The 287,851-nt window shown below is 44.2% G+C and overlaps 1 protein-coding gene across 1 annotated transcript; it reads left to right on the top strand.

The window, feature by feature from the left end:
- Positions 1-49,055: 49,055 nt before the first annotated feature.
- On the top strand, positions 49,056-210,362 carry lamc1 (laminin, gamma 1). The gene is made up of 28 exons (XM_084320745.1): positions 49,056-49,729; positions 103,907-104,211; positions 113,704-113,834; positions 126,449-126,615; positions 140,090-140,278; positions 141,175-141,292; positions 142,077-142,175; positions 147,928-148,064; positions 149,642-149,764; positions 150,584-150,773; positions 151,249-151,361; positions 153,626-153,847; positions 154,605-154,793; positions 161,713-161,958; positions 165,372-165,525; positions 174,237-174,379; positions 178,264-178,442; positions 178,873-179,029; positions 179,748-179,953; positions 181,652-181,731; positions 182,654-182,791; positions 183,013-183,157; positions 183,309-183,458; positions 189,900-190,014; positions 192,183-192,382; positions 200,620-200,778; positions 205,567-205,666; positions 206,944-210,362. Exons 1-28 carry the CDS (start codon positions 49,360-49,362, stop codon positions 207,198-207,200), a joined length of 4,782 nt encoding a protein of 1,593 aa, XP_084176871.1. The 5' UTR covers positions 49,056-49,359; the 3' UTR covers positions 207,201-210,362.
- The last annotated feature ends 77,489 nt before the right edge of the window (positions 210,363-287,851 follow it).

Below are 287,851 nucleotides of genomic sequence, written 5' to 3'. Positions count from 1 at the left end.
GCGCTTGAATACGGCCGGGGGATCCGCTCTATACAATGCAGACCCACGGCTCTCGTATTATAATGAGCCCGCGAGGCGTGTTATTATTAGAGTTAATAATATTGTATATTGTTTACACTGCCTTTTTATTCCATTTTTACTTCTCCACTGTACTATAATTATGTGACCTGTACCTCTATGTCTTCTACTACCTGTACCTCCCCTCCCCCCGGCCCTCGAGATACGTCAGACCAGAGCCGTATAATTGATTAATTAAAGGGCTCTGCGTCAGACGTACTTCGAGATAAGTCCTGTGGCCGCCGGAAGTCCTGTGGCCGCCGGAAGTACCAATCTGGACCTCGAGGCTCCGAGTCTGCAGCTGGACCCTATTGGAGTTTCTGAGTAACCTCCAGCTGCAGCCCCGGAAGCGTGTAGCTTAATCCCAGCGGAAGAGTGCAAGAGCGCTTCCGCATTTTGCCCTGATTGGCCGCGGTAACGCCCTCCAAATGCGCATTTTCTTTCCCCCCGCTCAGACGCCGAAATGGAATGCACTTTACATATTATCCAAACGAGGACCACATAATGTTATTTCCCTGTACATTGTAACGTTAACACAACGCAGCTGTCAACTGTACTTTACATATTATGGAATACATGTATATTATCGCGACGCGATTCACTCGCAACGCCATAATGTTATTTGCCTGTACATTGTAAGCAGTGGTGCGTTATTGAAATCATCTGGGGTGACACGCACCACGTGCACGCGCGCTCCCGGCACGTGCGCGCGCTCCCGCAAATGCGCATTTAATGTCCCCTCGCTTGGGCACAGACTAAAGACAGTGCCTAATTGCCTCTACGAATGGAATGTAACACGTCTTCACAACAAGTTAGGTGTGAATGTGCCTGAGAACGTATTTAACACACCTGACGACCGGCGCTATTGATATGCAAATAGCGAGTGAGCTTGCACACCGTGCTACCCCGTCCCATGAACAACGCATGCCTGATTGTAAGTAACGTTAACACAATGCAGCTGTCAACTGTACTTTACATATTAATTATGGAATACATGTATATTATCGCAACGCGATTCACTCGCAACGCCATAATGTTATTTCCCTGTACATTGTAACGATAACACAACGCAGCTGTCAACTTTACTTTGTAACATTGTTTTTTCGGTCATTCATAAAATTGATTGAATGAAATTGATTGAATGAAATTGATTGAATGAAAATAATAACAGATTGCAGAATGGGTACAATACAGTACGGCTCAATACATGCAGACCAGAGAAAGACTTTCGTCTTGTTTACATCAGGGTCCCCCATTTTCAATTCATCAGGACATATATGACATACAGATAAACTGACAGTCCTAATTACAACCTTTATTTAATGTTTAATATTTTGATAAAAGGTAATTTACTATATTTGTATGGCATTTACACTTAAAGTAGAAAAACAAAAGTAATCTGTAAAATAATAGTGAATTTCCTGTGAAAAAACATTTATTTTTTACAGTACGTTACACACACAAATGCTACATTATGACAAATTTTACAAAGAAAGTATATTTAGATTCAAAGACTATTTTAATAGCTTTCTTTAAATACATGGTTTCTCTCCTGTGACATACAAATGTTCAACAAAACAGCCAACATTGACTCAGCTAGACCTCTTTGTTATATCTGCAGCGCTAACAGAAATAAAAACAACCCAGGCCTATGTTAAAGTGCAGCTTGGCTTATATTAGAGGATAATGTCTTGTATGAACTACCAGTAATATAAATCATATTAACAACAAAAATGTGTTACGCCTTCATGTCAGATGATTTTCAAAAAGGAAAATGTACTCTGTCGTCTACTCTACGCCATCCTAGGTTGTCAAAGTGGGCAGAGGTGGGTTCTAGACCCATGTTACTGACCAGACACTCTATATCAGTGATGTAGTGGCAGCGCTAACAGAAATAAAAACAACCCAGGCGTATGTTAAAGTGCAGCTTGGCTTAGAGGATAATGTCTTGTATGAACTACTCAATCAATCATGTACCTCGGCGCGGCTGAATAACAGTAGCAGTGATCGCCTGCTGCGTCCATCGCGTGTATATATGTGTGCTAATATGGCGCGTTAGCGTTAATATGTGATTAATATGAACCAAAGCGTGTTAATATGTGATTAATATGATCGCCTGCTGCGTCCATCGCGTGTATATATGTGTGCTAATATGGCGCGTTAGCGTTAATATGTGATTAATATGAACCAAAGCGTGTTAATATGTGATTAATATGAACCAAAGCGTCGAACCAAGCGGGGATCTCATGCGCATGCGCGCACGCGAGCACCTGGGCGAAGGAAAAGGAAATGCGCATTACCGTACTGGCGTATGGCGAAGAATGCGGAAGCGCTCTTGCACTCTTCCGCTGGGATTAAGCTACACGCGCCCTGGAGATGTTCTCTCACGGGCAACTTCCGCCAGCCACACGACATTTCTGCCGCTGACAGGACACGAGCTGATTGGCGGAAAGTACGGAAGTATCTCGAAGTACGTCTGACGTATCTCGAAGTACGTCTGACGTTTCTCTACGTCCGTTACGTCTGCGCTGACGTGCGGTTGTTGAGAGTGATTGATTGAAGAGTTCCTTGTTCCATGAGAGGGGGGGGGGGGGGGGCTTGTATTGATCAGGTTAGTAGATATTGTACCGATCAGGTATTACAGATCATATCCGCATGAAATAAACTAAAATGTTAAAACCCATTTAGACTGTTTCTCATTCCTGTGTACAGTAAATGACCAAGTATGGTTTTGTCAATATTCCAATGTACAGTTTTGCTTGTACAGTTGTACAGTGTCCCCCACCCACCCACCCCTCCTACCCGACCCTCCCCCCCCCCCCCCCCCCAACCACCTCCAATGTACAGTCCCCCCCCCACCTACCCAACCTCCTCCAATGTACAGTTTCTACGTCAAATGTATATACTCTCTTTTCTGGACTCTTTTTGTATCACAAACAATACTGTATTTGCAAATCTGGTATGTCATAAATGTATAGATGTAGCAGTACTGTCTATCTGTATGTCGTGTATGTCATATATGTTATGATGAATTGAAAATGGGGGACCCTGATGTAAACAAGACGAAAGTCTTTCTCTGGTCTGCATCCCCTTAACAATTGTATGTATTGAGCTGTACTGTACTGTACCCATTCTGCAATCTGTTAATAAAGTTTTCAATCAATCAATCAATTTATTTATCCTTTATTTATCCAGGAATGTCCCATTGAGATACAGGATCTCTTCTTCCAGGGAGACTATTTACAGCTTTTAGGTAACACAAGTGTTATTGATCTAAGCTGTCGGTGCGGTTGGTCACAAGTTCGAATCACTTCAATTTTTTTTTTCTTTTTTACGTTTATCATCTCTCGCTATAAACGTGCATTCTTCCGCTGGTTAAGTTTAGGCATTCTTTCGGAGTTGGTTAAGGTTAGGGTTAAGTTAAGGTTAGGCATTATTTCGGAGTTGGTTAAGGTTAGGGTTAAGTTAAGGTTAGGGAGGGTTAAGGTTAGGCATTCTTTCGGAGTTGGTTAAGGTTAGGGTTAAGTTAGGGTTAGGCATTATTTCGGAGTTGGTTAAGGTTAGGGTTAAGTTAAGGTTAGGGAGGGTTAAGGTTAGGCATTATTTCGGAGTTGGTTAAGGTTAGGGTTTGTCACAGAGAATGCCTGTCTGTCTTTCTTGACGTGGAGGATGCAGCCTATTTCCGCACTGCCGCTCTCTCGCGCTGCCGCGGTCACATGGGCGTCATGGCCAATCAGAGAAACGCGACGCACTCTTCGGCTGTGATAAATATAGACGCTTCCTGGGGTCCACACAAAAAAACATACAAAAACAATTATTGAAAAACAGAATTATTAAAAGCCAGTACTCAACATACAATACACAATGAAACTAACAATTAAGATGGCTAAAATTACATGCAAGCAAAGAAACAGAAAACAAAAAAACAAAATACAAAATACAGTGTTAAATACAATTTAAGATTGTTTTTAAAATTGAATATTTTTAAGAATTGCTTTTAGAATGCTCATCAATGTTACTAAAACATCAATTTCACCATACCTTTAAAAAGAAAAGAAAAAACACACAAAGTAATCAGAAGAAGTTTTGGATAACATGGCTGCAGCATACACTCATGCATGACATATATTAATTTCCTTCCGGATTATGGCTCCTTTGAGTTTCTTTTTGAAACTGTCCTTGTTTTCCGTCCGTATAATATGTAATGGGATCCTATTCCAGTATGTTATGGCTCTATACATTGCAGTTTTCTTTAGAGCGTTGGTTCTAGGCAGAGGTAGGGTGAAGCGACTACTTGAAGCATGTCTGGTATTATGGTCATGTCTATCATTGGTGGATAAAAGCATAGAATACAATTGAGTGGGTTTACCCAAGGTACAAATGTTCTTTAAAAACCTAATCAAACTGCATGCTAGTCTCTCCTCCACCCTCATCCACGACAGTCTAGCATGCATTCCCTCCACACTATTCCTTATAGAGCAGTGAAGAGTGAGTCGGGCAGCTCTATTTTGAGTGATATGATCTGTAATACCTGATCGGTACAATATCTACTAACCTGATCAATACAAGCCCCCCCCCCCCCCCCTCTCATGGAACAAGGAACTCTTCAATCAATCACTCTCAACAACCGCACGTCAGCGCAGACGTAACGGACGTAGAGAAACGGCAGACGTACTTCGAGATACGTCAGACGTACTTCGAGATACTTCCGTACTTTCCGCCAATCAGCGCGTGTCCTGTCAGCGGCAGAAATGTCGTGTGGCTGGCGGAAGTTGCCCGTGAGAGAACATCTCCGGGGCTTGCGGTTTCTGTTCAGACTCTCTCCGTCTAAACGTAGCCTAAGCTTAACCAGTGATAAACTAGGAGTTAGGTAGTTTGCAGGCTTTATAATGCCGCGTTCACGTTATGTGGGAAGAACCGGAAGAACCAGCTTCCGACTGGGAAAAACCATTCACGTCAGCCTCCTAGTGGTAATTCCCACTAGGACATATGGGATTTTTTTATAGACCCCGATATCTCCCACTTCGCGTCACGAATTGCGGAAGTATGGATGTGGGCGTTTCATCGAGTCAACGCGTGAAGGCTTCCTAGTTGTAGCAACGAGATGTCCTCTGGTTCTTCCGCTTCTTCCCACGTAACGTGAACGCGGAATTAGACCCGGAAATGGGCAAAGACACAGCTCGTCACACGATTGGGTGCACATGTCAGTGGCCAATCAGAGAGCGTCAGTCAGTGGCCAATCAGAGAGCGTCTCCGCAAAATGTGGCTACGGAAAGAAAATAACGTGCCACAGAGCCCAACGTCTGGGCGGGGCTTCGTGGCTTGGACTAGGTTTGAGATGGGATAGGCGGACGCAGATCTGCGCAGGTTTTACTACGGCCTCGCCAAGCACGTTGCATGACGGTTAGAATGTTGTCCGACAGCCTGTTCCAATGTCAAGCAAGCAGTGCAAGAATGCGGAAGCATTCTACCGTAGTGGCGTGCGGTAATGCGCCTTTCATTTTCCTTCGCCCAGCGCCCAGGTGCGTGCACCGGCGGCGGCGTGCTCGCTCAGGTGCGTGCGTGCGCCGGCGTGCTCGCGCGAGGTGCCCGCGCATGCGCATGAGATCCCGCCTTGGTTCGACACGAGCGGAGCTCAATATATATAAGTCACCGCCCTTTATTCAGTATCCAGAAATAGCTCAATTGGCAAGACTGCATGGCTGTGGATCCTACGGCTTGTTTGCTGGTGAGTTCGAATCCCATCAAATATTTTTTTTTAACGTGATTTTTTTTTTAACGTGTATTCTTTCGCCGGTTAAGGTTAGGCATGGTTAAGGTTAAGGTTAGGCATTGTTTCGGAGTTGGTTAAGGTTAGAACGGTTAAGTTTAGGCGCTGTTAAGGAGCTGGTTAAGGTTAGAGTTTGTCAAAGAGAATGGCAATATTCTTTCTATGGTTAAGGTTAGGCATGGTTAAGGTTAAGGTTAAGGTTAGGCATTGTTTCGGAGTTGGTTAAGGTTAGAACGGTTAAGTTTAGGCGCTGTTAAGGAGCTGGTTAAGGTTAGAGTTTGTCAAAGAGAATGGCAATAGACAGCCTATTTCCGCGCGACAGCTCCCAAAGCGGGCCTGAAAAGAAAGGCGCTTTACCGTAGTGGCGTGCGGTGACGAATGCTTCCGCATTTTTGCACTGCTTGCTTGTCATTATGCTACACGCTGTCCGACATGCTCTGAAAATCTGACGAGACGAGGCGCGGAACTCTCGCGGGAGCGAGCCACGCACAGCCTTCAGAGCGAGGCTCCACAGTACCTCTCAGCCGGCTGCTCCCGGCTGGGAAGCGACTTGCTACGGTCGCGCAAAGCGCCTATTGGCTCAGAAAAGTTGTCAGTCACCAGCCACGTGACAGCCAGGGAGTTATGAGACGTTTGATTGATTGAAAACTTTATTATGTTATGCGTTATCATCATATCATCATGATAAACTTCAAGCTGTCAGACACACACACACACACACATACACACATGCGTCGTCTGTTTTGCCTCAATACTGTATACCGTACTTTTCGGACTATAAGCCGCAGCTTTTTTCCCCATTTTTCGACCCTGCGGCTTATATAACGGTGCGGCTTATATGTGACTCGACGTGACCAAACTCGAAAATGTAAACATCTAAATATTGCTTTTTTGACTGCATTGAAATGTTATTTATCTGTTCCCTTATTTGCTAAACTTAATGAGTTAATGCTTGTTATTTGTCCGACAGTATTGTGTCCCAATGCTAATTACATATGGTAATTAAACATTAAAACACCTGCGGCTTATAGTCCAGTGCGGCTTATATATGTACACATCATTCAATTTAGCTGCTGCGGCTTATAGTCGGGTGCGGCTTATAGTGCGAAAAGTACGGTATATAATTCTGTTTTGCCTCAATATACACAGTATACATATATATATTGATGCAAAACAGAATTATTCAGCAGTGTGTTGTGTGTGCGTGCAGCCAGGAGCGCGCATTAAGATGGTATACATTATGGTATATGAATAGTATATTCCACTATAGCAGTATGGTGTGCTGACATAGGCGGCGGGTGTGTAAGGCTGGGGCAGGCTGTGCCTTCCCAGACCAGTCGACACATTATTTTTATTTATTTATTTAAAAAAATAAATAAAAAAATTAGCCTTTATTTTTTCCCCTGTGTACCTGTGTGTGTGTGGGGGGGCTGGGGTCGGCCGACCGACCGTCAATGGATAGGTGTGGTGACACTTAACATTCCAGACGGCCTGAATACACTGAAGACTCTGGCAGGAGCACTCATTCAAGGGTACTATGACTATGCTTGCATCACATGCACATGCTATCACTAGAAGAAAACAATACCTAGATGTAGCTGTGTGTGTGTGTGTGTGTGTGTGTGTGTGTGTGTGTGTGTGTGTGTGTGTGTGTGTGTGTGTGTGTGTGTGTGTGTGTGTGTGTGTGTGTGTGTGTGTGTGTGTGTGTGTGTGTGTGCGTGCGTGCGTGCGTGCGTGCGTGCGTGCGTGCGTGCGTGCGTGCGTGCGTATTACAGCTAACACCCCTGATGTATTTGTGGTAAATGAAGACCATTCTTGAGGTTGGCTGTACTTTTGACTACAGCTTAGAAGAAGCCTTCCTAACCAAAATGCTGAAATACCAACAGCTACAGCAGACCATCTCACAGCTATAGGCTACAGATGTAAACTCCTAGTTTTTATCTTTGGCAGCCTAGGGCATGTGCACAAGTTGGTTGTGAGGGGCCTACAAATAGCCGGTCTCCCCAAAAGGAAGGCCAAGCAGTTAGCCAGGTACTGCTCAGTATCAGCAATTATAGGAAGCCGCTCAATTTGGAGGAGGCGCTGTTACCTTTTCCCATGATTCTGCCGTCCATGCACCTTGTACCTGACTGTTCTTTCATAATTTTCTGATTGCACTCGCATTGTTTATGTCCTTTGTATGAGGCCTCCTTGTACTTCTGTTCATGTGGACATAAATAAACATTTCAAATGTGTGTGTGTGTGTGTGTGTGTGTGTGTGTGTGTGTGTGTGTGTGTGTGTGTGTGTGTGTGTGTGTGTGTGTGTGTGTAAGGGAGAGAGAGCTTGTGTGCTTGCTAGGCTCTTTCCATTTGTCTAATACAATAACATCATGACCAATGTTACATGCAGGACATACTAATAATAATAAACTGTATTTGTATAGCACATTTCATACAAGAAATGCAGCTTTGTGAAGTGCTTCACAAAAGACAGGCATACGATGAGCAAAACAGACAAAGTCAAAGTAAGACATAGAACACCAAATCACAGCCTATGAATTGAAAATGGGGGAATCTTGAAATGTATATAATATATGCGCAGGCTGCTGGCTATTGTGTGTGTCTTGTGCTGCAGCCGGCTGGCCGAGGTGTCAACGACGAAGGTGTCAATCGGTGGCAGCGTTTAACATTCCAGGTACAGGCAGTAACCAATCACGCATAGGCTCAGGTTAAATAATGTAGCCAATCACATCATTCACATGATCATCCTGATCCCGCAGGCAGAGTAAAGCAAACATCTGTGTTCTGAATTTCAGCCCGCCGATCGCTTTGTAGCGAACACCAGCGCACTATTTTGAGTCAAATTTCAAAAAGCAAAATGGATACGGTATTTTTCCAAGGCATAAACAAAGTAATTTAGAAGCTGCACCGGGCTGGCCCTGGGCATAACTACCGATCACCTGAGGCTGTATGTTGTTTTATCTTGGCAAACAAGGGCTTGCTCTAAGAGGACATGATGAGAGTCCGAGTTCATCAAATCGTGGAAACTTTTTAGAGCTACTGTATGTACATTGTTTTCAAAGCATGATGAGATCTAAATTACGAAAAACGTTCACTTCATTGCAACTTGTGATTCAAGTTGTGAACGGTCTTTCTCACCAAGACGAAACGTCGCATTTATCTGCATTAAGGTAAGACAATGGTTAATATATTATTGGATGCCTTCATTTGAACACTTAATTTGCACTATATATAAATGAGTGGGGCTCGCTGTAGTATAGCCTAGTAGTGTGTGTGTGTATATGAAATCAGAACCTGGACAGTTTGCGTGCAACCAAAAATAAAAGGTCAAACGCGGGGGCCGTTCCCTATACAGCCTTCCTTGAACTAAAGCCCACGCGCCGCCTATGTGTGCTCAATCTGATCTAATTTAGCACACGGCCATCGCATTATAATGAGCTGGACAGTAAATAAGAACAACATTCTATTTGTTCACTTGCTTTAATAGGCGAAATGACAACAATCAAACAAGTCATGAGCCGGGGGAAACGTGTGTCTGTTTACATCATAGCAGTAGTCTAACTACTTCCCTTTCCGGTGCGTGCACCAATATGTAACCGGAGTGCAATATTCCCTAGACAGGTGTGTAATGTGTGTGTGGTGACGTGAAAGCGTATCTGCCATGCGAGACTAGGCGAGAGGCTCTCGTGAAATCTGAAGTGTCCGCCTTTTTAACTCCTCCCCCGGCTTCACTCGGCTACTCTCGTTTACTTTCGAGGCGAACCGCAATCCATCTCGAACAAGCCTACGGTGTTCGTGGCGTGGACTAGGTTTGACTGTGCGTGGGCGGGGCGTCGTGCCGTGGCGTGTACCTGGTTTTGTTGGGCGGGGCTTCATAGTGCGCATGCGTGTGGACTGGAGCACGTCAGAGTATAAGAGTCAAATTTTTTCCTAGCTCTTTCTCACAGTGGCCGACAGAAGAAGAAGTTCTTTCTCAACCAAAGATGTCTTTCAGTAAAAATGTACCTATTTCGCTATTTTGGACATTAGGTCCTATTTTCCGTATGTTACTTTATGTTTCTAGTGTCCTATATATTATATGTTACTTTGTTTCTATCTATTTTTAATCAAACGCTATTTAAAAAAAACGCACGTTGCTTATCAAGGCCACCTGCTGTATCTTGCAAATATGTGTGTAGCAGGGTGGATTATCCCTGCTTTATGGGAGTGGATGTACACTGCCACCTGGTAGTGGGAACGCAGCAGAGCTGGGTCCGGCTGAGTCCCCGACTGTAGGCCAGGAGTATCGGAGTGGAAGTTTAGCAGAGGGAGTGGATGGGGCCTAGGATTCACTAACCTAGGGGTGGTGCACTGATCCTTCTTGCCCTCCAGGGCGATTAGCAGTAGCTCCCCACACACCCACACTTCCCCAAATACTTCCTGTGCCCTCCCACACCCGATGGCAGTAATGATGGATGATATACTTTCTCCCCAAAGCAGTACCCTTCCTGATTGGTGAGTAGAGACCTGTCCCAATGAGGCATAGGCAGGGGGTGGGGAAAGGGTTAAACAATAATGAGCATTACCCGGAAAAGAAAGGGTTAGACAGAATGCACATTAACAGACACGCACACATTGTTCCCATTTAGCTCTCTTTTACTGAAAGTCTTATTCTTTTGACATGTATTTACACAAGAATAAAAGCTCTTTCCACACTGGGCACCTAGTGCTCTCGCTCTACGGTAATGACTAAAGTTCTTCCCACACTGGGCAAGACACAGTAATAAAACCCGTCCCTTTAAGGGTTTAGATACTTGTTTGTTTCCCCGTAGGTGGGGAGAGAGGGGAGGAAGAGGGAGAGGGATACAGGAGCTATTCAATGGGATGTAGTAAATTACTAACATATTGTGAACATCGAGTATATATGTTATGTCAGTTAGCCACCGCGGCTAGGCTAAAAACAAACTATCAACACGGACCGACTTGCTTTAGCGCAGTACTTTCCTCTCATTTCATTAGACACAGACCAGTGCGGACCTTCAATGATGAGCAATTGTCATTTCATTAGACACAGACCAGCTGTGCAATCGAATTGACATGCAATCGAATTGAATTAGCTAACTCGCTCTCTCTCTTTCTCTCTCCCTCTTTCTCTCTCTTTCTCGCTCTCTCTTTCTTTTTCTCTTTCTCTTTTTCTCTCTCTCTTTCTCTCTCTTTCTCAGCTTCCATGTCCTTTTGCCAGACAATGGAAAATGTAGCCAAACTAATAGTGGTTTGAAATTAAACTATTGAATCTTGTATATTTGTCTTGATGAATTGAAAATGGAAATGAACATTTCTAAAACGTGCCACTGTCCGATGATGAGATGGAGAATAGCTTCACCTGAAACGCTGTCTCCTATCTTCAACAAGAAGACCAGACACCCCAATCGCCATACATTTCAAATACTACCCCCTCCACATACTCAGAGCCAGAACACTAACTGACCCTGACATTTTGAAAGTAATTATATTCTCTTTTTTCCAGGACCACATAACGATACGAAGAGGCCAGTCACTTCCACCAGTAGTGGAATGCAGAACCTGTTGCAGCAACTATCACTGCCCATTTTGTGGGCCTTCCTTTTCAAAGCCTACCAGACTCAGCAGAGTGCAGAACAAGCCACGATACATGGAGTACACATCGCCCAGCCCTTATTGTCGCTTCTCATACTGTGCAAGACATGACATTTTGTTCCCCCTTCCCACGGTGTATATAAAAAATATTCCTAGGAATGTTGGTTCCTCATGGTTAGAAAACGCAATATGGATTAGTTTTAGCATTACAAATGTAGACACCTGAATATGTCTAACAATAATTCAATGTGTCTAACGTTAATTCCTTGCATTATCTGTGTTAGCGATGACGTTGTGTAACTTGCTGACCCCTCTTGATCCTCCATATCCTAACATTGACACTTAATAGTGGGACAGGTTGTCCTATAACCCTAGTTATCTGAGTACTGGCAAGCGTCCTGCTAGGCCTTACTGGACTAGCTCATTATACATACGTTGAAACTTCAATTTGAAAGTATTTCTCATGCACCTTCATCTACCCAGCCACGCCCACTCCCTGTCACGTATATAACCCGGTCGCGTGACCGTGCTCCTCCTCCCGAGTCTGAACTTCATTCGAAAGACAGTCAGGGCGCAAAGCAGGACGCTTGCCAGTACTCACATAACTAGGGTTATAGGATAACCTTCGTTATATTTCGACTTTCGAGACTGGCTCATAGCTGTCAACATTGGGATTTGAAAAAACTGGAGATTTTATATTGTGTCTGTCATAAGTTGAAAATGGGGGACCCTGATGTAAACAAGACGAAAGTCTTTCTCTGGTCTGCATCCCCTTAACAATTGTGTATTGAGCCGTACTGTATTGTACCCATTCTACAATCTGTTAATAAAGTTATATATCATATAGCTTACGCTCTGCACTCTAGTGGAACCCTATCCCTTATCAATCTAATACTGAATAATTTTCTTCACATGTACACACCCATCCACCTGGCCACACCCACATCCGCTCCTCTACATAAGCGGGGTCGTGGCCATACTAACAGCTCCTTCCCTATTTTCACCACCGACAAGTGTCTGTATACACCACTTGAGTTTAGTGCCGAAATAGTTATTGGAAAGGAGTTACGTTTGGAGAAAAGGAGCTGTGTTGACTTTATATCTTTGTTTTCTCTCTCACTATTTTTCTAGGAAATACAGCGAAAATGTCTTCGCCACCGGAGTGTCTAGAAGATGATGATCATTCTGACCTCCACCGGCATTTCGTATAAGGGGCTCGCGTCGCTGAGCAATTCCCGCCGGCATTGCCTCCGGCTCTGCAGCTGGACACTTTGCTTGGGAGGCGATCGGCCGGGTGGGGGCTGATGGCCTCTCTGGGCGGGTGATGTTTTTTGCGACGCGGGCGCCAGGTGTGTCGGTTGTGGGGGGAACAACTACACAGCTTACGAAGGTCGGCTCCAGGCTAGGATTCTTTTCGCTGCCCCTTAGCGGCGTGGAGGGGGTTCTAGTTTGATGCCCCACGATAAACATTAGCTCCTCCTCAAGTGAAGTTGTAGCTTTGTTTTCCTGGGACTGTGATTCAGAATCTGCTGTTCAATTCCCCTGGTCTCTGGACAAACGGATACCCACTGTCGCCGTGCTGGCCCCGCTTTTCAAGATGAAAATCGCCCGGCGCGAGGGAGGTGAGCTTGGTGTTCGTTATGAGAATATCTCCATGCTCAAGTCAGCTATAAGCCCGCGTACAACGAGGGACTTGTTGCCGGCACCGCTGTGTCTGGTAAACATTGTTCTGAAGAGGGACGTGTGTTGCCTTTTTCCCCTTTTTCTTCGGATAAGAAGAGGAAAAGACAGCGACTGTCTGAAGTGTTGGCCTGTATTGCTTTTCTCACGTTGTACAGTTTTCAGTAGTAGCCGCTTAGCTTGCTTCTGCGTGAGCTAGTGGCTAGCGATAGCCGGTTTGAGCAAACTGTTAGCCAGTTAGCTGTTAGCTACGACGTTAGCTGCCGGCTGCGCTCGGCTGGGCACGTTAGCTTGATGCTATCAGTTAGCCTAGAGTTAGCTGTTTGGCTTGTGCTACAACCATTGGCGTAGCCGTGAGAATAGCAGGCCCTGGCACTCTGACTACGACGTCATCTTTGGCAGAAGATGTAGTCGGGCCTGCGCCATGACCGGCTGCAGGAGGGGGGCGTCACGCCGGAGCTAGGCTCCGACCATTGCTTCTTCTGGCCTAACCAGCGAGAGGCCTTCGTCGACGTGGAGACCAACCTGTGTTGCGGCCTTTCGCCTGCGTTCCTTGGTGCAGGTAAGATGTCCAATGGACATTACCCCACTCTTCCTTCCTTCCCCTCCCGAATGTTTTTGTTAATTGAGCAAAGCTCCGCTGCTTTTGCCTATCGCTATTATAATGATTTATTACAGCCCTTTCAACTTTAATTACTCTGTATGTTAACTCCCAGTTCCTATGGTACTTCTCCAGAACTGTGAATCTTCTTATCTATTCAGATTTTTTACCACAGTCGAAAGGACGAGTCGCAAGATTCTCCGTGGGAGGAATAGCGAGCCGTCTTATCAACTACACACAAAGGACTATGTCGGAAGGCAAGGATATTTATGAAAGACGAGGAAGGTTTTCCTTGTTATTTTGAGTTTTAACGAGACGGAAGACGACAGTGGTTTTGGTCGTGTGAGTAATAGCACAGCTCCAGGGCAACGGAACTGCCCCGTGTAGGGGAGAGAAACGGACATCTCCGGGGGCGACGGAAGCTGCCCCGTTTAGGAGAGAGCGACGGACAGCTCTCTTGTATGATATTTCATAAAGACCCCGGTTGTGAAGTGAGTGACCCACCATCACCACCACCACCACCACCATCACCACCACCACCATCACCACCACCACCATCACCACCACCACCACCACCATCATCACCACCATCATCATCATCATCATCACCACCACCACCACCAGCTAAGTACCTAGCTTAGCTTCAGTTTAGCCTAACCTGAAAAGACAGGAAATAAGGGAGGATGCCGGGACTCGGCTCTCCCACAGAATGTACTAATTGCTTGAAGATGAGTATGAGGATTGTAGAGCTGGAGGCTCGGGTTTCTACCCTGTACCAAATACAGCAGGATGAGCAATTCCTTGACTCTATGTTTGAAGCTACTACAAATATAGCCAACAATACCATGATTGAGACCTGGCCTATGCTAGTAGCTACAGAACAGCACCACCCAAAAGACGGTCCTTGGCACAACCAAGGAGCTAGACCAAAGCAGTGGATCACCGTCAAGGATAAAAGGAGAAAAAAACGAACCAGGACCTCACCCCCGGTACCGCCAGGAAATAGTTTCAACCTACTCTCGGAAACATGCATATCAACACCCAAAGCAAAGAGACATAGAAGCGTGGCTAACAACGCTAACGAAGCAAACAGCGAGCGAAACGGAGCTCACGCTAACGACGCTAATAGCAAGAATACCGGAGCTCACGCTAACACTAGCGAAGCAAACAGCTGGCATGCCGGAGCTCACGCTAATGCTAGCGAAGCTAACAGCCGGCACATCGGAGCACACGCTAACGACGAGACGATGAGGAAAACAGAGCCACGAGCGACGCGGCTAGCAAACACGACCCAGACCGAGCGAACGGCTAACAGCGAAGAGACTATCATGCGCCGAGGAGAACGTCGCGGTAGCCAACGCCGAAGGTACGGGACCAGCGTTAACATGCCGGCTATTGAGAAGGCTAACGAGGCTTCACCAAGGCCACAGGACTGTGGAAAGAACCGGCAGACTAGGCCTAGCCCAAAAACAAACGGCCCCAAAACTGTTGGAAAGAAAAATGCTAACCTCACACAGAAAATAGACTGTATACTGATTGGAGATTCCACAACAAGGTATGTGGAGATGGCAAACACAGAAAATATCTGTCTAGACAATACATCTGTGAAAGAGCTGGCCGAAAAACTTCCAACACTAATCAGACCGGGAATAACAAAAATTGTCATTCACTCTGGATCGTTTGACATCCTGCGAAAGAAGACTGGCACAGAGACTTTGAAAGACGATTTCACACGTTTAATGAACACACTAGACAAACATCAGTCTGTGTCCATCAGTGGACCAATTGCATGCTTTCGCAGAGGACAAGAAGCATTCAGTCGACTCCTAAATTTTAATTCATGGTTAGGGGCTGCATGTCTTGTACACGGCCTGAAATTCATTGACAACTTCAATGTTTTCTGGAATAACCCAGAACGTTTTCAAAGAAATGGCTTCTTCCCAAATCGCTTAGGTTCAAAGCTCCTAGCAGCAAACATGCGTCATGCCTTGATGGCCTCCAAGAATATTAAGCTCATACCAGCACGAGAGATAGTCATGAAGGACACAATCTCACCACGAAGTGCAGCAGCACAAGGCGTCCCCCCCCCGTCCCCCCCCCCCATATCACACAAGGCCATCTCGTCTGATCAAATGTCCCCGAAAGCACAGTACAGTCAGTGCAGTGCAGTATAGCACAATTGCCATGCCATCTCTCAAAACATACCAGTAATCATAACCAGCCAATGGCATGGTGAAAAATATACGCCATCAATGCGTTTACCTGCTATTAACCTCAGGGCCATCACGGTCAAGCCAAAGCAGACCTCCTCTAAAGAAGTCCAGCAAATAAAATTAGCTTTCCTAAATGTCAGATCACTGAATAATAAAACATTCTTAGTAAATTATCTGATTAAAGAAAATAACTTAGATTGCATCTGCCTAGTAGAGACATGGCTAAATAATGACACAGCTACATCAATAATGATAGAAGCTTGTCCACCAGACTATAACTTTTTTCAAATACCCAGAAAAAATAAAAGGGGCGGAGGAGTTGCAGCAATCTTCTCCTCAAAACTCTTGTTTAGAATCACAGAACTAGGCGAGTTCATGTCAATGGAATATCTTGCCATTGAACTAAAAACAGAATCAACTATTATTGTCACAATATACCGCCCGCCTAGACACTCACCAATATTTATACAGGAGCTCTCTGAACTGATCTCACTATGTGTTACCGGATATGATAAGGTGATCCTAAATGGAGACTTGAACATCCATTTTAATAAGAAAACAGACTCCAAAACTATAGAACTAAAAAATCTACTGGATAGCTTTGACCTAATACAGCATATAACAAATGCAACTCACAGGCTTGGGAATACACTAGACTTAGTTATAACAACAACTGGGCTAAGCATAACAAATATCTCAATAACTGAATTACCTCTCTCCGACCATCACTGTATATTTTTTGATACTCAAATAACCCTTACTAAAACAAAAAAAGAAATCATAGTTAAAAAGAGGCTCTTAAACGACAAAGCTGAATCAAAGTTCATTGATCTTATCAGACTACATGAACCACACAATCATGACAGCTCTCTAAATGAAATGGTAGAAAATCTCAATGATGCAATGTCATCTATATTAAATTCTGTCGCCCCATTAAAAACGAAAAAGAAGAAAACTAGAGCCTCGCCCTGGTTAAACTATAATACGGTCAACGAAGAAAAAAGGAAATGTCGTGCAGCGGAGCGAAAATGGAGAAAAACAAAAACCACCATATGCTGTGATATATACAAAGATGCTTTAACTGCTTATAATAAAACCATCCGCTTAGCAAGGAAAGATTACTTCTCTAAAATCATTACAGAAAATGCTGGAAACTCCAGAATCCTCTTTTCCACTATTAATGTACTACTCAACACTGCCCCTACACCTCCTCAGTCATCAACGGTTAAGTGTGAAGAACTTGCACTATTCTTTATCAACAAAATAACCTTGATCAGGGCCAGCATTACTCATGATGGAAATAAAGCTGATTGCTGCAAACCGTGCAATGTAACCATGAGAAGTTTCACATGCATCACATTAGATGTACTCTGCAAAACTGTCTCAGAATGTAACTCCTCCACCTCAGACATTGACCCCATACCTACAGCTTTCTTCAAACGGGTATTTAATAGTGTTTCAAGTCCTGTGCTAGATATCATAAACACTTCCCTTAGGACTGGTATTTTCCCGGATGCCTTTAAAACAGCAGTTGTAAAGCCATTACTAAAAAAACCTAACTTGGATAGTAATGAAATGGCAAATTATCGTCCAATATCCAACCTACCATTCATTAGTAAAGTACTTGAAAAGATAGTTTCAGTTCAAATAAATTCCTTTCTTGAAGAAAACAACATCTTAGAAGAATTTCAGTCAGGATTCAGAAAATATCATAGCACTGAAACTGCCCTCACCAAAATAATCAGTGACCTCAGACTAAACTCTGACGAGAATAAGATCTCTATCCTTATCCTGTTAGATCTCAGTGCAGCATTTGATACAATCGATCACGATATTCTAATCGATCGTCTTGAAAACCATGTCGGTTTCTCAGAACATGTGCTGGGCTGGTTTAAAACATACATCAGAGGGAGGAAATTCTATGTTAAACTAGGAGATCACATGTCTGATATATACGACAACAACTATGGAGTTGCACAAGGGAGTTGCTTAGGTCCTTTACTCTTCTCCCTTTACATGTTACCGCTGGGTGATATCATCAGAGAACATAATGTAGATTTCCATAGCTATGCGGATGATACACAACTGTACATATCTGCTGAACCAAATGATACAGCGATTAGCTCCATTACAGACTGCTTACTGGCAATAAATAAATGGATGAGTAAGAACTTCCTGAAACTAAACGAGAACAAAACTGAAATTCTAATTATCGGCTCCAAAACTAGAAAAGAAACATTAATAAAGAACCTGGGGGGACTAACCCCTTGGATCAAATCTGAGGTCACTAGTCTTGGGGTTATCATAGATTCAGAACTGAACTTCAATTCTCATATTAGCAAAGTGACGAAAACATCGTTCTTCCATCTCAGAAATATAGCAAAAGTACGACCATTTATTAATCAGAACGATGCTGAGAAGCTAATTCATGCATTCATATCTAGCCGGTTAGACTACTGTAATGCACTTTTCACAGGTCTCCCTAAGAAAACCACAGAGAGGCTTCAGCTAATCCAAAACTCTGCAGCCCGACTGCTAACTAGAACCAAAAGGAGAGAGCACATTAGTCCAGTCTTAGCTGCTTTACACTGGCTTCCTGTAACATTTAGAATTGACTTTAAGGTCCTTCTCCTTACATACAAAGCTCTAAATGGACAGGGACCTAGCTACATCGCCAACACTCTAATAAATTACACACCAGCAAGAACACTGCGATCATCAGCTGCTGGACTACTAGAGGCTCCCAGAAGCAGTCAAAAGAGGATCGGTTTGATTGATTGATTGATTGAAAACTTTATTAACAGATTGCAGAATGGGTACAATACAGTACAGCTCAATACACACAATTGTTAAGGGGATGCAGACCAGAGAAAGACTTTCGTCTTGTTTACATCAGGGTCCCCCATTTTCAATTCATCAGGACATATATGACATACATGACATACAGATAGTCAGTACTGCTACATCTATACATTTATGACATACCAGATTTGCAAATACAGTACTGTTTGTGATACAGAAGGAGTCAAGAAAAGGGAGTATATACATTTGACGTAGAAACTGTACATTGGAGGAGGTTGGGTGGGGGGGGGGTTGGGTACATTGGGATATTGACAACCATACTGGGTAATTTACATTGGAGGTGGTTGGGGGGGGGGGGGGGGGCACACTGTATAAACAAGTAAAACTGTACATTGAGGGGGGGGGGGAGGAGACACTGTACAAACAAACAAAATTGTACATTGGACTATTGACAAAACCATACTAGGTAAATGACTGTACATTGGAGGGGGTTGGGTTAGGATATTTACAGGGGCCAGTGTTGAATTGCAGTCTCCCGTAGGTGTCCCTTGAGAGAGGTTTTGAAAGTGGGTAGTGATCCACATTCCTTTACAGCTTTGGGTAGGGCGTTCCACATTGATGTGGCATAATTGCGAAACGTGTTTAGTCCCTTATTTGAGCCGAATCTGGGTTTAACATGATTTGTGGAGCTCCCTCTGGTGTTGTGATCGTGGTATTCACTGACCTTTGGGAAGTATTTTGACATGTACATGGGTACCTTGGTCGTGTAGTGTATCTTGTAGACCAGGCCCATTGCAAGTTGCTGTACTCTGTCGTCTACTCTAAGCCATCCTAGGTTGTCAAAGTGGGCAGGGGTGAGGTGGGTTCTAGGAGTAAGGTCAAGCAGTAGTCTGACCAGTTTGTTTTGAGATGTTTGTAATTTTGTTTTTAGCGCCTTTGAGGTGCTTTGGTACCATGAGGTGCAAGCATAGTCGTAGTACCCCTGAATGAGTGCTCCTGCCAGAGTCTTCAGGGTATTCTTGTTTACCAGAGAGGAGATCCGGTACAAGAATCGAGTTCGTTGGTTGACTTTTTTTATTACATTGGATGCCATTTTGTCACAGGAGAGATTAGCCTCTAGGATGGAACCCAGGTAGGTAATTTCATCTTTCCTTGTGACAATATTGTCACCCACTGTAACTGAGAAGCCGTCGGTCTTGCTGAGTTTGTTATTTGAACCGAAGAGAATGGACTCTGTTTTGCCCATGTGTAATGATAGTTTGTTATCAGCGAGCCATATGCAGATTCTGCCTAGTTCCGAGCTGAGGGTTTTTTCAACCTGTAACTTGCTCTTGTCAGAGACCAGCAGGGCTGAGTCGTCCGCAAACAGGAACAAGTTGCAGTCACAAGCTGACGACATGTCATTTGCATAAATTAGGAACAGTAGCGGTCCTAGTATGCTTCCTTGTGGAACACCACAGCTCACTGTGAGGGGGGGGGATAGGGTACCGTTTACCTCCACCATCTGTTCCCTCCCCTCAAGGTAGGATTGCATCCAGCTCACTGATAGACTATCAAAACCAATTGCTTTTAGCTTGTCAATCAGAATGGAGTGATTGACCGTGTCAAAGGCCTTTTGTAGGTCCAGCATGACCATGCCGCAGTATTTGCCTGCGTCCACCTCTTGTTTGATGTGGTCATTCAAATAGAGAAGGCATGTGTCAGTGGAGTGGGATGTTCTGAAGCCAGATTGGAATTCGTAGATTAGATTTTTTCCGCTAGGTACTTTTCGACCTGTTCGTAGACTATTTTTTCCATGACTTTCGAGATGGAGGTGAGAATAGAAACAGGGCGGTAGTTGCCTGGGTCTAATTTGCTGCCCTTTTTGTGCAGAGGGGTCACCCTCGCAATTTTGAAGTCCTTGGGGACGTGTCCCTGTTTTATGGAGAGGTTTATTATGTGTGTGATGATTGGGGTGATGGCGGCTGCTGAGTCTCTGAGGAATTTGGAGGGGATGTTGTCATGGCCAGTGGCCTTGTTAGGTTGGAGGGCGCTCAGTTTATTGAGTACCTCATCTGTTGTTACCATTTCCAGCTTGAAGTCGTCCTTGCGGACCCCTAGGTTTTTGTAGTAAGCTACTATGTGTTCTACCCCATAAAGCCCTGAGTGGGAGGGTAGTTTGTTTACTAGTGTTGTGGCTATGTTTGTGAAGAAAATGTTTAAGTAATTGGCTACATCCAGCTTGTCTGTGATGAGCGTGTTGTCCGTTTTTATGTTTATGTTTGAGAATCTGGTTTTAAGTTTTTTACTGCATCCTAGTTGATTATTGAGTAATTTCCAAAGTTCACGTGGTTTGTTTTTGTTTTCCTCAGTTTTGTCATTGATGAAATTCTTTTTTGCAGTTTTGATCATGGAGTTTACGTCGTTTCTTAGTCTGTTTCTTTCTAGTTTGAGTTCAGTCACGTGGGCTTGGAGTTCACTGCTCGTGCTTTTAGTAAGCTTTGACTGACTTTTACGAAACTCAGAGCATTTTTTGTCTCTGGTTTTCATAGCGGCCAGTATTTCGGAGTGCATCCACGGCTCAGCGCGATTTTTTACCCTGGTGGTTCTTAGGGGGGCCATGTCGTTTAGTATTGTTGAGAATTTGGTTTTGAAACCATGCCATGTTTCTTCAACCAGTGTACCATTGAGTTCATCTGACCAGTCCAGACTCTCCAGTTCAAGGTTGAAGGCCTCGCTAGAGTAGGTTTTTAGGTCTCTAGATGTGACTGTTTTGTGGCAGCCAGCCTTTTGTTTTAGTTTTTTTCGGGTACAGAATATCATATAATGATCACTTAACCCGCATGCTATAACCCCTTTATTGGAGATCTTGGACTTGTCGGAGGTCAGAATGAGGTCAATGGTAGTCTGAGTTGATTCACATACACGTGTGGGTTGGGTGATTAGCTGGCTGAGGCCGTGCAGATCACAAAACCTACTGAATGACTTGAAGACGGGTGCATCTTTTCGTTGCATATCCGTGTTCCAGTCTCCAATAAGAATTTTGTCTACATCCTCAACTCCAGCCAAACACCCATCCAGTGTATCATAAAAGCCACTATGATCTGGCGGCCTGTAGACTGTGCCAACCAGTAGGGATTTCGCCCTTTCGAATAGGATTTCCACCCATACAGTTTCAATTGGTTTATGATTCAGGTCATTTCTGTTGATGAATTTGGTGTCCTTGTGTATGTACATACAGACACCACCTCCATGTTTGTTTCTATCATTCCTGATTATTGAGTAGTTCTCAATCTCTATCTCTGGATCTTTTACAGAATCGTCAAGCTTAGTTTCTGAGAAGCACAGTATGTTTGCCTTACCATTTATGAATAATTGTTTGATTTCATCCAGTTTGTTTTTTAAGCTGTTAATGTTAATGTGAAAAATGTTCAGTCCATTGGCGTTGGTTATTTCATTGATGTTGGCAGGTTCGAAGTATTGTTCGTTTGTGATCTGTTCCTCTGTGTGGGGCTGGGGGGCTTTGTTGTTGAGGGTGGGAAGGGGGGAGGGGGGGGTCGGGTCCCGCGCCGTGCTGGAACAACAAAGAAGGGGGGAGGGGGGGGGAGGGTCCCGCGCCGTGCTGGAACAACAAAGGACTCGTTCCTGGTTGTTTTCGTTGTTAGCTCTGCTAGCTAGCCGGCTATCGGGCGTCGAGATGTTTAAATCCCGCGTCGAGTTGGTCGTCATGGTTTCGACCCTCGGTTCACCTCCTCTCGTCACTGCCTCACGTGTGCTCGTCTGCTGCGGCGTCATTGGGGGAGCTTCGCCGCCCGCGCTGTGGATGTAGCCACAGGTTGCGTTGTAGATGCTGTTGGTCGCGATGGGAACCTCCATCGCTTCTTGCGTTGCCAGACCAAGTCTTCTATGCAGCCTTTATCAACTATGCCCCAAAACTATGGAACAAACTACCCCAAAACATCAGGGAAGCCAACATCTAGCTAGACATCTTTAAAAGACAGCTTAAAACCTATCTCTTTGCTCAGGCATTTCACTGATAGATATCTGCTACCACCTAGTGGCAAGAGGAAACATCAGGGATATCCTGACACAACTTGTATTTACCTGCACTATTCTTACCCTGCCTACTCTTATACACTGCCTATCAAATTCATGTGTCGGTTATTGCACTTTTTACTTCTTACTGATGACTATTTTTAAACTGAATCATTTTAAACTATTTTTATTATTTGCTAGATCCAAATGTGAAACACTGTGATTATTTGTTCATGCAATAAGTCCCACTATTTAGTATGGGTTCGCGTCCCTGTGATCTAATATCACTAAAGTTACAGTGTGGGTTTGAGTCCCTGTGATCTAGTATCACTAAAGTTACAGTGTGGGTTCGAGTCCCTGTGATCTAGTATCACTAAAGTTACAGTGTGGGTTCGAGTCCCTGTGATCTAGTATCACTAAAGTTACAGTGTGGGTTCGAGTCCCTGTGATCTAGTATCACTAAAGTTACAGTGTGGGTTCGAGTCCCTGTGATCTAGTATCACTAAAGTTACAGTGTGGGTTCGAGTCCCTGTGATCTAGTATCACTAAAGTTACAGTGTGGGTTCGTGTCCCTGTGATCTAATATCACTAAAGTTACAGCAATATGTACTGTGAAGTATGTTGGGAATTACAGGAGTATTACTGAATAGAGAGCCTATTAGGATGCTAGATCCTAATGTGAAACACTGTGATTTGCCATATCTTGCTATGCTCGCTCATGCCTGTATTTTTTATGTCCGTTCTATTTTTTTTTTTTTTTTTTTACTATTTTTAAACTGAATCATTTTAAACTATTTTTTACTATTTGTGTTACTGAAAACTGTAAGCGGAGAGCCTATTGGGATGCTAGATCCTAATGTGAAACACTGTGATTCTACCTGTCTATCTTTTTATGCTCGCTTATGCCTGTATTTTTTACTGTTGTGAAGCACTTTGAACTGCAACCTCTGTATGAAAAGTGCTATACAAATAAAGTTATTATTATTATTATTATTAATAACGATGTCTTTGTCTACAAAACATATGTTACTTCACTACATTTGGAGATACGACGTGTGCTGTGTGAGAATTGTCTTGGTCGCTTTGTATAGCTTGGGGTAGCGTTGGCCAAGGCTTGTGCCTTTCTCTCTACCTAGGAACAGCGTTGTTTTTTACGTGAGTAAAAATTAACTGGGTTTTTTGTTGTATGATGAGAAGTTGTGTCTTCATGTAACGTTTAGACAACGTGGCTGAGCCCACAACTGGCTGGGTTACCCTACAATGCTGTGCATAGTGGCATGTGATCGAGGGCTGAGTCCCTCTCTTAGCTTGTTATTCTTTACTTGAGGGTAGTGATGAAAATAACAAGTGGCAAGTTTTTTTCACACATAAGCAGAGCTGTGGGAAACCTGTTAAAACAAGATCTTCGGCTGTGCTGGTGTGCATGATGTAAAGCTTACTCTACACATTTGGCGTCGTATCAGGGGTAAGGTGGTGAGGGGTGGGTGCCCCCCCCCTGTATTGGGCTGTTGGTCACTTGGCCCAATTATTATTGCATGTATCTTTTTCAATTGTACTCACGTGGAGGTCTCTCTGGGGGAACTTCTGTCTTCCCCTCTTATGTGAGGAGCGGAATTGACGGGGTTGCCCTCAGTCGGGTCTGTGTCTTATTGACCGGCTTCCTGCTGCTCGTCCCAGACAGCATGGAGGGAACGTCGTCTGGTGTTTTCTTATTGGAATTCACCATTGATGTGTTTTGGGTTCTTGACGTGCATATAGCGCTGGCCCTGGGTGCTTCCTATGTGGAACCACGTTTTTGGGCCGGCGCGCCTTGGTTGCCCAATTCATAGAAACAGCGTTTTTTATGCGGATGACTAGGAAGGAGATTTTTTTATCTCTACCGAGCGCCAGTGCAAGACTCGATGACTCACATGCATCTCCGGGGGGAGATGACAGAGTAGATCATTACATTGGCGGAGGGGTTTGTTTTTTTGTTTTTGTTTTTGTTTTTTTCCTGGGGGGAAATGCCGGGTCGGTCCGGGCTTCGCAGGGATTGATGTCGTGGATATGTGTGTCATATGTATGCCACTACGGCTTGCCCATAACAGTGACGTGCTTGGTCCATACTGTGTTGTACCTTGTGCTGTGTTAGGGGGCCTGGTCCTTCTCCATTGTATTCACTCCTCCCTCCCCCTGCTGGGCAGGTATGGGAGGGGGCTGTCGAGGTGGTTGCTGTCAACCCCTCTAGGCATCCCTGTGTAGGTCCCGGTCCGCCAGGCCCAGGTCCGGACTCGTTCCCGTCGACCTGTTGGCCTGGGTTAACCCTTTGAAAACTGAAACACTTTGTTTCTAGGTTTTTCTTGGTGGGTTAAGGGAACAACCGCCTCCTGTTAAACTAAACATAGGGAGGTTCTCCGGTGTGTTGGTAGCAGAGTCGACTCTCGGGTTTAGGCCGGGCTTGACCCCGTCTGCCTACGAGTGTGCCCCCGCACTTTTCATGACGTCTGCCAATCGTGTCAGCCTTCTTTACCTCTGCCTCTCTAGGGGGTCGGGTTTTGTGGAGGCTGCGACATGGTGCACAGCATACCGAACGGCCCTTCCGCCGGGGTGCTGTTCACAGTAGACCCCTTAGGCGCCTGTCTAGTCCGCAGTGCTCCGGGCACAGGTTGAGTTACGCTCTTGACCTGTTGCCAGGATTGAGGGATCAACCTCTTTGGGGGTTGTCTCCCCGGTGCGCCGACTGGCCCCACAGTGTTGTGGGGGGTGTAGCCTCTGTGGAGTGCTTCAGGGCGGCGTGCTGTAGGGGGGAAGGGCCTGCTCTTGGATTGGGCCCTGTCCGATACGCTGGCGATGTGGGGGGTGGTGTCACTAGTGACCGTCTGGTGGGGTCTCGATGCTATGGCATCGTTGGCCTCACCAGGCCCCCTTTCTGGGGGGTCCTGACCCTCAGGCTGTTCCTGGGGCTGGGTCCTCCTCCGCGCTCCGCTGCTATGGCCTTGCCACGGGGTTGGGTTCTTGACCTTTGACCCTGTGATGTTAGGGGCTGTAACAGGGGTTTTCTTCTTCCCGTTCGTTCCCTAGTGGCATGTGGGATGCGCGCCTGAGTAGTCGCGGGTCCTTCTGTGTGAAGGTAAGTCCCACGATCTGCTCACCCTGTGCGTTGAGTTGCTAAACCCTCTTCGCACAGTCGGATCCGATTCCCTCCCGTCCCCCTCTAGGGGGATCCGGGGGCTCGGGTCCTCCCCGGTTCTGATGGTTGTGGGGGGCCTCAGCGGGTACATTTGTCGAGCTTCCGCTCTGCTCAGCTCCTGTGTTCCACTAGAGTGCAGAGCGTAAGCTATACGATATATAATGATCCTATAGGCTATAACCATAGTTATATGAGTATAGCGAACGCTCTGCACTGACTCACTGAGGACCCCGTGGTCTTCGCCTTCAGTGGTGAAAGACTTGGGAAGGAGCTGTTAGTATGGCCACGACCCCGCTTATGTAGAGGAGCGGATGTGGGTGTGGCCAGGCAGATGGGTGTGTACATGTGAAGAAAATTATTCAGTATTAGATTGATAAGGGATAGGGTTCCACTAGAGTGCAGAGCGCTTGCTATACTCATATAACTATGGTTATAGGATAACCGTATGTTTTCAATCAATCAATCAATAATAGGCAAGGGTACACAGTGAATCCTAAATCTCCACTAGGCAACCACTTATCAGTCCAACAAGGACTGGGTGAACTACTAGTTGGTAAATTAAATTAAATTAATCAGATACCTGGTTGAAAGTGAAATGCTGTGAACATCCCTGCATTAAATTAATGGAAGCGTAAGACAAATTCAGTATAAATTCACTTCATGTAGTAGTATAGCATACTATACTATGTAGTATGTTCATATTAGGGCTGTCCCCGACTAGGGATTTGGATAGTCGACTATGATTGGATGAAATTTGCCGTTAGTCGACTATTAGTCAACCATAAAAAAAGAAATTAAAAAAAGTATAATTAAAAAAATATATATATATTTATCATTCCATTTGGGCTGTGGGGGGTGCTTAATGTCTGAAGGAGTCGACTGAAGGCTTCTTGTCCTCTGCAAAAGCATGCAATTGGTCCACTGATGGATACATCTTGATATTTGTCTAGTCTAGTGTGTTCATTAGATGGGTGAAATCCTCTTTCAGTGCCTCTGTGCCTGTTTTCTTAGGCAGTTAGCCTCTGGTATGCGTGCCATTAGCGTTAGCCACGCTTCTAGGCCTCTTTTATTTTGGAAAGAATGATTAAAAAAAAATATATATATTTTTTTTGTATTCGACTAGGTTTGGCAGTCGACTACGGCTCCTTTCGACCGATTAATCGACTAATCGACTAATAGGGGTCAGCCCTAGTTCATATGTATTGAAATCTTTTACAATTCATACATAAATGTTACGATGAATTGAAAATGGGGGACTGTGATGTAAACAAGAAGTACTTTTTTTATACTTATCTATTCTTATCTAGCACAATCTCTGGAGCAAAACAGAAAGAAGCATTTTATATAAAAGTATTCTGTACTTTTGTATAACAACTAATAAAGAAACTTGAAAGAAACCTCTCTGGTCTGCATCCCCTTAACATTTGTGTGTATTGAGCCATACTTTGTACCCATTCTGCAATCTGTAAACGTTTTCAATCAATCAATCAATCAATCAATCAATGTATTACCATAGTGTCTTTATACCTTCATCACTGTACATATTAATACTACAACTCAAGAAGAATCAAGAGGTTTATTTGTCACATACATATCAGGGAATACAGTGAAATGCGGGTGGTCATGCCCGCATTGATTGTGCAAAATACAATAAAAATAGGCATAGAAAAAAAGAAAATAGGTAAGACACAAGATATGCATGATAAAAAAAGACATGCTAAGTTCCTGAGAAACTGGTTCCTATGTACACTACTATACAATTTTAACTCTTAATGTATCTAAACTATACTATACAATACCTCCTTCCTTTAAAGTGACATTTTGTTTAAAGTGATCTGTACATACTAGCACTATTACTCAGTAGTACTCATTTATATATTTTATACCCAGTACATTGTATATTACTGTTGCACTTTACTGTTACATTTGCACTCTGGTTGGATGCCAAACGTCTTTTCGTTGTACTGTACTTGTGCTGTATAATGACATGTATGTATAAATGTATAATTAGACTGTCTTATCACTCTGGATGCTTTGGAGAGACACAGAATGATGAATTCTTTGTAGTTTTTTCTGTTGTTCGATTTGTCGCACAACAATGAAAAAGGCTGAGCTTTACATATGCTTGTAACTTCGTCATCAAACTCCACAGCTATGGCACCTGTTGAGCAAAAGAGTCCAGTGATTAGATTTGATTGTCCTTTATATTTGCAAAACAGTCTATCTATAGATCCTTTTCACAGCAGCCATTTAACAGAAACCAGGGTAAACCTAGGCTAGTATATTGTCTATTCATTAGCAGTGGTGCAGTGGCAAATTGACAGTAGGTCAAACGCTCCACGCGCGTGCGCGCGCATGTGCGCGCGCATGCACAGTTTTTTTGGCACAGATCTTTTTTTTTTTTTTGCCTTGAAATAGAGAAGCTGAAAAAGGTAGCAGCGTATGAAACTTTTGTATCACAAACAGTACTGTATTTGCAAATCCCTGATGTAAACAAGACGAAAGTCTTTCTCTGGTCTGCATCCCCTTAACAATTGTATGTATTTAGCTGTACTGTACCCATTCTGCAATCTGTTAATAAAGTTTTCAATCAATCAATCAATCAATCAATCAATCAATCAATCCCGCAGTGCAATACTCCAATTCAGCCATTGGGTGGGACGGTCATGTGACCCAAATCAGCCAATGGAAGCGAGGGTCCTAGTGTGGGTCCTTAAAGTGTTGCGGTCCTGAGAGTGTTGGTGCTCTCGTCCTGCAGCTGGATACTATTGCCTCACAGCGCGGCCGTCAGCGCGCGGCCCAGAGAGCGCCGCTGGCTCTGCGGCTCTGCAGCTGCATGCTTCTCCGGGAGTCCGGTTGGATAATGCCATGTAAAAAGTCGCATGCCTGACATATCGGCATGTAACTCGAGAACCGAGGCACGGATTTTGGCGATCCAGATGGCATTCGAACGGCAACGAATAGCGCTTTATTCGGTAATTTATATGTTCGGCGAAAAATGCAGCCCCGAGCCTTCAGATGCTCGCAAAGGGCCGTGAAACTGAAACTGAAACTGAAAAACAGTGAAACCCCGGACATTTCGATGAATTAATAAACCCCCCCCGGACGCCCCGGACAGGGCGTGAAAAGAGGACATGTCCGGGCAAAAGAGGACGTTTGGTCAGCCTACTCTACCTGTGCTTTTGTTATGTAAAAACGGTGGCCGCGGCCCGGGCCGAGCCGGTACTTAGTTACAACGAATGGGAACAGCGGATTTTTGTGTGCGTGACTGCGCGTACACGCGGGAACATATTCGTGCGCGATTGCGCGTACTTCAGCCTCAGTGACCGAGGTATAACGCCGTTATACCGAGTTATACCAGCACTGCACCGTTGTTCATTAGTAACGTTAGCTGCTAGCTAGTCTGTGGCTAGCCATAACAAAGCCATCTTACCTTTGATGAGGTGGGTGGCTTTCGTTTTCCCCGCCGAGTACCTCTGAGCAATGGCAGAGTCAGGGAACATGTCTGCTACGCTCAGAAATTGTCACAAAAACTGAAGGCCACGTTGGCTTTTGCACAAAGCATAGACATTTTAACATCAGCTTTGGTGACTTGATTCTAGCCTAGAATCCTTCTTTATCCGGTGGGCCTACTTCTTCTTCTTCGGGTCTCAACCTTCTTCCGGTCTGACTTTCTGTGCTGTCACGGAGGGGAATTGCAGCCTTTTTGTAAAAAGAAAAAAACTGGAGATTTACGGGAAAATATTTAACCGGGAGAATGGCTGGAAAGAACGGTGAAATACGGGAGAATCCCGGGAAAAACGGGAGGGTTGACAGGTATGGACTGGCTACGCGTCCTGCTTCGCCTTACTGGATAAGTGGGCGGAGCAAGGCACGTAGGCCCGATAAATGTACCCGCTGAGGTCCCCTTTACGACCAGCAGAACAACGGGGAGGGTCCGGGCCCTCACACCCGTCCTAGTGAGGAGCGGAGGGATAGAACACAGACTATGCGAAAAAAGGGTGCAGTACCCAAAACACGCACAAGGTGAGTAGACCGTGTGGGAAAAGGCGTCTACCGTGTCTACCTCACCACGCATCCCGCCCGTTACCTAGCAGCGGGATACAAAGGAGGTCCCAGCCCCATGGACCGCACGAGCAACAGGGTTCTCTGTCGCATCCAGGAACTAGAACCCGACCAAAGGGACCTGGTGAGGACAACGAGGCTGTGGCATACGTGTCCTCCCCAGGCATTGTTTGCGACACCACCTCCCCTTCGTCAGGACCACCAAGTTCCATGTTCTAACGAATCGTTGACTGGTAGGTGGGGGTTCAGGATGAGTCCTGAGTCTCTGACGCAGCCGTCCCTCCATAACTGGTGACGTCAGGTCCGTTTGATCGTAAACCACAGGGGGCTCTACCGGAACGAACTGCTCAAAAGCAGTTCCGCGGCGGGGGAAGACCCCCTTGTGATGTTTGATCTGCCCCGTCATTTCTACCCGGAAATGTAGGGGGATCTTAAGCTGGCAGATTCCTTAGCAAGAGGAGAGCTCGGCTGCCGCCTGGCGGAGACGTACTCCCTCCTGTCTGACCACATAAACGCCTGTTATGTTGTTCGGGCAGACCAGGACGTGCCGGTCCCCAAGACAGCGTTTAAACGCCCGGGACCGGGCACCGACTTCCCTTCCCCAGTATGTTAATTGCATCAAAGGATAGGGAATAGACCTTTACATTATGACCCATTCATTGGGGCTGTAACTGTCCTGTTTCGCCAAAAGAAAAAGACTTGATTAAAAAATCTGTCTCTGTTTGGCCAGGGCTGTCAAAGCTGCAGGCTCAGATAACAGAGCTAGGTTCGTAAAACCTGAGAACAGCGTTGGGTGTATTGATAAGACAAGCCCCAACCCATCGTTTCTCCCCTATTCAGAAAAGGGGGAGACCCGGTCCCCTGAATGGGCCCTTGACATGGGATTTCCATACAGAACCTGGGAAAAAACACCCGTCTGTTACAATCACAGCCAGGGCCTCTCTCTCACCTGCTGCTTCCACGCCCTTATATGGGCAGCTTCCTGTTGCTGCTTCCACACGCTGTCAGCCAGGTTCAATCTGCACACCTGAGACTCGTCAGGTCATCACCAGCCCTGACAAGAGACCTGCGTTTCCTGCCACTCCCTGTCCGAGTGTTGCTACACCTACCTAGGTACGAGGACGTAACCTACTTGCTACTCTGTCTGTTTCCCTGCCTTGTCCTAACCCTGTCTCCCTGTGGCCAGGATCGCCTGCCGCTTGGTCTACGCTGTCTCCCGAGACACCCGCCTGGACGTTCCTGTGAATCACGAGGAGTGCTCCTGCTCGCACCTGTCGCACATTCCTGTTCATTTTACCTTGTCTGCTTGATACCTCCATTAAACAACCTAAACCGCCTCATTCTCCTCTCCCCTGTGCTCTTGGGCTCAAGTTGACGCTACCCTAACAACGTCGTTACATCCGCCTCTTTGAGAGGGGGACGACGCTAGTTTATCCCGCAGAGCCAGATCCTTTTGACAGCGTGAGCTTGGATCTTAACTAAGCAGCTGGTTACGTGGTGTAGTGGGCAAGGCGCTCGCCACGAAATGCTGGAGACGCTGGGCTCGTCAGTTCGAGCCCAGCGCTCCACATTTGCTTTCAGTTTAGCTGGTCGTTCATACTAATAAACATTGGCCGTATTAGGGGGTGGGAAACTGATGGGTGGGGATCGGGCGTTGTGGACAGCGACTCCTACAGGTCGGTTGGTGCGCCTGCGCAGTAGAATCAGGAAGTGTCGGGGGCAGCGTGAGCCTCCCACGCGTTACTCCTCGCCACTGAGAGATCGAGCTGCGCAGGTGAAAAGATGCGACTGCTGTTACCTCAAGTACCGGAGGGGACTTGTGCTATGTATGACTTAGTCCACATTGCAGCCGGCTTGTGGGAGGCAAGAAACAGCGTCCGTGACAGGGGAGGGTTGAATTGGATGATACGAAATTGGGATGGGAGAAAATATAGAAAATGGGAGAAAAGGTGGATAAAAAAAAAACTAAGCAGCCCGACAATTTACCAGCATAACCTCTCAGATTAATTCAAAACTGGAACCCTGTGACGACATTTAGACGGGACCCACACATAGCTCCACTGTTTTGAGTCGATGGGTATGGGAAGCCTGAATGCTTTTGACAACAAATGTTTATTTCCGCATCTCTGATTGGCCAGGTCATTTCTGGTCATGTGACATGTACGCCCAATCGTGGGACCGCAAGTGTCTACACTGGTTAAGCTTAGGCGCTCTTTCGAAGTTGGTTAAGGTTAGAGTTTGTCTTAGAGCATGGCGATAGAACGCCTGCCCTTCTTTCGACGGTTAAGCTTAGGCACTCTTTCGAAGTTGGTTAAGGTTAGAGTTTGTCTTAGAGCATGGCGATAGAACGGCAGGTAGTTTGCAGGCTCAGAACTTGCTGTCCCACGATTGGCGCACATGTCACATGACCTGGTCAATCAGAGCGCAAAACTCGCACGCGGAAACAAACTTTTGTTGTCGAAAGTATTCACGCGTATCGGAACCCCCCCCCCCCCCCCCCCCCCCCTCTGCGACAAGCAGCATATGTTAATATCTGCTCTGATGCTGAGGACGTCAGTCCATCCTGACAGGGCTCCCCTTAGTGATGAGCGCACCTGTTCAAGGCATTCGCTTTATTACACGCACCCTTGTCAGGATTTCACCAAATTGATATATACCCAAAGATAAGGGTTTATTTTTCCACCCCCCGAACAACCTCATGAAAGCCAAAAACATACAAGGTGAAAATGGAACCTCGAGGAGCAGTGTTTTTAGCCCTGTGTTGATTTATAAGTGAAAAGCATACGCAAGCATATGTCCCTTTTAACACTTGAAAAAAGCCAAACACGAAAGCCAACCACCATCCGTGGGCTCTGAGTCTACGTTGTTTAAGAGAGCCCCACGGCTCCATTTCATAAGACAAGAATCGCCGCCCGCTTACTTTTCTTTATCAGAAAAGGTAACAGGGCTTTCATTGTCACTTTGTTTGAGGCATACATTAAACACATTAGTGAAATGATTGCACGTTGTTTCAACCAAAGAGGGTCTTTCTTTATTTTAACAAAACATATGTGGGGAGGGGGGGAGAAAAGAGAAAAGAGGGGTGGAGGGAGGGGGAATCACAGGCGGTATATAGGCCCGGTCCCACGGCCATCACCTCCTGCTGCCTTGTGCCGCGCGCCCTCGTTTGCCCAAAGGGGCAGATTCTCTGGGAAGACGGGTCAGGGGTCGTGCAGCGGGTGCTGGCAGGTCCCTACCTTCCCATCTGAGCACAGGGTAGGCGGAGGCGCTAGGCTCACCACGGGGCGGTGCACGCTGCTGGGCCCATCCCTCGGCGCACGGCCTGATGCCTCGTGGGGGGCGCTGGTACCGTGGGGAGCGTTGCGAGACGTGCTGGCTGCAGCCTTGCGATGCCTCGGGTTGGGTCGCTCCCTGGTCTCCGGCCTGGAAAATGGCAACCAAGGAGCAACCGCTGCTCCTCCATCTCCCTGCAGGCCACCGCCAAGACCCGAAAAGGCCATCTTCGGAGAGGGGGGCCAGGAAGAGGGGCAGTCTTCTCCGGTCCTCCAGAGAAGACTGCTCCAGCCAAAGATGCCGATGGGTCAGGGAAGCCAGCGCCATCATCTTCCCAGAGGCTATGCCCTGCAGCTGGGATAGGTGCAAGATAGCCCCCAGGGCCTGGGCGAGGATCTCGCAATGGTCGGGACCCAGGGCCTCCCCACTCATCACCAGCCTCGACTGGAAAGCCGAGAGCTGAGCAATGTTGGTCACGGCGGCCAGGTTCTGAGTTGCGGCAACGTAGGCTTTGTCGGCCCACTTCGCCAGCTGCCGGGCCGACTTCCCCCTTGGCATCGGCTTTAGCTTCGGATGCCACATCATGTCAGGGCAGAGGACTGCTGCCAGCGGCTTGTCCAGCCGTGGCATGCTATTCTTCAAGCCCCGGACCCGACCCTCCACCTGCATAAAAGGCAGGTGGGAGCGTGTCAGGCCCTTGATGTGGGATACCACCTGGCCCCGGGCAATGTAAGTATCCATAGGGGGAAAGCCCGGGCATAGCATGTCCGGCCTGCCACACGGGCTCTCCCGAAAGAAATGACCCACCATGCCATCGGGGACAGGTGTCGGTGGGGGCACTGGCAACGGGACACCGTTGGCTGCGGCCGCTGCCGCCATCAGTCTGGGGAAGAGAGAGAGAAGCCTATTCTGCTGCCTCTCTTCCTCCAAACTCACATCTCGCGGGGTCGGGGTCAGCCCAACTCAGCCAGCGAGGCATCGGAGAAGGGACCCTCCACCTCCTCCATGTCATCCGTCTCCATCGACGGTGGCCTCAGGAAGGCGTATGGGTCCTCCTCCGGCTCCAGCTCTTCCGCGATACCGAATGTGTCCGGTCCTGCATACTCTACCTCCTCCTCGCCTGACCACCCGCTACACTCGCTCACCGTCGAACGTCAGGAGCAAGCGTGAGCGGAGAGTCTGAGCCGCAAATCATCCGCCATCAGAGAGACCACACCCGGGCTGGTTGGTGGTCTGCCCAGACTGATGGGGACGCCGGGGGTCCTCCTCACGCGTGAGGGACCCTCCACGGCCTCCGGGCGGCTCGAACTCGGCACTGCACGCCGCGAGGGCTCACCCCCTTGCCATGACAGCTGGTCCAGGGAACCCCTGCGGCAAACGGTGGAGGCCGAGAGGAGGAAGCGCTGGTGGAGTCCTGAAAAGGACTGTTTGGTTCTTGGTGGCGATGCCATCACTATCCAAATTTCACTTGTGAAGAAGAAAGACAAAAACACAAATACTCCTAATCTCTCAAGCTGCAGAGCGCATGTAGCAACACTTTTGAATGAGAGAACGAGGGAGGAGGAGCACAGTCACGCCACGTGACTGGGAGTGGGCGTGGCTGGGTAGAAGAAGGTGCATGAGAAATACTTTCAATGTATACAATATGTATAACGAGCTAGTCCAGTAAGGCGAAGCAGGACGCATAGCCAGTCTCGAAACATAACTCAATAAACAGGGATTAGATGGTGTTCAACATCAAGATTCAAGATATTTATTTGTCACATACATACACGAGACATGTAGTGAAATGAAGGTGGCCATGCCCGCCTTGATTGTGCAAAAATACAAATAATTAAATAGATAGATAATAAATTAGACATGATAAAAAGTAATACGAATAAAATACAATGCTAAGCTTAAGAATTAAAGGTAATGAGTACTATATACAATAATATACAACCATATCGCCCAGGGCCCAAATGTATGACCTCACCAGGATCACAAATAGCTGGCTGATGGCGGAGCCCCATGCCTTAACTGCAGTAGAGAGGGTGATCATGGACCGCTATATCCGAGCCCTCCCATTGCAAGCAAAAGAGTTGGCCTGTCAGCGGAACCCGAAAAATTGGGAGCAACCCAGCCCGAGTGAGGACAACCGGAGGTGCTTCGAGTGTGGGGAAAAGGGACACCTTTCATGGCACTGCCCCCACCGGCACGACACCGAGATGCCTACAGCGGCAAGTGAAACAAGCCGACCCTGTGGACTACTGACTACTTGCTGGGCCCAGGAGGGTCGGGACCAGTGATGCGTTGCTCATGGGACGAGATTGCACTCCGTGCAACCAAAGTTTTGTGAGCAGAAGCGCGTGCACGCACACGCATGGATGTGCACGTGCGTGCACACAGGAATGTGCTGCACTCGACTGATGCGCCAACTCGCAGTACACACCTGGCTACTTTGCATATCAATAGCGCCGGTCGTCAGGTGTTACATTCCATTCGTAGAGGCAATTCGGCATTGTTTTTAGTCTGTCCTTATGCGAGGGAACATTTATGCGTGGGAGCGCGCGCGCCAACGGGAAGGACGCCACCGCTCTCCTGGACTCCGGAAGCACCATGACACTGGTGAGGCCCGAGTTTGCCCAACAACCCCACCTAGCTACAAGGGTGGGGGTCACCTGCATTCACGGTGAGACCCAGGAGTACACGAAGACCCAGCTGGTGCTGCAGACCACCAGAGGAACGTACACGGGGCTGCTGGTGTTGTACCGGACCTGCCCGTGGACATCCTAATTGGACGTGACCTCCCGCGTCCCGCTCTTCCGGCCGCTCTGGCTGAGTCTCGCCGGGGAGGCCCGACGACCAACCCAGGGAACCCCCACCCGGACACCACCCAAACAGCATCACGTGTGCCGACACCTCTGTGGATTTCAAGACGTGGACCCAGAGGCCTCCACCGACCCGCTCTCTGAGGGAGAGTCCAGCGAAGTGGCAGCAGAAGCCGAAGAAGAAGCTGGACCAGGGGCGGCGAGGAACAAAGGTGCCGTGACCCCACCCAATGAGGAGGACAACAATCCGTCCCTGGGAGATCTATTCCCCCTCAACTTAGACGAGGAAGACCTGCCCAGGCTGCCTGCCTTGGCTGGTCGGTTCGGGAGCACCCAACTCGAAGACGTGAACCTCACCAGCGCCCTACAACAGGTGACTGTGGTGGACGGCCAGCCCATCTGCTAGGAGCGCACCTGGGAGTCTAGAAAACACTGAAGAGGATCAAGGCGAGGTTCTACTGGCTGGGCATCAAGAAGGCGGTGGAAGACAACTGCCGTAGTTGCCCCGAGTGCCAGCAGGTGGCGCCAAGACCTCACGTGAGGAGCCCATTAATCCCACTCCCCATTATCTCTGTGCCTTTCAGCAGGATCGCAATGGACCTGGTGGGACCCGTACCAAAGAGCGGATGGGGACATCAGTATATCCTCGTCATCCTTGACTATGCCACCAGGTACCCAGAAGCAATCCCCCTGCAGACGATGGCCACGAAGGGAATTGCTTGAGAACTGATGATGCTGTTCTCCCGGGTCAGCCTGCCCGATGAGATCTTGACCGACCAAGGCACTCCATTCATGTCCCGGATCATGAAGGACCTGTGTCACCTGATGAAGGTAAAACAGTTGAGACCTTCTGTGTATCATCCCCAAACAGATGGCTTGGTGGAGCGGTTCAATCAAACCCTCAAGCAGATGATAAAGAAGGCGATGGAAGCCGACGGACGGAACTGGGACCAGCTGCTCCCATTTCTATTGTTTTCTATTAGGGAGGTTCCACAAGCATCTACCGGCTTCTCGCCCTTTGAGCTGCTGTATGGCCCGGAAGCCCAGAGGGATGTTGGACCTCGCCATGGAGGCCTGGGAACACCAGCCGTCACCCCACCGGACCATGGTGGAACATGTCGAGGAGGTGAGAGAGAGAATGGCTACTATTTGGCCCATGGTTAGGGAACACATGGCGGCCGCCCAAAGAGCACAAGCACGGGTGTACAACCGGGGCGTGCAACCCAGAGAGTTCGCCCCCGGTGATAGTGATGGTCCTCGATAGAGTGCAAGTTCCTGGCAAAGTGGAATGGACCCTATGAGGTCATGGAAAAAGTGGGCGAGGTCAACTATAGAGTGAGACAGCCGGGACGAAGACATCCGACCAAGGTATACCATGTAAACTTGCTGAAGAAATGGGTGGCCCGCGATGTGTTCTTCTCTCTCTCCCCTCCTCCCTGTACAGCGAAACCGGAACTGGCCACAGTGCCGATGGGCGAGCAGCTGACGCCGGGCCAGAAACGGGAGCTGAAGGAGCTGGTCCAGAGATACCAGGACGTGTTCTCTTCGGAACCAGGACACACCACGATGGCAGAACACCAGATCATTACAGAACCTGGAAAGAAGGTGAAGTTACGGCCGTACCGGACGACGAGAGGCCATCACGAAAGAGGTAAAGGCCATGCTGGATGTGGGTGTCATTGAGGAGTCCCACAGCGGCTGGTCAAGCCCCATCATGCTGGTACCAAAACCAGACGGATCAACGAGGTTATGCAATGACTTCTGCAAACTGAATGAAATGACCAAATTTGATGCATATCCTATGCCCAGGGTCGACGAGATGATCGAGCGGCCCGGTTTATCACAACGCTGTATCTCATGAAGGGGTACTGGCAGGTACCCCTAGCCCCAGCAGCTCGGGAGAAGACAGCGTTTGCCACACCAGAGGGGCTCTTCTACTACGTGCGACTACCATTCGGGTTACACAGAGCCCCGGCCACGTTCCAGCGACTCATGGATTGAGTCCTGCGGCCCCATCAGCACTATGCAGCGGCCTATCTGGATGATATCGTCATACATAGGGAGGATTGGGGGACCCATCTCCAACAGGTGGAGGCGGTACTACGAGCCCTGAGCGGGGCGGGGCTGACGGCGAACCCCAAAAAGTGTCGCCTAGTCCTGGGAATGATGCCGACTACCTAGGGTACACCATCGGCCGCGGCCATGTCAATCCCCAGGTCGGAAAAGTCGACGCCATACAGAGTTGGCCCCGCCTCCAAACCAAGAAACGGGTACGAACATTTATAGGGCTCGCTAGCTACTACAGCCGATTTGTCCCCCACTTCTCGTCCCTAGCAGTGCCGCTAACGGACCGGACCCAGAGCTGGCTGCCTGACCGGATCCTGTGGACGACCGAGATGGAGAAGGCCTTCGTGGAGCTAAAGGCGGCCCTCTGCTCCGACTTGGGGTTGGTGGCTCCAGACTTCACCAAACCACTAGTGGTGCAGACGGACACCTCAGAAATCGGGGTGGGTGCTGTGCTATCCCAACTGCAAGAAGGTGAGGAGCATCCCATCACTTATATCAGCCGGAAGCTGCTGCCTAGGGAACAAAAATATTCCACAGTCGAGAAGCAATGCCTGGCGATCAAATGGGCCTTAGGATATAGTTAAAATACTATCTGTTGGGACGGCACTTCACCCTGGTAACTGACCATGTACAGGCCTGGACTGGCCATCTGGCATACCGGGTGGGCCGACGCATATTTGGGCCGTTATGATTTGATAAAAAAAATTATATATATTTATAAAAAGAAAATTTTTAAAATTTAAAACATTTTTTAAAACTTTTTAAAAAATTTATTTGGTCAACGACCGGCCCACTACTAGGCTGGGACAGCGGCCCATTGGTAATGACTGACACTGGTCTGGCCCAATCACATATCTTACTAAGCACCCCCCGCCAGTCGTGCAGGTACATGACTGAGAGGGGGGCTGGTACATGACTGAGATGGGGCTTTGGTACATGACTGAGATGGGGCTGTGGTACATGACTGAGATAGGGCTGTGGTACATGACTGAGATGGGGCTGTGGTACATGACTGAGAGGGGGCTGGTACATGACTGAGAGGGGGCTGTGGTACATGACTGAGAGGGGGCTGGTACATGACTGAGAGGGGGCTGGTATACAGGACTGAGGGGGGCTGGTATACATGACTGAGAGGGGGCTGGCTGGTACATGACTGAGAGGGGGCTGGCTGGTACATGACTGAGAGGGGGTTGGTACATGATTGAGAGGGGGCTGGTACCATGTATTGGTACTGACTAACACTGGGCTGGCCCAATCACATCTCTTACTAAGCACCCCCCGCCAGTCGTGTGGTACATGACTGAGAGGGGGGCTGGTACATGACTGAGATGGGGCTGTGGTACATGACTGAGAGGGGGCTGTGGTACATGACTGAGAGGGGGCTGTGGTACATGACTGAGAGGGGGCTGGTACATGACTGAGAGGCTGGTACATGACTGAGAGGGGGCTGGTATACATGACTGAGAGGGGGCTGGTACATGACTGAGAGGGGGCTGGTATACAGGACTGAGAGGGGGCTGGTACATGACTGAGAGGGGGCTGGTACATGACTGAGAGGGGACTGGTATACAGGACTGAGAGGGGGCTGGTACACATGACTGAGAGGAGGCTGGTACATGACTGAGAGGGGGCTGGTACATGACTGAGAGGGGGCTGGCTGGTACATGACTGAGAGGGGGCTGGTACATGACTGAGAGGGTACCATGTATTGTGCATCATTGTAGGTCAAACAATTAAAAAGTTAATTTCCACAGCAGCCATTTTGGATTTTGGTCTCTCACAAATTTCCCCCGCCTTTTAAAAAAATACACCCCGGCTAAATTTGTTTATTAACCCTCCTAGATGACAAATCCATTGAGAAACGAAGTGCCACAGATGACCCAACTACTAGGTCCATATCGTATCATCATAATATTATTTAGAAAATCATTAGGATAAGGGTTCCCTTGATAAAGATGCATGAAAAGGCTGTATAATATACAACACCTGTAGCTCAACTGCAAAAACTGCTTTTTTTATTTGATTAGATTTGTATTTGGAAATTAAAAACGCATCATAAAAACAAATGATCTTGACCAATTTGTATTCCTGAGGATATCGCCTAAAAGCATTCATTAAAACACTTATTTCCAAGGTGGTCCTCGATGGAAGACATAAAAACACAGCACATATAGCCTACTCAACTGCTAATTTTTGCTCAACTGCACAACTGCCTACTTATGTATTAGCCTACAGGGAAAAACACATTCACAACAGGCAGCAACGTTTATTTTCAGCCAAGTATGGTAATAAGGTAACTATTAGGATATATATGGTATGGATTACTTACTCTTATAACTTATTACTATCTGTGGTAGCTCTAGTCTCCACCTACACAAATAGTTTTTGTGCTGTCCATTGATCATGCACCTTCACATGGTAGGCACATTAACTGTAGGTCAAACTCCCCAAACAAACAAGCACTCCATTGATTTAATTGCCATATAAATCACATACAAAGATCTAACTATTACTCCTCTCTGAACATGAATATAAAAACAAGAAGGTGATCTATTAACTGTGTAAACCTTATGCAATATTCATCATTGATATTTGAATACTTGAAATCTGTATGAACTGAGTAGTTAGTATCAAATGAAATAAGATGGAACAGCTCCATGCATTCATTGAATAAACAACTATTTGCTCATTACCAGTATGGTATTGTTTAAATTGTACAGCTTTTTGCACATCTTTGTCAGGGAATTCCAACAATTCTGGACCTGAATGTACCAGTTAATTGTAATCATCTCTCTCTCCTTATGTCTAGTCAAGCCAGGTTGTGGAGGAGAGAGACAGGGATGAACAGGCTATAGACTACTTTGCCCATCCTGAGCTTGCTATGATGCAGATGTAAACAAGAATACCCTGAAGACTCTGGCAGGAGCACTCATTCAAGGTTACTACGACCGGGGGAGCTCCCGTAGCTCACCGCGTATCTCGGCGCCATTTCTGCGTCGGGGACAACCGTGCTCGTCACGGATCTGGGGTACACGAGTTCGATTCCCGGACCCGCCTTATTTTCTCAGAGTGTCTTCCCCTACTCTACATCCCATTCAACCTGTTTCTGTCGGTCATGCTTGACCAGAAAAGCGATAAACGCTAAAAAATAAAGTTTAAAAAAAAAAGAAAAAAAGTTACTACGACTATGCTTGCACCTCATGGTACCAAAGCACCTCAAAGACGCTAAAAACAAGATTACAAACATCACAAAACAAACTGGTCAGACTACTACTTGACCTTACTCCTAGAACCCACCTCACCCCTGCCCACTTTGACTACCTAGGATGGCTTAGAGTAGACGACAGAGTACAGCAACTTGCAATGGGCCTGGTCTACAAGATACACTATACGAATAAGGTACCCATGTACATGTCAAAATACTTCCCAAAGTATTACCACGACCACAACACCAGAGGGAGCTCAACAAATCATGTTAAACCCAGATTCGGCTCAAACAAGGGACTAATCACGTTTCGCAATTATGCCACATCAATGTGGAACGCCCTACCCAAAGCTGTAAAGGAATGTGAATCCCTACCCACATTCAAAACCGCTCTTAAAGAGCACCTACGGGAGGCTGCAATTCGAAACTGGCCACCCTAAATGTCCAAACCCCCCCACCCCCTCCTAATAGACAGTCTCCTCCCTACCGTATGTATATATTCTCTCCCCACCATATGTATATTTCTCTCCCACCCACCCACCCACCCCCTCCTAATGTACAGTCTCCTCCCCATTATATGTATATATTCACTGTTAGGATCTATGGGTAACAGTACTGTATATTTGCATATCGTATATGTCACAAATGTAACAGTACTACTATATACCTGTATGTCATGTATGTCCCTATGCCATAAATCTCATGATGTCATGTATGTTGTGTATGTCATAAATGTCACTATGAATTGAAAATGGGGGACCCTGATGTAAACAAGACAAACGTCTTTCTCTGGTCTGCATCCCCTTAACAATTGTGTGTATTGAACCGTACTGTATTGTACCCATTCTGCAATCTGTTAAATAAAGTTTTCATTCATTCATTCATTCATTCATTCATTCATTCATTCATTCAGAATGAGGACCAATGCTCAGTGCGCGTTGCATTGTGGGCTGCATGTGATGTCACGGCAGCTTTATGAATGTCTGCCATTGGCATGAACACACACATTTGACCTCCATGCCCAATCTCAGCCTCTTAGGGTGAAACCTGTGGCCACTAGAGGAACGGGGGAATTTTTGTGGACCAACCGACCGACCTATAGAGCTGCTGATTGCAGCTAAAAAGATTTTGACCCATCAACTTAAAAAGGTGACTGATCTCTATTTCAGAGGATGTCCAGCAGGGGTCATTCTTGTAACGGAATAGAGAGAGACTAGAGTGGATGAGGACTGTGTGAAGGGGTTGGAGAAGTTGGTCAATCTCACTCCCTGATAGAAATACCATAATTTACAGTGTGTGCTAACCAGTGGTGGAAAGTAAGTAAGTATTTTTACTCAAGTACTGTACTTGAGTACTGTACTTACTGTATTTCGAGCTACTTGTACTTTACGTGAGTATTTTTAGGGAACTTTATACTTTTACTCCACTACATTTATATGAACCCAAGTTACTAGTTACTTTGGGGGGAAAAAGATTTTGCATAGAAAACATGGCAAAATTATATGAAGATTGTGTACTTTCAAATCTGAAGCCTGTCAACTTCAAGAGGATGTAATCAGAGCAGCATAACTGGACCACATACTACTTTAACAATAACCTTTAGACGTCAGTGGATGGAGGTTTGAACGCTCCCAAGCATTTGAATACACAAACGTCATGTAGAATGCATACTTTTACTTTAGATACATAAGTACGTATTCAATTGCAAATACTTCTCTACTTTTACTTAAGCAAAATTTGAATGGAGGACCTTTACTTTTACCAGAGTACTCATTTATCTGGGTATTTCTACTTTTACACCACTGGTGCTAACTATTTAAAACAAATGTAACATTTAAAATATGTAACCCCCTCCCTTATAGAGGTTCTTATAGCAGTAGGTTCAATAATCTCCTCTGACACCTAAAGCTATTTAATTGTCTTTTTTTTTTAACAGAAATCAAACATTCTCTTGACGAAGCGGGTTTAAGAACATCATGGTAAATGGTAAATGGCTGCTTTTTATATAGCGCTTTTATCCAAAGCGCTTTACAATTTGTTACTCACATTTTTACCCATTCACTCACACACCGATGGCGGAGGCAACCATGCAAGGTGCCAAATTGCTCATCGGGAGCAATTAGGGGTTAAGTGTCTTGCTCAAGGACACATCGACACGCTGCCAGAGAGGAGCAGGAATCGAACCGGGAACCTCCAGATTGCCAGACGACTGCTCTACCTCCCGAGCCACTGTCGCCCCACATCAAGTTTAAATGTGACAAGATTAAGTCATTATAGTCATTTTGTGAAACTGTGGGTTACCTGAACAAGACAAATTTAACTTGGTCTGTATCTTTGCTCATTCAATCAATCAGCTTATCTTGTTTGACATTGGGGAGAATGAAGGTTCAAAGAGCAGAGAAAGCATTCTCCTGACACTATCAGCTCACTCTTTTGATTGTGAGTTTCATAGGCTTGAGTGAGTTAATCCTTGCATATTCAGCCTAACAAATATTTAGACATAGGGCCTACATGGAAAATGTTGGCTCAGACTTATACTGTATTATTCAAAGATTGATTTGAGAAACAAAAGTTGGTCAAAGGAAGATTAATAGCATGTGTTCTGAAGGATCAGATTAAACCGAATATATATATTTATTTATATATATATATTTAATTGTATTTGTATATCCCCTGATATCCCTTGTATATTCCTTGTACAATATGCATTGAATATCCCTTCTAGTCTACTGAACATCCCATAATAGTCTCCATTCTACCATTGGACGAGACCTTGGTGCCAGGTCGCCATACCCCTCAGACCAGGTTCAATCGTACCGCTCAACATGTATGGACAAGTCCTAGTTCCGCGTAGGAATATGTCTACCGCACCACTAATGGTACTATTTGTTCATAGTGCGTATATATACTGCGCTATTAAAGTAGAGCTTCCCTTTAGTCCAGTTCCTTACCCTCCAACAGAGTGACAGACGCAAAAGCCTCCCCGCGAACCACGTGTGGGCAGTAAGGCCAATTCGGCCCAGTATCGGCATTGAGACATCGTGTATATTAATATTTGAATAGTCATATTTGGCACTATATCGTCGAGTTGGACGTATTCTATTAAGCTAATAATAGTCTATTCATATGTAGTGCCTCGTGCGGTAAGAGTTCTATAGTAATCAGCACCCCCATCGTTTCGGGCATCAGCTGGACGCTTATCCAGGGTGGTTGACCCCACGTGAAGCTGCACCCGAGGAGCTCCAGGCCAAAGAGCGAGTGGACCTGTATATTGGATTATTCTACCGACGACGGCTAGCCTTCCCCGGCTTGGATTATGCTTTGAGTACTTTGATTATTGTTGTGGAAAATGTGTATACGGGGGTGGAGGTAGGAAAGGGGTTAGTCTTGACTAGTTTAATATAGGTCAACTAGCAGGGCTCAAAGACACTAGGGTGACAGTCTGGCTGATGTTCTTAAAACAACCTCAAGATAGGCAGATGGACATTTCAGTACATCATATCGTGTGCTCTAATCTTGTGTCTTTTCTCTCTTTCATACATACACAGCACACACACACAGACACACAGACACACACATACACAGCACACACACACAGACACAACACACACACACAGACACACAGACACACACAGTCACACAGACACACACACAGACACACACAGTCGCACAGACATACACACCGACACACACACACACACACATTCCCTGTGTCGCAATACACACATACAATACACACACGTCTGTACACAGACGCACACACACACAGACACACACACACAATACACACATACAATACACACACGTCTGTACACAGACGCACACACACACAGACACACACACACATACACACACACACACACACAAACACACACACATCTCACTAAATCTTTATCTCTCTTCGATGTTCTTAATGTTTTACATCATATCGTGTGTGTACATCATATCTTGTTTATCTCTTATCTAAATCTATGTTCTTCTTAATGTCTTTATCTCTCTTCGATGTTCTTAATGTTTTTATCTCTCTCCGATGTTAAATCTACGTGTCATCTTAATGTACGTCATGTCATATCTGACATGATATGACACGTCATCATATCTGTCATGTGGGGGCAGGACTGAGAGGGGATTTAGGGGACAAGCAGAGGGATTGAGGGGTAGAGTGTTTTTTGTTCAAGCTGTGGTGATCCTCTGCTCGATCCATAGCTCTGCTGTTGAAACTTCTTTTCCTAAATAAATTACCTACTTGTTAAAATTGGAAATATCGTCTCCTGCTGTGTTAAACAACCATCAGCCACAACATTATTCTATGGATAAAGGCCAACACTGCGGTGTGTTGGAAATACCCCCCCCGGAGAGGACGACAGGTGAGAAGACGCTCTACACGACGAGGTCGCCTCACGTCTCTCCATCGTGGACCGGAGGACGCCGGCCACAGAGAGTCCAACTGCTTTCATCTGTGGATCGAGGATCGCTGGGCACCGGGTCGCACGACTGTGGGCTCTCCCAGGATACCCTCGGCCAGACGGGATACAGCCAGACTCTACCCCCCCCCCTCCAGCTGTCCTACAAGCAGTCGGAACCTTCCCCTAGTGTATCCAGCTATATAATCATTCAAGTATCATTGCTATTGTTCCCTAAATATTCCAGGTTGTATATTTGCTTCCTGCGCAATCAGAGATTGGACATTCGATATTGATCTACCTACGAATACTCATTTGCCATAAAAGTGCATACTATTTCAAATCATAAATGTAATTAAGTGATCGTTGTACATACCTTTTGCTATGTATTATTATTAAACGCAGACTTTCGACTTGGTACATTTGTGTTGGATCCGTTTCATCAGGTGGGAGTGTTTATCATAATTATTTATACCTAGTACTGGGTGGCCAGAGTCTAAAGTACAAGAGGTAGTGGTAGTAAGTATCATATCTAACAATACAGTCAGGGAATTGTACCCCTCAGTTACAGCATGACTTGAAATTATTAACAAGAAATAGGCTTCCAGATAGCCTATTTGCTATTTCACATTATGTCAGTGTCTTCTTTTAATCTAAAGTGGTCAAATTGCAATACTGTTGCCCATTGCAGCTCTTTGAGGTGTGGGCTATACAAATTTGAATCTTTCAATATTCTAATGAGTAACCTGGAATATCGGACACTTGACAAAGGCCATAGGCCGAAACGTTGTGTTATAGTAAATTAAACTTGGGAACACGGCAGACGGTGTGCTGACTTTTTTCCCACAATCTTACATATCTATTTGAGTCGAGCACCCGTGACTATACTTGGGATGTGCGTGAGTCTTTTCTACTACGTAACCTGGAATATCAACACACAGACCATATACAGCAAAGAACAACAGACACTAAACCTGCTAAGGACACTACACAAATTCACTGCCAGCAGCTTCATTATGAATTGAAAATGGGGGACCCTGATGTAAACAAAACTAAAGTATTTCTCTGGTCTGCATCCCCTTAACAATTGTGTGTATTGAGCCATACTGTATTGTACCCATTCTACAATCTGTTAATAAAGTTTTCAATCAATCAATCAATCAATCAATCAATCATCAATCAATCAATCAATCAATCAGCTCTTTTATCTAACCTTCATAGAAAATATTCTCACCTTTGGTTTCCTCTCCTGGTTTAGTGCCCTAACATAACAGTTATCAACAAAAACCAGATCACAAAATACATCAACATCTCAAACAAAAATGTGTTTAATTTACGCTGGGGACACTGAGGACATGTCCCCACCACTTTGTAAAAGTACAATTTGTAAAAAGAATTATAAAATAAAATCTGAAAAATAATGTGCACAAAGAAATGTAATGAATGAGAACATCTTGAGATTTTTTTTGAGAAGGTTTATTTGCACAATAAGAAAACATACTGTACAATGCTACTAATGTTACTAGCAAAGAACCTGGCGAGGATGACAGTGTGAACATGGCCCCACCTCAACTCGACTTGATTGAACCTGGAAACCCACAACCAGGACCTATAAGTATGGATTCTAGACGCAGGAGGACTGCTTGAACAATGTTACAGATCCAGCTTTATGGGGAGACACGACCAGCGATATGGTGGAAAACATTAGGCTATTGTATATCTCTATGCCAGGATGTGTGATATGGTAGAAGTCATAAATATGATAGGAAATAGAGGTTGATGTTTTATTTTTTTTATTTGAAAAAAGTGTCCCCACCACTTTTCAAAACAAAGTGATGCCCTTGTGTGGAATAAAATGCACGGACATTAGATTACAAGACTTTTCAAATCACGGGCTTCAAATTATTGCAAATCACGAGGTTAACTAAATCATCAAAGACACTGTACATCCACTCAACTCCAGCCAATATGAATTAGCAGGGCAGCGAGGAACAAAATCTGCATTCCTATATGACTGATGAAGAATGGACTGTGTATGTATCTTGTCCAGTCATATCAATGGGATATCTTGTCTGCGTTAACATATTGCAATGTGTCCCAAACGTGTGGTGGTGTCTTTATGGCACAATGATTGTACAAGACAAATGTCCTAATGGACATTCATTCAAAACAGGTGCTGTTCATTGACACATTTAGAGTTCTAGAGAATTCCACTTCTCAGTTTATGACTTGTTTTTGAACGTGTATGCTTTTGTGTCTTTTCCAGGACGCTGTCATTAAGTGAAAGACTTGTTTTAAAAAGTTGGATCTGATCATTATTATTATTATTTACAGGGGTAGAAGCATCCTACAGTGCTCGGCTGAGCATCAAAGTCATTGATTGATTGATTGATTATTTTATTAACAGATTGCAGAATGGGGCTCATACAGCTCAATACACACAATTGTTAAGGGGATGCAGACCAGAGAAAGACTTTCGTCTTGTTTACATCAGGGTCCCCCATTTTCAATTCATCTTAACATAATATGACATACAGATAGACAGTAGGCCTACTGCTACATCTAGACATGTATGACATACCAGATTTACAAATACAGTAGTTTGTGATACAAAAATAGTCTAAAAAAGAGAGTATACATTTGATGAAGAAACTGTACATTGGAGGAGGTTGGGTGGGGGAAACTGTACATTGGAGGTGGTTGGGTGGGTTGGGTAGGCAACTGTACATTTGGAGGGGGTTGGGTTAGGACATTTACTGTACATTGGAGGGGGTTGGGTTAGGACATTTACTGTACATTGGAGGGGGTTGGGTTAGGACCCTCATACCCTTTCCACTTCATTCCATATAACTCGCAGGTAGGAAATTCCGACTTCCCACTAGTAAAAATCGAATAAAACGGCACGTCAACTCGGTAGTTCATAGTCGCAAACTCCGGTATGATTTCTCAACCCCGACTTCAAGCCTCAGCGTCATTTGACGTAATTTCAACACGGCCACGCACATCGTATAAAAGTTAATTTTGTTATTAGCTGAGTACATGTGTACGTATATTAGCTATATACAGTTGTAAACTGTCTTTGTGAGTTGTAGTTCATTACAAGACAAATTGTAAGGAAAAAAACTGCAAAAGGGTTAAGCGTGGGTTTCCATGTTTTAAGGACCTGTAGCTAGTCGGAGACGACCCCCTTCCAGCCTCCGAGCCTAAAGGAACGCAGTACATCCTTCTTACGGAAGTCGACGTAGGGCTCGTCTCTGTGCTTCTGCACCTGCGCAGTAGCTGCTAGTAGGGTGTAGTCGGATATAGTTCTTTCTCCTGGCGAAGTAGTGTCTCCATGGCGGTGGAACCAAAGCACTGAGACACAAAGCACCGAGACCGAGGACGTTCTGGAGCAGAAAGCGGAGCTGCGAGGAAAGGATAGGATTTCGGGAAGAAGAAGAACGACCGCGTTTTGTTGGAAAAGGAGGCACCGCTTCAAAACAACTCCCCGCATGGTTTTACTCGGTTTCTCGGGGTCGCGGTAACTTGGTTTGTTACCACCAAGTTTTGGGAGAGATTGCCGAGAGGGTGTCGTCGGGGGATCCGTGTTGTAGTTTGTAGCTGAAGATAACGTGAGGTCGGAAAGAAGGGACTCAATGATGCGTTCGTTTCTCAGAGTTGTGTTTTCATTGACTTGTTTGTCACTGTGCCGTGGTGCCATGGATGAATGCATGGATGACTCCCAGGCTCAGAGGTGCATGCCGGAGTTTGTCAACGCCGCCTTCAATGTCACCGTGGTCGCCACCAATACGTGCGGCTCTCCGCCAGAAGAGTACTGCGTGCAGACCGGGGTCACGGGGGTCACCAAGTCGTGCCACATCTGCGACGCCGGCGACCACCGGCACCACCACAAAGCGGTGTATCTCACCGACTACAACAACCAGCAGGACACCACCTGGTGGCAAAGTCAAACCATGTTAGCGGGCATCCAGTACCCGAATGCGATCAATATCACCCTTCATCTCGGTAAGTCATTGATTGATTGAATTGATTGATTGAAAACTTTAACAGATTGCAGAATGGGTACAATACAGTACGGCTCAATACACACAATTGTTAAGGGGATGCAGACCAGATAAAGACTTTCGTCTTGTTTACATCAGGGTCCCCCCCTCATCAGGAAGCTACATCATATTTGTGTAATAAGGAATAACAAAGCATCGACCAAGCCAGCGACAATAATAACACTCTAAACTGTGCCAGGCCACCAGCTACTTCATAACGTGTAAATACGTTATTTATTTGGACACGCATGCAGCCGTGGTACCTTGTTTACTTTCGAGTGGACCATTTCTGCGGAATTGGCAACCTTTGTCCAACAGCTTGCGAGGTGTTAAGTTATTACTATACCCGTGTCCTGTCATGTCCTATAGATGTCACCTCGTATGTGTATTCAGTTGTTGAGGGAAGGAGAATGCATTTCTTCGCTCAGAAAGTAGTTTTTGCTCAAGGCACAATCCATGGGTAATTCCACGTCCCTTAGGAACATAGCGCTCTTGTTTCAACTACGGTGTTATCTTTTGTTGTTGTTGCTGTGATCCAATGTTAGTAGGCCTATTATTTTATTAGCCAGGTGTTCACAACTGAGTAGTACATATTATGTAGCATAAATGTGAGTCTAACGGGTAGGGTACCTATAGAGCTGCTGGATGAACTTAAAATGGTAGGCTATTTCCGAGACTGGTTTAGCTATATCCACCTACTGTTTTTAATAGTGCTCGACATTCCTGAGTGGGTTAGTCATGGTCTCATTGTAGCCTTGGGGAACACACTTTGATTAAAGCTACGTTTAGAATTAGGGCTCCGTGATTTTCATTGTTCTAATTTTCACTGAAATGCATATTCAAAATCATCATGGTGTGATTTTTGCGGGGATCATTCTGTACTAAACCATACGCTGTGTAGAATATGATTCGTAGGCCAGCTTCTCTGCAGATCCTTTTGTTTTGGTCTGTTGTTGAGCTACTCGGAACACTGCCCATGGCCATGCAAGTGTTGTAGGTCTTACTAGAATACTAGACCTCTTCATACAAGTTGAAGTTGCTTTCATGATAAGGCCAGCTACATGTTGATAGCAATTGGGGTGTTTTTTCCTTTTGGAAAGACGGAAGAATAGGAATACTGCATAGGTTTCTCAGGAGCTCACAAGACCGGTGCCCTTGGCGTGAAACGACCCCATACTTGTTTCCCGATTCCATCATGGCAGGCATGAGTTCACATTACATTATCAATGAGTTTCTGCTCTCCTTGCAACATGTTAACTTGGCTCGCCAGCAGTGGTCTGGCAATTATCATATTTACAAGGTATCTTACTGGGCTTGTGGCTGTTCTGGATATAGCCAACAGACAGTACTTCTTGACTGCCAGTACTCATACTGAGTTTGAGTACTAAGGTTTAAGTATCGCACTATACTAACTAAGTAACCAACTGTAAAACAATAATAGTCAAATAAAATGAAACTACAAACTGTGGACTAACTTTTGGCTTTTTTTTTAGTTTAATCAAATAAATAGGAGGGATGTAGCCATGTAGGGAGCTTGTGTAAGAAGGAATTGTGTAAACGTTATTTTATTTTTGATCTTTCTTGTTAAAGCTGCTGTGGGTACCTTGCAAGAGAGCCGGTGGGCGGTGAACCATGATCATATGTACACAAATATGTCATTTTAACATTGAAACGTTCACTTTTTAAATGGTCAAATAAGCTGTTTTCATTATTTCATACCTTACTGATGCTGTTCTGCATCGTTTTTGTCAGCCAAGTTTCTCTGTTCTATCCTTGAAGTGTGATTGATGACTGCAGCGCTCCAATGAGGTTCGGGCCTTTCCCAGACAGCTTCCCTGATTAGCCCTGAGTCACGCTTAAAGGGGCAGTTCACCCAAAATAAAATAAAAAGCATATTTCTGTGTATTTGGCCTCGTTTACAATTACGTTACAATAGAACTGAATGGCACTCGGGTTTAAATACTTTTAATTTAAATTGATTTTTTTTTGTTAGTTTATGCGAATAATGCTTTGTCTCAAAAAACTAAATTTCTCTGGTTTTTACCAGCATTTACACGGTCTAGTAGTGTATTGAGAGGGGACCCTATTAACTGTTACATAGCCCCTTTCGTGACTGATTCACGCCAACAGGGTTGGACAACCAGGACGAGTGAATACACAGTCCCTTATTCCTCCATAGGAAAATCCCATAATTAACTCTGAAGAACTGGTCCTCCGCGAAACGCTTGTTACAAGTATCGCAGATACATTTGAAAGGTACTCACAGTTAGGCGGCTGGGTGGCGCAGCGGACATTGCGCTCATCACCAACGCAAGAGACACCGGGTTCAAATCCGGCTGTCGGCGTTGCCTCCGGCTTGGGCCGGCCGTCATACTGGCTCAATTGGCAGAGTCAGCGGGTGGAAGTCGATTTGGTGGTAATCTGGACATTGTGGACAGCGACTCCTACAGGTCGGTTGGGGGACGCCTGCACAGCAGAGACAGGAAATAGCGGGGGTAGTGTGAGCCTCCCACACGTTACACCTCGCCAATGAGAGTCCGCGCTGGCAGGTGAAAAGATGTGACAGGCTGCCTCCTCGCGTACCGGAGGGGACACGTAATGCAAGGCTTCTATCCTTCATATGACCGACCTGTGGGGGGCATATGCGAGCAAGAATCAAGACAGGGAAGGGGAGAATTGGAAACGGCGAAAATAAGGAGAAAGTGGATACAAAAAAAAGGTACTCACAGTTGCACAAGGGTTTTGGACAGAGAAACGCAATGGTTTGAAAGCTCGGCTGGAAATAAAGCTGTGTTGACCAGTTTATAAAAATTATTTTAAATGTTTATTAGCAACGCCAAGCTTTCAAACCATTGCGTTTCTACTTTCTCTGTCCAAAACCCTTGTGCAACTGTGAGTACATTTTGAAATGTATCTGCGATAGGTGCGCCTGTACAGCAGAATCAGGAAGTATCGGGGGCAGCGTTGCGTTACTCCTCGCCACTGAGAGATCGCGCTGTGCAGGTGAAAAGATGCGACGGCTGCCTCCTCGTGTACCGGAGGGGACACATGATGCAAGGCTTCGTCCACATTGCAGCCGACCAGTGGGAGGCATGGTCTAACAACGTTCGAGACAGGGGAGGGTAGAATTAGATAATACGAAATTGGGATGGGAGAAAAATAGAAAATGGGGAGAAAAAGTAGATCAAATTTTTTTTTTATCTGCGATACTTGTACAACAAGGTGCTAACTGTGACACCGCTCTGAACTGAATTCTGAAAAGAACGATGAAAGAGATACTGGAAATGTTACATTGTAGCAACATTTACGGCGGTTTGCCATTTCAAGCATCAGTGACTTTCGGAATGAATGCTTTTCACCTGGTCCAGCGTTAGCTGTTAGCAATGACAGTCACAGCAGCCAGCTAGCTCCTCTTGTTTGATTATCTTGCGTTTGCTATTGAGTAAAGACAAAACCATGCATGCAGGTTAACTAGATGTTGAATTTAAAATTATTTAACCTCAAAATAATTTAACTATAGTTGTTAGAATGTGTAATATATGTGAAGAAAAGTGGGTCGCCGCCCTTTTATCTATTGGAGAGATCCAGCATCCTTCTAAGCTATCTGTAAAAAATGCAAAGATTCAAGTTGCTTTACTTTGACAGGGTTCGCACAAGGTCCTTGAAGTGCTTACAGTGCTTGATTTTTTTTTTACAAAAAAAAGTCTAGGCCTGGAATTCCTTAAACGGCGCATTTTAACAAGGTGCTTAAAAACTCCTTGAAATTCAAATCAATCAAAGTTTTGTTCATCCATGATAATTGTTCTGAATCAAGAAATTGAATTTATTTTAAAGTGTAACTAATTGTCGAAATTTGTTTTAAGCCATAAATATTGGATCCGATTTTCCCCTATAAAAAACGGCATTTAAAAGTATCCTTTTAAACACCCTTTTAAAATGAAAGAGTGCTTGGAAAAGTACTTGAAAGTTCTTGAATTTCATTTAGCAATGTCTGTGGGAACCCTGCTTTGATTTCTGACACTGATGGCCCCTGGTATTTTGGCCCAGTATCCCACACTAGTATCGGAGCATCTCTACACTCAAGTGTTTTTGTCAGACCTTCCCTTGGGCTATAGTTGATCTATCACTCTAGTCAAAACACGCAGAGGCACTGTACAAGAAGGGCCAGAGGAGAGCCCACTCTACTTCCTCAGAAGGCTGAGATCCTTCAATGTCTGTACAAGGATGTTGAGGATGTTCTATGAGTCGGTGGTGGCGGGCGCCTTCTTGCAGGCAGTGACCTGCTGGGGCAGCGGACTGAGAGCAGGGGACACAAACAGGCTGCATAAGCTGGTCAGGAAGGCCAGTAGCGTGGTTGGGGTGGAGCTGGACTCCCTAGCGAGGGTGGCGGAGAGGAGGAGCCTTGCTAAGCTCCAGATCATCAGGGAAAACCCCTCCCACCCACTATACACAGACTTGGCTGACAGGAGGAGCAGGTTCAGTGCTAGGCTCACACTACCTAAATGCAGCACTGAATGGCACAGGAAGTCCTTCGTTCCAACAGCCATCAGACTATACAATGCATCACTGTGCATCACTGAGCACAGAGTGACAGTTACCATCTTTCTGGACTCTTACTTTTGAAACGGCACTGTGCAATATTTCACCTACTGTAGACTTCAGTATATTTTTACTGTATTTATTTACTGTATATTTTATTCTATTATATTTTATTCTATTCTTATTCTTAGGCATTTTGATTGGTTTTGTTATTCTTATTCGTGACCTGTTCTGTCTAAATGTTTAATGTTGAGCGATTTGCAGTGTCAAATTTCCCTCAGGATAATAAAAGTATTTCTATTCCATTCTAATGACTTAACTAGAGCCATATGAAATCCGCGTTCACGGAATCGCGGACGGAATCGCGGAATTAACCAATAAAAATGGAATCAACTGCAAAACGTGGAATATTGCAGAATTTGGCCTAATCTGGACTGAAATTTCGTTTTTGGGTGGAACGTTTGGTGCACACGCGACCGGGGAGGCGGGGACTCTACAGCGTGTTACACACAACACAGCCGCGGTGCTCAAGCGTCTGGCTGCTTCAGTGTTAACATCGTCAAGAAGCTAAACAATTCCACAATAAGCCCTCAATTCAGAGCAGAACAGTATCCTAATGACTTTTATGCCTCCGGTGATAAGGTGTTTTGCTAATTCTGTCAACGTTCCGTGGACTGGACCCGCAAAAACACTTGCGACACTATTGTGATTAAATAGCTATAACGTTAGGACGTTTAGCGTCTAGCTAAATCTAGTGCACCCATCCATTTGTTTAATGCAAACGATTGTCATTATACACTGCCCTTTATAAACTAAATACACTTAAATAGCTATGTAACGTTATAGGACTATATATGGAAATGATAGCTTCTAGAAGTTCTAGCTAAATCTGGTGCACCCATATTTGTTTAATGCAAACGATTGTCATTATACACTGCCCTTTATAATCTAAATAAACTTAAATAGCTATGAAACGTTACAGTACATAGGACTATAGATGGAAATGATAGCTTCTTGCTAAATCTAGTGCACCCATCCATTTGTTTAATGCAAACGATTGCCATTATACACTGTCCTTTATAAACGAAATAAACTAAACTAAAGGTGCCTAAATTATGCATTACTAAATTTCATCACAATATAATAGATATAGCTAGGTTACTGACATTGTCATTGTGATAATGTCAGTAGTAGCTAGCTGTATCTATTGTTTACACTTGAAATATGTATTTTTATTTTGTCACAATATTAATTGAAAAATATTGTGTAAAATTTAACTGTATTTCTGAGTTGCAGCACTTAAAAACATTAAATGGACTGTTATATCTTATTCAATTGTGGACATTTATTCATTCCCACTTATTAGACACTATTTCTGATGGTAAAATGAGCATAAAAGGCAAAATACAGAATTCTGAAATATTAAAACGGAAAAAATGGAATTTGGGAAAAAATAAAATGGAATTTGGGAAAAAATAAAACGGATTTCATATGGCTCTAGACTTAACTTGGTGAAACTGTATATTGGTGTTAGGGCACCATGCTCACAATTTTAATATCGAGTACAATTACCGCTTGCTATATTTTTGTAAGAGTTATGGTTCAGGCTTTTGTTAGGACTTTCATCTCTGTGTGCCCTCTGAATGACTGGTTTGTGCAGGAAGAGGGCATGTCCCAACTTGACATTACAGCAGTAGGGGGGGGGGGGGGGGGGGGTGTTGAGGAGATGTCCCAGGCTGGCAAGCTGGTTGAAAGGTGTACACAACATGAAAGGTGTACAAAAGAAGTGGGGAAGAGAAGTAACCTGGCAGGCGGTTAGATCTGTTTTCCTTATCTCAGTGATATAGGCTAAAGTCAAGCTCAAATTCCCTACAAATGTAGCTGGTTTGAGGGGGGGGGGGGGGGGGGGGGGAAGAGCGAAGAGCGAGCAAGAGCCCATGTATTGTATTTATTATTTTTACGTCTTTTAATCTACTTTCATTCTGATTTAATTACTGGACTGTCATTATTGTTATTATTATTTCTGTTATTGTCCTGTGATTTATCGTTGATTATTACTGTTATTGTATTGTTTGTCTTGTTTCATGTAAAAAAAAAAAGGGAAAATAAAAAACATTTGTAAAAAATGTAGCTGGTTTGCCCTGGTCAGCGAGGGGTACCGCTCACATAACTGGTACGGGTGCTGGTTAGGCTTCGGTACCGCTCACATAACGGATACGGGTACTGGTAACCCATGGCACATCTTTTGGTACTTTACTCCCTTTAATAACAAAAATTTCATTTCAGTTAAGTCCAAACTTTTCAATTTAAAATGCATTTTATCTAGAACATTTTATTTATTGTTGTACACCACACAAAAGAAACCCCCTCACTAACTCTCAAGCCTGTCCCTACAACCTTTTTTTAATTACTTTTTTTTATTATACATTGAATGATCATGTATACAATTCTTTATGTATTTTGAATGTCAACATTATATCTGGCCATCCTTAGTAAATATACTATCAAACTCCCCTGACCACATTTGGTCTTTCCACAGACCCAAGAGATGGGGCAGTAATATACATATTACACACAACAGTCACTCAGATGGAGAATGTCTTATAGCAGAGTTAAGCATTTTAGAATATTTCAGATATTGAAGTTAAATATGTATGAGTGGTTGACCTTTGACGTGATATAGGAAAAATAAATTCTACAATGTATGTCAAATGACATATAGTTGTAATAATCAATATTTGAATAACATTTTTCTATGTTTTTTAATAGAATAAACCCCATTGAGTTAATTTTCCCATATCAGTGCCCACATTCAAATAACCGCTAATTTGTAAAATACTAAACGCGCTATCAAGTGTATAAATCGGACAACATTATAAACTAAACATGTGTGTGGACAGCAGCTATGCTTAGGTTTCACTTTCACCTACAGAGTTCACAATGAAGGAGAGAAAGGAGGCTCTAGAGATGGCAAGACGATAGGATTTGGAAATACTTTTGGATTAAACTCCACAGCAGCGAAAGCTAGACTGGAGAGGAGCTCAGAGGACCAGTCGCAACCAGCAAAAGTATGTTTGCGCAGTATGTGATCAATATTCTACATTGATCCATCCGTCAATGAACAGATAGAAAAGTGACAGAAGATATTACGGTCCTTAGGTCCTAATTTTAAAATAAACCAAACATTCATTCTGTCCAACAAATAAATACTAATCAGATGTAAACAGACGGACACATCGGAGCAATGTAGCCACATAACGTTAAAGATCAAAGTAAGCGCTCTACAGATATTGAGTGTTATTTTGTCAAATGTGTCACCGGAAATTACACATCTCCCCGGCAACCCTGCCAAATTAGGAAAGCCTGGACATTGTGTTATATGACAACCAGAAATCTACATTATGATAAATGATCAGTTCTGATTTCGGACCGAAAAGGAATAAGAATTGAACAAATTACCCAGCGTTTGAAAACCGGAAATTCCACACACTTTGCTCGTTGCCTAAGAAGAGGTTTGAATATTCATGTACTAGTCCCTCTGGGGGGCGATTCTCTCCACTTAAGCTCAAAAGTGTCAGTCCAGGAAGAATGCTCTCCATGAAGGAGACATCCCCTCGAGGCCTCTATTCCAGCATACTTTAAAGACAGTGTTCCTCATGTGGGAAGAAGCGTATCTGCCTGTGTGCTGTTGACAACCAAATCCATACTGTAGGTTTGGAGCTCTCTACCATTCTCACACACATAGGGCTAGATCCACAAAGAATGGATTGCACGGAGCAAGTTGCACCCTTAATTAAAATTCATTATGAATTGAAAATGGGGGACCCTGATGTAAACAAGACGAAAGTCTTTCTCTGGTCTGCATTCCCTTAACAATTGTGTGTATTGAGCCGTACTGTATTGTACCCATTCTGCAATCTGTTAATAAAGTTTTCATTCAATCAATCACCGTGCAGATTGATTCATTGAATGAAAACTTTATTAACAGATTGCAGAATGGGTACAATACAGTACGGCTCAATACACACACTTCACTTGTTAAGGGGATGCAGACCAGAGAGAGACTTTCGTCTTGTTTACATCAGGGTTCCCCATTTTCAATTCATAATGAATTTTAGGCGCCGGTTACACCTTAGTTTCGTTTTCGGTTTCTCCAGATCGCAACGCAACGGTAGCCAAGTGAGACATACGTTTGCAACCCGAGCAATTTTCAACCAATCAGAACTTTAATGTGCCAATATACTTCCTGCAAAGAAAATGTCAACAAGCGGGCGCCGCCAATGCAGCACTTCTTTTTCAGCAAAGTGTAATAAAAGTGCAATAAACAAAACGGATACATTCACTGTGTGTTCTGCCTCTCATTTGTTGATGAGACAAAACTAACATCAACACAAGTGACCACCAAGAGCGGATAGTTTAGTCTCAAAAAGGATCGGCGGGGGGATTGTTAGCTGCATGCTAACGTGGATGGAATATGCCATTATAACAGTATAGCATTGTGGCTAGAAGCTAACGTTAGCTCACGCTAGTTAGCCAGCACCAAACTGATGATATCGGGAGCTATCAGTAGCTAGATAACATTAGAGACAACGCTGTGTGTATTAAACAAAGGTGAATAGATGGCTGGGCCATTTGTTTAATGCTTGTTAAAGATTGAAAGAGGAGCTCTGAGCTAACAGGGTCTGATAGCTAACGTTAGCCAGCTGCTCATGCAATCGGTAATGCTAGCAGAATGAATGGATGTAAACTTTATTTAACATATTGCATGGGTACAATACAATACGGCTCAATACAAACAATTGTTAAGGGAATGCAGACTGTTGTAGCTTGGACTGGGGTCCTTATAACAATAACTTGACAACACATGGTAGCTGCAGCTATTTGGGACAGCTCTGCTGTCACCGGAAGGGCACGCAGATGGTATCTACTGCGCATGGGCGTTTTCGCAACAACTGCTCCGTGAAGGCTACACGACTGTTGTCGGCGAGTTTTGGCGCTGCTCAAAAACAGAAAACACAATTTAGCGTTTCAGTAGGGCCACAACGTATCCGCCAAAAAACGCATTTCTGTGTAAAAGGGACATGAACGTATTCAAACGTATTCAAAATGACTCAAAAACACTAGTCTAACATGGGCCTTAAGTAAGGGTGCAACTTGCTCCGTGCAATCCATTCTTTGTGGATCTAGCCCATACTGTTCACTCCTACCACCTGCAGTCTTGAACATATCCGGCTGTTATCCATATAACAATGGGATTGTTGTTTGTTAACCCCCACACCACTGGATCTGATATGGCTGTACACGCTCTTTTGGCTAGTTTGCTCCCTATGCTGCAAGAATGCCTACTTGAACCCTGGGGGTTGATTGCAGTACAAGTGGTCTATGGATTGAATAAAAACCCGCTGGCGTCTCTCTTGTCTGTCATTCCTTCCCTGTTCTAGTGTTCTGTGACGTGGGGTCCTGGCCCAAATCATAGCTTTGGCTCCAGCACACAGGAAGGAGTCTTGACTATCCCAGGGATGAGTTGCAGCAGGGCAGTGTGGGAAAGCCAAGAGGACTCTTTCTCTCTGGCCCCAGGGGTGCTTGTCATGCTCCTCCTATGTTTTCCCAAACGCCACAAAAAAGAAAAAGACATTCCCCCCCCCCCCCTTTTAGTGTGGCCAGCTGTTGCAAATTATACCAATCTGAAAGTGGAGAGAGGGCAGTCATTTGTTTTGCTTGTTGGGGAATGATCTCGGCGTGGGAAGTGAACCTTGTATGTTAAACATTCTAATCTGCCTGATGGGCTCTCACAGCTGTATGACTTGGCTTCGGAATCAGTAATGCAGTAATAACACGCTCACTTGGGCCACAACTTGTGGTACTGGCAGTGAAGTGTTAGCATTTCGTTGCAGTTACACCATTAGTTGTGAATTATTCACTACATCGTAGTTGATATGAAAATTATGCTATGTAAAGGATCTTATGGAAAGTTGGAGATGGCTGACTTTTCACTACATGTTGATGGCTTTTTTCTCACCACTGGACAAATTGATACGGCAAGGGATAGGATGAGCAGTATGCCCTCCTTGAAGTATGAAAGGACACTTTTATTTTTATTTTTTTATCCACTTTTTCTCCCATTTTCTATATTTTTTTCTCCCATCCCAATTTCGTATCATCCAATTCAACCCACCTCTGTCACGAACGCTGTTTCTTGCCTCCCACAAGCCGGCTGCAATGTGGACTAAGTCATACATAGCACAAGTCTCCTCCGGTACTTGAGGTAACAGCAGTCTCATCTTTTCACCTGCGCAGCTCGATCTCTCAGTGGCGAGGAGTAACGCGTGGGAGGCTCACTCTGCCCCCGACACTTCCTGATTCTACTGCGCAGGCGCACCAACCGACCTGTAGGAGTCGCTGTCCACAGCGCCCGATCCCCACCCATCAGTTTCCCACCCCCTAATACGGCCAATGTGTATTAGTACGGACGACCAGCTAAACTGAAAGCAAATGTGGAGCGCTGGGCTCGAACAGGCGAGCCCAGCGTCTCCAGATTCCGCGGCGAGCGCCTTGCCCACTACGCCACGTAGCCGCCCTGACACTTTCTTTTGTTTTGAAGAATTTGATATTGTTACTTAGTTTTTATATTTTGACATCTGCCACAAACGGCTCAGACTTCAAAGAGTTCCATAGGTATTGATGTTGAGTAACTGCACCTGCTCTCCTTCCCCATGTCGTCAGTCTGAATACAGCTGTGCCCAGGGGAGGAAACAAACTTTTTGGCTTACCAGCCAACTGGCGAGTATATGTTTTTTTTTTAACAGCCAAACAGATTTTTTACCAGCCATAAATAAATCTCTAATTGTGATAATTACTTCTTTGTATGTCTTCGTCTAAATTGATTTTCAATCATAGTAATAATCACACCGTGTCTCTACTCTTTAAAATATTTATTACCATAAAACATTAATAAGTGTCTCTACTCTTCACAATATTAGCATAAAACATATATTAATCACACCGTCTCTACTCTTCAAATTATTAGGATATCACATATTAACATGAAAGAGGGAACTATTCTGGACTGGGTTGGGCTGAACTGGGCAGTGAAAGATGCTGGGCTGGACTGGGTTGGGCAGGGAAAGTTGGGCTGGTCTAGGTTGGACTGGACTGGGCTGGGCAGTGAAAGAACCAAGCATTTCACTGTAATGTAATAGCTTAGCTAAATAAAACAACTTGAACTTGACTTGTTACATTACTCTGGTTGGATGCCAAACGTATTCTGGTTGTACTGTACTTGTGCTGTATGATGACAATTATACATTGGAATCGAATCTCCTGTCAACGCTAGGGGTTCAGCAGGTGTATTCTGAATGACAAGTATGACAACATCACCGTTGTGAAGGGCATATGGGCGAGTGGTGATATGGGGGGAAACCCGGTAATTTGGTAATAATAAAATGTCACTCGGCTGCATTTAAGCAAAGCCGCTCAGTATAGTCCACTATGTTGAACGCGTGTTATGGTAGCGTGTTACATGCTAGGTGGCTAGCCGGCTAATGCTGGTTGACTTGAGTGAGTGAGTGGAATCGCCCCCATGTCAGACAGACCGCACTGATATCCGAAAGCGACGACTCTACATGCAATTATTTTCATCCACTGATGTGTTTTTGTCTAAGTTTGTCTACGTTGTCAAGCCGGTGACAGGAGTCTGTAGCGCCGCACGCAGTGGTCTGTCCACTTCCCCTAGATGGGCGACATCTTCTAGAAAACTAGTGTTCATTGGAGGAGCTTAGAGCGCAACGATGATGTTCATTGGTTATGGATTATTATGAGGCGCAAATGGGAGGAATCATAAGGGGGGAGTCAGAGTTCGGCTTGTGCCAGTGAGCGATCAGCAGATTGCAGAATGATTGTTTTGTTTTGTTTAGTTTACTACTTTCGCCAGTGTGGCGAACGCTCTTCATGAATCACTCGCCAAACATAAAGAATACTCTCATTTGGTGAGTAAAATGGCCTAATTTCCTCCCCTGGCTGTGCCACTGCTCCATGAGTTAGTGTGGCCCATGACGGGGACAAGGCCTAGACTCACTGCTATGTGTTAGGGTGCTTTCTCACTCACCATTCGGGTCCGTTCCGGTCCGTACCGTCCTCATTCCGGGTTAGGGTGCGGACTTCCCCCCTCCCTCTCCCCCCTCTAGTTTGTACACATTTCAGTCTTGGTTCGCTCCGGGTTCTGTTTACGGTTTGCGTTTTGAGCATGTACGCTTGCCGTAGGCGATGATGTCACGCTCGAAAATGTAAACACAGGAAGATGTTAACACGGCGGTGGAGACTGGATGCTGATATAAAATAAACAAATAACCAATAAATATGAAGTTATATTTGAACCTCTGTTGTCAAGCCTTGTCAATATAACCCACCCCCTTTTCTCACGAATGGATGGTGTTGTAGAGTCCGCTTTTGAGCGTTTCCCAGGGCTAACGCCAAGCTAATGGCTAACGCTAGTTAGCTTAGCCTATTACTAGTAACATTGCTCGCATCAATTATATTGCATGTCATTGATCTACCGGTCGATCACGGCCGACTGGTTGGGCACCACTGGTCTATAGAAATAAATGCATTCGAACAAGAAAGTATAGTAGACATAGCAATGGCAAACGCTAAGCTAATGGCTAACGCTAGTTAGCTTAGCCTGTTCAGCAGCTAACATTATCCGGCACATAGACATGCTCCCCATTATCCCATTGCTCGTGGCAATTATATTGCATGTCATTGATCTACTGGTCGACCACGGCCGACTGGTTGGGCACCACTGGTCTAATAGAAATAAATGCATTCGAAGAAGAAACCAATGTATAGACATAGCAATGGCAAACAAAATTGCCAGGCCTAATGCGAGCCAGGGAAGTGTGCTTTGTGTAACGTGGCTTCATGTTTTCATCCACTGAGCTGTGAGGCTCCACATGCTTGTTTTTGCCCATTAATATCGTTTTTGTGGGTATTGTCCAGTTGTTGCTGTGTGGTTTTATCTGCCCAAAATTCAAGCAAGCATGAAAGCATTACAGTAACGACGTTGTGTGTGTCACGCCCCCCGCTCCCACTGGCCCGCACCTGATACCACCTATTTCATCGGTCCAGGTTCAGCGCCCCCGGGGACGAATCAGCGGGGGACGGGGACGGGGGGGGGACGGGGACGGGGAGTGTTCTCACTCAGACGGACACACCCTTTTCTGGTTCGACCTAGGGGTGGGCGATATATCGAGTATACTCGATGTATCGCGGATTGTTCTACCCGAGATGTAGTACTGTACTATATCACGAACATCGAGTATTAGTTTATATGGCGCCGCCCGCGGCCGAGAGACACTCTCAGTGCTTTCCTCGAGAAGGGACGGCGGAGCTATAGGCTAACGTTAGTGTACTGGTCCCGAGTGTAGCAGGGACGGCGGAGCTATAGGCTAACGTTAGTGTAGTCAGGGCTGTACAGTGCGATATAATGTTGTGGTTGTAATTTCATTAGACAGACCAGCGCGGACCTTTAATAACATGCAATTTAATTGACACAAGCAATGAGCTAACGGTAGCTGCTAACCAAGGTATCCATTAGGATTATGCTAAGCTAACTAGCGATAGCTGCTAACCCTGGAAAACGGTCAAAGCGGACTCCACAAGACTAGTTCCATTCCTGAGGAAAGTGGGTGGGTTATATTGACAACGCTTGACAACAGAAGTTTAAACATAACTTCATATTTATTGGTTATTCGTTTCTGTATATCATCCAATTTCCATCTCCGTGTGTCTCCATCTCTTCCTGTTTACATTTGAGTGTGACGTCATCACCTACGGCAGCTTAGACCAGTGGTGCCCAACCAGTCGATCGCGATCGACAGGTAGATCGCGGGCTGATTTCAAGTAGATCTTGATTAATAAAATTTGATTATTAAAAAAAAAAAAACATTTTTTTTTTTTTTTTTTTTTGCTAAATCAACTCTTCCTCTCCTTGTTAACTACAACAAGCAATGCTGTTTGTTATTTAAGATGAGGTCGGACTCGGCACTGACAGATTTGTGTTCATTATGCTGCTTTTATAAAGCCTCAAATGACTGCTTACAATATACAATTTTGGCTGGTAGCTCTCGGGCTAGGTGGTAAATAAAAAAGTAGATCTTGGTTCAAAAAAGGTTGGCCACCCCTGGCTTAGACGATCAAAACGCGAACCTAGAACAAAACCCGAGGGGGGGGGGCTGGCTCTCTTGTTCATTCTCGCCCCCTCTCGCTCTCTACATTCAATGATTTAAAGTAGCCAAACGTTACAGACGGTATATAATAAATACTAACTGGATAGTTGATGATATAAACATTTTATTTCATTATCTGAAATATTCTAAAATCATTAAGTCTGCTATAAGCCATTATACCTTTTGTGTGTGATTATTATTTTCTCACAGTAGTGTGTGTGTATATATATATATATACATATATGTGTGTGTGTTTGGCTAAAGTGGATAGAAAACACAGTACTGTGCAAAAAAAAGGCACCCAAGAGTTTTTATATAAATGGTCTTAAGGCCCTCCCATAGTTGAGCGGACTGGACTCAGAGCAGACTCCGCGGAGGTCCACTGGACTCTTTGAGCTTTCATAGTCGAGCGGACCTCCGCGGACCAATTTCCTACATGTCACGCGCCAGTTTACACAATTGTCCCCACGCTGTTCAACTTCTGTCATGTCGTCGTCATCCGATGTCAAAATAAAGAGTTATCTCCGTTTCCAATATTTCTATAATAAAACGGGCAGTTTTACGCACTTGAATAACAGGTATATAGGCAGCGAGATGCAATGTACCGTATAGGCTTGAGGTGGACAGCGCTGGTGCTGAAATGACAAACACGCATTGCATGAAATAAAAGCACCAGTTTTATTTCAAAATATTGGAAACGGAGATAACATTCTGTTATCTCCGTTTCCAATATTTCGAAATAAAACTGGCAATTTTACACACTTCATTTAGAAAAGCCATTCAAACATCTCTCTTGGCACGGAGCGAGTGGTCAGAGTAAAATGCAGATCGGCGTCACATTAAATGCAGTTCGATGTCAACCAAAACGCCGAGCAGCGTTTTGTGTGACACCAAGTCAGCGGCGCGGATGTCCGCGCGTCAGAAAATAGTAGCTTCGTACCTGTGGGTCTGCTGTCCGCTGAGATCAAAGCTCAAAGAGCCGCGCGGACCTCCGCGGAGTCTGCTCTGTGTACAGTCTGCTCGACTATGGGAGGGCCTTTAGATGTAAATATTTTTTTGTATTAGTGTGTCAGTAGACTACTCTTAGTACATTTTCATTAAATTATTTTTTAAAGCATCTTCATGGTTTAATAATGCAAACATATGTTGCAGGGACTTATTATAATCATCATATTGGCGTGGCTGTATCCATCAAAGGGTTAAATCAAACATTTTTAAGTGCTTTAGAGGAAATGTCAAAATATCGCGATATATATATATGGCAAAAAAATATCGCGATATCATTTAGAGGCCATATCGCCCAGCCCTAGTTCAACCCGGTGCTGATTCGACCCCGAATGGTGAGTGAGAAAGGCCCCTTAGTTTGGCGCATGGCAGGGACAAGGCCTAGACCAGGGGTCGGCAACCTGCGGCTCCCTGGCCCAATTTTTCTTTTCTTTTTTTCTTATTTTGGAGATCGATGTCATACTGTGACACTGAAATGAGAAAATATTTCATCAACTAAGATATTTAGTCAACAAAAGGCTTACCTGTATGCCTGATATGTGGTGCGAAATTTGCGAACAACGAAAAATTTACTTTTTATTTTTTATTTTTTTGATCCACTTTTTCTCCCACTTTTCTATATTTTCTCCCATCCCAATTTCGTATCATCCAATTCAACCCTCCCCTGTCACGGACGCTGTTTCTTGCCTCCCACAAGCCGGCTGCAATGTGGACTAAGTCATACATAGCACAAGTCCCCTCCGGTACTTGAGGTAACGGCAGTCGCATCTTTTCACCTGCGCAGCTCGATCTCTCAGTGGCGAGGAGTAACGCGTGGGAGGCTCATGCTGCCCCCGACACTTCCTGATTCTACTGCGCAAGCGCACCAACCCACCTGTAGGAGTCGCTGTCCACAACGCCCGATCCCCACCCATCAGTTTCCCACCCCCTAATACGGCCAATGTGTATTAGTACGGACGACCAGCTAAACTGATGTGGAGCGCTGGGCTCGAACTGACGAGCCCAGCGTCTCCAGCATTTCGTGGCGAGTGCCTTGCCCACTACGCCACGTAGCCGCCCAAATTTACTTTTTATTTTATAGATTTTCCACAAATAAGGGAATGACTCTAATAGAGCTGCATAGTTCAGGGTTTTATTTCAAAGTAGGTCTACAGATGCCAGTGTTTTTTCTCCTTTTCTGTGTTTTATTTCAAAGTAGGTCTACACATGGTAGTCTTTTTTCAAAGTGGACTACTTTTTATTTTATAAATGTTCCACAAATAAGGGAAGGACTCAAATATACCTGAATAGTTCAGGGTTTTATTTCAAAGTAGGTCTACAGACACCAGTGTTTTGTCTCCGTCTGTGTTTTATTTAAAAATAGGTCTACACAGCCAGTATTTTTTTCTCCTTCATAAGAGTTTGAGGTTTTCCTTTGTTATAACAGGTAAAAACAGCAATAAAAAGTCAACATTTTTCTTTTTGTTGCTTTATAATCCCTAATGCAATAAACTGTGTGCTATAAGTATAAAGTATAATAAATCGCAAATTACTTTGGGTATGCAATTGTCAGGCGTTTTATGCTAAATGTTGGGTATGCTTGGAGATATATAAAACGTTATACACTGTTATCTTCATTTTAAGGGTAAATAGGTTGTGCGGCTCCCTGAGCATTTTATTTTGTGGGACGGGGGAAAAGTGGCTCTTTTGATAGTAAAGGTTGCTGACCCCTGGCCTAGACTCACTGCTCCATGTGTTAGTGTGGCCCATGACTGGGACACGGCCTAGACTCACTGCTATGTGTTAGTGTGGCCCATGATGGGGACAAGGCCTGTACGCTAAGCTTTTTCACTAGGGGCCAGCGTTTCCGTTAGCCGGTAATTACCGGTATTTGACCGGCAAAATCTGTTGAAGTCCGACATATCTAATCTCTCCGGTCATAATGTCCGGTGAAAATAATTCCCTCTAAACACAATTAGATTATTTGAATTGAACTATTTGTATTAAAATAGGCTAAAATTAAATAGCCTATGCGATGAACGAAACAATCATTACATTTGTCGTTGCTTCACCAAGCAGCCGGTCAATGACATCCTGTGTCAGCGAGCTGGCAGCTGATATATTTACGTGAAGCATGGCTTGGCAGGGTGCAGTACTCCAATTCAGCCATTGGCAATTCAGCTGTTGGGTGGGGGCGCTGCTGACACCGCTGCTCTGCTCTGTCTGCTCCTGCTCCATGCTTCACGTAAATATATCAGCTGCCAGCTCGCTGACACAGGATGTCATTGACCGGCTGCTTGGTGAAGCAACGACAAATGTAATGATTGTTTCGTTCATCGCATAGGCTATTTAATTTTAGCCTATTTTAATACAATTCAAATAATCAAATTGTGCTTAGAGGGAATTATTTTCACCGGACATTATGAGCAGCACCAAGTCGTTGGGAGGTGGAGATATACATCACGGCGCAAACCCACGATAATGTTGCCGTCTCTCTGCCAAATTTCTCAGTTCTTCGCTTGATATAATTAATACAAATGTCCAATATAACGGAATTCGTTAGCTCATAAAAATGTGATTATAACAGACTGCTGTTTATTAAGGTCGGGCAGACTGCCCACCGACACCTCAAGTCGGCAGCAGCACGCAGTATCGAGGGACTTATTTTATTTGGAATATATTAATGACTGTATATACGCAAAAGTAGTCTAGTTTTAAGTTAAAATATTATAAATGCCTTGATGATGTCATTCTTTATTTTTTTTGTATTTTATTTTTGTATTATTTTTTAAACAAACATATAAACAAACATGACAACACACGATAAGATATACAAGCATTAATTGTCAGGGCACATCCAATGAGATCACCTTTTGGTTAGTTGTTTTATATAAGATATACCCATAATACCTGTTATCTAAAAAAAAAAAACCTACACACATGTCATTCTTTATATAGGCCTATCAATTGTTTTTAAGCTCAATAAACTCTGACCGGAATTTATCCCATTTGTCCGGTAGATTGAAATCTACCGGACACTCAGACCTACAAAAAAAAATTCTAACGGAAACCCTGCTAGGGGCACCTTTTTAAATAACAATTTTACCATTATAGTGCTAATAAATATGTTCCGCCTGCCTCATTACTGTGGTCCTTTTATTTAACATTTAAGTGCTTTTGTTTTCAGGTTTGTATATTTTATAATGAACCAACTGAAGTATTACCACAACTGCAAACATTTCTTCTTTCATTGATAACAGTGTTCATTAGGGATGGGTTAGGATTTTATCGATACTACTATTATCGATTCGATATTGCTTAACGGTTTGGTACTTTATCGATACTCTTATCGGTTATTTTTGATTATTTTGCATTTGTCTTTTTATTAAGAACATAATCAACATTGCTTTATTATTCTTTTATATAACTATCACTGCACATGCTACTTTTTGATCAATTAATACAAGCAGTCAGATAAATTAACAATTTTGGGACTTTCTATTTTATTTAGAAAGTTCTTAAATCAGAATGTCCCACCCAATACCCAGCTGTTAAAAACGGTTAAATACTCCATTTTATTAGTAGAGATACTTTTAGAACAATAGCCTGATGCTGTATTTTCCATGAGTTGAGTGGATGCATGACCGGAGCAGTGTGTGTGTGTGTGAGAGCGCACGCTTTGCGTAGTGGGCGTGTCAACAGTGTCGGCTGAACTCGCACCAAACAAGGCATAGGTAAATAGTCAGACATCCCAGAATTATTTCATAATACAAAGTTTCTGAATGGATATTTGGATTAAACCAAGTTGTATGCAGTGATGACCGGTCTTTCCCCGCGGAACACAAGTTACTTAACGTTACACGGGTCGCGCTATGCATGCTTAGCTTGCTAACGATAGCAGTGTAACATAATGTTACACACGTCTCGCTATGCATGCTTAGCTTGCTAACGTTAAGATAGGAGATAGCAGTGTAACTTATTGTTACACAGGTCGCGCTATGCATGCTTTTTTCGAACGTTTCGTTCTCTCCGCTATGATGAGCTCTGCTCTGCTTCAGCACGGACAGCACCTCAAGTACCCGTATGTGCATGTGAGTGTCAGTCGCGCGAGTGTGTAAGTAACAGCCCCGCTCCTCGGGCAGACGCAGAGAGACAGAGGGAGGAGAGATATAGAAAATGGCCAACAAGATTAGTTCGCAACGTTTAAATTCCTTGAAAAAAAAGGAGTGAAATGCGAATGAAAGGGTTGAAATCAGTACTTGTAAGGGTGCCCCAAATATTTTTTTCTACTTGCACAGGCTATTTTTAGGGGCAATATGCGACGCCCTCGTAGCACTGTACAACCCTGTGTTAGTGTGGCCCATGACGGGGACACGGCCTAGACTCACTGCACCATGTTAGTGTGGCCCATGACGGGGACACGGCCTAGACTCACTGCACCATGTTAGTGTGGCCCATGACGGGGACACGGCCTAGACTCACTGCACCATGTTAGTGTGGCCCATGATGGGACACGGCCTAGACTCACTGCACCATGTTAGTGTGGCCCATGACGGGACACGGCCTAGACTCACTGCACCATGTTAGTGTGGCCCATGACGGGACACGGCCTAGACTCAGGGGGGCTTTCTCATTAGGAACGGGTGCTCTGCTCCGTCCTCGCTCCGTCCTGTGTGCGAACTCCAGTACGAACTCCCCCCCCCCCCCCTCCCGCTCCCCCTCTGGTAGAGCCATATGAAATCCGCATTCATGAAATCGCGGACGGAATCGCGGAATTGAGCAATAAAAATGGAATATTGCAGAATTTGCCCTAATCTGGACTGAAATTCCATGTTCGGGAGAACATGGAACGTTTGGTGCAACGCGAACATGACCGGGGACGCTACAGCATGTTACACACAACACACAGCAATTTCCAAGCGTCTAGCTGCTTTGGTGTTAACGTTAGCGTCTGAAGAAATTCCACACTAAGCCCTAAATTCAGAGCAGCGCAGTATCCTAATGACTTGTATATGACCGGCGATAAGGTGTTTTGCAAATTCTGTCAACATGCCGTGGACTGGACTCGCAAAACACGTGCGAAGATCACTCTCCAAAAGCCATGTCAGGAACACGGAAAAACACTGTGCTTCAAAAAAGTAGGGTATATCTGCAGTGCCGCAGCCCCATACACACCAGCTCTCTAACGATGATCCCTCGTGAAGGCGAGGCTATTGTTTGTTTACACTTGAAATGTGTATTTTTATTTTGTCACAATATTATTTGAAAAATTTAACTATTTCTGAGTTGCAGCACTTAAAAACATTAAATGGACTGTTATATCTTGTTAAATTGTAGACATTTATTCATTCCCACTTATTAGACACTATTTCTGATGGTAAAATGAGCGTACAAAGCAAAATACAGAATTCTGAAATATTAAAACGGAAAAAACTGAATTTGGAAAAAAATCTAATGGAATTTGGAAAAAAATAAAACTGATTTCATATGGCTCTATTTGGAGGGGTCCTCTGGAGTGGTCCTCTGGAGTGGTCCTCTGAGCTTCTCCAGTCGAGCTGCTGCAGGGTTTAAATCTTAAATATGGGTAAATCCGGGGCGGCTAGGTGGTGTAGTGGGCAAGGCGCTCGCCATCAACGCTGGAGACGCTGGGTTCGAATCCAGCTCTCTGCGTTGCTATCAGCTTGGCTGGTCGTTCACACTAAAGGCCTCTGCATGCTACAGAAACTGCAAAGCAACTGCAACACAACATCAGCGCGACTTCAACGCAACATGTTGCAGAGGGTCTTGTAGACTGTGTTGCAAGGATGTTGCGTACATCTCCCCAAAATCTAATCTGAACAACCGTTGCGTTGATATTGCGTAGCAGTGATTGGTTGGTAGTGAATGGGGGCGGGGCTGCCTGTCACTTCTAGTGTTCCTGGCTCGAGACAAAAAAAACACCTTACTGACAGGTGTAGCTCGATAGTTTATCATTTCATTTATCATTTATTTATTCGTACATGGAATCACCACAGTCCAACAGTACATATTCACATAATTCACAAAAAATTCCATGGCCGAAGTTTACAGAGTGGATTGTCATTTATAAGAGTTTAAAATGAATCAAACACAGGAACGGATAGCAGAGGAGGTCCGAAAGTACCAGCATTTATATAATAGCGCATCTAAAGACTATAAGGATAGTAACATGACCATGAATTCTCGCCGTCTTCGACACACTCTCTCTCCTGGCAATTAAAATAAGCAGCTCTTCCTCCTCGTCGTCAATAGCCTGTTGCTGTAACAGATGTATTTGCATCTGCACATTAACGTCCATCCCATTAAAGTAAAACCAACGTTAGTTAACATAAAATGAAAGTTACCTAAACTATAAAACGAATCTAAAATAATGAACTAACTAAGTTAACTAACTCCTACCTTGGGAGCGTAGTAGATACAGCGTGTGACACAGAAGAAGACATCAGAGTGCGAATCGGAAAAGCAAGAACGGCATACAACCTACTTGGTCGAGTATGGAGGTCTCGCGAAATAAAAACCAACACAAAGCTGAGGATCTTTAACTCCAATGTTAAATCAGTCCTCCTGTATGGCTCGGAGACCTGGAAGACAACCGTAGGGCTGAAGCAGAAAGTACAGTCCTTCATAAATTCCTGCCTCCGCCGCATTCTAAGAGTGAGATGGCCAAATGTCATTATAAATCTGGACCTGTGGGAGCGTACAAAACAACTACCCCCGCCAGAAGAAATAAAGAAGAGAAAGTGGATGTGGATAGGCCATACCCTGAGAAAGGAAGACACAAATATCACCCGGCAAGCCCTACGATGGAACCCACCTGGAAAGAGGAAACGCGGCAGGCTTCGAAACACCTGGCGCCGTTCTTGGGAAGGGGAAATGAAAGAGGCTGGACTGGGATGGCACAACATCGCTCGGGAGGCCAAAAACAGCGCAACATGGAAAGAAATCGTCAGTGGCCTATGCTCCGCAGGGAGTGCAAAGGCTTAAGTCAAGTAAGTCAAGTTAACTAACAAACAAACTTAACTTAACTAAAGTAGATATAACTATATTACACTATATACAAGAACACAAGCGAAAACAAACATAAACAGGGCTATTATTATACTAACGTATGGTTGAGAAGGGAAATCAGTTATGTGCAGCGGGGCTGGGCGCGTGCCGCACATCCGGGGTACAATGTTGCATCATAGGCTGCGCGTCGATGTTGCAGAAGCATAAAGGCAGAGTGTCTGCAACACCGTTGCGTTGTCGATGTTGTGTTGCAGTTGCTTTGCAGTTTCTGTAGCATGCAGAGGCCTTAACACAATTGGCAGTGTTAGGGGTGGGAAAGCTGATGCGTGGGTCCTGGGCGTTGTGGACAGCGACCCCTACAGTTCGGTCGGGGCGCCTGCACAGCGAGGGTAGGATCTGGAGGGAGGTAGTGTGACCTTCCACACGTTACACTCTCCCGGTGAGAATCTGCGCTGGCTGCCGGCTGGCTGCACATGCATCGGAGGAAAGCATGTGACAGTCTCTGGCCTCCCGGACCAACAGTAGGGGGGAGTGCGCAACAACCAGGAAGGGGGTTGGGAATTGGCATAACGACTAACAGTGGGATGGGAGAAAAATCGGAAAAAAGGAGGGTGGAAAAAGATAATAATAAAAAAAAAAAGATGGGTAAATCCTTTGCCTTTGTTGTGTAACATGTCGTGATTCCTCTAAGGCCTTCTTTCTCTCCCTCACATGAAGTTAAATCAACTCTCAAAGTGAAACTTAAGCTACTCTGTACTGGGACTGTACTATAAAATAGCTCTGCTGTCCGCACTTTCAGTTTATAGTATTGTCTGACTAAGTATTGATAACACGCTTAGTATTTTACAATTTGTTTATTTATTTTCTGATGAACATCGGCACTGATATATATATATATATTATATATATATATAAAATGTTTAAAAGCATACACCGGTGGGGGGTAAGTAATGTACTCAGTGGATGCCTTAACACAGACCACGGCCAGCCTAATCACAATATTTGTTGTATTTTTTTTTTGACAGTATTTTGTTTCCCAGTACAAATTACAATGACATTACATGACATCTATCATGGTGCTAGGATATTCTTCCAAATGAAAAAACATACACTATTTTCTTACAATGTGTTGACGACAATAATAGTAAAAATGCATACCTTTCCATGGATCCATGAAGTAGTGTTGTCAAAAATATCGAAAAATCGATACATATCGATTCTGAATATTTAAAACTGTTTCAATACTAATTTCCCGAAATATCGATACTTTCTGCAGTATCGATACCAGCTGGCTTGCTCGCAGTGTTCTACCGCAAGTTGTTGACAGACAGACACACGCTGTTGCAGAGCACGCTTGCCCCTCCTCCTCTTCCTCACAGACCTGTCTTCAGTTTGTAAACAAAGATTTTAGCTCCGAATATGGCCAGTGCAGAGCCTCCGTAACTTGTGCTTGTGGATAAAGAAAACAGCAGAAGTGCTGTTTGGAAGTACTTCGGGTTTGAAGTAAACGACGAAGGAAAAGCTAAAGCGTTGTTACAGAGCACTGCCAACGATACAGCTATTAGCTAACGTTAGCTTATGCTAGCTAGCTGGCCACCTTTATAATTACTTCATGGAAACGGAGTAACGTTAAGTCGAGTTCATACTAACTAGTAACTACACTAGTACACGTATGAACTCGACATAACGTTACCCCGTTTCGGGAAAAGCTAAAGATGCCACGATGCCCATTTGCAAGCGTTGTTACAGAGCAGTGCCAACGATACAGCTATTAGCTAACGTTAGCTTATGCTAGCTAGCTGGCCACCTTTATAATTACTTCATGGAAACGGAGTAACGTTAAGTCGAGTTCATACTAACTACACTAGTACACATATGAACTCGACATAACGTTACCCCGTTTCCATGAAGTGTTTAAGTAGCAGCAATCTTGTTGAAAATGTAACGTTAATAAATGCTCCGAGTCCGAGCATAGCTCCGGAGAAATCTCTCTCTCTCGCTCTCTCTCTCTCTTTTTTCCATAATGTATACTAGAATATAGAAATGTAGTAGCATTCAAGTAGCATAGGATTCAACCGGATAATTAATGTGCCGGAAGGTATGGGTTCTTACCTATCTCGATGTGATTTATCTAGAGATATCCACTGCATGAATTTTAGGTGTTAATGAAGCCAGCATAGCAGTCTGGGTAGCTGTGGTGGAGAAGATAAAGGAACGCATATACATTTTTATTTTTCTGATGTTAAATGAAGTAGTGGATGTATAGTCCATGTGGGGGTCCTGAGGGTGGGGGGGGGGGGGGGGGGAGGGAAGAGAAGAGAGAGCGAGCAAGAGCCCATGTATTGTATTTTTTTTTTACGTCTTTTTAATCTACATTCATTCTGATTTAATTACTGGACTGTCATTATTGTTGTTATTATTTCTGTTATTGTCCTGTGATTTATCATTGATTATTACTGTTACTGTATTGTTTGTCTTGTTTCATGTTAAAAAAGGGAAAATTAAAAACATTTGTTCAAAAAAGAAAAGAAATGTAGTAGCATGTAGGGGTGTAAAGTATCCGTACCGAACCGTTTCAGTACTTGACCTTAGGTTCAGTGCGGCTGTGTACCGAACGAATACAACGGTATGTTAACCACTAACGACCACCCACCAGGGGCTGTATTTTCACAATCTAATATAATTATTATAATCTTTTTTTTTACAAGTCCATTAGTTTCAATATAGAATATTTGTTGACAGCCCTACAAGTACAATTAGTTACTGCACACTACATGACCCCTGAGTGGAACATGTAAAGCCAAACTTTCCCCCACTGTACCGAAAGGTAAAACCCGTAACGAACCTTGACTTCAAAACTGAGGTACGTACCGTGCCGTGGTTTTTGTGTACCGTTACACCCCTAGTAGCATGGGATCGTCAGTTTTGGTGCCTATACCATTGTGATAATTTTGGTTACACATAGCATGCTTGTGATAATGTTATAACCTTGCAGTTTAACGAAAGATAGTATCAAACGACCCTGTTAATCCCTCAGCAGTCACGTGAGAGTCCCTATCGTCACTGGCACCACCTCAAGGTTAATATGTTTGCCTTGCTTTCGCGCCGACAGATAAGACATGGAATTGTTCAAATGCTATTTAGTGCCACTGAAGAACTTTGAAGTTTGTTAGATTCAAACTAGGCATATTGTCACACACCTTTTGACTTTAGAGTTGATTAATAGGGTGATTGAGAAATTAGAGTGCCAGAGGATGAGAGTGGGTTGTAATGTCAAGTTTCTAGGATTTTATATAATTTAATGATTTGAAAAAAAAGAAGAAAAAAAATTAACTCTTTGTAAGCCTATAGAAGTCAAGCCAGGACTACTAGTGTTGTCAGATTATTGGTGTCCTCTACCCCATGCCCAGTCCAAACAGTGTCTCTTCCTGTGGGACAACAATGCCACTTCTTCACTTTGTTGTGACATTCCAAGACTTTTGTCCTGAGAACCTCTGGCCTTCATTGGCTCAAGCGCTCGGGAGAACAAGCGTTTTCTCTAAAGAGAGTCGATGAACTTTGTTCAGTAATTAGTCGCCACCTTCGGCCCAAAACCAAATCATTGGTTGTTCAGCCCCTCCTGTGCTGTGCCACTGGTGGACATTAGGACAGGGTCAGAACCAATTTCAAAAGTTGCATTTCAGTCAAATTTGATAAATAATTGAATTAATTTGAATGACAAATCACTAGTCAAATCTGTGAAAACAACTAGCCTATATATTTTGATGAACACATTCTCAAATGCTGCTCTTTAACGCAACTCGGGCTCCCATTTACTGATTTACCATCACAAATGTGTTGTTGTGGTTCCTCTGCTAGCTAGTGTTGTTGTACTACTAACATTAGTCTCTGCTAGCTAGTGTTGTACTGTTGTTGTACTACTAACATTACTCTCTGCTAGATAGTGTTGTTGTACTACTAACATTAGTCTCTGCTAGCTATTGTTGTTGTACTACTAACATTACTCCGCAACATCTCAGAAGTGCTGTTTTGGAAATATTTAGATTCTGTTTTACAGGGCAAAGTTCAGCAGATGGACACTGCCTGTCGACTTTGCAAACATAAATGCCTGTCGACTTTGCAAACATAAACTGAAATATCAATTCACTACGACTAATATGGGGATCCATGTTCAAACTATAGGCTATAGTATAGATTACAACTAGCTATGAATGAGCGCAACTTGCCAGCTGGAAACGGAGTGCACAAACATCTACTGTTGATGAGTCTACTCTGTTGGTGAGATTGTGTAGATAACTGCCAATTTGTGTCGCAAAAGCACATCCCAATGCCTATTGATTGTTTCCTATTGGATGACGTCAACGTTTCGTTTACAGCTAAACGAAACCTATGAAGTGTGCCGCATGTTCACATCAACGTTCACGCACACAATACATATACACGCTTACCTAGGACTTGACTTGATTCAACAACAAAGCAGTCAGGGCAATGGCAAGCCGAAAACGGTCGCAAGTGTGGTTACACTTTACAAAGCTAGATGCAGACAACGCTCGCTGCAATATTATATATTAAATATATATTAACAAATGATGTTCTAAATAAATAATGATAATAAATAATTAGAATTTACAACTGAGATTACATTTTTAGAGACTAAAGTACTGAAAAAGTGTACCGGTATCAGTTCAAATGTGAACGGTACCCAACCCTACCTAGTGGTAACAGATAAACACAATTTCAACTTTTTTGGGTACCGGTATCGATTCACAGGTACCGGTATCAGTTCGCATATATCGGTATCGGTTGCTATTGGTTGAGCGGCATGGTGGTGTAACACTGTCGCCTCACAGCAAGAAGGTCCAGGGTTCGATTCTCGCTTGGGGTTTCCGCGATGCCAGGTACCCAGGTGGGCTATCTGTCTCCCGGGCCTTTCTGTGTGGAGTTTGCATGTTCTCCCCGTGCTCGCAAGGGTCCCCCCCCCCCCATAAGAGAAACTCAATGGAAAAACATGCAAAACAACAGATCGCTAACGCTGTCGCGTCCGTGATGAAGACGGGCAGGAGCACTCGGATGGTCCCCGGGCGTGGCTCGCGCCACAGCCCTTGTCTGCTCCCGGCTGCCCTTGGGGGGGGAAGGACGACGGGATGGGTTAAGCGCAGAGGAGTATCACATTGGCTATCCTACAAAAACAATGTGTGTGTGTGTGCTAACCGTGTGTGCTAACCGCTAACATTGAGGATAATTGCATGCCAATTAAAGACCTCTGCGACAGGTCCTGCATTATATTATTATATATCGGTATCGGAAATTAAGAGTTGGACAATATCGGTATAACGGTAAAAAAGCCAATATCGAACATCCCTAATAATAACAGATAAACACAATTTAATCTTTTTTAATATAAAAAAAATCGAATTGGCCCCATTTCATTCAAACATAGTTGAATGTCATTCTTGAGGACAATTGACATGCCTAGTGGACATGTGGTCAATACCACCTTGGTATCTCAAACCTCCAGTAAGCTCATTGTAGCCTGTGTCCCTTCGGTTGAGGCTATTGAAGGGATTAATTACACTTTCTGACCTGATTACTTACGTAGATTGCAGAATGATGCTACATTCTGATGAGGGCTGTGCTCAATTAAAGACATTCTTAGTCGGCTAATAGTCATGGAATTTGTCGACATCTATAAAACTGTGTTTATTGCATTCAATCATGCAGAAGGACTTTTTTTTTTGGCAGATGAATCAACTAAGAGTGCTGAAACTAGCCCTACTTGCTATCACTATCACTTCCTTCCACCAATCAAAGGACCAATTTCCCCCCTTAGGGCATTAGAAGAGCAAAAGAAATGCAGTCATTTCAAGAATCCCTCCATTGACTAAAAACCCGCTCCTTCCACATTAAAGGTCCCAGATTCTGAGACGACGACGCCAGGGTCCTATCTTCAGATCTGAGGCACGGGTGACCGCTCCCCACCTATCCCTCCTCAAGTCCCCCTCATGCAAACCTCACAAAACTCTTTTGTCCTTTTTTTTCCCCTCAACGTGGGGGAGGGGATTTTTCAGTAGGTGGATTATCCTTTTTGTGTGGTCACTCCTAGCCGTCTGACCACATCATTCCCCATGTCCCACCAAATCTTTCTCTTTCAGAGAATCACCACATTTTCTATTCGTTTTTTATTTCATCCTTTCTCTGTGATAATATTCATCCTCATGTGTCTACGTCCCAACAGACTTGACTGTCTTTCTCTGAAAATATTCATTCTCATGTCTGCCCCCCCCCCCCCCCCAATTGACTGCGAGAACTAGCACTCGAGATTCACCTTCAGATGGGATTCTTAACTAAAGCTTGCCTTTAACTACAGCCTGTGTTTGTTGTCCCATTCATCAGTGTTTACTTTGAAGTGGAAACTTAACATTCTTGTCGCTGTGAGCTAATTGAAAGGCCAGTGGTAGGTTTTAGGGCATTCCTTTTCGCATTGCCAAATCAAAGTACCTCTGGCAGACTATTGCCTGCTATCATTGGGGTGTTGTGTGGCAACACCCAGCCCACCCCAGGCAACCCCCAGCCCACCTAAGCCCACCCCAGGCAACCCCCAGCCCACCTCAGCCCACCCCAGGCAACCCCCAGCCCACCTCAGCCCACCCCAGGCAACCCAGAGGCAACATAGATGATTGTAGATAACTATAAACTTCTCAATGGGCAGTTTAGATTTTCTCTTGCAGAGGCCAATCAATGTGACCAGGAGTGCTCACTCAGTCATACTTCATTCACATCAAGGTCCCATAAATGTATCACATCAAGGTCCCCCAAATAATGTATATGGTTGGTGTGGGGGGGGGGGGGGGGGTTAATAGTGGAGAGTAGTCATCCGTACATTTTTCCATATGATATAATAGTGAAATTAAACTAGCCTATTCTTAATGTTGATAGGGGGTCCTGGGAGAACTGTTTGGGAGCCATGCATTTTTAAAACCACAGCTGAAGAAGTTGTTGGCGTTGTGGCATATTACTTCTGACAACAATTTATCATTCTTCCATCAATCTGCCCGGGGAATTATTAATGTATCAATCAATCTATGAATTTACTGTTTGCCGGATGTATCCCTCTTGCTGGCAGGTGACATTGATCTGATGTTTCATCACCCGCTGCCCCACAATAAGTTCCACTTGCAGGGAAGTGGGAAACTAATTGGTACCCTGGGGATCCGTGCATAACCAGCACACAGCTCATAAGCTCATTAACCCTTTGCCCCTTCAATAGCTACGACAGGGATTATTACAACCAGTGTTTACATTTTTGCTTACTTAATTATATAGGTGTAAGTCATATGACAAAAAAAATTGGTTTTTGGCTCTTTTTAATTGGATTGTTAAATGAGTGAATTGGGTCTGTGTAGCTTCCACATTCAGCCTAGTTGTTGACTACACACAGACGGAAGGCCATGGTGTTATTTTTGTTAGATTTTTCTTTTCCCTCTCTTACTTACCTTTTTTCTTTCTAGGAAATAGTGTTCTATCCCTTGTTCTGATTGTGTTCTAAAACCTGAATATATAGATTCAGATTCCTTTATAGTCACTTATTTCAGTACAGCAAGAACAGTGAAATTATATTTATTGTGGTCCTCGACCATAGCAGCTTCTATCTTAATAATAAGATGGATTCTTAATAATAAAATAAGATACAAATACAATACATTTTGCATAGAATAAAATAAGATGACTATATATACAGTTCTAAAAGTGTATCAGGATGTAGATATATATTGGGCTGACCTTCGATTTTAATTCGAAGCTTCAAAAAAAAATATATATATATAAATATTTATAAATATATATATATACATTTTTTTAATGTTGTGGGACTTGTACAGCACTTTGTTCAACTTTGTCAGTGCTGTAAAGTTGAAACCTTTTTAAATCTTAGACAAACACTTTGCTTCCATGAAATATTGTAAGCAGTCATTTGAGGCTTTATAAAAGCAGCACAATGAACACAAATCTGTCAGTGCCGAGTCCGACCTCAGCTTAAATAACAAACGGCTTTGCTTGTTGTAATTAACAAAGAGAGGCAGAGTTGATTTTGCAAAAAAAAAAAAAAAAAAAATCGAACGAAGCTTCGAAGTATTTAAGACGGGGCCCTAATATATATATACAATACATCATCATTTATTATACGTAGCATTACGCCTAACATCTGGATTATACCTGACAACATGACGTGCTGCCGCTGGCGATGCAGGAACTCCTCGGGGTAGCCAGGCAATGAAGTAATAGAATGTAATAGATGTCGTTCTAACTCACATAATGTAAGAGCTATAATTACCAGTGCATGTCTGAGAATTCAAGCTGCTTCAATAGCACACCATTCCTCGTGAGGCACACTGGTGTGAATGTAATATAGCTTTGTACTTAACTAGCAACATTTCCCCCATATTTTATCACGGCAGTATGGGCTAATCTTTGGGCTAAACACAGGGATGATGAGTCTTTGACCAGTTTCACCAGTATTTAATGAATACAGGGGAACAAAGTTCATGCTGAAGACGAGACGATGTCAAGTCTGGAAACTCCTAGTTCAGAGATAGAAGTCGCCTAAACGTAGGCCTAATCCCCACTAATTTGCCAACCTGAGGATTTATCTTGCAATTGAAAATGAGTATTATCTTCCTTGCAGTCTGAGGGAATGGCACCTGAGGGGGATCTGAAAGCACTGTTCCCTGAAGACATTCAACATTGTGTTTCACAACTGAATTTACTTAATTAATGAAGCATTTTCAGAGATCTTTTTTTAGTCATTGCTGCTTCTTTGTGAACTGACAAGGTCTCATGCATTATAAGTATTGATATGTATTGTTATTGTAATGTAAATCGTCTAGAGGCAAACTGTAAATAATATAGGCCTAATCCCTTCATTGGGTGAGAATTGGCTGTTTTTTTTTACCAAGCTCTGTTCCGTCTGATGTCCTGTTAGCACCTTTCTCCACGCATCCTGTGGGTGTATTAGCTTAGTTGGTTCTTATTCAACCGTTAAACCTCACTGACATACTCGAGTGGGGTATGTCAAATAATTTGCAGATTAGGCAAATTTGGGGCTGAATGCAATCAGCCATTTCTTCACAGAGGTAGCAGATGAATGTTTTTTTTTAATCTACTTTTTATCCTTTTTTCTGTGATTTTTTTTTTCTTCTTTCTTCTCCCCATCCCAATTTTACCTCTCGTGCCAATTCTCCCTGTCCTGTCCTGATTGTTGCTCGCACATGCCCCCCACTGACCAGTTGTAGGGAGGATAGAAGCCTTGCATCACATGTCCCTTCCGATACATGTGAAGCCTGTCACATCTTTTCACCTGCCAGCGCGGACTCGCATTTGGCGAGGAGCAACGTGTAGGAGGCTCACATTGCCCCCGCCATTTTCCTGACTTTGCTGTGCAGGCGACCCAACCGACCTGTAGGAGTTGCTGTTCACAACGACCAGACTACCAGTCGACCACCCTTCGACTTCCCACCCGCTAACTCTGCCAATTGAGTTAGTATGACGGCCGGTCCAAGCCGGAGGCAATGCCGACGAGCTGGATTCGAACCCGGTGTCTCTTGCGTTTGTGACGAGTGCAATGTCCGCTGCGCCACCCAGCCGCTCTGGTAGCAGATTAATGTTGTGGTCTTATTTGGTGTCTGCTATTAATAACACTTTTGTTTATCAAGATATTCTTGGGACATTTGTAGAACATTGGGTTACCATTTAGAATTTTTTTTTTATTTTTTCCCACATTCATAGTATAGTCTAAAGTTTAGACTAGTATGAATGTGGGGAAAAAAGACAATTTTTTTTTATAACTCTGATAACTCTAAACCCTGAAAATGTGAATCCTCCTCTTTGCTCAAACCATGCTGGTTTAGACTAAACATTTCTAAATCAATCAGATTGCGATGGAAGAGAAGGTCGACTGCTTGCTCTGCTCTGGCAGTGCTGGGTTTAACCCTTTCACGGCCACGCGACCAAGGGTTAACCCGTTTCACTGCCACACTACAGAAGGTTAACCCTTTCACTACCACACAACAGACGTCTTACATTTGTAATCCTTCTACTGTACTTGTGGCCAGATTTGTTCTCCGAGTCAGTGTGGCTTTTGATCTTGGTTTCCTATTTCTTTTTTAAACTGGCATCATGCTTTTTCTTTTTCATAATGTTTTTGATGAGCTCAGACTGAAGATGTTTAGATGCCTTGCTAATGATGATATATTTGTATTTCAAACTTATTTTAATATGTTTATAGCACTGAGGCATAATAATGTGTACTAATCCAATCCATTACTTTACTGAACAACACTACAGACTCGGATCATTAGGCAGAGGTTACACCTTTCGTATCATCTTCGTATTGTTTTCTTAAGGCCTCTGCATGCTACAGCAAATTCAAAGCAACTTCAACACAACATCGACAAAGCAACGGTGTTGCAGACACATTACCTTTATGCGTCTGCAAAATCAACGCGCAGCCTATGATGCAACAAAATGTACCCCGGATGTGCGGCTCGAGCGCGCCCAGCCCGCCTGAATACTTTGGGCAGCCGAAGGTGCGCACTCTAGCCATTACAAACGGATTTCCCTTCTCAACCATACATCGTTAGTATAATAATAGCCCTGTTTATTTTTGTTTTCGCTTGTGTTCTTGTATATAGTGTAATATCAACCCAGTCCATCCCCATTGTTTCCCCAATCTCCTTCCACGAATTCATCGTCATAATGCTATCCTTGTAGTCTTTAGACCCGCTATTATATAAATGTTGGTACTTTCGGACCTCCTCTGCAATACGTTCCTGCATTTGATTCATTTTAAACAAACAATTAAACAAGTGTAATGAAACAATACACTAGCTATCGAGCTCCTGTCAGAAAGTTTTCTTTTGGTCTCGAGCTCCTGTCAGAAAGTTTTCTTTTGGTCTCGAGCCAGGAACACTAGAAGTGACAGACAGCCCCGCCCCCATTCACTACCAACCAATCACTGCTACGCAATACCAACGCAACGGGTCTTTAGATTAGATTTTGGACACAGGTACGCAACGCCCAAGCAACACAGTCTACAAGACTGTCTGCAACAAGCGCGCTGAAATCGCGCCGATGTTGTGTTGAAGTTGCTTTGAATTTGCTGTAGCATGCAGAGGCCTTTATGCGTATCGCCGCGACGTCGTGCGCCTGAGTCACACTTTCGTTTTTTTTTCGTTTTTGTCAGCCAAGCACACTGATGTAGTACACTGCCAAAGCAGTAGGTGGCAAACATGAAGGCAATTTCAACCAATCAGAACGAATGTGCCAATACACTTCCTGGTGGAAGCTCCAGCAAAGAAATGTCAATAAGGCAGGCGCCTATGCCGCGCCACCATCTTGCTTGCTCACTCAATGCAGCAATTCTTTTTTCAGCAAAGCCTAATAAAAGTGCAATAAACAAAACGGATACATTCACTGTGTGTTCTGCCTGTCATTTGTTGATGAAACAAAACTAACATCAACACAAGTGACCACCAAGAGCAGATAGTTTAGTCTAAAAACGATCGGTAGCATTGTTAGCTGCATGCTAACGTCAATGGAGTATGCCATTATAACAATATAGCATTGTGGCTAGAAGCTAACGTTAGCTCACGCTACTTAGCCAGCACGAAACTGATGATATCGCGAGCTATCAGTAGTTAGATAACATTAGAGACAACGCTGTGTGTATTAAACAAAGGTGAATAGATGACTGGGCCATTTTGTTTAATGCTTGTTAAGTTGAAAGAGGAACTCTGAGCTAACAGGGTCTGAATCCTGATAGCTCACGTTAGCCAGCTCATGCAATCGGTAATGCTAGCAGAATGAATGGATGTAAACTTTATTTAACATATTGCATATGGGTACAATACAATACGGCTCAATACAAACAATTGTTAAGGGAATGCAGACTGTTGTAGCTTGGACTGGGGTCCTTATAACAATAACTTGACAACACATGGTAGCTGAAGCTATTTGGGACACGGAGCTCTGTCCCAAACACACACACTGTACACAGGAAGGGCACGCAGATGGTATCTACTGCGCATGGGCGTTTTCGCAACAACTGCTCCGTGCCGACTACACGCTGTATTCCTGGCGTTTCTTTTGCGTATCTCCAAACGCAAACACAATTTTGCGTTTCAGCCGTATCCACAAAAAAACGCCAAAAAACGCGTTTCTGTGTAGATAGGACATGATACGTCGTCAAAAACGTATAAAAAAACGCCAGGAATACACTAGTCTAACCTCAGCCTTAGTTTGGGGGCCGCTGTACAAACATTAAGATCTCTCAAATACATTAGAGATCCAACATGCGTCTGTGTCTAAATGTTTCTTTTCATTTTCTTAAATTTCTTTTTACACTTTGCTCATAGTATCAGATTTTAGTATTAGCCTGTTATCAATACATCCCTAATCTGTAGGATCATGAGTGTTCTTTCTCTGTCATAGTTCTTTAATTATAAAGTTGGTCATCTTGACACCGTTGGGACCTAAAGAATGGTACATTCCAGCACTGTGGGCTTCTATGTCGGCTAACCTCCAGCACTGTGGGCTTCTATGTGGGCTAACTCCCAGCACTGGGCTTCTATGTGGGCTAACCTCCAGCACTGTGGGCCTCTATAGCCTCTTTTCCATTGCATAGTACCTACTCGACTCTACCCTACTCTACTCGCTTTAGGTACCTGGTACTTCGTTCCTTTCCCACTGCAGGTAGTACTCCGTTCGTCTCCGTGTGGGGAGGCGGGACCGCTGGCGTACAGCATGAGAGCTCCGTGAGGGCTTGGAGCAAGCCATAGTAAACACTGTTTCAATCAATCAATTGAACGTTAACGTTAGCATTAGGTAATAACCGGTTTAAAATGGATGATGATTACCTCACGTTGTGTCTATTCTACTAGCATTAACATTACTAGTACAAACAATCAACAGCGAGTTATATTGATCACGCTATGTACGCTAGCCATGGTAAAACGCAATCACATTAGCACGTAAGCTAACAACAAGCTTTAACGTTACCTCTCATGTCTATCTGCTAACGTTAGCATTAGGTAATAACTGGTTTAAAATGGACGGTGATTACCTCACGTAACGTGTCTATTCTACTAGCATTAACGTTACTAGTACAAACAATCAATAGCGAGTTATATTGATCACGCTATGTACGCTAGCCATGGTAAAACGCAATCACATTAGCACATAAGCTAACAACAAGCTTAACAAATCAGCTATCTTTTTGTGAGACTAAACTCTCCGCTCTGTGGTAAATTGTGTTGATGTTGGTTTTGTTTCATCAATAAATGAGGCAGAATACACAGTGAATGTATCCTTTTTTGTTTATTGCACTTGTTCCTGCTGCAAACAAATAATGAATCCTAAGCGAGGCATTAAAGATGGCGGCTTTCTGTTTTTGTGCAGACGCTCCAACGTGTGACGCTTCTCTCTTCTGACCAATCAGTGGTCTGCAGTGTTTCACGTCACTTTTCTGGTACGACTTGTACTCTCTTGGAACCTCGACAGAGCAGGGACTAAAAAAGTACCCAAAAAGTACCTGGTACCAAGTATTTTGGCAATGGAAAACCGAAAAGGCAGAGTAGAGTAGAGTCGAGTAGGTACCATGCAGTGGACGTCTATGGGCTAACCTCCACTCTCCAGGCACTAGCATGCACCTTTCATGGCACTAACTAAAACTATCAATATTATCTCCTGTATTAATTGAAGATAAGTTGCTAGCAGTGAATGATCTCCTCTCTGCCCTTTTCACCATACTGTGAACTGACATAATTAACCATTTCCGCCCTGACGAAAAAAAGGTAGGGCTGTGGGAAATGGGTTGACAGACTTGGCTTGCAGAACCCTTTTGACCTCCAAGAAAACCAATAGGAAGTGTTCTCTTTGACCGCATGTGGGGGGGGGCATTCCTCCGTCTGCATTGAAAAACGGGTGATTCGCCTGTGCCCAGGAAATGATTAAATGCCTGAGGGAGAGGGTTTTTCTATTATTATAGATGTGTGTTGCGTCTCTGAAAGAGGAGAGATGCATTACACAGACGTGCACATGCTTGCAAGGTAATTTTAGCCTGTTCTGAAGAGTGGAATGATCCTCTTGTGGTGGAAGGAAAAGAGGGGTAAAAAAGTGACTGGTTTTCAAAGCGCTCTGTGGGGAGTAGTAAACGGATAATTATGGGGACTACATCAGACATGTAGACTGATTTATACACTGGGTTGAAATGCGATCTTCAGACCCCTTTGTTCATCATTCTCACCTGAATTTGATAATTGTACACTTGATGGAGACATGCAAGATGATAAGGAAGACCTTAGACTTCCCTAGCTTGGCTTTATTTTTTTTCTTATTTAAAATGTTTTTGCATGTACCGGTAAATACAAAACCCTGCCAAATTGCTGTGATTTGATAGCATGCAAGCATTCAAAATTATACATATTAGCGCTGTTGCTGTAAAATGCACTGAAAGCTTGGTTGAGCAGAAAGTGGAAGTGGAGTTGATGGTTTAAGGCAGGGAACATTTTCTGTGTGGACTCGATAGGGATAGGCTTCTCCAGGGTCCTCACAACCCCCCCCCCCCCCCCCCCGTGCGTTGAAGTTGAATGCTATTTGAGGAGGAGGGCCGGACATGAGGTTTGGCATGGCTTCAGTAACTGTTTATGCAGCTGTTAAATGTCTGACATCCACGTTTAAAACATGTATCCGGATATATACATTATACACTGTTTTTTAATAGGAGAAAAAACCTGGGCCCCCAAACATTTCTCTAATTGGGCTGAAAATTACTTTTGACAAGTTGTTGTACTGCAGTGTTTTTAAATCAATAGTAATACCGCAATCATTTCACTTTCCATTTTGCACAACTTGCTATGTTCCACTATACCCCACAGTAGGGCTGCACGATTAATTGTATAAAAAAAATCGCGATCTCGATTCATAGACCTATGCGATCTCATTTCTAAATTCGGACTATTCTTTTTTTTAATAAACGTTTTAACTTTTCAAGCACTTTCATATATTTTATGTTTAAGTCAAGAACTTTGATATATGTTATGTTGTCTGTTTAAGAGTGCAATAAATGATTTTATTGAAAACATTTAAATCGTGTGAGAGAATCGTGACCTCAATTCTTAGAGAGAAAAATCGTGATTCACATTTTTGCAAGAATCATGCAGCCCTGCTCCACAGTATATAATTGTATTCAACTTTATCTTAAGTTCATACCCCCCCTCTCTCTGTCTGAACTCTTAACATTTTTAGGTCGGGTAATAATAATCTTCATTTATATAGCACCTTTCATACACGGAGTGCAACTCAAAGTGCTTAACAGAGACACGCCTTCTTTAAACAAGTCAAGAAGAAACAACACAATAAGTCAAGAAAAAACAAGAATACCATAAGGTCCAAAAAATTATAATAAACTCAAAATAAATAAATAAATGAATGCATGCATGCAACACTCCCAGACATACCCCACACGAAGGTAAGGACAAACTCACTAAAACCTAACCATAGGAAAAAATGCACCATAGGCAAATTAATGTGGAGGAGAGAAACCTTAGAAGGGCCATTCAAGGGGGGATCTCCCTTCTGTCGGTGATATTGGTGTTGCATGTTGCATTAAAAACAGGCGAACAGTTGGTAAGCATGCACCCATGTGTGTAGTGAAACACAGATTAGTGCATGCAATAGCAACTGAACATTTTGAAAAATTTAATATAGAGCTGATAGTGATAACAACTGAACATTTTATAAGATTAAAGATATAACTGATAGCGGATCTAGTTGAGATATCCATGCCCCCTACATTTCCCACCTAATTTTTCAGATGAAAGAAGCTAGGTTGTGCTTGAACCTCCCCAGGCAGTCTGAGTCTGCTGCACACACTACCAGCATCATGCATGTAGGCACAGAACTGGAGACGTTCATTGTTGGGGATTGTTTGGATCTGAGACGGTAGGCCCAGACGTCTGCGAGATGCCTGACTGATGTAGTTGTTTTGAAAGAGGGGCTGTGAAGGAAGATCTCCTGATGCAGTGGCCGTCGTGCTATGCTGCCTATTGTGTTGTGTGTTTTGGAGTTGCGTATGATTGTCACACACTGCTCCCACTGGATTACCACCATCTTGTCCCTATAACCGTAAAATGGTCTTATTTCACAGTGGCTTTTCCATTCAAGGGCGTTGATTAGCTTTGTCTTGTCTCGACTATTCAGGGTACAACCCTTGATTGGAGTGACACTGGGAGTCCTGCTGGGATCCTTTGTTTGATTTAATGCAGCCAGCGGGGACATTTTAGTTTGTTCCTGTCCTTGTGTTTTTAACACCTATAGGTCGGGCAGGGCAGCCGCATCTTTGGTGGCCCCGGGCAATTAAAGCTTAGCTAAACAAGCCACTGTCATGTGACTCTCACATCTATTGTATTATCAAGGGCAGAAAGAGAGAGATGTGGCCTTTTGCTTAATTGCTCGGAACTGATCTCTAGATTAGATAGCATTTTTTCTGTATGTTTTTTTGTTTGTTTCGTGAATCGGTTGAAAAAAGAAAAAATAACACAATTTCTCCTGTGGTGGGTCTATACCTTTCTTTACATTTTAAGGATTGGATGTTTTGATGATTTTTGTCATTTCATGTTTATCTGTAGGCCCTGTTAATAGAATAGAAGTACTTTATTGATCCCGAGGGAAATTCAGCACCACAGATCGCTCACAATGAACATTCAGTTAGTCAAAAGTCACGAATAATAATACAAATAAAAAATACCCAGTCAGATATATAAATTCTAAAATATGTATATACATTCTGAAATATACAGTCCTAAAATGTACAGTAAAATGTCAAATTAAAATGTAAATGTCCAGGAAGGTATACAGTAAAATGGAAATGTCCAGGAAGGTATACCTATAGTAAAATGTAAATGTCCAGGAACGTATACCTATAGTAAAATGTAAATGTACAGGAAGATATCCAGGGATTTACTCTGTGCTCAGTGAGGCACAGTAAGGCCTTGTACAGTCTGATCAAGTCAAGAGTTTTATTTGTCACGGCATACAAGCATACAGTGAAATGCAGGTGGCTGTTGGTATGAAGGACTTCCTGTGACATTCAGTGTTGCATCTTGGGAGTCTTGAGTCTTAACACTGAATGGGCCCCATTCAACAATACTCTTATTATTTTTCTTATATTCTTGCTTACCTGTCTGTTAAAGAGAACAATAAGAAAAGCCACCACCACATTCATCAAGCCGTTCTTAAAGTCCAAATATGTTCTTACCCAGGTTTGTTGAATGATGAATCCCACTCATTCTAAACTGGAATGCGCGTTCTCGCACAAGTCATTTGCATACAGAGACACGCCTCGTGGGCTCATTATAATACGAGAGCCGTGTGCAAACTTGGGTCTGCATTGTATGAGCGGATCCCCCGGCCGCATTCAAGCGCTGGAGCGCTTTGTGATGGATCAAAATTAGATAGGAATCAAATGTATTGTCATCATACAGCACCTATAGCTATATAGTGGAATATTATAGTAGTTGCGCGCTTCTGGCCACCTCCTGCAGTGCGCGCACACACACACGTACTGTATATACAGTACGCATAGCTGTCAACATTGGCAGGAGAAAAAACGTGCACATGTTAGCCCCGCCCCCTCCCGGCCCCGCCCCCTCCATCCCGGCCCCGCCCCCTTCCAATGGAGCTGCCTCGTCGCTGCCATCTGCTGCTGGTCAAAACCTGTATTAAGGAAATTCACTGTATTATTTTACAGATTACTTTTGTTTTCCTACTTTAAGTGTAAATGCTATAAAAATACAGTAAATTACCTTGTATCAAAATATTAACCATTAAATAAAGGTTGTAATCTGTAAATGTATTTGATTTTACTGTAATTTGTAATTTGGAAACCATTGATGCCAGACATTTAGTTTTCTTGCAGCTTTTTTTCTTACAGTGTACAGTCAGTGAATCCTAAATCTCCACTAGGCAACCACTTAGAACATGAAGAACATATTTAGTATAACAGCGAACAGATATAATAACTAATTGTAAGAATTCTGTGTTTAAAACTGTTTTGAAACAGTTTGTACTCTCCACAGAGGAGAGGTGGGGGGGGGGGTATTTTTGCATCTGAATAGAGCTGCGCGTTGGGATTCAGATTAACTGAGCCAGGTAAAGGCATTCACACAGAGAGAGTCATTACATTTACATTTAGTCATTTAGCTGACGCTTTTATCCAAAGCGACTTACAAGTTCTGTGTGACAAGACAGCAAGCAGGGTACAACTCTATCAGCTGAGTAACAATGTTCATCAAAGTGTTGCGTGTTACAGTGTAGGTTAGTTTATTAGGACAAGTGCATGACAGTAAGGTTAGTCGGGGTTAGATTTTTTTTTTTTTACGTTAACGTTAACAATGGACGCATTCAGGTGAGGGTAGTTGTCCACGCCCCCCCCCCCCCAACTAGCTGAAGTGTGAAAATCAGAGGCATTTCCTCCCCTTGAGCGTTCTAGACAACAGACTGAGGCTATGGTTAGACTAGTGTATTCCTGGCGTTTTTTTATACGTTTTTGACGACGTTTCATGTCCTATCTACACAGAAACGAGTTTTTTGGCGTTTTTTTGTGGATACGGCTGAAACGCAAAATTGTGTTTGCGTTTGGAGATACGCAAAAAAACGAGTCGACAAACAGCGTGTAGTCAGCACGCTAGCCGTTGTTGCGAAAACGCCCATGCGCAGTAGATACCATCTGCGTGCCCTTCCGGTGACAGCAGAGTGTGTGTGTGTTTGGGACAGAGCTCCGTGTCCCAAATAGCTTCAGCTACCATGTGTTGTCAAGTTATTGTTATAAGGACCCCAGTCCAAGCTACAACAGTCTGCATTCCCTTAACAATTGTTTGTATTGAGCCGTATTGTATTGTACCCATATGCAATATGTTAAATAAAGTTTACATCCATTCATTCTGCTAGCATTACCGATGGCATGAGCAGCTGGCTAACGTGAGCTATCAGGATTCAGACCCTGTTAGCTCAGAGTTCCTCTTTCAACTTAAGAAGCATTAAACAAAATGGCCCAGTCATCTATTCACCTTTGTTTAATACACACAGCGTTGTCTCTAATGTTATCTAACTACTGATAGCTCGCGATATCATCAGTTTTGTTGCTGGCTAAGTAGCGTGAGCTAACGTTAGCTTCTAGCCACAATGCTATATTGTTATAATGGCATACTCCATTGACGTTAGCATGCAGCTAACAATGCTACCGAGCGTTTTTTAGACTAAAACTATCCGCTCTTGGTGGTCACTTGTGTTGATGTTAGTTTTGTTTCATCAACAAATGACAAGCAGAACACACAGTGAATGTATCCGTTTTGTTTATTGCACTTTTATTAGGCTTTGCTGAAAAATTATTGCTGCATTGAGTAAACAAGATGGTGGCGCGGCATAGGCTGCCTTGTTGACATTTTCTTTGGTGGAGCTTCCACCAGGAAGTGTATTGGCACATTCGTTCTGATTGGTTGAAATTGCCTTCATGTTTGCCACCTACTGCCACCTACTGCTTTGGCAGTGTACTACATCAGTGTGCTTGGCTGACAAAAACGAAAAAAAAACGAAAGTGTGACTCGAGGCGCATGACGTCGCGGCGATACGCGGCGATGCGTATAAGAAAACAATACGAAGATGATACGAAAGGTGTAACCTCAGCCTGAGTTACAAGATTTAAATGAATACATGATATTCAAAACATTCTCAGATTTCAAAGTATGACACATCATTTGAAAGCTTACATTCTGTACTTTCACAACCTGGAAAAATGAAAATGGAGACATGTCGGCACAAACACTGGACTTGATCACATATATTTTATGAGTTTTAAAAAAAAAAAGGCAAAAAAAAAAAAATTTTTTTCCTTTTTTTTTAACTTTTTTTTCAAAAACGTGCCAATCCGTGAACCGTGAAAAGGGCGTGCAGAGGGTCGAAAAAACAGGAGAATCCCGGGAAAAACGGTAGGGTTGACAGCTATGACAGTACGTGCAAAATTAATCGTTCCAGCAAAGTAGGCTTTGTCAATACTGAACAACTGTGCGCTTGTCAAGAGCCAATCGCACTGTAGGTTGGGATATACTTAACGGTTAAGCAGCCACTCATCTGGCTCTGCAAATAGATCTAGAGTCTGAATATCTCCGCATATAAGCCTGACTGGCAGTGTGCATAGTACAGTGCATGCTCCAAGTCAGACTGGACGGCACATCTCTCTCAAATCCATTCTGAGAGCGGAACGCAGTGCCCGCAACGCGGGTCAAAGTCAGTTGTTTATTTATTTATCTTTTACTGTTTGCATACGAGGTGGTCCGCAAATGTTCTTGATAACAATCTAGTAGTCCGCATAAACAAGAAGTTTGGGAACCACTGATATAGACCATCTCTAAATATGCGTTCTATGCTACGTATACAGTACCCTATATGTGTATGTTAGAAATGTCATGATATATATCTGTATATATCTGTATGTTGTGTATGTCATAAATGTCATTATGAATTGAAAATGGGGGACCCTGATGTAAACAAGACGAAAGTCTTTCTCTGGCCTGCATCCCCTTAACAATTGTGTGTATTGTACCCATTCTGCAATCTGTTAATAAAATCTTCAATCAATGGCCTGGGCGGCCAGAGCATAACTGTTCTAACAGCAATATATAATCCATTTCAGACAGAATGCATGCAATAAGTTATAATAATGATTATTATTATTATTATTGAAAAGTTCTGTATTTTTAAAGTCGTATTTGGGGGCAATTAACCAATGCAATGGTATGCTTTTTTATTTTATTTTTGGGTATGATTTTCTTATATGGGTAAGAGTGCACTCGACTACTCTTAGAATTTGGTCAGGCCTGAGAGAAAAGCAACAATAAGAAAACATTGCTGAATCCCAGGTAAGAACAAAATAAGAAGAAATGCTAGATAAGAACAAAATCTTCTGTTATATCGCTTCATGCATGAGGGCCAATAGCCTCTATGCCTTCTACAACGGTGCTCAGTTTCCGGGTTCCTCTGATTGGCCACGACGCCCACGTGACCCTAAGCTAGCCCGCCCCCTTCCTGCCGCGCCACGCTCCCTCAGCTTCCGCACTCCCTCAGCTTCCTCAATTTATAACGAATCATTAAAAAAATATACCGTTAACTGGAATATGTTGTTTCTTTACACATATGTTGGATTATGTAATTGGTTTGTCATGACAAACCAATAAAAATCGCGAAATAACCGGTGGCCACAACAACACACAGTACTGGTGGTGGTGGAGGACCGGGGGGCTCCGCGTCTCGGGGTGGCAGGGGGAGAGGGGGCAGCCGGGGAGGCGGCCGGGGAGGTCGAGGGGGAAGACTGACGCCTGTCTGCAAGAAAGTGGTCTACGATGACCACGAGAGTGAAGAGGAGGAGGAGGACGCGGTCAGCTTGCGATCAGAGGAGGACGAGTACTGTGTGTTGTTGTGGCCACCGGTTAATTCACGATTTTTAATTGGAAACAACAACACAACAACACACAGTACTCGTCCTCCTCTGATCGCAAGCTGACCGCGTCGTCCTCCTCCTCTTCACTCTCGTGGTCGTCGTAGACCACTTTCTTGCAGACAGGCGTCCGTCTTCCCCCTCGACCTCCCCTGCCGCCTCCCCGACGGCATTATTAAAAATTCACGGTGGCACTGGTCACTGACCAAAGCCAACTCTGCGCTCAACTTACAATTGCAGGCTTTTTTCAAGAGAGCTGGTCCTTCTTCTTTCAAACTGGTAACTAAGCAATTAAATGAAATGTTCTGAAAGAATAATGACGGGGCATTGCCTTCCACCATTAAAGACGATCATTAGCCTACCTCCCACACCCTGCTCCACTCTACCTCCCACACCCTGCTCCACTCTTACCTTCCACACCCTGCTCCACTCCTACCTCCCACACCCTGCTCTACTCCTACCTCCCACACCCTGCTCCACTCCTACCTCCCACACCCTGCTCCACTCCTACCTCCCACACCCTGCTCCACTCTACCTCCCACACCCTGCTCCACTCCTACCTCCCACACCCTGCTCCACTCCTACCTTCCACACCCTGCTCCACTCCTACCTCCCACACCCTGCTCCACTCTACCTCCCACACCCTGCTCCACTCCTACCTCCCACACCCTGCTCCACTCTACCTCCCACACTACTGCTCCACTCAACCCCACCTCCCCTCAGGACACTACTGCTCCACTCAACCCCACCTCCCCTCAGGACACTACTGCTCCACTCAACCCCACCTCCCATCAGGACAATACTGCTCCACTCAACCCCACCTCCCCTCAGGACACTACTGCTCCACTCAACCCCACCTCCCCTCAGGACACTACTGCTCCACTCAACCCCACCTCCCCTCAGGACACTACTGCTCCACTCAACCCCACCTCCCCTCAGGACAATACTGCTCCACTCCAGACTCTCACCTCAGCTACATTCCACCACCATTCTTGTCTAGTCTACAAGTTTGGATTCTAATCTCCCCTCCTCCAACCTGTGTCTTCAGGCTGCCTCTGTGCTTATCACCAAAGTGGAGCATAGAGATGAAGGTGATAGGATAACAATTTTTACCAGGGGGAGGTAATGCTGTTAATTTTTTTTTAAACTGGGCTTTTGAGGTGATGAAATCACTGCGCCCAGGCAGCAGTGGTTCGGCAAAAAAAAATCTGAGTATATATCTGCTTAGAAAACAAAAATGTCATTAAAATTTTTGTATTTCTCCATGTGGTAAATACACAGGTCACAACATGTTTACAGGAAAGTTTTGGAGTTGTATTTGGAGTGTATTTCAGGGCTGTTGGGAACTAGGCTACACTGGCACACCTACTTCCAGTGAATGCCGCTAAGCTAGGCTAACGGTGTGGCTGTTCCCTAAGCCTAATGCATGCACAGAGAAGAAAAGGGTAAGTATCTGCTTGTCTAACTCCAGGGTAGATGGCAAATAAGTAAATTTTCCAAAAAAGTTAGCATGTTCCTTTTAATTACCTCCCAGCTCCGAAATTAGTCATTATTCTCTGGAATACTGGACCTGCCTGACATATGTCAGTCTTTACTTTTTAGTTGTAGCGTCACTAGCGTGGAGAGGAATGCTGCTGCAGTTCCTCTGCTAAACCAACACAATCATTGAGCTGGATCGTATATCGGGATGTAACTGCTCATGTGCAAAACCAAAACAAGGCTATTAGGACCGGCTTTCCAGCCCACAGAGCACAGTTTATACATTTACAAGAACATTCATATAGAACGTGGTTATACATTTACAAGAACATTTATATTACTCACATGGGGCCGATTCTATGGTTTCAACTTGTCATATTATGAACTCAAACCATGATCTGAAAAAAATCCCAACTAATCTGCATTACAGAGAATCTTTCAGATTTTGAATTAGTCCTGGCCTTTATTTTGGTGAAAATGACTGGTTTATAGTTTCACTACTGTAGACCTACAGTCCTACACCGTTTGAAATAACTGGTTTATAGTTTCACTACTGTAGACCTACACCGTTTGAAATGACTGGTTTATAGTTTCACTACTGTAGACCTACACCGTTTGAAATGACTGGTTTATAGTTTCACTACTGTAGACCTACACCGTTTGAAATGACTGGTTTATAGTTTCACTACTGTAGACCTACACCGTTTGAAATGACTGGTTTATAGTTTCACTACTGTAGACCTACACCGTTTGAAATGACTGGTTTATAGTTTCACTAACTGTAGACCTACACCGTTTGAAGAGAAAGGTGGTCAGGTTTCCCTGTGAATCACGAGACCGAGTTCGGAAACTATTTATTTTAGAGATCAGCCGCGTAAAGGGGGTTTTTGGGGGGGGGGGGGGGGGGTTGGGGGTGCAGCCAGGACTATCTGCCCTTCAGATGATGAACTCCAGTGCATTCCTCGGATTCTTCAATTGTGGTTCTCCCTCCCCCACCCCCTCTCCAAATAAAACTCAATTTGTTCAGCTTTTTATCTCAAGAGGTGCTCGCTTGTCAAACACTGGTCCCTCTGTGAGGCCTAGCAAGCCATTGTTACTGATGGATCCGTGTTTCAACATGGCTGTGGTTGTTTGCTTCCTCTTCCTGTATAAGGATGTCGAGATACAGCTTTTTATTCAGACCAAGTAGAAGTTTACATTTGGGTCATTGCTGATACTGAGTACAAATGAGTAATAATAATAATATAATAATTAACTTTTCATACAGAAACTGCAGCTCAAAGTGCTTCACAACAGAAAAAAGACAGGCATAAAATTAGCAGACATATAAAAAATAAAAAATTAGGATCTTAACATCCCAACAGGCCAACTTGTTTATGGTTTGATTCAGTTTTGAATGGACAATAATAAAGAGTAAGATAAAAATAGACAGAGTAAAATTGTGCAATAAAATAGTAGAATAGACATCAAATTAGCACAAGTGCAGACATATAAAATCAGTTTTTTACAGTGCAATAAAATAGTTCTGTATTACTGTTTAACAGTGTAAAGTCGTCTTTACCTTCTCTGAGTACTTAATAATACCATTACAGTTATAATAATGACTTGAAAACATGTTTTATTTTTTATCAAGATGTTTCTCACTTTCTGACTGAAAGATTAAATGTACAGCATGACGCTGTTGCTGACATGTTAAGTTAAAATAATATAAAATAATAGAAGTATAATAAAACTGTGTTTTCCTGAACTAACATGGCACTGGGTTAGTATCAGTAGTTTTATGAGTGAGTACAGGCCTGCTCCTGTAGGGTTCAAGCTGTGCTTGGCAGTAAAGCCTTGCTGTGTGAACGGACTTAATCCCGTCCACATTTTTACAATTGATAAATGACATGTAAAAGGGTCCAAATGTGAGCGATGATAGTCCTTTTGCATAGCTGCTGCTGGATTCTCACATCTGTGCCCAGCTGTACTCAATGCTGCTGGTTGCAGCGGGCCTGCAGTGGAACAGATGTTCTACATATCTCTCAAGCAGATGGGAGAAAATGACAAACCAAAAAAAAAAAAACGGTCATGCCCACGCGTTAAAAGTCAAAGCGGTCATTGTTCATATTGCGAGTGCAAGAATGTAATGAGGTCATGGGAGGAGTTTTAATTGGACTGCGCTGTGGGCCAGGGCGGTCCGTTCACCCCACAACAACTGTAATCCCCAGTGCCCCCCCCCCCTGTCCATCCTCCCAAGATCCACCCAGAGGCTGCGCTCAGCCTGCGATGGGATTGAAGGAATGCAGAGAGAGGGAGAGAGAGGCCCAAATCACAGACAAGAGCGGCCAGTGAAGACTTAAAGTTAAAGTGAAGACTTGATGTCAAATTGGGAAAAAATTACAACACTCAAGGACAGAACAGTTACAGAACCACAAGGACAGAACAGTTACAGAACCACAGAACCACAAGGACGGAACACAAGGACAGAACAGTTACAGAACCACAAGGACAGAACAGTTATAGAACTACAGAACCACAAGGACGGAACAGTAACAGAACGTTGAGGACGAAATGGGCTCAATCTGTCACTCTTGTAGCACAGTGTATTGTCTTCCTCGTATCCGTCTTCCATGTTAGACATATTTATGACATTGGGAAATAAAACATCTGTTTCTCTGCATATGACAGCTAATGAGAATAAAACATCTTTATGCCACTATGCCAGATATCACATAGCTTTCATATTTCCAGGTTTTCCATGTTGGTTTTCAGCCCATGACCACCTGCTAAGCCCCTTACAAGGCCCCCCCTCGGTTTCGCAAGTGGTCCTAGACCCAGTGGCTGAACATCTTTGGTCTTATGAGGTTTTCTTTCTTCCTACAAGTCGAAACATGCTGTGGTAACACTTAACTGGTTTGGTAATGACATGTTGGACCAGAGGGAAACCAGAGTGTGGTTAGCCAGAATGTTGGGAGAGTGTAATATGGATTTGACTGCTTTTTCAGAATCCGATGTATAGTATAACAAGACATCCCATGTCTATATAAGCTGTCCCTTGTCACAAATACTTCACGGTGAAGAGATTTGTAATTAGATTAGATTGATTAGATTGTACTCTATTATCATTATTAGGGATGTTCGATATTGGCTTTTTTACCGATATCCGATATACCGATATTGTCCAACTCTTAATTTCCGATACCGATATATGCGGGTTTCCCCCCCCCAAAAAACGGATTTTTTTTTAAACCGATACCGATAATTTCCGATATTACATTTTAATGCCAATATCGGCCGATAATATTCGTAGGCCGATTTGATCGGACATCCCTAATCATTCTATTTGCATACAACAAGATTTGGGACTCAAGCTTAAGGTGCTGTAGTGGAATATAAAATTATCACACGGGTAATAAAAGAGAACCATAAAATACTATACAGAACATAAAATACTATACAAGAACCATAAAATACTATACAAAAACATTAAATACTATACAAGAAACGCAGTACAAGAACCATAAAATACTATACAAGAAACATTAAATACTATGCAAGAACCATAAAATACTATACAGAAGCATAAGATACTATGTTCGATATTGGCTTTTTTACCGATATCCGATATACCAATATTGTCCAACTCTTAATTTCTGATACCGATATCAACCGATACTGATATATGCAGGGTCCCCCCCCCTCCCAAAAAACGGAATAATTTCAGGTAATTAACATTACATATCTCGTCGTAGAATTAACACAACATTATGCATACTTTTGACGATAAATAAAATAAGAATTTGTTCTTACTTGCTTGCCTGGGTAAATAAAGGTTAAATAGATGTAAAAAATATATATATATATATTTTTTTGAAAACCGATACCGATAATTTCCGATATTACATTTGAATGCCAATATCGTTAGGCTGATAATATCGGACATCCCTATAAAGTACTATACACAAACAAGATACTATACAATAAACAATGTTACAATATACAAAATAACAACAATATACAAAATAACTATTAGAGGCAAATATATAGATATAGGGAATATTAGAGACAAAATTAAGACTCTTAATTCAAAGTTCTTAACGTCCTGGTTCAATTGAGGCCAGTCCCAGCTTTAGCTTTGTGTCAGATCAGTTGGGAATTCAATTTCTCACATAACTTTGTAATTCTTGACAGGCTTTTTTTCTTTTTTTGTAGCATGTTTCCATCCAGCTCTTATTTGATCCCTCTGCTGGCTTCATATCTCGACAAGAAACACTCCCCACACAACAGCCCCGTTCTTGAGATGGGCAGTTCTGTATTCTGTCTGTATAGTATAGTCTTCTCTCTGGGGTCTTTGGTCAGCCCTCCCCTCGATCTGGCGTCACTCTGCCGAGAGGAAGCACATTCCAGCCAGTTCACCTCCCCCCACCACCACCATGTCACAGCCCCACACTACAACATGCTTGAGGAGTGGGCAGGTGCACACATGGCTGAAGTCCCCTCCCCAACTTCTTCACTGTCACTCACAAGCAGCTTTTCATTTAGAATCTGTGCTTGGGTGGGGGCCCTGGGAGGTCTAAAGGGGTCAGTGCTTTACAATAGCAGGCTTAGGTCTGGCTTTAAAAGCAGTGCTAGTTAATTGTGTATCTTCGCAGCTTGGATCTATTTTTCTATATTTTTTGTGTGTAAGAAAATGACTTATTTGAACACTGTATTTATTGTGTTCAGGCTTTTCAGAGAACATTTAGATTCTCAGTTGTATCAAGAGTTCGATTGGGAATATAAGGACTTATTTTCTCGAATACCCTCTCTATGTAAAGATCTGATCTTCTGATCTGAAGCGAGCTCTTTTTGCAATTAATTAGTTTTATCCTATATTCCTTATCCCTCCCATCACATTGAAGAACACAAGAGGTCCCCACAGCCCGGCCTTTGTTTGCGCCCTCAACTGTAAAATTCTTCTGCTTATCAATACACCAATTGTTCTGTAAGAAGAGCCGGAATTCCTCTTGGCTTTATGCTCCGCTCTGGGCCAAAAGAACCGTGTATCCCTGCCATTCATGTATCTCAAATAAAGCTACTCTCCCCGTTAGTCTCCTTCATTTATGGATCAGTTAAGTCCCGTATACATACCCATAAATGGAAAAGTAGCGTTATTTAATCGACACCAAGCCTCTTTTGGTTCAGACGAGACCACCATGATCAGATTTAGTATCGAGGCTTTAACGATTTCATAGACAACTTGTAACACAACTGGAAACTTGCAGTCATGTTGTTTCTAATGTACAAAGGAGTATTCCTGATTAGGATTTAAAGATCCACAAAGCAACCTCATTCCGTCAAAGACCTAAGACCTACAGTAATAATTAGAGGGTTTGTGTCGTCATTGAAATGTTTACAAATGTCTTTCTTGTTACCGCTGAGAAACCTACTGTGTTGTAAGACGTAGCTCCCAGTGAGAACATATACATGTAGCCAATAGCCATGTAGGACTTGGGTGCAATTCAGTGTAGGTCCGTCCCAACAGTTGAGCTTTGTCTTCCTCTAGAAACGTCGGTTGCACCAACATGTAGGCTCCCAGTCCTGCATGCGACCACCTGTACTCGGCGGTAAAGCTTCTTTTGTCTACACGGGGAGTGGGTTCATCCAACGTCGGGGCTGACGACGGGGTGCTTTGTTGTTTGCCTCTCTGCTTTTGCCACTTGATTGCTCCGCCAACAGATGCTATTTGTCTTGTTTGCGAGGATGCGGGGGAGGGTTTTTTAGAAATGACACGTCAATGACAGACTCTGTTCCCAGTGGGTGATTTCCCCCCCACTGTCCCAGAGTCGATGGCAAGATGGCTCTATTAAAAAAAAAAAGATAAAATACTTTGATGTGGTGCCAGAGTCTCTTTTTATAGAAGTGTCCAGTCTGAAAAGATGATGTTGAAAATATGCACAGATGTTGGGTTCAGGGTTGAGTGTAGAACACAAGCTCTTGTCACATTTAGTTAAACTAATCTGTCGCTCTAAAATTGGGTCTATTGATGTGATTGAAATCACAAGTTGGCCTGATGTCTCCACAGACGGTCTCCACGTCATGCCGTCCTTTAGAATCATCCATGAAATCAGTTCACATCCTTCAGTACAAATATATTGCTTCAAATTAACCTTGACCCACAAATTCCTTAAACGTCTCCTTTTAACAGAGGTTCCTTCTAAAGTCAGTAACTTCAAAGTGGCAGTCAGAACACACACACTGCCAGGGAGGAAACCTGTTTATTTGCGTCTGATTCATTGTTCTCAGTAATATTCTCATCAGTTTTGTCTTGTGTACCATAAATATTATCAGCCAGTCATATGACTTCATCTATATTTGCACTCGACACAATGCCCCCCCCCCGTTCAAGCCCCTTTTTTAAGCAGAGCTGGTTAGAGAGCAAATTCTTTGCCAGCGCAAACAACAGTACCCCCCCCCCCCCCCCCCGTGTCAACAGTACCCCCCATCGCCGCGTCGAAAGATGGTGTCATTTCTTCACAGGATGAATGACGTCTCCCCATAACATTTCGTCCCGGTTTCCTGCGGATCGTCTGGCGTTCATCCTCTACGACTCCTAACCTGCTCAGACACGCCAAATATGTTTTAGAAGGAAAACGGATAGGGAAACACACATATGCACAACAGACACAATTTCAAGCAAAATAGCTGTTTTTTGGACTGTGTTGGGCTGCGTTTAGAAAATAATAATAGTTAATAATACGGTGGCCTAAAGCAGGGGTGTACAGTGCGACATATAATATCGCACGTGCTACAGCAACAGCTGTCTGTGCGATGGATGGATTTACTTCAGTAGCACTGGTGCGATAGGGATTCGGTTCATATAGATACTCTTATTTTGAAAATCCTGTAGCGGGTCTCATTTCTGCCCACGCGCAGCTCCATTTAGGCTCCGAAAGCTAGCAACGTTCAGGTGCATATGATACTCTTATTTTGAAAAAACTCTTGTGACAACTCGACGAGTCGTATCCGCCCTATCCGTGCTTCTGCTTGCAGAGCAGCGCGTTGGTCGGTTGGTGCGCACGCACTGCTGCGTTAACACAGCAGTGCGCCTACACGTCCCGAAATAAGTCTGTGGTGTTTTTTCTTTTTCGCAACGGGTCAAATGCATCTACATGCTTTGCACCGTCGCCATTCCTTTATGCGCACATTGCCCGAAATTAACGTTTATGTACCATTACAATCACTACAACGTTAGCAAGCTAACAAGCTAATCCTGATCAGAGGCGCAGAGCCAGCAGACACAGTGTGGAAAGGGAAATGGGGGGGGCACTCTCTCCCCTTCCCTGTGTGTGTGTGTGCGTGCGTGCGTTTGGAAAGACGATGAAGTCACTAGTCAGGACTCAGGACAGGAGTATTATAGTAAACTGAGGATGGACAGATAATGATGATATTCAAATATAAACAAGTTTCGAGAGGAGTGGAAGTTTGAAGACAGACTAGACTACAATATGATGCGGGGGTGGTGAGTTGAAACAGTGTGTGTGAATGAATGAATGAAAACTTTATTTAACAGATTGCAGAATGGGTACAGTACGGCTCAATACACACAATTGTTAAGGGGATGCAGACCAGAGAAAGACGTTTGTCTTGTTTACATCAGGGTCCCCCATTGTGTGTGTGTGTGTGTCCCAACCGACCCCACTTCTATGTTTCAATAAATTATTTGCATTTAAAACTATTAACGCTGACTCATTCCTTCAGTCCACTCAAAATTATGCTAATATTCCTTATGTTGTTTATGATATTAATTGAAAATAGCATATGAGAGTATCATAGTAATAATAACACATGGCAATATACTAAATGACAGCCAAACATGGCACTGCAACTAAATAACACAAATACAATAGGCACATTTGTGACTGTTACAAATATAACACGTTTTATACTTGTGCTACAAGATTTTGGCCTGTGCTACAAAACTATCAACCTCTGTAGCACCAGTGCTATGTGCAAAAAAAGTTAACGTACAGCCCTGGCCTAAAGGTTAGAGAAGCGGGTTTGTGATCCCCCGGACCGGCAGGAAAAATCTGGGCTCGGGAAGTGAATTAATAACTCTCTCCCATACCCTTAACACCAATCGCTGAAGTGCCCTTGAGCAAGGCACTTAACCCCAAACTGCTCCAGTGGAGTTGCTCAGTGGCCAACGGTGTCAGACTGTGGTTGTACTGGGCAGCTCCCAGGTGTGAATGGAACTGTGTGAATGTGAAGCAGGGCGTAGCTGAAAAAGAGCATCCGTGCTCAGCGAACCTACCCTGGGTAAATAAAGGTTTATAAATTAAAAAAAGAAAAAATCTAAATGTCATATCTTTTCATTTCACAACAGGCAAGGCCTTCGACATCACATACGTGCGCCTCAAGTTCCACACCAGCCGCCCGGAGAGCTTCGTCATCTACAAGCGCACCAGTGAGGACGGGCCGTGGCTGCCCTACCAGTACTACAGCGGCTCCTGCGAGAAGACTTACCAGAAGAGCAACCGCGGCTTCATCCGCACCGGGGAGGACGAGCAGCAGGCGCTCTGCACTGACGAGTTCAGTGACATCTCCCCGCTCACCGGGGGCAACGTGGCCTTCTCCACGCTGGAGGGACGGCCCAGTGCCTACAACTTCGACAACAGCCCCGTTCTGCAGGTGAGAATAAGCATCTTTTTTGTTCCTGTGTTGGTGGTGGTGGAGGAGACCCAGTGGTGGTCTGAATGTGAGCTGCCTGTAGCTGTTTGATATCCGGCCTGATGGGCTCTTGTTGCTGTGCCAACAGATGCCGTTTTCTTTTCCTACCAAAGGCCACATGGGACATTTTCCAATGCGTGTCATAATATTAGGAGCTTCTGTGGTTGCAATTGATGTGGGAAGACCAGTTGGATAGAGTAACAATATGTTGTCCCATCGACTTGAGATATTCTGGCAAGGCCGGCTGCTGTTGGCAAGCGGTTCCCCCTGGTGGAAGGAGTCTCTGGACTCCAGGTGGGAAAGTGTGAGAGCTTGACCGGTGCCAAGTGTTGCAACATGTTGCTAAGGTGACGCCCCCAGATTTCCCACTACGGCCCTGATTCGATTTGGCTCGACGGGAGACGCAGCTGGAAATGTTTGTTGCTCTCGCTCTCGCTCTCTCTCTCTCTCTCGCGCGCGCTCTCGCTCTCTCGCGCGCGCGCTCTCGCTCTCTCTCTCTCACACTAGCTCACACTCTTCCTATCTGTCTTCACTTTCCACCTGCTCACCTCTCCCTCTGTGTGTTTCTGTTGCTATTTCATTAAACATAACTTGGAAAGCACCATGTTGTTCTGTGGTGGTCACCTTTAACTTTAGCAGGGTTCACACAAGGTCCTTGAAGTGCTTGATTTTCGGAGAAGAAAAAGTCTAGGCCTGGAATTCCTTAAACGGCAAATCTTTTAACAAGGTGCTTAAAAAGTCCTTGAAGGCGGTCAGGTGGCGTAGCGGAGATTGTGCTCGTCACCAATGCAAGAGGCTGCGGTCTCGACTCCCGGAGAGTCAGCATTTCCTTGGCTTGGGCTGATCGCTATACTAACTCATTTGGCTGAGTTAGGGGGAGGGAAGCCGTGGGTGGGTCCTGGGCGTTGTGGACAGGGACCCCTACAGTTCGGTCGTGGGCGCCTGCACAGCGAGGGTAGGATCTGGAGAAACGTAGTGTGACCTTCCACACGTTACACTCTCCCAGTGGCGTCTATGCCAAATACAACGCTGTTCGGTTTCCGGGTTCCTCTGATTGGCCACTAAGCCCACGTGACCGCGCGCTAGCACGCCCCCCTTATCGCCCACTCTCGCGCTGTGAAGCGGAAGAGCCAGCGGGGGCGAGGCGGTGGTTTCTCCCCGGCTCCATGCGCCGCTGACTCGGTCCAGCTCCAGCAGCAGTGGCCGTCTTCTTCCGAGGCGGCTCGTTCTTATTAATCCCCCATTGTTCAGGTCGACATCGTCGCACAAACACCCGTTGGAGGAGTAGTGGGGGAGAAGAAGAGGAATATTTTTAAATAGCAAGAATTATCGACTGGCAACTCTGTGCTCGTCAGACATGTTAATGTCATGTATGTTGTGTTGTGTATGTCATAAATGTCGATATGAATTGAAAATGGGGGACCCTGATGTAAACAAGACAAACGTCTTTCTCTGGTCTGCATCCCCTTAACAATTGTGTGTATTGCGCCGTACTGTATTGTACCCATTCTGCAATCTGTTAAATAAAGTTTTCATTCATTCATTCAGGCTGGCTGCTGGCTGGCTGCACATGTGTCGGAGGAAAGCATGTGACAGTCTCCGGCCTCCCGGACCAACAGTAGGGGGGGGGTGCACAACAACCAGGAAGGGGGCTGGGAATTGGCATAACAACTAACAGTGGGATGGGAGAAAAATCGAAAAAAAAGGAGGGGGAAAAGATTAAAAAAAATTCTTGAAATTCAAATCAATCATTCACATTGAAAGTTATGGTCAGCCATGATCAAATTGTTCTGAATCAAGACATTTTATATTTTTTATTTAAAGTGTACCGGTAACCAATTGTCGGAAATTGGTTTTAAGACATAAATATTTTTTCTCAAAAAAAAAAAAAAAAACTGCATTTAAAAATGAATTGTATCCTTTTAAATGCCCTTTTTTCATATGAAAAATAGTGCTTGGAAAAGTACTTTAAAGTCCTTGAATTTCATTTGACCATGTCTGTGGGAACCCTGGGTTAGTATCTCAGCTGCTATGTAAACCGTGAGCCCCAGTGTCCGTACACTGTTTGCTACCCCGCTATGTTCCTCTGACAGGAAGCGCCCTGGGGACAGTACCGTTTATTTCATCGGTAAACAGTAATGCTCTGCCTCTTCCAAATGAACTAATTTAGCCATGGCGCCATATACTTCCTTATTTGACTTGTGGCATAAAGCTATTTTTACCAACGCCCAGGACTCTCTTTGGAACGATACATATCTGAGGCGTGAGTCAGCCGTGGTGGAGCTGGGTGGAAGGTTGTGTTTGTTGTCTACTATCTCTCTCTGTCCACTGGTCCTCCAATGTATTTACTATCTCTGGGTCCACTGGTCCTCCAATGTATTTACTATCTCTGGGTCCACTGGTCCTCCAATGTATTTACTATCTCTGGGTCCACTGATGCTCCAATGTATTTACTATCTCTGGGTCCACTGATCCTCCAATGTATTTACTATCTCTGGGTCCACTGATGCTCCAATGTATTTACTATCTCTGGGTCCACTGATCCTCCAATGTATTTACTATCTGGGTCCACTGATCCTCCAATGTATTTACTATCTCTGGTAGCTCTGGTCTTCCAATGTATTTAGGCAGCTGTCTGTTTAAAGGGATGCCATGGCATTTTGAATTTGATTGTTTGTTATTTTCCTTGTTATAGAGAATTTAATTAATTGAAAAGAAAACATGATGTTGTTGTCTGCATTGAATCGTGGAAATCAATGGGCATTGCTATCGGAATGTATTGGTTTCAATGACAAATGCGAATAAGCTGTTTTGACCGTAGCAAGGACAAACTCTAAAACGTGACAAACAGTGACAGGTTCTTAGGGTCAGGTGGTGGTGGTGACGAGCTGGATGATATGGGAGGTGGGCCACCACAAATAAACCTATGTATGGTCACTATGGGAAACCTTGGACAAGACCTACTCAAGCAAAACAACAGACCAAACCTCAAAATGTTGCTGTGTAAAAGCACAACATTTAGCATCTGCCCATTTGATTCATTACACTAATGGCATCTTCACTCTGTTTAGGATTCATGCAGGTATTTCTAACACTAGGCAGCATTCTTCAAGAAAACACATGTCCTAACTAAGGCATTTCATATTTGGCAAAGAAAAACCTGATGATTGCTTTACGAACTGTGCAGAAATAACTGTTGATTCAAAATATTATTTTCAATTTTCTAGAGCGTCCAACTGGGACTGAGGCCATGTCCAGACGAAAACGATTTTGGTCTTTTTCGTTTTCATTTCGTTCATTTAAAAAAAGTTTTCCGTAAAAACGAAATCGTCTCAAGAAATAAGTGCGTGCCACAAATGTACAAAATAAATGTCTTTACTGTTTTAGATGTCGCTCCCCGACCAGAAGTGTTATCGTTGTTTGTTGCTAGCAGAATAACTTGTGTCATCCGGTTCTGTGCTTTTGAGCTAATGTAACGCTAGTTTCCAAAGGAGAGAGAGAGAGACCGTGGCTCACATGCGCAAAATGCAGCTACAGCCTACAGGCAATCGATGATGAGGACGATTTTAATCTGCAGGAGAGAGAGAACGTGTCAAAGCCGTATATAATATGGTGCGCGCAGCTCAAACTACCTGTTATATTAAATTAATTGATTGATGTTTAACTTGTCCCTGTGTCCAGTCCTTTCGACTAGCAAACGTTGTCTGTATTTAACGTTACCTCAGGATACCGTCTATTCAGGGGACAAACTTAACTTTTTGACTTACCAGCCATTTGGCTGGTAGATTTTAAAAACTACCAGCCAGGCAGATTTTTTTACCAGCCAAAAATTATAAATAGCTTTTTAGTATAACGCCATGTGTTATTATTACTATATAATACTCTCATATGCTATTTTCATATATCATAAACAACATAAGGAATATTAGCATAATTTTTAGTGGACTGAAGGAATGAGTCAGCGTTAATAGTTTTAAATGCAAATAATTTATTGAAACATAGAAGTGGGGTCGGGACACACACACACACACACACTGTTTCAACTCACCACCCCCGCATAATATTGTAGTCTGTCTTCAAACTTCCACTCCTATCAAAACTTTTTTATATTTGAATATCAACATTATCTGTCCATCCTCAGTAATCCTCAGTTTACTATAATATACTCCTGTCCTGAGTCCTGACTAGTGACTTCATCGTCTTTCCAAACGCACGCACGCACACACACAGGGAAGGGGAGAGTGCCCCCCCATTTCCCTTTCCCCAGTCCACACTGTCTGCTGTTCTCTCTGGCTCTGCGCCTCTGCCTATGATCAGGATTAGCTTGTTAGCTTACGCTAACGTTGTAGTTATTGTAATGGTACATAAACATTAATTTCGGGCGATGTGGGCATAAAGGAATGGCGACGGTGCAAAGCATGTAGATGCATTTGACCCGTTGTGAGAAAAAATAAAGCACCACAGACTTATTTCGGGTTGTGTAGGCGCACTGCTGTGTAGCGCTGCTCTGCTTTCAGAAGCACGGACTGGGCGGATATGACTCGCGGAGTTGCTACAGGGTTTTTCAAAATAAGAGTATCATATGAACCGAACGTTGCTAGCTGCCGGAGCCATAGATATTACATTTACATTTTACATTTAGTCATTTAGCTGACGCTTTTATCCAAAGCGACTTACAAGTTCTGTACGACAAGCCATCAGGAAGGGCACAACTCTATCAGCTGAGCAACAATGTTCATCAAAGTGTTGAGTGCTACAGTGTAGGTTAGTTTATTAGGACAAGTGCATGACAGTACGGTTAGTTAGGGTTAGATTTTTTTTTTTTTTTTTTTTTTTTCTTCTTTTTTTTAATTCAGATAATGGTTGAAGAAGTGCGTCTTTAGTCGACGGCGAAAGATTGGACGTGATTCGGCTGTCCTAACTGGGGTGGGTAGTTCATTCCACCATTGTGGGGCAAGGACTGAGAATAGGCGACTTCTCTTTGATGACCCTCCCGGAGCTTGGATAGGAGTAGGTCTGAGGCGGCCAGAAGATGCAGAGCGTAGGGGTCTTGAGGGTGTGTAGTTAGAGACCATTGACCGGAGGTAGGCGGGAGCGGTTCCCTTTGCCGCACGGTATGCTAGGTCGAGGGCCTTGAAGCGGATTCGTGCAGCAATGGGGAGCCAGTGCAGGTCCCTAAGAAGTGGGGTGACATGGGCCGACTTCGGTAGGTTTGAGATCAGGCGGGCCGCTGCGTTCTGAATGAGTTGAAGAGGCTTAGTGGCAGTGGCCGGGAGGCCAGCGAGCAGTGCATTGCAGTAGTCGAGGCGGGAGATGACTGTTGATTGGACGAGGAGTTGGGTGGCTTCTTTTGTCAGGAAGGGGCGTATCCTTCTGACGTTGCTCAGGAGGAATCGGCAGGTTCTGGTCGTCGCTGCGATGTGAGCAGAGAAGTTCAACTGGTCGTCGAGGACAACACCAAGGTTCTTGGCGGTCGGGGACGCAGTCACAGCTGCATTCTCGACTGTGATTGAAAGGTCGGTTAGGGGGGAGGATTTGGCCGGCAGGTGGAGCAATTCTGTTTTGCTTAGGTTCAGTTTGAGGTGGTTGGACGTCATCCAGGCTGAGATGTCGGACAGACAGGCCGAGATCCGCACAGAGACGTGGATATCTGAGGGAGGGAAGGAGAGGAAGAGTTGAGTATCGTCGGCATAACAATGGTAGGAGAAGCCATGAGACGTGATAATGTTACCCAGTGATTTAGTGTAGAGGGAGAAGAGAAGGGGTCCTAAAACCGAGCCCTGGGGGACACCCGTCCGCAGGGGGCGGGTGGCCGACAGGGTCCCTCTCCATGACACTTGGTAGGAGCGGTCATTGAGGTATGATGACAGCCATGTCAGCGCAGAGCCAGCCACTCCCATTCCTGCGAGGGCCGCAAGGAGGATCTGGTGGTTGACTGTGTCGAAGGCTGCAGATAGATCTAGGAGAATCAGGACAGAGGAGAGGCCTTTCGCTTTTGCTAAGTGACTTATGACTGGAGCTGCGCTTGGGGCGAAAATGAGACCCGCACAGGATTTTCAAAATAAGAGTATCGATATGAACTACACGCCAGGTGGCGGGCAGACCTCTAATTTTTACTCGCCAAACCTTAAATCTACACGCCATTGGCGCTTGGCGGGTGCTTATTTAGTTCCCTGTGTCTATTGTATTTAGTTGGTTAGCTATTTAGCTAATGTTGATAGAATTGAATAGCATCAACGCTAGCTGGATGGCTACAGCTCAACACCAGCCATGAGAATACTATTTACTAAATTATGGAGGCTTTTTAATCATCAAGGTAAGAGAGGATTTGTCATGATCAACTGAAGGCGTATGCTATGGAACAGTATGTGCTTGGCTACTACTTGGGTTTTCAGAAAAAGGCCCGCTATGTGACTCTAATCTCTAGCTAGTATCGTGTATTTCATCACAGTAGCCTCCCGGTGTTTAATAAACACTTCTAGCCAGGACATATCTGGACATATAAGACATATATGTATCATGTTTATTTTTTGTTGGCTGGGTTTGCGCATGCGGATTAAGGGAGATGTCAATCTGTTGTCGACGGTGTTAGTACAGGCGCAGTACATTTAGCTGTAAAAGCCAGATCAAGCTCAATAGCTTCTGTAACACGAACGCGACTATTCTGTACGATGCCATTGTTGTTGTGATGTTGGCTGAGTTTGCACATGCGGGTTAAGGGAGAGGTGGGCTATCGCGTCATCGGTTCAGGAAAAGACCCGTATAGGCTTGTAAAGAAGGCGACGCAAGGGGGGCGTCTTCAGATTTGCCCACTCTGGGAGCCAGTCTCAGAAAATAGCGTATTCAGGCTCCCAGAACGCAGTTCCGTGTGGATGAAAGGTGCATAATAAAATACTTTGACTGATTCGACCGACATGGCCTGAAAAGACATATATAGATTAGGAAGGAAAGGGGTCACTTCACATTCAATTTAACCCATTCAAAATGTAAACATTTGAGTTAATTTGTTAATGGAGGATTTAATGTTGGATGATGAGAACGGTTCTCAGTGCTTGAATTAGTTTAATCAACACTGACAGCCGTTGTAAGGTCAATCTAAATCACTTGGAGTGCGACTGTGATCAGTTTGCTGTACCCGCCAACTTACCTTCTGTTAGATAATCATTAGGTGTGAAAATATTGTTGTTCTGTAAATACACATTAGTCAAAGTGTTCTGAACATAAGACCACTGGAATCGAGATAGATTTAGACTTTATTTAATTTCTCAGGTTTACCTCAAACGTTTGATTTTTAGGTATTGATGATTTTAACTTTGACCTTTCAGGAGGGGTAAACGGCACCACTAGATGTCACATATTTTAAGGGATAGTCTGATGTTTGGAACACTAGCCCTATTTCTTTTTTACCAATGATGTTGTTGATCGGTAGAGTCCATGCTGTTCCTCATACTAGCTCTGGATAGTTAGCTACACACCAATGCAAAGTCAATGGGATTGAGCTCCTGTCTAGATACAAAGTGACTGAGGCTCACGGAAATCTACTTTGTGTGCTCTTGAGTACATTTCAGTCAGCTTCGAACAGACAACTTGACCCCATTGACTTTGCATTAGTTTGTGGCCAACTAGCTGGAGCTAGTATCATACTAGCTCCAGATACTAGTTAATACTAGTAGTATGAGGAACAGCATGGATTGTGTTGAGAAGAGAAGAGACTCTACTGATCAACATCAAGTAAAAAATAAATAAAAAAAGGTTAAGTGGTTCTTCATTTGTTTAGGTTTCATTTGTGAAGGTTTTATCTGAAATTGTGTAGAAAATCTACTTCCTGGATTGATGTAATTGAAAGCCGGGCCATTATTTGCACTACTTTTATTGTCTTTTATACCTATTATGTCTGCAATTTATGCATTGTTTTTTTATTCTGTCAATCTGTGTGCTGATTTCATGCCCATGTTCATTTTATACTCTATAGATAGTTATTCATATTTATTGTAGAAATGTGTGCATTGAAATGTCTAAAGTCTCGATGACATTGAAAATGAGGGTGACCTCAATTGTCTTTTTGAGTATAAATAAAGGTTGATGATGATTATAGGAGTCATGGCGCCATTGGATGTGTCGGAGTGTTGCAGTCCTAGTGGCAACATGCCGTTGTCAGCGAAAGCTAGCTGTGGCTTGATATATGTTCCAAACATTCCTGGGAGTTATGCAAGGTTTTAGCATTTCTGTGCAATGTAAGAGTTAAGAATGTTAAGAGAGAGAGAGAGAGAGAGAGAGAGAGAGAGCGAGCGAGAGAGCGAGCCAGACGGAGAAGCTTCCCTGAACTAATCTAGAAGAAGCAGCAGCTTACAGTGTTGAATGTTTAATATATACAATACACTTTGTTTACACTTTTTTAGTTTGTTTTTGTTTTATGTGTAGGTTGGAGTTGAGTGGGTATAGGAGAAGGGTTGCTGGTCAGACCATAGGCTCTGCAAAGAGATGTGTAGAGAAACTCACATTGTAATAAGTTACTAAACTCCACACATCAGACCTAAACAAAAGTGCAAAAACCAAGTGCGGTTCTTTTGCCTTGATGTCGCTGTTTGACAGTATTACAGATTCTGACTTTAATATTATTAGATTATTATTATATTATTGTTTATATTTAGGGCTGCTGCAGTCATGTGTAATTTAATAAACTCACGACAACACCGGTATTACCGATGATACCGGACATTTTTCAAAATGACGCTCAATATCTGTTAACATTTTTATTTCTCAACTCAAACATACAAACTTAACCAAATGTGATAATTTTTTATATACCGGGTATATGTAAAAAGGAATAGGGCTTTCAATATTAACATGTTAATTATTTTGATTGAATTATAAAATCTTAACAATTAATCACATTACCCTTTTGACCCCATCAGCTTTCCATATTTACCTACCGGGTACCCGTTTGTTTACATTCCTGAATCACATGTGTCACAGAGAAAATATGACCTGAATTTCTATTAATAAAAATAATGAAAACAATTCAAAGCATCCACTGGTGGGTAAGTAATGTACTCTATAGATGCCTGAACCCAGAGTAACACCGGGATCACGACTACAGCGGCAAGCCTATTTATATACTCTTACCATGAATTAGTATTATTTAAATGTAAATACCAGACCTTCCATATCTTGTATCCATGACACTGTTCCTGGTTTAGATTAGGGAGCTGCTGGGATATTTATTTCCCCCTAGGCTGCTGGGATTATGGCCTGCTCTGATTTTAATTCAAACCTTTCAACCCTGTTAAACGTTCCTTGTCAATGTTAAACAAACCTTTCTTTACACTTTAACTTTGGAATCTGCTCAAGATCACTGTTGAGAAACGCCTTGAGCCATATTATTTTTGCAGACATGAAGACTTGTGCAGAACTTGACCCGATTGAGCTAACATTATGTATTGTTTATTGCAGGAATGGGTGACGGCCACTGACATCAGAGTGACCCTCAACAGGTTGAACACGTTCGGAGACGAGGTTTTCAACGACCCCAAGGTCCTCAAGTCCTACTACTATGCTATCTCTGACTTCGCAGTGGGAGGAAGGTGAGGCCTTGTGTCTGCGTTTTTGTTGTTTTTACACAAACCGCTTTGACACTTTCATACATATTTGTATTTGGAATGTTTTATGTGAAGATCATAGTAGTTGCTATTCGTTTTCTTTTACCTTTTTATTTTGTATACCCTCAAAGTAAAGTGTGATATATCTTTTAGTATTGAATATATTAATATATTATTGAATATATTAACTCATTCAGAGCCACGCCCATATGACCAAATTAGGGCTTCTATGCCAGCACTTTACTCAATGGGAGGACGGGGATATTTGCGAACGCTTAAACTATATCTTAAATTATGGCTATGGGTCTAATACACCCGTCGCTTATCAATGACTTGCTTGCAGTCAACATGTACGAAACGGATTGTTTTTCATTGGTACATTTCCGTTTTATACTGTTTTGAATACGAGTATAGTTTTGGAGATTTCTAGTAATTCCAGAGAAATACGCGATAATCGCCCTTTAGTGGAATACACAAAACACGTTGTCATTTTCGGCTGATTTATGAATCGTTTTCAAATAAACGCTAGATTATCGAGAGTATATGTGTCCTTATGGACGATACAAAAGCGGGCTGAAAAATCGCTTATTCGTGACTTGCTCAGCGCTAACGTCACACACACACGCACACCAGCGTTTCCGTTAGCCGGTAATTACCGGTATTTGACCAGCAAAATCTGTTTAAGTCCGACATATTTAATCTCTCCGGTCATAGTGTCCGGTGAAAATAGTTCCCTCTGGGCACAGTTTGATTATTTGAATTGTATTTGGATGGGCTGGAGTTGGGTGGCCTATGCGATGAACGAAACAATCATTGCGTTTGTTGTCGTTGCTTCGCTCAGCGAGAGCTTGCTGCTGGATTTGCGGAAGGCATGCAGCTGCAGACCCACAGAACCCACCAGCTTTGCTGGCACAGTGCGGTCCCCAGACCTGGAAAGCTGCTCTGCGGGTTTGCAGCTGGATGCTTCTTGCAAACTAACTGCGGCCGGCTCGCGCTGATAACAGCTTTCATTGTTGGACCGGCTGCTTGGTGGAGCAACGATGAAACGAATGTAATGAATCGTTCGTCGCATGGGCTATTTAATTTTGGCCTGTTTTGGTACGGTTCGGGTGGTCAAGTTGTGCTTGGAGGGAGTTGTTTTCACCGGACATTATGACCAGCACCAAGTCGTTGGGAGGTGGAGATATACATCACGCAAACCCACGATAATGTTGCCGTCTCTCTCTGCAAAATTTCTCAGTTCTTCGCTTGATATAATTAATACAAATGTCCAATATAACGGAATTCGTTAGCTCATAAAAATGTGATTATAACAGACTGCTGTTTAGTGTCGGACCGACTGCCCACATACGCGGTCTATTTTATTTCAAGTCAGCAGCAGCACGGAGTATCGAGGGACTTATTTTATTTGGAATATATTAATGACTACGCAAAAGTAGCCTATAGTTTTAAGTAATAATATTATAAATCTACATGCCTTGAGGATGACATTCTTTATTCAATTGTTTTAAAGCTCAATAAACTATGACCGGAATTAATCTCATTTGTCCGGTAGATTGAAATCTTGCAGGTCACGGAGACCGGCAACAATTTTTTCTAACGGAAACCCTGACGCACACGCACACACACATGCTCCGATGGCGGTGATAGGAACATCTGATTAACCCAAGATTCGTAACATAAATTCCTTACCTCACATCAGATGTTCTGCAAAAAGATGAATCCAATTCCTGATCGCCATTCCAAATATCAACGCGTTTATTGATCCAACGTTATAGTCCAAAACACATAATCGACGCTGCTCGGAGTGTCCTCAGTCAATGTGGTAACACGATACTGCTTGCCCAAGAAGGGAAACCCGGACCGGAGTTATTTTTTTCGATGCACATTCCCAGCCAATCCAATCCAATGATGTGCAATACCATCCGGGAGAAGATAGGTGGCGGTATTTGCCAGATGATAACAAATTAAATTAAATAAAAAAATCCCCAATTTTTTTTTTTTAATTAAATTCTTTATATGCAGTCAGGCCACTGAACTTAGAAGCAGGCCAGGCCAGTGTTTCTAGTTGCAGCAGCGCAATAGTTAGATAACCTAGGTGGGGAACAACCAGGAGATCACTGCAACTCACACAAGTTGGAGAACTATCTCTCTCTCTCTCTCTCTCTTGCTCTCACACACACACAAAGGGAGCCGCATGTGATTGGTGAAGGCGAGACCCTTACAAAAAACTGTTGTTGCTAATCATTGACACATGCTAGCCTGTAATAATCCCCCCCAGAAAAATCTACTTTGCATTTGATATATTGCAAATATATGCCATCACACACACTGGCATTTAAAGGGTTAGAATTATAAAATGAATATGTGGTGTTATGATCAGGGCTGAAGTTGAATAAAAGATTGTATTTTTTTCAATCTGACATTACAAAAAAACTGATAATCCATCGAAATGTTTTTTAACAATCATTTGTGATGCCATCACAAACACTGGCATTTAAAGGGTACAAATAAAAAAAATCCTGCACCAGAATGCAGGAAATTAAGTATTTGTAACAAAAAATTTCCTGTTGGGGGACCCCCAGACCCCCTGCTTAAAAAGTGGCCTGACTGGGGCTATATTTTGCACTATATTTCCTGGCCTGAATGATTTCCCCAGTCCGGCCCTGGTTAAAAGCCTCCCATGCTTATTAGTGTGCGCGTTTGAACGTTTGCTTGTTTCAACCATACATTTCCATTTATAAAAAAAAATATATATATATATATATATATATATATATATATATATATATATAAATCAAATTTATTTATAGGGCCCGACAACACACGTTAATGTCCCCATGGGCCGTACAGGTCTTCTTTAAACAGGTCAAAAAGACAACATAACAATAAGTCAAGAACAGAACAAGAACACCATAGGGTCCAAACATTTTTTAGATGAATGCAAATAAATGAAAGAATGCAAGCACTCCCAGACATACCCCACGCGAAGGTAAGGAAAAACTCACTAAAACCTAACAATAGGGAAAAAAGCTCCACAGGCAGTGTGGAGGAGAGAAACCTTAGAAGGGCCGTTCAAGGGGGGATCTCCCTTCTTAGATGTTGGTGATAGTAGTGTTGCAGACGGACAGTTGGTAAGCATGCACTCATGTGTGTGGTGAAACACAGATGAGTGCATGCAATAGCAACTGTACATTTTGAAAAATTAAAGATAGAGCTAATAGCGATAGCAACTGAACATTTTGAAAGAATAAAGATAGAGTTGATAGCGGATCTATTTGAGGCACAGGGGCGGCGCAGAGAGGGTCACGTCCTCCCCGTCTTAGTCACGGGACATTCAACACTCCGGTCGTTGCTCAGGGACAGCCGGAGACAGGGAGATAGGGGGTGGCGCAGAGAGGGTCGCGAACTCCCCGACATCATCGCGGGACATCCGGCACTCCGGTCACCACTACGAGACCTCCGGAGACAGGGGGGCACGCAGAGGGGGTCGCAATCTCCCGGCCTTCGTCACGGGACGTCCAACACTCCGGACAACACTCCAGGACAGCAAGTCATAGGAAGACAGGGAGACGGGACAGGCGTTAGACAGCTCATGAGATTGTAGTAGGCGGACATAGCAATAGATACAAGTGGTAGGCATATATGTGAATGGAGTAGATATATGAAGTAAGCGTATTATGTGAATAGAATAGAAGTACTTAACCCAGCAATGAAACCGCGTTGACTGTTAATCTGTTAACAGTCTGTTAATCAGTTGACAGGACCACGGACAGACGGCGGAGAATAACTGATCCAAGGCCTCGGAGGTGCATGTAGAGCAGTCACTACAAGCTTGGCCAAGACCCCGAGGCATCCATCACCTTGGTCAGCGCCAGGAGACGGGTACTCAGAGAGAAGGGGGAGGGGGGGGGGGGGGGAAGAGTTAGAGAGTTCCCATGTTTGTGGTGCTGCAAAGGAGCAGACATGTAGTACCCTGTAGTGCCATGTAGTACCCCGTAGTGCCATGTAGTACCCTATAGTACCCCATAGTGCCATGTAGTACCCCGTAGTATCCTGTAGTACCCTGTAGTGCCATGTAGTACCCTGTGGTGCCTTGTGGTACCATGTAGTACCCCGTAGTGCCATGTAGTACCCTGTAATGCCATGCAGTACCATGTAGTACTCTGTGGTACCATGTAGTACCCTGTACCCTAACTAAACTACCCTATAGTAAACTACCCAGTGGTACCATGTAGTACCCTGTACCATAACTAAACTACACAGATTAATCTAAAGGTCAGTCCCCGACCAGGTGAGATCAAGGTAGGTTGAAGGAGAGAGAGAAAAGATGAGTCTTAAGCAGGGATTTAAAAGCTTCGACAGAGCAGGCGCCCCTGATGACGGCAGGTAATATATATATATATATATATTTTTTTTACCTCCTATAATTGTGGGGGTCGCGGCTCTCTGACACCGTTATTTGGGGGTCGCGGCCTGAAAAGTTTGGGAACCCGGCTAGTAGGCTTGGGCGGTATGACGGTATTACGGTATACCAGGGTATTTCGAGATCCCGCCGGTATGATTCTCAATACCGTGACGTCAGACTGCTATTACAGACACGGAGTTGATTGTAGTGCACAGCACGCGCCAGCAGAGGGTTACGTGGCTAATCGTTCCGGAAGCTAACGTCTCTGCCTGGCTGGTTGCTGGCTAACTAGCGTGGCTAATCGTTCTGAGAGCTAACATCTCTGCCTGGCTGGTTGCTGGCTAACTAACGTGGCTAATCGTTCTGAGAGCTAACATCACTGCCTGGCTGGTTGCTGGCTAACTAACGTGGTTAATCGTTCTGAGAGCTAACATCTCTGCCTGGCTGGTTGCTGGCTAACTAACGTGGCTAATTGTTCTGAGAGCTAACATCACTGCCTGGCTGGTTGCTGGCTAACTAACGTGGCTAATCGTTCTGAGAGCTAACATCTCTGCCTGGCTGGTTGCTGGCTAACTAACGTGGCTAATCGTTCTGAGAGCTAACATCTCTGCCTGGCTGGTTGCTGGCTAACTAATGTGGCTAATCGTTCTGAGAGCTAACATCTCTGCCTGGCTGGTTGCTGGCTAACTAACGTGGCTAATCGTTCTGAGAGCTAACATCTCTGCCTGGCTGGTTGCTGGCTAACTAACGTGGCTAATCGTTCCGGGAGCTAACGTCGGTACCTGGCTGGTTGCTGGCTAACTAACGTGGCTAATCGTTCTGAGAGCTAACATCTCTGCCTGGCTGGTTGCTGGCTAACTAACGTGGCTAATCGTTCCGGGAGCTAACGTCGGTACCTGGCTGGTTGCTGGCTAACTAACGTGGCCAATCGTTCTGAGAGCTAACGTCGGTACCTGGCTGGTTGCTGGCTAACTAACGTGGCTAATCGTTCTGAGAGCTAACGTCGGTACCTGGCTGGTTGCTGGCTAACTAACTGGCTAATCGTTCTGAGAGCTAACGTTGGTACCTGGCTGGCTAACTGGCTATCGTTCTGTGATTTGTTTACTTGGTAACACGGGTTGCTAAGGAATTTAGGTTCGAGGTTGAAGAAAGTGCACTTTTAGGTTGAAAGAACGGCCCTAATGTCAACGTGTTTCAATATAAGCGGTATGTATAGGGGTGCACGATATTGATTTTTTTAACCCAATACCGATAACTTTATGCTCCTCGAGGCCGATACCGATAACCGATATTTATTGTATTATAATTTTTTTTTTAAATGTATATTCCTGTAGTTTTGACCTAACCAGATTTATCATGACATGAGCGTTACTACTATGAACAAAACAAAGCCAAGTTTTGCTTGTACAGTGTCCCCCACCCACCCCTCGTACCCAACCTCCCCCACCCAACCACCTCCAATGTAAAGTGACCATATTTATTTTTCCAAATATATATAATTTGAATCAGAAAATTCACAATCCGTCAATAACTTATAATACATCCAACCTAACAAGTCACCTGCAACATCACCACCGCTACGATGGTGTTAAAAGCCTACGACGATGCGCGAGCAGCTAAAGCTGCTGTGAATCCAAAGCCAGCTACAAAGGAACCCGCGGCGCTTGTACCTATTGACGAGGCGTTTGCTAAATTAAAGAAGTTTGACAAATTACCCAAGGGCTCAAGCCGCTAGCTTTTAAGCAGTGCTTGGTGGTGCAAATTAACCTGGCTACTACGGAGCAATAAGTGACTGCGTATTAAACCAAGAGTTGCATCACAGTCATGAAAGGGGCTAGATTTGCAGCAGCTTTAGCTGCTCGCGCGTCGTCGTAGGCTTTTAACACAATAACACACCATCGTAGCGGTGGTGATGTTGCAGGTGACTTGTTAGGTTGGATGTATTATAAGTTGTTGCCCTTTTCCCCCCTCGTGGAACCTCTGCATTGCATTTGTTACAAATAGCAAGCAAACTTTTTTCCTCTGAAACTATTCCCAGACTACTGACGCCATCTTTGTTTACATCCGCGCTGCTTCGAAACTTACGTGGCTACGTCACAGCCAAGAAAGGGAGCGCTGGATTTGTGTAAAACACCCTCTTCCTAAACCACACGCTATCAGTCGTACCACAGTACTGGCAAAACGGGAGGAGCCTACAGTAAAAACAAACGCCCTTCATCCCAATCCCCCCCCCCCCCCCCCCCCCCGCGCTGATGAAAATGAAAGTCATACCGTCATATACCGTATACCGGGGTATTATGTCAGCATCGTATGACGGTATGAAAAAAATGATACCGCCCAAGCCTACCGGCTAGTTAACCCGACTATACTCGTGGTTGGCACGGAATGGGTTAAGAGAAAATGGATCATCGGAACATTGTTTGAAATTATGAATAATATGTTTGGCTGTGGTGGTCGTACAAGGTTGGTTCACTTTGTTTCAAATGGTAATTTATTTTGATTTATGTTGAGATTAGAAACAAATTTCAAGAATTAGTATTGACTAGTGCAGTGCCCGTTCAGAACGGTATGGCTGCTTGAAGCGTCCTCGAGAACCACTCCTCCAATGAACTTCACACTGGACTTTCTTGGCTCCTCAGTAATTATTTCTTCCAAAAAACTACATAGTGCAGCTTTAAAGAAAAAGCAACGGCTAAGCACCCCCTCAGAGATTTCTAAACAAAATGATGTTTAATAAAAAAAATGTGCTGAAAGAATATACAGAAATGTCAAAAAAAATACTAAATATATTATTAGGGCCCAGTGTCGCCAAAGTCACATCAGAAATCTAGCTAGCAAACACAATGCTCAAAGTGGAATGGAGTTAGAACGGAGTAGCGTTTGTTATGTCTGTCCCGTCTGCATGAATAATAACTGGACTTTTGAAGAAGTCTTTAATCATCATGCAGTGACACACACATGCGATGGGCGGCACACACAGGAACTCACATATTGCACACATGCAATAAAAAAAGATTTGGGTCGCCGATGAAATCGAGTCTGCGCTTGACTCATCCCGTCCTGGACCTTCTAGCTTTGAGGCGACAGTGTTAACCACTACGCCGCCGTGCCGTTTTCATTGAGGAGTATCTGTTTGTTGGACAAGGCTGATGATGAGTCGGTCTCTGTCAGATGGAAAGGTTAAAGGTTAGGAGAAGATGAGCTTTTGTTTCTGCAAACGCATGATTACGTTAATGACATTATTAATTTTTTTTAAATAAACCAACTGACTGTGATACCTTCGGTCTGTTCTATCTTTTTATTTGTGATGGATCAATCTAGCCAGGCCCTTATGCTGAAACGTAATATTGCTAAAGCTATACAGGTGGCCAAATTTTTAAACCATTCAAGATTGTTTGTCATGTGCACAGTTAAACAGACAGTTTGCCATACAAAACCATGAGTTAGTGATGATCATATCAATTATTGTCTACAAATCACCACAATATTGCTGATCACATCAGAGTGAACAAGATAAAAGCAATAAGAGTTAAAAGGGAACTGATGGTAGTTTAGGTGAAGATCAAATCAAATTTATTTGTAAGGCCCGACAACACACGTTAATGTCCCCATGGGCCGGACACGTCTTCTTTAAACAAGTCAAGAAGAAACATCACAATAAATCAAGAACAATCAAAGACAAAAATGCCAGGAAATCCAAACATGTAAAATGTATTAATAAAATTAATGAAACACTCCCAGACATACCCCACGCCGTCGCGAAGGTAAGGAAAAACTCACTAAAAACCTAGCAATAGGAAAAAAGCACCACAGGCAATGTGGAGGGGAGAAACCTTAGGAGGGCCATTCAAGGGGGGATCTCCCTTCTTAGATGTCGGTGATAGTAGTGTTGCTATAAAACAAGTTCACTGCTGCCATGTTCAATGTACTGTGACAAGCCTGGTGGTGTTCAGACTCGTCACGGTTCAAAAACAAACTAATTCAACTGTCCACACAAGTGCAATTTCAATCAATAAAGAATATTTATTTATTGGGCGGCTGATTGGCGCAGTGGGCAAGGCGCTCGCCACTAACGCAGGAGACGCTGGGTTTGAGCCCAGCTCTCGGCGTTGCTACCGGCTGGCCGGTCGTTCATACTAACACAATTGGCGAGTGTTAGAGGGTGGGAAAGCCGGTGGGTGGCGATTGGACGTTGTGGACAGCGACTCCTACAGGTCGGTTTGGTGACGCCGGTGCGACGGACGCAGGAAGTAGCGGGGGCAGCGTGAGCCTCCCACGCGTTACTCCTCGCCACAGAGTTCGAGCTGCTGCGGTGAAAAGATGCGACAGGCTGCCTCCTCGTGTACCGGAGGGGACACGTGATGCAAGGCTTCTGTCCTCACTACAGCCGACCAGTGGGAGGCAGTCTAGCAACGTTCAAGACAGGGGAGGGAAGAATTGGATAATACGGAATTGGGATGGGAGAAAAATAGAAAAAGTGGATAAAAAAAAAAATATATTTATTGAATGGGGCAGTATATAGTCCGATGGGCAATTAGAATGGTCGTAATACAGTCCAAGGTCAAAAACAGGCTCTCGTACAAAAAAGAGATTGTTCAATACTCAGAGTTGTCTTCCGGTCCAGGGTCAGTACATAAGGGGGTTTCTCAGCCAGTCTAGGGTCCAGTACACAATGAACACCTTCTCGCCTCTCCTCTCACTACCTCTCACCTCATAAAACTCTGTCAGTAACGATCTCTTTCTCTCAGTACTTCGCTCCTACCTCACTCAACTAAACTCTATCTGTCCTAGTGTTTTATGGTATGTGTGTCTGGTGTGTGTGTGTGAGGAATGTGGGTGATCTAATGGTGCACAGGTGTGTTCTATCAGTCCTAATAAGCTGCCTAATTGCTTCTCCTCCCGTGGCAGTAGTATCTCCGGTCCTTCACATAGCCATGGGACAGGGGGTGATATCTGTTGCCACAGTACCCTTCATGTACAATGTTAGCTGGCGCTATGTAAACGAGTACTCTGAACAACAAGTACTCTGAACAACAAGTACTCTGAACAACGAGTACTCTGAAGAACAAGTACTCTGAACAACAAGTACTCTGAACAAGTACTCTGAACAACAAGTACTCTGAACAACGATGATCTCACTCAGCATCTTAACAAACCACTACATCACCCAGGAATCAAAAGTGACCAGCAGTTGGTTAAGAGTTGGCAGTAGTCCAGGAGGGACAGATAGAATTCCCCATTTGCAAAGCTCCAGAAGTAACCTTTTGTCTGTGAGTTAACAAACCACTTTCTAATGTCTGAGCTACAAATGAAATAGATATAGATGGATACTTTATTGCCATTTCAACACATGGGTGATTGGGATTTGTCTCTGTGCAATGCTCATTACATCATAAAACAGTGGAAAAAACATACAGTATAAAAACATACAAGAATACATACAATGCAATCCCTTAAGTTGAAGTATTTCACAAACACTGCATAAAAGAGCTCAGTGCTCTATTTTAAAGTGCATATTGCCTTAAAGTGCCTGTTGGCTAGTGCTAGCCCTTATAGTACAAAGTGCCTGTGCATTAGGGCTTGAGTTCAGGTGACGGACAACCTCGGGATATGTGCTATTCTTAAAACGAGATGTCCTACACCTGAGACTTTAAAGTCTTCTACCAGAGGGAAGGGGGAATAATTGATATACATAAAGCAGAATATACACGTCTCCTGTACTGTGTGCCTTCTTCAAAGCAGTCATGAAGTCTTAATAGAGGAAAGACATTGAAGTGTCTGCTCAGGTCCCACTGCAGGGTGTTTTCCCAAGATGGGAGGTGGGGGGTCCTTGCAGTATCTAAGCCTGACTTAATACCCAAATAAAACGTTTAATTTTGTTTTATGATATATTTAATATATGCCAGAGTTTATATTTATTTATATATGTTACATATATTAGTTAATTAGCTGCCATAACTTCCAGAAGTTGTTCTGGAATGCATGAGTTCTCTGAGCTTAAGGAAAAAACCCTTAATCCACTATGCGTATCACCTCCAGCGCCGTCTGAGCCGCCATTGTCTGCAGATCCCGTTCAATCTGAATTGAAATCTGTCTGACGGGACTTAAAGCCCCCCAAGCCAATTCATGTCATAGCCCTTCCTTCCCCACAACCCCTACCTGTCTTTCAAACGTGTGATCTCTGCTCACCGTGGCCCAACAAGGGGGCGGGGGATCCCCACTTTTTAAGAAACCCTTCCAGCAGGCCCTGAGAAGAAAAGTATTGTTTTTTTCAAGCATTAAGTGTCAAACTGCCCCCTCGGCCACAGCGGTGTCTCCTCACCCATAACATGTTTGAAATGTGGAGCAGATTTCCATTACACAGCTGCATTCCTGGCATTCCTGCCTGGGAGGAGAGGGCTGGATCACTGCGTGCTGGAGACCGGAATGGGGGCGGACTGGCGAAACATGAGGGTGGAAAGGGTTGAGGACTTCTGATCTTCTTCACATGTCGGGGAACCCCCCCCCCCCCACACACACACACCCTCCCAGGCCAACAACACTACAGCATAGAACATTAACAGTCTGGACAACAACACTACAGCATAGAACATTAACAGTCTGGACAACGACACTAACAGTCTGGACTCTGGACAACAACACTACAGCATAGAACACTTAACCGCCTATTCTTCTGAATAAGCCCCCTCCCCCCCTTTTTTAATGCCATAGTTTTGCTTCCTGTCGTCACTTTTTCCGCACTGCCTTGCCAACGAACACCTGAAACAATGGAGCAGAGGTGGCTGCCATGCAAGTCCTCTCTTGTTCCGAGGAGAGAGACGTACCCCCTGAGGGAACATTCACCATACCTTCCCTCGTAGGCAAACAGAAGAGGAGTCCCCCCCACCCCCTCCAGAGTGGGGTTTGTTAGCTGTAATCTGGCTGACGGAGTCTTATCAGGGGCTATTATTTGGCTCCCTACTATTTACAGATGAGGTTAAATGTAATGGTAAATGGTAAATGGCTGCTTTTTTATATAGCGCTTTTATCCAAAGCGCTTTATAATTTGTTACTCACATTTTTACCCATTCACTCACACATTCACACACCGACGGCGGAGGCAACCATGCAAGGTGCCAACCTGCTCATCGGGAGCAATAGGGGTTAAGTGTCTTGCTCAAGGACACATCGACATGCTGCCCAGGAGGACACATCGACATGAGCCACTGTCGCCCCCCCGAAATGTAATCATGGTAGCATTGGCTCTCGGCTGACTCCCGACTGCCGAGTCATCGGGCCTACGTGTTCTGAAGTATCTAGTAGGGATGCACCGATATCGGCCCCGATATGACTGAAATAGCTAGATCGGGTATTTTTTTATAATTATTATTTATGTATAAAAATATATATATTTATAAGGGCGGCTAAGTGGTGCAGTGGGCAAGGCGCTCGCCACTAATGCAGGAGATGCTGTGTTCGAGCCCAGCTCTCGGCATTGCTACCAGCTTGGCTGGTCGTTCATACTAACACACAATTGGCAGTGTTAGGGGTGGGAAGCTGGTGGGTGGGGATCGGACGTTGTGGACAGCGACTCCTACAGGTCGGTTGGTGCGCCTGCGCAGCAGAATCGGGAAGCAGCGGGGGCGGCGTGTCCCATACAGTGTCACAATTCCGTGGTTTGAATTGGGTTTTGAAGTCAGTGTCCCATCAGTCCACACAACCAGTACCACTACCAGTACCACACAAACAGTACCACTACCAGTACCCAGGGTTTGCACAAGGTCCTTAAAGTGCTTGATAAAAAAGAAAAGAAAAGAAAGTCGAGGCCTGGAATTCCTTTAAAACAGCAAATTTTTTAACAAGGTGCTTAAAAAGTCCTTGGAATTCAAATCAACCATTCAATATTGAAAGTGTTGTTCATCCATGATATCTGAATCAAGAAATAAAATTGTTTAATCTAAAGTGTAGCCAATTGTCGGAAATTGGTTTTTAATTTAAGCCATAAATATTGGATCCGATTTTTTATATATATATATATATATATATATATATATATATATATATATATATATATATAAAACTGCATTTAAAAGTGAATTCTATCCTTTTAAATGCCCTTTTAAAATGTGGGAACCCTGTGTAACTCACCATCAGTCCACACAACCAGTACCTGTAACTCACCATAGCCTGATGTCCTCCTCTGCCCTTTTAGGTGCAAGTGCAATGGCCACGCAAGCGAGTGCGCAAAGAACGGCGGGAGCCGGCCGGTGTGCAGCTGCAAGCACAACACTGACGGCGCCGACTGCAACGTGTGCAAGCCCTTCTACAACGACCGGCCCTGGAGGAGAGCCACTGCCGACAGCCCCAACGAGTGTCTGCGTGAGTCCTCCTCTCCCTCCTTCATGCAGAGCAGCCACACAGTGCTTATAGCAGGCTTCGCTGTATACAAACTAGCGCTGTACCGAATGTCATTTAAAAAAAAAAATTTACATTTGAAGCTTCTATTGCAGTTTTCAAATGAAGCTTTGAATGTCTGTCGTCATATTTTATGACATAATAAAAAAAAAATTATCCTCAAACTAAATCCTCAATTTGAATAAAGTGATTCATCTGATTAAATCAGTATCTTTTTATTAAATCAACTTTCTTTAACACTTTCAGTGCCACGGACGACATATCTAGTTTTATTAGGCCCCCCACTGAGTGCCCACGACGACAAATATCATTTTATTTGTTTATTAGCGATCTGATTTCATATTTCATCAACCGAGTCTCCCGTTGGTACAGCAGCTCCTCCAGCAGCTCAGAATGGAAAAAAGCGCCCCCTATCGTCTATCCCTGTGTAACTGCAGGTCACTCGCTTAGTCGATATGTAGAGGCGGAGCCAGCTGTCTGCTCAACATGGAAGTCATCGCGGGACGGGAATCAGCCTGGAATATATATTCACAGTAGCCAATACTCAATCAATAAGCGTGATCGATATTTGGAATGGCGATCAGGAATTGGAATGATCTTTTTGGAGAACATCTGATCTGAGGTAAGGAATATATTTGACCAGTCTTGGGATAATCAGAGTTGTATTCGCTGAGATCTTAGCATTTGCCCTATGTGTGTGTGTGTGTGTGTGTGTGCGCGATCGCTGATGAGGAAATCAGAGAATCCATTTTTCAGATCGCGTCTCTAGCGTGCATACGTACACATATACTATCGATAATCTAGCGTTTATTTGAAAACGATTCATAAATAGGCCAAAAAATTACAACGTTTTTGTGTATTCTAGAATATTCCAGTAAACGTCTTTTATCATGGAATCTTTATATTTTCCTTGAAAACGAGGGCTTTTCAAAATGCTATAAAACGAAAATGAACCGATAAAAAAACAATCCGCTTCGACAATGTTGACCTGAAAACGAGTCATTGATAAGCGACGGGCAGATTAGACACGTAGCACATGTGAGACTGTTGTTCATTGACTACAGCTCAGCGTTCAATACCATAGTCCCCACCAGACTGGTGGACAAGCTGATCGAGCTGGTTCTGAGCTCCGCTCTGAGCGCCTGGATACTGGACTTTGAGTGAAAGGCCCCAGGCGGTCAGGGTGGGGGGTCAGACCTCCAACACCATCACCCTGAGCATCGGGTCCCCCCAGGGCTGTGTTCTGAGCCCCCTGCTGTACTCACTATACACACATGACTGTGTGGCCAAGTTCAGCTCCAACTCCATAGTGAAGTTTGCGGACGACACAGTGATGGTGGGGCTGATCTCGGACAACGACGAGAAGGCCTACCGGGAGGAGGTTGAGGTACTGGAACGCTGGTGCCAGGACAACAGCCTGCTCCTGAACATTGGTAAAACCAAGGAGCTGATCGTGGATTTTAGGAGGAGACAGCAGGAGACACACACATCTCAGAGGATCTGACATGGACAACACACATAGACTCAGTCGTAAAAAAGGCGAAGCAGCTCCTCTACCACCTGAGACAGTTAAGGAAGTTCAGAGTATCTGGGAAGATACTCCAGTCCTTCTACTCCGGAGCTGTAGAGAGCATCTTGACTGGAAACATCACTGCCTGTTATGGAAACAGCACGGCACAGGACAAGAAGGCCCTACAGCAGTGTTTCTCAAAGTGGGAGGCGCGCCCCCCAGGGGGGGCGCAGAGGCATGACAGGGGGGGCCTTGAGATTTATTAAAAAAATAATAATAATAATTTGGATTCCAGAAAATTATCACTAAAGTGCTATCTGTTGCAGCTGCACTGTTCTCCATGAAAATACCATTTCTCAAAATCTGAAAATTATTATTTAATAAAACACAGAAAAGGATCACCAAGTTACTCTGGATAAAAAAAAAACCTTTACAGACAACATTGAGACATTGCATAATGTAGTTCTATTGGATTCTTATTATATATTACTATTGTATTATGCACATCGTTGCGGGCAAGACCCCCCGCATTTCATTGTATACTTGCCGTGACAAATAAAACTCTTGACTTGACTTGATAGCCATAATTTAAAACATAGATTAGGCGTTTTTAACGCTAACATTGAAGTGGATGGTGGGCATTCAACCGGTAAATCAAGGTTAAGCAAGGGCTCTGAAAGTGTTAAAGGTCCCCTGTCTTATAAATTGCCTTTTCCAGTGTTTAGCATTGTTTTCTAGCAATGGGGGTTTGTATCAATGGGGTCTGTGTCTCTAATTCTCATTTTGGCATCAGTCCAGTCTCGAGTTCACGAGATCCTCTCTCACTGAACTAAGCCATTCTGATTTGACTGTTATGCTGACGTGAATAAGGCACTGGTTGTAGTCACCGCCCACAATCAACAATTCGCTCAACAACAGAGCGAGTTGAAATACTGACCCTCAAACAGGTTGACGTGCGCGGGTGCCGACAGAGAATCAACTATTCGCTCAACAACGGAGCAGTGGGAATAATGCGGAAGCGGTCTCCCTGTCCCTGACTCTCCCTCTCTCTCTCCACGGTCCACCTGCACCCCACACACACTCCCGACCGTGCGCGTGGGGAAACACACACACAGTCGGGAGCACTTGCATATCACTGTCAACCTGCTGCAAAATATCATTGCGCACGCTCCCACGTGCGCGCCCGTATTCCGATCCGTGCAATAATATTCACAGGGGTATATATTGTCATTTTAAACCAGTTAAGTTAGTGGGATTATGCCCCCCGCGGCGAAATTAATTAGTATCCCCCTCAATCTCTGTCTCTCTCTGTCTGCCAGTGCAGACTGTGGGTGACTGTCACTCAAAGCGCTTATGGGTGCCCAGCCCAAAACAGCTTGAAATCTTGAAGTGGAAAAATGCTGCTTTAGAGTACTTGATTAGAAATACAAAACAATGCATTTTTTGGAAAAAAACTTTACAGATGTGTTCCATAGACTCACAGGGATTGTGTAAAGTTGCCCAAATAGTGAAAGGAATAGCAAGACACAGGACCTTTAATGAATATAACAAGTCAGTGTCGTCAACATGAATAATCCAATAAGGGCACGGTTGGTACGAAAGTGATGGTGACGTCTTGATGGAGCGCCAAGCGCCAATGTTTATGACTAGTCATTAGGGATGGGTACCGAATTCGGTACTTTTGAGGTACCGAACCGAAACACGTCGGTACTACAGAGTATCGAATCAAGTGAGAAACCGAAAAAAAAATAAAAAAAAATAAACATTTTTTTTTATTTTTTTATTTTTTTTACTTTTTTCTTTTCATGTCAACGTTCACACGCACAATATATGCTTACCTAGGATTTGACTTGATTCAACAACAAAGCAGTCGGAGCAATGACAAGCCGAAAACTGTCGAAATTGTAGTTATTTGAAGTTTGGATTTTTTTTTTACGACTGAGGTAGGTAAATTAAATTTCTTGAGACTAAAGTACCGAAAAAAGGTACCGTTGGGTACCGGTATCGATTCACAGGTACCGGTACCGGTTCAAATGTGAAAGGTACCCATCCCTACTAGTCATATACTATAATATTAGTGTAGCCTAATCTTTATCTGCAACTGTGAAGACAAACCCCATTGGTTTAACAGAATTAATAAACAAAAAAAATTATAATTAATTCGAATGTTGATTTAGAATTCGAATGTCAACGTTATGATTGAGGCTTCGAACTATTCGGTACAGCCCTAATACAAACATACTGTGTTCGAGCCAATCAGCAATACCAACTGTGTCACGTGACTAAGTTGCCCTCTTACCTGCACAAACTGCTGCGCTAAAAAAAAGTACAACAGGGCTCTATGGAGAAACCATGACACACACATGACTAAAAGTTGATTCAAATGAAAACGGCTGGATGTCATTTTGGCATGGATTGATTGTTTAGATCGCTAGTGTGTCTGCCCCATTCTGACCAGGATTACGTTCCTTTTGCCTCCTTGATGCGCAGCACACTGAGTCAGATGTGGACAGCGAACGGGTGGTATTTACTTTTATTTACTTAGTCACGATAGGTTCAACCTATTAGTGACATCACACATGCAACTCAGACTTCAGGGAAGTACAGAGAAGCTCAAAATCATGCCTCCAAACAGGATTTTGTGAACTAATTTAGTGAAACTAAATGTAACAAATTAACACATAGATATAAATGTACTGAATGGTTATTTCTTATTTTATTTATTATAAAAATAAAATCTGATCTTTTTTTTTACAGATACCCGATCCAGCTATTTTACTGATATTGGCGGCCGATACCGATACCAATATTGGATCGGTGCATCCCTATGTTTTACTGCTGGCTGCCTGGTGTTTACTAATAATTTATATTGACTTAAGGTTAGACAATACTAAATCAATATGATATGCTCTCACACAACCTCACCTTTGCTATGACACAGTAATATCCAAAGATGCCTTTTTTTTTTTAATATATATATTTTCCCCCCTCCATTTTCCTCCGATTTTTCTCCCATCCCAATGTTAGTCGTATGCCAATTCCCAATCCCCTTCCTGGTCGCTGCGCACTTACCCCCCACAGTCAGATCATCTGGGAGAGTGGAGGCTATCACGTGCTTCCTCCGACACACGTCCAGCCAATCAACCGCTTCTTTTTCACCTGGCAGCGCGGATCCTCCCTGAGAGGGCGTAGCGTGTGGAAGGATCACACTATCTATCCCACTCAGGTCCTATCCGCGCTTAGCAGGCGCCCCGACCGAACTGTAGGAGTCGCTGTTTACAACGACCCGGACCCACCCCGCCAGCTTCTCCCACCCTCTAATACAGCCAATTGTATTAGTGTGAACGGCCAGCCAAGCTGGTGACAACCCCGGAGATGTGAGCTGGATTCGAACAGGCGAATCCAGCTCACAGCTCCGGGGTTGGTGACGAACGCAATCTCCGCTACGCCACCCAAAGATGCCTTTTCTAATGTACAGTAGTAGGGGTGGGACGGTACGCATCCGAACCGTGTACCATACGGTACGACCCCCATGGTTCGGGGCGTCTGTGTATCGTACGGTTCAGATGACGCGCAAATAAAAAAATTCATTTGGCGGAGCCGGGAGAGGTGAGCACTGGCTTCAGGCAGCAGCAGCAGCACTGCAGCCAGGTGCTAGTCAGTTTGTGTAAAAATGGCAAGCACAATATAAATCAATCTTCATTACGACTTTAAAAACATAGCCATTAACATTACATAGGCCTACACACATCTTGCCATAGCGTTAGCAGTTTGTACAACACAACGCACGTTTTAACTGTAGTAGCCCGCTAGCTAATAGAGTCAATGAAATGTTACCGTAGCTACTAGCTAGCAGAGGAGGAAATGGGAGTCTGAGAGGCGGAGTGTTTAAAGACAATGATAGGCGTTTATTCAACATCCAAGAAGGCTAACATACAACTGTGTTTTACTAACTCCAACCGGGACTATTGCCGCTTTCCCACTGCATGCCATCACCTCCTAACGTTGGCGGAGCGCGTTGATAACATTGCCTGAGCTGGCGGTCCGTGACACTAAAATGTCCGTGGGGACAGGGCGCCAACCCATAGATAGTTCCAACTAGGGCTGGGCGATATGGAAAAAAATCATATCGCGATAACGATATGATACTTTTTTTTTTATTTCTCGATATCGATAATTATCGAATTGTTATAAGTATAATTTTTTTTTTTTTTTTTTTTTTCTTTTAACAACAGATGTATGTTTATTTTGCAGCAATTCTTTGTCATTGCCGCCATCTTTAGTGTTACATCCCCTCACACTCCAGTTCTCAGGCTGCAGCTGGTTTAAAAGCTAAAGTAAACCGGCTTCTCTGCTGGCTGTGGCTCCAGAGGAGTTGAACAGTTCTGGCTCTGCTAGTTTATTTTCGATCTTTTGGCGCTTTTTTGGTGGACAAACCACTGCACATGTGCACTGTGACTCGTGACTGGAGTCTAGTTCTGCTAGCACACATAGCCTACTGTGTACAGACGGTTTCAAAATGTATTTTAAATTAGAAAGCAAACAAAATAAATGGACAAGAGAAAAAGAAATCTGAATTTGGTCAGTATTGTCATTTGGACAAGCAAAGCCATTACTTTAAGTTGCAGGCAAGAAAGACAAGTCTGTCCACTGTCTCTGGTTTTAAAACTGCCCTGTTGCAGGTAAAAAATAAAAAAAAAAACGATTTTTCGATTTTCTTTTTATTTCGATATTCGATATCGATTATTACAATATATCGCGATATTTATCGTTATATCGCCCAGCCCTAGTTCCAACTCACCGAATTACGTAATCCACCACAGTTGCACTCAATATTTAAATAATGTTAGTCTAAATAAATGTAGACGGATACATAATAATTTCAAGCAGAAAACGAATCTTTCCATTAAGAACTGACAATCAGGGAATTTAAACATGGTTGACATTTGTTTTTTTGTGTTTATATTAAAGAAAGGAAAGTCTAGTGCTGGCTGAGCATATTGTTTGTTTGCACTAAGTTAATACTTTGACAAATGTAGCCTATATTTTCAGTTCGGTCTTTGTGTGCCAAACATTATTAACCCTTTTTTTTCTTTTTTTAAATAAATGAGAAGCATGTTTAGATTTGAGTGTTAAATTATTATTATTTTTTTATAAAAAACAATATATCGAACCGAACCGAAAACCGTGACCACAAAACCGAGGTACGTACCGAACCGTGGGTTTTGTGAACCGTCCCACCCCTATACAGTAGTAGTAGTAGTAACAGCTAGTGCGTAACTCCGGTTATATGTACAAGAGTTGCACTTTTTACGAGTCACCATATTAGCTTATTTTATGTCATTGTAAAATTGTATAATAGAAAACCTATTATGTCGGCCACTGCTGGCAGAGGAATATATTTCAGATTCAAATATTTAGAAAATATCAAGTCTCGAGTCACTGTCGATCATTAATCCAAAACTAGGGTATGCAAATTAAGACAACTATTCATCAGCATGCAAGGTCATTGATTAACACCGTGCTGTACTAAGAAAATTTGTGCAACCAAATGATGTGCTGGTGCGACCAACTGAGACAGTTAGTCAGGAGCCCTGCAGGACCAAACTGAGCTGAACCACACTGCAGCTGGCCGTCCTAACGCTGATGCAGCGACCTAGAACAGTATGGCTCGGTCAGTATGGAAGGAACAGTATGGAAGGAACAGTATGGCTCGTTCAGTATGGAAGGAACAGTATGGCTCGGTCAGTATGGAAGGACCTAGAACAGTATGGCTCGGTCAGTATGGAAGGAACAGTATGGCTCGGCCAGTATGGAAGGACCTAGAACAGTATGGCTCGGTCAGTATGGAAGGACCTAGAACAGTATGGCTCGGTCAGTATGGAAGGACCTAGAACAGTATGGCTCGGTCAGTATGGAAGGACCTAGAACAGTATGGCGCGGGTCAGTATGGAAGGACCTAGAACAGTATGGCTCGGTCAGTATGGAAGGACCTAGAACAGTATGGCTCGGGTCAGTATGGAAGGACCTAGAACAGTGTCTCGGTCAGTATGGAAGGACCTAGAACCGACCTAGACCTAGGCCGACAAATGACGTGTCTAGTGTATTCGAGAATATTCCAATAAATGCCGTTTATGACGGAATCTTTCTATTTTCCTGAAATTTTCGAGAAAACGATAGCTTTTCGAAATGCTATAAAAAGGATATAATTAAAAAACAATCCGTTTCGACAATGTTGACTGCAAACAAGTCATTGATAAGCGACGGGCAGATTAGACACATAGCCATAATTTAAAACATAGATTATGCGTTTTTAACGCTATCATTGAAGTGGGTGGCGGCATTCAAGGGGGTAAAAAGGAAAACACAGCCGGCACTGAAAGTGTTAAACAGCCAATTTTTTTTTAACAAGGTGCTTAAAAAGCCCTTGAAATTCAAATCAACAATTCACATGGAAAGTTTTCTTCATCCATGATAAAAAATTTCTGAATCAAGAAATATATATTTTTTATTTATTTTAAGTGTAACTAATTGTCAGAAATGGGTTTTAAGCCATAAATATTGGAGCATTTAAAAGTGAATTGTATCCTTTTAAATGCCCTTTTAAAATAAAGAATAGTGCGTACTTGAAAGTCCTTGAAATTCCATTTTGCAATGTCTGTGGGAACCCTGGGTTGGTTCACTTGAACAAAACCGTTGCAAAATCTTTTAAATGGGTGTGTTCATAAATTCAATCTGACCATTTGATACAGAGCATCACAGATTGTAGAATTGTAATGGAAGCATTTGTTCTTGCCTTGTGCATACGATGGGCTCAGATAGAGAGCAATAGCCAAAATACATCATAGATGAATGTCTTCGTTTTGCACTTTTTATTAGAAACTGAGTTGGTGAGATAATACGCTTAATTTCTCCCAATACCGATGGCACAACCATGAGCTTATCAATACTGAAGCCTTTAATTAATTAATAATTTAGTTTAATACCGAGTTTCATTACCCATCCCTACCAACAAGCCTGAGAAGGAAACTGTGCTAGTTTCATTCACTCTTATCAGAAAACACTTTTGTTTTGGCGACATCTATTGGTTGATAAGCAACCATTTTTGTTGTTCACTGTATTGCTGTCGAGACTTTACAGACATTTCAACAATATAACAATAATAAATATGAATAACTATCTATATAGTACTTCTTTTCACACATGGACCGCAGTCCAGAGTGCCCCACAGCAATTTGTATAAAATGAACATAAAATCAGCACACATTTGACAGAATAAAAAACAATGAATAAATTGCAGACCTAAGAATAGGTATAAAAGACAATAAAAGTAGTGCAATGCAAACATGCAGACTTAAGAATAGGCATAAAATAAGTACAAGTGCCCCCGCCACCACGAGGAAAACCAGTGAATAATCCCACGCCCCCCACCGCCAAACTCCACAGAGGAATGACAGGCCACTTGCTGTCCATCTTGAAAACTCATGTTAACTACTGAGTTAGTCTTGTGTTTATTCCAAACAAAGCACTGTTGCTACTGGTGATGTAAGGCATATCACTTCCTGTGTGCCTTTCCTGGGAATGTCCTGCCAGACACCCACTGTTCAGAATAGCCAAGAACAGCAAATGTCAAAGCATTCATGAACTGATATTAGGTAGAATCATTATTGTGTTGCATCAATTGGCAATATATAGACTATTATTTATATGAAAATGTTAGTTATCTCATTGGAAAAGGAATTGCCTAAAACAAAGTGAAAATTCATACAATACTACAGTCCAAAATTGTCAATTCGCTTATTTTTTATGGTTATAGCAGGAAATTATGGGGTTTTGAACACAGTTGGGAAATATGTCTGGGCTTCAACAAGTGATGCAAAGGCTGTGCTGTGTCCATGTTCTGAATCTTCCACAGAAACTGAGAACTGGGTGCTGGCTGGCTGTACATCTTGTTAACTACTTATCACTTCATGAGGAGAACTAGTGCAGGAGCTCATGTCTCAGTTGAGAATGACGGCTGAACTTCTCTTCCTCTTGCTCCTCACTGACTCGTGATATAACTTAAGCAAGCTGCTGTGTTATGCCATGATTTGACCGTAACTTACATCCTCTGTGCAATCGCTGCTCAGGCTGTAACGTCGGGCTGAATGAAATAGGAGAGGCTGCTGATTGGGCGGGCCAGTAGAGGCTGCTGATTGGGCGGGCCAGTGCACAGTGTGGGTGGGCCTAATACTGCATACACCACTGGTTTGTTATGGTGGACGGTGTTCTGTTCTGTTTCGCTGTGCGTGGGTGAGAGGCGAGAGCTAACTTTCCTCACACTCCTACACAGAGCTGCCTCTACGTCACACAGCCTGCGAAACAGCTCTGTCCCAAGGGCCTTATTACACTCTCCCACACGTTCCACTGTCAAACATCTCTGCCCAAACAAGAAGTAAACTAACCCAGTACTACCTTTACTCGTATTATTTACCCTTAACATATTGAATAAATAGGCGGCTGGGTGGCGCAGCGGACATTGCGCTTGTTACCAACGCACGAGACACCGGTATCGAATCCAGCTGTCGGCATTGCCTCCGGCTTGGGCCGGCCGTCATACTAACTCAATTGGCAGAGTTGGTGGGTGGGGAGTCGATGGGTTGTAATCTGGACGTTGTAAACAGCGACTCCTACAGGTCGGTTGAGGCGCCTGCACAGCAGAGACAGGGAAATGGCGGGGGCAGTGTGAGCCTCCTACACGTTACACCTCGCCAAATGAGAGTCCGCGCTGGCAGGTGAAAAGATGCGACTGGCTGCCTACACATGTATCGGAGTGGACATGCGATGGGCTTCTATCCTCCATACAACCGGCCAGTGGGGGGCACATGCGAGCAACGTTCAAGACAGGGGAGGGTAGAATTGGCACGGCTAAATTGGGATGGGAGAAAAATAGGAGAAAAAGTGGATTTAAAAAAAAAACATATTGAATAAATAATATAATATTATTGCTCCCCACATATTTCTTTTGTCCGAATGTCCAAAATGAGTTGACAACAGTTAAATAATTACATTTCACGGCGTCTGTGCAGCCTCGTTTATTCACTGATCATGAAAACGCAGATTAACTCGGCATTACGCAGTTTCCTTAGTTTCCTTACGCAGAAAAGACACTATATTATACTACTTTTCTGATAATTACATCACTGCATTTAATGTTTTTACAATTTGTTTTTCAGTGATACTCTGTATGCACCCAATGCAACGTTAAAGCCGCATTTTCTTTCAAACTAATCTGACTTTAACTAATCTGACCACAGATGTCCCGATTTGGTACAAATATTTGCCCTCTTGGGCCGGAGCTGTTACAGAGGCTGTGTGACATACAGGCGTAGAGACGGCTCTGCATAGTGGTGTGTTGCAGTATAATGTATAACACATCATTACTTTTTCAGATAAATGAGCATACAAGTCTGTTTTTAGGTTGTGGAGTCTCATTATCTAAAGAATTTTGTGTTGTCTACATGTTTAAAGAGAGGTTATGCACTTTGGGATGTGGTATTGGAAGCATACTCCTAATAATTAATTATAGAGTGAAAACTTTATGATGCAACTGTAAGTACATTGACTCGTCAAAAACGTTCACGGCTAACTTTTCTGCTTCTACATTTGAAATATCATCAGTTAAACAGCAGGGTTCGCACAAGGTCCCTGAAGTGCTTAAAGTGCTTGAAGAGAAAGTCGAGGCCTGGAATTCCTTGAAAACAGCAAATTTTTTAACAAGGTGCTTATTAACCCTTTTCCCGCCAATAACGTCGTACGACGGGTTTCAAGTTCATGCGAATTCTGCCAATAACGGCGTACGACGTGATTCTGATCATAATTTCATATTTTCGCCATGGTATTTGTATTCCACTCACGGAGCCTTGTCAGATGCTGATGGACTCAGCACAACTCTGCAACGCTTCAATACTGCCACCTGGTGGCTGATCGGCGAGTTGCCAAACCGGAAATGCCCATTGCAGCTTGGTCCGTCCCCTAATTCCGTCCGGCCACTCGTTTTAGCATCCCGGGACTCAATACACACACCGTGGATATGGATCTTTGCCATAACTCAATAATCTACATGATTTGGGCGTGTATTAGTAATATACAAACCGGAAATGGATCGCCTAGATCCCCACCACATAACTGGGATCTGTTTGCTCCACTCTCATCGCCCAACGGTACGAGGAGACTGACGTGAGTTTCAGCGTTTTTGTTTATCATTTTCGATACAAACTGCTCTGATCAATATATCACCCATACTACATGAAGCATCTAACGACTATCACGGAATTATAAACGGCCCCTCCGCTCACCCGCGCATGATCGGTCATAACCCTTAGGACCATGTACAGTTGACATTTTTAATATAGTGTCGATCGGTATCCAACTGCATTTGATGATCTAATATATGCATTTGTGCCTATATCTCACGTTCTGGGAAATACTGCAGAAAACGATAAGAACATATTTATACTCTAGACGGTATTTTCGTATGAATGTGTGAATGAAAAAGTAAAACGTTCCTACATCCTGAACGATAGGTAATCGATGTTGAATGGGCCATAGTAATGTCAATTTAGCAATACAATTAAAAAAGTTATAGCCCTGCAAAGAAGGTGAACATCTCCATAGACTTACAGTACTGGCAGAGAATGGTATAAGATGATCAAAGTGGTGGCAGGGAATGGGTTAATAAGTCCTTGAAATTCAAATAAACCAAGCTTTGTTCATCCATTATAAAATTGTTCTGAATCAAGACATTTTCTTTTTATCTAAACTAATTGTCGGAAATTGGTTTTAAGCCATAAATATTGGATCTGATTTTCTTTCTCTTTTAACACATTGACGGCCAATCACGTATATATACGCTTTTAACTAGTTTTTTTCTTTTATTCGATTTTAATATCCTATTCAATGTCACAGAGCTGTATTTTGGCTGGAAAAGGCATATTGGGACTCGGAAAGTGCAGTACCGGCCAGATCCTGGAATTGGCACTGTCTCGAGAATGCAGTAATCCTTGTTGCAGACTTGGTGTCACCTTTTTTACGCTCCGGGCGGACTTTTTTGTTAGTCTGAAGCGAGGGCTTCACCCGATCGCCTGGACTATTTTTTGCGACGCCGAATTCATTATGCAGTAAAGGAATATGGCATCAGCCAATATATGATCTAGCAGATGGCGATCAAATAACTGGAAAATTCTTTTTGGAATCCAACCGACCACAGGTAAGAGCAATTTGACGTAAATTTCAGCTTGATCGTGCAAGGATTTAATAGCCATCCCCCTGCTCATCCTATGTTGTGGTAATAACGAATGCCGTTATTGGTAATCAATAATCAGAAACGACTTCCCCCCCCCCCCCCCCTTTCATGCATTCATGATGGAACATAATACCGATCATATGCATTTGGATTTTTAACTCTAGCTTGTGTAGGGACGAAACGCCAATCGATTTAACGTTATTAGCTTAGCGCCTTATAAATAGCTTTGCAGGAATTATCCCAGATCATTCCGATATAACACTCATATTCACCACGGTATAAAACGGGAACGTATTGATGAAAAAATTATTTCTTTATGGCATATTGAACGGAAGGTTCATACTGTCAATTGACAATGACATTGGACCCATAGCTATAATATAAAATATAGATTTAGCTCTACAAACAATGTGACGCACAGTGAACGTTTGTAATGGCTGGCCATGAATGTATTAAAAGTGAATTGTATCCTTTCAAAATGAAAAATAGTGCTTGGGAAAGTACTTGAAAGTCCTTGAATTAAATTTTGCAATGTCTGTGGGAACCCTGCAACAGATTAGTAGGGGTTTGGAGGGGGAAAAGCCCTTGAAATCCGCTGAAGTGAGCAAACTGTATAATAATCCCCTCTCTCTCTCTCCTCTCAGCTTGTGAATGTAACGGTAAGAGTGTGGAGTGCTACTTCGACCCCGAGCTGTACCGAGCCACCGGACACGGGGGCCACTGTCGCAACTGTGACGACAACACCGACGGCCCCAACTGTGAGCGCTGCCTGGATAACTACTACAGGGATGCCTCCGGCAACCGCTGCTTGCCATGCAGCTGCAACCCCGTGGGTGAGTCCCCAACCGCCATTTTTTAACAAGGTGCTTAAAAAGTCCTTGAAACTCAAATCAACCATTCACATTGAAAGTTTTGTTCATCCATGATCAAATTGCTCTGAATCAAGAAATATAATATTTTTTATTTAAAGTGTAACTAATTTTCGGAATTGGTTTTAACTAAGCCATAAATATTGGATCCGATTTTTTTTCTCTATAAAAAAACTATTTAAAAGTGAATTGTATCCTTTTAAATGCCCTTTTAAAATGAAATAGTGCTTGGAAAAGTACTTGAAAGTCTTGAATTTCATTTTGCAATGTGTGGGAACCCTGCATTTGTCTGTTTTTGTCATTCATCATCCAATGTTTAGCCTATATTCTGGAGTAAAGGTTTATTTTAATCCTATTGTAATGCAGCTCTGTTTTTAATCTTTAGCTCTCTCTCTCCCACCTTCTTTTTCTAACTGCCATCTTGTATAATTTGACAACAAACCGCATGTCCGCATTAATCCAAATTCATAGCCTTTTTTTCCCCCATAAATGAAATGCACCACAAAGTGGTTGTGACAGAAACCGCACTTAATTGCCATAATGGGCTCGTTGTTATATTCAGATGAGATTGTCTGCAGGTGTTTCAAATAGCAGCGGAGCCCTGCTGGGTCATGATGGCTTCCATGTGTTAGAAGATCATTTGCTCAACTCATTTTCCTCTCCTCTCTCCTCTCCTCTCCACTCACCCTTCCTTTCCTCTCACCCTTCCTCTCCTCTCCTCTCCTCTCCTCTCCTCTCCTCTCCTCTCCATTCACCCTTCCTCTCCTCTCCTCCTCCCCTCTTCTCTTCTCTTCTCTTCTCTTCTCTTCTCTTCTCTTCTCTTCTCTTCTCTTCTCTTCTCTTCTCTTCTCTTCTCTCAGGTTCGCTGAGTACACAGTGTGATACCACAGGGAGATGCAGCTGTAAGCCTGGGGTCACAGGAGATAAGTGTGAGCGCTGTCAGCCAGGATACCACACTCTGACTGAGGCAGGCTGCAGGTAAACGGAGACCAGTCCACTCTAAAGCCCCAGTCCGGATTATTTCCAACCTATTTACATGCATTCTCAAATAGCTTGATTTGTACATGATGTCTAGAAGAGCTGTCAATCATCTAGAGCAGCGGTTCCCAAACCTTTTTGGCCGTGCACCCCTAGCTGACGCACCCCCCAATGCTCAACATAAAAAAAACATTCACAAATGTTGGGAGAATAATAATATGAAACCAAGTAAACATTATGCTCGCCTTAGTGAGTGCACAACAATTAACCAGCTATCGATCAGCAGCAGTTATTAACGAAAATGTAGGTTAACACCAGTAATTTTACTCAAATTGCAACAAATAAAATACTTCACCACACGAAAGAACAAAATGAGAATTACATGCATAGGCTCAGACACAGATTGGCCAAAAAACGAAATGCATTTTCATGGATTTTCAAGTGCAGTGGCCTGAGAATCCAGCTGCACATAGATAGGTTGTGGCGAAGACCATTAAAATCCTCATGGCTTGCTTTGCCAGGTCTGGGTATATGCTGTCATTGCCTCGGTCCAAAAATCCACAAGTGGCTTTCATTTTAACTACAGCAGCAGCGCTCCTTTTAAATGCCCTTTTAAAATGAAATATAGTGCTTGGAAAGGTACTTGAAAGTCCTTGAATTTCACTTAGCAATGTCTGTGGGAACCCTTTAACTTGTTTTCCCACTGCTAAAAGAGCAGAGGCTTAATGGCTGTTTTCTATACCTGTCCCCTTCATCCAACCACCCTCCCATCCACCCCCCCCAGGCCCTGCTCCTGCAACCCGTCTGGAAGCACCCAGGAGTGTGACGTGCAGACTGGACGCTGCCAGTGCAAGGACAACGTGGAGGGCTTCAACTGTGACAGGTCAGACACCTAGTACAGTCCACACACACACACACACACACACACACACACACACACACACACACACACAGAACCGCGCCCTAAGAGAGGGAACTGCGCCCTGAGAGGGAGGTTCGAAGGGTCAAAGTGCGTATCAAACAAGAGGGAAGACTCAGGTTTTAAACTGTGGATACCAAACGGAAGGTAAAGACGATTTAAATTGTTAAACAGTAATCCAGAAATTTTTTATTGCACTGTAAAAAACTGATTTTATGGTATAGTATCCTCAAGATGCACCACTGTAACTAGATTTGACTTATTTCTCGTCATTCTGGATGAATACTGTAATGCCACGTTACACACACTGTACAGTGCAGCCACGTTACAAACAATGTGTGATGTAAGTGGGACGAGAACCGACCGTTACGAATTAAAGCTACAAATACGGTAGTATGTTTGTTACAAACGGTTACAAATAATATTATATTAGGGCGGCTGGGTGGCGCAGCGGTCTAAGTGCTCGTCACCAACGCAAGATACACCGGTATCGAATCTGGCTGTCAGCGTTGCCTCCGGCTTGGCCGGCCGTCATACTGGCTCAATTGGCAGAGTCAGCGGGAGGGAAGCCGGTGGGTGGTAATCTGGTCGTTGTAAACAGAGACTCCTACAGGTCGGTCAGGGCGCCTGCACAGCAAAGAAGGGATATGTTGAAGGTAGTGTGACCTCCCACGCGTTACACTTCACCAATGAGAGTCCGCTCTGGCAGCTGAAAAGAGGTTGCTGGCTGTCTCCTATGTGACGGAGGAAGCATCTGATAGACTTCAGGACTCCCTAGACCGACCAGTGGGGGGCACATGCGAGCAACGACCAGGGAGGGGGTATTGGCATAACGACGAAATTGGGATTGGAGAAAATCTGAGAAAGTGGATCAAAAAAATTATAATAATACCGTAATTCCTCTAATAGTGACCCGGGCTTGTATTTGCTTAAACTGTAGCGGGTACCAGGCTTTTATTAGGAGGAGGCATGTATAAGAGAGAGGCCTATATTTCTAATTTTCAAACGGATCATAATGAATAAATCAACATTTTGTGTCAGTTTGAACCCAGTAAAATGTACTGGGTTCATTTATTGAAACCAAGTACTGTATGAAATAGTAAACAGTGCAATTACAGGTGGTCACTGGTCATTTCAACGTTTTCAAAGTGAAATCAAGTAACTTTACCTTAGCAGCTCAGTATGCAGCTCAGTATATTAGTAACCCGGCTTGTATTAGGAGGTTGGCTTATAATTGCTTAGCTCAAGAGCGCACCCGGCCATTAATAGAGACCCGGTTTGTAATTGAATACCGGTCACTATTAGAGGAATTACGGTAATATTATTGTCAAAAATGTGAAAAGAATAATAAACCAGCCCATACTCTCCTACCCCACACACACACACACACACACACACACACACACACACACACACACACACACACACACACACACACACACACACACACACACACACACACACACACACACACACACACACACACACACACACACACACACACACACACACACACACACACACACACACACACACACACACACACACACACACACACGTTGGGGCTCAGTTGAAGAATCCTCACTATGTGGACAAAATAGAATTAGACCTCAGAGTTCACCTAGCAGCCCAGAAGAAAATAGCCTATACATAGACCACATACACACACACACGCACACACCCCCCACCCCTTGACACTGCCCCCCCTCTGCTGAGGCTGCCTGGTGGCCAGGCCATCTATGGCTGCTGTGAACCCAGCCGTCAGCCTCGTCTGCCCTGCTCAGCAACACTCTGTCTCGCTGTCTCTGTCTCTCTCTCTGTCTCTCTGTCTCGCTGCCTGTCTCGTTGTTTCTCTCTGTATCTGTGTCTCTCTCTCTCGCTGTCTCTCTCCCTCTCTGTGTCTCTCTCTCTCCGTTTCTCTGTCTCCTCGCTCTCTCAGTCTCTGTCTCTCTCTCTCCGTTTCTCTGTCTCCTCGCTGTCTCTCTCTTTGTCTCTCTCTCTCTCTCGCTGTCTGTGTCTCTCTCTTTCCATTTCTCTGTCTCCTCGCTGTCTCTCTGTCTCTGTCTCTCTCTCTCGCTGTCTCTCTCTCTCGCTGTCTCTCTCTGTGTTTCTGTCTCTGTCTCTCTGTGTCTCTCTCTCTCTGTTTCTCTGTCTCTCTCTCTAGCTGTCTCTGTCTCGCTGTCTCTTGGTCTTTCTCTCTCTCTGTCTCGCTGTCTCTCTCTGTCTCTTTCTCTCTCTGTCTCGCTGTCTCTCTGTCTCTTTTGTGTGTGCGTGTGTGTCTAGCTTTCTGTGTGTCTCTCTCTCTCCTTCCCTCTGTCTAGTTTTCTGTGTCTCCCTCTCCGTCTAGTTTTCTGTGTCTCCCTCTCTGTCTTGTTTTCTGTGTGTCTCTCTGTCTAGTTTTCTGTGTGTATGTCTCTCTCTCTCTCTCTCTCTCTCTCTCTCTCTCTCTCTCTCTCTCTCTCTCTCCAGAATAACTCAGACAGGGGCACCCCCCCCCCCCCCCCCTCATGCTGTAAACACACACATGGTCACCTGCAACAAGGGACTGCAGTTACTGCCTGCTGTCTGCCTGGCCCCTCCAGCTGCCCTTTACGAGACAGGCAGCCAATAGTGACATGAGGATGATCACTTTATTAAAGCCCCCCCCCCCCCCCCCCCATGACCCTGAGCAGTGGCCTCACGTCACACATTACTGGAGGATTAACATGCCGGTAGCAGGTATAACACTAACTAAATGAGAAGCCACTCTGACTGGAGGATTAAGATGCAGGTATAACACTAACTAAATGAGAAGCCACTCTGACTGGAGGATTAAGATGCATGTAGCAGGTATAACACTAACTAAATGAGAAGCCACTCTGACTGGAGGATTAAGATGCAGGTATAACACTTAACTAAATGAGAAGCCACTCTGACTGAATGATTAAGATGCAGGATGCAGGTATAACACTAAGGATTATTCCTGGACTCCGTAGTAAAAAGTGATGCGACACCCAACATGAGATAGAATATATGTGTGTGACGTGTATGTAGTCCCACACCTTACTGCTTTCACCATCAGCCACCTGTAAAAATATATATATAAATAAAAATGTAAAAGTGTGAGACATTAACTGAATTATATTTGAGCTGGAACAAAACTAGTTTGCATTGCATGCTCTATTCTATATTATATTCTAAATAGCTTAAACTTCACTAATCGTTAGGTAATGAGTACCGTAGGTATCAACAAAACAACGTAATGAGTGAAGTCACTGGCATCTGATGTCCTTTCTTTCTAGTCACTTTGAACCACGTATGCCCTACTCTGATCAAGCTAGCTGTGAGATGCAGGCACTGCAGCTGAGTGCTAAGAGTGTTGTAGGGCTGACCCCTATTAGTCGACTAATCGGTCGAAAGGAGCCGTAGTCGACTGCCAACCTCTTAGTCGAAAAAAAAAAAAAAAAAAAAATTATAAAAAAAAAAAGTATTTTTATTTATCATTCTTTCCAAAAGAAAATAGGCCTCTAACGCTAATGGCACGCATACCAGAGGCTAACTGCCTACGAAAACAGGCACAGAGGCACTGAAAGAGGATTTCACCCATCTAATGAACACACTAGACTAGACGAATATAAAGATGTATCCATCAGTGGAACAATTGCATGCTTTTGCAGAGGACAAGAAGGGTACAGTATAATATGAGGTGAAGGCTCTTTAGAAATGCTTACCACCTTATATAATGCTCTTTATTTTTATTTTTTTACCAGTTCAGTTTAGAAATGTGTGCATTAGTCGACTCCTTCAGACATTAACACATTGGTTGCCAAAAACGTCGTACAGCGTTATTGCCCGCCATGCGTTGAACGCCAACAACGCTGTACAGCGTGTTTGGGATCAATATTTCATTTTTTCACCATGGCATTCATAATTCATCCAGCCATCCTCCGGTGCTGCAGCGGGACCCTGAATGAGACTGCAACGCCCCAATACCGCCGCCTGGTGGATGGTCGGGCGAGTTACACTCTCAAAACCGGAAGTTGTGATCGGTGCGTCGAGGAAATTCCTCCGGCAGTAATATCTTGCTACGGGACTACAGACAAACACTAGCGTGCATATGGATCGCTGCCATAACACAATCGATATGATTTCGGCGTTTATTGCGCCATACAAACCGGAAATGGATGTAGGAGATCGGCGTCAAATAATTGGGATCTTTCTCCTCCAGTCTCATCGAGGACAGTAACGTTATTTTCAGCCCGATTGTTTATTCATTTCACTGCAAACCATCTGATCAACGTATCAAGCCATAGTAAATAAAGCCGTTACTGACGATCAAGGAATTATAAACGACCCCCCCCTTCCTTCACGCATGATTAAGCATAATGTATACCGATCATATACATTTGAATTTTTTAATATAACGTGTATAGGAAAGAAACGCCAATCGATAATCTATATATGCTTTTTTTGTCGACTTAACGGCAAATTTTGGCCAATCATAGTCTACTATCCAAATCCTTAGTCGGGAACAGCCCTAGAGTGTTGTAACATTGACGAGTATTATGACTGAGTTATATGTAAACAATGACTGAGTATTATGACTAGGGTTGGGTACCGTTCACATTTGAATCGATACCGGTACCCAACGGTACCTTTTTTCGGTGCTTTAGTCTCTAAAATGTAATCTACCTACCTCAGTTGTAAAAAATGAGTCAATTTTTTTTTTACAGTACCGAAATATGGCACCGGCGGATCTCACGACGTGATTCGGTTGGTACCCTTAAAAGTACCGGATTCGGTACCCATCCCGTATTATGTCTGAGTTATATGTAACAATGACTAATGACTGAGTATTATCACTGAGTTCTAAACAGTGGTGTCAGAGCGCGCTCTGCTGGACAGACTGATGATTTTTAAATAAAGTAGACCATGCATATCATCTTGTGGAGGAACATTGTTTGCTAAAATAACTTCCACACTTCACTGCATGCCGTCCATGACGATCAACTTGAGAAGTTGGATGCGTTTCTATGTGTTGCTACGGGTGACGGTCACCATCTTTGGAGGATCACTTACATTGATTTGCATTGAGAAATCGCTAAAACGGCAAAATGTATAAAAACAGAGGATGGGATAGAGAAAAAGAGTCCCATGTTGGTCTCTTTCTGTGGCAGACCTTCACATAGCAAGATGTCCAAAACAAATTTTTCACACACAGTTAATGGGAGTGATCCTCTTACATTGACGTCCACTTCCCAACTACCCAACAAAAGCTACAAAGAAAGTGTCCCTTAGGGATGACGTCCCGATGCCACTTTTTCCAGACCAAGTACAAGTAGTTACATTTGTGTACTTGCTGATACCAAGTACCAATATGAGTACTTCATAATACCCACTACGGTTCTAACAGTGAAAACATGTTTTATTTTTATCAGATGTTCCTCACTTTCTGACTGTTGCTGACATTTTTAACATTACATTTAGTGTGTTTCCTGAACAAACATGGCACTGAATAGTAGTATCGGAGTAGTTGTACATGAGCGCAGTATCGAACCTGATACTGGTATCGGGACATCCCTTTTTAAATGTTCCCTGTGCTAACGGTGCTTCTGTTGACCTCCAGGTACATGCTGGGCTACTTCATGTCCCCCTCGTGCTAACGGTTCTGTTGACCTCCAGGTGCAAGCTGGGCTACTTCATGTCCCCTCGTGCTAACGGTTCTGTTGACCTCCAGGTGCAAGCTGGGCTACTTCAACCTGGACCCGCAGAACCCCCAGGGCTGCACGCCCTGCTTCTGCTTCCAGCACTCCTCTGTGTGCGACAGCGCTGAGGGCTACAGTGTCCACACGGTCACCTCCAGCTTCCCCAGAGGTCTGGCGCTCATTCATCATGTTTCTATTTTGCATCCCCAAATTGTATTAAACTGAATGGAATATGGGAGGGACACAAACTGGCCACCACTGCCTCATGGCTGGAGAGGAGGACTTGTGTCGTCATGTGAAAGGATACAGTACAATATGAGCGGTGAAGGCTCTTTATGTGAAAGGATACATATGAGGTGAAGGCTCTTTATGTGAAAGGATACAGTACAATATGAGGTGAAGGCTCTTTATGTGAAAGGATACAGTACAATCTGAGGTGAAGGCTCTTTATGTGAAAGGATACAGTACAATATGAGGTGAAGGCTCTTTATGTGAAAGGATACTGTACAATATGAGGTGAAGGCTCTTTATGTGAAAGGATACACTACAATATGAGGGGTGAAGGCTCTTTGTGAAAGGGTACAGTACAATATGAGGGGTGAAGGCTCTTTGTGAAAGGGTACAGTACAATATGAGGGGTGAAGGCTCTTTGAGAAAGGGTACAGTACAATATGAGGGGTGAAGGCTCTTTGTGAAAGGGTACAGTATAATATGAGGTGAAGGCTCTTTAGAAATGCTTACCACCTTATATAATGCTCTTTATTTTTTATTTTTTTACCAGTTCAGTTTAGAAATGTGTGCATTTGTGTGAAATTATTTTATTGAATCTGTGAATCTTTACAATTGGTCTTAACACCTCTCAGCTTTTCATAGATAAACTCTTGTCTCCCAGTTTCCAAACGGCCTCTTCAGTGTCTTTCTAAACATTCAGATAAAGTCAACATCGTCCGAATGGACGTGTCTTCATCCAGGGTTCGCACAAGGTCCTTTAAGTGCTTAAAGTGCTTTATTTTTTAACAAGGTGCTTAAAAAGTCCTTGAAATTCAAATCTACCATTCGCATTGAATGTTTTGTTCATCCATGATCAAATAGTTCTGAATCAAGAACTCGATTTTTTTGTTCTATTTTAATAAAATCTGACTAGTCGCTGTCTCGCGCGCTCCAACTGCTTTTCCTCATCTCTTTGTGTGTGATGCTCTAGCTTGCTCTAGCTGGCAAGCAGGCCAAGACGATGCTTAAAAAAACAGCATTTAAAAGTAGGGATGCTCGATATTGGCTTTTTTACCGATACCGATATAGTCAAACTCTTAATTTCCGATACCGATATCAACCGATACCAATATATATGCAGGGTTTCCCCCCCAAAAATGGAATAATTTCAGGTAATTAACATTACATATATCTTGTTGTGGAATTAACACAACATTATGCATACTTTTGACAATAAATAAAATCAGAATTTGTTCTTACTTGCTTGCCTGGGTAAATAAAGGTTATAGAAATGTAAAAAAAAAAAAAATATATTGAAAACCGATATTTTCCGATATCACATTTTAATGCCGATATTTGCCGATAATATCGGTAGGCCGATAATATCGGACATCCCTATTTAAAAGCGAATTGTATCCTTCGAGTGACATCCTTGAAAATGAACAATTGTGCTTGGAAAAGTACTTGAAAGTCCTTGAATTTCATTTTACAATGTCTGTGGGAACCCTGTTCATCCTAACACGTCTCTCCTCTCAGATGATGAGCAGTGGACTGGGCAGCAGCGAGACGGCTCCAGCGTGGGCGTCCAGTGGTCGGCCAGCGGCCAGGAGATCTCCCTCATCTCTGACGACTACTTCCCCATGTACTTTGTGGCTCCAGGTAGGAACACGACTAAGTTACTTGTACTTTGTGGCGCCAGGTAGGAACACCGTGGCCCCTTGTTAAGACACTCAGCACTGTGTCTCATTGTCACATACAATGAGTTGGGTTGATTTGTTACACATTTGGTGCAAAAGTTTAAAACTTTTACCATGAGAGAATTGATAAACATGGTAAAAAATCTATCCAAAATACCACCTTAAGACACCACGGTCTTGAAGAACACCATAGACACAGAGGTCTTGAAGAACACCATAGACACAGAGGCCTTGAAGAACACCATAGACACCAAGGCCTTGAAGAACACCATATGACACCAAGGCCTTGAAGAACACCATATGACACCAAGGCCTTGAAGAACACCATAGACACAGAGGCCTTGAAGAACACCATAGACACCAAGGCCTTGAAGAACACCTTATGACACCAAGGCCTTGAAGAACACCATATGACACCAAGGCCTTGAAGAACACCATATGACACCAAGGCCTTGAAGAACACCATAGACACCAACCCTTTCACTGCCACACGATAAAGGGTTAACTATTTCACAACCACACTACAGAAGGTTAACCCTTTCACAACCTCTCAACATGAGCTGAAACTATTATTTGCGTTAGGAGAGAGGGGTGGAGCCGCCCCGCTGTGAAGGAAGGGTGCGCTGCATTTACAACACGAGACAAAATGAGAGCAACACGGCGGCACAATAACTGTTATCTTGTTTTCATGATGGTGGGAAGATTAATAGAAATTGAAACTTTATTAATCGCCCAGCCCTACTGGAAATATATTGATTCCCTTGTGGTTCTTCACACACAGAGAAGTTCCTGGGTGAGCAGCTCTTGAGCTACGGCCAGAATCTCACCCTCAACTTCAGGGTGGACAGGAGAGACACGCGTCTCTCTGCCGAGGACCTGGTGCTGGAGGGGGCTGATCTGAGGGTGGCCGTCCCCCTCATCGCCCAGGGCAACGCCTACCCCGGAGAGAACATGCAGACCTACGTTTTCAGGTGAGTGGATTTCTGGAGGGGAAACCCTTGTGAGCACGGGGAGAACATGCTAACTCCACACAGAAAGGCCTGGGAGATGCCCCATCTGGGTACCTGGCAACCTGGTCTCCAAGCGGGAATCGAACCCAAGAGTTTGGACTCTTGGGTGTGGAGTAGCCAAGCAGGAAATTATTAATTAAAAAACATGGTGTCTGTCTGACGTGTTTAAAACAAGGAAAGTAAGAAGTGCTGGAAAATAATAAATTGTTGAGAATGAGATACATAAGATGTCCCCTTTCATATTCCTACACCCAACTTGGAATTAAATCATTGATTATGTAAAATAAATGAATACCCATTACAATTTACAGTTTTGAATTCAAAGCAAATTGCTCTTTTTAGCCTGCGTTTAAATCAAAAGGGAGGTGTTGTGAGGTTTGTAGTTGGTGGATGATTATCTGAGTGTGTGTGTGTGTGTGTCCCCCCCCCCCCCCAGGCTGCATGACAGCACAGACTACCCCTGGAGGCCGACACTCAGCCACTCCGACTTCCAGAAGCTCCTGCACAATCTGACCGCCATCAAGATCCGAGGCACCTACAGCGAGAGAAGTATGCAACGCAACGCAACCCCACCACACACACAGACACACACCCAACTCGAGTCCACCTACTCATTCTCCCTCTCGCTTCGCCTCATAAATGCATATGTATGTGGGACTATGTGTAACTAACAAGGATAATGTGGAAAGACACATTGTGTAAATTGACAATACAGTTAAAGCTACAATGTCTAGTTGTCTACCATTTATTTAGTTTGAATCCTTCTCCAAAACACATCTTAACGTGGACACACTGACTCCCAGTCTATTGGGAGTCTCATGGACCAGTGTAGCAGCAGAGAGAATAGACTGGGAGTCTCATGGACCAGTGTAGCAGCAGAGAGAATAGACTGGGAGTCTCATGGACCAGTGTAGCAGCAGAGAGAAGAGACTGGGAGTCTCATTGACCAGTGTAGCGGCAGAGAGAATAGACTGGGAGTCTCATTGACCAGTGTAGCGGCAGAGAGAATAGACTGGGAGTCTCATTGACCAGTGTAGCGGCAGAGAGAATAGACTGGGAGTCTCATTGACCAGTGTAGCAGCAGAGAGAATAGACTGGGAGTCTCATGGACCAGTGTAGCGGCAGAGAGAAGAGACTGGGAGTCTCATGGACCAGTGTAGCAGCAGAGAGAAGAGACTGGGAGTCTCATTGACCAGTGTAGCAGCAGAGAGAAGAGACTGGGAGTCTCATTGACCAGTGTAGCAGCAGAGAGAAGAGACTGGGAGTCTCATTGACCAGTGTAGCAGCAGAGAGAAGAGACTGGGAGTCTCATTGACCAGTGTAGCAGCAGAGAGAAGAGACTGGGAGTCTCATTGACCAGTGTAGCAGCAGAGATAAGAGACTGGGAGTCTCATTGACCAGTGTAGCGGCAGAGAGAAGAGACTGGGAGTCTCATTGACCAGTGTAGCAGCAGAGAGAAGAGACTGGGAGTCTCATTGACCAGTGTAGCAGCAGAGAGAAGAGACTGGGAGTCTCATTGACCAGTGTAGCAGCAGAGATAAGAGACTGGGAGTCTCATTGACCAGTGTAGCAGCAGAGATAAGAGACTGGGAGTCTCATTGACCAGTGTAGAGGCAGAGAGATTTCATTCTAAAGTTTCACTGCAGGGTTCTCCTTTTAGCTCCTCTGACCGGTTAGAAGGGGCGAGCCTCTCTGTAACATCAGAATGGAATATCTCTGCATTGTAAACTCGCTCACGGTACACTGCAGTCGTTGAGATGTGTTTTTTGGAGCAAAATTCAAAGAAAAATAATCTGTGATGATGGGGGAAAGAATTTGCACAACTTTATTAACACTGAGTGCCAGCCACGCGTTGTCGTTAGTTCATGCCAACCGTTGAGTGCCGCCAACGCTATATAGCGTTTGTTTGTCGTATTTTTTCTTTTTTTTATTGACGATTTGAATTAATATTTCATCAATCGAGTCTCGGGTTAGTGTTGCAGACTCTCTCTGAGCTCAATTGGGAAGATACCGCTCTCTATCGTCTCTCCCTGTGTAACTGCACCCCATTACTAAGTTTAGACTGATGGTGGGGGGGGGGGGCAGTTTCCTCATTTAACTTTTCCGTCAATCCAACTGAAGAATCCATTGTGATCGCCCGCCCGGAAAACGCGTGGATTATGTATTTACAGTACCCAACGCTGAATCAATAAATGCGATCGATATTTGGAATGGCGATCAGGAATTGGAATAATCTTTTTGGATAACATCTGATCTGAGGTAAGGAATTTATTTTACCAGTCTTAGGATAATCAGAGCTATTTTCACAGAGATATCAGCGTTTGCCCTATGCGTGTGTGTGTGTCTGTGTGCGATCAGGAAATGAGAATCGATATTTCAGCCCGCTTCTATAGTGTGCATAAGTACACATATACTATCGATAATCTAGCGTTTATTTGAAAACGATTCATAAATAGGCCGAAAAATGACAACGTTTTTGTGTATGCCAGAATATTCCAGTAAATGCCGTTTATCACGGAATCTTTTTATTTTCCTTGAAAACGAGGGCTTTTCAAAATGCTATAAAACGGAAATGAAGCGATTTAAAAAAAAAAAAAAAAAAAAAAAAAAAAAAATCCGCTTAGACAATGTTGACTGCAAACAAGTCATTGATAAACGACGGGCAGATTAGACACATAGCCATAATTTAAGACAGAGATTATGCGTTCACAACGCTATCATTGAAGTGGGTGGTGGCATTTAACGGGGGTAAGGCGCACCGCATGGCTGGTAATCAAAGTGTTAACCATCATGTTCTTGATGCCTCTCTTCAGGTGCTGGTTACCTGGACGACGTGTCTCTGATCACGGCGCGGCGCGGCCCCGGTGTCCCGGCCCGCTGGGTGGAGACCTGCACCTGCCCTCAGGGCTACGAGGGCCAGCACTGCGAGCGCTGCTCCCAGGGGTACCGGCGTGGGCGCTCGGAGCTCGGCGCCTTCAGCCCCTGCGAGCCCTGCAACTGCAACGGTCACAGCGACTCCTGCGACCCCACATCAGGTCAGTGGGGGGGGGGGGGTTTATTAGATAGCAGGGTTTGGACAAAGTGCTTAAAGTGCTTGATTTTTTACCAAAAAAAGTCAATGCCTGGAATTCCTTGAAAACATGTTACATTCTTTAACAAGGTGCTTTAAAAGTCCTTGAAATTCAAATCAACCATTCGCATTGAAAGTTTTGTTCATCCATGATAAAATTGTTCTGAATCAAGAAATTGAATTTTTTTTATTTAAAGTGTAACTAATTGTCGGAAATTGGTTTTAAGCCATAAATATTGGATCTGATTTTTTTCCAATAACAAAACATAATTTAAACGTGAATTGTATCCTTTTAAATGCCCTTTTAACATTTAAAATAGTGCTTAGGAAAGTACTTCCATTTCATTTTGCAATGTCTGTGGGAACCCTGTAGATAGACAGACGGTGAGGCTGGTGTATTTTTTACCCAAGACAAATGTCGAACAATATCTAGACTCTGGAACAATAGAGGGCTGAAGATATACAGAGAGAAATAGATGGAAGTCTTCATGGTTACAGCTGCTGAAAAGGGGAGGGGGGGGGGTTGGCCAGGTTGCAAGTTGCTGCTGCTGTTTTCAAGAGATTTGTTGTTATTGTGATCTGTCAGAGGGTGCCTTCTAGTGGCTAGAAGAGACATTGCAGCCAAAACTTTTTTTTTTATATGCAGTGTCATACTTCTGGATTGTTTAGAGTATATTAAAAATACCCCAAATTCTACAACATCATGCCGTTGACCATTCCAGGAGCGTGTGAATGCAAGCACAGCACCGCGGGCCTGAGCTGTGAGAGGTGTAAGGACGGCTACTACGGAGACTCCACCCAGGGCTCCGCCAACGACTGCAAGACCTGCCCCTGCCCACCCAGCAGCACCTGCGCCCTGGTGCCCAAGACCAAGGAGGTGGTGTGCACCAACTGCCCCGCTGGCACCACAGGTAGGGGTCACAGGGAGGGGGGGTGCACCAACTGCCCTGCTGGCACCACAGGTAGGGGTCACAGGGAGGGGGGGGGGTGCCCCAACTGCCCCGCTGGCACCACAGGTAGGGGTCACAGGGGGGGGGGGTGTGCACCAACTGCCCTGCTGGCACCACAGGTAGGGGTCACAGGGAGGGGGGGGGGGGTGCACCAACTGCCCTGCTGGCACCACAGGTAGGGGTCACAGGGAGGGGGGGGGGGGTGCACCAACTGCCCTGCTGGCACCACAGGTAGGGGTCACAGGGAGGGGGGGGGGGGGCGGGTGCACCAACTGCCCTGCTGGCACCACAGGTAGGGGGGGGGGGGGGGTGCACCAACTGCCCCGCTGGCACCACAGGTAGGAGGGGGGGGGGGTGTTGCCCCAACTGCCCCGCTGGCACCACAGGTAGGAGGGGGGGGGGGGTGCACCAACTGCCCCGCTGGCACCACATGTAGGAGGGGGGGGGGGGGGGGGGGGGGGTGCACCAACTGCCCCGCTGGCACCACAGGTAGGAGGGGGGGGGGGTGCCCCAACTGCCCCGCTGGCACCACAGGTAGGGGTCACAGGGAGGGGGGGCACCAACTGGCACCACAGGTAGACTCTGCAGGAAGGGGGTCACAGGGAGAAGAAACGTGGGTCACTTTGAGGAGAGAAGTGTGTCTGTATATAATATTAGTATATTTTTCCTTTTATTAGATTATATATTGCATATATTTAGCATTTCGTTTTTTTTTAGATTATATATTAGATTAGATTTAGATTATTAGATTATATATTGTAACTATTTATTGTAGGGCAAAAATAACAGAGGGCATACATACCCTCATCTAGCACCTTGTTGCCCATATGCGCATGTCCTCCAGAGTTAATTATATTGATTTGTTATATTGTTTACACTGCTTTTTTACTACCTAGGCTGTACCCCCCCCCCCCCCCCCCCCATGCTGCTATGATGCCTGAGAATTTCCCCCAAGGGGATCAATAAAGGAATATCTTATCTTATCTTAGGCTATGGTTAGACTAGTGTATTCCTGGCGTTTTTTTATACGTTTTTGACGACGTTTCATGTCCTATCTACACAGAAATGCGTTTTTTGGCGTTTTTTTGTGGCTACGGCTGAAACGCAAAATTGTGTTTGCGTTTGGAGATACGCAAAAAAAACGAGTCGACAACAGCGTGTAGTCAGCACGGAGCAGTTGTTGCGAAAACGCCCATGCGCAGTAGATACCATCTGCGTGCCTTTCCGGTGACAACAGTGTGTGTGTTTGGGACAGAGCTCCGTGTCCCAAATAGCTTCAGCTACCATGTGTTGTCAAGTTATTGTTATAAGGACCCCAGTCCAAGCTACAACAGTCTGCATTCCCTTAACAATTGTTTGTATTGAGCCGTATTGTATTGTACCCATATGCAATATGTTAAATAAAGTTTACATCCATTCATTCTGCTAGCATTACCGATTGCATGAGCAGCTGGCTAACGTGAGCTATCAGGATTCAGACCCTGTTAGCTCAGAGTTCCTCTTTCAACTTAACAAGCATTAAACAAAATGGCCCAGTCATCTATTCACCTTTGTTTAATACACACAGCGTTGTCTCTAATGTTATCTAACTACTGATAGCTCGCGATATCATCAGTTTCGTGCTGGCTAAGTAGCGTGAGCTAACGTTAGCTTCTAGCCACAATGCTATATTGTTATAATGGCATACTCCATTGACGTTAGCATGCAGCTAACAATGCTACCGATCGTTTTTTAGACTAAACTATCCGCTCTTGGTGGTCACTTGTGTTGATGTTAGTTTTGTTTCATCAACAAATGACAGGCAGAACACACAGTGAATGTATCCGTTTTGTTTATTGCACTTTTATTAGGCTTTGCTGAAAAAAGAATTGCTGCATTGAGTGAGCAAGCAAGATGGTGGCGCGGCATAGGCGCCTGCCTTATTGACATTTTCTTTGCTGGAGCTTCCACCAGGAAGTGTATTGGCACATTCGTTCTGATTGGTTGAAATTGCCTTCATGTTTGCCACCTACTGCCACCTACTGCTTTGGCAGTGTACTACATCAGTGTGCTCGGCTGACAAAAACGAAAAAAAACGAAAGTGTGACTCAGGCGCACGACGTCGCGGCGATACGCATAAGAAAACAATACGAAGATGATACGAAAGGTGTAACCTCTGCCTTAGTGTGTTAAAGGTAAATTTCTATCCATGTTCTTTTCTGAGAGTACACTTGCTGTCTGTTTTTAGTACTTTTTATATGAATGCAAAGCGCATGTTTACTATGATAGTAGATATGATAGTAGTCATTCATATGCTGTAAGTGTAGTACAAAGCTGATTGAGGACAACTGAAAAACTGTTTATCAATCAAAATTGGAAAGCATAAGGAATTAGGGCTCGGGTTACAAAACAACAACTATCCTCTTAAGCTTCTTGATATAACATTGATGAAAGAGAATGTAGAGCCACACCCTAACTACTGGAATTAAAGCAGGAAAGACTGTCCTGGCTGTGATATAGTTAACCCATCAGTCTTTTAGCTACAACTAGGGTTCTTGTTGTGAAGGGCCAGATTAAACTGAATATATATATGTATCGTTTGATATACCTTGTATATTATTTATATATATACACGGAATATCCCTTTACCTGCGTACAGACCAGAGTAATATTCGCTCTCCTATTGGACAGCGCCCCAGGCGCCAACGCACAAGCCCCCAACGGCAAGTTCAAAGACAACTCCGGGCATGTCAGAACATGCCCAGAGTCTGCGTAGTAATACGAGACAAGGACTGAGGTTGGGACTAGATATTCACTTAAGTATAAATACGGCGCAGGTGTAAACAGCAGTAACTAGTTCAAACCCTTCACCACGAGTCAACGTGCAGTGAAGTGAGCAACCTTGCATCTAAATAGAGCATTGAGAACCGCGTGCGAATAGAATGTTAAAGTGTCAGAGTTTAATGCAGTAACGTTGAGTTCGACTTAATCTAATGTGAAGTAATAGTCGATCATTTATTGTATATCGTGCGGCCACAGTTCTTCCGTGTGTAGCATTACCCATCGGTTCGTCGTGTCTTTAGCTAGTGCACTTATCCAGGCTGTGTGGCCTAAATACGTGCCCACACCCGAGGAGTCCTAGGCGAGAACCGTTGGACATGTACACAGGAGAATCGGCACCGGCGATTGCAGAACCATTCCTGGTTGGATTATATTGCTTTGGGACCGTGACTACCGGAGAAGAGCACCGTTGATTTCCACTGTCGTTTGGGATTCAACCTCGTGAGGATTACCACTCGGGCCTGCCTCGTGGAAGGGGCTGGCTAGCTGTCGTCAATGCTGTCGAGCATCTTGGATTACAACTATTGCTTTTGTCTGCTGATCAAGGGAGTACACGCACCGACTCCTGTACCTGGAGCCTCTTTATTCCTCGTTGACTCAGACTGAGTACCCGAATATTCCTCTACCCATTGTCTCCAGTTGGTACCGGTGTTGCCCTATATAATTGATACTATACAACAGGTGGCGTCAGTTTAGACCCATCATAGTATTCCTACTATCCTTAGTGACTTATGCTCTTGACTGACTTTACGTATATTCTTCGCCATACAAGCGCGACCCTAATTCTCATTCTGTAACCTAACGTTGCCTAATAATAATAAATTACCCTCCAATAGAATTTCTGTGTCAATGCCGTGTTCTTGTGAGTGTTCACCATCAATATTTGATGTACTGTTTGGCCAGTAATTAAAGTACATAACTAGCAGTGGTTTAATATATCACAATCTTTAATAGTCAGGGTTTTGTAACCCCTCAGTTACAGTTCTGTTCTGGTTCCTTAAGCTCAAAGTCCAACAAATCCTCTTATTCAGGGGGGTACAAATTACCCAGAAATTATACTTAAGGGAAAGTATGGGTACCGTCTCAAAGTCGTACTCAAGTAAAAGTCAGAGTATCTGGCTAAAAACACACTTGAGTAAAAGTAAAAAAGTTTCAACTTTTAAATGTACTTAGTACTAAAAAGTCAAAGTAAAAACGTTTCATGGAGATAGGGCCATGGGTGCTCGTCTTGTCCGTCCATGCTGACCGTTTCGTCCTCTGCATCACTCTCATATCGTTTGTGGCCATCTTCTGTAGCTTGTCACTCTGACTGTCTATTCTTTTGACCCCCTGAGCAGGGGTTTAATCAAAGATCCCCGCTTTCAAGTCTTGCACAAGGACCAATCGGCATGGGTATGGGCGGGTTAATTTTCCATTGATGGGGATTTGATTAATAACGTTAACGTTAGTTCAGCCAGATAAACAAATATACGAATTGAAATCGTTGGACCTGTTTTTTTTTTTTCTCTGAAATGTAATTGAGTAAAAGTACAAGTATACAAACCTAATAATACTTGAGTAAAGTACAAATCTCCCAAAACAGTACTGTAGTATTGTAACAAAGTACAATTACTCAAGTACTTTACACCCCTGCTCTTATTAAATATTTTTCTACCATTTCTCTCTCTCTCCAGTGTTTCCATATCATGGCACAGTGGAATTGCTTTTTCATTTTCCATTATGTTTCCATGGAATTTTACCAAATTGATACCGAAGCAAAAAAAATTGTTTTCATGTGGCAACATATTTATTTGTGTAAAAAATCTCATGTTAACTCATTCAGCGCCAGCTATTAGACGTGGCCCGTCGTAGCAATGCCACACTTTAAAAGATAGGAGTGCGTCACCTTGTTTGTAGAGCTATAACTGTATTCTTTCTGTATTTCGTTTCTGATTATTTGATTGCCAGTAACGGCATTCATATTCAACACTAAAAACTAGGGATGCTCGATATTGGCTTTTTTACCTATACCGATATTGTCCAACTCTTAATTTCCGATACCGATATCAACCGATACCGATATATGCAGGATTTCCCCCCCAAAAAATGTGAATAATTTCAGGTAATTAACATTACATATCTCTTGTTGTGGAATTAACACAACATTATGCATACTTTTGACAATAAATAAAATCAGAATTTGTTCTTACTTGCTTGCCTGGGTAAATAAAGGTTATAGAAATGTAAAAAAAAAGAAGAAATTTAACCGATACCGATATTTTCCGATATCACATTTTAATGCCTATCGGCCGATAATATCGGACATCCCTACTAAAAACGCTTATCAGCCCGATCGGTATAAAAGCATTGCACGATCAAGCTAAAATTGACGTTGGATAGTCCTTACCTGTGATCCGGAGTATTCCAAAAATAATATTCCAATTGTTTGCTCGCCATTTGGTACATCCGATGTCCATTTGGTCCACGGCATAACCCACCACAACATATGGATCGGGGATATTTGACGCGCTTCAATGGAACCGGGAGAACTGCTCGACTGGCCCGACCCAGAAAACTGCGCCCGGAGACATTTGACTATTGCACAGGCCAAGATATAAGGTTTCAAAGGGTGCTCGATATCGCCGTCTAGATGGATGCGGCCGGTATTGGACTTTGGCGATCTCGGACTCATTCCCTATGGCAGTGCTTCTCAAACTTTTTCTGTCAGGCCCCCCTTTGGCGGACCAAAATATTTTGCCCCCCCCCCTCGCCCCAACAAAATAGTCATGAAATGGGCCATGTTTACATTTATTGAAATAACACCAATATCGTGACCTTTCAAATTGGCCCTATATTTTGTTTTCAGAGCTGTCATGGATGAAAAGCCAGCTTCACACAGATACTGTATGTGGTGCTGAATGGTATCAACACCTTAACTGCTGCATCATGAGATACTTGGTGGGCCATGAGATGAGATACTTGGTACTCAGCACCACACTCTGAAACTAGCTCTCTAGGTGGTATCTGATGAGATTTCAAAGAGTTCTTCCAAGAGTTTGGATGGAGATGTGTCAGGAAGCTTTGTCTCAATGTTGTCTGTAAAGTTTTTTTTTATCCAGAGTAACTTGGTGATCCTTTTGTGTTTTATTAAATAATGATTTTGAGAAATGGTATTTTCATGAAGAACAGTGCAGCTGCAACAGATAGCACTTTAGTGATAATTTTCTGGAATCCATTTTTTTTTTTTTTTTTTTATAAATCTCAAGGCCCCCCCTGTCATGCCTCTGCGCCCCCCCCTGGGGGGCGCGCCCCCCACTTTGAGAAACACTGCCCTATGGTAACACCAAGGTCCCTGGATGAATAATTAATAAAAATATCGAATAAAAGAATAAACGACCAAAACCCAAGATATCTCGTGTCTGGCAGCCAACGAGTTAACCCGACTTATCTCGGATTTGGCAATTAAAGAGTTAACGCGAATGCATATTAAAGCCGCAAATGTTTTTTACACATAACGCACATTAATTGTAAACATGTACAAACATTTTGTTATACCAGTTTATATATCAAGAAAAATAAATGTAATTTTGGTGACCGACTTCTTCAAACGTTTCTGGTGCGATTAATCAGTTAACTATGGACAATCATGTGATTAATCGCAATTTAAATATTTGAATTGATTGACAGCCCTAGTACAAAATAAATACAGTTCTTTCAATCTGATATGTTCAGGGTAGATGTATAGAATAGAATAGAAAATACTTTATTCATCCGAGGAAAATTTTGCACTACAAATCGCTCACAGTAAACCGTAGATGTTTGGATAGACAAAAACAAAAGCCTAAGAATAAAATACGGTCCGGTATATAAATTTCCTATGTCACATTCTTATATAAAATATACAGTAAAAATATACAGAAATATATAGTAAGTGTAAATTTGTAAAAGTCCAGGAAGGTAGGTAGTACCCTGTGCTCGGTGATGCAGTGAGGCACGTTGATGCATTATAAAGTCTGTGCCGTTCAGTGCTACATCTAGGGAGGAAAACCATGTACTGATATCTGTCCCTGCCACCCCCCAGGCAAACGCTGTGAGCTGTGTGACGACGGTTTCTTCGGCAACCCCCTGGGTCAGAACGGACCGGTCCGGGCCTGCAAGTCCTGCAAGTGCAGCAGCAACATCGACCCCAACGCCGTGGGAAACTGTGACCGGGAGTCGGGCGAGTGTCTCAAGTGCGTCTACAACACCGACGGCTTCTTCTGCGACAGCTGCAAGGACGGCTTCTACGGCAACGCCTTGGCGACCAACCCTGCCGACAAGTGCAAACGTAGGTCTTTTATAGATTGTACTGTGGTGGAAATAACCTCGCTTCCATATGGTTCCATACAGTTTATTAATTGAACAATGGGTATCGGATCGGTACTCTGTATCGGCCGATACCCAAAGCCCAGGTATCGATATCATCCCTAGAGAAGACCCAGCGAACCCCCCTGGCCGGGGTGGGGGGGGGTCTCATAACTGGCTCCGAGAAGGGTGGGTCCATGTGACCAGGAGGATGTGATCAGATAGGAGGGTGAGACATTTGGGGGTGGGGGTAGGTGCTCAAAGGGGATGGGCTGACCTGGAAGGGGGTAGGAGTTTGAGGCCATGGTTAGACTAGTGTATTTGTGGCGTTTTTTTTTTATACGTTTTTGAATACGTTTCATGTCCCTATTACACAGAAATGCGTTTTTTGGCATTTTTTTGTGGATACGGCTGAAACGCAAAATTGTGTTTGCGTTTTGGAGAAACGCTAAAAAACGCGCAGACAACAGCGTGTAGTCTGCATGAGCCGTTGTTGCGAAAACGCCCATGCGCAGTAGATACCATCTGCGTGCCCTTCCGGTGACAGAGAGCTGTCCCAAACCAAATAGCTGCAGCTACTATGTGTTGTCAAGTTATTGTTATAAGGACCCCAGTCCAAGCTACAACAGTCTGCATTCCCTTAACAATTGTTTGTATTGAGCCGTATTGTATTGTACCCATATGCAATATGTTAAAGAAAGTTTACATCCATTCATTCTGCTAGCATTACCGATTGGCACTGCCACTGGATAACATGAGCTAGTGTTAGCTATCAAACCCTGTTAGCTCAAAGCTCCTCTTTCAACTTAACAAGCATTAAAGGGGCTATGCATTATAAATGTCATTTTTCAGTCTCTAGCATTGTATTATAGTAATAGGAGTTCGTATCAATGTGTTTTAGGGTCTAAATACCATATTGGCGGATTGCTCCGATTCAGCCCAGCCCCTCTCGTGCTCTAGTAAATCGGGTCATTTTGATTTGAAGTCCTGAGTCACGTCATTCGGCGCACAGTGATGCGATTGGCTCTGTGGTTGGAGCTAATGCCCGCCCCCATTCTACCTAGACTAGACAGCGAGTGGAGCTGCGGGGCCGTGCGCTTTGGAGGGAGAGAAAGGAAGAGAGAGCCGAGAGGGAGAGAAAGGAGAGAAAGGAAGAGAGAGGGAGGGAGGGAGAGAGAGGGGGCACTTGGGGGGGGGGTACCTGCCGGCCGCGCGCCACACGGGAGATTGAAAGAAAGAAAAGAAAAAAGTTGCCCCGTCTCATCAGCGAGAGCCGAGTGGGAGAGAAAGGAGAGAAAGGAAGAGAGAAGGAGGGAGGGAGAGAGAGGGGGCACTTGGGGGGGGGGGGGGGGGGCGGGGGGCGGGGCGGTACCTGCCGGCCACACGGGAGATTGAAAGAAAGAAAAAAGCTGCCCCGTCTCACGTCTCATCAGCGAGAGCCGAGTGGGAGAGAAAGGAGAGAAAGGAAGAGAGAAGGAAGGAGGGAGGGAGAGAGAGGGGGCACTTGGGGGGGGGGGTACCTGCCGGCCGCGCGCCACACGGGAGATTGAAAGAAAGAAAAAAGCTGCCCCGTCTCATCAGCGAGTGGAGCTGCGGGGCCGTGCGCTTTGGAGGGAGAGAAAGTAAGAGAGAGCCGAGAGGGGGCATTGTCTCTCTCTCTCTTTCTCTCTCACTCACTCACTCACTCACTCACTCACTCACTCACTCACACATATATATATATATATATATATATATATATATATATATATGGTATAAATGATTATTTGTGTAAATAAGGTTATACGCCGACCATTAAGAAAATACATGTTAGTTTAGGAATAAGGGGCAGGTAACTATAAGATGTATTCTTCTTCCTGCTCCTTTTGTCCATGGAATGACTATTTATGATTTTTTAATGAAGAAACTATGATTGTATTATTCCATGTGGCAAATAAAAACTCTGAACTGAACTCTCTCTCTCTTCCCCCCCCTCCCTCCCTCCCTCTACCAGTGCAGACTGTGGTCTGACTGTCACTCAAAGTGCTTATGGGCGGAGCCAGGCCATAACAGCCTGATTTCTTGAGGCTGAAAAATGATGGTTTCGAGTACTTGATTAGAAATATAAAACAATGATTTTTTTTTAAAAGAAAATTACAAATGTCTTCAATAGACTAACAGGAATTGTGTAAAGTTGCCCAAATAGTGCTAGGAATAGCAGTGCATAGCCCCTTTAAACAAAATGGCCCAGTCATCTATTCACCTTTGTTTAATACACACAGCGTTGTCTCTAATGTTATCTAACCACTGATAGCTCCCGATATCATCAGTTTGGTGCTGGCTAAGTAGCGTGAGCTAACCTTAGCTTCTAGCCACAATGCTATACTGTTATAATGGCAAATTCCATTGACGTTAGCATGCAGCTAACAATGCTACCGATAGTTTTTTAGACTAAACTATCCGCTCTTGGTGGTCACTTGTGTTGATGTTAGTTTTGTTTCATCAAACAAATGACAGGCAGAACACACAGTGCATGTATCCGTTTTGTTTATTGCACTTTTATTAGGCTTTGCTGAAGCATTGAGTAAATAGGCAAGATGGTGGCGCGGCATAGGCGCCTGCCTTATTGACATTTTCTTTGCTGGAGCTTCCAGGAAGTGTATTGGCACATTCAAGTTCTGATTGGTTGAAATTGCCTTCATGTTTGCCACCTACTGCCACCTACTGCTTTGGCAGTGTACTACATCAGTGTGCTCGGGTGACAAAAACGAAGAAAAAAAAACGAAAGTGTGACTCGAGGTGCACGACGTCGCGGCGAAACGCATATGACAATGATACGAAAATGAAACGAAAGGTGTAACCGCACCCTGAGTCACAAAGGAAGGGGCCGGAAGGGGGATGGTTTAGGTATGGAGGTGAGAGACTGATTGATCTCAGGAAACAACGGGATTGATGGGTACCATAGTGGTGTGGGGGAGGGGTGACACAATGGGAGGGGGGGCGGATCATACAATTTCCACTACACTATAATATTGTGATATTCAGAAGATCTCTCTATCTCTATCTCTATCTCTCTCTATATATATATATGGCTGCCCCTCATAATCCATGCTTTTTTTTCAACATTTAATTGAGTTATTTCCTGAAACATAATAAGCACATCTCTGGCGAGCACTTGGTTTAGAGGTCCTTATTGGAGAACATACACCTGAAAGGGTTAATCAGGGATCTACAGTATATGCTGAACCCCCTCTTTATCTTCTTCAGTTGCAAGGTTGGGTCCATTCATATGTATCAGTTTATTGCTGCGGTTGTGCCAAACCTTCTATCCAATTTATTGGCAATATTCATGTTTAGCTTGAATTGAACATGGTTCTCTGTAATATCTTACTTCCTCTCCTCACCTCTCCTCTCCAGCATGCACCTGTTCTCCAGATGGCACAGTGGACAGCCAGACCAGCTGTAGCCAGGTGACGGGCCAGTGCCAGTGTCTCCCCCAGGTCAGCAGCCGTGACTGCAGCTCCTGTGAGCCGGGCTTCTTCAACCTGCAGAGCAAACAGGGCTGTGAACGGTCAGTATTGCAGGGTTCAGATAGAGAGAGAGAGAGGTTAACACATTATGACCACTTGATACTCGTTTCATACAGGCTGAAACTGTGAGAAGCACACATGTAATGTAAATGTACGACAGTCTCAGAAGCGCACGCCCACAATATACATTTTTGGAACATGAACAATAAATCTGACTCCTAGAACGCTGCGATTCTAATCATAGTTGGACAAATACTGTCCTGTCTGCAGTGGAATGGCTGGAGGTGAGCGAGAGTTGTTCACTGGAACAACATTAGAGCGACCGCACGTTCACAGCTGTCGACTCCACACCTGGCAGTCGAGTTAAATATAAATGTAGGACTTTGCTCCGAGGCACTCGCCTCCACACAGTCACTTTTTAAAACATGTATTGGTCGCACCTCATAAACTAAAATCTTGACGAGACAAATGCCTTGTGTGTATCGTGTCCTTGGTTGGGAATGGGATTGAAATTAAAGTAAATGAAGATAACACAGACATACGTTTTATCCATAACCCATGCATTTTCATTTAACTATCTGTGGGAACAAGCCATCTGTACACTTTGTGTAAAGAATATGGTTAGTCTATATGAATCAATACGCCCACTTGCTCGCTGTGTGAAAACTGCAAACAATGATCTGTTGCGTTTAGACATGGGGGAGAGTTTAGGAGCTGGGAGGGAACGCTCTGGTTGAGGGAGCTGGGAGGGGAAGCTCTGGTTGGGAGCTGGGAGGGAACGCTCTGGTTGAGGGAGCTGGGAGGGGAAGCTCTGGTTGGGAGCTGGGAGGGAACGCTCTGGTTGAGGGAGCTGGGAGGGGAAGCTCTGGTTGGGAGCTGGGAGGGGAAGCTCTGGGAGGGGAAGCTCTGGTTGAGGGAGCTGGGAGGGGAAGCTCTGGTTGAGGGAGCTGGGAGGGGAAGCTCTGGTTGGGAGCTGGGAGGGGAAGCTCTGGGAGGGGAAGCTCTGGTTGGGAGCTGGGAGGGGAAGCTCTGGTTGAGGGAGCTGGGAGGGGAAGCTCTGGTTGGGAGCTGGGAGGGGAAGCTCTGGTTGGAAGCTGGGAGGGAATGCTCTGGTTGGGAGCTGGGAGGGGAAGCTCTGGTTGGGGAGCTGGGAGGGAATGCTCTGGTTGAGGGAGCTGGGAGGGTAAGCTCTGGTTGAAACTAGGGAGCTGGGAGGGTAAGCTCTGGTTGGGAGCTGGGAGGGGAAGCTGGTTGGGAGCTGGGAGGGGAAGCTCTGGTTGAGCTGGGAGGGGAAGCTCTGGTTGAGAGCTGGGAGGGGAAGCTCTGGTTGAGCTGGGAGGGGAAGCTCTGGTTGAAACTAGGAAGGGGCTATTTTGAGGCACAATGAAACAAGTGCAGGCCTAGAGGATACTTCTTTGAATGGTAAATGCGTTTGTAAACAGAATTGTGGGACCCTGCCATTGTACAACAACAAACACACCATGCATTTTCCCCCTACCACTTCTTCCAGTTTGACATTTTCCCCACATAACTACCCAGTGCACCTTTTTTTAAATGGCTCTCAGGTGAAACCCTGCCCTGTCCTCAAACCTCAGTTACCTGCTTTCTTCTGCCCCCTCCCACTGGCAGCAAACTGCCCTGATTGGCTGAGGAGACTGTACACACCTGGTTTCCAGGAAGAGATTAGCAGCTAAATTAGAGGCTAAACACCCGCAGGAGCCCCTCTGATGCACCTGCTTTCCCAACCGGAAGGTTAGGTTTGCACCCTAACCCTCCTTAACAAGTGTCATAGATGCAAAGCGTTCATGGTGACATTAAACACAGGACAGCCAACGTGTTCCCACTGCTACTATCAGGGTTCGCACAAGGTACTTGAAGTGCTTACAGTGCTTGATTTAAAAAAAAAATAAAGTCAAGGCATGGAATTCCTTGAAAACAGCCAATTTTTTAACAAGGGGCTTAAAAAGTCATTGAAATCAAATGTCTCCGGGTTGTTTCTTTTTTGTGTGCAAGCTGAGAGGTTATAACGGTCTGAGTGAGAAGGATCAAATGCTCCCGATGCATGATGTGTGGTGGATTATGTTGGCGACACGATGGACATCAATACTTGGAATCGCGATCAGATATTTGGAATATTCTTTTTGGGGTACATCCTAGTCAAGGTAAGGGCTATATGATATCAATCTTGCGTTGATCCAACCATGTCTTCATATCGATCCGAACGTGTGTGTGTAACGTTACTCCACAACGTATGCCGTTGGTGACGATCAAAGCATAAAAAAATTACCCCCCCCTTTCATGCATTCATGATGAAACTTAATACCTATGATATAGATTTGATTTGAGAATGATAGCGGTATAATTTGAAGCATAGACGGTAACGGTATATATCACGGTATCAGTGTTTCCGTTAGAATAATTTTTTTTGCCTGATAGGCAGGCTATATAAAGAATGACATCCTCAAGGCATGTAGATTTATAATATTTTAACTTAAAACTAGGCTACTTTTGCGTATAAAGTCATTATATTCCAAATAAAATAAGTCCCGAGTCGAGACTCCGTGCTGCTCCCATTGCAAACAGCGGGGCTGGATTTTGCTAGAAGCATATGTAGCTGCAGAGCCGCAGAGCCAGTGGCTCTTTCAGGTCGTTCAGCCGTTTGGTGGGGGGGGGGCGCTGTTGAGCGGGCCTGTGACCAGACCTGAAAGAGCCACTGGCTCTGCGGCTCTGCAGCTGCATGCTATTTCGCAAATCCACTGCTGCAGCAGCCGTCCTCCCGTCGTTATCATAACACTACACACATATCATAATGTTTACAGCAAACTGTAGTTGATCACCAGGTATGTTTTATTAACGTAGAATAATTCATATAAGAAAAACGATAGGTAAGATCTCTTACCTTTCTCCACTGGTTAAAAATGCCAGGAACTGAAATTGAAACTTGCGGGTGATATGTGTTTATTATGAAATGACAATTGCGTGTTGACACGCCCACTGCGCGAAGCCTCCTAAATAACTTTTTCCAGTTTGCACATATCTATTATCTATGACTAATTCGATCTATTTTTAGGGGCAAATGCGATTGAAATAGTCGCGCTGTGGTTACATGACGTCATTGCTATTTTAGAGCTGCCCTACCGGTTACACGGTATAGTCAAAATCCATACCGTAGAGCAAATTCATATCGTTTATACCGTATACCGTTTATACCGTCCACCCCTAGGTTATAGTATAATACACGCATAAGGCTATTCCTCAGCATTTCGGGAATTACCCCAGACCAATCTAAAACCATACTCATATTCACCACAGTATAAAACGGGTATGTATGGATGAAAAAATAATTTCTTTTTCACATATTGAACGATAGATACTTGATGTCAAATGGGCCATAGTATTGTATCCATAGCTATAATATAGAATATAGTTATAGATTTACAAACAAGGTGACTCACTCCTATCTTTTAAAGCGTGGCAGTGCTACCACAGGGCCAAGGCTAATAGCTGGCAGCCAATGAGTTAAAATGAAAAATAGTGCTTAGAAAAGTACTTGAAAGTCCTTGAATGTCATATTGCAATGTCTGTGGGAACCCTGCAACACACCATGTGATCACAACATGCCATGTCATCATACCATGTGATCACAACACACCATGTGATCACAACACACCATGTGATCACAACATCCTGGGTTCGATTCCAACCCAATACCTGTGTTGCATGTCTTCCCCCTTCTCTCTACCTCTGATTTCCTGTCACTCTGTCCTATCCAGTAAAGCAGAAATAATTGAAAGATTGTGACTGAAGAAATGTCTTGAAACAAGTGACAGTATCTTTGAAATTAAGTCAAGTCACTATTTCTGTTTCAAATTATTTTGAGCAAATCCTTGAAACAAGCAAATCTTCGATGACTTGTGTAGATGTAGATTTCTTTGCAGCATCGGTTGAACTCCTAACACCACTATGTATTGTAGTAGGGATGAGTTAGAATTTTCTAATTGCCGTGCGAGTCTCCACATTCGATTTTCATGTCTGAGTCGGAAAAAAAATATATTATTATTATTATATATATTATTTTTTTAATGCATTTTTATATTTAGAGGCAGTCTCATTTTCATAGCCTAATTGATCTAAAAGATGCACATGCTACTGTTTCTGTTTGTTTATTAAAACCGGTTGATGGTTAATGCAATGCTGTTATTATAGGCTACGATGGTGAATTGTGTCATTTTGATTTATTGTCTGTCAGCTGAGCCGATCAACGTTCTGAAGGATTATCTGAAGTGCCTATTTATGTGCAATACCCTTTGAATTTAATGATCTTTTCTATTAAAAAGAATAACTGAATTTAACTCAAACTGAACATTTGAACTGAATTTAAAGGGGAGATGAAGCGTTGAACAATATGAGCCTAGATTGTTTTTTTTTTTTTTTTATCCACTTTTTCTCCCATTTTCTATATTTTCTCCCATCCCAATTTCGTATCATCCAATTCAACCCTCCCCTGTCACGGACGCTGTTTCTTGCCTCCCACAAGCCGGCTGCAATGTGGACTAAGTCATACATAGCACAAGTCTCCTCCGGTACTTGAGGTAACAGCAGTCGCATCTTTTCACCTGCGCAGCTCGATCTCTCAGTGGCGAGGAGTAACGCGTGGGAGGCTCACGCTGCCCCCGACACTTCCTGATTCTACTGCGCACCAACCGACCTGTAGGAGTCGCTGTCCACAACGCCCGATCCCCACCCATCAGTTTCCCACCCCCTAATACGGCCAATGTGTATTAGTACGGACGACCAGCTAAACTGAAAGCAAATGTGGAGCGCTGGGCTCGAACTGACGAGCCCAGCGTCTCCAGCATTTTGTGGCGAGCGCCTTGCCCACTACGCCACGTAGCCGCCCGCAAGCCTAGATTGTTTGTTGTGTACCTTGGGTAAGACAGGGTCCTATAATCAAATGTGAAATCCTGCTTATTTGTCTGAAAACTAAAATGTAATTTCCCCGTTTTGGCCATGGGCGGCGCCATTTTGATGGTGATGTCATGGTGATGGTTTGGGCTGGCTCCCGGTTTACACTGCTGGTTAGATAGCTACGTAAATATGGAGTGTCGTGAATAGGGATGCCCCGATCGGCCAGCGATCGGTATCGGCCGATATTCAGTATAAATATGAGATTGGTGAATTCCGATAATGCTTTATTTTCGCCGATCCATGACGCACGTGAAAAACATGATCCAATTCTCTTCTCTCTCGCACACAGCTGCTGCTGCGAGTAGCCTCCAGCTGAAAGGCTATTGGCTGCTGCACACCTTGCCCCTCCCCCTCCCAGACCCATGTCAACAAATGCTCCGGCAATAGTCGAGTGCATGAGACCTCCGTTAGCTAGGTTAGCTCACTGTTTAAACAAAATGACCCAGTAAACTATTCACTTTAGTCTAATACATGAGGCATTGTCTAACGTTATCTAGCTGGCTAGCTACTGATAGCTCCTGATATCAACAAATGCTCCGGCAATAGTCGAGTGCATGAGACCTCCAGCTAGGTAGCTAACGTTAGCTCACGTTTAGGGGTGCACCGATATATCGGTTGGGTATCGGCCGATAAGTGCCTTGTTGACTGCCATCGGCCTGTTGGCCGATAAGCTCAAATGTGCCGATGGCAGTAGCCGATAAATATCCATCAATTTGTGTCGCGTAAATCTGGTCCACACATTCAAACTTTGAAAAAAGTTTCAGTCAAGCGACCTGCACAACGCCGCCCCCACACACACACGCTACTGCATCAAAGTTACTTATGATTAACAAAGGCATTCGTTTTGTGGCATTAACGTTATATAGTTACACGTTCAATAACATCAGCGTATTTACCCGAACATAGCAAGCTTTACTCATTCATATTGCAGTTCCTTCCTTTGCTCAGAGAGCCCGTACTGAATTGTACCCATTCTGCAATCTGTTAATAAAGTTTTCAATCAGACAAATGTATAGAAAAGCTTTTATTATAACATTCGTTGCAGTAAAATCATTATGCCTCGTTTAGTACTCCTGTGGAGAGCTGGTAGTCCACTCGTGGCCGGCGGGGAGCTAACGTTATTAGCTTTGTTGTTGATCTCTCGTCAAAATCAATGGCGGACATCCCGGAAGTAAAAAACGAAAAGACGCTTGCCGATTGGTGGTAAGAACAGCAGAGGCGGGTGCATGCCGTGTGACATAGTTGGCAGAATCTACTGTCAATCAAAATTGTTCTGTTGCATTGCTTTGGTTGAGAGATAGTGTTTAGAGAGATGTTTCCTTTTTTTAAGTAAGTAAAGAGGCCTATGTCCATATCGGTGAGCACAATTTGTAACACAAAAAGAGAGACGTGTAGCCTATTTATTTATTTAATATTTTATTTATTCATTTTATTATTATTATTTTATTTGTTGCCATGCCTAAAATAATAGTCAAGCATAGGGCTAAAACATTTTCATAAACAATAATAAAAAAAATTGTTATGTTATAATAAAAGCTTTTCTATACATTTGTCTGATTGATTGAAAACTTTATTAACCCTTTATCTGCCAGGGATTATTCTGATTTTATACCCCTCTCTGCCACCACTGTAAGTCTATGGAGATGTTCCCCTTCTTTGCAGGGCTATAACTTTTTAAATTGTATTGCTAAATTGACATTACTATGGCCCATTCAACGTCAAGTATCTATCGTTTAGGATGTATCAACGTTCTACTTTTTCATTCACATATTCATACTAAAATACGGTCTAAAGTATAAATGTTTTTATCGTTTTCTGCAGCATTCTGCAGAACGTGATTTATAGCCCTAAATACATATATTACATCATCAAATGTAGTTTGATACCGATTGATGTCATATTAAAACTTTCAATTGTGCAAGGTCCTAAGCGTCATGCCTCATCATCTGCTGGTGACCGGAGGGGGGGGGGGGTTTATAAGTCCTTGGCCGACGTTAAATCATTTATGTAGTATGGGCGATACATAGATCACAGCAGTTTATATGGATCATAATATTCAAACACGCTAAAACTTACCACAGCTTCCTCTGACCGTTGGGTGATCAGTGTGGAGCAGAAAGTTCGCGATTATGGGATGTTGATATATGCGATCCATTTCCAGGTTGTATAATAATATATACGTCCAAATCATGTTGTTTATCGAGTTATTTGCAACCGATCGATGTCCAGTGTATCAAGATGGAGTCCCGCTAACGATAGCGAGTGCCCGGACTAAATATGGGCGAGCACCACTTCCGGCGCGTCACTTCCTGTTTGGGCGATCCGCCGATCGGCCACCAGATGGCGCTCTTGAACTGTTGGAGAGTTGAGAGGAGATCTCAAGACTCCGTGGTTAAAATATGATTGCCATCACAGATTTTTGAAATATTGATCTCAAAGACGCCTTACGGCATCATTGGCAGATTACGCATGGCGAGCAATGACGTGGTAACACGTCCTTGGCGAATAAAGGGTTAACAGATTGCAGAATGGGTACAATACACAGTACAGCTCAGTGGACTGGAGGATGAAGACCAGAAAAATACTTTAGGCTTTTTTACATAAGGGTCCTCCATTTTCAATTCATCAAAACATTTAGAGACATACAAATATAAAAAAAATAATATATATAATTTTTTTTTGCCACAAATATCGGTATCGGCCGATTGTGTTAGTTGAACAATCTGTATCGGTGGCAAATTTTCATATCGGTGCATCCCTACTCACGTTAGCTCACTGTTTAAACAAAATGACCCAGTAAACTATTCACTTTAGTTTAATACATGAGGCGTTGTCTAACGTTATCTAGCCGGCTAGCAGTAGCTACAGATAGCTCCTGATATCAATGTCTTATAACATAATTGACACCATTCGTTTTTGCAGCTGTTGGCTAATAACTGAACACAGAACATCTTTTATTTTTTTGATCCACTTTTTCTCCCATTTTCTATATTTTCTCCCATCCCAATTTCGTATCATCCAATTCAACCCTCCCCTGTCACAAACGCTGTTTCTTGCCTCCCACAAGCCGGCTGCAATGTGGACTAAGTCATACATAGCACAAGTCCCCTCCGGTACTTGAGGTAACAGCAGTCGCATCTTTTCACCTGCGCAGCTCGATCTCTCAGTGGCGAGGAGTAACGCGTGGGAGGCTCATGCTGCCCCCGACACTTCCTGATTCTACTGCGCAGGCGCACCAACCGACCTGTAGGAGTCGCTGTCCACAACGCCCGATCCCCACCCATCAGTTTCCCACCCCCTAATACGGCCAATGTGTATTAGTATGAACGACCAGCTAAACTGAAAGCAATGTGGAGCGCTGGGCTCGAACAGGCGAGCCCAGTGTCTCTGCATTCGTGGCGAGCGCCTTGCCCACTACGCCACGTAGCCGCCCCTGAACACAGAACATCTTATAAGTTTCAGTTCATAGGAAAATACTTTGACTATAATGGTCAGAAGTAAATTAACTTAGATACTGTTATGCTTAACACCCAGTACTATTCACTTTACTTAATTTCTAAGATTAGATTAGATCATTTAGACCGGACTTTGAGAATGCCTGTGTTAGACCTACAGTATAATTCTTTGGGGGGGGGGGGGGGGGGGGGGGATTTTCAAATATTCTGTCATTTTCTTAAGAACAGTAGACTATTCGAAAATTATTTTGGTCAGTCATGCACATCCCTACTATGTAGCTCATTTGCTGAAACCCAATTTGTATTTTTCTCACTTTCTGTCTCTACAGATGCAACTGCAACCCCATTGGCTCCACCAACGGCCAGTGTGACATCACCAGCGGTCAGTGCGAGTGCCAGCCTGGCATCACCGGCCAGCGCTGCGAACGCTGCGAGGTCAACTTCTTTGGATTCGGATCATCAGGCTGCAAACGTAAGGCGGCCGATATCAACGTTATCACCACAAAGGCTGCCGTCGCCAACTTGAACCCCCTATTCTTTACGATAGGCGTCCTGGGTACAATAGTCATAGAACTTTAGGTCTAACTAATTAAGGAGTTGATTTGATTGACAAATCTGTGAAATGAGTTTTTCCCACATGCAGTCATGCAGAAAGAAGCTTCAGACAGCCAGGGAACGGGGTCTCGAAACCAAACGGTTTTAATCCACACCATAACATGCAGACACCGGTTTTAACCGTCCACACCGGTATACAAGTCCTTCAGCATCTTCTATGCTTCAGACCGACATGATGTGTTGGAACTAACTCAAGTTCAAACCTCTGTTACTCTGTTCATTAGCACTAAAAGTGATTTTCCTTTTGTGCATTAGTAACTTCAGAATGTTATCTTTCAAAAGAGACCAGGCTCATGCATGTGCTATAAGTATAAAGTATAATAAAGAGACCAGGCTCATGCATGTGCTATAAGTATAAAGTATAATAAAGAGACCAGTCTCATGCATGTGCTATAAGTATAAAGTATAATAAAGAGACCAGTCTCATGCATATGCTATAAGTATAAAGTATAATAAAGAGACCAGTCTCATGCATGTGCTATAAGTATAAAGTATAATAAAGGGACCAGTCTCATGCATGTGCTATAAGTATAAAGCTAAGCTTTGCAAAAATGCCGTCCTCAAGTTCAAGTAAATAAAATGGCCACTTTTCTGGGTGCCTGTTAACACTTTGGCTGCCAGGAAACGTGTTTAGACGTCATTGCCGGCCATGCTCAAGTTGCCGGAGGACGCTGTACAGCGTCCTTATATCAATATTTCAAAAATCTGCGATCGGATTCATATGTCCCCTCCGCTGGCCTGAGATCCACCAGGAGGACCCACTGAGCTCTCTGGCGGTTCAGGAGCGCCATCTGGTGGCCGATCGGTGCAATCGCTTAAACAGGAAGTGGCATAGAGGTTGTGCTGGACGTCCGTATTACTTCCGGGCACTCGCTATAGGTCCCGGCATTCTAGCTCGTCACAATACACAGTGATCGATTGCCAATAACTCGATAAACAACATGATTTGGACGTATATACCATTATACAAGCTGGAGATGGACCGGGTAAATCTACATCCCATAATGATAAGATTTCTACTCTACGATGATCGCCCAACGGCGCGCGGAGACTGGGGTGAGTTTTAGCGTGTAACGTTACCGTCTTCGATACTAACTGCTATTGTCAACATTTGACCCACATTAGATGATTGGTATAACGCTGCCCACGGAATTATAAACGCCCCCTAGCCCATCCGGTCAACATCAGATGACGTGTAGTAACTTCTAGAAGTACGTCTAGTTGGAATTTTTTATATCGCGCTGATTGCCATAAAACTGTATTGCATCATCAATATAATGCATTTGGGGCTATAGATCACGTTCTGGAGAAAGCTGCAGAAAGAGATGAAAACATACTTATACATTAGACCATACTTTACTATGAATATGTGAATGAAAAAGTTAAAGTTGCTACACAATGAACAATACATATAGGACTTTGAATGGGCCCTAATAATGGCAATGTAGCAATAGAATTTAAAAAGTTATAGCCATGCAAAGAAGGGGTACTTCTCCATAGACAAATAGAGCCGGCAACCTATGGTATATCATGAATTTAACCCAAGGCAACCAAAGGTTAACGTTGTGGTTCGACGTTGTTCACTGAAGTGATAATTAATTACCCACGACATTGGACTGTATAGTTTGCTTTTGCTATAATAACTAACAACATTAAGGCTTTAACAATGGTTTTTGCCCCATCAATATCCACATACAGTGGTTGCTCTGTAGCGCTAAATACTGTCAATATCTACATGCAGAGGTTGCTCTGTGTAGCGCTAAATACTTTGCAGAGCTTTTGCGTTCCCGGATCTGCTAGTAACGGATCGTTATCCAGATTTAACGTTAAATAATCACCTTTGCATATTATGCCTTGCAGTGCGCAATTCTCACACACAGTTGCTAATTAATCCATCTCTATGGTAGACGAAACTATAATGCACCCAAACAGCAGACTTCAACAATGCTGGAGAATATCATGTGATATAGCTCACTATGATGGTTAAATTGAGCAAATAGTCTGCGGTTCACATGCGTGCCGAACCATGGGGGGTGACCCGTACGGATCACGGATCAAACTAGGATCCGTTACACCCCTAGCTTGCTTCAGTCTGGCTCTTGTCCAGCTCCTTTTCCCCTTCAACTTGATAAAAGCCGAAACGCTTGCTTTTAACGCTCAGCCATCTTCACAGCTGTTTTCTTTTATGTTGTGCACTCCATAGACTGTCTGGGCACTGTACTTCTGCACGTGTGAATTCCGCCTTTTTTCCGTTTCATTAGAAAAATCGCTTTTTGACATTTGTGAATCGATTCAGAATTGTCCGCATCACAATGCATCTAAGAATCAAATGTTACCCCCCCCCACCCATAATATTAGACCATATTTTCAAAGACCGTTATTATTCTTAACCCTCTAAAGCCTACAAAGGTTCACCTTACACTTACTGTACACTTACTGTAGATTTCTTTTTTTTGTATCCACTTTTTCTCCTCCTATTTTTCTTGTATTTTCCTCCCATCCCCAATTTAGTCGTTATGTCAATTCCCCCCTCCCCTTCCTGGTCGTTGCGCGCATTTGCCCCCTACTTGCCGGTCTAGGGAGCCCTGAAGTCTATCACATGCTTCCTCCGATTCGAATGGGAAAATAAAATTCGAATATATATAGAAAATTAAAAAAATCTATTTAAATATTATTATTATAATATTTGTTTGCTAAATCAACTCCGTCTCTCTTTGTTAACTACAACAAGCAATGCTGTTTGTTATTTAAGATGAGGTCGGACTCAGCACTGACAGATTTGTGTTCATTGTGCTGCTTTTATAAAGCCTCAAATGACGGCTTACAATATTTCATGAAAGCATGATTAAAGTATTTCTATTCTATTCTAACATAGTGTTATATTTTAGCCAATTCTGAGGTTATTCTTGAGTCAGTATCAAGTGTTGAGTCACCATCATACATTACCTTTGTGTGAGCATACAATATTTTACAAAAAAAAAGAAACGCCCAGTAAAAAAATTTTGTTTTGTGGAATAATTCCATAATTTACCTGGGAATTATTGTACAGTTCTATTTAGGTGTTTTGCACCTCTATGTGAAATGTGGTGAAAATACACCTTTTCCTCAGTGACAATTGTTCAGTGTTTTTTTGTGTGTGAATATTTACAAATCTTGGTATTGCCTTCATATTTGGACCAATATCTCCCTGCAATAAATTATATAGTTGTCAGATCAATTGAGAGTAGGCTACTTCAAACCATAGCTTCAAATGCATCAAATCCTTCACTATGATTGTTGTCCCAGCTATCTGAGTCCTTTTCTTTGATATTATCTAGATCATCCTCGACATCCACAACAAGTTCTAATGCTTGAACATTATACCTCTGTTATGTCTTTTTGCCATTTTATTATAAAACCAAGAACAAGCTCTGTTATGTCTGAATGGTGGCCCGATCTGTGAAAGCACAGAGGCGTAGTATGGAGAAACTATGGGAATTTTCCATTGGTCCTCCCATCCCACGTGAAAGTTTCTAGCATTTCCATTGGCTATAGGCTAAAATCTCAGTGAGAGATGCATAAAAACCATACCATGTTTCAAGATTTTAGTCAATTCTAATCTAAACTGAACTACTGCTCTCCACCAAACAGTTTGCGGGAGACATGGAGAGATACTTTAGGCAAAAATAAGAGATTCTATTTATACCAGCAGGGCAGAACTGGAAGTCATTTTCACGACTTTTCTTTTTGACTCCTCCCCAGCCTGTGATTGTGACCCTGAGGGTTCCCAGACAGCCCAATGTAGGGAAGATGGCCGCTGTGAATGTCGTCCTGGATTTGTGGGAGCCAGATGTGACATGTGCGAGGAGAACTACTTCTACAACCGCTCCACGCCTAGCTGCCAGCAGTGTCCGTCCTGCTACTCATTGGTCAGAGACAAGGTGAGGACTAATTTTATCCTATTAAAATGTATTTTGGATATGGAAAATGCATGTTTCATCAAAACCTTGCATCTCCAATTTGGCAAATCTTTGTTGGAAATGACTCATTTATAAAAAGTCTATGGAATTTGGACACAAAAAAAGCATGAGATTCTTGTCTCTATAAAGATAAGGTACTCCTTGCCCTCACTACCTCATAGGGACCATAATAGAAATGGGGTTTCTGTGTGTAGGATCATGCTAAAGATGTGTTTCTGTGTATAGTTTAGGATCATGCTAAAGATGTGTTTCTGTGTGTAGGATCATGCTAAAGATGTGTTTATGTGTGTAGGATCATGCTAAAGATGTGTTTCTGTGTGTAGGATCATGTTACAGATGTGTTTGTGTGTGTAGGATCATGCTAAAGATGTGTTTGTGTGTGTGTGAACAGGTGAACCAGCAGAGGCAGAAGCTCCACGACCTGCAGACGCTGATCGACAACCTGGGCTCCAGCCAGGAGAAGGTCAGTGACCAGGCCTTTGAGGACCGGCTGAAGGAGGCAGAGCGAGCCATCATGGACCTGTTGGAGGAGGCCCAGACTAGCAAAGGTACCACATAGGCCTTTTAGAGATTGTTTTTCCGCAATGTTTTTATTTTCATTTTCCAGTTCTTGTTTATATTCTTTTTACAAATGTCCCATTGTGCAGTTCAACAGACAAATCACACAAGACATACGACTTAAACAAAATAAAATAAAAGTACAACATACACAATACTCGAGCCATCACCAGGCAACCCTCTATCCTCCATTCAAGACACAAATGTTACCTACAGCACTAAAAGTAATTCCTGTCCCCTCGCACATGTTCCCCCAGGCAAATCTGCCGCCCCCCCCCCTCCCACAAATTGGTCCTCCCCCATCCACCACCCCCACTGTAGGGGGAGCTCTCTCCACACAGCACCTGAGCCAAGCTCTACTCTCTTCTCCTTAATTTTTTTTTTTTACGGTTGCTAGTCATTCACATGGTCATCAGTTAGATCTAGGTCCTTAATATGGGTCTTATACATTAGCTATTGGCCCCTAATTCACCCTTCATCTGTGTCTGCTGATACATATTCATATCGGTCAATCACAAGTACTGCACACGGTTTTGGATCCACAGTCATTCATATCCTGCAAAAGTGAATGGAATTTGAAAATATGTTTTCCAGTCCTGGAAATGTTATTGAAAATCATGGACATGTTAAATCATGGTAATACTTGTATCAAAATTGTAACCTTACCCCCACCCCTACCTTACCCCCCACCCCAATCCCCCTACTCAGATGTGGACAAGGGGCTGTTGGAAAGGCTGAACAACATCAACAGCACACTGACCACCCAGTGGAACCGTCTGCAGAGCATCAGGACCACGGTGGACAACACAGGGCTGCAGGCGGACACGGCCCGCAGCCGAGTCCGGGACGCAGAGGGCCTGATCGACCGCGCCCGTGAGGAGCTGGACAAAGCCAAAGATGCCATCAGTAAAGTGGTGCGTCTTGTCTGCTAGTTAAAAACCTACAGCTCCTATGTGCCGGGGTCTGGAAAGGGTCTAAGTAATGGAGAATTTTTATTATTACCAGGTTCTTTAAAAGATGGGGAATTGCAAGTCTGAGGAAATTATGTGGAGGGTTGTTCAGTTCAGATACACATGACAATGACAACACATGTTCAGTTGTAGACCCGCTGTCATTTCACATATTGTTATATTTTATTGTCTAAATGAATGATAAAAAAGGAAATATTGAGTCAATTTCTCACAGATTTGATTTCTGAAATATCCAAGATAGTTAATTGAAATGTAGTCTTAGTTTGATACTGTATCACACTTCCCATTACCCTGCAGTTCATATGATAACCATCAATTGGATTAGCTATCATGTGATTTTCCATACTGATAAAAAAAAAAAAGACTCATTGAGCAAGTGGGCAAACCAGGCGACCAAGTCGAGGGGAAACATTTAAATAGATAAATAAAAGAAATGCTAGGAAAAACAGACTTAACTATGGTTCTTCTACTGTTACACGATTTGTATTACTGATCAATCATCTCACACCTTCACCCTCCCTCAGACCCTGTCTCAACACTGGTCCCCATGCCTTATCAGAATGACATGTTGCAGCATGCAGAGACCTAGGTTACAGCAATGGGCCCTATAGGGAGGTGTAGTCTGACGTCACTGGTTGTTCCACCCGTATAGGGATTCATCATTGGGAAAACGGATTATCGGCTATTGTAACAATTCTGCCGCATGGAAATTGAAAAGCTTTCCATTTTTGCACAAAATGAGTTCCCTTCTATCACTAACATTATTGTTTAAGCATTTTTGGTTGAAATCAAATTTGGCGATTTTCTTTAATGATTATTTGCGAATATTTTCATGTTGAGCTATAGATTGTGGATGAATAAGCACAGAAAGGTACACCATGCAAATGTTAATGCCTTATTTGTTTTAAACGAGACAATTTAGAAATGGGCAATGGGGAAATACATTGTGTTGGACAGAGGGTGGAACACGAAAAACGGCAATGACGTAACCACTACACCTCCCTATAGCCCAGATCTCTATAGAATGGCGAGCTAACAAAGTATTTATACTAGAGCAGGGGTTCTCAAACTTTTTTATACCACAACCCCATTTTATTTAGGATTTCTTTTGGCGACCCCACACTTAATGTATCGTGTAATTTCAACGTGGAATTAAGGAATATCAAAATAAAAGCACACGTTGTTGAACTTGATCATGCATATTTATTAGAAATTATTACAATGTATTAAAGCACTGTTATCAATACACAACACCACATATCAACGAGGCATATTTAGCCAAAATATGTTGCCAGAACATAAAAAGAACCATACTAGAGAGTACTAGACAAATATCTGGATAATGACTTATGAGAAGGCTGTGTGTGCAAGCTGATGGTGTAGTGAGAGGGGGAGTGTGTGTGTGTGTGTGTGTGTGTGTGTGTCTGTGTGCGTGTGTGTGTTGTGTGTGTGTGTGTGTTAGCAAGACTGAGAGAAAGAAAGAGAGAAGTGTGTTGGTAAATTTCCCTGTCACATACCTAGGCCGATATTCATGACATACGTCGATATATAAAAAAGTATTTTTTTTATTTAATTTTTTTTGCCCAGCTCTAGTTTCTTTGTCTTCTTTTGTACTTAGGTCTTTACTTTGACTTCTTACAGGACATTAAAATGCCCAGCAGTACCGGAGATCCAAACAACATGACCCTTCTGGCTGAGGAGGCACGTAACCTGGCTGACAAGTAAGGGTTACTTCTACACTGGAAATCATGCACAATAAATCAATAATTTTTTTTACTTAAAGGTGCTATATATAACATTCAGCCACTAGATGTTGCACTAGAGCACCAGCATTGAGACCAAAGGTTCTTATTGACGTTTCTTGTTTTTCTTTTTTTAAGAAATCATCATCATCAACCTTTATTTATACTCAAAGACAATTGAGGTCACCCTTATTTTCCATGTCGTCGAGACTTTACAGACATTTCAATGCACATTTCTACAATATAACAATAATAAATATGAATAACTATCTATATACCGTACTTTTCGCACTATAAGCCGCACCTGACTATAAGCCGCAGCAGCTAAATTGAATGATGTTTTAAGCCGCACTGGACTATAAGCCGCAGGTGTTTTAATGTTTAATTACCATATGTAATTAGCATTGGGACACAATACTGTCGGACAAATAACAAGAATTAACTCATTTACAAGTTGTATTAAGTTTAGCAAATAAGGGAACAGATAAATAACATTTCAATGCAGTCAAAAAAGCAATATTTAGATTTTTATATTTTCGGGTTTGGTCACGTCGAGTCACATATAAGCTGCACCGTTATATAAGCCGCAGGGTAGAAAAATGGGGGAAAAAGGCGCGGCTTATAGTCCGAAAATTACGGTAGTATAAAATGAACATAGGCATAAAATCACCACACAGATTGACAAAATAAAAAAAATGCATGAATTGCAGACATAAGAATAGGTATAAAAGACAATAAAAGTAGTGCAATGTAAACGTGCAGACTTAATAATGGCAGAAGATAAGTACAAAAGTACAATGTCGTACAATGTACAAAATGCATATCCATACTTCATCTTACTTGCTGTGACCAGTTGTCATCACAATATGAACTGCTGTATTATCTGTCCCCCTCCCTGCAGACACCAGATGGATGCTGATCAGATAGAGAAGATCGCTAAGGATGCCAACGACACGTCTACCAAGGCTTTCAACCTGCTCATGAAAACTCTGGACGGAGAGAGCAAGACCAGCCAGGACATAGATGACCTCAACAAAAAGTATGTCTGGGCGATAATGATTTATTGTATTTGACCTAGGGTTTGGGAATATGTAATATTTAATCATGAACCTTTCGAATCCAACAGATCATCACCGTTGTATCTGTGATCTCATTATAATGGTTATTCCAGTAACTGCAATCAATTACAATTACCTCTTTTTTCCATTCTAATTATGGTTACGGTCTTCCTGTATATAACACATTCTGTTTGCCCCTCAGGTACAACGAGGCCAAGGATCTGGCTAAGAACCTGGAGAAGCAGGCCAACAAAGTGCACGCAGAGGCCGAAGAGGCGGGAAGCAGAGCCCTGAAGATCCTCGGCAACCTGACCAGCCTCCCAGCCTACGACACCAAGTCGCTGGAGGTGAGAGTCTCACAAACCCATTCTGCTAGTATCTACATCATGGGGATTTCTGTGTCTTTTTTTACCAGGGAAGAATCCCCCTAATTTCTCCTCCCAGGCATCGAGTAGATAGATGACTGAGCAGCACATAATATTCTTGATGTTTTTCCAGGACGAAGCTAGCAAGATCAAGAAAGAGGCGTCAGACCTGGACAAGCTGATTGACAAGACGGAGAAGGAGTACAATGACCTGAGGGATGACCTGAAGGGCAAGGAGCTGGAGGTCCGCAAGCTTCTGGAGAAAGGCAAGACGGAGCAACAGGTAGGAAGTCCTCTCTCACGCACCCGGGGGTAGGGGTTTCAACCTTTCCAGAACATTCTAGGGTTCATACAGACATTAACTGAAATTCAAGGATTTTCAATTACTTTTAGCAGTACTATTTTTCAGTTTTTAATGACTCCACATTAAATAAGTACATCGTTTATTAACCTCATAACGTGCACCGGCTCGGGGCTGCGATCATGTAATATACCGTTCAAACTTGAATTTGGCGCCTTTCTAACGCCACCTCACTCGACCAATTCCGTGCCTCGGTTCTCGAGTTACATGGCGATATGTCAAGCGAGCGTCTTTTTACAGGCCGCGCGTCAAATGACCACGTCTGACTGTATACGCTCGAGAACTGACCAATCACTGCTGATGGCGAAAATGATTGGTCAGCGTTGTAGCCAACGAGTGTCCGCTTCCAATAGAGGGGAATAGAGGAAGTAGGTGAAAGTTGACGAGCGAAAATTTGTTATGACTGAATCTTCAGAACGCACAGAGGTGGATTATCATTTGGGATTTTCACGCTTTTAATTTTTTTGTGCACTGTTTACTAAAACCTTTCTCAAGCACTCATTTCTGAACGGATCTTTATAAAATGTGGACCTGTACTACATAAGACTTCAGGCTATGCAACCTCAGTGTTTTCCAGTTCATACCTCTATGCTGGAACTTAAAAACGGGAATCTGGCAACCACTAAAGAGAAATGTGAGTATACAAGTTCAACTCAAGTTCAAACCTCTGTTACTCTATTTTATTAGCACTTTAACCCTTTAATCGCCAAGGACGCCGTAACACGTCATTCTCCGCCATGCGTAATCTGCCAATGACGCCGTAACACGTCATTGAGATCAATATTTCAAAAATCTGTGATGGCAATCATATTTCACCCGTGGAGTCTTGAGATCCCCTGTTGATCTCCTCTCAACTCTCCAACGGTTCAAGAGCGCCATCTGGTGGCCGATTGGCGGATCGCCGAAAAACAGGAAATGAGCGGCAGGAACTGGTGCTCATCCATATTCGGTCGGGCCACTCGCTATCGCTCGCGGGACTCGAGCTCGACACAATGGATAGCGATCCGTTGCCAATAAGTCGATAAACAACATGATTTGGACGTATATACTATTATACAACCTGGAAATGGATCGCATATTTCAACATCCCATAATAGCAATCTTTTTGCTCCACGCTCATCGCCCAACGGCCCGAGGAGACTGGGGTAAGTTTCAGCGTTTATTATTACCGTGTTCGATACAAACTGCTCTGATGATCATATCACCCACACTACATGAATCATCTAACGTTGGCCACGGAATTATAAACAACCCCCCCCCCCATCCGGTCAACATCAGATGATGAGTAGTAACTTCTAGAAGCACGTACATTTGAAATTTTTTATCTGCTGCCGATCGCTATCAAACTGTATTTGATCATCAATATAATGCATTTAGGGCTATAAATCACGTTCTGCAGAATGCTGCAGAAAACGATAACATATTTATACTTTAGACCGTATTTTAGTATGAATATGTGAATGAAAAAGTAGAACGTTGCTACATCCTAAACGATAGATAATTGACGTTGAATGGGCCATAGTAATGTCAATTTAGCAATACAATTAAAAAAGTTATAGCCCTGCAAAGAAGGGGAACTTCTCCATAGACTAATAGAGCTGGCAGAGGATGGTATAAGGATGTACATAAGCGTGGCAGAGAAAGGGTTAAAGTGATTATCCTTTTTTGCTTTAGTAACTTCAGAATGTTACCTTTCAAAAGAGACCAGGCTCATGCATGTGCTATAAGTATAACGTATAAAGCTAAGCTTTGCAAAGAAAAGTATGCACACATATTTTCCCAACATCCAACACATTGTTAGTACATGTTGGTAAATGAGGAATAGTTGTCCCATAGGGACATAAGGTCATACGGTCTATAATATTATCAAATATATTAACACTTTCTTTGCCAGGCTTATGTACATCCTTATACCATCCTCTGCCAGCTCTATTTGTCTATGGAGAAGTTCCCCTTCTTTGCAGGGCTATAACTTTTTAAATTGTATTGCTAAATTGACATTACTATGGCCCATTCAACGTCAATTATCTATCGTTCAGGATGTAGGAACGTTATACTTTTTCATTCACATATTCATACTAAAATACGGTCTAAAGTATAAATATGTTTTTATCGTTTTCTGCACCATTCTGCAGAACGTGATTTATAGCCCTAAATGCATTATATTGATGATCAAATACAGTTTGATAGCGATCGGCGCGAGATAAAAAATTTCAAATGGACGTGCTTCTAGAAGTTACTACTTATCATCTGATGTTGACCGGATGGGGGGGCGGGTCGTTTATAATTCCGTGGCCAACGTTAGATGATTCATCTAGTGTGGGTGATATGATCATTAGAGCAGTTTGTATCGAATATGGTTAAAAAAAAAAGGCTGAAACTTACCCCAGTCTCCTCGGGCCGTTGGGCGATGAGCGTGGAGCAAAAATATTCCTATTATGGGATGTTGAAATATGCGATCCATCTCCAGGTTGTATAATAGTATATACGTCCAAATCATGTTGTTTATCGAGTTATTGGTAACGGATCGCTATCCATTGTGTCTAGCTCGAGTCCCGGGACCTATAGCGAGTGATCGGACCGAATTTGGATGAGCACCAGTTTCCGTTTCCGGTTTGGGCGATCCACCGATCGGCCACCAGATGGCGCTCTTGAACCGTTGGAGAGTTGAGAGGGGATCAACAGTAGATCTCAAGTCTCCGCGGGAGAAATATGATTGCGATCACAGATTTTTTAAATATTGATCTCAATGACGTGTTACGGCGTCATTGGCAGAATTAGCATGGCGGGGAATGACGAGTTAAGGCGTCCTTGGCGATTAAAGTGTTAACTGACCTTTTTTCAAATGAGTTGATACTAATTAGTTACCAATTCACCAATACAAATAAAATAACCATTGTAAACATTAGTACATTAGGAATAGTTGCAACTTTAGAATAATGTCCCAATAATCTCTATATAGAACATATAGAACTGTTATATAATCTTAAAAAATAAAAGAATAGAAGTCATAACTGCAGAACAAATCCAAACCGGTCTCCTGTCTGGAGAAGTACAGGACCTTTGCTCTGGAAAGGGGTTTATTTCACATACATACAAGGAGAAACCCTTGTAAGCTGGTCTCTCCCCCCCCCCCCCCCCAGCTGTGAATAACCCAAGTGTCTGGCAGTCTAAGATCGTGAAATTAGAAATGACCACATGGTAAATATGACTTAATAACCACAGCACTCGGGCGCCTCTGAAGTTCAATTTCAACTAAATATAGTGCGTATGCGATAGAGAGATGGATCTTTATTGATAATGAACATATATACAAATATGCATATAGAGGCCCACCATTATCAAAAGGATAAAAACAAGAAGAAAAAATAAGAAAGCTTACGGCTTATTTCCATTGCAGTCCTTCAGATGTCTGAGTAATATGTACTGGTGAGTGTATGCCTGGATGTGTGTAGGTGTATGAGAGTAAGAGTGCATGATACAAGATAAGATAAGATATTCCTTTATTGATCCCCTTGGGGAAATTCAGGCATCATAGCAGCATGGGGGGAGGGGGGGGGGTACAGGTAGTAAAAACAACACAGGCAGTGTAAACAATTAGGTCAATTTGGACAATATAATTTACTATCTAACTAGCTGAAGAAAATATTCACATTATTCACAGTGTCACATAAGGTGCAGTATGCATAAGGTAGTGTTATAATTTACTATCTACTGAGTATACATTATTTACAGTATTACAGTATCCACTGAAATATACATTATTCACAGTATCACAGTATCCACATAAGGTGCATTAAGCCTAAGGTAGTGTAGGTTGTCCTCCTTGGGTTCCTATAAGTCCCAGGTCAATGTCTGGTAGCAGTCGCTGTCGCTGCCCCCTGTTGTGGAGCCTGGAGGCTGCTAGTCGCTGCCCACTGTTGTGGAGCCTGATGGCCGCTGGTATGAAGGACTGTCCGAGGCGGTTAGTTGAGGGTCGGGGGGGAATGAGTCTGTGGCTGAACGAGCTTCTCATCTTGACTAGCTCGTCATAGAGGGGGTGGTAGGGGTTCTCCATGATGGCAGCCAGCTTCCTTATCATCCCCCTCTCTGCCATCACCTCAAGTCTAGGTAGCTCGACTCCCACCACGGAGCTAGCCTTCCTCACCAGCTTCTTGAGCTTGTTGGTGTCCCTTGAGTTGATGTAGCCTCCCCAGCATGCCACAGCATAGAAAAGGATGCTGGCCACTACAGACTGGTAAAAAGACTGCAGCAGTCTGTTGCACACATTTGCACACATGCACTTGTCAGAGCCTGTGGGTAAAGCGAGGGTGTGCCCACCATGCAGGGGGGAGGAAAACATAGGGAGATCAAATACAGTATAAAATAAAATACAATTAATGCAAATAAAAAATATACCCATCAAAACCTAATAAAATAACTCATTCAGCGCCAATCACGAATAAAGTCGGGTTATCTCGCCAGCGGTTGAGTGCTAAACCCGAGAAAAGTCAGGGTTTGGTCGTTTAATCTTTTTCCTTTGATCACCTTTCTACACTGTCCCCCGGAGCCTCCTGGCATAACGTTGGAATTGCAATGACGATCGAAATCTGCCAGGTGGCAGTGTCGCCTACCTTATGAACATCATGGGCCAGCTATTAGTGTGTTAGTACCGGCCCCACCACAGCCCCAAAACAACTAGGTAGTCGTTGTGAGCAGCAGTGAGCAGAACACGTTTGAGAATCGCGATCGCCTAGAGCGAACTATTGGATATTATGAAAAAGACTAAATGGATTATATGGATTATGATTATGGACGATAAGGTGCGTTTGTTGGACTAAGCACTACTGGTAAAACCTAAAACAACTATAATCAAATCGACCAATGAGGAAACCTATTCGGCTCCATGGTATTCTCCACTTGCACAAACGTGCGGGCAGCATATCCGGTTACTTCTACCATGTGTAGACTTCTTCCGGTCCCATCACAATACATAGACTTTAGTAACTTTTCTCCCGTCAATTAAACAACTTAATCGCCACTATTCTTTTTTTATTACGTTTAAAAATTATATTTGTTTGTATTGTTATCTGTTCACCATTCGTTTTATCGTTAGTATTGTCAATATGTTGATGTTTTACAAAAGGAAATGCGTGTGGACTGTGGAATTGTGGACAGGCTTCAGACAGAGGTAATGAAACTTTTGTATTATATTATAGAATGCAACAATCTATTTAATAAGCAAACGTTTGGCATAACGTATCGGCATAACATGATCAAATGTCTTCTGATTATCAAACAAGTCCATATGGGGGTCTAACAAACGCGATGGCGACAACACCAATTCATTGATCATGTCTCATAATATTAGCTAAATGCTAATATGGCTAACTAACCGTTTTTACATGAAATGCAGCCCAAAAACCTTAAAAGACCCTGCTGACAAACACACTTTACAAACGTTTGCTTATTAAATAGATTGTTGCATTCTATAATATAATAATACAAAAGTTTCATTACCTATGGTATGTAGAAACAAACCCTTTTTTACATGTTGTACTACAAATAGTGTCTGTCAAATGAGCCATACTATTGTCTCCATAGCATAATATAGAATATACAATAGCTCCACAAAGATCATGAAATATCGCGAAAACGGTCACGAAAAGCTGGCCCAGAGACGGCGGGAGTTAAAAAATTTATAAAATCAACTAAGATGAATCAAATATAATTAAACCCAGGTTCTGCTTCTCCTGATCCAGCTCTTTACTTTGCCTTTAAAAGAGAAATGGGGGCTTATTAACTGACTGGCTAACTATGAGCCTCTCAAAGTGCCATCTGGTGAATCTGGTACTTTATTCAGCGCCATTCCTTCATTCTTTCATATTCATGCCCTTCATCTTCCCCTTGTTTGTTGTGTGTGTGAGTGCATGCGTGTGTGTGCATTATGTGACTTTAATGTCCCCCTTTTATAATGGTGACCCTGCTCTTACAGTCGTGCTGTGCAGGAGGCGCAAGCCATTCTAGTGTGTTGGCAGGCCAGCTATCTGTCAATCTCACTGTAAATTATCGAAATATCTATCCATTAAAAACGTTTATCCCATCGAGTCTCTTAGTTACATCATTATTGTGCTGTCAGAACGGTCTCATATTTGTAGGTTAACTCTCATCTTGTTATCTGCCAGGAAATGCTTAGTTATGAAATGATCTAGTGTGATCTATGCATGAAAATTATAGCTTTTTTCAGCAGATCTTAGTTAGAAAAAGATTGTATAAGATAAGCAGTGTTGTTGTATTTATGTGAACTATTTCATCAAAGAATCTCTGGTCGAAACACAACTTTGTTTGCTTGGAGAGGAATGCTAAGTGGTTTTGTGTCGTCAGACTGCAGATCAGCTGTTGGCACGTGCCGATGCTGCCAAGGCTCTGGCCGAGGAGGCTGCCAAGAAGGGCCGGTCCACCTACCTGGAGGCCCAGGACATACTGACTAACCTCAGAGGTAAGATCCACCTACCTGGAGGCCCAGGACATACTGACTAACCTCAGAGGTAAAATCCACCTACCTGGAGGCCCAGGACATACTGACTAACCTCAGAGGTAAGATCCACCTACCTGGAGGCCCAGGACATACTGACTAACCTCAGAGGTAAGTCGCCACGGCCACCGCTGGCTGTCTGTCTGTCTAACTCAGGGGTTCCCAAAGTCTGGGTGGGTTGCGAATCGGGGTGGGTCGCGAGCCGCCGCGGGGGGGGGGGGGGGGGGTGTCACCAGATGATAAAAAATTTAAATTAAAATAAAATAATTATTTTTTTATGCAGTCAGGCCACTGAACTTAGAAGCAGGCCAGTGTTTCTAGTTGCACCAGCGCAATAGTTAGATAACCTAGGTGGGGAACAACCAGGAGATCACTGCAACTCACACAAGTTGGAGAACTATCTCTCTCTCTCTTTCTCTTGCTCTCACACACACACAAAGGGGACTGCATGTGATTGGTGGAGGCGGGACCCTTACAAAAAACTGCTAATCATTGACACATGCTAGCCTGTAATCCCCCCCAGAAAAATCTACTTTGCATTTGATATATTGCAAATATATGCCATCACACACACTGGCATTTAAAGGGTTAGAATTATTAAATGAATATGTGGTGTTATGATCAGTGCTGAAGTTGAATAAAAGATTGTATTTTTTATCAATTACAAAAAACCTGAATCCATAAAGATCTGTGTTGTTGCTAATCATACATATGCTAGCCTGTTTTTTTAACAATAATTTGTGATGCCATCACAAACACTGGCATTTAAAGGGTACAAATAAAAAAAATCCCTGCACCAGAATGCAGGAAATGAAGTCTTTGTAACAAAAAATGTCTTTGTGGGGGACCCCCAGACCCCCTGCTTAAAAAGTGGCCTGACTGGGGCTATATTTTGCACTATATTTCCTGGTCTGAATGATTTCCCCAGTCCGGCCCTGGTTAAAAGCCTCTAATGCTTATTAGTGTGTGTGCGTTTGAACATTTGCATGTTTCAACCATACATTTCCATTTATAAAAAAAAAATATATATATATATATATATTTCTCCTATAATAGTGGGGGTCGCGGCTCTCTGACACCGTTATTTGGGGGTCGCGGCCTGAAAAGTTTGGGAACCCCTGGTCTAACTGACTGAAGTAAGGGTACGCTGCATTTATAGCACAAGACAAAATGAGACTAATGCGGCGCAATAATTGTATAATCTCTTCATGATTGTTGGAAGCCAAAATCATAATTGAAACTTGGTTAATCGCCCAGCCCTACCACCACCACGCCTGTCCTTCTGGCAACCTGTCTGTCTGTCTGTCTGTCTGTCTGACTTTCTTTTTCTGTCTCACTAGTCCTGTTTCCATCCACATACTGTTATGCACATTTTGAAGTATCGCTTTAGAAAACTGAATGGAAACGTCAATATATGCTCAATAACAAAATATTTGCGAAGTAGGCAATAGTCTGATCACATTGCACAACAATTCTAAAGTGGATTTAAACTTTCTGAAAAAGAACTGCACTCTTGCTCCCATGTGATGTTAGGGGAGACCAGGAGCTATTGGAACATCTTCATTATAATGTATGCAGTCTATTGGGATATAATAGAACCCATTACAATACATTTATGGAATAACCAGATAATTCCCTGTTACACTTGCCTCCAGTCACTCCATATAAGACACCAGTTTATCACCCGTGTATCAGAATATTGGCCTCTCTTGGTTTGGAAAGCAAGAAATGCTTTTTCTGTCGCTGTGTATCCATCTATTTTTGTCTCTTTCTTTTTCTGTCACTCAGTCTCACTTTGTCTCTGTCTTTCTTTTCATCTCTCTCTCTGGAAATAGATAAATAGTTACAGTTAATATATTCGCAATGTAAACAAAAATGTAGTTGAGCTACAACGTGAAGTATCTAGTTAAAAAGAGTTATTTACATATGTTTGAATTTTTGTGAGATGTTTCAATTGTTTTCTCAGTCTCCTATCTTGGCATTCAAATTCTAGACTATCTATATAGTAGCTATAGTGATGTCATCATTAGAATGATCCTCCCTCAACATTCTCGTCGCAGCAGTGTGATTGGACACTTCAAAGGAGAAGTAATTTTATCCACGTCATCATTGGTTCTCTTTCCTCCCGACAGACTTTGATAAGAGGGTGAACGACAACAAGACGGCGGCTGAGGACGCCATGAAGAAGATCCCGGCCATCAACGCCACCATCAACGCCGCCAACGACAAGACCAGGCAGGCGGAGGCTGCGCTCGGCAACGCTGCCAACGACGCCCGCGAAGCCAAGGCCAAAGCCGAGGAGGCGGAGAAGATCGCCAGCGCTGTGCAGAAGGTAAGAAAACACTCCAAAGCTGAGCAACAATATGAGGTCCCAGTTAGCTTGATGTCTCGTGAGGAGAGTCATGCTTCTCCTACCAGTTAGCTTCATGTCTCATGAGAAGAGTCATGCTCTTCATACCAGTTAGCTTCATGTCTCATGAGAAGAGTCATGCTCTTCCTACCAGTTAGCTTCATGTCTCATGAGAAGAGTCATGCTCTTCATACCAGTTAGCTTCATGTCTCATGAGAAGAGTCATGCTCTTCATACCAGTTAGCTTCATGTCTCATGAGAAGAGTCATGCTCTTCATACCAGTTAGCTTCATGTCTCATGAGGAGAGTCATGCTCTTCATACCAGTTAGCTTTATGTCTCATGAGGAGAGTCATGCTCTTCATACCAGTTAGCTTCATGTCTCATGAGAAGAGTCATGCACTTCATACCAGTTAGCTTCATGTCTCATGAGGAGAGTCATGCTCTTCATACCAGTTAGCTTCATGTCTCATAAGGAGAGTCATGCTCTTCATACCAGTTAGCTTCATGTATCATGAGGAGAGAGTCATGCTCGTTATACCAGTTAGCTTCATGTCTCATGAAGAGTCATGCTCTTCATACCAGTTAGCTTCATGTCTCATGAGAGTCATGCACTTCATACCAGTTAGCTTCATGTCTCATGAAGAGTCATGCTCTTCATACCAGTTAGCTTCATGTCTCATGAGGAGAGTCATGCTCTTCATACCAGTTAGTTTCATGTCTTGTGAAGAGTCATGCACTTCATACCAGTTAGTTTCATGTCTTGTGAAGAGAGTCATGCTCTTCATACCAGTTAGCTTCATGTCTCATGAAGTCATGCTCTTCATACCAGTTAGCTTCATGTCTCATGAGGAGAGTCATGCACTTCATACCAGTTAGCTTCATGTCTCATGAGGAGAGTCATGCTCTTCATACCAGTTAGCTTCATGTCTTGTGAAGAGTCATGCTCTTAAATCAAATCAAATCAAATCAAATTTATTTATAGGGCCCGACAACACACGTTAATGTCCCCATGGGCCGTACAGGTCTTCTTTAAACAAGTCAAGAAGACAACATAACAATAAGTCAAGAACAGAACAAGAACACCATAGGGTCCAAACATTTTTTAGATGAATGCAAATAAATGAAAGAATGCAAGCACTCCCAGACATACCCCACGCGAAGGTAAGGAAAAACTCACTAAAACCTAACAATAGGGAAAAAAAAGCTCCACAGGCAATGTGGAGGAGAGAAACCTTAGAAGGGCCGTTCAAGGGGGGATCTCCCTTCTTAGATGTCGGTGATAGTAGTGTTGCAGACGGACAGTTGGTAAGCATGCACTCATGTGTGTGGTGAAACACAGATGAGTGCATGCAATAGCAACTGTACATTTTGAAAAATTAAAGATAGAGCTAATAGCGATAGCAACTGAACATTTTGAAAGATTAAAGATAGAGTTGATAGCGGATCTATTTGAGGCACAGGGGCGGCACAAGAGGGTCACGTCCTCCCCGTCTTAGTCACGGGACATTCAACACTCCGGTCGTTGCTCAGGGACAGCCGGAGACAGGGGGAAGGGGGGTGGCGCAGAGAGGGTCGCGAACTCCCCGACATCATCGCGGGACATCCGGCACTCCGGTCACCACTACGAGACCTCCGAAGACAGGGGGGCACGCAGAGGGGGTCGCAATCTCCCGGCCTTTGTCACGGGACGTCCAACACTCCGGTCAACACTCCAGGACAGCAAGTCATAGGAAGACAGGGAGACGGGACAGGCGTTAGACAGCTCATGAGATTGTAGTAGGCGGACATAGCAATAGATACAAGTGGTAGGCATATATGTGAATGGAGTAGATATATGAAGTAAGCGTATTATGTGAATAGAATAGAAGTACTTAACCCAGCAATGAAACCGCGTTGACTGTTAATCTGTTAACAGTCTGTTAATCAGTTGACAGGACCACGGACAGACGGCGGTGAATAACTGATCCAATGCCTCGGAGGTGCATGTAGAGCAGTCACTACAAGCTTGGCCAAGACCCCGAGGCATCCATCACCTTGGTCAGCGCCAGGAGACGGGTACTCAGAGAGAAGGGGGAGGGAGGGGGGGGGGGGGGGGGAGAGGGGGGGGGGGGGGAAGAGTTAGAGAGTTCCCATGTTTGTGGTGCTGCAAAGGAGCAGACATGTAGTACCCTGTAGTGCCATGTAGTGCCATGTAGTACCCTATAGTACCCCATAGTGCCATGTAGTACCCCGTAGTATCCTGTAGTACCCTGTAGTGCCATGTAGTACCCTGTAGTGCCATGTAGAGCTATGTAAGCCATGTAGTACCCTGTAATGCCATGCAGTACCAAGTAGTACTCTGTGGTACCATGTAGTACCCTGTACCCTAACTAAACTACCCTATAGTAAACTACCCAGTGGTACCATGTAGTACCCTGTACCATAACTAAACTACACAGATTAATCTAAAGGTCAGTCCCCGACCAGGTGAGATCAAGGTAGGTTGAAGGAGAGAGAGAAAAGATGAGTCTTAAGCAGGGATTTAAAAGCTTCGACAGAGCAGGCGCCCCTGATGACGGCAGGTAATTTGTTCCACAGGTAGGGAGCGCGGTAGACAAAGGCTCTGTGGCCGGCGGATTTCTTTTTAACCCTAGGGGTCGATAGAAGCCCCGCATTTTGTGAGCGCAGAGCACGAGCGGGCGAGTATCGGGAGATGAGATCAGATAGATAGAGCGGTGCAAGCCCATTTAAAATTTTGTAGGTGAGGAGTAGCACTTTAAAGTCAGAGCGGGCTTGGATAGGAAGCCAATGTAGGGCGGACAAAACTGGTGTGATGTGATCAAATTTTCTAGTTCTAGTTAGTATCCGTGCAGCCGCATTTTGCACGAGTTGAAGATTTTTGATGCTTGAATTAGGTAAGCCTGAAAAAAGTGCATTACAGTAGTCCAGACGTGATGAGACAAAAGCATGAATCAGGGTTTCAGCATCAGCCAGAGTTAAAATGGGGCGTATTTTTGCGATATTACGAAGATGGAAGAATGCAATTTTGGTGACATTTTTTATATGTGCATTAAATGAGAGGGAGGAATCAAAAATTACTCCGAGGTTTTTTATGGTGGAGCTCTGGGATACATGACAGGTATCAAAGTTGAGGGAGATGTCCTGAAACAGGCCTCTGTGGTTTGGGGGGCCAACAATTAACATCTCAGTTTTATCTGCATTAAGGAGTAGAAAGTTTTGCGACATCCATTTTTTGACGGCAAGCAAGCAGGCCTCAAGGTTTTGTAGTTGGGAGGAATCATTTGGCTTAATAGGTATATATAATTGGGTGTCATCAGCGTAAAAATGAAAGTTTATGCCAAATTTGCGTATGATATCGCCGAGGGGTAGCATGTAAATCGAAAATAGCAAAGGGCCCAGGACAGAGCCTTGTGGGACACCACATTGCACTGGGAGGGTCTCAGATGTTAAATCATTATAGACCACGCAGTGTGTTCTATCAGTTAAATAGGATTTAAACCAAGCTAGTGCGAGACCCCGAATGCCAACATGGTTCTTACCAGTTAGCTTCATGTCTTGTGAAGAGTCATGCACTTCATACCAGTTAGCTTCATGTCTCATGAGGAGTCATGCTCTTCATACCAGTTAGCTTCATGTCTCATGAAGAGAGTCATGCTCTTCATACCAGTTAGCTTCATGTCTCATGAAGAGTCATGCTCTTCATACCAGTTAGCTTCATGTCTCATGAGAAGAGTCATGCTCTTCATACCAGTTAGCTTCATGTCTTGTGAAGAGTCATGCTCTTCATACCAGTTAGCTTTATGTCTCATGAGAAGAGTCATGCTCTTCATACCAGTTAGCTTCATGTATTGTGAAGTCATGCTCTTCATACCAGTTAGCTTCATGTCTCATGAGAAGAGTCATGCTCTTCATACCAGTTAGCTTCATGTCTTGTGAAGAGTCATGCTCTTCATACCAGTTAGCTTCATGTCTCATGAGGAGAGTCATGCTCTTCATACTAGTTAGCTTCATGTCTCATGAAGAGAGTCATGCTCTTCATACCAGTTAGCTTCATGTCTCATGAGGAGAGCCATGCTCTTCATACCAGTTAGCTTCATGTCTCATGAAGAGAGTCATGCTCTTCATACCAGTTAGCTTCATGTCTCATGAGGAGAGTCATGCTCTTCATACCAGTTAGCTTCATGTCTCATGAGGAGAGTCATGCTCTTCATACCAGTTAGTTTCATGTATTGTGAAGAGTCATGCTCTTCATATCAGTTAGCTTCATGTCTTGTGAAGAGTCATGCTCTTCATACCAGTTAGCTTCATGTCTCATGAGGAGAGTCATGCTCTTCATACCAGTTAGCTTCATGTCTTATAAGGAGAGTCATGCTCTTCATACCAGTTAGCTTCATGTCTCATGAGGAGAGTCATGCACTTCATACCAGTTAGCTTCATGTATCATGAGGAGAGTCATGCTCTTCATACCAGTTAGCTTCATGTCTCATAAGGAGTCATGCTCTTCATACCAGTTAGCTTCATGTCTCATGAGAAGAGTCATGCTCTTCATACCAGTTAGCTTCATGTCTCATAAGGAGTCATGCTCTTCATACCAGTTAGCTTCATGTCTCATAAGAGAGTCATGCTCTTCATACCAGTTAGCTTCATGTCTCATAAGGAGAGTCATGCTCTTCATACCAGTTAGCTTCATGTCTCATGAAGAGTCATGCACTTCATACCAATTAGCTTCATGTCTCATGAGGAGAGTCATGCTCTTCATACCAGTTAGCTTCATGTATCATGAGGAGAGAGTCATGCTCTTCATACCAGTTAGCTTCATGTCTCATGAGAAGAGTCATGCTCTTCATACCAGTTAGCTTCATGTCTCATGAGAAGAGTCATGCTCTTCATACCAGTTAGTTTCATGTCTTGTGAAGAGTCATGCTCTTCATACCAGTTAGTTTCATGTCTTGTGAAGAGTCATGCTCTTCATACCAGTTAGCTTCATGTCTCATGAGGAGAGTCATGCTCTTCATACCAGTTAGCTTCATGTCTTATAAGGAGAGTCATGCTCTTCATACCAGTTAGCTTCATGTCTCATGAGGAGAGTCATGCTCTTCATACCAGTTAGCTTCATGTATCATGAGGAGAGTCATGCTCTTCATACCAGTTAGCTTCATGTCTCATAAGGAGTCATGCTCTTCATACCAGTTAGCTTCATGTCTCATGAGAAGAGTCATGCTCTTCATACCAGTTAGCTTCATGTCTCATAAGGAGTCATGCTCTTCATACCAGTTAGCTTCATGTCTCATAAGAGAGTCATGCTCTTCATACCAGTTAGCTTCATGTCTCATAAGGAGAGTCATGCTCTTCATACCAGTTAGCTTCATGTCTCATGAAGAGTCATGCACTTCATACCAGTTAGCTTCATGTCTCATGAGGAGAGTCATGCTCTTCATACCAGTTAGCTTCATGTCTCATGAGAAGAGTCATGCTCTTCATACCAGTTAGCTTCATGTCTCATGAGAAGAGTCATGCTCTTCATACCAGTTAGTTTCATGTCTTGTGAAGAGTCATGCTCTTCATACCAGTTCGTTTCATGTCTTGTGAAGAGTCATGCTCTTCATATCAGTTAGCTTCATGTCTTGTGAAGAGTCGTGCTCTTCATACCAGTTAGCTTCATGTCTCATGAGGAGTCATGCACTTCATACCAGTTAGCTTCATGTCTCATGAAGAGTCATGATCTTCATACCAGTTAGCTTCATGTCTCATGAGGAGTCATGCTCTTCATACCAGTTAGCTTCATGTCTCATGAAGAGTCATGCTCTTCATACCAGTTAGCTTCATGTCTCATGAAGTCATGCTCTTCATACCAGTTAGCTTCATGTCTCATGAAGAGTCATGCTCTTCATACCAGTTAGCTTCATGTCTCATGAAGTCATGCTCTTCATACCAGTTAGCTTCATGTCTCATGAGGAGAGTTATGCACTTCATACCAGTTAGCTTCATGTATCATGAGAAGAGTCATGCCCTTCATACCAGTTAGCTTCATGTCTTGTGAAGAGTCATGCTCTTCATACCAGTTAGCTTCATGTCTCATGAGGAGTCATGCTCTTCATACCAGTTAGCTTCATGTCTCATGAAGAGAGTCATGCTCTTCATACCAGTTAGCTTCATGTTCATGAGAAGAGTCATGCTCTTCATACCAGTTAGCTTCATGTCTTGTGAAGAGTCATGCTCTTCATACCAGTTAGCTTCATGTCTCATGAAGAGTCATGCTCTTCATACCAGTTAGCTTCATGTCTCATGAGGAGAGTCATGCTCTTCATACCAGTTAGTTTCATGTCTCATGAGGAGAGTCATGCTCGTCATACCAGTTAGTTTCATGTCTTGTGAAGAGTCATGCTCTTCATACCAGTTAGCTTCATGTCTCATGAGAAGAGTCATGCTCTTCATACCAGTTAGTTTCATGTCTTGTGAAGCGTCATGCTCTTCATATCAGTTAGCTTCATGTCTTGTGAAGAGTCATGCTCTTCATACCACTTCATGAGTCAGTTTTCTTGCACTTGCACAAAGGTTGTCTTTTCCATGTACAAAACAATGGTTGCTATGTTACAGGCAGCCATGTTAGAAGATGGAGAACTACACAAACATTCTGTGCAAGGCCTCTATTCATCGTCTATGGAGCAGCTTCAGACTACCTGATGACATCACAAGTTTGAGTTTTAGAAGAGTTGTGAAGCAGTTATACCTGATAACACAAGTTTGAGTTTGAGAAGAGTTGTGAAAGAGTTGTTCATGTTCACTAATATCTTTCGATTGTCTGAGACCATAAAAACAACATGTATGACATCTTAAATTGGGTGTAGTTCCCCTTTAAGCCTTCCAGGTGAAGATTCAAGAGATTTTTTCGACACATAACTAGGGCTGACCTTTGAAGCTTTTTTTGGCAATCGAAGCTTCGGGCAGAGCTTCGATTTTAATTCGAAGCTTCGAGATTTTTTTTTTAATATATAATTTTTTTTTTTTTTTTTTTTTTTTTTTTTATCTTATGTTGTGGGACTTGTACAGCACTTTGGTAAACTTTGTTGTTTTTAAATGTGCTCTATAAATAAAGTGGATTGGATTAATTAATTAAGTAGCCCTCACAGCCAACGACATGACATTACATAATTATGTTGCAACCTTTGTCTATCAAGCAAACAATTATATTATATTTAATTTATAATTTATAATTATATCAGACAATGCACCTACAAAAGCAGATGATTACAATTAAATTAGCCAACTTGGTAACACATTAGTCATAGCAGCATAGGCATAGCCTTATTAATGTTTTGTGTGGCGTCGCCGTCGTGTACAACGATACTTATGTTTTTTAGGTGATTTGACAAAGTTGTTGTAGAGTTGTGATATGCCATTTTCTTCTGGCATATCTGGCACTCGGCTTTTTTGGCATTGTCTTTGCATATTTTAAAGTGTAACCACACGTCTGATGACTTCTTCGTCGACATGTCTGCTGCACATGTCCTTGTTGTTTTCAACACAGATAATCTCCACGTGCTTGTTGTAGAGAGGTGGAGTCGAGGCGCCGCTTACTTTCGTTTCATTGGAATGGAGGCGCAAGATTTGAGGCAATTTTTTTTAATATATATATATATATTTTTTAAACTTCGATTTATTTTTTTATGTTCGAAGCTTGTGCCATCAAACGAAGCTTCGAAGTATTTAAGACAGCCCTACACAACACATGTACACGAGACATGTAGTGAAATGAAGGTGGCCATGCCCGCAGGGGGCGAAATTAAAGCCCGCCACCCGCCATTTGCGGGCAGTTTTTACGTTTGGCGCCTCCCACTAATAATTATAATTTTTTTTAATCAAAAAAAAGTTGGCAGGTAAGAAATATGCTTGGCGGGTAGATTCTTCCCATCTACCCGCCACTGGCCGGTGAGTCAAAAAGTTAATTTCGCCCCCTGCATGCCCGCCTTGATTGTGCAAAAAATACAAATAATAATAAAATACAATATAATAGACATGATAAAAAGTACTAAGATAAAATAGTACTTAGTACTAAAATAGTACATTCTCAGAATGATTCCTCAAAATTCTATCTCGGAATTCTAGAACTGCGTAGGTTTTCGGTGAGCAGTTGGCATTATTTTCTTTCATTCATCATTAGAATGTTGTCATCGTGTCAGAGTGAACCCTCTATTCTCTTCTTCTGTGGTGCGGCAGGGTTCAGCGAAGACCAAGGAGGATGCAGAGAAGGCCTTCCAGGACACGAACAAGCTGGACAACGAGGTCAACGACATGATGGAGCAGCTGACCACCGCAGAGCAGGAGCTGGCCAAGAAGAAGGCCGCGGCCGACCAGGACATGATGATGGCTGCTATGGTAACTGCTTCCCAATAGTACATCCAACTGTGTGCTTCAATCCACAACATAAGAAATTAGCCAATTTTGGGGGCATTCATGAGTTGTGCCCCAATAGAGGATCTCTGGTCATATGAAGATGTTCTATATATGATCTATGGATAATCATTAATTTGGTCTTTTAAAGGTTCTTAAAAACTATTATGTATATATGCCACTGACATTCATCATTCGGGAAATTATTATATTATATTTTTATTATATTAAGTGTTTTTTCAGCCTATATTTTGTGTTTAAATTTGTTTCAAACTGTATTTTAAAACATTTTCATGGGTTATTTTGAGTACATACTTTAATATTAGTCTATTTACTGTAAATGTAAAAGCTATAATTGGCACAATCTGATTTCAGATTCAGATTCAGAATTTTTATTTGCCACATGGAAGCAATACAATCATACAGTTTTCATACAAAATCATAAATAGAGTTCTACCATGGGCAAAAGGAGCAGGAAGAAGAATAAATCTTATGGTTACCTGCCCCCTATTTTTAAACTAAACAAGTATCAGTTTCATTTTTTCATTTCAAACCATACAACCTATACAATACAAGACAACCACAAAACAACACTACAACCACCACAAAACAATAGACAACAGCAAGAACAGACACCATCCATGGTCCGAAAATTGGGATGGAAGAAGCCAATCCTGTGAACTTCCATTCCCCACACCCCGGCCATCACCCTCTACATACAACATGTAACACAGCTCCGCTTCCCACATCCCCCGACATCTCAACAAGACATACATGAGTCTGACCCGTCAATACATATTTTATATACATACTCCTTTTAATGCCAAACATCATGTTCATCCTCCTCCTTATACCTTTCCAATATTCCTTTTTTTAACTTTCTTTTAAACTGGTATATGTTTTTACTCAGTTTAACGTCCTCGTCCAATCCATTCCATAATTTTACTCCACAAACAGATATACACATAGATTTTAGAGTGGTTCTTACACCCGGTTGCTGGAGTTTCTGTTTCCCTCTAAGATTATAATTCCTGGTTCCTACCCTCTCAGTGAACCGATATTGGATGGGGGTTGGAAGAGAGTTATGTGAAGCTTTGAACATAATTTCGGCAGTTTTGATCAAGTCCCATAATTTAAAAGCTGATGCTTGTAAAAACAATGGGGTAGAGTGTTGGTTGTACTTAGCACTGTACACAATCCTTATGGCCTTTTTTTGCAGAATATAAAGAGGTGATATATTGGAACGATAAGTATTACCCCATACTTCCAGACAATAATTTAAATATGGGACTACAAGTGCATGGTAGAGGATGAGAAGTGACCTTTGGTTGACAAAATTCTTGGATCGAATGGATTGGATTCCAAATGCCAGAATGTCAGAATTGTATCACCTTTTAGGAATCTTGTGTCTTTTCTGGCAGTCATTTAGAATTTTCCCATTTAAAACGCCTTTTATTGGGTCAAATTATTTGGCCACCCCTTCTGAGATGGTGATTACATCCTAAAGAAGGTGTGTACCAAATTTGGTGCTTTTATCCGTCATGGAACGCAGGTGATTGATTGAGTGAAAATGTTATTAACAGATTGCAGAATGGGTACAATACAGTACAGCTCAATACACGCAATTGTTAAGGGGATGCAGACCAGAGAAAGACTTGCGTCTTGTTTACATCAGGGTCCCCCATTTTCAATTCATAATGAATTGTAAGTAAGGGTGCAATTAGCACCGTGCAATCCATTCTTTGTGGATCTAGCCCTAAGGTCTTGGGGCATGTTTTAGTTAAAACATCCCCATTTCATGTACATTTATTTGAATTGCAACTCTGCACTGTGCATTCACATCCAGAGACCAACACTAAAGATGGCAGCAACAACAAAGAATTGCTGCAAAATAAACCATACATTTGTTGTTTAAAATAATAATAATTTTTTTTAATAGAATAGAAATACTTTTATTATCCCGATGGAAATTTGACACTAAATCGCTCACATTAAACATTTAGACTAGGGGTGCACCGATATGAAAATTGGCCACCGATACCGATACCGATTGTTCAACTAACACAATCGGCCGATACCGATACCGATACCGATAATTGTGGCAAAAAATAAGTATTTTTAATTTTTTTTAATATTTTTTTTAATATTTTTTTTTTATTTTTTTTTATTTTTTTTAATGAAACTACTGTATATTTGTATGTGTGTTTGTATTTGTAGGCCTCTTTACTTACTTAAAAAAGGAAACATCAAGAAATATGTTTATGGTATCACTGATCCCTCTCCCAGTATCGTCTGGCGGCCTGCAGAGGGATACTATTTTCTCAACCAGAGCTTTCAACCAATGCAATGGAACCATTCTGGCGGCCTGCAGCGGGATACTATTCTCTCAACCAGAGCTTTCAACCAATGCAATGGAACCATTTTGATTGACAGTCGATTCGGCCAATTACGCCACACCGCTAGCACCCACCTCCTGCTTACCACCAAGCGTTTATTCATTTTTCTACTTCGGGGCATGCCGCCATTGATGATCTGCTTGCGAGAATGCGAGTCAAACTCAGAACCACAACAAGCTAATACGTTAGCTGCCCGGCAGTGCCCGCCGACCAGCGCGCTCCACAGGATGGCCAAACGAGACACAATGATTTTACTGCAACAAATGTTATAATAAAACAAAGCCTTTCTATACATTTGTCTGGTTGAAAACTTTATTAACAGATTGCAGAATGTGTAGTTGTGTACGGAATGAGCAACGGAATGTAACTGAGCTATGCACGGCTTGCTTGCTATCTTCGGGTAAATACTATGCTGATGTAATTGAACGTGTAACTAACTATAATAACGTTAATGCCACAAAACGAATGTTTGTGTCATTTTAACAGCAGATACTTTCTTAAATGCCATCCTCCCGACAGAGCGGTGTTGATGGGGAGCTCTGATGGATTCGCTTGGTTGTGTTATTACTATGCATTGAACAGCTAACCGAAAGCTAGGGTTAACTAATGTTAAAGGTTTAGCCATAACGTTACGTTGGCTAAAGTTGGGGCTATTCTTAATCCAGTAATAATGGCTGCAGACCTGCAAGCAAAGTACAGCAAGTTGGCAAAGGAGTATTCCAACGTAAATCACATTTTCACCAGTAACGTTAGTCTTCTGCCTCCCGGCTATGAACGGACTCGGAGTAATGCCTTGCTGCTATGGGTAATAATAATATGCTGATGTTATTGTCCGTGTAACACTAACTATATAACGTTAATGCCACAAAACGAATGCCTTGTTAATCATAAATAGTAACTTTGATGCAGTAGCTTGTGTGTGTGTGGGGGGGACGGCGGCCGTTGTGCAGGTGGGTCGCGAGTGAACGTTTTTTTTTTTTTGCCTTTTGACGCTACACAAATGGATGGTTAGTTATCGGCGACTGCTATCGGCACATTTGAGCTTATCGGCCGATAGGCCGATAGCAGTCAACAAGGCACTTATCGGCCGATACCGATACCCGACCGATATATCGGTGCACCCCTAATTTAGACAGAACAAGTCATGAATAAGAATAACAAAACAAATTTCCTAAGAATAGAATTAAATAAATACAGTAAAAATATACTGAAGTCTACAGTAGGTGTAATATTACACAGTGTTGTTTCAAAAGTAAGAGTCCAGGAAGATGGTAACTGTCACTCTGTGCTCAGTGATGCAGTGAGGCACAGTGATGCATTGTATTGTCTGATGGCTGTCGGAATGAAGGACTTCCTGTGCCGTTCAGTGCTGCATTTAGGTAGTGTGAGCACTGAACACATGCTCTTCCTGTCAGCCAAGTCTGTGTATAGTGGGTGGGAGGGGTTTTTCTTGATGGCCTGGAGCTTAACACTTTCAGTGCCCAGCAGGGGGCGCACATTTAGTGCTTGAATGCCCACCATCCACTACAATGTTAGCATTAATATCGCCTAATCTATGTTTTAAATTATGGCTATGTGTCTAATCTGCCCGTCGCATTATCAATGACCCATTTCCAGTCAACATTGTCGAAGCGGATTGTTTTTTTATCGGTTCATTTCCGTTTTATAGCATTTTGAAAAGCCCAACGCTAGATTATCGATAGTATATTATGTGTACGTGTGCACGCTGGTGCCGCGAGCTGAAAATCGATTCTCTCAGTTCCTGATCGCTCTTACAGTCAAACAGCCATATCACATTATAGGGGAAAAGCTTATATCTCCGTGAAAACGGGTCTGATTATCCTAAGACTGGTCAAATAGATTCCTTATCTGAGATCAGATGGTATCCAAATGGATTATTCCAATTCCTGATATCCATTCCAAAAATCTATCCTTTTATTGATCCCACGCGTATACTGTAAAACACAGTAACCACGCTGTGCTGAGGGTCCAGCATGAAGCTGATTGGCTCCGGTTACATGCGTGAGAAGTAAAATGTGGAGTCCGGGTTTTTTTTTCTCATGCATTTTCATTGAGTCCAATCCAAAAGGGTGAATTACCTTTTGTGAACAGGCTTTCACATGTTATCCTTGCTTGTACCCCTTGTTTTTATACTTTTGTATAAATTGTATGTACTAAATAAAAATCAAATCAATATTTAGCCAAAATATGTTGCAAGAACAACAAAAAAAGGATGTATATATATTATAATTTTTTTATTTATTTTTTGCCACTGTCACCTACCCACGACCCCACTTTGGGTCGTGACCCGTAGTTTGAGAACCGCTGCACAAGTGATGGTCTGGAAAACTGACACTGATCATGTCATCTTCCCCAGGCTTCGGACAACGCTAAGGAAGCAGAAGACAATGCTCGCAAGGCCAAGAGCGCAGTGAAGACTGTGCTGAGTACCATCACCGCGCTGCTCCAACAGCTGGGTAAGCTCCACTTCACACTTGATAGAGCAATAAAAACAAATATGAAGACGATTGTTTGTAGGGCTGGGCAATATCAACCTTTATACTCGAAAAGACAATTGAGGTCATCCTCATTTTCGCCACTGTCGTGTTCATATGGTTGTGATCCACTCAACAGGTAGCGATTTCTAAATGAGATTAGATTCAAATGTATTGTCATATAATGATACAGCACAATACACCATCCAACCAGAGTGGATAAATGAATTAACGTTAAATAAAATAAAAAGGTTGTGTAACCAAGAGGTTTGAACCTGGGACCATTGGATCCAGAGGCAGCGGCACTAACCAGTTGAGCTAACGGTCCGACGTTAACTGTTACTGACTAATCCATAGTTTACACTTGTCAAGAGCCAATTGCGCTTGTCGTCCAGTATTGGCATTAATGAATCAGATGTCATGCTAATATGTCATGTTCTACAGTAGGACTTACTACTATGATACCCATTAAAACAAGTAATTCGAATAATAGAAGCCTACTTAGCTGGAACGATTCATTTCAAACGTATACAGTGCGTGTGTGCGCTCGCGCGCTGAGCCTTTCTCCACGCATTATGTTTACCTCCGCCAGTAACGCCCCCCCCCCCCCCCCCCCCCCGTTGATGACGGAGACGGTGGAACGTTGGTTCTGCTTAAATAGGTGTAAACGCGGGCTGGTTCGCCAGAGAGCACCAAGGTTCAGAGGCTCCAGTACGGAGCTGGAGCTAGAACCAAAGCCCTGGCGGTGTGAAAGGGCTATCATTGGCTACAACCCTGTCCAATAATTTTCGAGATCGCCAAATGATTGACTGAACTAGAGCCCCAAAAGTCGGGAGTAGTATTTGTGCAATACTGTGTACTTCGCATGTACTTCCGTATACTCGAGAACCGCTGAACGGATTTTGTCACCTGAAAGGGCTATCGACAGGCAACAAATGGGGCTTTAATTCGATATATATATTGTATTAAAAAATATGTAAAAAATTTAGCTAATTGTCGGAAATTGGTTTTAAGCCATAAATATTGAATCAGATTTTATTTCTATAAAAAACAGAATTTAAAAGTGAATTTTATCCTGTGGTTTAAATGCGTTAAAAAAATGAAAAATAGTGCTTGAAAATGTACTTGAAAGTCCTTGAATTTTATTTTGCAATGTCTGTGGGAACACTGTCTATAGCACCTTTAAAAAGAGTTACATTCGATTTGAAATAGATTTTGTACAAAATGTGGCATGAAAAACGTCCTCCTCTGTCCTCCAGGCAACATCGACAAGGTGGACCTGAGCAAACTGAACCAGATCGACGAGTCCCTGAAGATGGCCAAGGGCAAGATGGCCGACAGTGAGCTGGACCGCAAGCTAACGGAGCTCAGCGACGTGGCGAGGAGCCAGGAGGAGATGATCACAGACTACGACCGGCAGATCCTTGAGATACATGGCGACATCGCCAACCTCAACGACATCAAGAACACGTTACCCGACGGCTGCTTCAACACCCCGTCACTGGAGCGGCCTTAACCTCTGACCCCACCCCACTATAACTCCCCCTTTTTACTCTCCATGCATCCTCCTCCATCCCTCTCTCACCACTCCTTTCCACATCTTAACACTCGGGCAACAAAGATGCCACGTTTTTACCAAAACAATGTTTTTTTTATTTTTTTTTGCAAGACACAAAAGGCAATTTCAAATCACATGCATGGTCGTTAAAGAAAAGAGAAAAGAAGCAGCTTTTTTTGGGTCTTTTTGTTTTGTGTGTTGTGCGTTATTTCTATATGCGGTAATGCAGTAAAAAAAAAATAGAAAAAAGAAGAAAAAAAGTTAAATGAACTATAAAGGGCAGGTTCACGTATGTTGCAGCCCAAGTGCAGAGGTCGCCGTACCTCTCACGAGTTTAACGAGAAATAAAGAGAGAAATAAACCACCTCTGCACCACCTTCAGACTGTCATCATGTTCCACTACGCAGAGGAAAGGTTCTGTCCGCCATCTTGTGTCCTCCTGACCTCACCAACCACAGAAAGAACCCACATCAAAATGTCCTTAATCTTCCAAAAAACTGCACACGTACAAATTCTACTTGTACATGTCAACATATTATCTGATATGGTACATCTTAACGAGTCATCTACCCCCCCCCCCCCCCATTGCGATACACCTAATTATGTCAGGCTTTGGTTTTTGTCTGTGAGTTCTGTGTTTTTTTGTTTTAGCTAGGTATTATCGTGCAACTTCCGATTTACAATACTGTATTGTGCCATCCTTTTTGGTGTTAACCAAACCACGTTTCTCAGAAACTCACGCAGTGAAGGAATCCACTATTTTTTCATATTTTTTTCTTTCCGTTTTGATTTGCCTCCATTCTGCTCCCAAAGCTAACATGGCGGGCGTCAAACAAGCGGGGAGAACATGTGTTCCTGTGTCAACACTCTGCCCACACCTGCAACTGAAAAGCTGTTCAATAGATCTTTTTAATTTTTTTTTAATGGCTCTGATATTTGAGATCACCCCAATGGAACATCAGTTCAATGCCATTTTATGTCCTTCATTTGTTTTTGTAACACTACAAATCATGTAATTTTTTTTATTTATTTTTTTAGCTGCTGCTTTTATTACAGGTGTACTGCAGAAAACACATTAACATTTTATAAAAGGCAAAAAAATCAACACTATGCAACTATGTACATTTTGCGTAGCGAGACTTTATCTGATACACTGGTGCTAATTATTTTTCAAATGTTATATTTTTGTGTGAATGTTTTTTATGATATGATATATAGAGTGAGGAATTGTTATTTTGTGTAAATATATGACTAAATGATTCAGGACTGGCTGACTTTTTATCATCCCCTCAAGACCCAACAGCCACATAGGTTACATCACAAAAGAAAATCTACTGAAACATCCACATAATATATAAATATATATGATAACTTCTGTGGTATAATATGCTTGCTTGTATACATGGCTCAGTGTTGTCGCCTCATAGCTATGCCATTATTTCATGTGCGTTTCTTTTGATTGTCTGTGGGTGGTCACAAGTTAATTGACACTTTTTTTTTTTTGTAACAAGAACCTTTTCCCTGTGTCTTGACAACGACCGGGACTTGACCTTTTGTGTAAAGAGTGGCTTCTACCCAAGGGGCCATGCGCCTTAACGTTTTCATATTACTGAATTTATTACACTTGACTCCAAGGAAAATAAGCTTGGTCACAAGTTGCTAGTTAACCATTTCTAATTAGTGTTTTGTGCCTTAATATATGGTCGTTTATATTCACATCACTCCTATCGAGAGCTCTAATGTTTATTGCACACATTTCATACATCCTTGCCCTCATTGTTGTCCATTACATTTCAGTAGAGAAGCAGGGACTTCTGCCACTGGCCTCAGTTCAGCCACCACTGGCCTTCCTGCCTGGGTTCAGAGCAGCCACCGCTGGCCTTGCTGCCTGTGTTCAGATCACGCACCGCTGGCCTTGCTGCCTGGTTCCAGATCAGCCACCACTGGCCTTGCTGCCTGGGTTCAGATCAGCCACCGCTGGCCTTGCTGCCTGGGTTCAGATCACGCACCACTGGTTTTGCTGCCTGGGTTCAGATCACACACCGCTGGCCTTGCTGCCTGGGTTCAGATCAGCCACCACTGGCCTTGCTGCCTGGCAAACCATTGGGTCCAGATCAGCCACGCTGGCCTCGCTGCCTGGCAAACCACTCGCCTTAAACCTGACATCTCCCCTGGATAGTGGATACCAGACACATTCATTCTAGATTCTCCCATCACCATCTTCTTTTATCCCTTTGAGGCGTGAGCTTCTTAAAAGGTTTCCCCTCACAGTCGAGGCCTTGCATGGAATGTTTGTCTAATTCTCTTTCTTCCAGCATCGCTGCCTGGAACCACTTTCAAAAGAAAATGCGTACTTTCTGTGTAGTAGGTAGAGTAGGTGAAACACTGACATCACTGTCCTACTGTGACTCGTTTACAAGATCCAGTAATAAGACACCAAATTGTGTTTTTATGATAGTTTCTCATATATATATCAACACATAGCTCCCCTTGTCTCTTCCATTGCCATGTATAAAACAATGGTTGCTATGTTACAGGCAGCCATGCTGGAAGACGGGTGAACTACACAACATACTGTGCGAGGCCTCTATTCATTGTCTATGGAGACTTAAGAATGTTAGAACGTAACGGTTTCCAATAGTCTGCAGCCATTGTGACATCATTAGAATAATTTTTATGAGATTATTCACCATGCTTTTGTTATGTTTCGTTTCATATCCAAGCTAGACGTGTATTCCTGGTTGTATCAATGATATGGCAGGGACTACCAATCAACCAACTATCTTGTGAACAATCTTTGGTATTTTTTTTTTTTTTGTGCAGTCTGACCCCCCCCCCCCGTCAGGGTGTGCAGCACATATACACACTTGATGTATAAAACAGTATTTCTAATTTATAATGTATCAAATATTTGTGTTATGTTCTTTTTAGATGATGGTGTATGTGTTGCACATTCTCTTCGTGGCCATTGGCTGCGGAGGATTTGTTAAGCCTCGCCCCCTCTCACAATACCATGGCAACGTTTTATTTACACTACTTGTGAGGACATCGGAAAGCACTGTTTGTTCCCATTCTACCTGTAAATCCAATCGTAACATTTGAATAATAAAAATTATTACAGGAACCAGTCTGGTTGGTGTGTGTTCTTTTTTTTATTTGTTTTTGTCAGAACATCGATCTCTCCAGATCTAAACCTTTTGTTTTTAAATCGTCAGTATGACGGAAGGTCAAACACTCATAATATGTGCTTTAAGTGCAGACTTTCAGCTTTAATTTGAGGGTATTTACATCCAAATCAAGTGAACGGTGTAGGAATTGCAACAATTTCTCTATGTGCGTCACCCCTTTTTAAGGGACCACAAGTAATTGGATAATTGGCTGCTCAGCTCATGGCCAGTTGTGTGTTATTATTTAAATTACACGATGCAGGTAAAAAGATAAGTCTGGTATTTGCATTTGGAATCTATTGCTGTCAACGCTCAATAGGATGTCCAAAGAGCTGTCGCTATGAGTGAAGCAAGCCACCATTAGACCCATCAGAGGCAAAAACATTAGGTGTGGTCAAATCAACTGTTTGTTATTCTTAAAAAGAAGGAATGCACCAGTGAGCTCAGCAACACCAACTGACCTGGAAGACATCGGAGAATAACTGGTGGATGATGGAATTCTTCCCCTGGTGAAGATGAACCCTTCACAACAGTTGGCCAGATCAAGAACACACCAGGAGGTAGGCATATCTGTGCCAAAGTCAACAATCAAGACAAGACCACTGGTAGAGTGAATTAGGGCTGACCTCGACTATTTGAATAGTCGACTAATCGATCGAAAGGAGCCATAGTCGACTGCCAACCAATTAGTCGAATGCAAACAAAATAAAAAGTAGAATTTTTTTTTATTAAAAAAAATAATTTGGGATCATTCTTTCCAAAAAGCAAAGAGGCCTAGAAGTGTGGCTAAAGGGCTCTACATGCTCGAGCAACAGTAACGCAACTGCAACGGCCGACCTTCTACATCATGCTGTCCTGGTTTATTAAACACCGGGAGGCTACTGTGATGAAATACACGATACGATACTAGCTAGAGATTAGCGTCACATAGCGGGCCTTTTTCTGAAAACCCAAATAAGATAACGTTAGCTACAGTAAGTAGCCAAGCACATAGACTGTTCCATAGCATACGCCTTCAGTTGATCAGTATTCACAGTATTCCCATGGCTGGTGTTGAGATTTTACTATGCCAGCTTGTGAGAATTCGTTGTAGCCAGCCAGCTAGCATTGATGCTATTCAATGCTATCAACAATAAACTTTTCAATCAATCAATCATACACAATTACACATGTTGCACCATCTATCTACACCCTCACACAACTGTCTTTTTTTCGGGAGTAGCGGGGAACATAGGACCTTTTTTTAGTCGCGACGTGTACGTTTGAGAACAACCGTAATGACAGAGAAATTAAGCAAGCTGACATGGTCAGCCCTCACACAACTCTGTCGCTTTTTCGGGTGCGGGTAATGGGAGGGGGGAATATAGAACCCGGGGAACATAGGACCCTTTTTATCGCAAGCGGGGAACATAGGACCCGGGGAACATAGACATGCTCCCAACGATAGCTAGCAAGCTAACTAAATAGCTTTGTCTCGACTATCATACTAGCTAACATACCCAACTAACGTTAATGCCATTCAGAATTTATTAACATAGCTACAACACAGTAACGTTAACACTTTAACTGCCGGGAAACGCTTTACAGTGTCATTCCCGGCCATGCTCAAGTTGCCGAAGGACGCTTTACAGCGTCTTTAATATCAATATTTCAAAAATCTGTGATCGGATTCATATTTCCCCTCCACTGGCCTTAGATCCACCAGGAGGACCCACTGAGCTCTCTGGCGGTTCAGGAGCGCCATCTGGTGGCCGATCGGCGCAATCGCCAAACAGGAAGTGCTATGGAGGTTGTGCTGGTCGGCCATATTACTTCCGGGCACTCGGTTTGGCTGCCGGCACTCTGGCTCGTCACAATATAGCGATCCATTGCCAATAACTCGATAAACAACATGATTTGGACGTATATAGTATTATACAAGCTGGAAATGGTTCATCAGGATAAACATCCCATAATCGAAAATGGTCTACACCACGCTGATCGTCCAACGGCGTGAGGAAGATCCGGTGAGATTCAGCGTTATTCTTGAACGTGTTCCATATAAACTGTTATGATGAGAAAGTTCCGGTTTAGCTGCAATATGTAGCGCACGCATTTGGCAATAGCTCCGCTCCCGTCAACGTTAATTTCGTTTAAAAACCTTATTTGGACAATACCAAAAGAGGTTAGACCACATCGTATGTATTGATAAGACCTTCTACTAACTATATCAAAAGACAACATGGTTAAGGATAGGGAAAGGACGGGAAAGAAACAAGAAACGGCAACTTCAGCGGCGCAGATTGAAACACGATCAAGAAGAAACGTTCAAGGCGACGTGGATACAGATCCGTTGGCGACAAGCCCCGACGAGGAGAATAAAGAGGAGATTACACCGAGACCATCGACTATTGTCCCCGACAGGGAGACAATAGTTGTCAACATAACAGGAGCGACAGGAACAAGCTCCGTGAGAGATATAGCAGTTGATTTTGAGAAGATAATAGCAGACAAATCCATCGGCATCGTCACTGCACCTATACCACCAACTGACACAAGCAGTACAATCACACCACCCGATTTCAACTCATTGACTAACCTGATGAAAGAACAGATGGTCGCTTTCAAATTACACATCGAGGAACTCAAAGATGAATTCAAAGCACACGTCGATGCTAAACTCGAACACATCGATGCTAAATTAGAAGAAGTTAAGAAAGCGGTCGCTGTACAGTCCGAGCGAATCACGACAGTGGAGAATACGGTGACAGATATTATACGGGCAGTCAAAGTGAACGAGAACACCATCTGCATTGGCATGACAGAGGTGACAAAAGAGATAGAAAGGGTGGAAGAAGCATGCCGGATGAAAATACAAGAGGTTAAAGATGAAGCGATGGAGAGGCTACTCGAAACCCAACGCTACCACAGGCGAAATAACATCCGCATTGTAGGACTTGATGAAGCAGTCAATTGCGCAGACGACAACTTTCCAACAGTGCTATCAGTGATTTTGGGTAACAACTTTCTAAACACAGTGCCGAAAGTGGACCAAGCTTACAGAATCGGTTCTCGGGAGCAAAGAAACAACGGGCCAAGAGTCATCATTGTTACTCTGCGGAAGACTTCAATTAGAGATGACATCATCAAAATTGCTCGCATCCAACGTGGGAAGCTGAAACATGGTGATCATTCAATATTTATCTATGAGGATCTAAGCAAAGACGCCATCGCTCGACGTCTACCATACAAGGAGGTGATGCAAAAATTGTTCAAGTCTGGCCTCAGACCAAGGCTAACATACCCGGCGCTGTTATCGATCGTGGGCAGGGACGGCCGTAGGATTGGATTACACACACCTAAGGAAGCTGAGGAATATTGGAATCGATATGGAGCAGATCCCCCAAGGCAGAACGACACTGTCTGAAAACAGATAAGCCGCTTCATCTCTCTCTTTCTCTGTGTATATCAGTATTAGAATGACTTTTATTGTGTTCATCAAAAGTAGCAGATGATATGCAGGCCGTCTACACCAATGCGTATTGTGTATAATACGATTCGTAATACATTATAATTTCAGACCTCTGGTCTCCGGGGAGACAAGAACATATCACTGCAATAAGAACAATCTGGAAGATTCTGGGTTTATCGCTCGACTGCCCTGGGTCACTTAGATCATTCTGGAACACAACAACAGTCTATTAGTACTAGTGTATTCTACAACCTTCTAGAATATAATGCACCATGACAACGAAGGCTTGCAACTCTAACATTAAACATCCGGTGTGTATAAACATAGCTGATCAATTGACTGAAGTTCAATCAGACCTTAATAATACTTTAAAAAATCAACCACACCTAAACGTATGAACACAACAAGGTTATTCTAACAATTTAAGTAATCACTCCACTGATGAAGAGATTGGCACATTGTAGCTCTAAAAGGCTCTGTTTTTCTATTTTATCTAATCACTCAATTCGGTTCTAGTGGCTTCTCCACGTTGAGTATTATTCTATCTCTCACTCCTTATCTTTATCTTTTTTTTATTATTTCAATTTTTTCTCTCTTTCTTTTATCTTACATTGTTCTTTTCCATTGTTCTTCACATTAAGGTGTTAATATTTCTCTACAATCTTTTCCTTTTTCCTGATGTTTCCTACATATGTTAGTAGAGGGTTCAAATGAATATGTCGATGAAAGTTTATTCTATTTTTTTTCATTTTTCACAATATTTCATTACAGTAAGGGAAGGTGCAAGACCAAAAGCGACATTCTATTCTATTAGAATGAAAATGTTAGATCCTATGGCAATTAGCATAGGAAGATTAGGATTACAATGCTCAGTTTGGGCAATCCGGTGGACTAAGGGAGAAAGTCATACGCGGAGGATGTGTCTTTGGAACACAGGCCTGTACGACTCTCTGGGTGAGGGGAAAATAGGGGATTTTTATTTGTATATATATATGTTTTTAAGCTCGGCTCTCAACGGGACCTCAATAATTGGATGTACATCTATTGTAGCTTCGCACTCCAGAAGCATTACCAAAAACTACGCAAAAACATGCATAGATTATGGCTAGTTTGAATATAATGATATGGAACACTGGTGGGATAAACAAACAACACAAACGCAAAAGCGTGCTCACACTGATGAAAAAAGAACATGTGGACATGGCTCTACTAAGCGAAACGCACATTTTAGAGGAAGACATAGATACGTTAGCGGATAACACATACCATAATATTAGTCACTCTTTTGGTACGAGAACTCGAGGTGTAGCCATAGTCGTCAGACGTAAATTAAATATCGAATTAAAAGGGGTATGGTCGGATGCTGAGGGGCGTATAACTATAGCTAGGATTGTACATAATAACAGGAAAATAGCGTTGGCAGCGGTATATGCCCCAAATTTGTACGAAGTGGGTTTCTTCACTTCACTAACCGATGAAATGTTAAACCATCCCGAGTACTCATTTATAATATTTTAATGCCATTTGGAATCCAAGGATGGACAAATCTTACCTCGCCTTTTCCAGCGAACAAAAAAATTCATCTAAAGCATTAAAAGATTGGTCAAAGACTACAGGGGTAAATGATTTATGGCGTTCACTTAATCCCACGACCCGAAAGTACTCCTGTCGATCGGCGAGACATAACACATTATCCAGAATTGATTATGTCTTTGCATCCCCGAGACTATTTGATAAATATGAAGTGGAAATGATACCCAATGCACTTTCAGATCACTGTTATTTACTCCTAAAAGCAACATTTGGTATACTATCTTCCCGGGCCCCAAGATGGCGTTTTAATACTATGCTGCTTAACAACAAGGAATTCATTACACAACTCAAAGAAGCTCTCACAGTATTCCTACGGGAGAATGCAAACGCGGTGCAAGACCCCAGAATAATATGGATGTCGGTAAAGGGTATGATCAAGGATTTCACGGATAGATTTTCCTCCATATTGCGCAAAAATCAATGCACAAAACTGTCTGAACTGGAAACGCTTTACTCAACGTTATTTAATTCTTTAAAATACAACAACTCAACCCGAACAACTGCCTCTTTGAACTGCTGCGGTCAGGCAAGCGATACCGGAGTCTTAAGGCGAGCACAGAAAGACTCAGAAGAAGCTTCTATCCCCAGGCCATCAGGCTGCTAAACGAACAATAATCGCTAAACGAACAATAATCACTATGCAACAACCATCAAATGCACACAGCACACACACCCACACGCACACACTCACTCAAACAAACAACACACTGCAGCACCCACTCTCCACACTTTAGATCACACAAACACACTTACACTTTATATTTATTGATAAAGGATTTGCACTACAACTCGTACACCTACTGTGAATTGTACCTAAATTGCACCTCGTCCCATTTCTCCATTTCTGCCTTGCACTATATAGTATTGTATATTAGTACACTGCACAGTATTGTATATTGTATGGTAACTACGTCTATTCTGCATCGAACATTGTACATATGTCTAAACTGAACACTGTGACCTCTTTTTTTACTTCTAATTTTACTATGTTTTTATTTCATACTTATCTTGTCTTGCACAGTCTCTGGAGCGCAACAGTAAGAAGCATTTTGTACAAAAGTATTCTGTACTTCTGTATGACAACTATTAAAGAAACTTGAAACTTGAACTCAACTAGACTAGAAAATCAAGTTAACGTACTAAAAACAGAGATAAATGCAATATACAGACAAAAATCGGAAATGCAAATACGCAGCACAAGACAACAGCAGTATTTCCAAGGTTCTAAACCTAGTCACCTATTAGCCATGCGATTAAGAATTAATTTGCAGATATAACTGCCATTAGAAAACAACAAGTACTTGTAACAGACCCCAAAATAATAAACGATACATTCAAAGAATTTTACTCCGACTTATATAATTCAGAAACGACCTTTGATCAAGACAAATTGGACACATATCTTAATCAAATTATTCTCCCTAAACTTTCGGAGGACGACGCTAAACAGTTAGAAGCACCGATCACATTAGAGGAACTCAAGAAGGCCATATCCGAAATGAAAAATGGTAAGGCTCCTGGAAGAGACGGTATCCCATCAGAAATGTACCTTTCTTGTTGGGACATATTTGGACCCTTATTACTAAATATGATCTTATACTCAGTCAAGGAGGGGAGCTTCCATAAACACGACAATATTGCACTCATTTCAGTCCTTCTCAAAAAAGACAAAGACCCCACCGAGTGCGGTAGTTACAGACCTTTAAGCCTCCTCGGAACCGATGTCAAACTGTACTCTAAGGTATTAGCCATCAGATTGCAAAAGCATATGACGTCTTTAGTTCATCCGGACCAAACTGGCTTCATAAGAGGTCGCCTGATCAATGATAACATAAGACGAATACTGCACGTACTAGATGCAGACAAAGAGGACACCACACCTAAGGCGATGCTATCCCTGGATGCTATGAAAGCATTTGATAGGCTGGAATGGTCGTTTCTATGGGCAGTATTAGAAAGGATGGGGTTAGGAAAAGGATTCATTGATATGATTAAAGTATTATACAAGGACCCATCGGCCATGATTACAACAGGCACATTCATCTCCGAAATCTTTCCGGTATCACGCTCAGCCAGACAGGGTTGCCCTCTTAGTCCCGGACTATTCGATCTATCATTAGAGCCTTTAGCACAATATATAAGACAATCCCAATACATAGAACCAATCGTAATCAAGGGCACACAACATAAAATTAGTTTATATGCGGACGACGTAATATTGTTCATGCAAAGCCCCAACACCACATTGCCTCATCTACTCAAGTTGATAGAGAACTTTGGTGATTTATCGGGATTTAAAATAAATTGGCCGAAGTCGGCTTTCCTTCCACTTAACATCCATGCAAAAAAAGACACAACCCTCCGAGGTGCGATACCCATGGTAAAACATTTTAGATGCTTGGGTGTGGAAATATTTCCCACCATAAGACAAACGGTGAAGCACAATTACACAAAAATACAGAACAAAATCAAAGACGACCTGGACAGGTGGGCAAAACTTAAAAACTCAGTACAGGCAAGGGTATCAATAGTTAAGATGGATGTATTACCAAGAATCAACTTCATCAGTTCAACCATTATCTGAATTAAAAAAAAAAAAAAGAGAAAAAAAAAAAAAAAAAAAAAATCTAACCCTAACTAACCGTACTGTCATGCACTTGTCCTAATAAACTAACCTACACTGTAGCACTCAACACTTTGATGAACATTGTTGCTCAGCTGATAGAGTTGTGCCCTTCCTGATGGCTTGTCGTACAGAACTTGTAAGTCGCTTTGGATAAAAGCGTCAGCTAAATGACTAAATGTAAATGTAAAATGTAAATCAGTTCAATGCTACCGTTACCCCCTCCAGAGGGCTACTGGAAAAGATTACACTCCTCCACATACAAATTTATTTGGAATAACAAACCACCTCGCATAAAAAGATCCACCGCACAGAGAAATAAAGCAGACGGTGGCATGGCAGTTCCAGATTTTTTGCAATATTTTAAGGCTTACACATTAAGACCATTGACAATATGGTTTGATCCCCATGCTTTGGTATCTTGGAGAGAATTGGAAGAAAACATAGTAGCCCCACAGAGACTGAAGGACATAGCACACACTAAACTTCCAATCAAACACTGTGAGCGGAAATTTGGCCCCATAATTACCCATGCAATCCGAACATGGCGGGAAACACAAAAAAAATACCCTAACCCTCAAAAATGGCACAATCACACTCCCATATTCAATAACAATGCACTCTTAATGGAAAAACGTCCTATAAGATTCCCTATATGGGAAGAGCAAGGCATACACTCATTAGGGGATATTTTTAATAACCAGGGCTTCTGTAGTTATGGAGAAATATGCACAAAGTTTAACCTCACAGAGTCCACATGGCTTTTTTACATACAGTTACGCCTATGTTTGAGGTCTCACCGTGTTCCATTAGAAATACCAGTTGAACACCACAGATTCCACAAATTCTTCTATGAAAGAGAAACATTGGGAGGTTTTGTATCAGGTTTTTATTATCAATTACTAACGTCCTCGTATGAAACCCTTCAACTAGACACTGTCTGGAGGAGGGATATTCCAGACCTGGAAAGTGACTTTGATTGGCAAGAAGCATGGGCAAATGTCCGTCTTACATCAAGGAACCCGGACCATCAACAAATCAATCTTAACTATATTCACAGGACATACTTGACTCCTATAAGACTGAACAGAATGGGCCTGAAACAAGACTCAAAATGCTCCCAATGTACAAATGGAGACGAAGGGACATTTATGCACATGTATTGGGACTGCCCACCAGTTAAGGCATTCTGGAAAGATGTGACCCATCAATTATCAAAACTCGTATCTTGGAATATACCAGTACACCCCTCTGTATTGCTTTTGAATGATGTTTTTGAGTTTGCAGTAAATCCACAGCTAAAGAGATTGGTTTTATCGGGTATCACAGTAGCTAAAAAAAACTGATCGCATCACGCTGGTTTCAACCGGAAAAAATGTGCTGGAAAGTTTGGTCTCTTACATATCTCGATGTGATATATCAAGAAATATCTACAGCAAGAATTCTGGGTCTCAACGAATCCAAAATGTCAATGTGGGTAGAAGTGGTGGAGAGAATAAAAGCTAGCTTATAATGGTAGTGTCTGGTTAGGAGTGAGGGATAATGGAGGTACTATCCAAGGAGGGGTCCGGGAGGGGGGGGTTCGAGCTGGAGCATATGTGTGTAGGGTTTTAGAAAATAGGTATTAGGGGTATGTCCTATATAAGCATTTGTATAATTGTTAATTTCGCTGGATATACACTGTATACGGTAAAATATTATTATAGACTTTTTTTTTGTCTTGTTTCTGTACTTGCATGTAATTTTAACCACCTTGACTGTTAGTTTCATTATGCATTATGTGTTGAGTACTGACTTTTAATAATTTCTGTTTTGCAATAATAAATAAAAAAAAAAAAAAATGTTATGATGAACATATGACCCACACTAGATGAATGATATAACGCTGCCCACGGAATTATAAACGATCCCCCGCCCATCCGGTCATCATCAGATCATACGTAGATCATTCTAGAAGTACGTCCAATTGAAATTTTTTATATCGCCCCGATTGCCATCAAACTGTATTTCATCATCAATATAATGCATTTGGGGCTATAGATCACGTTCTGGAGAAAGCTGCAGAAAGAGATGAAAACATACTTATACATTAGACCATACTTTACTATGAATATGTGAATGAAAAAGTTTAACGTTGCTACACAATGAACAATACATATAGGACTTTGAATGGGCCCTAATAATGGCAATGTAGCAATAGAATTTAAAAAGTTATAGCCATGCAAAGAAGGGGTACTTATCCATAGACAAATAGAGCTGGCAACCCATGGTATAGCATGAATTTAACCTCCGGCACCCATAGTGTTAATATAACTACATGCATCATTGTTTACAATGAACGGGTGGGGCTAGTAGTCGAAAGGACTGGACACAGGGACAAGTTAAACAGCAATCAATTAATTTAATACAACAGGTAGTTCGAGCTGTGCTGTCGTGCCTACGACCGCACAACAGGGATATTATAATTATACGGCTTTGACGAGCTCTCTCTCTCCTGCCGATTAAAATCAGCAGCTCTTCATTATGGAAGGGAAACGGACTGGCCACTATCAAAGATCTATATGTTGATCGTCACTTTGCCTCATTTAACGAACTTAAGTCTAAGTTTAATCTTACAAGCTCACACTTCTTTTGTTACCTGCAGGTTAGAAATGATGTCCGCAGTAGTATCCCAGACTTTGAGACATGTCCTGCTGGTTACCAGTTTTTTTTTCTCCACTTTTTCTCCTTATTTTCTATTTTTCTCCCATCCCAATTTCGTGTATCCAATTCTCCCCTCCCCTGTCTTGAACGTTGCTCGACTATGCCCCCCACTGGTCGGTTGTAGAGAGGATAGAAGCCTTGCATCACGTGTTCCCTCCGGCACACGAGGGGGCAGCCTGTCGCATCTTTTCGCCTGCCAGCGCGGACTCTCATTGGCGAGGTGTAACGCATGGGAGGCTCACACTACCCTCGCCACTTCCTGTCTCTGCTGTGCAGGCGTCTCCCAACCGACCTGTAGGGGTCGCTGTCCACAACGTCCAATCCCCACCCATCGACTTCCACTCGCTGACTCTGCCAAATGAGCCAGTACGACGGCCGGCCCAAGCCGAAGGCAATGCTGAGACTGGGATTCGATAACGGAGTCTCTTGCATTGGTGACGAGCGCAATCTCCGCTACGCCACCAAGCCGCCCTACTGATTACCAGTTTTATAATCTCATGAGCCGATCACCAGTTTCAAAACACCTGATCTCTGATTTTGTTTCATATTTCTCGGTCCAATCTATGGCTTCCGCCGACCACATTAAAGATGTATGGTCCACAGAGCTTAGTATGGAAATCTCTGATGAGATGTGGGGGGAGGGACTTAGCAGGATACATAAATGTTCTATTAATGCCAGAGTCCAACTTATACAGTTTAAGGTCATTCACAGACTGCATTACTCTAAAACTAAACTGCATATAATCTATCCCTCTGTATCGCCTCTCTGTGATCGTTGCATGTCCGCAGAGGGTAATCTTTCACACATGTTTTGGTTTTGTCCCAATCTATTTGATTTGATTTGATTGATTGATTGAAACTTTTATTAACAGATTGCAGAATGGGTACAATACAGTACAGCTCAATACACACAATTGTTAAGGGGATGCAGACCAGAGAAAGACTTTCGTCTTGTTTACATCAGGGTCCCCCATTTTCAATTCATCATAACATAATGACATACAGATAGACAGTACTGCTACATCTATACATTTATGACATACCAGATTTACAAATATAGTACTGTTTTTGATACAAGAAGAGTCTAAAAAAGAGAGTATATACATTTGACGAAGAAACTGTACATTGGAGGAGGTTGGTAGGTAGGAGGTTGGTAGGAGGGTTGGAGGGGGGGGTTGGGTAGGTGGGGTGGGGTGGGTGCCGGGGAAACTGTACATTGGAGGTGGTGGGGTGGGGGTTGGGTAGGCGGGGTGGGGGGGGGGGGGGGGGAACTGTACATTGGATTATCGACTAAACCTTACTTGGTCCTAAGAAGAGGGTCTCATGTATTATTGGGTTTAATAGGACATTTACTGTACATTGGAGGGGGTTGCGTTAGGACATTTACAGGGGCCAGTTTCGAATTGCAGTCTCTCGTAGGTGCTCTTTGAGAGTGGTTTTGAAAGTGGGTAGTGATTCACATTCCTTTACAGCTGTGGGTAGGGCGTTCCACATTGATGTGGCATAATTGCGAAACGTCTTTAGTCCCTTGTTTGAGCCGAATCTGGGTTTAACATGATTTGTGGAGCTCCCGATCTGGTGTTGTGATCGTGGTATTCACTGACCTTCACCTGACAAAAGCAGCAGGATGAATTGCGAAGTGTTTTTGGGCAATAATATCTGCTCATATTCAGCCAAAATGCTTCAGGACTCATTGGACGGCGCTTCACACTGCAGATGGACAATGACCCGAAGCAAACTGCGAAAGCAACCAAAGAGTTTTCTAAGGAAAAGAAGTGGAATGTTATGCAATGGGGCCAAGTCAATCACCTGACCTGCATTTCACTTGCTGCAGACACAACTGAAGGGAAAATGCCCCAAGAAGAAGCAGGAACTAAAGACAGTTGCAGTAGAGGCAGAACAAGCAGGAACTGAAGACAGTTGCAGTAGAGACCTGGCAGAACAAGCAGGAACTGAAGACAGTTGCAGTAGAGGCAGAACAAGCAGGAACTGAAGACAGTTGCAGTAGAGGCAGAACAAGCAGGAACTGAAGACAGTTGCAGTCAATCAATCAATCAATCAAATTTATTTATATAGCATGTTTAAACATGACGCTTGTCAACCAAAGTGCTTCACATAGCTAAGCTAAGAACAAAGAAAAGTATAAAAGAAAAAAAAGAATAAAAAAAAATCAACGGATAGACAAAGGAAAAACAGAACAACACGTCAACAAGTAAGGCAAGAGTCAAAGTGAGTGAATGAATGAATGAATGAATGAAAACTTTATTTAACAGATTGCAGAATGGGTACAATACAGTACGGCTCAATACATACAATTGTTAAGGTGATGCAGACCTGAGAAAGACGTTTGTCTTGTTTCCATCAGGGTCCCCCATTTTCAATTCATATAGACATTTATGACATACACAACATACATGACATTTATGGCATAGGGACATATAGGTATTTAGTACTGATACATTTGTGACATAAGCGGTATTCAAATATACAGTACTGTTACCCCTAGATCCTGACAGAGTATATACATATGATGGGGAGGGGACTGTACATTAGGAGGGGGTGGGTGGGTGGGAGGGAAATATACATACGGCGGGGAGGGAATATATACATGCGGTGGGGAGGAGACTGTCTATTAGGAGGTGGTGGGGGTTTTGGGCATTTACGGTGGCCAGTTTCGAATTGCAGCCTCCCGTAGGTGCTCTTTAAGAGCGGTTTTGAATGTGGGCAGGGATTCACATTCCTTTACAGCTTTGGGTAGGGCGTTCCACATTGTTGTGGCATAATTGCGAAACGTGTTTAGTCCCTTGTTTGAGCCGAATCTGGGTTTAACATGATTTGTTGAGCTTCCTCTGGTGTAGTGGTTGTGGTATTCACTGACCTTTGGGAAGTATTTTGACATGTACATGGGCACCCCGGTCATATAGTGTATCTTGTAGACCAGGCCCATTGCAAGTTGCTGTACTCTGTCGTCTACTCTAAGCCATCCTAGGTTGTCAAAGTGGGCAGGGGTGAGGTGGGTTCTGGGGTTCAGGTCAAGTAGTAGTCTGACCAGTTTGTTTTGTGATGTTTGTAATTTTGTTTTAAGCGCCTTTGAGGTGCTTTGGTACCATGAGGTGCACGCATAGTCATAGTACCCTTGAATGAGTGCTCCTGCCAGAGTCTTCAGGGTATTCTTGTTTACCAGAGAGGAGATCCGGTACAAGAATCTAGTTCGTTGGTTGACTTTTTTTATTACATTGGATGCCATTTTGTCACAGGAAAGATTTGCCTCTAGGATGGAACCCAGGTAGGTAATTTCGTCTTTCCTTGTGACAATATTGTCACCCACTGTAACTGAGAAGCCGTCGGTCTTGCTGAGTTTGTTATTTGAACCGAAGAGAATGGACTCTGTTTTGCCCATGTGTAATGATAGTTTGTTATCAGCGAGCCATATGCAGATTTTGCCTAGTTCCTTGCTGAGGGTTTTTTCAACCTGCAACTTGTTCTTGTCAGAGACCAGCAGGGCTGAGTCGTCCGCAAACAGGAACAAGTTGCAGTCACAGGCTGACGACATGTCATTTGCATAAATTAGGAAGAGTAGCGGTCCTAGTATGCTTCCTTGTGGAACACCACAGCTCACTGTGAGGGGGGGGGATAGAGTACCGTTTACCTCTACCATCTGTTCTCTCCCCTCCAGGTAGGATTGCATCCAGCTCACTGATAAGCTATCAAAACCAATTGCTTTTAGCTTGTCCATTAGAATGGAGTGATTGACAGTGTCGAAGGCCTTTTGTAGGTCCAGCATGACCATGCCGCAGTATTTGCCCGCGTCCACCTCTTGTTTGATGTGGTCGTTCAAATAGAGGAGGCATGTGTCAGTGGAGTGGGACGTTCTGAAGCCAGATTGGAATTCGTAGATTAGATTTTTTTCCGCCAGGTACTTTTCGACCTGTTCGTAGACTATTTTCTCCATGACTTTCGAGATGGAGGTAAGAATAGAAACAGGGCGGTAGTTGCCTGGGTCTAATTTGCTGCCCTTTTTGTGCAGAGGGGTCACTCTCGCAATTTTGAAGTCCTTGGGGACGTGCCCCTGTTTTATAGAGAGGTTTATTATGTGTGTGATGACTGGGGTGATGGCGGCTGCTGCGTCTCTGAGGAATTTGGAGGGGATGTTGTCATGGCCAGTGGCCTTGTTAGGTTGGAGGGCGCTAAATTTTTTGAGTACCTCATCGGTTGTTACCATTTCAAGTTTGAAGTCGTCTTTGTGGACCCCTAGGTTTTTGTAGTATGCTACTATGTGTTCTACCCCATAATGCCCTGAGTGGGAGGGTAGTTTGTTTACCAGTGTTGTGGCTATGTTTGTGAAAAAGATGTTTAAGTAATTGGCTACATCCAGCTTGTCTGTGATGAGCGTGTTGTCCGTCTTTATGTTTATGTTTGAGAATCTGGTTTTAAGTTTTTTACTGCAGCCTAGTTGATTATTGAGTAATTTCCAAAGTTCGCAGGGTTTGTTTTTGTTTTCCTCAGTTTTGTCGTTGATGAAATTTCTTTTTGCAGTTCTGATCATGGTGTTTACGTCATTTCTTAGTCTGTTTCTTTGAATTTTTAGTTCAACCACGTGGGCTTGGAGTTCACTGTTTGAGCTTTTGGAAAGCTTTGTCTGACTTTTATGAAATTCAGAGCATTTTTTGTCTCTGGTTTTCATAGCGGCCAGTATTTCAGTGTGCATCCATGCCTCAGCGCGATTTTTAACCCTGGTGGTTCTTATGGGTGCCATGTTGTTGAGTATTTCTGTGAATTTGGTTTTGAATCCAAGCCATGTTTCTTCAACCTGTGTACCACTGAGTTCATCTGACCAGTCCAAGCTCCCCAGTTCTAGGTTAAAGGCCTCTCTAGAGTAAGTTTTGAGGTCTCTAGATGTGACTGTTTTGTGACAGCCGGCCTTCTGTTTTAGCTTTTTGCGGGTACAGAAAATCATATAATGATCACTTAACCCGCATGCTATCACCCCTTTATTGGAGATCATTGACTTGTCAGAGGTCAAAATGAGGTCAATGGTGGTTTGTGTCGAATCGCATACCCTTGTGGGTTGGGTGATTAGCTGGCTGAAACCGTGCAGATCAGAAAATATACTGAAGGCCTTGAAGACGGGTGCTGCTTTACGCAGCATATCCGTGTTCCAGTCCCCAATAAGAATTTTTTCTACCCCCTCCACCCCAGCTAAACACCCATCAAGTGTGTCATAAAAGCCACTCTGTTCTGGTGGTCTATAGATTGTGCCTACTAGTACTGGTTTCGCCCTGTCTAATAAGATTTCAATCCAAACAGTTTCAATTTCATCATGGTTAAGGTCAGTACGGTTGATGTATTTGGTATCCTTGTGTATATACACACAGACACCACCTCCATACTGGTTCCTATCCCTCCTGACTATTGAGAAGTTTTCAATTTCAATCTCTGGATCCTGTACAGATGAGTCTAATTTTGTTTCTGTGAAACACAATATGTTAGCCTTACCGTTTAAAAACAACTGTTTGATTTCAGCCAGTTTAGGTCTCAGGCTATTTGTATTAAGATGAAATATGTGAAGTCCATTTTTGCTGGTAATCAGATTGACGTCGTCACACTTGAGGTAACTCTGTTAATTTGTGTCCTGTCCTGTGGTGGGGGGAGGGGGGGGGGCGTTGTTGCTGTTTGTGCCGTGGGTGGGGAGGGGGGGAGGGGGTCAGGGAAGGCCAGGCGATATAGGTGGGTTTTGAGTTTTGATTTAAAAGACTCGATGGAGGGGGCCGGGGCCTTACCATTTAGGGCTTTGTAAACCAATAAAAGGACCTTGAAGTCTATTCTAAAGCGCACCGGGAGCCAGTGGAGGGAGGCAAGTACAGGGGTGATGTGAGCTCTCTTCCGGGTACCTGTGACCAGTCTAGCGGTAGCGTTTTGGGGGAGTTGTAGACGGGCTATGGTGGATTTACTTAGCCCCAGGTACAGGGAGTTACAGTAGTCTAAGCGTGAGGATATGAAGGCGTGAATTACTCTTTCCAGGTCTGAGGGGGAGAGAATGGCCTTGATCCTGGCTATGGACCGGAGCTGGAAAAAGCACCCCTTCACCACCGAGTTTACCTACCTATTGAAGGAAAACTCGGGGTCAAAGAGCATGCCCAGGTTTTTAACAAAGGGCTTGACTAGTGTTGTCGGCATAAAAATGGAAAGAGATGTTGTGTTTTTTAATGATCAGACCAAGGGGGAGTAGTAGAGGCAGAACAAGCAGGAACTGAAGACAGTTGCAGTAGAGACCTGGCAGAACAAGCAGGAACTGAAGACAGTTGCAGTAGAGGCAGAACAAGCAGGAACGTAAGGTTATCCTAGAAACCCTAGTTATATGAATACTGGCTGAGCGTTACGCTCTGCCTACTGAGATATCATAATCTCCAGCACCTACTGTGCCCGTGGAAACTAAACACATGCACCCACCTGCACGTGACCACGCCATTTCCGTGCGTGCCTCTACAGAAAGCAGGAAGTGGTCACGCTTACACCCTTCCAAGTTCGAATTCCATACGCGGAAAACATCCATGGGACCTCAGGGCGCTGAAGAGCGAGACGCTCAGCCAGTATTCATATAACTAGGGTTATAGGATAACCTTACGTTATATCTCATACTGGCCAATCGCGTCTCGCTCTGCCTACTGAGATAAAGGGCAGAGCGGATGCGTGGCCACGTCAAATGCACCCCCTGAGGGCCCGTAAGCCCCTGCCAGGGAGGAGGGGAGTCCCGTCCACCCGCCCGTCCTAACGAAGGGGGGGAGGCAGTCAACTACAACCAATGTGCGAAAAGGGTAACCAGGCACCCCAGAACGCACAGTGCAAGCAGGACCACGTGTGACACAGCACTCCGCGGTCCACACCCACACACTCCTGTTAGCCCACCTGATGGCAGGATGCAGGAGAGGTCCCGGACCTCAGGACTGCCTGGGAGACAGAACCCCCAGTCATGTCCATGAGGTAAAACCTAACGAAAGGACTCGGGGAGGACCAGCAGGCCGCAGCGCAGATGTCCTCCACCGAGGCCCCCCCCAACAGGGCAGCAGAGGCCGCCACACCATGAGTGGAGTGCGCCCTGACGCCCCCGGGGGGAACCCGTCCAGCCAACGTGTAGCAAAGGGCAATGCCCTCGCACAACCAATGTGACAGGCGCTGCTTGGACAGAGCCTTACCTGCGTGAGGGCCACCGTAACAAACAAACAGTTGATCGGAAGCCCTGAGATCCCGCGTGCGACTAAGGTAAACCTTCAGTGCACGGACAGGACACGACAGGTGAAGGCTTGCCTCCAACCTGAATTACAATATCCCTGGAGCGAAAAGAGCTCCGGATATTCTTTGGCACGAAGACCGGATTAGGCCTCAGAGTCGCACCGCTATCGGCCCGAATAGACAGGCACTCAGGCCGCACCGAGAGAGCACACAGCTCACCCACGCGCTTAGCAGAGGTGATGGCCAAAAGGAACGCGGTCTTAAAGACAGCCGATCCAATGGCGCCTGCTCAAGAGGCTCAAACGGGGTCTCCGATAACCGTCCCAGGACCGGTTGGCGGTCCCAACTCTGAGACAGAGAACGTTCCACAGGCTTGAGACGCCGAGCGCCAAGCAGGAAACGTTTCACGAGAGGGTGGCTGAACAGCGTTCCGCCCTCAAAGCCCACGTGACAAGAAGATATAGCCGCGGCGTATACCCTCACTGTTGTGGCCGACAGCCTATCCAGGATAGACTGGAGAAAGGAAAGAACCGAGTCCAGGGGGCATGACACTGGGTCCAGGCCCCCAACCTCACACCACTCCTGAAACATACGCCACTTCCCAGCGTAAACCGCTGTAGTGGACGGAGCGTGCGCGTTCCGGATGGTGTTAACCACAGTAGGGTTAAGACACATCCCCTCCAGATTCACCCTTTCAGCAGCCAAACCATCAATGGTTGCCCCAGAACAGGAAGCAGAAACAGCGTTCCGCATGCCTGAGAAAGGGCCCACGGTGACCACGGAACAGGCCACGGCGGGGCCACCAAGAGCTGAATCACACAGCCGTGCCCCGGTCCGATCAGGATCAAAGTCCTGCGCTCCCGACGTACCCGCTCCAACAGCTGAGCTATCAAGTGTATGGGGGGGAACGCGTACAGAATCCCGGGCGGCCACGGATACATCGAGAAGGCATCCACCCCCAGAGAGGGGCTGTCCTTCCGACTGACCGAGAACTACAAGGGGCACTGGTGGGACTGTCTGCTTGCAAACCGGTCCACCGTGGCCTCCCCGAATCGGTCCCAGACCTGTCTGACTATGTCTGGACGTAGTCCCCACTCGTCGGGGTGAGGACCGCCCCGCGACATCACATCTGCACCCACATTCTCCCTGCCGGGGATGTGGAGAGCCCTCAGGCTGCGCAGATTGAGAGACGCCCATAGCCAGAGCTCGACCACCGCCCGGTGCAGACGGGGGGAGCGTACTCCTCCCTGTCTGTTGATATACGACACTGACGTCATGTTGTCCGTCCTGATCAAAACATGCGCGCCGACTTCCGGTTTAACGTACTATGGAGTAACACACAGATTTAAGAGCTCTGGCAGAATTGCCTAATTATATAATCTAAAGGCACCCTTTCAAGAAAAAGTTTTTACTAGTATTGAATATAATACACCGTGAACTAGACAGTTTTTGTTTGGGCTTCAAAATGCCTCCAAAATCTACTAAAGTCGCAGCAGAGTCGCAGCTACTAAAATCTATCAGTCGCAGCAGAAAATAACTCAATGTGGTGCGGCCCCGCTCTCACGTGAGCCTTCGACCCACTCTCTCCCAGTGGATACCAGGGAGTCAGAAGTCACGGCCCTCAGGTTGGACATTCTCGCAACGGTACGCAAGGATATTGCTGAAATCTTTAAAGCTGAGTTGCATTCTGCTCTGGGAGATGACCTAGCAACCATCAAATCTGAACTACAAGCCATAAAAACTGAATGGTCGGCCAAGATAACAACTTTACAATCTGAGGTAACGTTGATAAAAGTCACAGTGGCAGGAGTGGAGGACGCGCTAACTACATGCACTGACGACGTCGCCATTTTGAAGGAGAAAGTTGAACATCTTGTCAAAGAACTGATTAAAACAGAAAATAAATGTGAAGATCTCGAATCTAGGTCTTGTCGCAACGCTCGCCACGTCCACCTACGCCGACAACCATCCATTCAGTGGACGCCACCTCTCGTGCATTTAAATGGTGCACCGTGGAACTGGACGGGGTGGTTCTCCCACTCCTGTTGGATACGGGGGCCTCCAAGTCACTTTTGAACATTTCCACGGTTCGACGACTTTTCCCGCGCCGGACGCTCACCGCCAACGCAGAGGACCTGTATGGGTATGGACACTCTAAGATAGGAATGGCAGGCACAATCACCTTCACCGTGTGCTACGGCAGGGGTTCCCAAACTTTTCAGGCCGGGGCCCAGAAAATAAGGCGTCAGAGAGCCGCGGCCCAATGCACATCGTCTGGCTTTTTTTTTTTTTTTTTTTTGCCAGCTGACCGATTTTTTAAGCCAAATATCACTTCAATCCTATTAAGTTAGTTCAAGTTAGTTATTCATTTATATGTGCTATTTATGAGAGGGCTAACTTGTTGCAAAATAATAATGATAATAATAATAGCCTCATTAAAATACTATTGTTGCTTCGGTTGTTTTCAGCGTTTTATGTGCATAATCTGTTATTTAGTTTGAAATGTTCGTTGAAATAAGTAGATTTTTCGTTTTTGTTTATTTATTAAGTTAATATAAAACCATATAGTCACATTTTAGAATACAATAGAATAGAATTTTAGAATACAACTAGAAACACTGTCCTGGCCTGCTTCTAAGTTCAGTGGCCTGACAAAAAATAAAAAAATAAAAAAATTAAAAATGATTTTTTTTTTTTTTTTTAATCATCTCGCGGCCCATCCGTGGCTGCTCGCGGCCCACCTTTGGGTCGCGACCCCGACTTTGGGAACCACTGTGCTACGGGACCAAGGCCCTTCCCTCATTCACTTTCCAAGTGTCTCATCAGGGAGCCAACCTCATGGGCTACGATTTGTTTTGTGGGCTCGGGTTCTCCCTGGTGGACAATACAGGGGCTGACATTCTGTCTGTGGGTTCGCCCTGGCACCAGCGCTGGCCTGCTCTGTTTAGTGGGTTGGGCTGCCTCACTGCGTTTCACCACCAGCCTCTCCTCATCCCGGAGGTGCGTTCGGTGATCCAGCCGCTGCGCCGCCTGCCCCTCGCCCTACGCGACGATGTCACCGCCGAGCTGCAGAAGCTTTTGGATGCGGGCATCATCGAGCGCGTCAACGCTTCACCGTGGGTTTCCAACCTGGTGATAGTCAAAAGGAAATTAGGGGGACTGCGTCCATGCGTCGACACAGGCAGGTGAACAAAGCGGTGATTCCGGATAAGTACCCATTGCCCACAGTGGAGGAACTGGCGGCACAGTTTTACGGCTCCTCAGTTTTCACCAAACTGGACCTTCGCCAGGGCTACCTGCAGGTTCCACTGCATCCTGGCAGTCGCTACCTTACGGCTTTCGTGACGCATGTCGGAGTGTTTAGGTATACCCGCATGCCTTTTGGTCTCAGCTCGGCCCCCAGCTGTTTTCAAAAAAGAATGGCCACCATCTTCGCCGGCATCCCGGGCGTGGTCGTTTTTTTGGATGACATAGTGGTCCATGGTGCAACATCAGCCATCCACGACGAGCGCCTGGCGAGGGTGCTGGACGTCCTTTCCAGTCACAACCTCACGCTGAATGGGGATAAGTGCACCTTCTCTGTCCTAGTCATCGAATTTGTGGGGTTCCGCCTGTCTGCTGATGGCCTCAGCCCGCTCCAGTCTAACGTGGAGGCCGTGCTGCGCCTGCCTGAGCTGTCCTGCCCAGCGCAGCTCTCGTCGTTTTTAGGGATGACAGCCTACTACCTTTGCTTCCTTCCCCAATACTCCACAACCACCACCCCGCTTCGGAGGCTCCTGAAACAGGACGCGGTCTGGGAGTGGACCCCAGCCTGCTCTATCGCTGTTCGCCAACTTAAAACGCAGCTCACCTCACCACCAGTGCTCGCGTTCTTCGATCTGGCGAGCCCGATGTTTGTCACCTGTGATGCGTCCAATACGGCGATCGGGGCTGCGCTGTCTCAGGTCCAGCGGGCGTGGAGTGCCCAGTGGCGTTTGCCTCCCGGGCTCTCTCCCCAGCGGAACAGAAGTACTCGGTGGGGGAGCGCGAGGCTCTGGCCTGTGTCTGGGCGTGTGAACGGTGGCACATGTACGGACGACATTTTACGCTGCGGACGGACCACCAGGCTCTTACCGCCCTGCTCGCTACATCCGGGTCGGGCCACAAGCCATTGAGGATTCACCGCTGGTCTGAGAGGCTCCAGCCATATAACTTCACCACAGTGTTTACTCCCGGCAGGGAGAATGTAGTGGCTGACCTGCTCTCCCGTGCCACCCCCGACCCGGCACCCAAAACGTGCCCGGATCCAATGGAACCGGAGCTTGTCCTTCAGCTTCACGGCCCGCTCCAGGCCATAGTCTCCCTGGAGGACCTTCAGCTTGCATCGGAGGGGGACTCCACGCTCGCCCAGCTCCGCACCTACATCAGGGAGGTGTTGGCGCCTTTTCATCAGGTCAAGGATGAGCTGTCCTGCTGGAGCAGTGTTTGTGTGGCTCGGGGGCTTTGCACAAACATCCCCAGTGACCTCAGAGCACGCATACTGACCATGGCGCACAAGGGGCACCTGGGCATCGTGAGGGTGAAGCAGCGCTGCAGGGATCTGGTGTGGTGGCCGGGCATTGACCGGGATATAGAGACAATGGTGAGGGACTGCTCAACCTGCCTTCTCAGCGGTAAGACGGGGCCGCCGACCCCAGCGCCTCTGCAGCCTTTGCCATGGCCATCTGTGGGGAGCTCCATGGTGTCCCACACCACCAGCGTTTCCTCCTGGTTGCCTATGACCTCCATTCCAAGTGGCCAGAGGTGGCCGCCTCGGGGTCTGTGACTACCCGTGTGGTCACGGATTTCCTCTCCGCCCTGTTCGCCCGGTGGGGCATTCCAGACACCCTCACTACGGACAATGGGCCGCAGTTTGTCTCTGCTGACTTTGCCACTTTCATGGAGGCCAGGGGGATTAACCATGTCCGTACAGCTTTCTACCACCCGGAGGCAAACGGGGGGGGTGGAGAAGTTTAATCAGACATTGAAGAACGGGATCAGAGCGCACCTGACGGATGGTCTGCCGTTCTCAGCCGCATTACTCCGCACTCTGCTTCACTACAGGGCGATGACGCACACAACTACGGGCAGTTCCCCAGCCCTCCTGATGATGGGACGCGAGTTGCAGCTTCCCCTGGATCGGCTGAGGGTCCCGGCAAGCATTGCGCCGGCAGTGATACCCTGCCAGGGCACCAGGGTCGCAGATGTTCAGCGTCGAATGAAGCAGCGGTTCGACAGGAGGCGGAGGGTGAAAGCGCCTTCCTTCACAGAAGGAGACTGGGTCCGGATTCGTCATCCCCACCGGGACCACAAGCTGCTCTCCTTCTGGTCGGCACCGATACGGGTCACGGCCCGGCTGGGCCCGGCCACCTTTCGTCTGGCCGATGGATCACGGTGGCACGCAAACCGGCTTAAGAAGGTGGCAAACGACCCCATCTCGGACCCAGAGTCCAGGGAGGGTTCAGAGCTGGACATTGAGGACTGGGTTTTGCCAGATGAGCCGCAGCAGGGCCCGCCATTGCCAGCCAAGCCCCAGGTTCACCTGGAGGCCTCTCCAGACCGCGCCCAGCGGGGCTCACCATTGCCATTGCCAGTCGAGGCCCAGGTTCACCGGGACGCACGTCCAGTCCGCGTCCGGAATAGACCGGCCTACTTGAGAGACTATGTTACTTGAGAGATAGACTATTTGTTACAGATTATTTATATTTATTCATTGACCATTTTAGTCAGAGCATAGTCTGTTGCATGGCAGAATAATCCACAAGACTATGTCGGTGACTGGCAGTCTACCCGGTTCACCTAGGTAGGTTGCAGGGACTGTTAGTATGAATTAAATATGAATTAAACTGTATGGGGATGTTCTTCTGGGTTCCCTGTGGGGGGGGGGGGGGATATGTTGTGTATGTGAATCACAACGGTGTTCACCGGGCCGCGTCTATATTAATCACAGCCGAAAAGTGCAAGAGCGCTTCCGCATTCTTCGCCATACGCCAGTACGGTAATGCGCATTTCCTTTTCCTTCGCCCAGGTGCTCGCCGCGCATGCGCATGAGGTCGCCGCTTGGTTCGACGCGGTTCAGACCCCCATTAATCACAGATGCCAGAACACGCTATATTAAAGCCAAAGCCTTTGGTTCATATTAACGCTGGCCTTTAGTTCATATTAACGCTGGTCAATCACATATTAACGCGCCATATTAGCACACATTAACGCTGGTCAATCACATTAATACTATATGCTATTGCTATTGCTATTGCTATATATTGCTATTGCTATATATTGCTATTGCTATATGCTATTAATACTAATACGGTATATATATACACGCGATGGACGCAGCAGGCGATCACTGCTACTGTTATTCAGCCACGCCAGCCGCCGCGCTGCAGCCGTGCAAGAGGTACATGATTGATTGATTGATTGATTGATTGATTGATAACTACTGAGCTAACATGAAGCTAACTACTGAGCTAACATGAAGCTAACTGCTGAGCTAACTGAGCTAACTACTGAGCTAACATGGAGCTAACATGAAGCTAACTACTGAGCTAACTGAGCTAACATGAGCTGCTGAGCTAACATGGAGCTAACATGAAGCTAACTACTGAGCTAACATGAGCTAACTGCTGAGCTAACATGAGCTAACATGGAGCTAACATGCAGCTAACTGAGCTAACTAAGAGGTACGCAATTGATTGATTGATTGATTGATTCAGCCAAGCCAAAGCAGAGGTACATCATTTTAGTACATAGTTATAACAGCTAAGGGGACCTGCTGTGCTGTAGGTTACATGATTGATTGATTGATTGATTGATTCAGCCAAGCCAAAGCAGAGGTACATCATTTTAGTACATAGTTATAACAGCTAAGGGGTGCTGTTAATGCATTTTATTACCTGCTGTGCTGTAGGTTACATGATTGATTGATTGATTGATTTAGGAGCAGGTCCTAAATTATTATTATTATTATAGTACAGGTCAATACTACAATTGTTAATACCTAAATAGCTAGCCTGCTGTTTTTGCATTCATTTGGACTTTAGACGCAGTGGTGGGGTTTGTGAGGTGTACCCAGCGAGAGCATGGGACAACAATATAGAGGACTACCCACATTTAAAGGTAATCGCTGTCGTTGATTATGATCATTCCTAATCTTTATGTGGGGGTCTTAAATTACTTAAATTACCAGTAGGCTAATTGCATGTCTCCTGTAGGGTTGGCTGCCTGAAAAGTTTCCGCTTCATGTGTGTGAGTATGAGGAAGAGGTGGCCCCATTAGGAGACCACACTGGTTTCACGTCTACAGTACGCGCGGATGTCCGCACTGTGGAACAGGCCAAGGAGTGGGTGAAGTTGGCGAAGGAGTCATCTGGGGTAACATGGAGAGTGGAGGCTACCCGACCAGCGGTGGGGCGCTCTGTCCTATTCAAGGTAAGAATTGTGTTGTCAAAAGGTCTTACGTCATTTGTTAGACTACCATTTGTGTCTTTCACCCATACGCATACTGCTAACCCATACTGCATTCAATCAAAATGTTACACAGACGCAGTACAGGTGCCAGCATAAGGTGATGCAGGCGAGACAGAAATAAAAAAAACACCGGCTGCCAAGCTACCATGGTTGTTACACTAAAAGTTAGAGGAATGACCCGGTGAGTTTGCACTATACAATACTTATAATTCAATTGTTTTTATGGACATAACAGTTGTGGCCTAGTTTTTATTGTTAAGTTGATTTTTATTTATTTTACAGGAGCACAGACCCACACATCCCTAATTTCCCAATGTGCATTCGCATTCTGAATAGGCACAATCATAATCTCCATGTCGCAGAGGCCATGCGCTATAGAGATGTTGGACAAAAGGCCATAGACACGCTGACCGCGTTATTTGCGATTGGCCACACGCCTCCTTCTGCTTTGGCTGTGCTAAAGCACGATCTCAAAATCCAACACGGAGACGCCTACGTGTGTGCTGCAGCCAACAGAGAGATCTGCCCAGACCTGTCCTATGTGCAAAGGTAGACGTTCAGTTATAAACTACAGTACTGCCAAAATATTCATAACCATGTAGATGTTCATTGAATTGGAATTTTATGTAGTTACAATTACACCAACTAAATTAGTGTTCTTTGCCAGATTATTCGCAGCGGTGTACAGGGACCAATTTGGCGCCCAGAGTGGCCAGAGTATGGTGGAAGCCCTCGGTCAGCAGGTGGACACCTACAACGCCAAGTGCCAGGACGCGTGTGCTGTAATGGGAACCTCTTCTCGGGGAGCCCCATTAATTACGGTGTGCTCTCCCCTCATGAAGAAAGTGCACCACCAGGTATTCTGGCTATCTTTTTCATGGTGTTCCATTTAAGTAACTAAGTAACACACTAACTAACACTAACTATGCCTGCCTGCCTCTGTGTCTGTCTGTCCGTCTGTGTTTGTCGGTCTGTCAGCTGAAGCGCACTGGCGGACTTTGCTTCATAAATTCCTCCGGCAACATGGATAGGGAAAAGATCAGAGTTTTTTTGTTGCTGACGCACAGCCCTGCCGGAGGTCTACCATTGGGGATCTTCTTCTGCCAGTCTGAGGATGAGGAGACGATTTTTGAAGGGCTACAGCTGCTGAAGAATCTGATTGGAGAGAGGGCCTTTGCTGGCAGGGGAGTAGCAGGGCCAACGGTCTTCATCACAGATGACTGCGCAGCAGAGAGGGGAGCCTTAGGGAGGGCATTCCCACAAGCCACTCGCCTCCTGTGCTCCTTCCATCTGCTACAAGCAGTATGGAGATGGTTGTGGAGCAAGGAGAGTCTGGTGGCGTGCAGAGACAGGCTAACTCTGTTCACTGTGGTTAAACAGATGCTCTACTCCGAGGAGACAGCAGAGGTGGACAGGCTGTACTTGGCGGCGAGAGAGCACCCTGTTGCAGTCAGGTTAGTGCTTAGACAAGTTTGCTTATTTTTTGCTGTACACAGACATTCCCACAATCACACAACACAGCAGTCTTGCAAATTCGGTGCAAGAAAGTCAGGAGGCTTGTGTTTGCATACTTCATATATGTGTCTACCTCTTCTTGCTGTCATTACATCCATGTATGTGCATATTCTGTGTTTGTTTCCTTATTTGATCAATTGCAGGTATGAAAAGTACCTGCGGTACATTGAGCGCCTCTACGGTCGCAGAGAGTGCAGGGCACTCAGCTACCGGGGCGCGCGCGGTCTCCTCACCCGGGGAAATAACACAAACAATTATGCTGAAGCAGCGATGCGGGTCCTCAAAGACGGGATCCTCCAGAGGACGAAAGCCTTCAACCCATGCCAACTCTTTGACCTCCTGACCTCGAGGCTGGATGTCTACTATGAGGCCCGCATTGTGGATGTTGCCCTCGGACACTGGATGGTGTACCAGAAGAGGAGATTCCTTCCCCAGGATAGCAACATCATTGCATCTCAGATTCAGCTGGTACTATATCAAATGCATACTTTTAGAGATTACTGCAGTAACCAGTGCAGATTTAGCCATTGTGTAATGTCCCTTGTATGACTTATGATTTGTATAGCTTGGGGACAACAGGTACGAGGTGAAGGGCTCGGTGACGGAGCCATACATCGTGGACATGGAGGCGGAGCTGTGCTCATGCCCGGCAGGACAAACTGGGGCCCCCTGTAAACACCTGGCAGCAGTGGCCAAGTTTTACAGTGTGGATATGCCCAGCACTTTCCTACCCACAAGTTCGGAGATGAAAGCAAAACTGCTCAAATTAACATCAGGAGGTAAAGCTAATACCTTTCTTTTCACAATAATAAACCATAATAGACCTTTCCTACACTGAACGCAAGTCCCGCCCCCCATTGTTACTGTTGCTTTTGTTGTGGTGGGAGTGATTACAATGCTTAGATATCGGAATCCAGCTTTGGACCATTTGAACTTGACCTCATCCTCTAGTTGTGATGGCCACACTGTCATGTCTTCTTCTTATATTCTGTATAATACTATAGGAACCGTCTCCTTGGACTTCCTTCAACCCCTGAGACTTGCTCAGCCAGCATGCCAGTCATTCCAGGGTAAGTAATACCACCCTTGCACACACACACACACACACACACACACACACACACACACACACACACACACACACACACACACACACACACACACACACACACACACACACCATAAGATGTGACATACTGTAGTTGTTTATATGCGGGTGTCTTTGTGTCAACAGAAGCCATCCCTGGGCCAAGCAGTACGCCGATGGACCAGCTGCAAGACACCGGTCAGTTATGAACTTGTCTTTTTTTGTCTGTCACTTTCTCTCACACACACACACACACACACACACACACACACACACACACACACACACACACACACACACACACACACACACACACACACACACACACACACACACACACACACACACACACACACACACACACACACACACACACACACACACACACACACACACACACACACACCATAAGATGTGACATACTGTAGTTGTTTATATGCGGGTGTCTTTGTGTCAACAGAAGCCACCCCTGGGCCAAGCAGTACTGGGCCAAGCAGTACGCCGATGGAACTGGATTTCGAGGAGATGATGTCAGATATGAGGCGACACAGTCGCGACCCCCTCTTCACTGCTGGACTCAAGGCCATGTCAAAACAGTTTCTGCTGCTGAAGAGAAACCCTTCCGCATTGTCGTCAGCCTACCACACATTCAGCAAGTCCGGGAGCCTGTCGACGAGGAGGGCTGCCGCATTACGGCGAGCTGCAATGCGCCAAGGCCCGATCATTGGCTGCCAGCCAACTGCAGTGGCATGCAGGAAGTTGCCAGCCGGCTGGGCGACCTGCAAAGCAACACAACCTGAGCGCGTCGGTGGCTTTGAACATTAGTGGGGCAAAAAAACATTGAAGCTCATAGTCTCCCAGTCCCTCCACTCTGCAGTAAACAGACATCACTGATATAGAGTGTCTGCTCAGTAACATGGGTCTCCCAGTCCCTCCTGCTCTGCAGTAAACAGACATCACTGATATAGAGTGTCTGGTCAGTAACATGGGTCTCCCAGTCCCTCCTGCTCTGCAGTAAACAGACATCACTGATATAGAGTGTCTGGTCAGTAACATGGGTCTCCCAGTCCCTCCTGCTCTGCAGTAAACAGACATCACTGATATAGAGTGTCTGGTCAGTAACATGGGTCTCCCAGTCCCTCCACTCTGCAGTAATATAAACTACGGTCTGCCATCAGGCAGGCCAAATCAAATCATGCAAAAAAACTGGAAGATCAATTCGCTGCCAACAATCCCAGAGCAGTCTGGAAAACCCTTCAGGAAATAACAAACTACAAAAAACGCCCCCCCCCCCCCCCCCCCCCCCCACCTACAGATGATGACCCGGACCTCCCTGACAAGCTCAACCACTTCTATGCCCGGTTCGACAAACAGGCCTCATCACCCCCCGTTCCCCCACTCCCCCCCGTTCCCCCCCTCCCCCCCCCCCTTCATCATTCACAAGGACAAAGTGAGAGCTGTCTTTAAAAAGACCAATAAAAGGAAAGCCTCCGGGCCTGACCTTCTCTCCTCTGCAGTGTTCCACTACTGTGCAGACCAACTGGCCCCTGTCTTCACTGACATATACAATACATCCCTACAACTCTGTTCAGTCCCTCAGTGCTTTAAGCAATCCACCATCATCCCAGTCCCCAAAACCACCAAAATAACCTGTCTCAATGACTACAGACCTATAGCCCTTACATCAGTAGCAATAAAATCATTTGAACATCTGGTCCTGGACTACCTCAAAACTGCCACAGAACCCCACATGGACCCACACCAGTTTGCATACCGGACCAACAGGTCAGTAGAGGACGCCATCAACCTGGCTCTCCACCACACTCTACAGCACCTGGAAACCCCAATACCTACACCCGTATTCTGTTTATTGACTTCAGCTCAGCTTTTAACACCATCTCCCCCAATAATCTGTTCCATAAGCTACAGGACATTGACATCAACCCCACCATCAACCACTGGATCCTCAATTTCCTCACCAATAGAACCCAAACAGTCAAAGTTAACAACAAATCATCCCGCCCTCTGACCCTCAGCACTGGGGCTCCCCAGGGCTGCGTCCTTTCCCCTTGGCTCTTCTCCCTCTACAGTACACTAACCAATTCACCCCCCTGGACAGCTCAGTCAAGGCCTTCAAGTACGCCGACGCAGTGGCGTAACTCTCTCTCAATGTGTGCGGGGGACAGATTTGGGGGCGTGGCGAGTGACGGCGATGGGGGGGGGGTTAGGGGGGGGGCCGTCTACCTAGAGTTTTTATTTTTATTTATTTTTAAATACCAGGGGTGCAATACCGCATTTTCCCAGGGGGTGGCGCCATTTCTCCATGTAAACGACACACTGAGTGAATGAATGAATGAAAACTTTATTTAACAGATTGCAGAATGGGTACAATACAGTACGGCTCAATACATACAATTGTTAAGGGGATGCAGACCTGAGAAAGACATTTGTCTTGTTTCCATCAGGGTCCCCCATTTTCAATTCATATAGACATTTATGACATACACAACATACATGACATTTATGGCATAGGGACATATAGGTATTTAGTACTGATACATTTGTGACATAAACGTTTTAAGCGCCTTTGAGGTGCTTTGGTACCATGAGGTGCACGCATAGTCATAGTACCCTTGAATGAGTGCTCCTGCCAGAGTCTTCAGGGTATTATATAGGCCTATAGAAGATACGTCTCTATTTTGTAAACAAAATGGTGGGCTCTACTATTACAAACAAGTTAGCTTTTTAGCTTCACACAGTGTTGGTAAGCAAATCTCTTCACTGTTGGAATATTATAGTATAGTGGAATAATATAGAATGGAATATTGGAACCTATTAGACTCGATCTAATGACTGGATGGTTTATTCCACGGTTTGACTACAGTCCATGTAGGCCTACACACACCTAAAACACTTACAGTAGACCGTTTCCAAAATGTTTTCAAAACCAGGTGAGCCAGGTCAACTCACTATGACTTCAAAATGCTTTGACCTAATAGTGAGCATGTGGCATCTGGATTGTATGTTTGTTTCAAGGAACTGACATATTTCCCAGAAGGTTTCAAGCCAGGTGCCGTGCAAGGTTACTAGATCATTCTGATCAGATGCCCCCCCCCCATGAAACCCTTCTTCCTACACCCTCTTCTCTCTCTCTCTTTCTCTCTCTTTCTCTATTCATGGGGGGTGGAGATAGAATTTTCAATTTTTTTTACAATGTTCTATCTCTATTTGCTCTGTAACATCTATTCTGACACTTCCGTAGTCACCCCACATGTGTTGGTTTCTTTTTATGCAAGATCATGTACAGTATATGGCCCATTGTGGAGATATTCCACATTTATTGTGGGCATGTCATTTTGGGCAGGAAACCTGAAAAATAGGCCTGGTTAACCAAAGCTGTATACTAATCTCTCCACTATCTGTTAAAAGGCGAAATATAATCAATACTTTTCCTATTTGTCTGTTCAAACGACGGATGCCCGAGACCGAAGGTTAGATCATCAGCTGCCATCTTGTCATAGAAGTGGCCACCATAACTATGCCATTCCCTACCATCTGTGACACCCTACTATGTTCAAGTTCAAGTTCAAATTCTTTATTTGTCAAATACACAACAATACAGGGGGCATTGATCCCTGGATTGTGAGTTTTGTTAGTTATTCAACGCACAACGTTTTTGTTGCTGACGTTCATCTAACAGTGAAGTGGTGAGTCCATCCTGATTTACAAAAATGTATTGGCTGCTGGTTTATGAGTGTTTTTGGTATGCTTTAGTGTCATGACATAATTTTTTTTTGTCTGGGCATGTAATTGTTGCTGTTGTTAGCCGCAGAGATATGTTGTTATTGCATTGTGCATTTTTTGTCATAATGTAGCATTTGTGTGTGTAACGTACTGTAAAAAATAAAAAATAAATCACAGGAAATTCACTATTATTTTACAGATTACTTTTGTTTTTCTACTTTAAGTGTAAATGCCATACAAATATAGTAAATTACCTTTTATCAAAATATTAACCATTAAATAAAGGTTGTAATTAGGGCTGTCAGTTTATCTGTATGTCATATATGTCCTGATGAATTGAAAATGGGGGACCCTGATGTAAACAAGACGAAAGTCTTTCTCTGGTCTGCATCCCCTTAACAATTGTGTGTATTGAGCCGTACTGTATTGTACCCATTCTGCAATCTGTTAATAACATTTTCATTCAATCAATTTCATTCAATCAATTTTATGAATGCCCGAATAACGTTATGGCGTTGCGAGTGAATCGCGTCGCGATAATATACATGTATTCCATAATATGTAAAGTACAGTTGACAGCTGCGTTGTGTTAACGTTACAATGTACAGGGAAATAACATTATGGCGTGTTATGGCGTTATGTGGTCCTCGTTTGGATAATATGTAAAGTACAGTTGACAGCTGCGTTGTGTTAACGTTGCAATGTACAGGGAAATGCTGCGTTGTGTTAACGTTGCAATGTACAGGGAAATGCTGCGTTGTGTTAACGTTGCAATGTACAGGGAAATAACGTTATGGCGTTATGTGGTCCTCATTTGGATAATATGTAAAGTACAGTTGACAGCTGCGTTGTGTTAACGTTGCAATGTACAGGGAAATAACGTTATGGCGTTGCGAGTGAATCGCGTCGCGATAATATACATGTATTCCATTTCGGCGTCTGAGCGGGGGAAAAGAAAATGGGCATTTGGAGGGCGTTACCGGGGCCAATCAGGGCAAAATGCGGAAGCGCTCTTGCACTCTTCGGCTGTGATTAATATAGACGCCACCGGGCCCTTTAAGATGGCACGGTAATGTTGCGACTCTGCTGTAATATACCGTAAAGCGTTGTGGTAACGGGAGATGATGTGTGTGTGTTGTGCACTGGTGGAGCGGATCAAATAAACGGTTTGATTGATTGATTGATTGAAAACTTTATTAACAGATTGCAGAATGGGTACAATACAGTACAGCTCAATACACACAATTGTTAAGGGGATGCAGACCATTGATTGATTGATTGAATTGATTGATTGATTGATTGATTGAAAACTTTATTAACAGATTGCAGAATGGGTACAATACAGTACAGCTCAATACACACAATTGTTAAGGGGATGCAGACCAGAGAAAGACTTTCGTCTTGTTTACATCAGGGTCCCCCATTTTCAATTCATCAGGACATATATGACATACATGACATACAGATAGTCAGTACTGCTACATCTATACATTTATGACATACCAGATTTGCAAATACAGTACTGTTTGTGATACAGAAGGAGTCAGGAAAAGGGAGTATATACATTTGACGTAGAAACTGTACATTGGAGGAGGTTGGGTGGGGGGGGGGTTGGGTACACTGGGATATTGACAACCATACTGGGTAATCTACATTGGAGGTGGTTGGGGGGGGGGGAGAAACACTGTATAAACAAGCAAAACTGTACATTGAGGGGGGGGGGGGGGGAGACACTGTACAACTCAGACTACCATTGACCACAGGTTGCGTTGTTGATGTTGTTGTTGGTCGCGATGGGAACCTCCATCGCTTCTTGCGTTGCCAGACCAAGTTTTCTAGCCTGAGTTCTGGTCATAACCGGGCCTGGGTTTAGATGAATGTCTCCCGAAAGTAGCAGAACCAGGATGATCATGGTCCTACGGTCCAATCTGCCAGTCGGGGGTAAGTTTTTCCGTACAGGGCTCGCTGTTAGTAGCGTGTGTATAGCCGCTGTTCCGACGTCTATGTGTTTCTTTTCCGAGCCATTGAGAAGGTAGAAGTCACTGTGGGTCTCGTTAAATCCGTTTTCACTTCTCTCCACTTCTGTTTGATGTTGCTTCATTGCTGAATTGAGGTATAAGTCCGTAATCCATATTAGCAGGAGTAGAAAATGTCCACAAAACCTTGTTGATTTGGTTGTTTGGCGAGAGCTCTCTGTAATGCGACTGCTCATGACTGCGCCGGATGACCAGAGAAAGACTTTCGTCTTGTTTACATCAGGGTCCCCCATTTTCAATTCATCAGGACATATATGACATACATGACATACAGATATTCAGTACTGCTACATCTATACATTTATGACATACCAGATTTGCAAATACAGTACTGTTTGTGATACAGAAGGAGTCAAGAAAAGGGAGTATATACATTTGACGTAGAAACTGTACATTGGAGGAGGTTGGGTGGGGTTGTGTGGGGGGGGTTGGGTACATTGGGATATTGTCAACCATACTGGGTAATTTACATTGGAGGTGGTTGGGGGGGGGGGGGGGGGAGAAACACTGTATAAACAAGCAAAACTGTACATTGAGGGGGGGGGGGAGACACTGTACAAACAAGCAAAATTGTACATTGGACTATTGACAAAACCATACTAGGTAAATGACTGTACATTGGAGGGGGTTGGGTTAGGACATTTACAGGGGCCAGTTTTGAATTGCAGTCTCCCGTAGGTGTCCCTTGAGAGTGGTTTTGAAAGTGGGTAGTGATCCACATTCCTTTACAGCTTTGGGTAGGGCGTTCCACATTGATGTGGCATAATTGCGAAACGTGTTTAGTCCCTTATTTGAGCCGAATCTGGGTTTAACATGATTTGTGGCGCTCCCTCTGGTGTTGTGATCGTGGTATTCACTGACCTTTGGGAAGTATTTTGACATGTACATGGGTACCTTGGTCGTGTAGTGTATCTTGTAGACCAGGCCCATTGCAAGTTGCTGTACTCTGTCGTCTACTCTAAGCCATCCTAGGTTGTCAAAGTGGGCAGGGGTGAGGTGGGTTCTAGGAGTAAGGTCAAGCAGTAGTCTGACCAGTTTGTTTTGAGATGTTTGTAATTTTGTTTTTAGCGCCTTTGAGGTGCTTTGGTACCATGAGGTGCAACCATAGTCGTAGTACCCTTGAATGAGTGCTCCTGCCAGAGTCTTCAGGGTATTCTTGTTTACCAGAGAGGAGATCCGGTACAAGAATCGAGTTCGTTGGTTGACTTTTTTTTATTACACTGGATGCCATTTTGTCACAGGAAAGATTTGCCTCTAGGATGGAACCCAGGTAGGTAATATCTTCTTTCCTTGTGACAATATTGTCACCCACTGTAACTGAGAAGCCGTCGGTCTTGCTGAGTTTGTTATTTGAACCGAAGAGAATGGACTCTGTTTTGCCCATTTGTAATGATAGTTTGTTATTATCAGCGAGCCATATGCAGATTTTGCCTAGTTCTGAGCTGAGGGTTTTTTCAACCTGTAACTTGTTCTTGTCAGAGACCAGCAGGGCTGAGTCGTCCGCAAACAGGAACAAGTTGCAGTCACAAGCTGACGACATGTCATTTGCATAAATTAGGAACAGTAGCGGACCTAGTATGCTTCCTTGTGGAACACCACAGCTTACTGTGAGGGGGGGGGATAGGCCCGGGTACCGTTTACCTCCACCATCTGCTCTCTCCCCTCCAGGTAGGATTGCATCCAGCTCACCGATAGACTATTAAAACCAATTGCTTTTAGCTTGTCAATCAGAATGGTGTGATTGACAGTGTCGAAGGCCTTTTGTAGGTCCAGCATGACCATGCCGCAGTATTTGCCCGCGTCCACCTCTTGTTTGATGTGGTCGTTTAAATAGAGAAGGCATGTGTCAGTGGAGTGGGATGTTCTGAAGCCAGATTGGAATTCGTAGATTAGATTTTTTTCGCAAGGTATTTTTCGACCTGTTCGTATACAATTTTTTCCATGACTTTCGAGATGGAGGTAAGGATAGAAACAGGGCGGTAGTTGCCTGGGTCTAATTTACTGCCTTTTTTGTGCAGAGGGGTCACTCTCGCAATTTTGAAGTCCTTGGGGACGTGTCCCTGTTTTATGGAGAGGTTTATTATGTGTGTGATGACTGGGGTGATGGCGGCTGCTGAGTCTCTGAGGAATTTGGAGGGGATGTTGTCATGGCCAGTGGCCTTGTTAGGTTGGAGGGCGCTCAGTTTTTTGAGTACCTCATCTGTTGTTACCAGATGCCAGATGCCAGATGTTTTCTGTATCTGGGAACTGACCACGCTTAATTTACATTTATAGCACATGGCCAATGGGGTCGGGGGTAAACACTAGATTTAAAATTCCCTATAACTGAGAAGGGAACACGTTCTATATCTGAAAATGTACCATGTTTAATTTACATTTATATCATAAAGCCGTAGGTTAAACAATAGAATTAAGTTGCAATAAGATCTTATCATTCATCCACTATCGACTTCCGGTTGTGTGATGTCCGGGTAGCAGCTTGAATCTCGAGCTCCTCAGAACCCCCGAGATAAACGACCCAACAAACAGATATTGTCAGCAACATTTAACGAGTGAAACGGTAAGAAGTCTAAAGATGAGCCCGAAGAAACGAAGTGCTAAAAGAAATACCAAAACCGACTCTGGAAATGAGAAAGATGTCACAGATGAACAGGCTTGTCAAACCAGCTCTTCCGACACTGACGAGGAAACAGAGAGAGAGGAATCCGCGATTCTAAAAGAATTAAAAGATCTAAGGAGAGAGAATAAAGAAGCACACAATGCCACCCAGTCTTCAGTGAGCAAACTTGAAACATCTATGTCGCAAGTAACTGAATGGATTGACAAAACAGAAGGTAGAATTACGGTAATTGAAAAAGAAATCACGAAACTGGATGATAGTGGAATGAGACACCAGAGGGCGCTCAAATACCTTGTAAGAAGAGATGCAGAAATTACAGCAACCTGTGAAGACTTGCAAAATAGACTCAGACGCAACAATATCCGGATCTACCAAGTCCCTGAAGGTAGCGAGGACAAGGATACTAAAGAGTTTGTGAAGCAGCTATTGACAACATCCCTGAAAATAACACCTGAACTTGAGTCTGAGATTAAGATAGAAAGAGCGCACAGATCACTGATGGCCAAACCGAGAGAGTCTAGCGCACCCCCGCGCTCTATCATTGTGCGCTTTCTAGATTTCAATATCAAAGAACAGGTTCTACAGCTCGCATGGGGACAAACCGTCACATTTCAAGGGAAAAGGATCTATTTTGATCACGATTACTCCCCAGACCTGCAAAAGAAGAGGGGTCAGGTGCGTCACGTCATCAAACAGCTGAAGGAAAAAGGGATACGCGCTAATTGCCCATACCCGGCACGACTCAGGATGACAACAGAATCGGGAACGAAGGTGTTTGACTCTCTGGTAGATGCAATTCCCACACTGAAAGAACTGGGAATTCATGTCCAAATCGACGAAAGAGAGAAACTACAAAGAGAACTGACAAGGGACAGGTAGGGTGACCAGGTGTCCCCCTTTTGGTTGTACTGTCCCACCATTTGAGACCGCGTCCCACATATTGAGAGGATGTCCCTCTTTTTGAAGCAAAATTTTTTTATCGAACACAAGAAATTCCTGTCAAGTGATAAAGTTTGAATATTTAAAACAGATGTTAGGTGGTAACAAGCCGGCTGCCAGTGCCAAGATGAATGTGGAGAGATATAATTCTGTATTTAATTTGTATTTATTTTGATTTAACCTTTATCTATTTGGTGAAGACGAGTTATTCTAATAAACATTTTTACATTATCTATCTGTCCCACTTTGTCCCACTTTGTCCCACCAAAATTTTACTGTTGTCCTGCTTTTGGACTTTTTGCATCTGGTCACCCTAGGGACAGGTGGCGAACACAAAGAAGAGGGCGTGAGCAGCGAACGAAAGGAGCCATGACGTCACTATCTGCCGCAGACCTAAGATCATTCATGGACGATAAAGATGAGTAAACCAGTTAGATATAGTAAACTAACGAAATGTTTACAATAAGTGTAAAACACAAGAAATAATGGACATGCTGCTGACTAATATGATTATCATTTACCCTGAGTATTAATTACCTGTTGGGAACATTTAAATATATTAAATCTACTTTAATTTATATGTGGTTCTGAGGCCAGAGACTGAGCCATAGACGGATCACACTTAGCCTGTGTTACCAGGCAAAGGTTAACCCTATACGTTCGTGGTTAACTTCTCTGCACTTAGTGCAATATGCTCCCTGAGAGAGAAAGCTACACCTCTCTAGAACATCGGGAGATTATTTCATTTGTGATTTATGTAAGACAGCTTACTGGAAAATTGGAAGCCCTAGGTTTTCCCTTACAAGTGAATAGGGGACCATTTTGTTTTGTTTTTTATGTTGTATACTCTTTGACAAATGCCTCAAGCTCATATACTATGGAAGATAGATCTATGTTGTACATACGAAATACAATGACATTATGACAAGCCTTAAATGTATTAGTTACAATATAAATGGTCTTAACAACCCAATAAAGAGGAAAAAACTTTTTGGACAACTTAAGAAAATGCAGTGCTCTATAGCATTCATTCAAGAAACGCACTTATCAATGAACGAACACCAGAAACTGAAGAGAGAATGGGTGGGCCAGGTGTATAGTGCGTCCTGTCAAACAGGGAAAAAGAGAGGAGTGGCTATTCTATTTAACAAATCAGTATACTTCACCAAAGAAAAGGAAATTGCAGATGACCAGGGCAGATATGTTATGGTCCTGGGGTCAATAGGAGGATCAATCATAACCTTTCTAAATATATATGCACCAAATGAAGACTGCCCCAATTTCTTTAAAGGTATAGCCTCACTTTTGGCTGGTAATGCCAAAGGAATTATCCTTATGGCCGGTGATTTCAACTGTGTACTAAATCCAAAAGTAGACAAACTGCCTGTAGATTGTGGACCCATTTCAAAAAAATCTAGATCACTGAATGCAATGATAAAAGAATTTGGACTTATAGATGCATGGCGTTTCCACCATCCTAGGCAGAAAGACTTTACCTTTAGGTCTGGGGTCCATGGTAGCTACTCTCGGATAGATTACTTCTGTATTTCCAAGCAAGATATTGACAAAGTTGAATCATGTATCATTGAACCAGCGACCATCTCAGATCATGGACCTCTAACTCTTCAACTTAACCTCAGTACCAATAAAATCTTTAAATATTGGAGGCTCAATGTATCCATGCTGTCTGACTCTCACACACGGGAGAGGATAAGTGAAGAACTGAAGAGTTATTTTGATCTCAACAATAAGGGGGATGTCTCACCATCAATTTTATGGGACGCGGCAAAGGCTGTAATGAGAGGTAAAATTATCTCAATTTCAAGTGCACTCAAGAAACAGCGAAATGAAAAACAGCAGAACCTAGAAAATGAGTTAAAAATACTAGAAAGGAAACATAAACTGAACAGAGATGAAGAAGATTTAAAAGCTCTACTAACCTGCAAACAAAAACTAGATGACCTGTTGACATACAAAGCGGAAGGAGCCCTTAGATTTGCTGGTAGGAATTACTATGAGATGGGAAATAGGGCAAGCAAGCTACTGTCATTCCAGCTCCACAAAATACAGTCAAGTCGGATAGTTCCAAAGATTAAACACCCCAGCACACACATGGAAGTAATGCAAACGCAAGAAATTGCTAATGCATTTGCAGATTACTATACCGACCTCTACAAAGCACAGCAATTGGAAAACAAGAAAGAAAAAATCAACAACTTCTTAGATAACCTTAAACTTTCTAAACTATCCCCAGATGAGGCGGATGAGCTAACCTCCCCTATTACGGAGAAGGAGATAGGGGAAACTATTCAGATGCTTAAGAACAATAAATCACCAGGTACAGATGGGTTTTCAAATGAATTTTATAAACATTTCACTGAACAATTAACACCAGTATTAAGTGTAGTTTATAACTATGCCCTATCTGAGAGAGATCCACCAGGAAGCTGGTCAGAAGCTATTGTCTCGGTAATACATAAAGAAGGTAAAGACCCCACAAGATGTAGTTCCTATAGGCCCATAAGTCTCCTTTGCAACGATTTCAAGATATTGACATCTATACTTAAAAAAAGAATACAGAAACATATAACAAAACTGATACACCCAGACCAGACTGGCTTTATCACTGGTCGACAGGGTGCTAACAACATCAGAAGAACTTTAAATCTGCAAACAGTGGCTGGATTTCGAAAAGAACCATCAATGCTTCTCGGCTTAGATGCCGAGAAGGCATTTGATAGAGTTGATTGGCTGTACCTTGAACTAACATTGAAAGGTATGGGATTCAATAACACATTTATAGAATGGATAAAATGTTTATATAAAAATCCTAAGTCTAGAGTAAGGGTGAATGGTCACTGCTCTCACTTCTTTGACATACAGAGAGGGACACGCCAAGGAGACGTTTTGTCTCCATTACTATTCGCGATTGGCATAGAGCCACTAGCGGAGATGATTAGATCAAACCCTCAGATACAGGGAATAGATGACCAAAAAGGCATTACACACAAGATCTCGCTATTTGCTGATGACATTTTACTTTATATCAAAAACCCTTTAGAATCAATTCCAAACATAATGATGGATTTAAGAAATTACGGCGAACTGTCGGGTTATAAGATAAATGAGACCAAATCAGAAGCCATGATGATAGTGGGAACATGGCCAATACATCTGAATAGTATAGCACCCTTCCATTGGGCTAGAGACGGATTCAGGTATTTAGGAATCATTTTGACTCCCAGCAGCAATCAGTTATATCAAGCAAACTACGAAAAGTTGATTGTACAAATCAAATCAGACATGGCCAGATGGGACATTTTACCTCTCTCCCTAGTGGGAAGAATAGAATCAATTCGAATGAATGTGCTACCTAGACTTATTTTTCTCTTCCAGTCTCTACCTATACCAATACCTGCCACTACCTTTAAAAGGTTAGATAAACTCCTATCCAAATTTATCTGGCAGAGGAAAAAACCTAGAGTAAGGCTTAAAACACTATGTTTGCCAAAGAACAAGGGTGGTCTTGGTCTACCAAACCTAAGAAACTACTACTGGGCAGCTCAATTACGCATACTTGTGCATTGGATACAAAAGGACCTAGACTCAGGATGGGTACAGATTGAGCAAAACTCAATTCCAAAGACCCCTCTCAGATCCATAATATTCCTGGGGAAAGCATACTGGAAAAAAATTAAGATTGGTAACAAATGGATTACAAATACATTAAAGGTATGGGAAAGTGTAAGGAAAAAGGGGGGAGGTCCACGATCAATATCTAGGGCCATGCCAATAGCAGACGATACAGAATTCCGGCCAGCTATGGAGGATGGGGGTTTTAAAAAATGCGCGGATTTGGGCCTGGTTACTATCAATCAATTAATGGAAGGAGACTGTTTTAAATCGTTTGCACAGCTACAGCAATGTTTTGATCTACCTTCGAAAGACATGTTTAGATACTTTCAAATAAGACACTATGTAATGACTCACAGTGAGTGGGAAGCAATTAAGAGACCACCAACAAATGTGGAGCGGTACTTTATAAACACAATAGAAAAAAACTTGATGGAAAGAAAGCAGATATCCAATATTTACAACATGTTACAACTAGACGATCCAGGAGACACCACCTATATTAAAGAAAAATGGGAGTTGGAAGCTAATGTGATCATAGAAAATGAAGAATGGGAGGACAGCCATTCAAGCAATCATAAAATCACAAATAGCCCAATGTGGAAGGAGTTTGACTGGAAGGTCAAGGTCAGGTACTTTAGGACTCCTCAAGTTCTCTCCGGATTTGCTGGTGGGTCCTCACCACTATGTTGGAGAGGATGTGGAATGATCGGAGATCATACACATATTTTCTGGGACTGTCCAAGGGTGCAGACATTTTGGATGAATATCAAAAATGAGATTAAAACCATTCTAGATCTTGACTTACCTCTGAATCCATCGTACTATATCTTGGGATGTATACCGAAAGGCACATACTATGGAGATACGTTATATATCTTGAGAGTGATACTGTTAATAGCAAGGAAAATGATAACTATGGCATGGCTACAAAATCAACCACCGACAATCAAACAATGGACCAAGAGACTGAGACAGATGTATACAATGGAAGAAATGACTGCACAATTGCAACTGAAAAAAGATATGTTTATGCAGAGATGGTCACTTGTAACCTTGTACCTGGAGATACATTAGCATGAGCCTGACGCCCTCTCTCTTTTTTTTCTTTTCTTTTTTTGTTGTTCTTTTTTTTCTGTTAAAGTATATATTTTTTTCCTTTTGCTAAATTTATTTTTCTATTTATTTTTTTGTTTCTTATCCTACAAAAAATCATAAAAAAAATATTGTAAAAATCCCTCCCCACTGGGTTGTTTAAGAGGCGTACTCGGATTATACAGCTTATTTTGATTACGCTGAATACCTTAAACAAATTGAATAAGAGGGAAGAGCCTGAGTAACAAATGTCATTGACTATGTGAATCAAGTATATTATACTGTATGATTAATGCAATGTGATGTTCAATATGACACAAAATAAAAGAAAGTTAAAAAAAAAAAGATCTTATCATTGCTCTTAGTAACAGTTGTGCCCCTAAACGTATGTTATGAGGTTGGTCAATATACCATATATATTTTTTATACCTAACCACGCCTGATTTAAATGTCTACCAATTATCTCCTATTTTTTTAAATTGGCACGTTCAATCTGCATTTATACCCTATGACCATACAAGTTGTAGGTTAAGCACTAGATCTAAGTAGCACTGTATTCTATGTTTAATGAGGTTGACATTGGGAGGGGGGATATTCCAGAGCCTGAATACTCTTTGTAATGGGTGTACCCACTACATATAAGGTCTGATGTCGGTCAATAACCAGTTGTTTTCTATTTTTGAAAGTTGACCACGTTTAATTTGCATTTACATTCAAGGACCATAAAGTCATAGATTAAACATTAGATAAAATGATCCTTTATTTGGACTCAGGTTGCACTGTATTCTAGGTGCCTAATATTTACATATAACCCTGCTGAGCTATTTTTTTTGTTTTTGTTAGCCATGGTTATAGCTGTAAGTATCACTGAAGGGAAAGGCTTCTGTTGGAGTCAGCACGGTTGTTCCCATCATTGGGGGTTGGAACACTTGATGTGCGGGGGGGGGGGGGGGGGGGGGGGTTGTGTTTGTTTTATGGTACTCTGTTATTCTTATACACTCTGTCTGTTTACTATGATTGACATTTTAACATGTGCTGTTCTAGGTCTGATGCACGGCTGTTTAGGTTGGTACCCTTCTCTAGTTGGGATACTATTATACACTCTGCAACTACTATTATATATGCTGTCTGACCCACTAACAACAGACAATGACTAACACAAAGGTTTCGATGGGACTGGGGAACACAGTCAGATTCTTCTCATGGAATGTGGGGGGAATAAATGAATGAATTTAAAGGCGATATTATATTTCTCCAAGAAACACATTTACGTACCATTGACCAAGGGAGACTCGGCTAGACCATGGATCGGTCAGATTTTCCACTCTAAATTTGAAATTAAAACACGAGGGACAGCCATACTGATAGGCAAGAAAGTACAGTTCACTCCCGCTAAGACTATTTCAGACCCCAATGGTCGCTATATAATAATAACTGGCTCACTATATGAGACCCCAGTGGTCCTTGTGAGTGTGTATGCACCTATGACTTTATAAAGAAACTTCTGTCCTCACTTCCCGACTTGAATACACACCACTTAATACTGGGAGGAGATATCAACTGTGTAATGGACCCCCACCTTGATAGATCGAGTACCAGGACTGCTGTGCCCTCAAAGATGTCTCAAACATTGTCCACTTTTATGAATAACAATGGCTACATTGACCCGTGGCGATTTCTGTATCCTACAGATAAGCAATTCTCTTTTTTTCCTCATGTACATCACTCCTACACACGCATAGACTATTTTTTCTTTGATAAGGCCTTATTACCGTCTTTGTCCTCAGCTAGCTATTCTGCTATAACTATTTCAGACCACGCCCCCGTAACCTTTGAACTTATTTTCAAATCTAAACCCAAAGAGGCCCGTTTCTGGAGACTAGACTCTACCCTACTAGCATCTGCTGAATTCTGTAACGTGGTATCTCAAGCGATTGACCTATTTCTCGAGACAAATAAAAATGACGAAACCTCACCCTCATTATTATGGGAGACACTAAAGGCAAATGTTAGGGGCACAATTATTTCATACACCGCTCATGCTAACAAACTTGACAAAAAATATCTTGATTGTCGCTATGCCGTGGCTCCGACTCCGGCCTTCAGACGGAACATAATCTTTTATCCACCAAAGAGGCAGAACGACTTTTGCTTAGAACAAGGGGTGCCCTATATGAGAGTGGGGACAAGGCGGGTCGACTTCTGGCCCAACAGTTGAAGAGCAGATCAGCCTCACAACTAATACCACAGATTCGCGATAGTTCAGATTCACTAACAACGGATCCTAAACAAATTAATGACTCATTTGTGTCATTCTATTCACAGCTCTACACATCTGAGGCACTCAAAGACACCTCTGTAATGCTAGATTTCTTTTCAGGCCAAGTTATTCCCAAAATGTCTCCAGAAGATTGTCAGGACTTAGATCGATCGCTACACCTAAGTGAGGTTGCAGCAGCTATTAAAAAGATGCAGAGCGGGGGCGGTCAGGTGGCGTAGCGGAGATTGTGCTTGTCACCAACGCAGGAGATGCTGGGTTCGAGCCCAGCTCTCGGCATTGCCACCAGCTTGGCTGGCCGTTCACACTAATACAATTGGCAGTATTAGGGGGTGGGGAAGCTGGCGGGTGGGAATCTGGCGTTGTGGACAGCGACGCCTACAGGTCAGGTCTCGGCGCTTGCTAAGCGGGGCAGGACTTGGTGGAGATAGCGTGCCCTCCCACGCGTTACACTTCACCAATGAGAGTCCTCGCTGCCAAGTGAAAAGACGTCACTGGCTGTCGGCGCACGTCTTGGAGGAAGCGTGCGATCGACTCGGGACGCCCTTGTACCGACTCGTAGGAGAACATGCATACAGCAGCCAGGTAGGGGAGGGGGGGGAATTGGCACAACGACTAATTGGGACGGGGAGAAAATCAGAGAAATAAAAAAATAAAAATGCAGAGCGGAAAATGTCCAGGCCCAGATGGCTACCCTGTAGAATTCTTTAAGACATTTTCGAATCAATTGGCCCCTTTATTATTAGAGATGTTTGATGACTCATTACAGAAGGGTACTCTGCCACCTACTCTCACGCAGGCCTCCATCGCTTTACTCCTTAAGAAAGATAAGGACCCCATAAACTGCTCCTCTTATCGAGCGGTGTCTTTTTTTTTTTTTTTTTTTAAGCATTTTTACCGCTTTTATTGGCCACGCAGGACCGACAGAGGAGAGGGCGAACGGGAGGAGAGGTGGGGAGGACATGCGACAAATAACGACGGGAGCTGGGATCGAACCCGGGTCGGCCGCGTAGGTGCGCGAGGCACTATGGTATGCGCCACGAGGGCGCCCCGCGGTGTCTCTTCTTTAATGTGGACAATAAAATATTAGCTAAAGCGTTGGCATGTAAACTAGAGCAGGGGTTCTCAACCTTTCTGCTGCCAAGGCACCCCTGTGTTCAATAAAATATTCCGGGGCACCCCTACATATGATAAAGACTTTTCCGGTCCTGTCTTTTTTGCTACAATGATGACAAAAGTGCTTGCTTTCAAAATAATGTTTATTTAAGAACCCGGGAAACACATTTGTGTATGCTTATATAATGCATTATTAACAGGTGTTTCAGGTCTAAATGGCTTAGTACTGTTGACATTACACTGCTTGTAGTAGTAAATCAAATAGCATATTTAAATAAAATTACAGAAAATTATCACTAAAGTGCTATCTGTTGCAGCTGCACACTTTTCCATAAAAATAGCATATTTGGATAAGTGTGACCATTTCTCAAAAACTGAAAATCATGTATTTTTTTTAAATACAGAAAAGGATCACCAAGTTACCATTTCTCAAAAAATATAAATAAATACAGAAAATAAGCACTCGTTCACTACGTGGGGAGATCTTTGACAAGGCAACACGCATGTCATCCTCAAGGCTCAACTTGGCCCTATATTTTGTTTTCAGAGCTGTCATGGATGAAAAGCCAGCTTCACACAGATATGTGGTGCTGAATGGTATCAACACCTTAACTGCTGCATCATGAGATACTTGGTACTCAGCACCACACTCTGAAACTAGCTCTCCAGGTGGTATCAGATGAGATTTCAATGAGTTCTTCCAAGAGTTTGGATGGAGATGTGTCAGGAAGCGTTGTCTCAATGTTGTCTGTAAAGTTTTCTTTTATCCAGAGTAACATGGTGATCCTTTTCTGTGCTTTATTAAATAATGATTTTCAGATTTTGAGAAATGGTCAAACTTATCCAAATATGGTATTTTCATGGAAAACAGTGCAGCTGCAACAGATAGCACTTTAGTGATAATTTTCTGTAATCCAAAAAGAATCAAAAAATTTATAAATAAAATAAATAAAAATGTATTTATTATTATTATTATTTTTATCTCAAGGCACCCCTGGCAGCTCTCTGCGGCACCCTAGGGTGGCGCGGCACCCCTGTTGAGAACCGCTGGACTAGAGGTTGTTCTCCCCACAGTAATATCTGAGGACCAGACAGGCTTTATAAAGAACCGCCATTCCTTTACAAGTATTCGTAGATTGTTGAGCATTATTGGTCTACCAAACTCTCAAATAGTCCCTGAGGTAGTGGTTTCTCTGGACGCGGAAAAAGCCTTCGATAGAGTGGAGTGGGACTATTTGTTCTTTACATTAAAACAGTTTGGATTTGGGGAAAAAGTGTTGGCGTGGATACGCTTACTGTACACCTCCCCAGGCACGTGTCACAACTAATGGCTTCAGTTCTAAAAAATTATTGATCTTTTTCCCCCTCCTTTTTCCTCCGATTTTCTCCCATCCCAATGTTAGTCGTTCCCAATCCCCTTCCTGGTCGCTGCGCACTTACCCCCCACAGTCGGTCTGGGAGAGTGGAGGCTACCACGTGCTTCCTCCGACACACGTCCAGCCAATCAACCGCTTCTTTTCACCTGGCAGCGCGGATTCTCACTGAGAGGGCGTAGCGTGTGGAAGGATCACACTATCCCACTTAGATCCTATATGCGCTTAGCAGGCGCCCCGACCGAACTGTAGGAGTCGCTGTTTACAACGACCCGGACCCACCCCGCCAGCTTCTCCCACCCTCTAATACTGCCAATTGTATTAGTGTGAACGGCCAGCCAAGCTGGTGACAACCCCGGAGCTGTGAGCTGGATTCGAACAGGCGAATCCAGCCGCTCCGGGGTTGGTGACGAACGCAATCTCCGTTACGCCACCTGACCGCCCGTAATGGCTTCAGTTCTAAGCCCTTTCCACTCACACGTGGGACACACCAAGGGTGCCCACTGTTGCCATTGATTTTTGCGGGGGCCATAGCTCTTAGAGCTGAATCCTTGTTCTCTGGCATCAGGAGGGGAGGTAGCGAACATAAAGCATCTCTTTATGCAGACAATCTATTGCTCTACATATCAGACCCAATGGCCGGTATCCCAAATATTTTGTCTCTTCTAAAGGTTTTTGGAAGCTTTTCTGGCTACAAATTAAACGTACAGAAAAGTGAATGCTTCCCAATTAATGATCTTGCCCGGAATATTTCCCATTGCCTTCCATCTTTCCATGTAGCAGATACTGGTTTTAAGTACCTGGGCATTAACATCTCCCAATCTCTTTGCTCTCTTCAAAAACAAAACTTTACCACATTAACAACAAAGGTAAAGGCTGACTTACAGAGGTGGAATGGCTTACCATTGTCCTTAGCTGGAAGAGTACATTCCATTAAAATGAATGTATTACCCAGATATTTATACTTATTCCAAAGTCTCCCCTTATTTCTCCCCAAAGCATTTTTTCTTGATCTGGATAAGATGATCTCTTCATTTATCTGGGAGGGCAAAACACCAAGAATTAATGGTGGGGGGACCTACTAGACTGGAGTTAATACCTCTTCCTCCTGTGCCAGACTTGGCCTTATTCAGTTTAAGGTCCTTCACAGAGTCCATTATAGTAAAGCCAGATTGGCTAAAATATATCCCAATGTGACAGACAACTGATGTGCACAGTCACCAGGGGATCTAACCCACATGTTCTGGTCCTGCTCTAAACTGATAACATTCTGGAAGTTCTTTTTTGATACCATCTCGGAGGTACTGGAGATGACTATATTGCCCTGCCCCCAAATTACTATCTTTGGGATCCCTGAGGAGGATGTGATCTTGACCAAAAGACAATACAATGTAGTGTCCTTTGCCTCACTGATTGCCCGCAGGAGGATACTCTTGCATTGGAAAGCAGAACCTCCCCCATCATCCAGATTATGGCTGAATGATGTGATGTCATTCCTAAAACTGGAAAAAAAAATTATTTACAATTCGAGGATCCGCTGATAAATTCTACACACATTGGCAACCGTTAATCTCATATGTAGATAGAATAGATAGAATAGATAGAACTGAAGTTATGTCGAGTGCCATGTGGGGGAGGGGCAATTTTCACTGAGTAGGCTTACCTGTTGTTTGGGGTTGTTGGGGACAGTGGGTGTGTATTTATTTAATCTCCCACTTCACGTATTTAGGGTCATACGACCTGGCTTGTGTATCAGACCTAGAATTGCACTTATGTTTCATTATATCCATATCAAATAGACTTATCCTTTAAGAGTACCATATGCTGTTAAAGTGGATCATAATTTCACATTTTGTATTTGTCCTATTTTATTTTGTATGTATTTATTTACCTTTGTACTGTCTTTTTTATTTTTCTGGGTGGGGCGGGAGGGAGGGATATTCAGTAAGGAAAAAACAAAGAACATATGACATCTGTATGCAAGATATAAATGTAAATGTAATCTTTGAATAAAAAACGTAGTTTAAAAAAATAAAAACATGCTCGCTTGAGGACTAGAAGCACCGCCTTCAATTCCAACACATTGATATGTAGTGCAGACCGGGCAGCATGGTCCTGCCAGCTGCCCCCTACTGCGTCGGTCCGAGACGTCCCCCCCCCATTCCGTGAGGGAGGCGTCGCCGCGTCGGTGAAGACCGTGACGTGTGATAGCCTGCTGCCCATGGGGACCCCGCTGGTGAGGGCCCCAGGCCCCCCCCAGTGGTTGAGATCCCACAGTACAGACATGGGAACCTTCAGCCGCTTCCACTTGTCTCTCACAGGGTCTATTTTCATACTGAAAAACCACCTCTGTAACCTCCTCATGAAGAGGAGGCCAAGAGGGACCACAGGTTGAGCAGATGCCATCATACCGAGCAGGCGCATCATGGACAGCGCCGTAACCGTCCTGCCAGGACGGAACCTCCAGAGCACGCCGAGAATATCCTCCCGCCGCCGCTCTGAGAGGGTTGCCCTCATAGACCTTGAGCTTAGAACCAAGCCCAAGTACTCCACCTGTTGACTGGGAAGAGGGGTACTCTTCTTCCAGTTCACAGCAAAACCCAGACTGGTGAGGAATTCCACCACCTGCCTGGTATGAGACCTGGCGATCTCCTCTGTTCGGCTGAGGACCAGAATGTCGTCGAGGTAGAATAAAATTCGTATCCCCTGACGACGCAGAGGTCCCAGCGCGGTCTCCACGCACTTGGTGAATGTGCAAGGAGCCAGAGAGTAGCCGAACGGCAGCCTCTGGTACTCGTACGCTATGCCCTGAAAAAGGAAGCGGAATTTCCTGTGAGGAGGGAAGATCTGGATGTGAAAATACGCATCCTTCAGGTCTATAGAGGTGAACCAGTCCCCCACTCTGACAGCGCTTAACAGGTGTTTGACGGTCAACATTCTGAACCTTCTCGCCACAATCAGCCGATTGAACGCAGACAGGTCCAGTATAGGTCTGACACCTCCCGATTTCTTGGGCACCAGAAAATACCGGGAGTAAACGCCACACATCGCGTCCTCTTTTGGGACCACGACGATGGCCTGCTTCGCGGCCAGGGCTGTCACTGCCGCGGACCCTGACAATAGGGTCTGTACCAAACCCAAAAACGGAGGGTGGGGTTGTGCAAACTGTAACACAAGCCCCATCTTCAGCGTTCTCTCCATCCACTTTGACATATGTCACTTCTGTAACCATACGTGGTGATAATCCCAACGCGCACCCGCAGCCAACTGGCGCTGGTCCGCCAGGAACCGTAGATAGGTGGCCCGGTCCCTCCCGCTGTGCATTGCCAACCCTGGACTTGCCAACCGCGTGAGCAGGGTGTCTCGCGGAGCCGGGATATCGCACCCTGACTCTACCAACGAGGCAATCGCACCCAAGGGGCGACCCCGACAGAAAGGGCCGGCCTGACTGACCACCGCCGGACTTCCGGTTGTAATAACGTAATACCCGGCCTGGCGAGGGCGGGGCTGGGGGAACCCACGCTGCGACCTCCTGGGCCTAGGATTCCCCCTCTGACAAATTTTTTTAGATACAGGGAAACCTGCTCCGTCGACAGACACAACACCAGGCTCACCAAACACAGACGCAGGACGTGTGGTGTGGGAGCCGCCTGTCAGCCCCTGTCTCCATGAGAAGCGATATGTGGGGCCGCTTGCGCTTCACTGGAAGAACGCGGCACGCAGCCAAAGGGGACAAATCAGAGCCCTGAGTCCCGTAGTGTAGCGGGGGGGGAGTAACCGGAGAGCGTGCTAGACACAGCTAGATAGCAACGGTTTTTCAGGGCATGCCCATCTAATATAGCCAATCCCTCGGCCGCTGAGGCTGTCGGCCTTGTGACCACCTGTTCTCTTTGTGTCCAGGTCATCTCAGGTGGGGGACACATGGCCGCTGGCCGGGGGCCTCGCCGCAGCCGCTGGCGAGGCCGTGCTCTCACCTCTGGCTGCGCAGTGTGGGGTGGCGTGGAGCCCAGGTCAAATACCACCCGCGCCCCTGCGGACAGACCAAAAAGTCCATTCGCGGAGAGGGGAGCCCTGAGGAGGGGAAGTCTCCTCTCCTCCTCAAGGGGAGATTGCTCCAACCAAAGATGCCTGTGAACAAGCGTTGACAGCATCTTAGCCCTCCCTGCCGTTATAGCTTGCGGCTGGGTCAAAAGCTGAATAACCTCAAAAACCTGTGCAATGTTTTTGACGTCGGCTGGCCCTAAGGCCCCACCACCTGACACCATTTTGGACAAAAAGCAGCCAATTGAGCAATGTTATTAGTTGCTGCTAAATTCTGTCCCGCGGCGGTATAAGCTTCATCAGCCCACTCAGCCACCTGCCGGGCCGACTCGCCCTCCGGCATCGGCTTCCGGGTGGGATACCGTTCAACCATGCCAGGGCAAAGAACCGATGCTACCTGCTCCTCTAAGCACGGCACACCTGTCCTGGGCCCTGTCGTCAGCCCATCCACCCGTGTAAAGGGTAAATAAGCCTTAGCTAAACCCCCAACATTAGACACCAATTGACCTTCAGCAATGAAATGGTTAAGAGGAGGGAAGAGTGGAGACAGCCCCGGCGGGGCACATGGGAACGGCGCCCCAAACACTTTAGCATTAGCATCAGCTGCGCGCGCTAGGATACTTGGAAAAACATTCAACAATGAGTCATGATGACCACGTTTATCCAAATACCCAGCCCCCCGCGCCAATACATCGCCCGATCGTCTCACGAGACAACGAGCAGTATCGAATATGCCAGTACCAACGCCTGTCGGCGTTGGTCCTACCTGAGTACGGCGTGGCTCGACTGCCAAGCGGCGAGCGTAGCCCATCGGTCCGCTGTCAAGTGACGAGGAAAACACAGGATAGGACCGCCGTTCTGTCTGGACACGCCGAGAAGGTTCCGGGGGCTGGCGTACTTCTGGCGAAAGCCCAACATTGCGTCATTTCTCCCTACGCTTCATAACAAAGTTCCACCTGGTTGAAGTGCATATGAGCTGCTTCCGCGGATGGAAAAGAATGAGGAAGGGTGTAAGCGTGACCACTTCCTGCCTATTGTAGAGGCACGCACAGGAGTGGCGTGGTCACGTGCAGGTGGGTGCATGTGTTTAGTTTCCACGGGCACAGTAGGTGCTGGAGATTATGATATCTCAATAGGCAGAGCGAGACGCGATTGGCCAGTATGAGATATAACTGAAGACAGTTGCAGTAGAGGCAGAACAAGCAGGAACTGAAGACAGTTGCAGTAGATTAGAACAAGCAGGAACTGAAGACAGTTGCAGTAGAGACAGAACAAGCAGGAACTGAAGACAGTTGCAGTAGAGGCAGTGTAGAGTTTATGTGTTAATATGATAGTATGTAACTGCTTAACTGTTCCACAAGAGGGCGCTATAGGCGCAAGGAGACGTAGCTATTGGCATCATGGAAACCTGGTCCCCAAGCGGGAATCGAACCCTGGACCTTCTTGCTGTGAGGCGACAGTGTTAACCACTACACCACCGTGCCGCTGACGTCAGTTAAGAGGGTATAAAAGGGATTGTTCCCTCCCCGTCGATCTCTTCCTCATCTACCTCTCACAGAGAGAGAAGGTCTCATGGTGCATATGCAATGTGAAATAAACCACGCCGATTAAAGGCTAAAGAAGGACCTTGTCGTCATGAACCTATTATTGTTGCTCCCCAGCAGAACAAGCTGGAACTGAAGACAGTTACAGTAGAGGCAGAACAAGCAGGAACTGAAGACAGTTACAGTAGAGGCAGAACAAGCAGGAACTGAAGACAACAGTTGCAGTAGAGACTGGCGACCTTGGGTGTTCAGAAAGGCGCCTTTAAATAAAATGCATTATTAACTGAAGACAGTTGCAGTAGAGACCTGGCAGAACAAGCAGGAACTGAAGACAGTTGCAGTAGAGGCAGAACAAGCAGGAACTGAAGACAGTTGCAGTAGAGGCAGAACAAGCAGGAACTGAAGACGGTTGCAGTAGAGGCCTGGAAGCGTGAACACTTAAGGCAACGCACTTGTGCTTCCGCATTGCTCTGATTGGCCAGCGCTCTCCCTTCGTGAATCGCAGCAGTTCTACGCACCGAGCATAGACGCGTCACTCGTTGTTGCAGGCTCTCCAGAAAAACACAAAGCCGCCATCTTTAATGTGTCGCATAGGTCGCATAGGTAATATTAATAGGTTGCCGCGGCATTATGCATTCGTAATCCCCCCTACATAATAACCACGCAAGTTAATCAAGCAACGCTCACACAATACCTAGCTTAATAATAAGTAGGCAATTGGCACAAGTGTAAATTATACATTCGTCACTCAGTTTTAACATTGCCGGTTAGCTCAACTCGTTTGTCAGCTTGCAGTGGAGCCTATGGTCAGTTGGTGACAAGTTCGAATCACTTAAATTATTATTTTTTTTTTTTACGTTTAATTAATTTATCATCTCTCTATATTTACCGTAACTAGCTATTCATATCAATCGAAATAACGTTCATCTCCGCGAGCTTTCAGAGCTGCTCTTATTTGTAAATAGAAGATAAAGGAGTTTTTCATTGTTCAAGAGTGGATATGTTGCAGAAAAAGAATTGAAGTGATTCGAACTTGTCACCAACTGACCATAGGCTCCACAGCAAGCTGATGAAGGAGTTGAGCTAACCGTCGATGTTAAAACTGAGTGACGAGGAGCTCCAGTAGCTCACCACGTATCTCGGCGCTATTTCTGCGTCGGGAGGAGCCGTGCTGTGTCACGGTTCTGGTTGACTCCGAGTTGGATTCCCGGACCCGCCGTCATTTGCCGAATGTCTTCCCCTGTTCTCCCACCCGTTTCACTCTACAACTGTCGGTCATGCTTGACCAGAAAAGCGATAAACGCTAAAAAATAAAGTTTAAAAAAAAAAAAAAAAAAAACTGAGTGACGAATGTAGTGGGGAGTGTAAACAGTGATTCAACCCCCCTCAATGTACAGTGATTCAAACCGCGAAATAACAGCATATAACGTTAGATTAACATTACATTTCCGCGAGTAGGTCGCTTAACATTACAAGGCTCGCTTGCGTTACGGGCGTGCGGGCGAAAAACGAGCGTAGTGTCACGTGGGGTCAGTGGGCCAATCAGAGCAATGCGGAAGCACAAGTGTGTTGTCTTAAGTGTTCACACGGCCTGCCAGAGCATCACCAGGGACTAAACCCAGTGTCTGCTGAGTTCCAGATTTCAGGCATTTTAGTCATTGACTGCAAACTGCAAATGATTTGCAACCAAGTATTAAAAGTGACATGTCTGTATGTCTGTTCACTCCTCTCTTGTATGTCTGTGCACTCCTCTCTTGTAGATCTGTTCACTCCTCTCTTGTAGATCTGTTTACTCCTCTAGATCTGTTCACTCCTCTCTTGTAGGTCTGTTTACTCCTCTCTTGTAGGTCTGTTCACTCCTCTCTTGTAGGTCTGTTCACTCCTCTCTTTTAGGGCTGTTTACTCCTCTCTTGTAGGTCTGTTCACTCCTCTCTTGTAGGTCTGTTCACTCCTCTCAGGTAGGTATGTTCACTCCTCTCTTGTAGGTCTGTTCACTCCTCTCAGGTAGGGCTGTTTACTCCTCTCTTGTAGGTCTGTTCACTCCTCTCTTGTAGGTCTGTTCACTCCTCTCTTGTAGGTCTGTTTACTCTCTTGTAGGTCTGTTTACTCCTCTCTTGTAGGTCTGTTCACTCCTCTCTTGTAGGTCTGTTCACTCCTCTCTTGTAGGTCTGTTCACTCCTCTCAGGTAGGTCTGTTCACTCCTCTCATGTAGGTCTGGTTACTCTCTTGTAGGTCTGTTCACTCCTCTCATGTAGGTTTGTTCACTCCTCTCATGTAGGTCTGTTTACTCTCTTGTAGGTCTGTTCACTCCTCTCTTGTAGGTCTGTTTACTCTCTTGTAGGTCTGTTCACTCCTCTCTTGTAGGTCTGTTTACTCTCTTGTAGGTCTGTTCACTCCTCTCATGTAGGTTTGTTCACTCCTCTCATGTAGGTCTGTTCACTCCTCTCAGGTAGGTCTGTTTACTCTCTTGTAGGTCTGTTAACTTCTCTCATGTAGGTCTGTTCACTCCTCTCTTGTAGGTCTGTTCACTCCTCTCAGGTAGGTCTGTTAACAGATTTGGCAATGGGGCGACAATAATGTATACAAGAGGCATGGTATTCTATTGTTGGCCTTGCTCTGCTGGCAGCGGTTTATTTATCATGTTGTCTCATAATACAGCAGCACATATGATCTCCTCTCCTGGAGGGGCAGAAGTGAGAAGAAGGAACAGTAGGAGGGAACCAAGGTTTATATAGTCCCAACCTGGTGTAGACAGTAGACGCTCCGCCTACAGCGCCCTCCAGTGGACACAGATAAACATGCAGTCATGAGGGCAGTAGAGAGCAATTACAGTAAGTTACAACCATACATACGTATATTCAACACTCCCACTTATGGTTGCTTAACATTCTGTATGGACTCTTCAAAACAATTTACAAAGGAAATAACACAGTCTTAGAACATCAAAAAGGGTATGGCATTCAATATTTACACACCAAACATAACCTCTGCAAATCTTTTCAATTTCAGTTTGGAAGCAGGTTTCGTCATAGCATCTGCTACCATGTCATCGGTTGGACAATAAATCAGTGTCATTCTTTCTTCTCTGATGACAGATCTGATGAAATGGTACTTTATGTCCATATGCTTACACCTCTGTCGGCACACAGGGTTTCTCGCAATGGCAATAGTACCTTGGTTGTCCTCATAAACAACAGTTTTCTTATATACATAGTTATCCATCCCTCCGAGCAGTTGTTCTAGGTAAATACACTCCTGTATCGTCATGGCCAGAGCCATGTACTCGGCTTCACAAGTTGACAGTGCTACTGTGGGCTGCTTCTTTGTTTTCCATGAAACAAGTGAGCTGTTTGTGTTTAAACTAACACAGTATCCAGTGTTCCTCTGTGGGATCAGCAAAATGCTGTGACAACTTACTCACTACAAAACACAGGTCAGGGCGGGTACATGTTGTTAAGTAGATGAGGCTACCCACGGCTTCCCTGTACATTTTTACATCTGTCAGTTTCTGAGCATCCTCTTGGTAATCAAGTTTCTGATCACATGGTGTTTCCCTTGTTCTACATTCCTGCATGTCAAAACGTTTCAGGATCTTTTCCACATATCTCTTCTGGGATACTGTTACACAATTTTCCGACTGCTCAAAGTCCATACCTAGGAAATGCTTTAACCTGCCAAGGTCTTTCATTTTGAATCTGGTGGAGAGCATACCTTTCACCTGATCTAGGTTCCTGGTGTTGTCTGCTGCAATGATCAAATCATCCACCCAAATGACGATTATCACTTTCCCTGACTCTTTTGACTCCCTTGAGTAAACACAGGGGTCTACTGGATTCTGTAGGAAGTGATCCTTGATGAGGCATGTGTGGAGCATCTCGTTCCAATTTCGCCCAGACTGTTTCAGGCCGTAAATGGATTTTTCTAGCCTGCACACTAGCTTTTCCCCTTTCTTTTCATAACCTTCAGGTTGTTCCATATATATCTCCCTATCTATGGGTGCGTGCAGATAGGCTGTCTTCACATCCATCTGATGTAGAATCAGATTGTCCTCAGCTGCTTTCTGAACCACTACCCTTACACTGGTCAGGTTGGCGGTGGGGGAAAATGTTTCACCATAGTCTATCCCCTCCCTCTGGCTGAAACCTTTAGCTACAAATCTCGCTTTGTACTTTTCGTGGCCTTTGATCCCTTCCTTGATTGAGTACACCCATTTTCCTCTCACTGTCTGTCTGCCCTCTGGCAATTGTGTGAGAGTAAAAGTGTGGTTGTCCTCTAAGGACCTCATCTCCTCGTCCATCGCTCTCTCCCACTTACTCGACTCTGGGGACACCATGGCTTCCTTAAAGGACTGAGGCACGCCACACACCACTCTGTAGCAGTAGTCAATATCGGCGAGTGTACTGTCATCCTCGTCACTCCTTCTCCGGGCATAATCTATCAGGTATTTTGGGGGTTTGTGTTCCCTTGAGGGATAATTCCCACTGCTTGGGGCACTTGACGTCACCCTCGGGTGCCCCTCGTCATCGCCCTCTGGGGGTGGCTGGCTGTCTGCTTGCACGCCTGTGCTCAGTACGCTAGGCGGGGGTGTCTCTGTCCCCCCATACCTTACCCCGGAGTCCAGCCATGGCTCCTCTGTCTGTGTCTCGATTTCGCACGTTGACAAATTTCACTAGTCTGTGCTTTTGCACCTTCCCTTTACCGGGATAGTAGACTAGGAGTGCTGGGCTCCCTCTGCCGTGTCCTACAAAGAACCCTTTTTCACATCTGGACTCAAGCTTGCCTCTGTCCTGCTGGTAAGTATAGCACACTGATCCGAATTTGTGCATTCTGGCTAGATTACATCTTTTCCCAGTCATTGCTGTATATGGGGTGGTGCCTGTGTGTTTATTAAAACACCTGTTTCTGGTGTAAGCAGCTTCTTGTACCGCATAATGCCACAGGCTCTTCGGTATGTTACTATCGTCTAGCTTACACCTGGCCATTTCAAAAAGGGTGCGCCATTCCCTCTCTGCTACCCTGTTCGGATGTGGGGAGTAGGGACATGACGTCTCGTGTCTGATCCTGTTCTTTCTTAGCAGTGATTGGAACTCTCTGTTCGTGAACTCGGTCCCGTTGTCTGATCTCAAACATTTTACTTCCCCATAGGGGGCTACATCGGCAAGGAACTTTTCCATGGCTTGGAGTGCATCACTCTTTGCTTTGAGGAAATAAACAAACACTACGCCTGTACCCACATCTGTAAAGGACTGTACGTAGTTAAAGCCACCTATGGACTCGTTCCTTACTGGACCGGCTAGGTCGGTGTTAACTAGCTCCAGCGGTCTCTTTACTTTCTCCGTGGGGCCCCTGTTCCTTGTTTGAGTAAACTTCCCTCTTATGCAAACCTCACATTCTTTGTCAGGTCTATGCCTCTCACCTTTAATGTGCATACCGTCTGTCACTGCTTGTAGCTTTAGCAAATCCTCGTGATTACAATGACCCATAATTTCATGCCACGTCTGGATGTCATGGCTAACAGTCAGTCACATTACATTTGTCATTATTATTGCACTCCGTTTGTAAGTAATACATTCTCCCATATACGTCGATATTAAACCGCGTACCATCTCGTTCTAAAGAAGAGAAAGAACATCTTTACCTTCACTGAAGAACACTTCGGCGCCGTTAGCAGTAGCAGATTTGACTGAGAATAGTTCTTGTGGGAACGAGGGTATATATAAAGCATTCTTTAATGTCACTGTACACCGGCGTCCCTTACTGTCTATAAGGCGTACCTGTGCGTCTCCTATCCCTTGCGCCAACCCGTAGGTGCGCTTCCCGTCTGCCAGCTCCATGCTGTGTCCCTCCGGCTCGAAGGATTTATCGAAGTTCTTGAAACTGCTCCTGTCGTTGATGATGTGGGACGACGCACCTGTATCTACGATCAACCCCCTCCTCGGGAGCTGCCGGTGCTGTGTTGGCCGGGTGACGCCTGTAGTCCGCGCCCCGAAGACGAAATCCTCTCATCCCGCCGTTCTTTGTGCGTCATCTCGACCCGTCACACGATCTCTGTTGCCGCCATCTTGTCTGTAGTCGCCATCTCGTCCACAGTCGCCATCTTGGCCGCGGCCGTGATCTCGTCCATCGCCGCCATCTTGTTTGTAGTCACGGTCTCGTCCGTCGCCGCCATCTTGTCCATGTGCGCCGCCTCGTCTCTGGCCGACATCTTGCCCATGTGCGTATCGGGCGCTCTGGTCTCGTTTCTTTCGGCACTCTTTGTCTGTGTGCCCCGATGAACTGCAGAAGTTGCACCAGACTGTGCTGTTGCAGTTATCTCTCCGATGCCCATTCTCTCCGCATCGCCAACACGTCAGCTCCGTCGTGGGCCTGGCCCTTTCCCTCTGTGTCGCTCAGGCTTTCAGTGCTATCCCCCCCGCTTCCGCGACGTCTGGGTGGATATCCTCTGAAGCCTCAAAGTTCCGCAGCTTGGCTTTGAACTGCCCCAATGTCATGTCCGTTGAACCGTGGGTAACCAGTAGCGCGAACGGCCTGTACAACTCCGGCAGTCCTCTCATCACCATTGCCATCATTAGCCCCCCTCCTGGTGCCTCTCCTGCACTCTTGAGCGCCGTCATGATCTGCTCAGCTCGGATGATGTATTCTGTCATCGTCTCTGTGTGCCCCTTCTTCAGGGCCGTTAACGTTACGTAGAGGGACACTACTCTGGGCCTTCCCCGTCCGATGTAATGCTCCCTCAACACTCCCAGGCTTTCTCGGCCTTTGTCCTTCGTGTCGCGAAATATTAGTCCCAAGCTCGTATCGTCGAGCAGCGGCGCCAACTCACAGTATGTGTCCGCGTTTAGTTTGTCGTCTTGTGCTTGGTCCTCCGCCGTCAGTGGCCCCGCGGGGGCTGCCAGGATCACCGCCTTGAGTCCCGCGCTGTGCATGCAACATAGCATGCGCTCTTCCCAGAGCTCATATCCTTCCGCTTTCCCGTTAAATGTGGGCCACTTGCTTCTTCCCTTGGTCGCCATCCTCTTTCTTGGTGGTAGGTGGTTGGTGTAGCTTAAGCTCCGTTGGCCTAGTATCTAGCCACGCGGTACTCCCGGTGCTGCTCTGGCCTACACGTCAGCTAAGCTAACTACCTTTATTATTTCGCCCCTGCGAGATCTGGGCCCATAACCTGTTAACAGATTTGGCAATGGGGCGACAATAATGTATACAATAGGCATGGTATTCTATTGTTGGCCTTGCTCTGCTGGCAGCGGTTTATTTATCATGTTGTCTCATAATACAGTAGCACATATGATCTCCTCTCCTGGAGGGGCAGAAGTGAGAAGAAGGAACAGTAGGAGGGAACCAAGGTTTATATAGTCCCAACCTGGTGTAGACAGTCTACGCTCTGCCTACAGCGCCCTCCAGTGGACACAGATATACATGCAGTCATGAGGGCAGTAGAGAGCAATTACAGTCAGTTACAACCATACATACACCCTCTATATTCAACAAGGTCTGTTCACTCCTCTCTTGTAGGTCTGTTCACTCCTCTCCGGTAGGTCTGTTCACTCCTCTCTTGTAGGTCTGTTCACTCCTCTCAGGTAGGTCTGTTCACTCCTCTCTTGTAGGTCTGTTCACTCCTCTCATGTAGGTCTGTTTACTCTCTTGTAGGTCTGTTCACTCCTCTCATGTAGGTCTGTTTACTCTCTTGTAGGTCTGTTCACTCCTCTCATGTAGGTCTGTTTACTCTCATGTAGGTCTGTTCACTCCTCTCATGTAGGTCTGTTTACTCTCATGTAGGTCTGTTTACTCCTCTCATGTAGGTCTGTTTACTCTCATGTAGGTCTGTTCACTCCTCTCATGTATATCTGTTCACTCCTCTCATGTAGGTCTGTTTACTCTCATGTAGGTCTGTTCACTCCTCTCATGTAGGTCTGTTCACTCCTCTCATGTAGGTCTGTTTACTCCTCTCATGTAGGTCTGTTTACTCTCATGTATGTCTGTTCACTCCTCTCATGTAGGTCTGTTCACTCCTCTCAGGTAGGTCTGTTCACTCCTCTCATGTAGGTCTGTTTACTCTCATGTAGGTCTGTTTACGCTCATGTAGGTCTGTTCACTCCTCTCATGTAGGTCTGTTTACTCTCATGTAGGTCTGTTCACTCCTCTCATGTAGGTCTGTTTACTCCTCTCATGTAGGTCTGTTCACTCCTCTCATGTAGGTCTGTTTACTCCTCTCATGTAGGTCTGTTTACTCTCATGTAGGTCTGTTCACTCCTCTCATGTAGGTCTGTTTACTCTCATGTAGGTCTGTTCACTCCTCTCATGTAGGTTTGTTTACTCCTCTCATGTAGGTCTGTTTACTCTCATGTAGGTCTGTTCACTCCTCTCATGTAGTTATATTTCGTATTTGCATCGCGTCCCGCTCTGAGCCTTACGAGATACTCTGTGATACATATTGTATCTCCCACGAATAAAAAACACATGCACCCCACCTGTATGGGGCCCCGCCCCTAATGGTGGCCACCACCCATATAACCATGACTCTGGTCATGAAACACCCTTCCTCTGTTTTCGTCCCAGCGTATTGGATGCGTGCACCATACGAGTCTAGCGGAATGAAAAGATTAAGGAAGATTAATAATGTTGGAAGCTTACCGGAGGTTGCTGGCCCCTGGCATCTTCGATGCATGTTTTCGGCGACGCGACGGGCCTGTGTTGATGTTCCTCGTTTGATGACTGCACATCGAGGTTCAGCTGTACAAGGCTGGCTGTCGGGCCAGCTTGTACTCAGGTAGGCCCTGTGTCTTCAGGCATGGGTATTAGTGTTAGTAATGCTGGTTTGTTTTGTTAACACAACCATGTTGTGTGTTGGCGCCGGGGGCAGGATGGTTTGGTGAACGTTCTCTGCAGGGAACGGTTTCCAAGCTGTCTTGGGCGTGCTGCTAAAACATCTGAAGCTATGCTACATGCTATCGCTACTGCCGCATGCTATTACTACTGCTAATTGCTATGCTGTTTTAATGTCTCCGCCGTGAGATGTTGTCACTCTCCCGCCTCTTGCCCGGTTCATCAATGAAGGTCAGTCGGTAGCTGTTGTGGGGTTTTTGAGTTCTATTTACCTTTTTCGGTTAAATGGGTTGACAACGGGGTAGGTCGTGGCTAGGTTCCTAGCCAGGTATTTTACCTTGTGTTCCGGCGGGGTTTGTTGAACGGTGTTCCCATCTGGGTTGGCGTCGGGTAGTGGGGCTATGGGTCCAGCCGACATGATAAACATGTTGCGTGTCTGTGCACAGGCAATTGTTGTCTTGGGTCCCACATTGCCTGGCGTTAGGCTGCAGTAGTATAAGGGCAGGGCCGCCTGGGAGAAATGTGAGGCCCTGTGCGTTTTTAGACGCGAGGCCCCCCATCTCCTGGGGCGGCCCTGTGTAGGGGGCTATTGTTTCGTTTTGTCACTCTGCTATGAGAAGGTCTGTCTTGCTACAGCTTTCTCTCCTCTCAAACCATTCATACTGACGGTCAATCGGTATACTGGGGGAGTAGTGCGGGGGGGGGGCTTTGTTTACCTTTTTTGGTAAATGGGCTAAACTAGGGCTGGTGTTCTGTTGTGAATATTTTGAATGAAGACGGGTCTGGTCCGTCTCCCCTTAAACTTTGTGTGTATGGGTTTGCTCATTCTACAGTTTTTGTGGTTTAGCTCTTTTATTCATTTAACCCTTTCATGGTGCACACCACAGTGGAGGGTGCTGTTTGCAATCACCACTGGTGCTCCATGTTAACGTCAGTCCTTTGTTTTTGATATATTGAAACAATGCCCCGCCCGGCCGACACCATGGGTGGGTCGGCCTGGCGAGTGGCTGGTGGGCTGTTAAGGCTTGTACCGCCACGGTATGAATTGGCAACGATTAGAACTGTGTTCGAATTGGTGTTTTTTCTATTAAAGAAATGGTGTCTGGTGGAGGGGCCTTGAGGGCCAGCCGACGTCGACACATCGCGCGAGGTTGTTGACGTTATTAGCTTTGACCCAGCCGCAAGCTATAACCGCTCAGGGTTCCCCTCTCCGCAGGGGATTTTGGTCTTCTGCTGGAGCGCGGGCGGTATTGTCCTAGGCCCTACACCGCCTCACACCGCGCAGCCAGAAGAAGAGAGAGCACGGCCTCGTCAGCGGCGATGACGGGGCCCTCGACAGGCGGCCATGTTTTTCCCCCGCCAGAGGTATCCTGGGCGTTGATTCGACAGGTGTCCACAAGGCCGACAGCCTTGGCGGCCGAGGGATCGGCCATGTAGGATGGGTTCGGCTTGAACAAACAAGCCGTCACCGTCCTGCCGCGAGCAGCCCGCTCTCCGATCACTCCCTTCCCCAACACCAGCGGGAGAAGTGGGCTCTGATTGTTTCCTTTGGCTGCGGGCCACGTGCCTTCGTTGATGCGCGGGCGGCCCCACTTTTCGCTTCTCATGGGGACAGGGGCTGACACCCAGTTGATGGCTGAGCCTGGGTCTGTCCGTGAGAATGTTGTGCTGTCAAGCGGCTCCCACACCTTGAACTGTGTTGGTTGAGCCCGGTGTTACGTCTGTCAACTTAAGTGTTGTCAGCAGGGGGGCTCGAAACCTTTTGAGGCACACAGTGCGGGCTTCCCCGGCCTCGCCTTCGCCAGGCCAGGTATCATGTTGGTGCCTCCCACTCCTGAAATATTGGCAAGTGGTCGCAGCTCACATGGTTTGGGGTGGTAGTAATATCACTGCAGGGCTACGGTGTGTAGGAACCCATGGGGGCCTTACACCTTGCATGTCCGGCTGCAGAACAACTCCTTCAGCATGTTCTGGAGGGGTGTTCAGTGGGGGGGCTTTTTTCATCGGAAGCCCCCCGTATCAGATCGGCCCTTTCTGTCGGGGTTCCCCCTTGGGTGCGATTGCCTCGTGGGTGTGTCAGGGTCAGGTGTTCCGACACGGAACGCGCTCCTCGCACGGTTCCGGGGTTGTCTACGCACAGCGGGGGGACCGGGCCAACTATCTACAGTTCCTGGCGGACCTGCGCCACGTGACGGCGGGTGCGTTGGGAGTGTCGTCACATATGACTACGGCAGTACCATATGTTGAGGTAGATGGAGAGAACGGTGAGGCGGGGACTTGTGTTTACACAACCCCACCCGTTTTCAGGTTTGGTACAGACCCTGTTGTCGGGGTCTCCAGCAGGGACAGCTCTGGTCGACGAGATCCAATCTCTGTGGACGAAGCAAGCCATCGTCGTGGCGTTCTCCTCCCGGTGTTCTCAGCCCGAGAAGTCGGGAGGGAGGGGTGTAAGACCCAGGCTGGACCTGTCCCATGGGAAGGTTCAGCATTTTTTGGATCGTCTCCTACCTGTTGAACACTGTCAGGTGGGGGTCTGGTTCTCCTCCATAGACCTGTAGGATGCGTATGCGCATCCCCGATCTTCCATCCTAGGGCTTACCTACGCTTCCTTTGCAGGGTTAGCGTATGAGTACCAGAGGCTGCCGTTCGGTTTTCTCTGGCTCCCTGCATCTTCACCAAGTGCGTGGAGGCCGCACTGGGGCCTTTGCGTCGTCCGGGGTTACGGAGTGTTCTGCCCTGATGACGTTCTGGTCCTTCGCGGTCAAGGTGGATCGTCAGGTCTCATACCAGGCAGGTCTCTACCAGCCTGGGGTTGCTGTAGACTGGATGTAGAGTATTCCTCTTCCCAGTCAACGGTTGGAGGGCTATGGGCATCCATTTCAGAGCGTGTTGTCAACACGTTCGGGAGGTTCCATCCTAGGACGGTTACGGCGCTGTCTCACGTCGCGTTTTCACCGACGCCTCCCTCGCTGGTGATGCGTCGGGCCAACGCAGTAGGGGGCAGCTGGCAAACCATGCTGCCCGGTCTGCGCTACGTTCAATGTGTTGGTGTTGGAAGCGGTCCTTCTGGTCCACAAATGGTGTTGATCAGGACGGACGTTACGACGTCAGTGTCGTGTATCGACAGACAGGGAGGAGTACGCTCCCCCTGTCTGCACCAGGCGGCGGGCGGCTGGCTATGGGCGTCCTCCATCTGCGCGGCCTGAGGGCTCCCCACATCCCCGGCAGGGAGAATGTGGGTGCAGGTGTACTGTCGCGGGGCGGCCCTCATCCTGACGGGTGAGGATTGCGTCTGGACATGGCCAGGCGGGTCTGGGACCGATGCCGTGCCGCCAGGGATTCTTCCCCATACATCTGTTAGGTCAGTTGTTGGGACGGGTACGTTGAGGGGCGCAGGTTCTTGATCCTGATGGTGTTACCATCTGGAATGCGCATGCTCCCTCCACTGTCGCGCTTACGCGGGCAGATGACGTATGTTCCAAGTGTGGTGTAAGGTGGGGGGCCGGGACTCAGTCTCCTGCCCCCTGGATGCTGTCCTTAGTTACCTCCAGTCTCTCCTTGATAGACTGTCGGCTTCAACGGTGAGGGTATATGCAGCAGCTATATCCTCCTATCATGAGGGGTTTGAGGGGATGTCTTGTTCAGCCACCCTCTTGTGAAGCGTTTCCTGCTTGGCGCTCGACGCGTTAAGCCGGTGCAACGCTCCTTGGCTCCGACTTGGGATCTTCAATTGGTCCTCGGTCGGTTGTCCTTGGCCCCGTTTGAGCCGCTCGAGCGGGCGCCGTTGGGACAGCTGTCCTTCAGGACCGCGTTCCTTCTGGCTGTCACTTCCGCTAAACGCGTAGGTGAGCTCTGTGCTCTCTCGGTACGTCCAGAGTGCCTGTCTTTTCGGACCGATTGCGGTGTCACTCTGCGACCTGATCCTGCTTTCGTGCCTAAGAATATCCGGAGTTCCTTCCGCTCCCGGGATATTGTGGTTCAGGCGTTTCGTCCTCCTCCTCACACTAGTGAGTTAGATGCGGGCCTTCACCTGTCATGTCCAGTCCGTGCTTGGGGATTTACCTCAGCCGTACTCAGGATTTCAGGGTTACCGACCAGCTTTTTGTCTGTTACGGTGGGGCTCGTGCTGGTAAGGCACTGTCGGAGCAGCGCCTGTCCCATTGGTTGTGCGAGGGTGTTGCCCTCTGCTACACGCTGGCTGGGCAGGATCCCCCTGGGGGCGTCAGGGCGCACTCCACTCGTGGGGTGGCTGCCTCTGCCGCTCTCCTGGGTGGGGCCTCGGTGGAGGCCATCTGTGCTGCAGCTTCATGGTCCTCCCCGGGCTCCTTTGTAAGGTTTTACCTCATGGACATGACCGGGGGTTCTGTCTCCCAGGCGGTTCTGGGGTCTGTGGCCTGTCCTGCTTCCCGTCCTTTGGTCGGGTAGCAGGAGTGTGTGGGTATGGGCCACAGTGTGTTGGGTCACACGTGGTTCCGCCTGTACGGTGTGTTCAAGGGGTTCTAGCTCTCTCTTGTTCGCATTCAGGTGGAGTTGACTGCGCCCCCCCTTCATTAGGAAGGATGGGGTGACAGGGCTCCCCGCACCCCTTGATGTGGGCTTACGGGTCCTCAGGGGGTACATCTGTCGGGTCTCGCGCCCGCTCTTCCCCATTATCTCGTAAGGCTCAGAGCGGGACGCGATGCAAATACGAAATATAACGAAAGGTTATGTAGATAACCTAGTTATATTAGTATTGGCTGAGCGTCCCGCTCTGCGCGCCCTGAGTTCCCTCTTGAGGGATCTTTTCCTGGGACGGGTTTTTGGCGAGGAAGGGTGTTTCATGACCAGAGTCATGGTTATATGGGTGGTGGCCACCATTAGGGGCGGGGCCCCATACAGGTGGGGTGCATGTGTTTTTTATTCGTGGGAGATACAATATGTATCACAGAGTATCTCGTAAGGCTCAGAGCGGGACGCTCAGCCAATACTAATATAACTAGGTTATCTACATAACCTTTCGGTCTGTTCACTCCTCTCAGGTAGGTCTGTTCACTCCTCTCATGTAGGTCTGTTTACTCTCATGTAGGTCTGTTTACTCTCATGTAGGTCTGTTTACTCTCATGTAGGTCCTCTTCACTCCTCTCTTGTAGGTCTGTTCACTCCTCTCTTGTATGTCTGTTCACTCCTCTCTTGTAGGCCTTTTCACTCCTCTCTTGTAGGCCTTTTCACTCCTCTCTTGTAGACCTTTTCACTCTTGTTGTTCCTCCATCAGAAGTACAGAGAAGCTCTGCCTCTCCAGGGAAAGAATGTTCTGAACAAATAACAATCTGTATAGTCAAAGACAAGAGTTCACCATAACATAGCAGGTTTTTGCATAGAGGGGGTCTTTATGTAGTCACATGAAACCACAGATACATATCTTCTGTGGAGGTGTGTGTGTGTGTGTATATAAACTGTGTGTTTTGAGGGTGCGGCGTTGACAAGGTTACCCGTTCCGGACAGGGTGCGGCTCTTATCTGAGTCTGAGCACGATGCTGTACAGGGGGGGCCCCCGTCAGCAAACACGTCGTCTCAGAGCCTCCGGGCATCGATTTGCTTGCTTTTCTTCCCTCAATCAGGAATGTTTGCTCATCATTGCTAAGAAATAACGTCTGACCAAATGTCTGATAGCAAGGGTGTGGCACAATACCAGCACTGAGTGATGCAGTACATTTAGTGGATCCCAGGGCTATTCAACAGTGGTGCGTTGGTGATTTCATACCTGGTTGCACTGTGTTTTAATAACACCACGTGCACGCACGCTCCCGCGCATGCGCATAAATGTTCCCTCGCGTGCGCACAGAATAAAGACAATGCCTAATTGCCTCTAGGAATGGAATGTAACACATTTCATTCACAAGTTTTGTGTGAATGTATATGAGGACGTATTTGAACACACTTGATGACCTGAGCTATTGTTATGCAAAGTAGCCAGGTGGGTACTTGGCGAGTTGACGCATCAGTCGAGTGCAGCGCATTCTTGTGTGCACGCGCATGCACATCCGTGCATGTGTGTGCACGTGCTCCTGCTCACAGACCTGGTTGAACGGAGTGCAACCCCGTCCCATGACCAACACACCACTGCTATTCAATAACAACACTGAATGATGCAGTACATTTAGTGGATCCCAGGGCTATTCAATAACATCACTGAATGATAAAGTACATTTAGTGTATCCCAGGGTTAGGGTTAGTGATGCAGTACATTTAGTGTATCCCAGGGCTATACATTTTTAGAGAATGGAAATGTCCCCCATTGTAGCCTCTGCAATGAATTTTTATTAATTCAGTTGAATTGTTTACCTTGTAGTAAACAAGATTCCAAATATGAGTCTCTTCTTTGATTTTGGGTTTGAATGTTTTCCTGGCTTTTGCCTCCTGAGACAGATGATACCAGCTACTGAGACAGATGATACCATCTACTGAGACAGATGATACCAGCTACTGAGACAGATGATACCAGCTACTGAGACAGATGATATCAGCTACTGAGACAGATGATACCATCTACTGAGACAGATGATACCATCTACTGAGACAGATGATATCAGCTACTGAGACAGATGATACCATCTACTGAGACAGATGATACCAGCTACTGAGACAGATGATATCAGCTACTGAGACAGATGATACCATCTACTGAGACAGATGATACCATCTACTGAGACAGATGATACCAGCTACTGAGATAGATGATACCAGCTACTGAGACAGATGATACCAGCTACTGAGACAGATGATACCAGCTACTGAGATAGATGATACCCACTACCGTAACTGTAACTGAGGGGTACAATTCCCTGACTGTATTGATAAGTATGGTATCATTAAACCACTACCGCTTTATGTACTTTAACTACTGGCCATACAGTACACGATATCTAAATATGATGAACACTTTCCCACAATGAAATCGGGTCCACACAAAGGTAATAATCAAATATTTAATATATAGCAAAGGGTACATATAATAGTTACTATTACATTTATGATTTGAATGCACTTGTAAGGCAAATGAGTACTCGTAGGCAAATCAACACTGAATGTCCAATCTCTGGTTACGCAGGAAGCAAGTATACAACCTGGCTCTTAGGGAATTATAACGATGGCACACTTAATGATTATAGCTGGATATACTGTAGGGGTCCTCCCGGTTGTAAGCCGGTAGGGGGGGTAGGAGAGCTGTCGGCAGTATCCCGTCTGGTCAACGATGTCTAGGGAGACTTCAAGTACAGAAGACAGTGCAGTAGAATCTTGATCCACAGATGAATACACCTTGGCTCTCTTGTAGGCTGTAGCTGTAGCTGTAGCTGTAGGTCCACAATGAAGAAGAAGCGAGGCGACCTCAGTCTGGTCTGAGCGCCGTCTCACCTTGACTCCTTTCGGGGTAAATCCAACACTCACCGGTGTTGGCGATTATCCGCTCCACAAATCAAAGTACCAAAGCAAATATATATTCCATGCCGCATAGGGCTCAGCAGTCGTCGGGTAGGTAATCCAATGTACAGGTCCACTCGGTCCTCGCCTAGAACTCCTCGGATGAAAGCACCACGTGTGGTCTGCCCAACCTGGTTAAGACTCTAGGTAACACGAGGAAGCGACGGGGATGCTGCTCACTTTAGAACTCTAACCGCACGATGCACCATACATAATAGACTATTATTACTTAATAGAAATACGGTGCCAAACTCTGACAATTCAGCTATTAATTCGCACGAGGTCTCAATGCTATTCTAAGGCCAAACAGGCCATACTACACCGCACGCGGTATCGTGGGGTGAGGCTTCACGTTCTGTTACTTAGTTGGGTAGAAGGGTAAAGGACTAAGGGATAAGAGGACTTCTACATTTACTTGCGCCATATTTATATGCACGGTGAACAAATAGTGCCACTCTCCTTTCGGTAGCCGTATTCCTGCGCAGAGCCGGGGCTAGTAGAGACATGTCCCGTCAGTACCATTGAACTTGGCTCCAAGGGGCTTGTCTCCTGGCGCCAGGTCCTTGTCCAATAAGAGAATGAACTATTATGGGCTATAGTAGACTAAAGGGATATTCCGTGTATATGTACAAGGAATATACAAGGGATATCAAACGATATACAAATACTATTCAATATATATCCATAAATAAATATATATATTCGGTTTAATCTGATCCTTCACAACAGCCGCCCCCTAATTAGTCCCACCTAATTAGCTAAGCAGAGACGGATTAACCGCACTGTCCACTACTCAATGTCCGCTGTAAGGGTCAGTCAGTTCACAAAGTCATGGGGTCATGGTCGTCATCGATAGTATCGGGGAGCCTTGGCAGTTCTATGAGCCTCGCCACGGGTCGGGTGTAGGTCCGCCCTTGGACGAGCACTTCAGCTGCTCGGACCTTTCCATCGGCACCGGTGATCACTTTGCTTACGCGGCCAGCCGGCCACATAGCTCGGGGTAGTGACTGGTCGATAATCATGACGACTGTTCCTTCTGTCAAGTTGTCTCTCTCTTTTACCCACTTCTGGCGGGTCTGTAGAGACGGTAGGTAGTGGAGTAGGAAGCTGTTCCAAAACTTGTCAGCCAGTACTTGACTGTACCTCCACATTCTTCGGCCGTTCGCTTCTTCAGGCCTGTACATTGTCTGGGGTAGCGCGGGGTCCAGCCGCCCCATCAAGAGTGTGTTGGGGGTGACTGGGTCGACATCTGCTACATCACTTGAGACGTAACCGAGGGGCTTTGAGTTCAATACTCCCTCGATCTCCGTGAGGACTGTCATTAGGACTTCTTCCGCCACGGTCTGGGCCCCAAGCACGGCGTACAGGGCTGTCTTTATGGAACGTACTTCTCGTTCCCAGGTTCCACCGAAGTGAGGTGCGTTCGGGGGATTAAACTGGAAGTCAATCTGGGATGGAGCGAGGTGGGTCTTAAGTTCTGGGCCCATAGCTTGGAAGCTCTCTCTCAGCTCTCTTTCTCCGCCTTTGAAGTTTGTCCCGTGATCAGACAATAATGTAGACGGTTTTCCTTTCCGTGATGTGAATCTTCGGAAGGCCATAAGGAATGAGTCTGTGCTCATGGTTGGAAGGAGTTCGATATGTATCGCTCTGGTGGTCATGCATTTGAATACAATACCCCACCGCTTCTCGGTTCCTCTTCCTCTCTTTATATACAGCGGGCCGAAACAGTCCATACCGGTGGAGTGAAAAGGCTTGTCGCCGAGTCGGAGGCGACAGGGAGGTAGGTCAGCCATCCGGGGTATACTGGGCTGGGCTCGCCACTTACGACAGTCTAGACAGGTTCGCTGGAAGCGCCGCACTGCTTCTCTCCCTTGCAGTATCCAATAACGACGTCTGATCTCCGCGAAGACTCTCTCTGCCCCTGCGTGGTGCACATCCTCGTCGTATTTCTTTATAATCAGCTCTGTGACCTTGTGTCGGCTGTTCAAGACTATCGGGTACTTGACGTCATCCGGTAAGTCTGGGGCTCTCCGCAGACGACCACCCACTCTGATGAGATTATGGGCGTCGCTCTCGGGGGCTAGGTGGAGCAGTCTGCTGTCTGATGGGATGGGCTTTGCTCCCTGTAGACAGGCTAGCTCATCGGGGAACGAGTCTCTCTGGGCTCGTTGTAGTAGAAGAAGTTCTGCTTCTTTGTAGTCAGCTGCTGAAATGTCAGTTGTGGGCTGAACCTCTGGGTGGTGCCACAGAAATGTCTTTAGCTGCGCACTCTGTAGGGTGAGGCAATCGTCTAGATCGGGGTCTGTGGGGACGAGTGTGTGTGTCAACCCACAGAACATAGGTTTCTTGTTCTCTGCCTCCTCTTTACTCGCCTCCCGTGGGGTGGGTGTAGGCCACTCTTCTTCGGGGAGCTTGAGAAACTCTGGTCCGTCACTGTAGAGGTTGTGACGGGTGAGGTCATCCAGGGACATTCCCCGGGTGATGACGTCAGCTGGGTTGTGTTTGGTGTCCACATACCTCCAGCTCGCTACTTCTGTTAACTCTTGAATCTCGGTGACTCTGACTCCCACGAAGACCTTGTATCTGCACGAATCAGACCGGATCCATGTGAGTACGGTCGTGGAGTCTGACCACAAGATTGTTCTTTGCACCGGGATGGTGAGTTCACGTTGTATTAACGTGGCGAGCTGCGCTCCTGCTAGGGCTGCGCAGAGCTCTAGACGCGGGATAGATTGTTGCTTTCGTTGGGCTATTCTTGAGCGAGCCAGGATGAAAGCAGTATGTATTTCTCCTCCCTCCTCTCGGGCACACCGAACCGTAGGCTACTTCGGAGGCGTCGCTGAATACGTGCAGGTCGATCTTGCATGTCTCTGGCCTCACTGTGGGTGGGAAGTAGCTGCGGCGTATATTAACACCTGGGAGTGAGCGGAGTTCCGTCTCCCACTCTCTCCATGTGGATGCAAGGTGTTCGGGTATGGGATCGTCCCAGCCCTGGTCCTTGTCCCATAGCGCTCTTACAATCATCTTTGCCCTGGTGGTGTAAGGTAGAATACATCCCAACGGGTCATATTGTCTGGCGAGTGTTCTGTATACACTCCGTCTGGTGGTCGGTGTTGCCGTCGACCTTCCCTGCTCCTTGGTCAGGGGTTTGTGTCTATAATGGAGTGAGTCTGTTTTGAAGCGCCAGACTAGTCCTAGTGTCATTTCTTGGGCTTCTCCTGGGATGGTCGCCATCCAGGTGTCGCTGCTCGCTGCCTTGTCCTCGGGGGAGAGGCTGCGCAGTACTTGCGGGTCGCTGCTGGCCCACTGCCTGAGATCAAAGCCGCCTTTGATCAGGGAGGCGCGGAGCTTGAGTAGGAGAGCCTCGGCTTCTTCTGGCGTCGAGACGCTTTGTAAACAGTTGTCCACGTAGAAACTATTTGACACACTTTGTCGGACCTCTTCATCTGCTGCTGGGTCCTCTGCGACGTGTTTTTGTAGTGCAAACGTAGCACCGCATGGGCTGCATGTGGTTCCGAAAGGGAGGACTTCCCATTGATAGATGGCTGGGTGCTCATCTCCGATCCTCTCTCTCCATAGGAACCGCAGCAGGGGCTTGTCCTCCTCCACTAGTCTCACCTGCAGGAACATCCCTTTGATGTCGCCGCTGATAGCCACCTTGTCCTGGCGGAAGCGTAGTAGCATGCCTAGTAGGGAGGGGCAGAGTGTTTTTTTTTTTTTATTAATAGTTTGAAACACAAAACAGCTCAACATAAATACAGTACCATACAGACAAAACTAAACTCACAAACAATAAACAATACAATACAGTACAATACAGACAAAACAAAACTCACAAACGGTACAATACAGACAAAACATACTAACAAAATGGGGGGGGGTGGGGGAAGTGCAGATCAAACACTCCTGCTTTCAGTCATAAGTATTCTCCAAATATGTCCTTATATAGATCCAGGGACCGTCCTCTCCATGGTCATGTTCAGCGAGCGTTGAGGCTGCTCGTTCCATTGTCAATAGGTCCATGAAATCCCTCATCCAGGTGTCCATGCAGAAACAATTTGGCTTTTGGATCTTCCAGTTCATCATGATAGTACGCTTAACTGACATATGTGCTAGTGTAATGATGCGTTGCGTAAGTGCTGATTGTATACCAACTACCCCTATGCCCAAAAGGCAGACTTTTGGACATAAGGGTATCTTAACACTGAGAATAGAGGATAGTCTTAAAATGACCTTGTGCCAAAAACTCTTCACTGTGGGGCAATGCCACAACATGTGGATGAGTGTTCCTACCTCCCCACATCCATGCCAGCACAAATCTGAGATGGCTTGATCCATTTTTTTTATTTTACATGGTGTAATATAAGCTCGATGAACTACCTTTAATTGTATCATTTTATATCTTACACATTTTGATGATGTTGTTGTATTTTTTAAAACCGTCTCCCATTGTGGAGCAGTCAAGGAGACCTTCAAATCCCTCTCCCACTGCTGTTTAATGGAGGCCAGGCCATCTGATGAGCTAAGTGAGAGTAACCTATAGATCTTAGATACTGACCTCCTTTCTGAAGCGATCCTTCTTAGTCTGTCATCCAAATCCTTATGTATCCCCATATCTCTATTTTTCATGGATACTGATCTTACTACAGATCTCAACTGAAAGTACAACATGAATTCACTATCTCTTAAATTATACAGATCTTTCAATTCATTAAAAGGTATCGTCTCTCCATCCTTCACAATCTGTCCTAGTTGATGTATTCCTTTACCCTGCCATGAAGTATTTACTAGTGTGCTGCCCCCAGCCATTAACAGGGGGTTAGACCATATGGGGCATGAAGGTAAAGAGATCCCTTTGAAGGCTAGCCGTTTCTGTAGGGTTTTGATTATCTCACATGAAAATCTTATTATCGGGTTATCCATTTTAAAGTTAGGTTTGGGGTGAAACCATAATGATACCAAGGATACCGTCTTACTAAGTCTGATAAAATATTCTCCTCAATCCATTTCCAACTGCCTATTTCGGTCTTGCATATGTAACCCCATGACAAGGGGAATCTGGCATTATAAGAGAGATAGTATGAGTAAACATCCGGAATACTAAGTCCACCGCTATTTCTTGGTCTCATCAATTTCTTGTAGCTGATTCTAGGTGTCTTCTCCCTCCATAAGAAACCTGTAAATAGCTTATTTATCTCTTTAAAACCAATACGAGGGGAATTTGAGTGGAACAGCTGATATTAGAAATGATATTCTAGGTAAAATATTCATTTTTATTATCTCTGCTCTACCCCATAATGAAATGGGTAACACTGTCCATCTCTTAATATCCTCCCTAATTGTCTTCAAGAGGTGTGGACCATTAGAATAAAAAATCGTGTCTATAGGTGTCCGGATGTTTATTCCGAGGTATCTCATACCTTGTGATCTCCACTGTAAGGGAGCAGAACCAATATGTGAAGGATGGGTCAGGTTATTCAGAGGAATAGCTTCACTCTTATTAAAGTTCACCTTATATCCTGAAAACTCCCCAAATGCTTTAATCAGCTTCATCACCTGTGGGATTGATTGACAGGGTTGTGTTAGTGTTAATAGTACATCATCTGCATACAGATTAGCTTTAAAGTCATGCCCCCCAATATTGATGCCCGTGATTTTCTCCTCTGCTCGTATGGCACATGCCAGCGGTTCGAGGGCGAGGATGAAGAGTGATGGAGAAACCGGACAACCCTGTCGGGTGGACCTGAATAGCTGAAACGGTTGAGATATAATGCCATTTGTTTTAATTGAAGCTAGTGGTTTGTTGTAGAGCGCCATCACCCAATGTATGACCGTGGGTCCAAAACCGAATCTGGTAAGAACATAAAACAGATAGTGCCATTCTATTCTGTCGAAAGCTTTCTCAGCATCCAAGGATAAAGCTACCGCTGGTTGTTGTAGGTTGCCCGCTTTTGACATGACATGAAATAGTCTCCTCATATTATTAGAAACGTGGCGGCCTTTAATAAACCCTACTTGATCAAGGTGGATCAGTGAAGGCATGACTGTCTCTATGCGCATGGCCAGGATCTTAGCAAATAGCTTATAATCGCTGTTCAATAAACTTAAGGGACGATAATTACCCATTTGTGAGTGATCTTTATCAGGTTTAGGTAACAAAGAGATAGTAGCCTGGCACATACTCTGAGGCATGGATTGATGAACTATTATGTCATTGAATACTAGTGTAAGCAGTGGGGTTAGCCTGTGTTGAAACTGTTTGTAAAACTCTAAGGTGTATCCATCATTCCCTGGTGCTTTCCCTGTTGAAAGGAGGTTCATGGCAGATATGATTTCTGATTCTCTGATAGGACCCTCTAAATGCTCCCTTTCTACCTCTTGTAATGTGGGTAAGGATATGTCCTTAAAAAATATATCCATGTCTTCCTGTTTTTTAGATCCTTCTGACTGATAGAGTTTACTATAAAAATCACTGAAAGCTTTATTAATTTCTGTTTGTTCATAAATAACTGCACCTGTACTATCACATATAAATGGTATTGATTGGCGATTTTCTAATTGTTTTAATCTTAGTGCTAGCATCTTACCGGCTTTATCTCCTGATTCAAAATATTTCCTACTGAGTCTGAAAAGAGCAAACGCTGTCTCCTCATGTATAATTGATTGCAACTCTGTCTTAAGAATCAACATAGTATTTTTCAGTTGTATATTTCCAGGGTTAAGCATGTGTTGTGTTTCTACAGCCTTAAGTTCTAATATTAAGTTGTTTTTCTTCATTATCATTTTCTTCTTTCTGGCTGTAGAATAGCTAATAATCCACCCTCTGCAAGTTGCTTTGAATGCTTCCCACACCATTTGTATTGAAGGGACAGATTTTAGATTAATATTTATAAATTCAGTTATTCTCTCATTTATCAAAGATACAAACTCTTGATCTTTTAGCAAAGAGTTGTTAAATCTCCATTGTTTACTTTTGTGATTGTTTACAGAGAGAGCTAAGCGCACTGACATGGGGGCATGATCTGAGATTATAATATTATGGATGTTGCACTCTATCACATTCTCAACTGTACATTGTGAAAAAAGAAAGTAATCAATCCTTGAGTACGAATTATGAGCGTGTGAATAGAAAGTATATTCTCGGGCAAGAGAGTTTACTACCCGCCATATGTCTGTCAAAGCCAGAGATACCTGCAACTCATTGAGCGCTGCTGACAATGCACCATCTGATATGAGTGGGTGGCCCGATCTATCCACTGCCGGGTCACTAACTAGGTTGAGATCACCTCCTAAATAAATATGGTCTGCCGCAAAATGAGATAATGCCACACTCAATTTGGATAGAAATTCGGCCTGACCAATATTGGGTGCATAGACATTTACTAACGTGCATTTAGTATTTTGTAAAAAACCTGATAGAATGATAAACCTGCCATCCTTGTCAATAATTTTTTGAGATAGTCTAAACGTCAGTCGTTTTGCTATTAAAATACTGACGCCCCTAGATGCCCCGGTACCTGGTGCTGAGTAGGCCTGGCCTACCCATCTCTGTCTCAACTTAATAGAGTCCTCATCCTTCAAATGTGTCTCCTGCAACATCGCAACATCACAGTCCAGGGATTTCAAATGACTAATGACTTTATATCTCTTTGTTTTATTTGAAACCCCGTTTACATTCCAACTAATCATGTTAATTGTGGCCATCAAAAATTATATTGCGCTTTAGCTTGTTGAAAAGGTTGGATAAAAAGGAAAATACTGAATATATGTTGAAGTTATCAATGGTCTGCACCAACAAGGGGAAATACACACAAAACACATAACAAACCATACAAGAAGTGCCAATAAAAGGGCACACACATAATATAAGGGAGATAGAACCTGTGTCCATCCCCTGTCCGTGAACAAACTGATAAACACAGTTATCCGCACGCAGTGATCAGACCATGTCCTTAATTAAATGCATGATCCGTGCATCCGAAATTATTACTATAGGGGCAGTGCAATACATAACCTCAGAAAACAAAATAATATATATATACCTACATATACACATATATATATATATATATACATACATACACACAAACCAAAAAAAATGTATTATAATAATAAACAGTATAATGAAAGAGGCTGCCCTTAATGTTCATTGCAGAGGGGCCGAGTGTTGGGCCGGCCAAGAGTTCTTTATTCAGATTTTGTGATCCGATCTGGTAGCTGCAGTTAAACACAATGCGATCCTTGCCGTTGTGGTGGACCTTGTGGTGCGGCACGTACCATGATTCGGTCGTCTGATCGGCCTCTTTAATGTACATTTTCTTTATGTGTCCCGCTGTGATTAGTTTGTTAATCTCAGCGCGGTACACAGCTTCTTGAGCGGGGTCTTTGGCTAGGCGCCACTCTGTGTTCAATAGATACCGCTCCTTCGCCTCTTTTGTGGCGTGAAAGGTGGGCATTCCCTCTCGCCTCAGGAGTGGAGTTGCGTATCTCATCACTCCGTTGACTGTGACTCTCTTTGTCCCTTGCTCGAGGAGGGCTATAGCGTAAATATCTTCCTTAGAACGAATGTCTTTTCGTTCTTAAAGGGCATTGTCTCTAGTGTCCATAGCCTCTCGACATGCTGCAGGAGTGTGGTGTCTTCTTCTGTCACTCTGGAGTGGAGGCAGCTAGTGGCTGCTGTTCGGTTAAGAGACTTGGCGAGGGGGCCTTGTAATGTCCATCCTAGGCGGGTCTCGACTGCTGCAGGACAACCTCTGGGTCCTGTATGGACCCGGTCTATCGGGACTATGAGGTCTGCATGGTCGGAGCCTATCAGCAGGGTCGGGGTGGCACCGTCTATGAGCGGGATAGGTAGTTGACGCAGGTGCACATATTTATCCATCAGCTTGGCGATGGGGTAGGTGTACCGCGATAGTCCTATTTCTTGGCTGGTGAAAGCATTAGTAATCCTATACCGTCTCTCTGGCTGCCCGCTTGCTGCGATAGTGAAGGAGACATTCTCGCCCTTTATCGTCTTTAGATCTCTTCTTATTGTCCGAATCGTCAAGGACGGC

Source organism: Notolepis coatsorum (assembly GCF_963971535.1).
Source record: "Notolepis coatsorum genome assembly, chromosome: 8".
NCBI lineage: Eukaryota > Metazoa > Chordata > Actinopteri > Aulopiformes > Paralepididae > Notolepis > Notolepis coatsorum.
The sequence above is the reverse complement of the archived record's forward strand: the minus strand, read 5'-3'. Positions and strand labels throughout refer to the sequence as shown.

Bases quoted from the DNA above. Each gene is read 5' to 3' on its own strand.
- lamc1 (XM_084320745.1), top strand. From the start codon at position 49,360: ATGATGCGTTCGTTTCTCAGAGTTGTGTTTTCATTGACTTGTTTGTCA. The intron at 150,774-151,248 runs GTGAGTGGATTT...CCCCCCCCCCAG, and splicing joins ATGCAGACCTACGTTTTCAG to GCTGCATGACAGCACAGACT. The intron at 181,732-182,653 runs GTAAGGGTTACT...CCCTCCCTGCAG, and splicing joins GCACGTAACCTGGCTGACAA to ACACCAGATGGATGCTGATC.